Source organism: Nyctibius grandis, chromosome 10 (assembly GCF_013368605.1).
Source record: "Nyctibius grandis isolate bNycGra1 chromosome 10, bNycGra1.pri, whole genome shotgun sequence".
NCBI classification, from domain to species: Eukaryota; Metazoa; Chordata; class Aves; order Nyctibiiformes; family Nyctibiidae; genus Nyctibius; species Nyctibius grandis.
Genome location: NC_090667.1, coordinates 24,319,328 through 24,607,685, shown reverse-complemented (window position 1 = coordinate 24,607,685; position 288,358 = coordinate 24,319,328). Strand labels below are relative to the sequence as shown.

General features: G+C 44.8%; 2 protein-coding genes across 9 annotated transcripts; one reads left to right on the top strand and one right to left on the bottom strand.

Annotated features, from left to right (window-relative positions):
• The first annotated feature begins 63,848 nt into the window (after positions 1 to 63,848).
• Positions 63,849 to 154,158, top strand: GRIP2 (glutamate receptor interacting protein 2). 2 transcript variants are annotated; one of them, XM_068408445.1, is made up of 24 exons: positions 63,849 to 64,610; positions 89,392 to 89,472; positions 92,836 to 92,971; positions 93,778 to 93,923; positions 96,756 to 96,842; positions 97,135 to 97,210; positions 97,818 to 97,963; positions 104,934 to 105,081; positions 105,788 to 105,957; positions 109,990 to 110,115; positions 111,028 to 111,180; positions 111,404 to 111,590; positions 117,286 to 117,431; positions 118,091 to 118,171; positions 126,559 to 126,625; positions 127,392 to 127,537; positions 127,828 to 127,972; positions 132,325 to 132,464; positions 134,814 to 134,990; positions 138,031 to 138,184; positions 141,103 to 141,223; positions 144,770 to 145,006; positions 149,520 to 149,666; positions 152,111 to 154,158. In XM_068408445.1, the coding sequence occupies exons 1-24, from the start codon at positions 64,571 to 64,573 to the stop codon at positions 152,306 to 152,308; spliced, it is 3,255 nt and encodes a 1,084-aa protein (XP_068264546.1). In that variant the 5' UTR covers positions 63,849 to 64,570; the 3' UTR covers positions 152,309 to 154,158. The 2 variants fall into 2 exon arrangements, with proteins under 2 accessions (XP_068264546.1, XP_068264544.1); XM_068408443.1 differs by having other exon boundaries at positions 149,520 to 149,772; positions 152,111 to 152,193.
• Positions 154,159 to 156,785: 2,627 nt separating this feature from the next.
• Positions 156,786 to 273,037, bottom strand: SLC6A6 (solute carrier family 6 member 6). 7 transcript variants are annotated; one of them, XM_068409653.1, is made up of 19 exons: positions 272,870 to 273,037; positions 272,485 to 272,553; positions 258,783 to 258,865; positions 210,288 to 210,323; positions 207,679 to 207,744; positions 203,229 to 203,285; positions 190,853 to 191,092; positions 190,131 to 190,265; positions 187,609 to 187,843; positions 181,709 to 181,841; positions 178,205 to 178,339; positions 176,184 to 176,287; positions 175,946 to 176,070; positions 171,268 to 171,380; positions 168,451 to 168,588; positions 167,265 to 167,367; positions 166,239 to 166,339; positions 165,361 to 165,531; positions 156,786 to 163,841 (listed from the first exon to the last, which is right to left on the bottom strand). In XM_068409653.1, exons 3-19 carry the CDS (start codon positions 258,808 to 258,810, stop codon positions 163,701 to 163,703), a joined length of 2,061 nt encoding a protein of 686 aa, XP_068265754.1. In that variant the 5' UTR covers positions 258,811 to 258,865; positions 272,485 to 272,553; positions 272,870 to 273,037; the 3' UTR covers positions 156,786 to 163,700. The 7 variants fall into 7 exon arrangements, with proteins under 7 accessions (XP_068265754.1, XP_068265753.1, XP_068265755.1 ...); XM_068409652.1 differs by lacking the exon at positions 272,485 to 272,553; XM_068409654.1 differs by lacking the exons at positions 272,485 to 272,553; positions 272,870 to 273,037 and adding an exon at positions 270,786 to 270,845.
• Between the last annotated feature and the right edge of the window lie 15,321 nt (positions 273,038 to 288,358).

The following is a 288,358-nucleotide window of genomic DNA, read 5'->3' as shown; positions in this document are numbered from 1 at the left end:
GTGATTAATAACTGCAGCAAGCGAGATGGTGTTTTGTGCTGTCTCTAGCCTCGCTGAGCCTCGCAGAAACTCAGACTTATGCAACAAGCAAAATATATTGTGGTAGAGAAGGAATGAGGCAAGGGCTTACTGGTGAAATAGTGCTTGGAGTAGGATGCGTCCCCTTGTTTTGGAGGCATTTGCTCAGTGTTGAACCACAGTGTCTCTGTGGTGTCTCTCTATGCTGCAGCAGATCCATGTGTTGCGTGTGATTACCGAGATTCATGCTGCAGCAGTTGGTGATGCATGGGTTGACCTGCTGGCTTTGGGAACTCACTTCCAAGCACCACCTCTGGAGAACGATGCCTTCAGTTTTGTCTGAGGGCTGCCTGCCAAAAAACAGGCCACAGGTTTAGGTATGCTTAAATCTGTCAGCTGTGACTTGAGTGGCCCAGCATAGGCAAATAGGGCTGTGTCTCTGCATCCCTTACTCCTTAGGGTCTTCCTGCTGAAAACCTACCTCCCTTTTGTGTTTGCGGCAGATGTGCCACAGCTACGTTTTATAAAAATTAGGGCAATAACATTGGCTGCTTTCCTGTTTGAAATCACCTGGGATGCTCCAATGCTGAGAAATACCTAACAATACTGCTGGTTCGGGAGCAGCCTCCTCTGTGGGGTGTAGGATGGCTCTGCTGTCCAGGGTAGGATTGAACAGGAGCATGAAGAGGAGGAGGATTGCCTGGGCTCAAGTAGAGCAGGAGGCTGTTCTCAGTCTTGTAGGGCAAGAGGCAGCCGCTGCGTGTTGCTGACTCACGTAATGACCCTTGTGCTAATGCTGTTCCCTATCATTTAACACAAAAATAAAACTGCTAAATTGAGACCAGTTTGAAACCTGTGTGGTTTGCTTTGGAAAACACTTAATAGCTGCTATACTTTAGGACTATGATTGGAAAAGGAGGGAGAAGTAAATAGTTTGGATTACCTTAGCAATATTAAACTGTTATTATTGAACTTTCCTAAATTCTACCCAAATCTTGGCTCAAATCAAACAGCTTCAGATAATTTGTGAGAAGCAGAAGGAGAGGCTAAGTGGGAACAGGACATAAAAAGAGTGTGTGATTACCTGAATGGAAACCAAAGTGTTTCCAGTACTTGCAGTAGTTAGTGAGTTGCTTTGAAGGATTTTTCACTCCTTAAATCCTTAGTGCTTTGAGGCAGCTATTTCAGCCTTTAAATTAGTAGAGAGCAACTTGCTGCCCTGACTGCAGAATAGATTTTGAAAGCAGTGTGAGAGCAATCTACAGGATTAACAGCCAGGCTGGCCATAAAGCAGAAATCTTTCCCAAACGGCTTATTAAGAGACCTCATGATTACTTAATCATGAAAAATTAACCTACAAGGCCTGGGTGGTTCATGGTGGCTTGTCACCTTTTATAGTGCTCAGCCAGACCCTGTTTGAAGAATGTGGACACCAGCCTCTCTGCTGCAGACAGCAGCAGCTCTACAGGTGTTTGCACACTAAGGCAGACAGTGACATTGCATCAAAGACTGTTTTTCCTTATCCATGTATATGATGGGCCACACGATGCTGTGGCAGGTGGGAAAATGCAGAGTGGGCTGAGTGCAAGTAGCATCTGCAGTCATGGGGGTCATGCAAGCTGTATCTTTGGTCCTCAAGAGCTCATCTCAGCAAAATGCTTTACGTTGCTCCATGCTCTCTTGCTTTCCTGCTGTTCACAGTATTGCTGCAGCTCTCTAAAATATTAATTAGATGAGAAGGGGATCACCCTCAGATGATCCTCTATAGCATTACTTGCTGGATTGGGAGTCTGGGCTGCAGTACAACCCCAAATCTGTGGGGTTTTTTTGATAGAAGTGGTAATGGGGACTCAGTATGGACGACAACTTGAATTGGTTATGTCAACTCTGACTAATGACATTGAAGACCGATAAAGTGACTCTTAGATTGGTTTGGCATTATTAGTCTCATTATTAATTATGTAGACATGACAGCAGCATTAGTGCTTGTATTAACCATCAAAATAAAATGGAGTTGTACTCATAAATCTTACTGATGAGGAATACGTGAAGGATTACAGCCATTCTCCAAAGGAAAGGAGAGGAAATTGAGTGAGTCTGGGGTAGGAGTGAGATGGAGGTGAGAGAAAGTTTGGGGAAGTATACCAGTATGCTGAAGATTGTGCAAAGAAGGAGCCTGAGCAAAGGGGATCAGGAGTAGGCATAAAGTCTGCCCCTGCCCTCGGTGGATAAGGTTGTGTTCTCCTGCATGTTAGCAGGAATTATGGACCCCATCACTCTTGAGCCCTGCTGCCTGCATAGTGCTTCCCCCTTCCCATTGGGACTCTGCTGCCAGCTTGATATCTAACCTGGGAACCATTGCAATGGATTGTGCAAGGCTGGAACAAGCACGCTGCCCATCTCCCAGGGTGCTTGTGAAAGCTTTAATGCCTATGAAGAGCATGAAGATCGCAAATGGCAGAGACCAATGCAATCTGGGATGAGCAGTTGCCAGGAGCAGGCTCTGATATGTGTGCTGCCCATGGACAGGAGGAAAGGGAAGGAGGCACATCCGTGCTGCCCTGGAGGGGATGCAGGGAGATCGTTGCTCAGCAGAAGAGCTGCCTTCGCTCCTGGGTAGCCGAGCCAGCTGTGACAGTGGTAAACTGCTGAGATGAGGCAATGCAAATTATCTCCTGCCCTGGAGAAAGGTGGAAGAAAAGGAATTACGCCTCAGAGGGATGTGCGGGAACAGCACAGTTTCCTGGGGTGGTGCAATTTGCACAGCGTTGCTTGTCTGGGGCCACGTCTCATTAAAATCTGGGCCTTAATGAGCTGAGAAGACTGCATCTGCCAAAGCTTGACATTGGAGTCCGCTCTGCAGCAGTGCTGACATGGCCGTGTCCGGGTGCAAGAGGTCAAGCCTGAAAGGGTTAACAGAGGCTGGCGGTGGCTGTCGCTGGTGGGCCATGCTCTGCCCTGTGCTGACCTTCACATGGGAGTGGTGGGCATGGGTTGCATCTTGCTCAGTGGTGAGAGTAATGGCTCTATTTATAATGCCTTAAATGAAGTGCATGATAATTTAATTTGTACATCCATTAATACTATCTACTGCAGGGTTTGTTCTCAATTATGCTGCTCTAAATGGAGTTTTAGGTGTATTAACAGGCTCTCGGTCCTGCTGCCAGGCACAGTTGTGTCCATTCCATATATGGTTGCTTGGAGAAGGACCTTTCCATTCAACTAACCCCACTGCCCTGGTTGGAGAGGGCTCCTCCCAAGCTGACAGTCAGTGCCCAAAAATCACCTCCTTCCTGAAATGGTCAGGAGACAATCACGATGGATATTTCCTTGGATATTTCCTACTGATATATCTCTTAGTGTGAGATAGGACAGTGTTGACTCTCCCTGCAGGGCTCGAGGGCAAAGGGGTCCTGTGGGACCTGTAGCCCCAGGGCCAGGAGCTACCTCAGCTCCCAAAGTTTTCCAAGGGAAGCTCATCCTGCAAACAGGAACCAGGCACCCAGATACTTCTGTAGGCTGGCCCAGGGTTGACCTGACTGTTAGAGAACTGATAATCTGCCTCTGCCATTGGTTCCCATGGGTATGAGCGGGTTAATAAGCATCTAAAGTCATGTCTCATGGTCTGGTTTACAGCTGGAAGCCAGCAGTAAAGGTGTGTTTGTCATCTGCCTGACTCCGAGGCAGCCTTTCCCAAGCGTGCAGAGTTATTTTCCATTTAGCCTCCTGCCTCTGAAAACTGCCATTTGCCAAACAAAACGATTATTTCAAGGAGAGCTCTCTTCTTACCCCTGTCTCATGCCTCAGTTTGCGATGCTAGGATGGCAATAGCAGAAGGTACTCCGAGCTCTCCATCTTTGGAGATTGCCATGGATGGGAGATCATGTCAGAGCTTCCCACATGGGGTTCTTGCATCCTTCTCAGTGGTTTGGCTGGTGTCTGAGAGCAGCTATGGCCCTGGGTGGACACTGCAGGCTGCCCGTTGTTGTCCATTGAAGTACATTTAAAAATATCAGAGGGTCATTTAAAAACATATAGAGGCTCTAAATGATGTGAAAAATTTAGAGAGTCTAAACTTTTGAAATAAGGAGAGAAGATTTTTGCAGGGATGTATTCAGTGGTTGTGCTAAAAATGTCTTGACTAGCCGCTTCACCTCACAGTGCCTCAGTGTCTGCAGGAAACTGGGGAAATTACTTACTGCTTTCCAAAGATGTCAGTGAGAAAGTGATTGCTGAAAGGTGCTGGATAAATGTGAGTAATTATGCAAGTCCAGGAAAGTCAAGGTTCTTTCCTGCAGACCGCACAGTTAGTTAGCGTTTCTCATAGATGCAGATATTATTTGCTGTCTGCATTAGCTATTTCTAATCTTTGAAATGAAGCCAGAATTCTTTAAGAGTCAGTGCTCTTTCTGAGCTGATGCTGGCTCTTTTGCCTGAGGAGCATTTGAAATCTGCCAGAATGCATGTATTGTTGAAAACAGAAATTGAAAACCCTATACAGGATCTGCTGCCCCTGTGAGTTATGAGCTTTCTCAAGTCATTAGGGAGAAGAAATGCCTCCTCTCGTTGTCTGCAAGAGCTGTGGATGGACAGAGGCGAAAGAAATCCTTCTCTCTCCTTCCCCCCTCCTGCCGCCACCCAAAACTCTCTCTTTGGGTGGAAAGAAGCTTTTGACACAGAGGCACGCACACATACACACACAAGCACTTTCGTTCCTCCCAGTGACCTGCCTGCTTCTAGCTGTACCTCCTTCCCGGGGAGCTGGAGCTGCTGAGACACAGGAGTCGGGGAGATCCCGTGTCTCTTTGGTCCCCTCTCTGCGGCCGTGAGACCAAATGAATAAAGTGAACAAGGTTTTGAAGATTCTTAAGAAGTCATCGAGGAGGAGGAAGAGATGGAGAGAAGAGCTGAGGGTGGAGGAGGAAGGGGAGAGCCAGGAACTCTGTGACCCGGGTGGTTTGTGCCGCCTGCACCTCTGCACTGGTGGTAAGGAAACAGGAACGCTCCTGCTCATCTGGAGATAATGTGCCTGCTTGATATCCATTGCTTACGTGACAGGAGAGCTTCCTACAGCCAGCCACTGCTGTCGTGCTTTTCAAGGGCTGAAAAATATTGGTGGGAGAAGCAGTAAGGGCAGGGAACTGGGACTCCTGGGTCTCCCTTATAAACTGTCCCTTGCACAGGAGGGTGGCATTTTGCACATCTATGGAGTGGGGACAGTAGGAGTCTTCTTTCTGGTGGGCTAGTGTTCCTAAAAGTGCAGGGAGAATGTGTAGGTCATTGAGATTTTTGTTCGATATATGTTGTTGCATTTTGAGATATTTAAGCCTGGGTGTTTATTATGTATATTTGTGCAACAGAAAAGCAATGGGAAATGGACAAATTTAGGTTGCTGTTTTTCCAAGGGACGTTTTTGTCTGCGAAAGTGTGCTATGACCAAAGTTGGTCTGGACCCAGGACCATTATATCCATCCTTATCTTCCAAGCAAACTATGCTGTGGCTGTAATGTAATTGAAAATGATTCTGGTTTTAGTCTATCTACAAAAAAGCCAAAAGAGAGAAGCCCAAAAAGTGAAAAAGGGAAATTTACAGCATTCACTAACATGTCCCTAGCACACTGGAACTCTCTGCTGGTGGCTGCGACCCAGCAGAGGAAAATGTGGGGAGGGCTGTGCGCTGGGCCATCAGGCTCAGCTTCCTTCATTCCGCATTGCCAGCGTCCAAGGGATACGAGGCGCTTATGAAACTACATTAAGCTGAAGCTACGATCATGTATAATGTAGGTCACTGTTCTTTTCACTGTCACAGTTGGTAGTTTGTTTGCAATAGTATTGTTGCAGCTTTTGAACATTTTACAGGCTCACTTTTTCTAACCCACCTAATTCTGTTGAGCTGCTTTTCTGACCCTGTCCTGGAGCGTCTGATGGCCCCATTCTTCCAGGACCCTGGGCGGCTGGATGGCTTCACTTACAGCTGGAGACCTGGGGCACAGAGATGTTACTGGACTTGCCCAGGGTACACAGATTGGGGCAGGGCTGAGCACTGGCCTCTGAGCTTCAGGCCTGGGCCAGTGCCGTGATAAGCAACACTGGTGACTGTCCTCTTCTTGGCTTCAGCTTCTACATGAAAAACGATTTCTGCTAAAAATCTACGTTGCAAAGGCATTTCAGGTCAAATGGTGAGTGGTAGAAAGCCAGCAAATACTGAGGTGGAGGTGGCATGCACAGCTCAGACCGTCCCTTTGTGCTGTTGTGTTTAATGCCTTCTTTAATTACACCGTGGCAATCAGGGGATCATACTCTAGCACATCTTGCAGTGTTTCTCTGTAACCTGGGTCAGGCCTAAAGCCAGCCAGCCTAGAGGGCATTTAACTGGGCTGCCCATAACCCCAGTGGGATCGAGCTACTGGAAGATTCTTTAGCAACCTCTTTCTTGGGTGCCCTGAGGTCTCCCTGCTTCTTTCAGTCATAAGCTGTGGTGAGAACAGGATATCCTTCCTAACTGGGTCTTCTTTGCTTGTAGGATTTGATTTGATTTAATTTACTCATCCATTCATTCATTTTGCTTCTAGTTGCCCAGACTTTCTCCTGTCTTATCTGCTCAGGTAGTTCAAGAGTCTGAGATGTGGTTTTGCCACTATTTTTTCCAGTGAAATATACCCAAATATTTTTGCTTAAACTTTTCATTATATTTCTTATATCATCTTTAGTTAGAGATTGATCAACAGATAAGAAAGGAAATTAAAAACTGAAAATATTTAGATATCAGAAAACAAGGAGGCAGTGGAAAATGTTATCTAGCCCTATATTGACAGTTATTACTATTGTTAACCCTTTATGTATTTTACTTTATCTTTTTAATAGGCAGTTGACAGCTGAGAAAGTTCACACCCAGCCCTGAGCTTTCCTGCTGCCTGGGAATGTGGTCCCATCAGGGTTCAGTTTTACATTCAGTCCGCATCCTTCTAGCCACCCACTAAGCTTTTGGATGCTGACCTGGGAGATTGAGGCCTTTGGTTATTTTTTTATTTATTTAGTTATTCTTTCTTATCAAAAGATGGAAACAGATCTTTTGAACCTGCAGTTAATGCCTACCTGTATAGGCAATACTAGTTAGGTGGCATGTGTCCATCTCAGCTGGACATACGGAGTGGACCTCTCCCTCTGAGGTATGTGTCCAGGCTGCTTAGCAGGGAAAGGAGGGAATTGGTGCTTCTCAACCCTAAATAGACATCTCAAACTCATGGGGTGAGTTCTTGAGAGAGCCTGTTCCTCTCTGTTGACTGTAAGGGAAGTATAAGTGACCGGCTAAGAGGAAGATGTCTCTTGTGGGTGAACTTCTGTGTGGCTTGTAGGGTTTTTGGAACATGCGTGTGTGACTATCGAAGAAAGTTTTGGCTTTACTGCCTGGATATTGTTTAGGTGAAGAGCCCCTTTTTCACCATCTCTGCTACTCTGGAACAGTTTATTAGCCGGAGGCTTTGTAAAAAGCTGAACCGGTGGCTTTTTTCCCCTAAATGTAAGATAGGCAGTGGGTTAATGCCCCTTCTGCCATCTAGACAACAGTGATAGAGACGGATTGGCAGGAAAAAAAAGCATCTGTTAAGGCAAATGGGGAGAAAAATAGTGCATTCCTGCAGTCGAGTTCTCTGCCGGCAGTTATTCCAGCCAGTTATATCTCCACAATAAAATGTAAATGAATGCAATCATTTATTTTGCAGCCTGGAGGCCCAGTGGTATGAAAAGATAAGAGAGCATTTTCCATTGTTTATGTGGTGGAGGTGGCTCTTCTGCGTATGCTACTGTCTCTCTGATACCTTGGCAGCATTTAAATGTTGCCTTTATTATTAAAAACACATATATGGGAGTCTAATATCTTAAACAGATTAGCATGGTGTTTACAGAACCGTCAGCCAGCCCCCACTCGCTGCAGGCGCTCGGCATTCCTGTGCCTTCTTCAGTGCACAGAGAGCAGAAATGCCACCAGCTGGCCCAGGCCTGGGAAAAAAGCAGTTTGTGCGAAGACACAAGGCAAGGAGTGATGGGCCTGTAACGTGTGCGGTTGTTGCTGGTCAGGGGGATGAGCAGGAGGGATTGAGGGACGTCAGCGAGTTGCTGCTCCGGAGGCTGGAGAGGGGGAACAAAGGGAGGGTGGAGAACAATAGGACATGGCAGTGGCATTGGGATAATCTCTGATCGTATTTAGGCATGTTTAATTGGCCTGTCAGTTTTTCACATCTCATGCATTTTCATAAGGATTCCTCTTTGCCTCTCGTTTTATCTTCTTGTAGCTCCTTGGATTTCCCTGCAGACAGTCTCTCTGGATTGCTTTGTTTTGTTCCCCCTCCCCATTTCAAAGCAGTGCTGAGTTGCCTGGCTTTGTGGTGTGTAAGCAGAAAGGCAGATCGAGCAAAGGGGCTGTTTGGGAAAATCTCATGTTATCCTCAACAGAGGGAAAGACTTGATATGGGAGGGGGGAACTGTTGGTGAACCAGACACCCTCTTTGCGGTGGACTAGGGCTCTGAATGTAAACCCACATCCCAGTCATGTGTAATGCTATGTGGAATTTAAATCTATACTGGAGATTCTCCTCCTGACCCCTGCCCCAGACCCTCTGAAAGCTGAGATACATTTACTCTTCTGATTTTCTACCCAGTATCGGCTACCTTAGAAACACAGAGCTACTCAGCTTCTAGGTTAAATAAATACATTCAAAGGGATGTTGCTCAGCCTTTCAGATCGTCTGTGTTAAACTCCTACCCTTCCATTGCTAAGTGATGCCAGACCTAGTTGCTTCATCCTCTCACAAGAAATCCCCCAGGCACATAATTAAAGCCAAACCATCCTTGTAGAGCCACTGGCTGAGCTCCCCAGAATTGTTCCTGCTTTTCTTGTGGCTTTGAAGTTCATGAGAGCTGGGGCTTGGAGGGATGTGAGGACCCACAGAGATGCAGCCATGGCAGGCAAAGGAGATCAGGAGCTGCAGTGGTTGTTGACAGGCTCCTCTCAGAGTCATTCCTGTCCCACCTAATCCCTGGGGTGAAGGCAAGCATCTTCAGATAGGTGCTGGGCCCAGAGTGGGACCTCATCAACAAGAGAGTCCAAAACTGCACAGCAAGGCTGTCCAAAGGGTTTGGGTGCTTTAGGTGCCTTTGAGCCTGATGATAGCCTTTCACAAGTGTCTCATCATCAAGATTTGGAGGCTGGTGCTCTGGACATCGTGGGGCAAAGCTTGTGGAAAGCCAGTAGGATCTCCCAGGGAAGGAGATGGGAAGATTAGCAGGTGGTGATGGTGGCGGTGGAGGCCAGGAACAAGCATCTTCCCCTTGCCTGCTCTGGAAGAGGCACATGTACCTCATGCCAGCAGAAGAGCAGCTGCCAAAAGGTCCTTTGTGTCCCATCAGTGGGGTTGTTTTCACGTGGCTTTTTTGCATTTCGTGCTGACAGTTTGGTTTGTGGCAATTTATTGTCCTGCAGGGTTGTCTCCTCTGTTTATATCCCATGGGTCTCGTTGTACAGCAGTAAATAATTGCAAAGCTGATAATTTAGTTTCCAACCATAAATTCAGATGCTGGAAAAAGAGATTTGTGTATTCCTGTGCCTCTCTTCTTCGAATGTGACTGTTCATAGAGCTCCGTGTACCCCCAGGTGTGAAGATGTAGTTTGGTAAAAGCAGTGATAATTAAAATAGTGTCTTGAGGAACCTCTAAATAAATGCTTGCTTTTTTATATGGGAATGCAGGGGGTGAAGTGATTTGGAGAAGGCTGTGTGCCAGGGAAGGGGCAAAGACAGGAAAGGGAAAAAGACCCTTTTGGCAGAGCATTGATCAGCACCAGGCTGGATGTACGTGGGCTGCACTATCTGGTCCTGGTTGTGGTCTGGGGATGGTGCTGGAGTGCTGCGAGCAGCGGAGGTTTAAACTGCTGCATGTCCTGGGACAATGCTGAGACCAGGCACTAAGGCATGTTCTGCTGACAGGAGCAGAATTGTTGCTGGCGGAAAGGGGAAAACCTAAGAGCAGGAATTAACGCGTGGCTCTGAAGAAGACAGTGTTAATAGCATTGAGGCAGATATATTTGTAGATAAAAGGCAAAGGATCTGGAGAAAGGCAACAGGCTGGAGACCTTAATAATCTTCTCTATGCCTGTGCCCAGTGGTAGTGAGTGTACTGTAAATGAAGCAGTTATTAGCAGTTATGCTCATATCACAAGATATAAACCAGTCTATTGAGCTAGAAAGAGTTGCCCTTTTTCAACCTTTCAAAGTGATTTCTGTTGCAGTGACCAGCAGAAGGAGAAAGCTGTATTTCCTAAGTGGGGCCTGGTGCCCTTTCAAAGCCCCAGCATCTCCGATCTCCCTTTTTGCTAACGGGGTCGCAAATCTCCATTATTTGTAGGTCCTCCTGGGCACCTCACTTGTACGTGGCTGCGGAAAGGGGATTGCTGGCGTACACTGGAGGTTCAAAGGTGACTAAAAGCTCACGAATGGTTATAGGATTTCTAACTTCCAGCAAAGACAATTGTACAGAGAAAGCTTTTGATGAAACGGAATCAATCCATTGTAACAAAACATAAATTTTGCTGTGAAAATATTCTGTTTCAACATTTTCAGCAACTAAACCCTTCTTCATCTGGACTGTTTGGTGCTAGATATTAATTAGCTGATAATATTCTCTTTAGAATAAAGACAAATGTTTTCTTATCTTTGCTGAAGGCTAATATTTGCAAAAAGAAAAAGAAAAGTAGATGAGTTCCTTAAATCTCTGTAATCTTGCCCCAATAAATAATACTACCTTACTGTTAAGCTTTCCATGAATTTCTGTGTGCCTCTTTCTCACCTTTCATATAATGCTAAGCGCTAGAGAGTGGCTAAATCAGAGCTGCAGGTTTCAGCTTTCAGAAGGCTGAAGAGATGAGATTCAGCCCAATCTTTCCATCATGGGGACACCTGTAATAAACACCACGGAAAAAATGCGTAAGAGTGAAAATGTGTAACGGGACAGTCTTTTTCTTCAAGGGCAGGTACGTGAATGCTTGTATGGTTAGAGATGGCATCTGCATGTTACTTACTTATAGAGTAGTTGTAAAAGCCTGGGTAGTTTAGTTCTTTTTGCAGCTGAATCTTGAATTAGTCTGCAGATGAGACAAGCACAGGTGAGCCTGGAGGCCAGCTGCTTGATTTCTGAGGGAAGCAGAGACATATGCTGACTTATCGTCTCAAAATACTGTGCAACACTTGCTTTGGCAGCTTTTTTGCAGTTGAATAATGAAAATAAGTAAGAAAAGCCAGCCAGTATAGGAGTTCTAGAAAACTCCAGGCACCATCTTTCATCTGATGGATCTGAAGCCCCACCTGTAGGGTGCATCAACACTGACTTTGGAGCAAAGTGTTTCCTACTTGTTCACCTGATGATGGGACCAATCTATTAATAAGGAAATGCAAATAGTGAGTGAGAGTTTCAGGCTCCCTGACTATAAAATGCAGCTTTGATATTGTTTTTAGATGTCAACATAAAATATAAGGCATAAACTGAATCGTGGTCTTTGTGAAGGGCTGAGTTTGACATTGCTAATTAGAGAAATGAACGTGGCAATTCCTGGATGGGGGAAATGTAGGATATCGGGGTAGGAAACTACTTTGGAAATAGGGATAATAAATGAGGTCTGAAGAGAGTAGACATGGTAGCTGGAGTTCCCGAAGTCTCCCTTGGATGGCAAAAGTAAAGTATCTCCCTTAGCTGGAAGTATTAAATTGATGGTAAGTGCTTTTCAAAATACCACCTGGGAGTGACATTTCATCCATTTTTAATTATGCCATCATGATGATAATTACTATGATTTAGGCATTTCCAAACAAATCTCTAGTTAATTATGGGTGCAGTCAATTCTTGGAAGAGTGAGTGTTGGGTCACCTCTGTGATGGTGTAGCTCTGGGTCTGATAACCATAGGGGGCTGGCAAATCTGCACCTACTGTCAAACAGGGTAAGAGAATCAGGCGTTGTGTGAATGGAAAAAATGCTTAAAGTGGGAAAAAATAATGATGAGTTTTCAGGTGGATGTATACATTTAATTAGGACTGGGCTCAGTTCCCTACTCTGCTGTTGGCTCCCAGTCCAATACTGGGCAAGCCACTGATGGGCAAGTTTTCTGCCAGAGTAAACTGGTGTGGCTGTTTTGCAGACAAGAAAGCAATGCCAGTTAGATGTGGCAGTGGATGTGGTCATTACATTTGATGGTGGAGAAGGATAATTTAGCTTGATGTCCTGTAAAAGCCCAGGCCAAAACCTTCATCCGTGTATCCTTAGTAACTTGGACAAGACCAAGGCAAACCTTCTGGTTGGTTTTCTGGGAGGCAGACATCTGGTTTAGATTTAAGGAGACCAGAACACGGATAATGTGCTCTTTCCCCAAGTAATTTGTTCTTGTGAGTGAAATGCCTTTGCTGCTATTATTTTGGAAAAGGGATCTTGTCTATAACAGTTTAAAATGGAGAGAATTGTACTTGTCTTGGCCTATTTGTTCTTTGTCTCCTCTACTCAAACCACACTCGGTGTGATACAGGGATATTTGTACAATGCAGGCAAAATGAGCCCCCACAGATGAGGTCTCTATAAGCAACCATAATATTGGTGCAGTCTTTAATGATGATAATAAATTTCAATTTCGTGGGTCCTTGTGACCTCTTGAACACTCTGCTATTGATGATTAATAGTGTAACTTGGAACTTTCAATCTTTTGCTTAAAAAACAAAGCAGTTTTTACTGGGTGCTAAGCATCAGTAACAGCAAGTCTGTTCACGTGAACATGCTACTTAAAAAGGTACATATATGTCCTAGCAGAAACAGTACTGATTCTGCATGATTATTTAAAATTTCTCAATATAACATGTCTGAAGTAAGGCTGTTTAATTTCAAAGCTAAGCTGCATGTTGCAGTGACCTTAGCTTTCCTATCATCCTTTTTGGGGCTGGGAAGACTGATGGTGCTCTGTAAGTAACAGTTAGATTTGTCTATTATCTTTTAGCTGTGCTCACAGTAAAAGACTGCAGCTGGCACTTAAACTGGGTAAGGAGAATCTGCTTAAAAGGGAAATGACTTTTGGCCTTTGGCATACTAACTCCTCTCAGGCTGTTACTAGCTAATTGCTTCATTAGCACAACAGCAATGTAAAATATAGTGAGAAGGCTGTTGGGAGTACGTACATGAAGGCATAGCGTGACCCCCGTCTAGGCGAGCATCTGCAGTCAGCGTTTGCAAGAGGCTTTCATCCTGAGCAAATTGGCAGTCAGAGCGAGTGGCAATACAGTGCATAGAGATAAGACTATTTTAATTTCTTGCTTCAGGAGACTCGGCTGTCTGCTTGGAAAGACTGATGCCTTGTCCATGGATTTGCAGATTGAACAAACATACTGTACCATTTAATTATTAAAGAAGAATGGCTTCAGCATTTCCTGGCAAAATAAACTGTCGTCTTAGGCAAGTGTTCAACCTGCAAGACTGTGCTTCTTCCCATGGGCAATAGGCAGTACCACTTTGGTCACTACTCTTTGGGGTAATACAGCTCTTGTAACCCAATTTCCAAATGTATACAATATTTTCTTGCAATTAAATAGCTGCTGTTATTTACTACTATTGCAGCAGCATTTCCAAGTAGAGACCTGGCTTCTTTTACTCTGTGTTGTACAAAAGCAGGAAAAAAAAGATGGGGTGAGCACCAAGCACCTGAGCTTTTGGTTTGCTGTGGATGCTATTAAGACTGCAGCATCACTACTGGAATACTACCAGGGAAGAATATAAGAATACTTTTACACATGAATTGTCAAGATGTTCTTGTCAGCTGATAAAATAATGATAGTAGGAGGAGATGTCTAAGTAATACTGATAGGGCTCAAGTTGGAAGCTCAAAAAAGGAACATAGATGTGAATGTTTAAATTAGCTGCCTTCTTAGCTTTGGGACATAATCTAAATGCCATTCACCCACCTGAATTGCAGAAAAGTGCCCATAAAATCCTGCACATTCAGCCTTCCTGCCAATCTGGGGTGTGAATTATGGAGAGGACAACTAGGAGACATCATCAGCACATAGTTTTCACCCCTGCCCCTCACTCATCTTTAAATCATCTTTCTTGAATTCTAGTCTGAGTCTAATCTAGATACAAACCATTAGCATCTCGGCAGTTTGGGCTGAGGTGCAGTCCCCATGAGTTTTCCTTTTGAAACTGTGAGTGTGGTGCTACTACACGGCTGCATTCACTGTCTCAGCAAATGCCTCTTGCTCGTTTCTTGCAGCTGAAGGTACAGAGGATCAAGGGTCTGGAGAAGTTCTAATTCAGGGAAAGAACTGCATGTAGCTGAAAATTAAACCTGGCATTTCTCATGACATGGCCTTCTGTGAAGCTGGTGAGTTTGTAAAAAGTTGCACAGGATGTTCAGAGCATGTGTCAGAGAAGTCACCCGTGGATGCAGAAAATAAGAAGGCCTTTCGAAATACTGAGGGTGAAGGTTAATTACTAAAGCCTGTTTGTCTACTTAGCTGAACACAGTTTCATGACAGACTGTCACCTTCATAAGTTATTGTCAGGGTAATTAAACCTAATAGTGCCACATCAAACTTCCCCCCCTGCCCTGACGTTAGCATCGCACCTGGGAAAGCTGTAGCCATGCTAATTAGGACCAGGCGAGGTACTTGTAAAGCATAATTTAGACCATTTCCTTTTGGGAATTGTCTACTGATCGAGCATGGTTTCAATGAAACCGTTCATCATTCACGCTGTCACCGGGATCATTTATTAAGGGTTATCAGTCAAGGCAGTACAGGTGTCAGTGTGGGCAGAGCATCTTCTCCCAAACCTTTATTACTGACAATGTCAACACACAAGACGATACAAGTTCAGCTTGGCTTTGCCAAGCTGTCAATTTGACTCCCCTGCCCCAAACTAACAGCATTTGCTAGCAGCATATTTGATTTGACAGGCACTGAGAGGCGATAAACTTGGGGCCTGGGGTCTGTTCAGTCGCTTTGGGGAGGGGGTGAGCACTTTCTGGCTGCTGGCTACCCTGGTGCTGCTCTGCTTTACACGGGGGATACTGGTGTTTCTGGGGAAATTCACACATCAGGAAGGAGAGCTTCATTGCCAACACACAGCATCCCACGAGTCTATGGGATATCTGATTTATAGATCAGCTCATCCCGAGTTTGGTTCAAGGCATTACTGTATTGGATTTGTTGTTTCAGCATTGATCCAACTTGCTTATCTAAGGCAGACTTTTTGTCTCCAAATGCTTTAATGCCATATTTGGCTGGTGTTATTTGCTTCTGTGGCTCTCAAAGAGCTCCCAAACTCTTAGGGGGAGATCTGTTGTCTGCTAATTGCAATGGCTTATTTTAACATGCGCTATGGTATGAATATTTTTGAGACATACCTTCAGTCTGTCGTTGGCTGGTCTGCTTGATGTATTTTTACTGGACAGAGTTATCCAACAAAATCTGTTTACCAAGGGCAAGATTTTGACAAAGTGCTGCAGTAAAAGAAGGCAGATTTCTTCATGCCTTTTGTTACTGATACCTGAAATTAGTCTGGTTAGAAGTTACTCATATGCTTTTTATAGAGCAAAACCATCTGTAGTGAACTTACTTTGCTTCTTTTTTAAATGGAAGACGTACACTTATTAGCAAGTTTAATGTAGTCTGATCTATAGTGATGATAAACTGCCTGTTAGCCCAGTATCTGGTAATATCTGTTTTTACTTTTTGCAAACAGTGTGCAAATATGAAAAGAAAAGAGAAAAAGAAGTCTACTTTTCCATAGAAATCTGCAGTTTTCTCCTCAGAACCCATTTTATGGGTCTACCCGCCAACTGTACGCATAGTCATACAGAATTGAAGCATATATAAAGTCAGGTTGGAACACCATTTAAACTAGGGAAGATGAAAATAATCTGAACAAATTCACAAAGGCAGTATTATCAGTGTTTGTAACATGAATGCATTCAACCATAACTGTACCTGTTAGTAAGGGAATACTGCCTTTTAAAATACATTTTAGTACAGTGTGTAACTTCCAGGATATGTATTAGACACACGGGACTTTGCATTATTATTCCTGAGGAAGGAAACAAACTGTATGGCAACTTCAAGGGAAACATGAACTAATTTAATGTGAGCTCTACTTTGAATAGTTTCTGCTCCTTTAATTTTGTTCTGATACGTGTTTTTAAATGCTTACATGAATAGGAGACTGTTTTCCTCCTTCCCATTTCTCCACAGTTTGCTATTATAAAAGTGTAATCATTGCCAGACAGATAAACACAGCAGTACTTACCTATATTCTGAATACTGTATATTCATTAATCACACGGTGTTTTGCTTTATTTTTCTGATACTCAGTGTATATCTGTTTTCATTATCCTCTTGCATTATTTGCAATGGATTCTATGGCTTGGCAGAGCCGCTTCTCAAATACCAGACATGATAAATGGTAATAGATTTCCCATTATACAAATGCTTTTTTATCCTCTTAGTTTAATTGCTGCATTTCTCACTCCTTCTATTGTGCACTCTTGATGACCAGTGTCCCCACAGTCATTTCCTTGGCTGAAATGGGGATTAGATTTATATGCGGGAGAGCTGAAAACACACTTGTTCCAGTATCAAAGAGGAACAGCTGTGTTTTGTTTGTGACTGGAATTTCCTCTGAGGTAAAACCAATTGTCTTGGGACATCCAGGCAATTCCCCAAGCTAAAGAAGTTCTCTGAACCTCTCAGAGGAGGGTAAACTGGATCTTAATATTCAGGTTTATGTCTGAATGTGCTTAAATCCCAGTGATGAACCTAGGCAGAAGATGAAATGGCATCGTTCCTCTAGTCTTGTGTGTAGACTGGTATTTCAGCATCATGAAAGCAGGCAAAATCTGGCGCAAAATGATATTTTGATTGGGAAAACTGTATAAATTCCTCTGCTGCAGCTCCAGCAAGATTAATTGGAGATCCATGTGCTCGGTAGCAGCAAGAGAAGAAAAAGCAACCTGGACAGAGGAAGCAACTGTGTGTGGGGATCTGGGGATCAGCTCTTAAGCTATCTCAAAAATTGAGCATGTGGGGCTCTGTGTGATCTGACCAGCCCCCTTGGGCTCTCGCAGCTCTGGCAGAAGCAGGGGAGAAGCCCTGTTTCCTGGCCCCATCCCTCAACCCATTGTCAGCCCCACGTGCATATTTCTCATGCAATGCAAACATGTTCAGGCTTTTTCTTCTTCTGTATGAGGCTTTAAATACATGCATTACATCTATATTTATCTGTACTTAATATACATGTACACACCTGTCAATGCTTTCAACTCTGTATTTTAAAGAAAACAAGATGGAGTCAGGAAGAAAATCTCTCATGCTGATATGTAAAGATTGAGCTCTAAATCACCAAGGGTTTACTGAGTTTCAAGGGTCTGTAATTGGAATTCTTGAATTTGAAATTTTGTGTTAGCTCCTCTAGGATTGCTGTTCAGTGCTGTGCCACTAACGCTGCCACGCGCTCCAAGCAGCTCTGTTTTAGCCCTTTCCTTGCTGGAAAGCTTTCTGGGTTGGTCTGTGTTACGTTTTCCTTTGGTACCAAACTTACACTTTTGAATTTGGATTTACCAAACGCTGCATGTGTCCTTCCAGCCTGAACAGTGGGAGGGTGACTCTGGTAATTAAGTGCAAAGACTCAGTTGTAGAGCACTGCTGAGATCAGACATTGGAGGTGAATTATTCTGTGTCATGTCTCTCAGGGGCCTCCTAAAAAGATGCAGCATGTTGCTGTCTGCAGCAGTTGGTCTGTGGAAACAATTTGTGACCCTCTAAGTCATCTGTGGGGTCAGCAGAAATGTTGGCTAGAGAAAGTGCTCAGAGATTTTGTGTTGGTAGACTCCTAAATGTCCATCTATTGTGAGCAGCCTTTAGCCCTTAGGTATTGACTTGGTAATGAAGCTTTCTTCTATAAATCCAGAGTTTCCTCATGGGTTCCTGGAAGGCACATTTGAGTTCCCCTGGGACCGGTAAGAAGCAGTTGAGAACAGCTTCTGCCATTGTCTGAATTCCCACAGAGAGAGTGAAGAATATTTTGCTTCTTCAGCTGCTTAAAAAGCACTGGGAGAGGTTCAGCTCAATAGAAGAGGCCAGCCAAAGGCTATGTGCTGCTCCCAGGGTGGATTTGGGTCTAAAAGGCAGATGAAAGGGAGTAGTAACATATTGGTCAGGCAGAGTCCTCAGCAAGTGTTCTTCTCCCAGAAGAGTGCAGGGTTGAGCAGGGCTGGACAAGGAGGGCAGTGAGACCTGATGTGCCGTCACGAACCCTTTCCAAGTTCCTTCCACCCAACGAGAGTGGGAGGAGTCCATGTTTCTCTGTGTGATCCTTCCTGACTTGGGAAGTGTGCTGTGAGGAGATGGAGAAGAGCAAGAGGGGTGTCGAGGGCAGAGTGTATGGGTGTGTGATCACTAATGTATAGCTCAGACCTAAAAGGTGCTGCCATGGAGGGGCAAAGTACATCCTGTTACCACTGATGCCTCTCTGGCCCAGGGTTGCAAGTAGGGGACTGTGTGGTCAGAGGGTGGTTTGTGGAACCAGGGACACATAAACAACAGTCCTAATTTTTGTTGAACACAGAGAAAACGGTACCTATGGAAGGTCTCCAGATTACCATTTTGAGGCGTTCTCAGGTCATGCAAGTCTGTGTTTACTTAGTGGTAAACCTCTGCTGCTGTTCTCTCTCAGGCATTCAAAAGTTCAAAAAATTATTCCTTTGGAAATCTGATTTTTGGTAGCTACGTGTGAGAAAAGTGAGATTGATACCAGAATAGTGAGCTAAATAAAAGAACAGGTATCGCTGTATCTTCTCAGCTAGTATCTCAAATGACTGTTCCTTGGGTAGATTTATTTCAGTGTCTAATATATTGTATATGTCTTTCACCCCACAGTGCTGCCCGTATTTGTTAGGGGGTGGCTTGAGGACTGTGAACTGTGTCTTGTCACTCTGTGACCCACAGGCTTTTGTTTTTTCATGTCCCCTTAGTCACCAGACCTGTCTGGACAAAGGCATGTCTTTTCTTTTAGGTGCACCAAATCCACCCTGTGATGCTGGCTTTGAATCCTTGTATAGGTCCCTCAAACTCCTTTTTGTTCCACGAAGTAGGCCCTCCTGAATGTCGCTGGTCCCTCCAGGTGGGTGCATTGGGACTTCCCAGCACCCCAGCCCACACAGACCTTCTGGTGGTACAGCTGGGAAGAAACCTTCACTGTCTCCCACAGCATGTGCTCCTGGTGAGGGTGTGTATGAGGCTGACTTCTCGTGGGGAACCCAGAGTAGTCTTGCCAAGAGTGAGGCATCCATTTTGCCTTCCCCTAAATTCCCTGGTAATTCTGCCCAAAATCAGCCTGGTGTTTTCTGTTACTCAGTAACCCCTGCCGAGAATCAGCTGTGTCCTGGGATGCTGCCTGGGGCTGTCCGCTGTCCTCTGCTATATGCAACAGCTTATAAAAGCTAAAGCTCTCCAGCAGTTTTGAAGGTGCAGCCCTGAACTGCCCTGAGGCTTCTCCATCCCCAGCACAAATCTCCAGGATGATCCATCATCCCACTCCTGCAAGTATGAGGTGGGACTTGGGATACACCACGCACATTGTTTGGGGAGACGATGTTCAACAGGAGACCTGTGTGTCCCTGGGGTGGTGGCTGCACTCTCAGGTCTGCAAGACATTGTCAATGGGTTCTGCAGACACAAAGCTTTTTTGCAGGAAAGTTTCTTTAGCAGGACTTAATGCTGCCAGTATATAGCCCCATGGCATGTGCACTGGTGCTGGGTTTCTGGTGAACTGGTCCCATAAAATCAAGGGCTTTTATCTCCTTTGCTTTGGTAAACTCTGGATTAGCTTTCTGGTGAAGTGCAAGTATGCACATATATGTGCTAAGGAATAATGTTACTTTGCAAATTAATATGTTAATGTAGTACCAGATTCCCAGCCCTTAACAGCAGGAGACTGGTGACAGATTTATGAACATCAATGGGTGATTTTATTCCTCTGGACAAGATAACAAGACAAAACAGCCCCATACTGAAAGTGTTGTTGGAAAGGGTCTGAGCCTTCTCTAGCTCTATCTTTATTATCCTCCCCCCAAACCCCTTCCCTCTCACTCCCTCTGCCACTACATAAAACACAACTCCGTTTCACAGTAATCATACGTTAATTTCGAGGCAGCAGCCCCTCGCAGAGCCAGGCAGAAGTGCGGAGGGAGAAGCGGCACAGAGCCATGTGAGCGCAGCGCTGGAGGCTGCGGGAGGGGAAGATGTTTGCTGTTTCGCTCAAGTGCCGGCTTGGGGTGGTGAGACGGAGGAATAAAGGTACAGTGAGAGTGGAGTGGCTCACTCCTGCCTGCGAGAGGGACTTGGAGGGGACCCACTTGAACATTTACTTTTTCTTAGCGGCGCAGGAAGAAAAAAGCTATGTGATTGATTTTCACCCTCGCTGTGCATTGGGGGGCAGGGAGTAAAATTATTTTACTTTCTTGCATGTCATATATTTTTCAGAGATTGGATTTTTTTTTTCCCTGTTGACTCTCTGGATTTTTATTCTATCTATCTGCCACGATTATTATTGCAGTAAAGCAGGTCTGGGTGTGCCTCCGAGTCTCACAAGGTTTCCCTCCTCCCATGCGGGAGCTGTTACTTTGCAGGGAGAGGTACTTGGGTGTTTGCTGGACTCCACGAGATGGTTTGGGAGTCCTGATGGTCTGTCCCACCCCTGTGCCCCTTCCAGGAAGGGAGTGGGTTGAAAGAATGAGAAACCTGTGAGCATAATGGGGAGAAAATCGACTTTGAGAAGATGTGAGAAGCAGTAATGTTTTAAGTATATCTCAGAGTAAGTTAATCTAAGACAGGACAGAGTTTCTTTTCTGACAGTCCTGCAGCGTTGCATGTGATGAGAAGTAAAGAAGCTTTTTGTGCCAGACTGTGATCCCCGGGTCCCTTGCCTGTGGTTTAGTTGTGTGTTAGATGGATCTCCGAACCTGCATGTTGGAGGTTGCTGTGGCTGCAGAGCTTCCTGGCTCGCAGGGTGCTCTGCAGCCAGTGCTCAGTCCCCTCACCGTTGCCTTTGATTTCTGAAAGGTTTGCATTTTGATGGGGCCTGGAGCCATTGCTAACTGCTGGGAGCTTTGCTCTTGTGTGCAAGCCCTTATGCCAGCAGCACTCCTGCAGCAGATCAAAGTCCTTTGGCTTAAAGGAAGGCGACCTGCGTTTTTACAGGGACTTCTAAAGAACAACAGCTTTTAGGGGCTTGGTGTAACTTGGATGTTATTGATTTCAGGCTTCACTGAATGCATAAACTCAGCTGTTAGCCTCACTTAAGGGGAGAGAGACTTACTTGCTGGTGCAGGGCTCTGTGCGTTGACGCATGGGAACTCTGTCAGGACATGGGCAGGTACTAAACTTTGGTAGCAAAAGGAAGAGCCTGAATGCAACTCATATGTTTCTGAGGTGGGCTAGACCTTAAGTCTGGGGTGCAATTCCTATGCGTGACTTGCCTAGTAAGTAAAAAAAGTATTTGCTCAGATCAAGGTTGCAATTCTACAGGACAGACCTGAGTATAGAGCAGGAGCCTGACACTACTACATGTGACATTGGTTATTGGGGTGCTAAGAGAGCAAGGAAGCAGGTGTGTTACGATTGCCTCGCCGTGCTCCTTCCTCCGGCGGGTGCATGGGCAGTGCCAGGCACGTGGAGGCATCAGCAAGGTGGTCTACCCAAGGGCACGTTCACCCTGGGGTTACCCTCCTGCTGTGGCAGCCTTGGAGCTGAGCTTACTTCAGATGTATGAATTTGCATTTGGTGTCATTTGCCTTTGACAGTTCATGCTGACGCTTCTTTTGTTTCTTCTCCTCCCTGATTTGGAGGCTTCATGGCCTTCTCTGCACTGGAAGGAGTTTCAGGTGTTCAGTCAAACCGGGTGGCACAGGCAGGATTTTCACCTTCTGGAGTGACGCCTGGAAGTGCTTGGATAAAACACAGCCCTGGGTTCCTTTTCAGTAGGGAGATATGAGGAGAAGATTTGGTGCCTTGTTAGTTTTTCCAGTTCTTTTCCCCGGCATACTTTTTTGCTTAAGCATCCTAAAGGAATTGGCAAAAGTGTTGTATCATGAGGGGTTTTTTCTTATGCAGCTTTCCAGAGAAGTTAAGACGACTGTTCTGACATGGAGCAAGTGCATTTGTGCCTGCAAAATACTGTGAAAATGCAGCCTGAAATTGTAATGAAGGTTAAAAAAGTGTTATCCCTGTACTACCTGATAAAATTTCAGTGGCTTTGGTTGAAATATTAAGAATTGACTTAGATCACCTGCATTTCTTAGTGACAGATTTAAATGAGAGAATCACTAATCCAATGCTAAATTGTACTACTTTGATCAAGGATTAAACTGAGCTGGAATTGGCTTTTGGGACTAGGGCTTTGAAATGAACAGCCAGAGAGAGATGTTGTTACTTGTCTTCTATATTTTGGGACAGCTGATGTTTAAAGTACATCCTGAAAAGACTGAGCAAAAATAAGTGATGCCTAGGCACTGTTGCTGCCAGAATGAGCCCATCATGACTGGGCAGCAGCCAGGGATGGGAGCTGGTATGAGTTATTCTAGCAAGTAATGAACCCTGCTGCGTTTCCCATCTGTAAATGCTCAAAAACGAACTAGCTATCTGTTGCATCCTAGGAGATGGTCAGGCCTGGGCAAAACATTTGTTGTTTGACACTAAAAAGCCCAACCACCTTTGTTTTGAAGAGAGAAAGGAAGACACAGTGAACGGGTCTGCAGAGGGATGTGTAAAAGAGAGTGGCAGATACCCCAGCCCCAGGTATCTGTCTGTCCTCCGGTGGCCCCATGTCCCAAAAACATGTTTGGCAGCTCTACAGATGGATGCTTGCTAGGGGTGATACCCCTTCTACACAAAGTTGACTGTAATTTAATTGTAAGGTAATGTGTTCAAATCTCAGGTATGGTGGCTGCTGTTAGCTTTATGTAGTTCTAAGTTTAAACATCCTCATGGTAATGAGGATTGATGTCCTTGTACAAATTGCTACTCTCTGCTTCATAACAGACCCGTTCCCACAGGCTGGCATTTCTGAAGGAAGCTTTCCCCCAACTCGTTGCTTTCTGCTGTATTTTCTTTTCCTTCCCTCAAACTCCAGCTGCTCCTCCCCAGCAAATCCCCTCACTTCAGAGAGAAATTCTTGCTGTTGGTTCTCTTGCATTCCTGCTTTCCTTCTTTTGCTGAGCCCTTGAGCTTTTCCTGGCATGGGGAACACTCACAGTTAATGCGGAAGGCATTCATTGGGCTGGCCGGGGGCAGGCAGCGCTTCCCTGCCCGCAGCTCAGCAGCTGCCCTTCGTCAACACTGGCTCATACCCTGCGGCTCCTCACTCCTCTTCAGGGTCCCTTGATCCTCTGCAGAAGGTGCTATTGAAAACCCCAAGGGACAAACAGTCACTTGTCCAATCCAATAATTAAACTTTCCTCAGTATTTTAGTGAGTTTTCCCGTTGGAAAACCTAAACAACATCAGCTAATGTGGTGGAGGCCGTGCAGCAAATGTCTGTTTGAAGGGTCATTCCCCCCACGCCTGTGTTACTGCCACTACGTGGCCATGCCTGACATTCAGCTGAGCTCAAACTGGACTACTTGGAGAGTGGTGGTTGGTGGTTGGCTTCCCTACTAGCCCTCAATCACTGCAGCAAATCAACTGTATTTTATAAATAAATGAACAGAAGTGGTGGAGATCCTAAATCATTAACCAGATACATGTGCTGGCCTGAGAAGTAGCAAATGAGGCAATTTAAGGGTGCCCTCGCTGTTTCTTCTGCTTCCTAAAGCCTGCAGCCCAAGGGAGGGGATGCTCGGCAAGAGCTGGTGAGACCAGGAGATGCCTGAGCCACCAGCAGCACACACTGAGGGGCCTGGACCTCACTCCTATGGCAGAAGAAAAGACTTGATTTGAAATGCTCAAGCTTAAAACATGTTTATTTTTGTCCACTCTAATTTCTCCCAGTGTGTGGTGTGAATGATGTTAGAGTAATAAGAGTTTTGCTGTTCCTTTGTCAAAAGCTGTCATTTGGAACATGCCAGACATCAACATTTGTAAAAGAAAGTATATGTGTTGCTTTCCTTTTACTTACCTCTGTTTTTCTGCCTTTTAAGCTTCACTGAGTCATGTTTACTACATTTATTTTTTGTTGTTGTTTGGACTAGATACTTCCTTTTACTTTTTGTTCTTTCGCTCTTGTGTTTGAATGGGAACTGAGAAAACAGGCAAGCAAAGAAAAACCACCTCAAACCCCCAGGAATAAACTAGAAGAATGTATTCAGAAAAACTGTCAAATAGGGTGAGACTTGCAATAAAATGATCAGTTTTAGAACAGCAGCTTTTATAGTGAGATCCAGATTTTCAAAGATACATTTGTGCTTGTAGGTGTCCTGACTTCTCCTTTAGACAGAAGTTACTGCATCCTGTTCATCGTAGAAAAGAGGTTTGGTTTTATTTACATATTTTTCTTGTGAACAGTGTCATGGAAATCAATCCCAGGAATCGGGAACAAGCTCTCGTGCCATGTTGCCTTGTTTGCTGTACAGCAGTATCATGCCATAAAGCATCCTGGCTGTGTTTGATAGCAGGGAGCAGTTCTGTGACTGGGTTTCTGTCACCAAAAGATTTGCTCGCTGTGGAAAACCAAGAAATGTTTTGGATCTCTTGTTGACAATGAACAAAAAAAAAAGGAAGAAAAAAAAGGTAATCTGGTAAACTGTTTCCATCCTGCGGTGTGATGCCGAGACCAGGCAGTGCACAGTGAAATAGTAGAGTGAAAAGTCCTATGGAGCATCTGTTCCTGGAGGAGGCAGCAATCGTTGTTACTGCATTTATCCTCCAGGCCTGGAGTAGCCAGTAAAACAAAGCAGTTTTTATGTAGCAAATGGGCAACTAGCACACAGAGAAGCCAGACTTCTCCCCAAAATGCAGCTGTGGTGTGGACGCTGAGACCATGGTCTCAGAAACCTAAGGCTGAGCGCAATGCCATAGCCCTTGCTTGGCCACCTTTTCTTTAGGATGATTGTTGTCTCCTAGGATTTACCCTCACCCGCACATTGTAGCAGAAGACATCTCGGAGGCTGCTGTGTCCCTCCCTCTGTCCTTGAGCAATGTTGTTTTTTTTTATTGATTCTGGATTGTGCACGATTGGCAGCCTTGCAAATTAAAGGCAGAACTTGACAGGAGGACAAGGAGGGCATAGAGGCCATGCTGATGCTGTTGGGAGCATTTACTGTGGCTCCAGTCGATAGGCTCCCTGTGATGGGAGAGAAGGAAATGCGAATTCAGATGATAGTGTGGTTTGACAATTGCCATTTAACTATTTTTTAAAATAAAACATAGTTTGCTAAAGTTTGTAGCATGCAGTGAGCTCAGGGTCAATATAAACAGTATTTTTTTCATATTATTTCAGAATTAGCATTATTTTCCGTGTCAGCTGTCTGAATTTTTTCTGTTTCCATTGTGTACCTGTTACCAGAGAGGGTTTGGATGTTAAAACTGTGGATCTAAATAAAGTTATTTTCTCTGTTTAGTAATTGGGATACTTTCCTCCTGACTCAATTCCTTACATACAGCTATGTGAGATTTTTGCCTACTTCTTCTAAGTCAGTGAATACCACAGAGCAGCCTGGAAGCCAGCATTTAAAACAGGTGAGGAAATACCTTGATCTCCTATTCCCCTGCGCCTGTAGAGCTTTTTATCTGTAGCATCCCTTCCCTCATGTACAGGCATCTGACTTTGCATCCTCACGGGGATGTGCCAAATCACAATTCTTCATTTATTTGGGAACTGACAGGGGATCTGCAGTAGGTCGGTCTGGAGGCCAATCTGCTCCTGTGCCCCAGGGCTATGTCAAGGAAATTGGTGGGGTTTTTAATGCTATTAGCTTCTCAGTTGCTCTGCTTTCTCAGTGTGGCAGGAAGTACTTCTGTTTTAATTGTGAAAATCCACCCAAATTTGACAAAATTGAAAGTCTAAAATCACCCCATGGGCATCCTCAGTAAACTTCTTATAATGCTGTTCTCCCTGCTTGTGAAAGTCTTAAAATTCAGGGCTCCCACCAGGCTGCTCTGTGCCTCCAGTGTGACGTCTGAAACAACCAGACAAAATTATAAACCTGCATCAGTAAAAATTATATTTTTTCCCTAACTTCTTTCTGCTATATTCACCTACAAAAATGTTGTTTTTTTTTTTTTAAAAAAAAAAACCAACAACCCAAAATTAGGTGCTAGAAAGGCAGGAACTCAAGACTGGTGTCCTAATACGGGATGTTTTATACCCTTCCTGGCAGAACTAAGCTTTCTCTCCTGTTTCAGTGTAAATACCTGGTAAGGAACTAGTTTTTCATTTCATACTTTGATGAAATTACTTTGAATGGATAAAATGAAATGGCTTTATTAACTAACAAAATATTTTAGCAGTGCATTGCAGAAGAGGACAAAAATAATGTGAAGTGAGGTTTCAGCATTCTGGCTGTAGTGGAGTCCTGAGATGATAACAAGGCTACATAATCACAAGGTATAAATGTCTGTATTTTAATTTATGTTTTTGTAATCAGGCCAAAAATAGATGTGTTTATGAGATACAGATACAAACAGAAAGCTAACCAACATTGGCTCTTGCTGTAGGCTAAAATTAGAGTCAGCTTTCAATTAGTTCCAACAAATCCGTTGGTCACCAGCTGCTCTCCTAATGCAACAGTTAGCTAATAACAAGAAGGGCTTCTCTAGCTTCCCGCTCCCTCCCTGATACGTTGTGCTGGCTCATTTAGCTCGGGTAAAAGGAGCGATCTGTCTCCTTGCATAGTATGTTGGGCTGGGATCTGGGCAGGATCCCTCTGTTCACTTTGGTCTCTGTTGTATGAGCTGGTTGCATCCCACCAAACTCAGGGGAAGGAAAATAGCACCATGTGCCTCATCCTCAGTCTAAGTCCTGAAAAAAAAAATTATCTCCATTGTTTTCTTTTAATAAGACTTTGGAAAAACTTTTCTCTAAACATGCTGTGTGGTGCATTTGAGGCTCAGCAGGTCCGACGTGCTGGAGTCGGGTTTGTGTCCTTGCCCAGGCTGGCAGCCTCGTGCTGAACTTTTCTCCTCCTCTTGGTTTCAGTTGGATCCTGAGGGTTATTGTAACCTAGTTTTTTGTGAGAGATTTCCTTTTCTGTCTCTCCCTCTTGCTCTTTTTGCTTTATGGAGTATAGCCAGTTTAACTGCACAAAGCCGTGGAAATTAACAGCAGCATGTAATTCAGGGCTTGATAACTGATAGTGGGAGGGTGCAGGGGGAGGGTTGTGCTCCTTACAAAATCGCCACCATTTATCAATCTCCAAGACATCTGTCTGCATTTCCTTTTTTACAATCTATTTCAGGAAGCACAAACCCAAAAGGAAACTAACTGCCTTTTCAAATAAATGGTCTATCTTCACAGCTGATATGCCTCTTCTCATCCGAGTGCATTGGACTGTAGAGGAACAGTCATGAAATAATATTTTCTCCTCATACACACTCTTTTTTTTGTTTTTTCCACTGAGAAAACATTCCTGAGCAGAAAATGAGTGTTTTGGACATTTGTCCAGGATCTTGTGGTTTGTTTCGTACTATAGCTATTGCTGTGACTGTGCTGCCTTGGATAGATCAGCATCCATTGCACTGGGGCCAAACACCAAATAAAAGAATAAAAGTGATTAAAAGGAAACATGTGCTGAGATACCTGTGTGTGAGCATACTTTTCACCAAGGTACCTCAGCCTAAGTGTGAAGTTACCAGAGACTCAGTTTTTTTCTATGAGAAGATGGAGCCTTTTCTCTGCTGACTGGCACGTAACCAAGAGGAAAGATCATCCTTTTTCAGTCAAAGGCTTTGCACAGAAGTCTCTTTCCCCGCCCCCATCTCTGCTTGCTTTTATCTTGTTTTGCTTAAAATATGTTTGTATATCTTTAAAAGTTTTGGGAAATTAGGAATGTAACTGATATGTCTGGCAGTGAAGAAGGTAGAGTCTTTCTCCCTATCTAATTTGTTCCCAGGTCTATTGCAGCCCATGTGAGTGGTCCAAGAAATGGAGGTAGTTGGGAGTTCTTTAGTTAGAAGGGAGAGTCAGAACCCAGAGATCCACAGGATCTGTAGAGGTTTTTATGTACCTGCCATTAGAAACTCCTTCCTAAGTCCCGGATGAGCTTTCTCACTACAGTCAGACTAAAAAGAAAGACATTTACCTGAGAAACAGGCAATGGCTGGGTGGTCAGGACATTCACATGAGCAGAGAGATCCCAGCTTGGATCCCTGATGTGCCTGATTTAGATCTGGAGCTGGAATTGGCATCTCAGGTTAGTTTAAGTTATCAGTTATGATATGTACAGACTTTGTATCATCACAGAAAAAAAATGTTTGGTTTCAGCGAGACAGAAAAATACTTCCCCGCTCAGATCTGCTGCCAGTGCAACAAGAAGTGCACGTAGAGATAGGAATCCAATAACAGAGATCTCTCTTCCTGAAGTAATTCTTCTTCTGCATGTAAGTGAGGGCTCCAAGACTGAGCATCGGTTTATCCAATATCTCTTCAGTGATCCCAGTAGGAAAATAAAATAGTGGCCAGTCAGTTTGCTTATGAGTCACTGTCCCCGTGTATTAGCCACACCTAGGGTCTTATATCCCAGAGATTTTGTCAAAGAAAAGACCTTGCCACTTTCATCCCAGATCAGTAAAGCAGGAAGAGAGAACTCCTTTCTGTTTCTATGATATGTAGCTGAACTTCCATGAAAATGAGACGTTTTCAGAAAGCAAGGAGTTTAAATAGTAATAATGTACTGTCTGTATTCCTCCTGTAAAGCAAGTGTTGCTTCCCTGAGCAGTTCATTTCTTATGCATTTTCTTTCTTTGAATTCATTCTCATGTTTTCTGATGAACTCCCTTCATGCCCTGGAAACGGCTATTGCTTACAGTTTTGTCTTCAAGCAATGATCATAATAATAGATATTAAAATGACTCAAGAAATTCAGGTACTAGAGCACCCACATTAATACATTCCCTTCTGGGAAGAAAACCCAAAGAAATACAGAGGGGGGATAAAACAGACTGATCTGAACACAAAAAGTAATTCTAGCATCCGTCTCACAGGGTAAATTAAAATTATTGTAGTGTTTCTGTTATATTTTTCTTGGAAAACAGTCAAGAGCTGAGCTTTTGTTGAGTGAGTTCAGGCTTTGTGTGTATCTAGCTCAGGTGGTATCATTTGGCACAGTGGAGTAGGCTGGTTTCAGATCACAAGCAGCGCAGGAGATGTGCTGATGGTTACAGCCTTAGTGGCCAGGTCCACCCTCATTTTGGGAACCTCACCCTTGCCTGTGCAGCCCCTGCCCCAGCAGCATGTCCATGTTACCGCTGGTAAATGCAGATGAATTATCCTGCAGTCTTGGGCTCATGCTCCCTATACTGCATAGGGACATACACAATGAGAGAAGAAGAGCTTGGTCCCTTTCCTACTTCTAGGCATCAGATGAAGTTCAACCCAAGGGCTGAATATCATCAGCCTTTAAAAGCTGTTGGGGGTACACATGAAGCGACCTGGAGATGTTACCAGTGGAAAACAAAGCCCATTGCCATGTTGGTTTTGCTGTCAAATCGTACAGTCCTGCTTTCATGCGGGTTGGGTGTGTTGAGGAGCTGCTTTTCAGGCAGGGGTTACATGGCTCACATGTCTTATCTGTGGAGGCAGAGGCCAGGCCCCAGGTGCCCTGGGGTGGAGCAATTGGATCCAAGAAGATGAGAACCACCAAACCTGGGAGGTGGATGGGGACATAAAGTCATCAGGTGTCTGGTGTGAACTTGTGTCATGGTACCGAATTCAAGGACACCATGACTGTGTTGGCCTGGGATTTGCTCCAAGACCTGTTTTGTTTAGGGGCTTCTTTGCAAACCCTGTATTGGACACCTGTAATTTGGCTCGGGCCTTTTGAAGCCTTAAAGTATTGAGCTGGGTCTAAGTAAGGTTGTCCATCCAATGCTGCCAAAGGGAGCTGTGAAATCCTGTCTAAGCTGAAGGTCTCCAGAGGCAGCCTTGAGTCGTAGGGGGAAGTTCATGCATGTCCCACTCATGTGTGGGTCAGAACCTGGGTCCTCTGTGGTCACTCCTTAGGTGCCCTTCTCGGGTCCATGCTGAGTGTCTCCCTACCACTGTCATGAGCAATGTGACTCAGAGCAACCTTCCCTGGAAGGAGCCCAACGCAAGCAGTCTGACTGGTGGTTTGGCATGATGTGGAGCAACCTCTAGCACTGTCTTTAGCCATGTTCTTAGGGAGGTGTCGGAGTTACCAATGCCAGGTTGCCAGAACTCTGTTGCACCCAGAGTATTTGCTAAAAACCACCCCCTTTATCTGCCACTTCTGCTGTAGCTTGGGGTAACGTGATATTTTCGTTTTCCAACAATTTCACCACTTTTTTCCCCTGCACGTAAGCATCAAATGCTGTTTGCTGAATATTTCACTTGTTCTTATTTGGACTGAAGGTTTCTGTTACCACTGGCCCTTAGGGGACCAATTTAGCTGCACTGAACCAGTTTTGGTGTTCAGTTCCTTCTTTTCAAAGAGCTACATTTCCACATCAGTTGAACCCTTCGTATGCTGGCATCTTCCACACTTCCAGCTCAATGAATGTTTAAAAAAGATATTTCTCCCTCCTGTCTATCCTAACACATACATATGTCTCCATGTCTAAGTGGTGGGGGGACATGAAAGTCATGCTGAGAAGCGGGGGAGATTTTAATGTAAATGATGTATCGCAAGGGACACAACCTCATTCTGGCTGAGTGAGGTTTTATGCACAGAAATGGAAAATATTCAGCCCATGTATCATTAAAGCATTGCAGCAAAGCCTCTCCTAGCCAGCAAGTGCCTGCGTAAATGCTGAATTGTGGACTGTATCTCAGCTCTCTGCCCCAGCCTGGGCTATGATACTGTCTTTTGCAATTGCAAACACGTCCTGCAGCATCCTGTTGTTTGCGGGGTTCTTGTCCCAAGTAGATTTTCACCCTCTTGGTGTCTCGTGGCTCTCATACCTTGATGGGGAAGCCTGCAAATTCCATTTGTTCCCTTCCAGTCTTAGTAAGAGTTGCAGACAGAGGAGGTAATTTTGTAGTCTGTTGCGTTTTTTCTGATAAAATACACAGGACTGAAGGATAATATGGGTGTTTTGGTGCCCATAGTATTATGAAATAATGCTTGGAGATTGGAAATTCAATAAGTGTGACTATTATTTTAGGTTTTGACTTTCCTTAATTTAACCAAAGTTTGTGATGTTAATGTCATGGTGGAGGAGAGAGGGCTCTGTGTTTATATAGAGGATTTTCACAAGCATCATTCTGACTTCAGCACGAGTCTTTTCATGAGGCTGGTGCCCTGCAATCACACAGATGCTTTAGAAAAGCCCATCTCACTGTCTTATTTAAATCATCTTCTCACACTCAGCTGCATAGGAATCAGCCTATTCAGACTTTACAGGATAAAGATACTAGAGCCAAAACAAACTCCTGGAGAGGATCCCTGAAGGTGCTGTGCACATGTATCCTCACTGAATGTGCAAATACCCCTAAATCTTATGTATTCCTTCTGGGCCGTTAAGCAGGATCCTTGTTTCCCTTCAGATTGTAGTGTATGAGTGATGGATTGCAGAAGTCTGCCTATTGCCTGCCTACCAGTTTAACTTCTCAAAGCCATGGTGCTGTGTAAGCAGAAGATAAAATTATTTGGAGGTTTTTTTTTTTTCTGTAGCTATTGGCACAATGGAGTCCAAATGGTCTTTTTCACCCTAGTTGACACAACCCTTTCTCACTGTAGGATGGAAAAAGCCTGATGAAAATAGGTTAAGGGACTGTGAGTTAAATATTAGTACTTAAGAGCTCTGTAACAAGCTGGTGTAACACAGCACCTGTGCTGGGTTGGCTTGGTCTGGTGTGCGGTGTGCTGGGGAGCTACGTGTTTTAATGCTGGTACTGTGTAAATTGTATTATACTAGTTGTGTGTTAGTATCAGTAGTATATAGTAGCCCTGTAGCCTGCGCAGGGGATGTCCTGTGTGCAGGGTGATACAAAATTTGAATGATTGAAATCTCTGTCCTCAGCATGGCTCACTCGATAGAGCATCCAGGAGAGACATTAGGCGTGTTCATGTACTTCCCTTCCCATCTCGTACACAGGCTGTTATCCCCGCTGGCTCTTGTTTACTGGACGCTGCTGCTCAATTCTGCGTAGTCAGACTCTGCTATTTAGGGATGGCACTGAAGCAGCATTATTTCTTTGCTTTTTCCTTTCCATACGCATGTCCCCCTTCCCTTAAAGCCACAAAGCAAGAGAGGCGACATATGCAGAAGACCCTTGTCTGTGCTTGGGCTTGCAATGACCATCCAAAGCCCAGGACACCTTGGTCTCCCAGTTCTCCCGCATGCAAAACACATCTCTGAACTGGTTCCATGCCTGGTGGAAAAGGAGATGTCAAGCTGCTCCCCAGCACAAGCACAAGCCATTGAGGGCTGGAATCCATTTATTTATTTGTGGCATATCCTCTTGGCTCTGGTAGTCGAGTTATTAAAATGAGGCTTGTCAGCACACCAAAGAGGGTTGGGGGCTTTGCATCTTCCATGCGGTTTGATCCTGCTCGGCTTGTTAACACTCAGTTGCTTTTGTGATTAATTATTTAATCCTCTCCCTCGGTACTGGGGTATAATAGCACAACCCCCATTTCTGCTGAGATTCACAGTTCTTTGCTTTTCCCTGCAAGTGCTTCACGCCACCTCGAAGCGCAGAGCGAGGGGGTCTGGGCTGCAGCACTTAAAGAGCCAGTCAGCTGCCCGAGCTGCTGCTCGCCCCGCAGCACTGCTGCGGCAGCCGGGTGAGGACCGGGGCTCTGCCCACGGGTGGCCGTTGGTCCCAGCTCGTGCATGTAGCAAAGTCAGCGGGGAGCAGTGGGGAGAGCTGTCCCCGCGTACCCTGTCCCTCCAAATACAGCCGCTCACTCCGATGGGTATTTGTGTGACGGGGGGACATCAGACGGGGCCGGCGTTGACTCCAGATGCAGTCAGACACAGAATCACAAATTGGAGGCAAACTTGTCAGTAGAGAGACTTTATTTGGGGAGTCAGGCTTGGCAGCCCTCTGCCCTTTCTCTTTCGGATGCCTTTTGAACAGCTTTCAGTTCAAGTTTTTGTAATCACCCAGGCGTAGCTTCTTCAGCTGTTGGGTTTTGGGAGTGATGTTTGTTGCCTTGATTTGCTTTCTAAGGCCATGTGTGTAAAGAAGTTTGCCAGTTCTTTGCACCCAGTGGTCAGGCACCCGCCTGCAGACAGCAGGGGCTTGTGCCTGTGGTGGGGCAGGTGTGGGGTGGCCCCTGTGGTTGCTACTGTGGTTAGGTGCTGGTGCGTGTTCACACACTGCATGTGTGTGGATGGGTGTAGGGTGAATTTGTGTCCTGTGGATGCTGTGGTGGTTGTTACTGGGGTTGTGTTTCAAAGTGGGTGAGATGAGTGCTTGCAACACCCAAACCATTGCTTGTCCTCTGGGGCATCAGGGCCCCATGGATCATGTGCGACTGGTGGCCCAGGGAGTGCTGGCAGGTCCCCCCCCTGGCTCAGGAAGGCACCTTCCTCCCTCCCTGGGCTGTGCTTCCTGCTTGAAGCCCCCACTGCTGGAGAAGGCGAGGCCTGAGGTCTGAATAATTAGCAAGGAATTAGCTGTGTTTTCTTTGAGACAGGCTCCCTGGTTCCTCTGATGTTTGCATCCTTCTCTTTTCATCTCATGCCTCTGTGGCAGGCGCCCTGCGCAGCCGTGGGATGTGTGGGAGGCTCTGCCGAGGGGCAGGCAGGCGCGTCCCAGTGCAGCAGGGTCGGGAGCCGGTGCTCGTGCCCCAGCCCTGCAGATGTGACTTGGAGGGTGTGAGTCTGTCCTTCACCCCGCTGCAAACTCCGTCTGCTGCTGGACGAGCCACTCTTCCTTCAGGTCTATAAAATAATAAAGTGCCAACTCCCCTCCCCACCAAAGCTGTTGGAAAAGCTGATTGCTTCATGCTCAGGAAGCTGATGAAGCATTAGCCTGGATTTCTTTGTGTTTTATTGGGGTCCATAAATTAAATAGAAACTCACAGTGATGAGGAGAGGAGCCAGGGAGAGCAATTATTTGTCGGGAAGACATCATGACTAACGGTTTTGCTACATGTTAATTGAAAGCGTTGAAAGTTTTGACAAAGTGACACCCGAAGGCAGCTGGTATTGAGTATGTAGAGCAGACTACAACAGGCTGCATCGTTTACTCACTGTTTAGGAAGCTCAGTAGTAACCAAAAGTTGATAATCAAATAGCACCTTTAAGACTCGGAGCCAGATGATGGAGCCACAAAGCCCCAATCCTCTGAACGTCCCCATGTGTCTGTTTCTAAAGCTCAGGCCCCTGCCTGCAGACCAATTTACTGTCTCCAAACGTTGTCTGTGCTGCAGTTTCCCCATAGGGTATAATTTTTGAATGGCTCATCCCTGCCAGATCCATTGGAAGTGTTTTGCTTGATCTCTCAGGGCTGTACTTTGGTGTAAATCTGTGCCAGATCTTCTTTGAGGCTCCCTGTGCAGATGTGGAGTGCAGAGGCATGCGTGCTGGTGGCCTTTGCCCACATGCCCTCACCATAAAACCTTCAACATGCAGATCCAAGACCTCACACGCCCCCAGCTGGGGTGGCACTGGGTCCCTGTGAGCCCTGGCTGCCCACCACGGTGCAGTGGGGACTGTCACTGCCATGGTGCAGAGTGCCGCTGAGGCCCTCCCTGTCCCTGAGGGCAGATCCAGCTTGTGGGAATGACGTCTTGTTTCCGATCGGAGAATCATAGTGTGTGCCTCCACCTCCAGTGTCCATTAATAGCACATAAATAACCCGCTTGGGTCAGAGATGCTGAGGGTAATATGTAAGCTGGAAAGAATCCAGAGCAGAGGCTGGACTTGCTGCCCTGGTGGTTGGATCATAGTAAAAAAAAAAAATTCAAGCCCAAAATGCCCTTTTCTTTTCCAAATTCAACCAACTCTTGAAATTACATTGGGCAGTGCCATAAGTGTACATACCCCAGGTGTAGTTTTTTCACAACAAAACAGCTTTTTAACACCCCAGTATCAAAACCATTGAGCCATATTGGTCATATTATTTGTTAATAGTTACCATTTCAAGGGCTGGGTCTTGATATATAAGCTTCACTTTATACCGTTGCTTAGTCTACTTAATGCTTGTGGAACTATTCATGTTACAGGGAAACTGAAGTACGTAATAACTTGTGGGATTCAGACTGTCCATAAGAATATGTTTAACTTCTCATTTTTCAAGAAATTAGCAAAAAAAGATAGTTCTGTAATAAAAGAGTATATGAAGCAAGGAAGTTTAAAATACACATTAAATACAACATCTTGGTAAAGTCTTGCTTACAAAATTATTAAATCTCTCAAATTATTATCTAAATAAATATTTTATTGTATTTTAATGTGCTTTATTATATTCTGCAGTGCTCTGAGCACCTTGGTGTCATAAATAAAAGAATTATTATGTAGAGTCTTTGCAATATGAAAATTAATGCTTCAATGCTTGGAGACTTATAAAAATTTCAGCAGGTTTTCTAAGGCTAGTGATAAGGGTTCATAAACACGCTAATTTTTCCACTCTTAAACATTTCGGGTCAATGGAGTACAAGAGGAGATGTTAACAAAACCTGTGCTCTTTTAATAAGGGACTGGAGTGTTTGGAGGCAGCAGACCCAACTATTAGACTGCAGCACTCTCTAATAACATCTCCAGACACTGCAATAGCAATAAAGCATGACAAGATTGTATAATAACTCTATTAATCACTTCTGGTAACATGAAGAGAGCATGTTATAGGAACCATCTAACCCTCGCCCCCTTTCAGTGCCTTGGGAAATTTGGGGCAATTATTGCAGAGGACCACCAGCCATTGGTTTATTCTCTGAACTCACTTTGACTCCTTTTTGGGGTGGTGCACGTAGTGTATTTTGCTTCTTGGAGGGAACTGGGAGCAGGATGTGCATGTGCATCTGTCCCACCTGCCTGCCAGGAGAGGCTTTGGGAAGGGGACAAAGCCAGTTTGATGCAAAGGCACATTAAACATGCTCACCCCAGCTTCCCTCCTGATCTGATCTCGAGTCCTCACTTGTGTTATTTATGTGTTTTTCACCAGCTTTGCAACCTGGGGGATGGGGCAGGAAGAAAGCTCTGGGGTGGGAGCACTTTTGCGCTTGGTTTATTGTAGGAGCCTGTTGCAGGGTGGGCACTGGTGCCCTCTCCAGCCTGGGGTCAGGTCTCCTGAGCTCCGGGCAGGGTTGGCAGTAGCAACCCTTGTGCTGGTGTGGGTCTGCTTTGCGCACAGGAGGATCCACACATCACTATCACATGTTCCTCGGCAGGGGAATGGCTCCAAAGTCCTCAGTGACCAAAGATTCATCATGAGATGATGCTGCAGGCGGTGTCTGGATGGATGGCCCATGGCTGATTAAGCACACAACGGGGAAACTGTGGGTTCTTTTCCCCCTTGTGTAAATTTGCACATCTAATGACTGCTTGGGTAGCAGACACACAAAATCGGGTTGGATGGAGGGGTTTCCAAAAGGATGCTACTTGACCTCTGTCGCCCACTCTTTCCAAAGCTTCTCGGTAGCTAGGAGGCATCCCAGAAGATAATTAGGCTTGCGCTATGTCAACCTCCTCAGATCCCTAAGAAAGAGTTAATTACAGTCTTTTCCCTCTTGCTCAAAGGTGGCTGGGTATTATCATCAGAGCTGTAATTATTCATGCTAATTGCTTATTTGGAGAGGGAGAGAGAATGAGAGAGAGAAGCCCCAGACTCCACATCAGTGATTAGCGGAGCAGACCAGACCAGGTGCACTTGGTTAAGGCTGGACCGAGGTAGTGTGAGGGGGTGGAAGGAGGTTGGGCATGCCGGAGTCTTTGTGAGCCAGTGGTGGAGCAGACCTGGTCCTGCTAATGCTGCCACCTCCTCCAGGACTGAGGAAGAAGAGAATGCACTTCTTGCAGACCTTCCTCCGGTGGAGGGCACTCCGAGGTAATTGTACTGCTGACTGGAATCTTCATTTGTTTTGTGGCTTAATTAACCTTTCATAATTTTTTTTTTGTTTTGTTTTAAAACTCCCTACGAGGGACCAGGGTGGGTTGTGAGATGCATGTCTGAGGTTTGTGTTTAAGCTCCTCTGCAGATCTTGCAGCTGATATTTCATTAACTGAACAAAAACTTCTACGATCGCCTGACAGCCTCGGTGTTGGTGTGTTGTTTGAGTTGGGAAGGGGATAAGGAGGTGGTGTGTCTGTCCCCTTCCCTAGCTATGGGCTGTTAATAATAGGGCTGATTTCCTTTGGAGGCTTATGCCTGTAACCAGATCTGGGGTTTGCCTGTTAAAAGCAATGGATTTAAGCTTTATTTGTTGGTCGCTGAGGGTAGCTGAAGTGTGATGGTCCTGATTAGATGCTTTGAAGGTAACAGCATGGTAAAATTTAGCATGCTGCAGAAGTTGGGACTTGTGGGGAAAATGCTGTGGGAAGCTGTCGCCTTGGGCATACCTGGAGTGGCTTTAGGGTGATGGTGTGCCATGAGTGTGATGGCACACATGGGCTTCTTCTGAAGTGACTGAATTGTTGGTGAGGTGGGAGCTTGTTGTGAGGGCTTGAGTCATCTCTGAGAAGTAATTATTTTATTTTACTTTATTTTTTTCCTGGAATAGCAGGACCGCGTGTCCTGCTTGGCTGGGGTTGCAAACTACTCCTGGTATCTAATCTTTGCATGAGTCAGTGCAGTAATAAGCAGTCCGCTGTGGCGTGGGTTGTTTTCTGTTGATCTTTCTGTTTTTCTCTCAAGCCTTTGATTCCTGCTGGTCTTAAGGCTGAGAAAAACAACCTTAAGAATCATACTTACAGGTGACATGAACTATGCAGGTTTTAACAAAATAACCAGAAGGAGCTGCCCTCTGCCAAATACCTTTGAATGTTCCTCTGTCCTTTTTACAAAGGTCTCTCTGCTGTCATCCTTGTGGACAGCAGCCACGTGCTGTGCTGAAAGCCAAACCAGACTGCTCTCTCTTCTGCAGATCTAAAATTATTATCCCTGTGCTTTAACTTCCTAGCTGGCCATAATTATGTTTTAATGTACTGAATAATCTTTTCATCTGGATGTTTTACTACTTACTTAAATTACACAGGCTTTCTATGCTCATATCCTCTTCCTGACAGAGGAATTAGCTCAAGTACAGCGAGAGCTGCTGCTGCAGGGACAGCACTTGTACCCATCCTCTGGGGTGGGAGGCAGAGGCAGGGATGGGCAGATGGCTCCTTGTGAATATTGGGGGAGTTTGGACTTACAAAGAGGTCAGAGGCTTGGATCACTATCCTGACAGGTATTGTGTTGCTGAACCCGAGCTAAAGGTTTGTTTGTAGTTTCCTAAGCCTTTTGCATGCTGATTATTGGGAACGCTAGACACTTCCAAGAAGGCAAGGGATCCTGAATTTAAAGAGGTGGTACAATAGAAATAGCCTTTAGTAAACCCAGCACAGTCCATCCAAATCTGGATCCCCTAAAGATAGCAAATTTTTTACTTCTCTTGAAATCTGTAGGAATTAAGAGCCTTTTTACTTCCTAATGTATCTGGCCAAAGTGCAGTGATTTTTTTTCTTTTTTTTTTTTTTCTCCCCATAATTTCTGATAATTACCACCTCATCCTTTGCTGTTCTGTTCCCAAGCTACGTGTAAGCACACATTATGCAGCTAATTACTACTTACTGCTTTCCTATGGACCTTAGATCTCCCAAGCACCTCCTAAATAATGCTGTTGTGGAACACTAATATACCTTTGTGTGTTCCTGTAGCAAGCTTCCCATGTGCTGCCAGCAGCGCTTCCTTCCTGTCTGCCTGCAGTTTGTTCTTCGTGGTGGGGTTGCAGGATTATAAATGAGTGTTGACCTTCTTGCACCTGTGTCACTCAATAATTCAATTCCATGTGCAGATTGCCTGGGGAGGTCAGAAATCTTTGGTCTGTAGACCTGATCTTTGCTTTACAGGTGTTAAAGTAGTGGGTGCTGGTGCCATCAAGGAGAGCAGTATCCAAAAGGAATGTGCTCCAGAGGCTACCAAAGCCCCTGGGAGACTGTGAGCTCTCCAACATGGATGCAAGGCATGAGGGAAATGCATCCCTCTGTGGAGGAACTGCATATGGCAAACAGCACGTAGCTCTCATTGAGATCCCCTGGTTGTGGGGCTCCACAGGAGCTGAATTTCTTTTGAAAGGTTCCATGGACCGTGTCCTGTTCAAGTCATAAAGGGATTCTTTGATGAATTTTTGTCTCCCCTATTTATGCTTTGAGATCAGTTAGAGTATGTAGGTAGGAGAGAACTCTTAACTAATATTGGACTTTTCCATTAATCTGTTGCTGGTCGGGAAACAATGAAAAAGACCATCAGACACTGCTCAGAATATTTCTGTTGGTGTGGGTTAATGCTGAACTCTGGACAGACTGGGGCTAAGCTATCGCACTGCCGTGGTGCTCATTCCTGTCCCCCAGGCAGGGAAGTGACAAGGCTGCCAAGAGCAACGTGTCCAGTCAGTGCTTGATATGGGGAGCTTGATGCTGTTGCATGTGTTCAGTGATTGGAGAGTGACCAACGTGCATCCTGGGGATGTTAACCATTGTTTTGATAACAATAATTATAATAATAAACAAGAAAAATAATATAGCATCTCTAAGTGATCTGGAGTGCCTTGTGCAACTAGCTGACCTTGTGCGGCATAGGATAAAGGATGTAGGATCTCTAATGTGGGGGAGTCCTAACCAGAGACGATACCACAGCCCTTGACCTGTTGACATCCAAATTTTTGGAATGTGAGTAGAGAGGCTTGCAGCAAGGCAGCTGCAAGTACAGGATGGGTAAGAAGCTGGGCAGTGAGGACTCGTGGCAGTTTGGTGTGTTTGCTAAATGCCTGCCTTTCATCTGCTGTTGACCTGCGTTGGACTCGGAGCTAATTGGAAGATATACAGACAAGCCTTTTGGATAGCAGGAATGTCTAAGCAGACTTCGTGTGCTTTGATCTGAAAGGCTCTCCTGTAAGCATCAGGCAGCCTTTTCAAATGATTGCTGTGGGAGAGAGGTTTTGATGGAGCGAGATGGCACAGTTGGGTTTACTGCTTTTTTTAAACTCCAGTAGCTGAAATCAGAAAATGTAGAGGAACGGCTTTGTAAGAGGCTGGCTTTGGGAGGAGAGGGATCGGGGAAGCTGACTCTCCCATCTACATCAACTGTTGCAGTAGTTTGGGCAGTGTTATAATTTTCCTCCTTTTTCCTGACAAAATCCATTAATTAAAAGACTACACCAATTAGCACTCATTGAGTTTGACAGACCTGAGACTCGATGCTAATTCACGGAGCTGCTCTGCACAGAGTGCATGTGAGTGTCTTTAGGGGCTAAGGCAGCCAGCATGTAATCATCTGTCAGTCTGAGTTCTTGCTCCGTCTCCCCCCATTATTATCGGGGTGGGGAGAAATGAGGGAGCGAGAGTTTACAAAACTCAGCAAGATTAGTGAATATCCCAGAAAAAAAACCATCTATGCATTAGCTATTAGAGCAGCCGAGCTGAGAAAAGGCATTTGGCCAGTGACTAAATTGCACTTACCAAAGAGTACCCTTCCTTCTCCATGGTGAGCCCTAGCAGGACTCTGGGCCAGGCCTGAACAGTGTTGGACTGTGCAGCTGTCAGAGCAGTTTTTCTAGAAATTAACCTTGGGAAATATCCCAGCTAGAAATCATTGTCTGCCCTGAAGTGTAACCACTACAGGAGGTGATGGTGGGTTGGGTTTTTCAGACAGTTTCTGTAGCCACACTACACTGTGCCAGGCAAGTGCTGATTATTTTTGTGTGTGTTGTTTTTTTTTTTTCTTGAGATACTGCTTTCTTTGCCCTCCTGACATTGATGAGGGCATACCCAATCATCCTCAGCCCTGGCAGAACTTTAAAACCCTTGCTCAAATCTTTCTTCGTCATTTTGTCTGAACAGTGACGTGTGGTGGCGACATAATGTGATGGAGATGCATGTAACAAGCTTCTATAGAGAGACATATGTAGGTATATACGTGCGTATATATATATTTTACTAGCACTTAAATGTCTTACCGTTTTCTCCCACATTCCTTTGCCAGTGCAGCAGCCTACGGTGGGGATTTTGTGGGCTGTTCCCAAGTTTACAGACAAACACATTGCAGCTGTCTTTTATATTCACCTTACACTCAGCCAGAGTTACAAGGTCCTTTACGAGGTAGTGGTCATTTTTCATTTTCCGACATATAACAACTAAATATTCGTGATAGTATTATCTTGACAATAAATAACCTTCCCTGTTCTTGCTTTGTGCCGTGTTATTCTCTTATCCCCCCCATTGCACTATGCACATGCACACATCCATACACACAAGCCCACTACTGTGTTTCCTGCTGAGGTTCCCACCAGCTGTAAAGCTTTGCTGCTGCCACTGCATGAAGGTGTTTTCTATGTCCATCATCAGAAAACGAATGGGCAGTGATCTAGTAGGGATTTGGTCAGGCAGGCTGGGTGTGAGGCTCAGCTGGAAGTAGTGCTGTGTAATCTTAACCCTACCATGATCAATACCACGATGCAGGAAGCTCTTGTGTGAGCTGTCTTAACCCCCTCCACATCCCTTTCTAGTTGGCTGTTCTGTGCCTTCAAAAAGGCCTGACTTCAGAGCCTGATGTATATTAATTTTTTTCTTTCTTTACTCTTTGGGAGACTTAATTCAAGTTAGCACATGAATTTTGCAGCTTGCTAAGTTTATGTGAGGGGAGCAGCAAAGGCAAATGTCAGAACAGGATCTCAGTTCCTGTCAAAAGGCTGGGAAAGAAGATAAGGGGTGTCCAGTGCTTCTGTTGCACTCGTTTGGAATATCAACAAATTATTATGATGACGAAGTCAGGCCCTTCTGGCTTCAATATCTGACTTGTGATTCCTGAAGAGCCTGGTGCAACCGGGTTGAAATCAGCTCTGAAGCCTGATTCTCCCTGACACCTGGGTTTCTTGGGGTTTTGGTTTGTGTTTTTTTTGTTTTGTTTTTTTATTTGTTTGGGGGTTTTTTTTGTACTGTACAGCAGCTATTTGCTCTGGTAGGTTGGCTTATATGGACACCAAAGCAAGAAATAATCAGCTCTGCATTGCAGCAGCACCTTCTTTCTTGCAGGGTGATGTTGTGACCCTGTAATATGTGTGTGTGAGAACAAAAATATTAAACTGCATCTCTTTCTGTCCGTGTTCTCCTCCCCCAGCCCTGTGTTAGCCATTTTAAAAGGAGTTTTAGAGTCCAACACTCTCAACTGAAAGTCCATGCTGCTCCCTCGTGGAGCACCGCGCATTGCAGGCGAGGCCGGGAGCGCGGCACTGCTTTGCCTTGCAGCCTTAGGCAGATCACTGGGTATAAAGGAGCTGATCTAGCAGCCTCTGAAACAAGTGATGCTCCTTTTATGAAGGGAAAAATGGGATTTTGCAGGTAATGAAATGAGGGGGTTTTTTGTGTCTTTGTTTTCTGGCCAGCCCCTGCCTTGGGATGGAACATGTGGGAATAGCTCGTGCAGCTGGCTTGGCTTTGGAGGGTGGATGAATAAGGAAGGATGGGGATGGTGGGGAGAGGTTTCTCCAGACTTTTTTTGAGATGAGTTGACCCAAAGAAGCAGATGTTGTGCATATGGACAGCCTGAATGCCTGGGACATTTGAGACGTGCCTGCATGTCTGGTGTGCTCCCCACAGGCAGCCCTGTGTCTGCAGTGCCGCAGCCTAAGGCAAGGTGCTGGGTGCTGCCAAACATGGGGCTAAATCCCTCTTGCAAGAGGCAGAGCAAACCTGAGGTCTGGGCTGTTCCCAGAGAGGAGCAGGAATTGCCTCAGAGCCTCCTGCTCTGCTGAGGGATCTGCTAAATCCACTATCATCCAGCAGCTTCTGACTCTGAGAGCACTCAACAAATAACTGGTCCTTATATTTGCCAGAAGTAGGTACCTCTTTGGAGAAAAGCCCTCTGCCCTTCTGATGCACGGGGAGCGGGGAGAGGTTGGCAGCCTGGCTGCAATCACAAGAGGGCAGAGCTGGCTCCTGAGCTCCTCCAGCTCCTGGGCTCACCAAGGGGCAGCGGGAGCTGGCCTTGCCCTCGGCGCTGGTGGCAGCCAGAGCTGCGGCAGTTGCTGAGCTGTCGGCACAAATGTGACTCCATCCCTCTGACTGTGCCCTTCAGCACCAATATTACCTGGGGGGAATACATAAATAAGACAAGAATATCTCTTGTGACCCTTCTCTGGTTGCTTTGAAAGGTCAGCTATACCCGTGCTGTACTTGTGGGCGTCTCACTATGGCATTAATAAAAGCTTCATATTAATATTGATGTTAGAATTGAAAAGATAAATTGATTGTTAATTAGCAGCTGAACAGCGGATCAAGCAGTGCTGGTAATGATGCATGGCAGTCGGCTTCCCAAGCAGTGTCTGCTCTAAACTACACAAATGGCATAAATGCAGATCACAGGTCCTGTTTGCATTTAAAATAGCAGAGGTGTCATTGCTAATGAGCACATATTCTTAGCAGATACTCAGCAGGCTACAAGTACTGGCACATTTTGAGAGTATCTTTTGTGACATTGCCTGGAACAAGCTGGAATGATCACGGTGGGAGAGTGCCTCCCGGTCACCTGTTGGTGGTTGCTCTTGGCACTTTCAGGTAATGCAGAAATGTGGGGTTTGAGGCTTTGAAAACAAATTTTGAATTTAGAATGATGGGAGGAGAGAGTCTTGCATGATCTCTTTCAATTCTAGGGGAAAACAATTACCTGGATTAGTTCAGCCACTGCCTCTGGGAACCTGCCTGGAGACTGAAGTGTAACACAGTGCAGGGACTTTTGGAAGTCCTCCTTGCTGAGGAATGAGCTTCTTGTCTCCCTCTGAAGTGCTCTGGCTCTCTGCAGAGTATCCTGGGATGGGGGGGAGGCTCATGCTCTAACTCCAGCAGATCAAGAGCAGATCTGCCAATACACGTGAGTGCCCACACTCACTTGAGGTCCCTGAGTCGTGGCCGCTTGGATTCTAGACTGGAGACAAAGCCAGCTCTGGGTGTCTGGGCTGCAAACACAGCCTAGGCACTGAAGCCAGTTCTTCAGAGATGAAATAATTTGAAATTGAAAATTTGAAACAGCTCGAGGCTACATCACGTCTCCGAGTGCGGATGGTGTCGTCTGGCTAAAGAAAACCCACAGGTCATCTCTCCCTGCCTGCGCAGCCAGCTCTCAGCCTGTGCATACGGACGTCTGTCCCATGGAGTGGCATCCCAGGCTGCTGGGCTCGCAAGTGCTTCCCAGGAGGGATCTGGGAAGGTAAGAGATACTGTACAAGTTGTCTGCTGGTATCAACCTCAAGACGAGGGAAGCTGTGGAGTGTACCCAGGACAAATGAAGTAGTGCTGCTCACTTCTACTCGTTTCCACTTTGCTCACGGAAACCTGTCACGGGGAGAGGTATGGCCCGCCAGTAGTCCTGGGGCTGTGCAGTGCTGTGGTGGAAGATCATCCTTGTCTCCCACACCGCAAGTCCAATTAGATCAAAGTTTTAAACGACGACTGACGCACAGCAGAAACATCTTGTCCCTGGGAGCTCAGTGACTGAGTCACGCTGCCTGTGCCCCGCTCTAGCTTGGGAGCTTCTCTTCCTCAGAGGCTTTTTCTTTTTTTTCTTTAAACTTGGAGAATTTTTGCAGCTACATGGCAGAGAAACAACTGGCAGGGCTGGATTGCTGTTCTTCCGCTCTCCTCTCAGCTGTGAGTTACAATCCCAAGATCATTTCCTTGTTATCAACAGCTTTTCCTGTTGGCTCTTTCAGTCTCTATGCCAAGAAAACACAGGTTTCTCAGTTTGCAGATTTAGGAAGGAACCACTGAGAACTGGTCAGGCTTAGTCAGGGTTGGAGGCTTTCCTTCACTTCCCCCCCCCCCCCCCCCCCCCCCCCCCTTTTTTCATCCTAACTGGAGAATCTTGAACGTAGTGAACTGTCTGGAAGTAGCGTTATCCTTCTGAAACGTAACTGAACTGTTAGTGTACTCACCGAAGAAGTACTTGCTGGGTTGTTGGATGCTGTTTGCTTTATGTTGTGCTTGATGTTCTGGATGAGGAGTTGTCAGGAGGAAATCTTTAGTCTGTGTTGTTGAGGCTGGTTTATGTCTAAATAGAAATCCATTGCACAACTCTACTGAACAGTCTGAAACGTGGAAATCAATGCAAGTGTGACCAGTATGATTTTAGGTGAGACCATGCGTCACCTTTGCTAGAGCTTTCTGGGTCTCATTGATGCCATCAGGTCCAGCAATGAAGTTATCTTGAATGGACAACTCTACATTCTATGGGATATCTCCTGGGGTGGGGGAATAAGATGGCATATTTGTCCCCCTCCTCTAATTAAATTTCCTGGAAAGAAAAACTGGAGTTGTAAAACTGAAGACAAAGCCATACCACTATCCAAGGCCTGCTAGCATCTCCCATGGCCTTCCTCCTGCTGTGAATGGAGTTGAAGTAGCTCTTCTATGCAGCTTCATTAGGGTTCATGGTTAGCTCTGCCATCTGTCAGTCTATCATCTCTACTGTGAATCTGTGCTAATCAGGTGCAATACTGGTGTCCATATTACGGATCCTCCTCTAATGAGGTGATAGTAGGTGGCGTATACCATTAACCTTCCAGGCTGCTCTAATTACTCAGTTTCTGATCAGACATGGCTTGTATTAGTATGTGATGGCTGAACTCAGTACAGTGTTGTCAGAACTCCATAGGCTCTGCTCTCCAACAGACTCTTCCCTCATTCCCCTGCTCCGTGCACAAGGAAAGTAAGACACAGTCTCATCTTGGCAAAGGGTTTGGAGGAGGGAATATCTGAGCCAAAACCAACCAATAAAGCAAAAACAAACTGCAAGAACCTCCCAAGTTTCGTGTGTGTTTGCTCAGTCATTTTCTATATCTTCTCAGCCTTTGTATTTTTCCCCAAATTTCTGCCTTATCAGTCTTGGGAATTGCTTTGAAATAGGACTTCCCTAATTTACGCCCCCACGCCTCACTTATTTAATTCAAACACTGCTTTAATCCTCTTCCGGCCCTACTTGACCCCATCATTTTCACAGGAACAAAAGCTTATTTCACTGGTTAGTTGTGTTTGTTCTCAGGTTTGCTGAGTGGGTGACTAACTCCTTGAGATTTGTAATCCATGAAGAGGTGGTTTCTGGTTGCACACAAAAGCAGTGCTTAGGGAAGGCTGTGCTAGCACAGGCATGCAAACGTGTCTCAATAGCTCCTGGAGCAGAGCCAGCTCCTGGCAGCATCAGCTGGGACCAAGGGTGACGAGGTGTGCTTGTCTAAACAAGCAGACACTGTCCTCCAGAGCTGATGGGTGCTTGCGGTGAAGGAGTGGTGGGGCTGTGGACTGCAAGCTGGAACAGCATGAGAGGGATCCCAAACCCTGGGCACTGGGGTAGCTCTTCAGGGTGCTGTGTAGGAGCAACAAGAAGGACGCTAACTTCTCCTGTCAATCCAACTTTCATTGTAAAGCCTGAAGGGAGGCTTCCCAAGGTACCACAGATGAGGTCACTGCGGAGTTCTTTTCCTTGTGTGTCTTCCTGATTGAAGTAGGCACAGTGGGAGGTATTCAATCAGCAAGGGAGCTAACATTGCCCTCGTCTTGATGGGAATGTGTAAGGAACATGTGTTGGCACACTTGGCTTGGCTTAACATGACTGAAGAGCTTTGTTTAAGATGTAGAGTAATGCACATGAAGTTGCTTAGGTCTGAACTTGTCCCTAGGCAAAGGCAGTTGCCTCAGCAAAGACTCATCTTGTACTGTATGTTCATTACAGCTGAATTCTGTTTAAGGATGCTCATGGTAGAGCATCCCATAAAATAAAATCAATTACGCTTCAACCATCTTATCTCCGCTAAGTGTAAAATGGGGATTGATTGTGCCTCTGAGAAGAAAACGCCATGTAACGCATCTCATCTATGTCTAAATGTGTTCCTGGTAGACCAAAACCACTTAGAAACAGCTGCAGTAAGAGTAAGATGCTGGGGCTCGATGGGAGCTGGTGCTGTCTTGTCTTATCCTCAAAGATGATATGGGAAGAGCCCTATATTGCCTCTAACACAACATCCTTTTTGCAAAGGCACTTGAACAATGGTCTTGGGAACAGCCCCAAATGTAACACCCGATCAAATTGTGCTCTTGGTATGTCAGATTAGCTGCAGATGCAATGCTAAAGCAGTCTTGTTTAATAGATTTTTATCTTCTGTACCAGTGGATTCAAAGCGATGAAAAAGATCTGGAGTGCTGGGCCACAACGTGTGGGAGGAAAGCAGCCTCTGAGTCACTGGTGGTTGTTAAATGACAGCAGAATTGAAATGCCTCGAAAGCCCCAACTGTGCACTCGTGTAGGCTGCTAATTGTTGATCATCTGCAAAGGCAAAGCCCTGACTGAACTTCCAAGAGAGCCCTGTTTCCCTAAAGAAAAAGAGGATTAAAATGTCCTTTTCGATGACGTCTCAGCTGAGCTATGAGAGCGCGTATGACGCAGAAGGCACGGCCTCCCCTCGGGCTGCTGACTGAGATGGGATGGCATCGCTGCCCTGTGCCCCTGAAAGGCATCTCCCCCTGCCTCTCCTGTGGCACCAAGGGGAGCCTAGCATGCTGCCACCTGGGTGGTCTGCAGCTCTCATGGCACCTTGGCTGTGGGTCATGATGCCTTCATAGATGCAAGAACCAGGGTCCAAAGGATAGCTGTCCCCCTTTTATGCTGGGGGGAAATGAGTACCAGGGAGTGACACTGCAGGGGCAAAGGACTGCTGGATGCAGAACTGCTTCTGCTAGTGCCAAGAGCCCCTTTCCTTTCCCAAAAGGGTGAGGGTGCTCTTCTAAGGTATAAAGCTCCAGGCCCAATTACCTGATTGAGAGCAGTCTTCTCCATCCTGTGGTTCCTTCATTCACCATGTCTCTTGCTTGCCCTTGACTTGCTTTTAATTCCCTCCAGGCTGTGCTGGAAAACTTTCTGGTCAAGGCAGAGGAACATCAGGTTTAACTGGAATGAGGTATTTCCACCAGATAACAGCTCTCCCTGGAGGATTTTGTAGGAAAAATTTTTCAGCCTGTCCAGTTCTCCTATAACCCTGGTGCTATGAGTCCAGGAGGACCAGACCACTCACAGCTCTGTGACTCACTGCGGGGCAGGCACTGGTGGCCTCAGGGACCTGATGGAGAGGAGCTGTGTTGTGAAGGTGGCGTGCAGGGCAATCCTTCACTGCAGCACACTGTCACCAGTCTCCATCAACAAAAACACCTGTGCATGCCTTGAGTTGAGGCACTGCATAATGCAAGGTTTGAGTGATGAGAACATATGAATTAGGAGCTTACAGCTTCACTTTAAAGTCAGTTAGAAGAAGGACCAACTTGATCTTCCCTGCTGACAAGCCCCGAGAGATCAAGACTCTCATATCTGTGGTTTAACATGGCTTTTTGCCCCTAAAACTGGTGCTGACTAATTCTGCAAAAAGACACATCGGAGCTACAGCTCGGTGCCTGGAGAGATGTTGGAGGTATTAGTAGGTCACTGGTTAAAGCTATGTAAGACTCACTAAGGTTTAGTTTGAGGTCAGAGCCTTGTCCCCAGATGCAAGACCCGCTCACTGCATGGGTGGCTCAGACACAAATATATACCTGCCCCCTGGCTCCTTTGGGCTCGCAGTGATGCTGGCTCCTGCCTTGCTGTCCTCATCGACTTGTTCATCTGTAGGAAAACACAATGCTTTCCTAAATTTAGCTGTATAAGTACTGTGGGGGTTCTCTATTCTCCCCCCTTCCCCTGTTTCGAAAGCCATCTTAAAAACTGCACAGCGATTTAAATGGCAGCTTGATGGGAATCCGTAGCAAATGACTCTGCAATTAGTAAATCTCTCCTATTGTGACAGCTCTATTATTAAACTGCCATAAATGCCAGGCTATTAATCTGCTGTCTCCTCAGTCCCCATGCTTCCCCTTCCCTGCCCATCCTTTTCACCATTTGATTTTTTTTTTTTCAAAAGTTTCAGCTGCCTTCCAGCAAGTGTTTCCAGGGAGGGGGTGTGAGGTTGCACTTGCGGTGGGAGGAAGGCTTTGTGGCACTGTCCTTTAGGAACTATTAATCTGTAAGGCAGGTGAGAGAAAGCCCCAAGCAGTCACCTCTCACTTGCTTTAGAACTTTTGCTACTTCAAAACCAAAGAATGTGAAACTTCTAATTTGCAAAAGTCAAAGTTTTAAGGAAGCCCCTTTTTGTAGGAAGGCAAAGGAGTAGGGAGGGAAGCTGTGACAGCAAACGGGCAGCAATATTGTCTCAGGAAAAGTCATAGCTGTCCTGCAGGCAGGGCGAACTTTGCAGCTGCTGTTTCCTTTTGCCCTTTTGAGGAGGCAGAGCTGGCACCTCTGTCCTGGGGTTTCTGCTAGGGAAGGAAGTTGTGTCCTCCTTGCAGTGATGCGAGGACAAGCTTATCACAGGGAGGTGTCTGTTGGCTCGCAAGAAAATGCTCGGGAAGGTCCCCACCAACCTTAAATCTGTGACACCTTGGCTTGCAGCCGCTGCTTGGGACAGTGCTGGTTTCAATGGAGAGGTCTGGCACCCTTGCATCTCCACGGGCACCATGGTGCTTTGTGGAGGAAGAGCTGATGATGATGCTGCCTGCTGCTGCCTGGCAGCCTTGCAGAAAATCTGGATGTGTGTTCAGAAAATGTGCAAGTATAGCTGTCCTGGTCTCCACTTCAGTAAGAAGTGATACTGCCCTGTAACCACCATACTTTCACCTACTGCTTGGAGAAGAGCATATCTGGCAGGTACTGTCTGGAATAGGTCTTTCTAAAAGCTCAGAAATTTGGGATTGTATGGGCTTTTAACAGCTGGAGTATAAAGAAAGCATCCGCCCCTCTCCTTGCCAGAGATAACAGGAAAGTTGACCTATCAACCCAAAATCTGAGCCTTAAAAACTGTTGTGGGGATGAAGTGAAGAGCAGCAAAACTCCTCCAATAGGGAATTGCACCTTATTTTTTCAGGCTTTTTCCTCGGCCTCAGTGACTTAAACATAGCCACGCTGGTGTAAATGGGCTGTGCCACGTAAACACCTAAATTCTCTTTGCATCCCGTTGCTATAGAAACTTCCCTGAAGTTGGGTACCTGCACAGCTGCTTTGCTGCTCTGGGAACATTGGGTGCCTCTGAGCTGGGGCATCTGGTGGAGAAGATCTGCTGTGGACTTGGCCTGTTCTGGGAAGGACTTTTGTCTGCCGCTACTTTTGGGCTGCTGAGGCATTAAAGAAAATGAAGATCTGCATCCAGTTAGTGCCAGGTTTCGTCCCTCGTGATGAGAGATGGGCTTCTGCTGAGCACGCTGCCCTCTGTTAACTGAGGCTATTTAGGAGGCTCTTAAATACAGTATTATATTCCTAATTATGCAGAAATCCTTCAATCTGGCCTGTTTCATCTGGAATTATGCTCAGCCGTCAAATCCTGCCAAATACCTTCTTCTCAGTGCAAGAGAGGCTGGTGCACTTGGATTGCCCTCTGCAGAGGGGTGAATCCCAGCCAGGAGGCTGAGCCGTCTGGCCCCAGGTGGGCTGAGCAGCTTGGGGGGCTGCTGGCATGGCTGTGCCTACCTCCCTTCTCACAGCGGTGAGCGGCCATGGCCGTGGGCACCCACCTTCCCAGGCCTCCGGCCTATGGGGTCCCAGTAAGCGCTGATGCTGTTGGATGCCTTCTGAGTAAGGGGAGTATTTTTGTGTGTGTCTGTGGGGTTCCTTCATGGCAGAGCTTCCCGAGGAGGCTGGACGGAGGCTTTCACCAGAGAAGATGGGAGAGAAGTGGCTTTGGTGGAGGTCTGATATGGCAGCTACAGGAATGACTTGTGAAGAGCATTTGCACCCCCCTCCTCCAGTGCCTTTTTCCTCTGGCTAAATCACTTTACACCAGGAGTGAGTCATCCCAGGGATAACTAAGGCTATATGACGCTTTGTATATTTAATAGTGGAATTCAGATCACAAACAGCCTTTGCGATGGTGCAACCGCTGCCTAAAAAAACCACCCCTGTGGGCTTGAGAAGAATGCTGTTTCCAAAGGAATCTATTTCTTAATTACTTCAGAAAATCACAGAAAATATCAGTAATTGTTAGCCTGTTATGCCTGAGCCACCATCTGCCCAGCACGCGATGCTCTCCAGGAGCGTGCAGTTACTGCACCTGAAATCTTGCAAGGAAGCTTTGCGATCCATCCCTCAGGCGTTGCTTGTTGGTTCAGAGCACCTGTAAGCTTTATTGCTCTGTCTGATCATTTTGATCAAGACTTCTTTCCCTGCTGTTTCCTCCCCACCCAACATACATGCATCAATTCTCAGCTATATAGAGAGCAATCCCATAATTTTCACTCAAATCTCCATGTCCTATTAAGCCTTGCGCTGCTTCTTAGCAACAAATTAATAGTTGAGTGGAAGGGTTTTCTAGTACAATATATTTTAGAGAATAAATATTCTTAAATTACCATTCCGAAAGCAATTGGAAAGAATATTTCTGTTACAAAAAAACTTCTTCTAGGAGCTTTTTTTTAAACCTGTAATGCTAGTTCCTGTTCTGCTGTAGGGCTGTGTCAGGGATGTCAGCTTATGTGAAGGTGGGAGATAGCAAAACTAGGTTTTTGTAGCTCTTCTTATAGCTTTCAGAAAATAATTTTCTTTCTGTGCTTCTTTAGTGTTTTTTTTTTTTTACTTTGAAAAAAAAGGGGGCAGTCAAACCATCTTTTTGCCACGTGTACAGCTTCAAAACTTGGTTTTCTTGCCAATAATTCATCTAGTGTTGATTCTGGCCTAGATTCTGTGTGTTTGTCTTCATGGAGTGATAAGGTTTGCAACCGTGAGCCTTTCAATATTGTTCCCAGTGGTCCTTGCACAGAAATGTACTCTCAGAGTAGGAGGTGTAGCTCTGGAGTGTGATCTTCTGCTGCAGTTCCTGGGCCTTTGGGTAGCAGAAACAACGTCCAGGAAAGTACAAGGAAATAAGATATTGAGGGAACAACTCTGATCTAAACTTTATGGCAAAAATCTCTGACTTTTAATGCCTTATTGCGCATGTAACTACTGTGTTTCAGCGTGCAAACGGCTGCTGAGGTAGCAGAGAGTATTACGCTTCTCATGTGTGATCAAAAGGTACAAATGAGAAGGCGTCTTTCACATAAACTGGGTCACTGGGTTAATAGAGTTTTGAAAATATCCCCTTCTAACGTGTGCTGTTAATATCTCAGCATCCATCTAGATTTTAATACCATCATATGCCCGTGATATGCGTGTCTGTCATCTGTTTGCTCTGAAGGTTTTCTCCCTCTGCGTGATAGAGATCGCTGCTGAATGCAATATGATGCTTTGACTGGCAACAATTCGTCTTCATTTGAACGGTAAATATTCCATTTCTCTAGCTAGTGAAAGGCTTGATTTAGGATAGCGGCTTAGTGACTATTCTAGGCAAGGGTTTGAAAAGGCAAATATTCAGCTGAACTTTAGACAAATTCACTTTTTGAAAGCTAGTTGAGCTTTTGATGTTTCTGTGTCTGGTACCTGTTCCCGGGACTCTTTGTGTCTCCTGCTGCCATGGGTTTGACCGAGACATGTTTGTATGTGTGGTGGTTGCTCTACTTTCTTGCAGAGTTTTAGTATGTTCCCTTTGCTAGTGATTCAGCAGGAAGTTCTAGGGTTTGGGGGAGGAGGGATAGGGGAAGCAGTTAATGAGCTGTATTTGCTGTTCTGTCAAGAGAGATGAATCTTCTCTCTAGTTTACAGGTTGCTGAAGTTAGGAACTTAATCCAAGGGACTTGAGATAAACTATTCTCTAGGAAAAGATGTCTTTCTCATTGGCCATCCTAGAGGAAGCCCAGGTGATGCTCTCCTGTTTGTTAAACAGCTCAGGTAGGTAGGGATGGATCCCTTCCCTAGCACCTTCCTGAAAGGTGCTGCTCTTGTTCTGAACAGCACTGCTGAGCTTCATGATATAAAACATTAGCTTTACTTTCCTTCCAATTCAAACCAAATTCTTCAGCCTTCTCCTCATCCCTTTTGGCCTCAGGCGCTCTGTTGCTTTTCTGAGCTACAGCCTAGGTCAAGTGGGTTGGCACGCTGTTATTCCTAATGGTGTGGCCTTCCCTGATCTGATAAAGGGAATATGAAATATGCTTTGCTAATGGGTGCGTTACTCCTTTTTGGACTGGTAGTCAGGATCTTGCAAGAAGGCACTAGGCGCCTGGTTTTCTGAGCAGCGTGGGTGCAAATTTCATGTGAAGGAGGACTCGGTCCTCCTTGCCCTGTAGCAGCAAGAGCTGAATGGCCATGACCTGATTTTATTTATTTTCGGATGTCTTTGAACACACTTTTTCTCCGCCTCCCCTCTTTCTGAGAATTAGGGGTCACTCTGCCTTCGCTATTAAGGTTCCTTCTCTCTCCTTAAGTGCGCCTCTCCCAGAGAGATCACACAATCAAGCCAACCCCTTCTTCTTGAGTAATGCAAATCCTATCTACCTCAGGTAGGAAAGATTACCAAGTCACTTTGCTTGCAGCCTGCAAGAGTGATAGGTTGTAGTCGCCGTTGTGGTTAGCAAATCAAAAGCAATTTTTCTCTGGAAGGCGATTGTTCTCCCCACGAGCTTGTTTAAATCTTCTCCTAGCCTAGAGCTTAGCAGCCAGGTCCTGGCCACCGGAAGTTTGTGGGATCACGCTCTGGCTTCTGCGGGGTATTGACTTTTCTGCTCATGTCCAAATGATACCAGCTACCAGTTACGAAAGGGGCATGGTAAATTCATCTGTTAGTTGCTCTCTCTCCTGCAAGATTTACTTCCATCAGGGATTTTTATAGGCTAATGCTGTCTCTTTCGTGATGGGGATGTGTGGTGGAGTAAATTTATTGTTCCCTTCCTAATAGATGGCTGTAATTTCATTTCGGAACAACCACTTTATGTGCGAGAAAGCGATTCCATTATGCCACCACGCAGCGTTGGGAGCATCTGTGGCGGTGGGGCATTTGGATTAAAAAGAGTAAAGGCTGCACATCTGCTGCCCTCCACCCCTATTCACAGAACACAATGTTAATCCTAAAGAAAAGAGAGCAATTAGCTTGTAAACCCTTCCTGAACCCTCTGGAAGATTAGCCATTTTCAATTAAAGCTTTTCAGTTGGAAAGATAATGGGCTAAAATTTCCAGCTTTTAAAAAATACTATTATTGACCATGTGGTTTTATTTCTGTCAATTTACATCCTTTATAATTAGCTACCCTGGGATAATTAGGACTGCCTTGCACCATACCCTGTTCCCCACTCTTTCCCTTGATAAAGCAAAAGGCAAACTGACTTCGTGGTCTGTCTTCTGGCCTGTTGCAGCTAGCACAAATCCACTTGTTGTCTGGACCCACGCTGGTGATGAGCCGTAAGCAGTACTCTCTTAGGTTCCTGTAACTCATGAGTAAAAGGATAAACCTTTACATACCGCTATGGGCATGTTGTAACTGTTCCCGGGGAGTCCAGATGGGAGATGGGAGGCTGATCCCATCTTGCAAGCCTGCAATAACAAGCAATTTGCGGTTCCCCGGGGAGCTCCACACGCTCTAAAGCCAAAATACTTCTTTATATGTAACTGGTCCCAGCACTTGGGGGTTACCTGGAGCTGTGTGTGGCTCTGCTTTGTCCCAGCTTGGGAGGTAAAACTTCATGAGCTGGAGCCAAACTGGCAGATGGAAACTCCTCGCCCTAAAACACACGGCTGATTGACTCTGTCTGAAGGCGTCTGCGTGTTTGAGCACTTCTGAAAGCCGCATCACTCCTCAGGGTGTCTGGGTAGAGCCGAGAGCCTTCCTGCAGCAGCAAGGGAGTCTGCCCTGGTTTCACTCTGTGTCGGAAAGCTGCACGCTGACCGCTGCATCACTGACCGCTGCATTGCTGCAGTGCCTTTTGGGTCATCTCTGTTTGCCGAGTGTGATCTGCTCCCGCCGTGTTTCCTGCGGCTAACGCACGAGTGCAGCGCTGGCGTCGCTCACCATGGGCTCTGCTGCAGACCTGGTGTGGGTGAGAGGCTCGGGATGGAGCCCACAGCAGCTCGTGGCCTCCTCCAGCACTGACGACTGCGGTGTCTCCCCTCAGGAAGGTATCCCCGTCTGCACCACGTGTGCAGCCTTGCATCCCGTACTACTGCAGGTTAATGTGTTTCAGGGGGCTTGTGGCTTTGGTCACGACGTGCGACTCTGAAACACAGCCGTGCCTGTGCTGCTGGTAGTGGCTGTGCTACATCTCAGGAGAAAAAGAGAAGAAAAGCTGATCCTTCAGGGAACTGTTTGGCTATGTAGGCTGAGGTACCTGATGTGGAAATGAGCCCTCAGGCCATCGCCAAGGACTTCTGAATGAGGTAATCTCTATGAGCTATCTGAATGCAAAACCACTCGGAGCTCTGACTCCTGGGTGCAACGTGGGCTGTGCTTTTTCTGAGTCACCAAAATTACTGGTATTGCTCCTAGTTCTTGGCTGTCTCCCATGCAGACCTTGGCCAGGTCCCACCCAGCTTTGCTCTTCTAGAAGAGTTGCACAGTGTAGATACTGTGTGGTAGCGCATAAGAGCAGACATAAAAGCCATTAAGCTTTTTTTTTTGTGCAAGGAATATGGCTTGGTGCTCTTGGGATCTTGCTGGCCTTATCATGCTACTGATACTAACATTGTCTTTTTGCAGTCAGCGCTTTTCCTGCTATTTCTTTGTTGAAATGCATAAGAAAATATGCCTTGGAAAATATTTTACATCTGAATCTAGTTAATACAGCACCTTGGAGAGAAGGTGTCTGATGCAACAGAGTACAAATGAAGCCTCATTAAGCAGGAATTCAGTGATTCTGCTGAATGTCCCAGCAATTAAATTTCATCTCGATTCATATGCAGGTCAGGAGAGTTTGGAAGGAGAATAGAGGAAGCAAAGAACTGTGGCTCCATACTATGCAAATTAGTGTTAACATGGCATTTCATTTATTGTTAATGCATTGTTACACTGCTACTCATTGAAAAGAAACTGTGTGACAACTGCTAAGACTGATGACCCGCTTGCTTATTTTTCCATCTGCGTTGGCAGCGTTGCCTCTGAAAAGACCAGTGCCAAGATAAATCTTTTAAGGGGAAGATGAGGAAGTTTTTCTTCCCACAGAGAGAAGTGCAGTTGGATGCTGACTAAATGTTAAGACCTGTCCTTCAGGCTGCACTAAGCTGTAGCATTGCCGCTTTCTCTCCTTTGGGGTGAGATGTGGCAGGGCCCATGTCCCTGCTACTGGAAGGAACCTTTGCTTGGGCTCAAGCACCAGGTCCTTTTGGAGCAGGAGGAACAAGTCTTCAGTCTCTACTGTTGCAAAGGCCTGAGCTCTTGTGTCATGTAACATAGCAAGGGGTTCAGGGATGCTGACGTGCTTTGCAGCTCCATCAACACTTTCACACCTCTGCTCCCATGGGACAGCTCCCTGCTGGCGCTGACTGAGCTGAGGAGCTGGGGCTGCTGTCCTGTTTTTGGAGGGCTGAAGTGCCAATTCCCCATTTTCTCTCTATATCCAAAGGTCTACAGCAGGATATGTTTCCTTTCTTCTGTTTTTGATTAACGTGGTCTTATGTGATGGAGCTCTTTTAATCTAAACTGCCTAGCCGTAGTGAGGAAGGAGGGTGGATACTGGCTGTCTGCTAATACAGACCCATCGCTATTTTAATTCTTGGCGATATTAATAAAATATAAAGAAGAAACAGTTTTTCTGCTGAAGAGGAGAGATCGTGAACAGGCCCTGCCAGGGCAGCACTGGTGCTGATATTGAGGTGTCAAGTGCAGCTGCCACGTACTCACTGTACATTGGAGTGGTTTAATGACCTTAAAACTGGGAACCAGTCCTATCACTGAAGAACTTAGACACTTACTTTCCCTCCAGTTTTTTAGCTGTAAACAGCTTGCTATCATTCCGGCACGTAGATCACTAAAAGCTGAGAAGGTGGGAGCTATTAGGCATTTTGTTTCCCCCCAGTTGCGTGGTGCTGCTCCTGGTCTCCGTTTCTGCATGGTTCCTCCATTCACATGTGGAGGAACCAGCTGAGCTTCTTTTACTGGTGTCCTAAGGCTGTTTGATATCTGCTAGCTACATTGCTATGAAAGATTTGAGGGGGAAGAAAAAAAGTAAAGCCAGTTAGGAGCATCCCTAAATGGGGGTGTGTGTTTTGCCCAGAAAAAGTGCTTGTTCTGTACAATACAGCCACAGAGGTAGAGATAAATGGGTAAGTATGCTCTGTCTAGCTGAAAGTGATGGGCCCGCTTTCAGATGCTGTGCGTACAGCTTCCAGACCTCTGCTCCTTTTGGAGCAAGTCATAGACTCCTGCCTTGCCCTGGCGTGGCTGGTGGTTGCCGGTAGATCATTAACCTCCTGCTGCATTGCTTATTGCTGTGTCTTGTCAAGCTCATCTCCATTTGGCTCAAAAAAAAACAACATTGGAAAGCTGTAATTTACTTTTGTTGGGATGATCTCTGCTAACAAGGTCCCTGAATGAGCTCTTTTGTATCATCAGAGCTGGCCGGGGAATAAAGGATCTTGTACTTTGCTGCAGCCTGTTTGTCTTATCAGCACTGGAGTCCCCAACCCTGTAGGGTCCTACTCTGATTACCCACATCCATAAATCCAGAGCTTGGGGTAAATTGTGGGATTTCTCCTAACGTTCAGTGACTAAGAAAAAAAAAAAGGCATAGCATATATTAAGGGAGAAAGACATGTTCCATGCTGCTCTGAGGACCAAATCTGTATGGCCTCAGCTAGGGCAATGGGGCTGGGGCTGCTCTTTGTATAACCTGAAGTACGACTGAAGGATCCATAAATGCGATTGCTCCTCAGAGTTCAGAGCATCTTTCTCCCTCCCGTGCAGACTGAGCCTTACAAGTCCTTTTACCAGGGTTTTGGACCTGTTTTCACAACTTCAGATCACTGACTGAGGTCTTAGCTACAAGGGTGCAGTAAGGAGGAGCTGCCTGGAGGAGGCAGGTTAACCATTGAGGTTAAACCCAGAAATGCTGGAAAACGCTTTGAAGTGGTGTGAGACCATGCCTTGGTGGGGGCAGGGATTGCAGGCATGATTCTGGTGATGGTGCCTGTTATGGCTCCTGACTCCTATTTGCAATGCCTGTTTTACCCAGAGGTATGGATGTTCTCTGGCAGATGGTGTCAGAAAGCACAGACTTTACGGTTGACTCAGAAAAGCCCCAGTAGCAAGACAGACCATGGGGGAAGGAAGGCCAGGAAAAGGATGAGATATGTGCATGAAGTCACCATTGAGACCATGGTGATGAATGTTTTTGTGGATCTGAAAGGATGTTGTACCTAAAATTGTTAAAAGAAGCCCCTGTGACTACTTGAAAATGGCAGCATGCTCTTTTCATTTGGGTTTTGGGTTAGAATTTTTTAATTCCCAAATCTGTGTAGCTATTTCTCTTCTGTGACAGTCCCTCTCATATAGTCCAGTCCCTTAAATTTGTTCTTGTTAGTAATGATGCTGGTACATCCCACCTCATTTGTTAGCCCAGTGACTTGACCCTTGAATTTTACTAATGGACACGTTCTCATGCATTTATTCCTCTTGCTCCACAGAAGAGTTTTTGCCAGGAACACACACGGAGAAACCAAGTGTAAAGCATCGGTGTACATGTATTTGCAAGGTGAACATACAGACCCTTAAAGTTCAGAGGACTGCTGTGGTTTGTCATCTGGCTGAGACCAGCCAGTGATGTTTTTCAAGGGAGTTAAATGTAGTTCACTGTTCATTTTGGTGGGGTGTGGTGACCTGTTTCCATATGAAGTTGAGACAAGATGTTTTCTCTCCTCCATTTAGCTAAAAATCTTCTAGGTAACTCGGCTATTAGTGCCTTGCAGAAGGAAAGGGCTGAGCCATCATAGGTTATAATTTCTTGCCAGGGGTCCGATTGAGAAGACTGATTTGGAGAGAAAGGGCCAGTGCTGTCCCAGACACAGACTCACCAACTTGTTGGTAGATTTAACAGGTGAAAATTCAAGTGCCAGGGCTTGCATCTACATGGAATAGGGAAGGAAATGTCCCCTGCTGTTAGGAGGGAGGGACATCTGCTGAGGTGGGCCAAGGGACATTGGGAACAGGCCAAAAGTGTCATTTTTTAAACACTGGAACTTCCAGTTACTACAGTTTTGAGCTTTGTTTCTTTCCTGAACTAAAACTCTATTACTTTGGTGTGCATTTCAGCCCAGTTAAGGATGCTGGCTTACAGGCGAAATGCGTAATCGGGGAACACCGAAGCGCTGGTGTCACATGGAGAAGGGGTCACTGCAGATCTTCCTTCTTCCCATTAATCACAGCTCTGAGAGGCATCCTGCATTGCCCACCGCTCCCCCGCAGTGCTGTCAGGCGGTGACAGATGAGGGTGTCTCTTTCTGAAATGGTTAAGCATAAAAACATACAGCAACCATTTTGTTGTGCTCGGGTAGTGGAGGGAATGGATGGGGCTCTTGGAAGTACCTCTAGCAGCGCTCTCCGTCTCGGTGCTCTGCATGTGTGCGTGCAGCAAGGGCTCTAATTGCCTACTGGATGGGTCAATTTGTCTTTCAGTGTTCATTACCTGTAATAAATTAATGTTTAGGACTGGCTGGTGGAATTTGCACTTAAAGGAAAGAATAATCAAGGACTTCTTCCTCTGGCTCCATTATTAAACTGTTTAAATACCCTTTTCTTTAAAGATTTTTTTTTTTTTTTTAAAGTCCATTCTCCCTTTCCCCTAAAAATATATCAATAAAATAGTGATTTTTCATTTTGGGTCTGTATGTGAAAAACAAGGCATCTGCTCAGAGCAAAGATGAGCCCTGCTTCAGGCCTCAGGCTGGCATGCAGTTGTCTGGGGTTTCTAAATGAGCACAACTACGTAAAATTGGAGCAGATGAAATGGAGCAAATGTGCAGCCAGTGGATAGCTGGGTAATCAGCTGTAAAGTTTTTTCCACCCAGAGAGTGATGGGTCTTCCTCTTGTCCCTCCTCCTCCTCCCTGTCTGCTGCAACCAAAAATCAATCAAGGAGGGATGTAGGCTCTCCAAACCTCGATTTTGTGCAGAGATGGGGTGGAGTTCCCAGTAAAAACTGGCTTTCCCAGTAAGATATCTGGAAGCACTGGGTCTGCTGTGCCAGAAACAAGCCTTGACAGGGTGGATGAGCAGGAAGAGGGGTCCCCAGGCCCAGGCAGACCCCTGATGGGCAGGTGTGTATTTTTAAATGGAAGAAGTAGGATGGGGAGAAGGAGATGGCAACATAAAATTTTAAATTAAGATCTGAGTTTAAAAGAAATAGAATGCATCTGCGTCAGTGTCTTCTGAACCTTCTCTAACCCAAAGCAATTTCTGTTGCTATTAATATGATTTTTATATGCGGTTAGAACTTTGGTATTTCTCTGTGCACTGTAAGTGCGTGTGGTTGGGTGTTTTTCCTCATCATTTTCCTGTGGCCGACTGTTCATTACGTTCACTCAGCTGTCTTCAGAGAGTCTCCTGAGACTTCCTAATGCGGAATGATGTAAGATCCTCTCCATGTTCTCTTGGGCTCAGAGCATGTTCAACACTAAATGGTCCATTTCAGGATCTTGCAGTGTTCCACAGTCCTGTGACTTCTGACGAGGATGCTTTTGGATGTGGATAAATAAGTGAAGGTTTAAATTGCAGGAACAAATATCAGTCGAGCAGTGGACTAAATCATTGCTATTCTGAATAGCCTGTGAGCTTCCCTCTGCTGTCCTCCCTGTCTTGTTTGCATAAAAGTGTGTTCTGTAAATCTCATCCCAACCAATTTAGGCTGTGTAAGGTTTGCAGCTTCACTCCTGCCGAGGTTCTGGGAGGGTTTGTAAGTTAGCTCTGGGGAAAGATGTATTAAGTTCAAGAGCAGGACAGTATGTGTCAGGTACAAGAAATGATAAACCCAAGCGCTAGTACACGTGTGTGCATGTAAAGGTGGTTACTCCTTCCTTACAACAAATTAATTTTGCTCAAATGTCAGCCTGTTCCTGAGAAGAGTAAATACCCTTTTCTCTAGACTGGTGGCCTGTTGACTGGTATTGCCTTTTTAGTTGTGTGGATGAGAGCCAAGAGCCTGTGTGGATGGATGTTTCCAGTGGGGACCACCCAGAAGCTGTTCTAGCCACGCACTGTCCTCAGCCTGTGCTGTCTTTTGGCTCAGCATTTTATGCTGAAGTGGGGCGGGGAGGCCAAGAAAGTGTACCCTACACCCTCTTTACTCCTAGGATGGTAACAGGAGATATGCCAAGAAAGGAGAACTGAGATTTTTTTTTTTTTCTTTTTCCCTGTGGAAAGATTTTTTTAACACCCTGCCCAGGCCCCCCAGATTAACTTCTTTTTCCAGTAGGCACAGTGTGCAGATAAAAACCAGACATTCTTGGGTGAGGCTTGTATGTAGTTGATATTGCCAGAGCATTTTTGGACAGCTGCTAATTCCAAGCACACAAAGCATAAAGTTAACGGCAAGAGGTACAGGAGGATGCACAGACTGTTCATGAAAAATCAAAGCTCTACATACTGTTCCTCAGGTTTGTTAAGCCATAGTTCAGGTTGATGCCTCATGCTCTTCTATGGCACCTGTATATTTTGGTGTTGTAACATATCTTTTTGGGCTGCCTAATTTTGTTGGTGTGTGTGGTATACCCTTTTCCTTCCCCATTAGAAACCCAAGCTGTTCACTTCAACTGGTTTTAATATAGTGCCACCTGAAACACGAAGAAAGTGTTGTGTTTATGGGTTTTGGCCAGAAACAATAAACATCTTTATCCTCTCCAGGCTTCTGGCACACTGGGCTCTTGCCAACCAGCTCAACAAATGCCACGAGCAGTTCTGGGTTTGAAGTGCTAAAATGCCTCTTCTTTTTCCACCAGTAGCAGAGGAACGGGGAAGCTCCATCCAGTTCTTGCCCACAAAAAGAAGCAGCTTCAACTATGTAGTAGACCTGCCCCCTCATATCCTTTCTCAATGCAGCAGATATTCTGCAAAGAATTTTATGGTGGTATAAAACATAAATGATTGCTTTTAGCTTTTCTTTAAAACATCCTATGGGAGATGTCTATTTCATGGCATCTAAAGCAATGGGCTATTCTCAAATTAGCAGCTGCTTGTTGTATTTGTGGTGCAACTGGAGACGTTTTTTTTCCTTTAAGATGAGATTTCTCTGCAGCAAAAGCATTAATAGCTATGTGAAAAGATTTCTAATTACAAATTTTGGCTCAATTACTAATTAAGTCTATTGTCAGACTGAACAACTTCTTAAAAACAAATTATGGACCAAAATATCTCTTTTGTAAGTAGGTTTTTCTCACTTAGTAATTTTATTGCTTTTGTATAAGTTGTCTGCACATGAAACAGCTGAGTTCAAACCAAAGTAGAGATGTTGCTGCATTTCAATCCAAGCAAGAACTCTGACGTTAGGCTGAAACCCAGTTCTTCTTCTCCACATGGGCCACACAGAGTTAGGGTCCCCAGGTCTGCAAAATTTTCTGCTGGCCCATCCAGATGTGTTCAGGCCCTTTTGACTTATCCTGATTTGTTTCCTATGGACACAAGACCTAACCTTGCTGCCTCTCCACGAGCATCCTTCTGAATTTGTAACCTCTTGACCACTTTCAGCCAAATCCAGTAGGAGTCTCAAACACAACGGGTCCCTCCTACAAAAATGTAGATGGTTTGAGTGCCTTTGTGCCTCAAAGCATGCTTGTCTTACTCTCTCTTCACCATTTGGGTAAAATCTTGCCATTATAGATGATACCAGTTCCCAAGGGAATACAGCGACTATGGAGAAAACTGCCTTTTGGATGTAAGCCGTGGGCTGGTTGGTACAAACAAGGTTCGTGTCTCACAGCTTGACTGGAACGTGGACCTGCACAGTGCTGCATGCGGGATGCGAGCCCTGCGCACACCCTTGCTGCCTCCCCTGCCATGTACCCCAGGGCCAGGACGGTAGCATAACCCTCAGGCTCTGAATCTCCGACACGTGTCAGCCTATTTTGTTTTTCATAACAAAGGAAGCAGAGACTCTTTTATTACAACAATTTCTTTCTGGTCCAGTACCCTATCTCCACCCACAGCAGAGAACCAGCTGTTTTGAGGTAAGCCATGAAGCATCCTGTCCCGGAGGGCAGGATTCCCTGTGCCCCAGCTGGTGACCAGCATTGGCCCCAAAACCTCCCCTCACTGCAGCCCATTGCTTGCCCAGATCCTAGCAGAGGGCTTGCATGCCTTTTGCCAGTCACAGTTCCTCTGCCCTTCCTAAGAAAGGGTTAAATGGAGTTTTCAGAAGACGCTGTAGGCAGGACATAAGACTGCAGCTTCCTACTCCTGTAAGCTGTGTGTGTGTTTGGGAGGCAGTGTAGTGCTTTGACAGCAGCTTGACATTGCCTTGAAAGGTGCTGGAGGCTCTGAGAGCACTTGCCAAGAGGGGGTGGGGGAGAGGAAAGTGTGTCAGGCAGTGCTGCAGTCGCAGCCTCTTCTTGCGCTCAGCCCCGCTGCTGCTGCTGCAACTTGGAGGGTTTTGGAGGTTGGTGGAGGCTCCGCTGCCGGCCAACTTCTGCAGCTGGCTCCAAGCACGGCGCGGTGCCTCCGCCGCAGCACCGCCTGCCCGCCTTTCCTTTTATTTATTCCATTTTTGTTTGTTGTTTTTTTTTTTTTCTTCCCCCTGCCTGAAATCCCCACGAAAGCCACGGCAGGGTTCAGGCAGATGAGGGCCAGCCCATCTCAACGGGATGATGTCCGCTCCCGGCTGGTGGGGTGCGAGGTGGGACACCGCTGGGAATGAAGCTCGACATTCGCTGCATCTGCCGGAGAGTTGGGGCTCGGCGGCCGCCTCCCCTTCAACCAGCTGGTCCGTTTAATCACCGCGCTTCCAACTTTTGCTTTGTGATGTCTGATGGCCAGTCGAGACGAGCGAACTAGCACAGGATTTTTAGGACCTGCTAAAAAACCCCTATACCCTTCATTTTCCTATTCCTGCAGGGGACTGGCGAGTCGCACTTCAAACAGCCATGTAAAGACATTTCTTGCTAAACGATTGCCACATTTTTGAGTCCTTGCAAACTGGAGTGCCCGGGACGATTGCTTTTTATTTTCGTGCCGTGAAGTGAGGAGCAGCGTGCGTGTTGCAGCCCCGCTCGGCTGTGGGAGGCAGCCTGAGCTGGCTGGGAAGTGATTCCAGTGCAGGCAGGGAGAGAGAAAAGAGCGGCTGTTGCAATTAGTTGAATGATTTGATAGATCACAGCAGACATGCTTTGTGGACTGAAAAAGGATTTGCAGTCAGACTTTGGTGAGTGAGCCTGTCTGTATTTTTTTTCCCCTCTCCTCCACTAGTTTACTTTGGTTTACTCTAATTTCCTTTAACCACCTTAAATACCATTAACAATTTCACGTGCTACTTTGAAGGGGGTTTTACAAATCCAAACCGTTGCATACAAACTGTGACTTAATTGCTTTGATTTGCAAAATCTCTCTCTGCTTCTCCGGAAAGAATTTCCCTGTGACCACTGAAGAGTACCCTTCAGGCTGCCCCCTCCTTCTCCTTCTCCAGCTGGAAGACTGGCAGACACAGGGGCTGTTCTTAAGGCACCCCAGATATTGCAGAGCCTTCACAGCTGTTTTTAAATCTAAATGTAGCTCTATTATTTTTTCAAGATCAGCGTGTGAATGGGCTGAGCACTCAGCAATGGTGGATAGAGGGCCAGTGGGGGAAGATGGGGGTAAGGGACTCTGCTGAACATGGTGGGATCACTGCCACCTCCCCCACCTCCAGTGTAATCTGCTGCTACCTTGTCTAATAAATATTTCAGCTCCTTCTAGAAACCTGCTGTTTCAATGAGATGCCAGCCCCTGTTTTAAAAACCTGAGGTGAGCAATTCACTATTACCGTGCAGTATAAAAGATCTGTTTCATTTCTGCAAACGAGTGGGTAGGTGAGTGTAGAAGGGCACCTTTAGAAAAGGCACAGTCACCAAAGCCTGGCCCCGGTCCTTGCAGGATGGACAGGCTCTGATATTTCTAACTGGGTACAATATTCGGGTACTTTGTTGCATGCTGTAGCTCTGCTCGTTGCAGCTAAATATACTGCATGGAGCTTGCTCTGCTGCTCTGATGCAAGCGTTTCCCTTCTGAAAGCAAAGGCATTGGAGTTGGAAGTACAGAGGTAATCTATGGTTTCAGAATCATTTCACATTGCCTGAAGTGATGTAGTGGGACTGACTTTGTTCTCTTCTTGGCCCTAAGATGCCCTAAAGCATGAACCTAACTTTAGAAAATTGTTTTCCTCCCTAAATCTGAGAGGTAAAATAAACCAGGTGTAGCCTGGCTGTGTTGCCTAATCCCACGGATGGTGACTAGATGCAATGTCCCCTTACTGTAGGAGCACAGCAAGGAGTGGTTTGGGGGCTGAGACTTATTTTGAAGCTGCCTGAGACATGGCGATGAGTCCTGGTAGGCAGAGAGAGTCTGGGCGTGTGATTTAACAGGGCAGGAATGCAGCCGTTCCATGAAAAGATCAAAAGACGACTTGGCAGGAGCTCCCATCGCTCTTGGGGCTGAGCCATAAGCTGGGCCCCTAGCTCAGAGGTGGCTGACACTGACTGTGCTGGAGGAGTCTCCTGGATGCCACCAGCCACAGGGGGGATCATTCATCCAGTTCCTCAAACACGTCACCAGAGGCATCTGGTGCTTCATTCATGCAGATCCCAATGATTGTTGTGTTGCTGCAAATGGTGATGTTGTCTGGATGTTGAAATGAGAAATATTCCTGATCTCAGCCCCAGACCTTTCTTGGAGCACCTTGGGTCAATGTGGTGTGTAGCTCTGTCACGTACAAGGGAATGGTGCAGTCATTGAGCTGGTAAGGAAGCCTTCTTCACCCTGGTATCAGATCCTTACATCTTGTGCTGGTGGTGCTCCTGAGGCCCAAGCCCATGCTTTCATTACCCACTAGGTACTGGTTTCCTCAGCATCCCACAGATGAGGCCATCCTTTGCACCAACCACAGAGCAAAGACAGAGAGAGGGGTGGGCGACCATCTCATTTCATGCCTGCCAGCCCTTTTCTTCTTAGTTATTTTAGTGCACTGAGAAGAGGTTTGAGGGGGATCAATTACAATGCATTGGGTTTGCTTGTGCTGAGGCTCAGCGAAGTGCTCTTTTGCTCACTCAGCTGGGTTCTTAATGTGTTTTTTTCTCTTGTCAACCTGACTTTTTCATGAGACTCATCTCCTCATCTGGAAATCATCTGAGATGGAAGCCATAAAGTGAATTGCTATAATATCACTCATTTTAGCATTTTAAGTGTGATGGGCAAAACCAGAAACCAGATGGATTGTTTCAAAGAGGGCATCCAAATGTTTCAAAAGTGCTTCCTGGGCTCACCACCATTAGGGTCTTGGTGATTCCTTTCCTCTCTTCCAGCTACTCTCAAAAGTCTTCTGATGGGACATTTTAATAATACAGAGCTTTTGTTTGTCCTTTGTCACGAAAGGGTCAGAAAATGCAAACTAGTGGTGATGTTTTATGGAAGGGTGGGGGAAGCGTTTATATTCTGGTTAGAGTAAGCTTCTGTGTGGTTCTGCTGACACCAGTGTGATAGGGTGTTTCCACAAGAGACCTTGCAGCCTTGCAACTGGAGGACTTCCCTGAAATGCTTTATGGCCTTTCTGAAGTCCAGGAAGACCCTATATGTTTTGCTTTAGCAAACTCCATGTTCAGTAAGTCCTTACTGCAGGATCACTGCAGGAGTGGGCAGAACGACAGAACTCATTGAATCTCCTTCGTGCTGCTCCAAGTGACCAGCTGAGGATCCCATCGCAAACCAGCCCAAGTTAAATGGTTAATTGACTACACCACAGGCAACTTCAGAAGACCCTTTGTATTTCACATGTAGGCATTTGGGTGACTTCATTATTTTTTATTTTTTAAAATATGGTCTGTATAGAAGGCACAGGAAAAATAAAGACAGTAGATGAGGATGTTCAGTGCTTTTCTGTTCAGGTTTGTTGTTTGGTTTTAGGGTTTTTTTGTTGCTATTAGAAGACATGCTTTTAGTGTGAGATGGACACTGCAGACCAAGGAGAGCAGTGTGAACTTCCTGTGCCTTCTTCCTGACCAACAAGATGCTCCCTTTATTTGCAGGGTGGGAATGGCCAGGAAAAAAGACTTGTTAATAGATCTCTGCCCCTTCCTGCTTGTTAGTTTTCAGGGGATCAGCTCCCCCGTTCTGTGCTGTGCTCTCTCTGCGATAGCCCCAGATGCTCACAGCTTGCCAAATAGGCAAGGGGAGAAATAGAGAAAAAAATGTCTGAAAGGGAGAGAAAATTAATGTGAGGAGGTAGAATGAGACAGGAGGAAATCTTCATAGATAAATCTCCTAGGAAGAAAGATTTTATCTTTCTTATTGAAGAATTTATCACAATAGTGCTATTTAATATAACTCCTGCTCATCAAGCTGCTTACATCACTTGTCAGCCTTGCCTCAGTGGCAGCAAAATGAAAAATTAAGAGAAAAGTAACTGCGTTGTGCATACCAAGACAGACGTCTCTGGGTCTGGAGCTGAATCACAGCGAACTTAATTTCCTTGAGCCAAAACTGGGCAGAGAGAGTTTGCCCGGGCCATTCCTCTGCCCTAAGCTAGTGTCGTCCATACCTATGGTATTGTCCGTCCACCTTGCGTTTGAACATATCTGTGCTGCAAACACCACGTCAGCTCAAATTCATTCACTAGACTTAAGGAAAAGCTTTCTGTGACTGCAATTTTGGTGCCATTGCTTCCTGTCCTAGCACAGATGACAGATTACTCCTTCCCTCTGTGCATCACTCTTCTGGATGTCTGAAGTCAGCAATAACTTTCTCTCTCTTCCCTCTCTTCTCTTTAGCATAGACAACTCATTCTTCCTCCCAGTCTCAGAAGTCATGGTCTTCTAGATGTCTGACCAGACTGCACTGATTCAATCTGAATGAACTCCAGCTGGACCACATGTTTCTTGAACTGTGCTACCCAAACCTGGGCACTGCACTCAAGCTGAGGCTTTGATTGGTGCTGAGTAAAGCTAAAGGATGATTTTGCAGATCTTGCAGACCATGCCCATTTTTATACGAACTGGGGTGTTAGCTTTTCTTGCATATGACATGACACTGTGGAATTACTTTTGGTTTGCAGTCTGTGGTATCTGAAGAGTCCTTCTGCAAGTGTCACTTAGACAGTTTTTCTCCATCCTTTATTCATTTGCTTATTCCTGTCCAGGTCTGGTAGCTTGCGTGCACCTCTACTGAACTGTATATTTGTTTTTTCAAACACGTATGAATCATTTTGGGTTCAAAATTTACTTCTCAGCCTGCTTCCGCTCCCTCATGGCTGGTGGCTGGCAGTAAACTTAATAAGAGCAATCTCTTTGCAATCATCTAGGTCATTTAATGAAAACCTGGAGTCTTACCAGACTGGGGATGGGCCGCCACAGAACTTCGTTTAATACATCCGTCCCTTCTGATTGTGAACAACTGATGAATTTTCTCAGTGTGTGGTTTTCCAATCAGTTTTGCATACACTTTGTAATCATCTGTATCCTGCTTCCCAAACATACTTACAAAAATAACATGTGAAACAGTGTCAGAATAATTTCTAAAATGGAGATAGAACAACTTGCGTTTTCCAACTATCCAGAAAAGCTGCTCTGTCATAGAAAGAAATTGAGTGGGCATGACTTATTTGTGGCAGATCTAGGTTTGTGGTTAGTCCTCCTCGTTTTCTTTTAGCAGCTCACACACAGATGGTCAGTTCCAGGAACTGAAAGAAGTGGTGATGGGTTAGTCATTTTCTTGCCCCCACTCTGATATCACTTCTGTTTGTTTTGGTTTGTTTTTTTCAAGCTTGAACATTGCATTTTGCTCTTCTGCAGTCTTGTGATGTCTTACCCATCCTTCATAAAGTCTTAAGGATACATGCTCATGGCTTTAGGACCTTGGTGGACAGGTCTCTAAAGTTTTGTTGACTATGTTAAGTATAAATGAGCTGATCTACACAGTGGAAGTGAGTTCTTGCACTTTTCTAGAGGTGACCAATTCCACTAAAATTGCTTTTTATAGAAGAAAAAAAGACTAAAGTAATTTCCTACAACTTTTCATGGCCTATAGAAATTAATTATCTGTTTATTCAGTTTTTAGCCCCCTGTGTGAAGGTTACAGAGGTTTTTCCTCTTAAAAGATTGTGCTCATGCACTTCTCATAGCGCACATTTGTTAGTAGAAGGATGCTTTTCAATGTAAAGGCCAGGCAGATTTAATAAAAATCTCAGTCCAAAGTGTCAGTTGAACAACTGCTACGTAGGTTTTCTCTCCAGCACTAACTGTTGGAGTCCAGTTTCCAGCCCAGACGTTTACCTCCTTGCCAACCTGCTGAAGAAAATCTCATTACTGCTGGAAGAGATGCACTCTGGCTTTGAGTGACCCATAGTAGGGGACTGAATTCCATGTGGTGTGTTAAGTCTTGCTTTTGGCTTTATGTTCAGGTTCGTTATTGTTTATAATGTTTGTTCTGTTTTGTTAATCTGTATGAGCCAAGGATAACCGCCCTGCCGAAGTGTCTGTATATGTTAGGGCATGTAGGATTTGATTTATTTTGAAAATGGACTGTTAAAAATGATACTTATATGTGGATGCCAGTGTTTATTACTTGTGATATTATCTACTTAACTCAAGGATGGAAATCATATGCAGTTTTACCCAGAAGGTCAGAAAAAGGTGTTGGGAGGGAAGGATGCCTATGCTTTTGTGTTTAGGCCTGTGTAGGTGTTGCAAACAAAAGAAACAATTAAAGCTAACAAGTAATAATAACGAGAAAGAGGTGTTGGCGCAGAACTGGAGGAGAAAAAGTAGAGCAAAAATAAATATTTAGCAACCTTCATCAATTGACAATTAAATGCTACGAGGCATAAGAACATTTAAGGCTCTTTTCAGCTGTCAGTTGAGCTACTGCATAATTTTTAGCGTGTGAGTAATCCCATCAGGGTAGGCACGGTCTTAAGCCTTGATAGGATGGGACCCCCAGGTCATTGTACGGCTGTCTATTCAAGGTGGCAGAATACTGTTTCAAGACAAGCGCGCTTACGTGGGAGTTAGGAAATTCTGGTTCTGTGACAGTCTGACTGCCAGCCTGCTTCTGATTTTTTTTTTAAATATTATTATTATTCTGTTCATAACAAAAAAAAATTACTATCCAAGCTTGATGTTCTCAGCTGCCAAATATATTAATCCATGGATTTATAAATCAGTCTAGTAACTTAAGAGAAGTGTAAAATCACAGAGGATGAAGAATTTCTCTCCTTCCATTCCCAACAATTGCCATTCCTGATTTTTTTATTTCAATGAAAGTATTTTTTTTTTCCTTTGACCGTGTGTTTTTGTTCAAGGATCTAATAATTACATGCTTGGAGATGATGGCTTTTCAAAAGCATCTTTCCCAGCAATTTTCAACTAGAGATGTGGATAAAAATATCTCCCCACTTTTTTATCAGAAATGTTTTCAGTAATGTGCAATTATGAGCTCTGCCTTCATTCAATTCATCCTGGAAGAATTTGCTTCACAGGGAAATTCATTTCCTAGCTGCTGTAGATGCCAGCATAGTTGGCAGCTGCAGGTTTTTGTGGGGAGGAGGGGAAAAAAAAAGGCCTAGAAATGAAAATTGCTGTGAAGTAAATTGGTCCTAACACCTGGAAACCATGAAAGGATGGAATATCATACTTTTTTGTTAAATTATTGTTAAACTGCTTTGCATGTCGGTCCCAAAATGGCCTTGTAAATTATTTAGTATAGCTGAGAGATGAAGAGATGATCCCATTTAATCATGCCTCACAAGTCATCTGTTTCTTATTGTGCAGGTTCATGAATTCATGTTAGAAAGGTGGAAGGAGTTGTGTTTTTTTTCCTAGCAGTACTCTAGCTTCCAATCTCAATGTATAACTAACACTCATGTGGTATATCCTAATGAAGCTGTAAGTTAGGAACTGGCTCAGGTTTGGGGAGAACAATGTTGGCGTTAAGGTGAGAGGGGCTGTGGAGCAGTTACAGAGAGAATAAATATGCTTTTGTCCTGGGAAGTAGGAACTTGTGCTGGTAAGAGTATCATCTGGCTCCCTGCTGCCCTGGTGTATGGATGAAAATGGGGTTTGCTGCATCCTTCTGCTTCATTGCATCCTCCTCTTTCCCAGAGGAGGGAGGCAGGTCCCTGATCTGGTGTCTGCTGCTGTTCTGGAGGTCGAGTGCCAAGTTGTTTGCAGCTATTGAGCAAACTGACCTGCTTGATATCCCAAATAACTTTTGCCTCCCAGCTTCTGCTCCCTCCTCTGAGCCCTCTCGGTGCCCCTGGAGCCCGCAGGTCCAGCACACCCATCCCCTGCCCTACGGGAGCTCTCAGCGTAGTGAGAGTGGGACGGCACAGCTCCAGTCAGCTGCTTTTCCCAGCCAAATAGCCGAGCTAAGTCATGGATCTGCTCCTCTGTCTTTGAGCAACCGTGTGCATGACCGTACAAACGATGAAGGTCTGAGTCAAACCTCTCACAGGTCCCCAGTCTTGCGCCGCCAGCCTCGGTGGAGTCATCCCAGCAATAAATCTGCTTCTCCACGAGGTCTCAGTGGAGATACCCTCCTTTCCTGCTGTCGGCACGAGGGCTGATCCATACAGGGTCATCACTGCCTTTGGGTTCAGCCTGAAATGTGAGGGACGTGGCTGGCTCCTGCCCCGGTGATTTATAGAGGATAATTTCTTTGTGGAATGCAGTGCCGTTTGGGTAGGATTAAACTCTTGGCATAAGATGAAGGTATGTGTTTTGCTAAAGGGTTTTTTTCAATAATGTAATGCATTTCTCGTATAACCTACTGTGTAAACAGATCGTGTTCCTTCCTGCCGGGAAACGCTGTGCTCTGTTGCTCATGCTGCAAAAGTACCTCAAACCTGCAGCCCAGCAGCCCCCGGGGTGTGTGGGGGCATCTCTGGGAGGATTCTTTGTGGGTTCATCCTAAGCTGACTCCTCTGCAGCATGCAATGAAGCCACATGTGGGTATCAAGTGTGTGTGTGGGTGTGAGGTAGGAATGGACTAGATGAGGTCCTGGGACAGAGCCACAGAGATATGCCTGAAATCCAGGGAAATCAGTGGGAAGATGCTTAGATACATATAGATCTGGATCAAACAGCCCAGGTGACTTGTAAACCTTGTACCTGTGGAGTTAAAATCAGGGTGAAGTTAGAAGAGCTCTAAGACAGACGGCATATCACTCGTTGCTTCGTATTTTACTTCAAAACCAGGCTTCACCCTGTGGTCCATTGCTCCCTCACCTGCCCTTGCTGTGTAGCACGTGGCTCTTTCCTTGCTGTTCCCCACTTCTTGCTGCTGTAGCCGGGCTGTGCAAGGTGGCCACTGCCATTGGGGTGGTGGCAAATGTCACCCAGGTCTAGGCTGGCTCCAGGGACAGTCCAGATAGCTGCTGTGATGTGTGAGGCTGGGCAAGAGGCACGAGACAACAGGGAGAAGTTTGTTATTAATAATAATAGCAGCTTAAAAAAAGAATCAAAGCAACTCCCCTTCCCCTTTGTGTTTCAATTTACCCCCTACCTTCCCACTCAAGCGAGCTTGGCAGAAGGACCCCATCACTTAGAGGGGGGATAAGCGTTCACCTTGCAGGGACTAGAAAACAAAACGTTTCGGAGGCTGCGGCAGAGGCGAGCGGAGCTCCGCTGGCTTTCTCTCCTTTCTAGAAGTCCCTTAATCATTCAGCAGCCGACTCAAGCAGTACCATGAGTTATAATAGGCAATTAGCTCCTAGCAGATTTATGTGACACCGCATTTTATAAGCAAACAATCGTGTGTTTAATCATTAAACGGATCTGCTGTATCTAACGCTCATGGAGCCGCTCTCTCCTCTGTCATCTCCCTGTGCACACACTCAGCACTCTTGCACCGGGAGAGACCCACAGACATTCATACTTGTGCAAACCTGGTGGAAATGTATGACTTGGCAGCTGCCTTTGGTTCTGGCAGGCAGCGGAAAGAAGTGAGTACTTGGCAATATCTGCTCTTGGAGACATCCAGACTCCATCTGGAGGTTAGCACAGTGGGAACAGGAGATGCCTGGTGTGGGGATGTTGCCCCCCAACCCAGAGGACCCTTGCTATGGGGAGGAGCTGGGTAGGTGCCTGCACAGCACCCTGCTGAGTGCACGCATCCAGTGATTGCAGCGTTCCGCAGACTGCTTGAGGTTTGGAAAGTAGTCAGTTTTAGTATTTGTAGTTAATTTTAGATATACCTGCACATACTGCTCTTCCTCACATCTATTACACACTTGACAGAACCTGCTGGTTTTAATTTTTATTAGCACAAGTGCCTTGTTGAATCAAAATTTAAGTGGGTATTTAGGAAGCATAATGTGAAGCATTACACTTAATGGTCTGTGTTCCTGAGTTGAGAAAGGTTGTCACATGAGTCTCCTCTCGTCCTGAGACTGAGGCCTTTAGCTACACCTGAATTTTCCCTGGGTTCATTGCTGCTTCCTATCCTCTGTAAGCTGTAAAACTCCCAGCTGCGTCTTTTCAGGTGCGTGTTGCATCTTTTCAGACGTATGCCCTTATTCAGGTATAAACATGCTGGGCCTGGGTTGCGGTGAAGGCGGCTCTGCGGGATGCAGGCGGGGCTCTGCTGCTGGGGGCTGCTCAGCCCGGCCCCAGGAGGGCTTCCTGCACCTCTGCCCTGTCTCAGCCAGGTTCAGCTTGAGCCCCTCGTTCAAAGCAGGAGCAAGTATCTGCATAGGGCAATGCAAAAATGACTTTTTCCCAGTCCTGGGCATGAGTCTGCCACGAGCCAGTCCCTCTGGCTCTTTGTGATGCTCAGGAGAGCTCAGGGTCTCACCAAATTGTGAACGCTGTTTTAACCAGCATCCCTGTTCCCCAGCCAGTGGCTCCTGCAGCTGGCACCCTGCTCCTGGCTAATCCTTTGGCTGGGATGATTTCGGATGTTAAACATATTAAAAAACCCAAAGGGAATGTGGGGCTTGAATTTTGCACAGACCAGGATTTCCACGTGAAAATCCCAACGCTGTCCCTGTTTGCTCGCAGGTACTCACAAGAGCGAGCATCTTTGTGAGCCTTTCAGGGGGTGGCAGAGTCCAGCTTGCAGCAATTTGTTCTGATTTTCACCAGGAGTTTCAATGCCTTTTGGGAATTCTTGTGCTGGCTGTAGTTGAGGCTGGGTTCTCCGCCTGCTTTGCTTCACCCGTGCAATGTGAAGCAATTGGAAACAGGCACAATGGATTGCATGAAGGCAGCTACACAAAACAGCTGGAGTGCATTAATAACTCTGCTGGAGCGAGGTCTTATCCATCTTTCATACTAAACAGATGTTTGCTTTCATCACAGTGGTGCTGTGCTGATCTTTGGACACCAGCCTGTTTGGAGGATGGGATGTCTGCAGAGCCTGCAGCCAAGGCAAAGCTTGATGGGAAGCAAGAAGTGGGGCAAAAACAGGAGCAGGGCTTGTTGGAAGCAAGATCTAATGGGCAATTCAGGCAGATTTTTAACAGCTGGTTTGATGGGGTCAGACCGCACCAGTTCCAGCATCAAATAACTTTGAAAATTTCTTATTTCATCTTGTTGTCCTGCTAAATCTGATATTTCCTGGCTCTTTGATTTATCTTCTTCTCCCTCCTTCCTTTCATTTTAAGCAAGGCTCATGCTTAAACTTTCTTTAGTCTTTTAACTATAAGCTTATGTCATCTCTGACACAGCTCCTGTGAATCCTTCTGACACAGTCGAGGATACAAGCAGCCCAGCCATGTGCACGGGCCATTGCATAATAGATGGTTTGTGTGTCAGAGTCTAAAATCTACATATGTTTAAATCAGTCATGAAGTAGGAACATCTGTATATATTCCTATATAATGGCTTTTACCATATGAATGAATAATCCAACTCCCACGATTTGGTATTTACTTTTTTGAAACATTGCTGCTTAGCTGAACACTGAGGGGAGAATCACATTTACGGGAATTAAGTCTTAGTGAGGTTTAGCAGAGCTTCGTGGATAAGCTGGAAACGAGTCTAAATGGGGTGCTGGAAATCTGTCTTTTAGAATAGTTAATGCTGTCTGGAACTTCTTCCTTATTTCTTGACTCCCACTGGTTTTTAAGCACTTTGCATCACAATGTAGTGCAAATCCAGGATAAAGCACCTGATTTGCAACCTACTGCATTGAGTGTCTTCTCATATGATGCCATCTTTCAGCAGTACTAGCTGTCTTTGCAGTCTTCCTAAAAGGGCTTCCCAAACCTTGGGGGCTGCACTGAGAGTTGGGGGCTCCAGGTGGGGGATTGCCCCATTGAAATGTCACTGGCAAACCTGACTGTGAGACATCTTGGTGCACTGGCTCATGGGATGATGGAAAAAGCTGGTAAAGATATAGCCTCCCTGCTTAAAAGAAGGCTGGGGACTTGCTACATCTGCTCTCTGCTGGGTCAGGCTGCTTTATTCTCTCGCCACAGCCAGCAAAGCCTCTGAGTCTTGTGCCAGCCCTGCCTTCGCCATGGCCAGGGCTGAGCACGCACCCAGCTGTAGGCTATGGTTAGCCGGGGTTGTCCTGGCTCACCAAACTGCTCTGATTTTTCATAGCTCCTTTTGAAGCTGTAGCCTGGTTGAGTTTATAAGATCAAGTGCAGTGGCAAATGAGGTCGTGGACAGCTTTGATATCTCCTTCTCATAGTTTATTTGACTTTTTTATGCTAGCGCTGATGGCATCCTTTAGGTTTTATATAAATCTGTTTTCTTGCTTCACTCCTTGATCTCTGGCTCATGCTTTTATTAAATGTTACTGCATTGAAGTGCATCTCTTCTCTTGCCTGCTTTGCCTGTGTTTTTTTTTGTTTTGTTGGTTTTGTTTTCTTGTGCTTTGCATGGATTTCCTTATTGCTCTTGGCATTAAGATTGATTCATACCATGCATGGACCTATATCAGTCTCAGCCACCTCTTGAACTGGCACAGCAAATCTCCCAGATTTGATTCCTCTTTTCATTTTCTGGGCCTTTTCCCTGAGCAAGAGCAGGCTTGTAACTGGGGCAGAGAGAGGGTGCCAACCTGGACAAACAGCGGGGTGACCTTCATTGCAGCAGCCCTGCTGGGGTCCCCTTGCCCACCCCTTGTTAAATCTTGCTGGTGCAGGGGTTGCCCATGTCAAACTGATGTTGCTGCTGGAGATCAGCAGGGAATCAGGATGTCATTCACTGTAAGAAGGGGTCTTCCCCAACTCCTCATCTAAGGAGTTATATTTTCTAGCAGGTTTCCTTAAGATTGGTTTGCCATTCTTAGTTCCTCTTCACGTAACATGTTGTAAGTTTAGCACAGGTACTAAAATTTTATGCATGCTCTTGGGAGCACTCAATTTACTTGTGTAACATGGGCTCTCTTGGTAGTGCTATAGGAGTAAAACAAAAAAACCCCATATTATAACTGTAGTGAGTCCCCCTTCAAAAAGGATTACCAGGCTGAACGTTGGCACAGTCTCTTGGTGCCACCTCGTCTTCCCTCTCTGCTGAATCCAGTGTGTTTTCTTCTGCTGTATCTGCTGCCTGTTACAAGAGGTTTGCTCTTGGCTATTTCCTTGTTGAACTGGGAGAAGTTATCCAGCTGTAGCAAAGCCCAGAAGAAAAAACTGTTGTCTCAACCCACTGATTTACAAACTCAAGGATATCCAATGATAGTTTTTGTTACTCTCACTTTTATTTCAAAACTCATGCTATGTCTCTTTACCTCCTCCGTGTATATGTTGGGGAGCGGGTTCCAGTTTTCCTCTTTGAAACTGAGCATCTTTTGACAGAAAAAGGTAGCGCAGAGAACCTGGGCACTCATTGCTTTTTGGCTCTGATGGAGAAATACTGATGTATCCTCCTGCTTCATGTGGGGGTGGGGTCTCATGCTTTGAGCTGGCCAGAATCACAGAAAAGAATTATTATGGACAAAAATGACCTTTTCACTGAACTGTGGTTTTTCTTTTCAGCCAGCTTCTGCCCAAATGGCATGTTCATCTATTTTATTTTATTTTTTTAGACTGGGTTGTTTTCAGCCCAAATGAGCCATTCACAATCTAGTCTCACCCCCTGCATAATACAGGTCAAGGAGCTTAGCCCAGTTACTGTGAATCATGCCCCGAATCCCCTGTCTAAGGGGTGCTGAATGATTTTTAGAAAGATGCCCATCCATCATGACAAGACATCAAGTAACACCAGGTACAGGAGGTTAATTCTTCTCATGGGGTGGAAAAGGGGACATACACACACACATACATGTTCCCACATATAGGATGAATCTCTACAGCTTTCCTTCTCAACTTCTGTCTCTCTGCTTCCCCATTAAAGAGTTATGTGCTCTCCTGCCACGCTCGTACACCAGATCAGATTGCCTTCTCCCCTTCTCTTCAGTACAGCACTACCTTGTGCTTCTGAAGCTCCCTCCTTCCCTCCCTGGGAAGTTAACAACCTCTTGCTTTGACAGTTCTTTTATAAGATCTTGGAGGATGGAAGACAACAGGTACCATTTTTAAAGGAAAGATCATAGGGACCAAAAGGGAGTTTGTAAAAGGCAAAATAGGTCAAAGAATTTACTATCACTGTCACTGCAGCAAATTGATCTCCATTTCAAAAGGTGGAAGTCCTGACTTCTGCCTATTCTGTCATCCCCAAGCTGTTGATTTGTGCCGCATATTCACACCCAGGCTGTGCATGAGGATGCTCAGTTCTTGGCACTGCCAATGGCTCCTGAGTCTTGCTTCCCATCTTCTCCCTGGACCTCTGTGAGTCCGAGCCCAGCATTAGGTAAGACAGAAAAAAAACAACACAAAATATTTTGTGATGTGGACATTGATAAATTTTTTTTTGGCTTTAACTATTGATAAGTCAAAAATAAAAGCTTTTGCCTGCTTGGGTGTACCTTTTGACAAACCTTCCCAGCTGGGAGGCAGCTTAGTGCCAAACCTTGTGCAGTGAAAGCAGTCATGATGGTTTTCATTAAAACAAAGCTTGTTTTTGCTTTTTGACTAACTGCAGGGTTTTAAACAAGCAGGTAATAGTGGCTACTAGGTTTAGGTGGCACTGGTTATTTAAGTGTTAAAGTCTAATAAACTGACAGTATTTAATTTCATTTGATTGAAAAGCCACAATAGAGCTGTCTCTTTTATTTGATTTCACTCCACAGTCACTTAGCATGGCCTTTATTGCTTGAAAGAAGGCAAGTCCCCAGGGTTTGGATTCAGCAGGCTGCGTTTCTTATCCATCTCCATATTCAAGAGAAAGTTTGGAAGCTTGCGTGGAGTTAATAGGGGGAATTGTATTCCCTTGCCAGCTAGAATTTACTGCTGCCTGCTGCATAGATTAATAAACCCAGTTGTATCTAGAGAGACATTCTTCCCTGGGAATGGCGTTAGACTTTATCTGTCATTTCTCACCATATTACAGTTGCTCACTTGGATAACTTTCACAAAAGATCAGTCTGAAAATGTATCTTATTCTTCTTTAATTTTTACTCTTGAAAGGTAGTTTCTTCAGATAACACAATCAGTATATCAGCAATATTTCATCTTCCTAGCTTATTGTTGGAGTCTCCCAAGTACAATCTCTACACTGCTTAATAAGAGAAATTGCTAGAATGGCTGGAAAACGTAACTTTAATAACATCATTTCAGGCGCTAGAACCATTGAGAAATAATAATCTCACTGAGTTGGTTTCTGCACTATTCTTGTCCCTCATGCACAAAATTACCGCACATAATATGTGTGTGTGTGTGTCTGCGCGTGCAAATGTGACCTGCAAGGGGGTGAGAAACTGTGTAGTTTCCCCTGCCACCGGGTCGTTCGTAAATATAAACTGATGAAGCTCTCTGAAAATGCCTGGGAGGGTGAGAGGGTTTGCGGGAAGGAAAGTCTCTCTCCCTTTCTATCTTTATTCTTTAACACTAGAAATTCGTAGCTTGCTGGGGAGTGCTTAAGAAAAGCAAACTGGAGAGGGCTCTCTGAGTGAAAAGGGACTTTTTTGGTATGGTCGTTTTTAGAGGATGCTTTGGACGAGGTGAATAAAAGTGAAGATGTTTGGGTTTTGTTTGGGAAAAGCTCTTTATGCTGAAGCCCCAGCCTGTGCTATCCTTCAAGAAGCTCTTAGTAAGCCTAACAATGCACAAAAGCATGTCCTCACCTAAATGGGGAAAGAGTTGTCCCCGATATTTTTAAATTAAAGAAAGAAAAGAAATCACACGTTACTTCAGGAGGACAATATCCAGCTCCTCTGTGAGCAGAAGAGCAAAAGAACCCTTATTTTCAACAGTTTTGCATCCAATATCCCTTGTTCTCTTCCCTAACATGCAAAGGAAAATGAGTGGTGAAGCTGGTCTGGAGCTGGTTTGCACAGCAGCTCTTTGCTTTGCTGGGAGCCGTCATTTGGGTCTTTCCTACTCAAAACACAGTTTTAATGAAAGTTACAGGACTATAATACTCTTTCAGGCTGCTCTCTCTCCCCCACAGGTTGATGGATATTGGCCACTGGGTTCCAGAGGTGCAAAAGGACAGCAGATGGATGTGGGTGTACAGACAGCATGTGAAGTTAGTTTTCACAGAAAACCAAGCAAAAAAATGGAGCTGGGTTTAATAAAAAATTCTGGTAACTTTTTCAAGTATTTTTCCCTCCATCTCTCAGTACAGCTTGGTTGGAAATTAAGAACAGCTTCCAGGTCCTCTATCGCATACTCCCTCAGATGTGCTGATTAGATAAAGTTACTCTGCACGGGCTTCCAAAGCAATAACGGGTGACAGACAATGCATTGTAGCAATGTCTCTGGTATACAAAAGACATGACTGTAATGGCAGGTTGACTGCAGATTCTTAAATCTCGTCCTTTTCATTTCTTCCTCTTTTATGCTTTTTTTTATGGAACGGCATGTATTTAAAGAAAGCATGAGGAGTACCAGATCTTAGCATTGCAAGCTGGGTCCAGCATTCATTCTTATCAGATGGGACTTGGATCAGTCCTTGGGAGGTGTTTAATATCCTGTGAAAGCTGATGTGAGTTAAATCTTTCCAAAGCCTGGCTTCTCTGCAGAGCCACCTTAAATGGGCGTCGTGTGTGCACACACACACACAAAAATTCGATCTTCTACTCATTTACGAAATGCTGAAACTCTTTTCACTTCTTCATGAGAAGCACGAGTCATCTTCTATCAGTGTTATGTATCTATGGAGGGCTTGCAGGGGGCAAGAAATATGTTCTTGGAAGCCAACCTGCTTGATAACAGAGGCATGTTCTGGCTCACATCTTGGTCTCATAAAGGCTACAGCTATGCAAATAACTATCTACATAATTTCTGGTTGAAAATGGTTGCTTGAAACAAATTGCTCCTTTAAAAGTAATTTTGGTTTCTTATTAAAAAGAAAAAAATAGAAGAACAAAGCACGGAGTTTTCTGTTGAACAATAGGCTATTGTAGCTTTTATAGATCTGTTTCCTGTGAATAAAGCAGCAGGTGGTTATGAAATTATACATGCCTTAGAAGGGTCGGTAGACAAATGAATACAGGCTTTAGAAAAAAAGAAGGGGAGATGTGGAGGGTGTGGGGAGATGAATTTCATGCTGTGTGTATCAGGGAGAGGAAATTAAGAAGTAAAATGTCATCTTGGAATAACCTCGAAGTTTGGACAAGTTTTCGCTGGCTCAGATGCCAGGAGCAACGACTGCACAAATGGATGGAGGAGATGCAGCAAAAACCTCTGACGGCCCAAGAAGCTGCAGTCGGTGGAGCATGTTCCCAGCCTGGGGAAGGGCGTGCAGCATCATTGCAGCGGGGCCAGCACAGATACTGGCACAGGTTGATAACGCTTTTGGGATGTTTGTTTTTTTTTTCCACTAGAAGTAGCTGGGAAAAAGTTGTCGTCTTTGGGGCAAGGACTTTGTTCTAGCAAGCATGGTTATTGTATGGCATGGCTGTCCTCTCTGTCCTCTCTGGCTGTGCTCTCAGAGAATTTGTGATAGGAGAAGCTGAAGAGAAAACAATGTCCCCAAGCCCTCATTTGTCTTCTGTGTAACTCATGAATATGTGCTGTGAGAGAATTTGTTGCCACTAAAGAGAAAAATATGAGGCTTCTATTCGCAGTAGGCATATGTGCCACAAATTTGTTGTGACGTGTATTTATGAAATTAGGGAGGGGCTTCTCCCAAAATAACTAAGTATTCCAGTCTGAGCTTGCTGGTAAGAGGAAATTTTTTTAAATCTTCTTGGTGCAAAGTGGAAGAGAAGTGTTTCAAAGCACTGCTTGGGTCTGAGTGGTTCCCGTGAGAGAGTCTCATTGAGGATGCCCAGTGCTGATGGAGGTGGAGGTGAGATCTGTGATGGGCTCTGGGTTTTTCACCCACATACTTCCAAATGCCCCACCCCACCTCCTGGAGAATAAAAAGCAGGAAACACTGGGCCTTACAAAAATTGGGGTTGTTTTTTTGGTTGCAGTGAGCAAAACAGTCAGTGTCAGGACAATGAAATTGTGCTGCAGAATCCTAAAGCAAAAGTGACATTTTTTTTCCTTATTTTTAAGCACTTCAGAGGAGCATGGGCTGCCTTGCCTAAGGATTTAGTGTATTTGTTGCTGTATGCTTGGGCTAGTTTTATGTAAGGCAAGATCATGAACTCTAGCTCAGCTTTTGCAATATTCTAGGAAAAGCAGTCTGGAGATCACTGGCAGATGTTTTTCATCTGTTTGGCTTCTATTTATTTATTTTCTTTAACTTTTCTGATACAGAGCCAGAGCAATGCATTTCTGGACATGGGAAAAGAACTGAACGTCTGTATTGGGCTTAATGAACTCATGTACAAATTTTCCAAGGGCCTAAGGAGCTTCGGATTAAGTTGAGCAGAAGAAAATTCAAGGCACCTGCCGAGGAAGGCTTGAGGAAGGTGGGATCCTTCATGGAAACAGAGACTCTTGCCTAAAGCAGAGACATGGGAGGAGCTCTTGGGCCATGGTGGACTCTCTAATTAAGTAGTTCAGGGAATCATGCAATCTGTTTGTAACAGTATTCAAAATGGGCTTTTTGTTTTTCTGTCCTAGCCTCTCCAGATCTACTTGTCTCTTGTGTTAAAGGCTAAGTGCTTTGAAGATGGGAGGCCACCGCTGTGCTGCTCTCATGCGGAGCTGACGCAGCCATCTCTGACCTGCTGCGGCCGTGCTAAAATAGCCCAAACTGCCCTTTTGGGCGTGTGCTGGAGGTTTGGTTGTGTAGAACCTTGCAATCAAACCCAAACCTGTTCCTGGTGCCTGAAATGCCACAGGGTGTGATGCCACGTGGAGTGCGAGCCTGGGAAGAGCTGGGATGGGTTATGTTACCGTCCTCTGATGATGGTGGTACAGACCCTGGATGGGCTGTAGTGGAGACTGTAATTTGGGAGCTAAACACCAATTTGAGTTTCAGAATGGATGTACATGGATATATGTCTTTCCCCCTTCCCTTCTTCTAGTAATATGACAACTTTTTAAAGGTGATTAGGTGCCTAAAGATACAGGTAGATGAGTATAGTCTGGTTTGGAAGTACATGTCTGCATCTTCAGGCACTCGGATACATTTAAAATCCTGGGCCTTGGAGAGTAGCTCCCAGGCAGCCGCAGGAATCGTCACTAGCTGCCTGACCCACTCACGTACCCCTGACTGCCCTTTACCTGACTATGGATAAATGCCTCCCCTGACTTATAGAAATAACTCTCCTCAAAATGGATCAAATCACACTTAGTTTTCGTCATTTGGGCTCCTTCTTCCAACCTTGTGCTTTTATTCTAGCAAAAAATACCAGCTTGCGTTAGTGTGAACAGCTTTTGCTTCTTAATGCTGTTTTAGTATTCATTTCTCTAAACAAGGAATGCAATTACCCTATGGCAAAATAACTGTCTCCAACTGTCTTTTTTCCATTAAACAAATGGGAGGTTTTTACCTCTTGGTCTTTGCACAAGATTAATGCACTTTCTCTGCAGGAACTGTCTTAAAGCGATCCAGGAATCTGAACAACTTGCAGACAGCAAGCCTAATTGTCACAGAATCTTATTTAGCCAATGCCAATTTTCATTAAGAGGTGATCTCTGTTAATAACAGAGACTAATAACTCTTCTAAATGAAAAAAAAACATCTTTTTTTTCCCCCCACAGACAGGGATAATGTACTCCTAAATCAGTGCTCTTTCTGAGAAAGCTTCCCCCCGCCATTTTAAGAGAGGTTGGTTTGAGCCCTAACTGATGTCAGGAGATACTGATGCCTGCGCTCACATCCCATTGGGAATATTAACTAAGAAAAGTCATGGTGTTACTGAGATCGGTTTTGCTGCTAGTTGCTACAGAGGATTTGGCCCAGGATGTCTCCACTGGCTACATGAAAGCGGGGGGCTGATGAGGTGTCTCAGGGAGGCAGCAAGTCAACCTTGGTGAGGGTTCACTGACTTGAGCAACAAATGGGTCTGACTGTTCTGGAAGCTCAGAGATCCCTGATTTAGGGAAGTTGTGGATTTCCTAGGAGTTAGGATTAATTTAAGTGTGTGCAGCTGACCCCTGCAAATCAACCAGCTGACTGCTAGATGATTAACGGGCAAACAAGCATCTGGGTTAGAGAAGAGACTCCTGTTTGTACCCTCAGTCAGAAAGCAAGATTGGGGAGGTAGATTTAACATTACTATTAGACCTAAGAGAATCCATATCAGATGCAGCCGTGGGAAATCAGGAGGCCAAGTTCTGCTGCTCATGGAGCAAGTTGTCTTTTCTATTAGTGCCCTAGTTCTTAACCCAAAAAACCAACAAGACCCAACGCAAAAATGCAGAGTTGGCAGCTATCAGAAGGACAGACCATGGGGCCTGGCAGACAGGGAGGACATTGCACAGATCCACTTCTCCCCATGCTCCCAGTTAATTGAGTTTATTTCCTTTCTGTTTGGATTGCAATTATTAACAACTGTTATTCCCCTCTCCTTTCTTGTCTTCTCCCCTAAAGTAGGGGGTAGAAGTAGATAATCCCCAAAACATTAAGTGATAAAAAAGCAGGGAAAATGGTGGTGCAGGTGGCAGAGCAGCTGACAGGACATTTTTATGGCCCTGGAGCTGAGGTGCCGAATGATGTGTATGAAGCAAGCAGCAGAGCTCTGGCTATACAACCCCATGCCGATTAATCACCAAGAGACTAATCTCCGGGCAGCCCTTGCTCTCCCTGCTGCCGCCGGCACCCCTCCGGTACCTCCCAGTATGATCTGGGGAGGGAGGGGAGGATGGCTGAACCTTGCATCCGGGGAACCTGGTTTCCCAGGCAATACATTCAGGGGTGAGATGCTAAGCCAGGGAATGGGGAAAAAAAACCCCAATCTGAGTAAAGCATGAGTAGGCAATGAAACAGTTCAAATGCCTCCTCACCCCCTTTTATTTTTTTCCTTTTTTTTTTTCCCCCTTGACTCCTTGCTTTGTCTTGTGCACAGCAGGGCTCTTTGGGAAACAGACAGTTTCCTACCAAGGCTGAGCTGCCTGCTCTGCTCAGGAGGCAGAGTTGGTCCCATCTGCGCCACCTCTTCCACAGTTGCGGCATTCCTGTGCCAGGCTCTTGTTGCATGGCTGGGCGGTTTTGCAGGGCAGGAGCTGCTCCTCGCTGTGCTGCCCTGAATCCCGGCTGGGATTTCCCCTGTGGAGGAGGCAGAGGAAGACTCAATCTGCCAATTTTCTTTTATTTGGGTGCAAGTTCCTGGAAAATACCTGTATTTTGCTGATCTATCCCCTGCCCCACCTCATCCTCCCTGGGAAAACCTGTGCCACTTTCTGTGCTGTCTGTTAAGGTGATGGTGCCTCCAGTGTGGGGTCTTTAGCTCCTGGATTGTCTTGCCTGGAAACCTGGATGCTACTGGCACAATCTCAGTTAAACAGGGACAGCATAAAATATTACAGTGCCCTGGCTGGAGGTGACACATTGCACTAGGGCCACTGAAGTGCCATTGACTATAGGCCCTGCTCAGAGCTGCCATTGACAGTCTGGCAGCATTGGAGTTTGCTCTGACCTTCCCCTGGTACTTCAGCTAAAGCAAGGAGTTGTTTTTCCTACTCCTTCGTCTGTCCAGTTTGTTTTTGAGGGAATGAGATACGATTATCTCTTCTTTTTTTTTTGTCACTGTACGAGTTGCCTACTACTGTAAGACACTTTTGCTGCAGGGAAGGAGAGTTCAGGGCCACGTGTGTAGGGGTAGGGACCTGGGAGCTCTTCTCTCCCTGGTGTTAGTGAGACATTGAAATGGCAAAAACTATTGTCAAAGAACTTACAGGAACTTTTCTGTATTGTCACAGCTTCCGATAGGATCAATATATGGAAAGTTGTCCTCTCAGTTTTATTGAGGGTCTTGTGCACTTGGTGAGCTTTTCTGAAAGATCTAGAGCCAGCATTAACACCGCTGCTTGAAAATCACCAATTACACAATTTTTTTTCTTTGGAAAATTTTTGGCCCTCTTGGTGTGAGAGAAAAAGCATGAAAAATACATGTCTGGTAGCTCTAGCACTGATTGCTTGCAAAAAGAACCCGTGCAGGCTTAAAAAAAAGGAGCTATTTTCCCAGTTTTAGGGAGTAGGGAGATTCATGAATTTTCAGTGCTTGGGCTGGTGCTGCGATTTGGGCCGACTGAGCAATCAGGCTAGTTACCAGCCTTGCCTCTGAATTGATGCTGTGCTAAGCAGGAGAAATGACTAAGAGCACAAAGAGAAGGATTTTATCTTTTTTTAAAAAAAAGAAGTACCCCTCGCCCCCACCAAAAAAAAAACCCAAAAGCTCAGAAAAAAATGACTCCATTAATACCATCTTGAGTGGCAGAGCAGGAAATCGGCTGAAAATGAACAAAGAGCCCCGCGGCAGGGATGCTAATGCAAGCAAATGCCAATTCACACTTCGGCAGGCGGCGTGCGGCAGCTTCCTTTCCTGTTCAAACATTTTAGCCAGATAATGAGCAAAAAAACCAAACATTTTTCGCATAATCAACTGAGTTTGGAACGGAGAAGCAATACAGGAAGGGGGGCCACGGTGCTAATTATTTGCTGGCTGATACGGCTGTCAACGAAGCAGCGTGGGACTGTGCGGGGGGTGCGTTGCTAATTGCCGGCAGCGGCTGTAGCTCGGGTCGCTGCTCTTGGCCACTTGGCTGGTGGTGGAAGCTGTTGTTACTGCACGGGCAGCCTGGTTGCTTGCTGAAATGGAAGCCAAGGCACGTTTGCCATCAGCTATTGGGGTAAGGAGGGTAACTGTTAGCGAACATGGGTTTCATATCGATATTGATCGGGTTGCGATGGGGAAATGAAGCGCAGAAGGGCACTGGTGGCTGTCTGGTCCAGGGCGGTGTGTTTATGTGAAGCAGATGGTTGACTGCTTTACTTTGCCAGCAGATTATGGAGTTGGCTTCGAACCATCTTGCATGGTTTCCCGGGAATGCAGGGATCCCCTCCGCGGCAGAACATTGCTGCCTTGAGCACGTTACCTGGGCTCAGAGCTGGCAGCAATGCTCTCATGTGGAAGGCAGCTGCACGCTGGGGTGGTCCTCACCATCCGCAGTGTCCTGTGTGACTGGAATCACACTGATGCTACAGTGGCATTGAGAGGCTCCAGCCCTGGATGTCCCAGGGTATTTTGCAGGTACCTTCTGCAGACTTACCTCCAGTGCTGAAAAAGCAGCCTCATGCTGGGTATCCTGAGCTGCTGTTTTCCTCTTCCAACGTGCTGCTGCATTTGGGAAAGAAATAAAAGGAGGTTGTAGCTGCTGGGCTGAGTGATGTGGGCAGGGGGTAGCTGGATTGGCATTGTCCTGCTGCTCCCCTGGGAAATGCCACCTTGCTTTATACTCCCAAACCGTCCCTCTTTTCTGACTCTGCAGTTGTGCAAGGCGTGGGGTGACAGAGAGAGGGTAAGGCAGGATATAAGGGAAAACCTTCTGGAGAGAGAAATTAAGATGAACATGGCCAACAGTGGCAGAGATTGAAAGCTCTGAATCTTTATTAAGCAGCTACTGAAGAAGAAATGGCATGGGGCTTTAGCTTTTTTTTTTTTTAAAAAAAACCCTGGATGCTGGAGCTAAACTGTCCCAATTAAATTAAACTTCTTTCCAGAGTCATTAAGCCCAGATTAACCTTAACCCTGGCCTCCCCATCACCCAAAGAACCATTGCTATTAAAAATGCAAATTTCATTTTCAAGCCCTCTGCTCTTAGAGTTGATGCCAGGCTGTACCAGCACCTATCTGAAATCAATGGCTCGCCTTGGTGCTTGCTGTAATTCTCTAGCCAAGTGCTGCTGCTTTCACTGTCGGAGTTGAGTGATGTTGCAAGATCTCCATGGTCAGGACAGTGCTGTTTTGTCCTATCTGTTCTTCCCCTTATTTTTGAAAGGCAGAGCTTCATTCCCCTGTTTCACAGAGGTCCTGGATGCTTGGGTATCAAGGTTCAATGTGTTTTGGCAGCAATGGCTTGGCATAGCTTGGTGAGGGTCTAATGCCAAGTGCTAATTCTTGCTTCATTAGAAATCTTCAGTTTGATGGTGATGGAAAAGCCTTCGAAGTGACACAGGAGAGGAGTCCAGGGTCTGGATATCTACATGGCCCCTCTATGGGCTGCAAAATTTGAGCAGAAAAACTAAATGGTGTTTATTTTTCAGCTGAAACTTTCTGTGCTTGAAAGCGTGGATTTGAGTCAGCCAAAACTTTTCACTGAGTTTTGTCAACTTGTGAAGTTACTTCAGCTGAGGCAACAAGAATTAAACTAGATAATTTTTTTTGTTTTTTGCTTTTTTGGAAATTACTTTAGGGTGGAACCTTATTTCATTTTACTTTTAAAAAATCTTCAAGCCCTTGAGCAAAATTCCACTCCTAGTTGTTAAGTGTAACCCACATGATTCAATTTACACCATCATTTTTCTCTTTGTGGGGAAAGCGGGCTGCCAGCAAAGTGGACATTGGTTTTGATTTCTCTGTGTACAGACCGCTGTCTGGAATGGGGCTGAACAAAAGTTGTCGTTCTCTTTGTATGCAGCGAGACAAAAACTTCTCTGTAACTTAAACATAAGTTACTTAAGGGCTGCGGACAGGAATAAATTGATAAGGTTTTTGGTAACCTGTATTTATACTACCACGTACAACTTCTAAACCTTCACAGCTATTGAAAAATTGGGAAGGGCAATCCAGGAATGTGGTCACTAACAATGGGAGTTGTTTGATACTACATGGTTACTGGAGATTATTGATTGAAAAAGCACCAGCTTTTTAGGAAATGCCATAAACCCAGGCATTTTAGATGAATGGCAATGAAATCTGTAGAAGCATACTCCCTTCTGTGCAAATAACCTCTGTGCCATATAGGAGTCTTCCAATATGAGAATACAAAGATATTTAAATACTTTAAATTTAAATTTCAACTTATGCTGGACAGTGCGTTTACAGTGCATAATACTATTTTCTCTTTCCTCTGACTTTCTTTTTTTTAAAATCACTTAAGAGAAGGTGCTCTCTATATTGTACAGAGGCTGGAACAGCAGCAGGAAAATGTGACTTTGAAATAATGGGATCTATAAGAATAGGCAATTTTGTTCAAGCATAGTGATTTAGTGCCCTGTTAGTGTCCTGATGTATAACTCCATTTCCAAAGACCATAAGTTTCTTCACAAGCATAATGACAGGCTTAAAACTTGTGAGACTAATGCCACAGCTTTCTCTGTCCTCAGCTGTTCCACATAATTACAGGAGTAAGGGAATTTTGCTCTCTCCTAACAGATTAGCTCCAAGAGGAATAAATCAGATAATGTTATTGCCTTCTTGTTTCTTTCCCTCCCTCTCTAAAAAGCAAGATAACCCACATGGCGCAGTGCAAAGCCAGGGCTGGTAATGTTTTTTCTTGCCCATTTTCAGTCTGTGATACGGATGTGATCCCAATTCCACTGTCACCAGGACAAACTTTTTAAAGTGCTCTGGTTCTGTCGTTTGTTACTTTTGGTACTAATTTCAGCTTCTGTGTTTGCTCACAGATGATGGCCCTTACTCGAAGGGGAGCAAGGACTCTGGTGGGATGGACGCAGCCCTGGTCTCCAGGAGGCAAAGCATCCCAGGTAAAGGAGGGGATCAGCTCCTGCCCCAAAACACTGGGGCATCCATTGCACTTTACCTGGCTACTCCTAAAATGGGTAAAACCCCCCAAAACACCCATTTTTGTGCATCTATCAGCAAGGCTTTTGCTGGAAGGCAGAAATGGATGGTAGTAACCGGTCTCAGTAAGTGGTATGTTACTGGTGCAATCACAGTCTGGTGTGGAGCTGTTGATGGTGGTTACAGGAGCTGGGAAAGGACTGGTTCCTGCACTGGGCTGATACCCACAAAGAGGAAAACAGCTGCAAAGGAGAGAGGGAAGAAGCGCTGCCACATCTGAGCTCACCGGGTAGGGAGGGAGACTGGCAGTGTCTGGCAAGCTTTGTGTTTTCCATGTGTGACTAAGTTTGTGTTGATATTTAGTCAGTCACAGCAGACTTTTGTGTGAGATAAACCTTCCCATGCAGAAACACCCCCAGGGGCTGAAGAGGGAGTGGAGAAATGGTAGTACATTTGCCTCTGTTAGTGCTGGGCTTTGTCTACAAGCCGCATGCCAGCAGGTTTGGATGGGCTGCTCTGGAGAACTCATCTGCTTCCTAATAAAGCCTGGGGCTTGATTTCGACTTCTGACTGTTAATGACCCAGTCATAGGTTTGATTCAGTGTGTTCTAGGGGATGGGGAGGAAACGAGACCCTTTTGCTATTTCTTCATCATTCAGCAATTTTTCTAGGGAATATTCTGCATCCTTTGGGGCTTCTGCAGCATGTTGCCACTGTACCGCAGCCCTGATGGACAGAGGCTGACTCCCCGCTCATAAGAGCCAGTATGTATGTCCAACAACCCCAGCTCAAGACATCTCACAGAATCACAGAATGTTAGGGATTGGAAGGGACCTCGAAAGATCATCTAGTCCAATCCCCCAATCTAGTCCAATCTCAGTGGGGAGGGCAAAATTCGGGTGTGCTTTTCCTGTCCTGGGATACTTTGAGCAGCAAAATCCAAGCATGTATGCCAACAGAAGAAATCCAAGACTACTCTCATATGGCACTTAAAAACAATGTCTTGAAGGACCGGATCCTGCTTAACCAGCTGACTTTTACATCTGTGTGTGTCTGTGATAGAGGCAGTAGATTTATAGAGGTATTGGTCAAAATCCCTTATTGCTTCCCTTGATAGATTGATCTCAGGGACTTGCCTTTTTGCGGAGCAGTGATTTCTCCTTGAACCCATAACAATGGGTAATTGCACTCTGGGAGTTCTCATTTTAAACACTTATCAAGGATCAAAATTAAACCCCATTGAAGAGCTAATAACCTCCCCTTGCAGCACCATCTGTGTTGATCAGTCATGTCTGTGGTTGAGTGGAAATTTGCAGGATGGTGCCGGACGGTGTTCCTTCCAGCACAGCACGGACCCTCCACAAAGCTTCTGACAGCCCCTGCGATCCCAGGTTTGTGAATTGAAAACTAAGTTACTGTAGTTGGCGAGGGATCAAAACTGAGTTTAAAGAGCAGAAGCATTATGGACCTGATGTTTTACAACGAGCTGCCAGTGCCATGTTAAATGGGTGCCCAGCAGTCCCCAAACACCTTCCAGACTGGCGCTAGATTGCAAAGAGGTTCCCCACTTGCGTTAATCAAGTGCACTGATTATTCTAGGAAGTGCTTTACAAAACAGGTAGTGCATGGCAGGACTTGAAGTGAGGTGCAATTTCTGGTGTCATGGTGGCATTACACAAGGAGCAAAGTGCTAGTGATGAGGCACCACAGTGCCAAAGGGCACTGGGTTTTCTCCCAGTGAAAGAAGATGGAGAGGGGAAACCTTGCACCAGCATGGATCTTCTGTTTCAGTATATTATTTAAGAGACCCTGCCTCACTCTGGAAATCATAGCGTGCAAGGGGTTTCAAATGTTCCCCCTCCAAGTAGAGCATCTCATTTTAGCCTGATGGGGTTTGCTGTGCAAACAAACTGCTGGGCCATTTGCAGTGTGGGTTTTAGTCCACAGCTGTGGGACTGCTTTTTGCTATGTGCTGCCAATGCCCATCACCACCTTCCCCTGCATGGGCCTGGAGAAAGGAGCCTTGTGTGAGGGAGACTGTTTTCCTTCTGTAAAATTGCGGAGGTTTACAGTACCCAAAGATGGTGGAGGTGGATAGATCATGTTGTAGATAAATTCTGCAAAAGCTTCTTAGAGGAGGCTCTGACAAGGCATGAAAGTCATCTGATTTGTCCCAGGGCTAGTCTCTTGTCTGACAAATCAGACAAATCTAGTCTGATTTGTCCCTTTGCTCTTTGAGCAAAGAGGGTGAGTGCCGTCATGTGGATTAACACGGAGCTGCCTTTTGCAAAGTCCACAGAGCTCTTGGTCTTTCCTCGGACCGGTGCTGGCTCTCCCACTAACTTACTCCTCTTCTCCATGCCAAATCTAGAAGTTGGATTTAGTTTAGGGACCCTGTTTTTGTAAAACCCAGACATAAGCTGTAATGGGATCAAAACTGGCATCAGGTCAGGCTTATATGGAGGTGCTGGACAAACAAGAGTATCATCTTGGACTGAAGGAAGGGAAAATGTATGCTGCCTGCAGCAAACGGAGAAGTGGTACTGGTGCAGCAGGTTGTGGGGTGTGCACCCCCTAAAGCTGACCCTGCCATACGTATTATGGCTTGCAGTGCATGTTATGTTTTAAAAGTGACTCGTCTTCAATTCCAGCTCTGGATGAGATGGGTAATGTGAAGAAAGTTTGACTTAGACCAAGTGTAGATGGGTGGAGAAACTGCTGTGAATGTATAAAGGTCATGCCTCCCTCTCCTTCCTCTGCTCATGGCAGGATCCCACCCTCTCTCCATGTTATGTTCCTTATCTCCCAACTGTATTGATGTCTCGTGATATTTTTTTTTATCACAGTATTTTAAGACCCACCCTGTTCTGTCCATCCAGGCAGCTACTGCAGGTCCACAGCATCCTCCTGCCCGGTAACTGTGACTGTCATGCAGCCCTCCTAACATCTGCCCTGCTCCATATCAAACATAGTTCCTGAAGTAGTGTCCCTGGACCACTGCCTGGATCCCATCACCCTGGTTTTGAGTCCTCCTACTGCCTCCAGCACCAGCACCTCGAAACACAAAGTTTTTATCCTCTTACAAGCCCTCACTCCTCTGCCTTGTCCTGCTTGGTCTTGCCTGAAAGACCTGCATGCAAACACTTTCTCTCCACTGCTGTGAGTCCCCCAGGACACACTTCTGTTTCACAACTTCATTTTAAATAAATGGAAACTAAGTGTATAAATCATCCCAGGTCTGCTCTCCCACTTCCTGTAGGAAAAGGGTGTCCTTGGGAGGAATGTGCCTTCCACTGAGATATTTGCCTTTATTTCTGGTCTTTCAGAGGAGTTCAGAGGGGTCACCATCGTGGAGTTGATTAAGAAGGAAGGAAGCACCCTCGGGTTAACCATTTCAGGTGGCACGGACAAAGATGGAAAGCCAAGAGTCTCCAATCTGAGGCCAGGAGGACTGGCTGCAAGGTGAGAAATGGAAATGGGGCGCAGCAAGCACAGTAAAACTGGAGAGGAATAGTTGCATGTTCTGGCTACTGAACGAATATGGTTATAATTAAAACGGTTGGCACTTGACTCCCTTTTCTTAAGTGCCTCAGAATGCAAAGTTGTTGCTTCAGCGAGTAGAACATCTTCTATTTTGAGCTATTTCCCATGCTCTGTGCAATTATGCTCTGAAATTTTGTGTAGCGATATTTGGGATTCTGTGAAATTAGGCAGCCTTGTCAGGAGAGCTGCACGGTACAATACATCTTGATCAAGCTAAGTGGTTTAATATTGTATCTGTTCTGAATACTGAGTGTGTAAGTAACGTTATTGGCTCAGAAAAGGAATGGGAGAAGAAAGGCTTCAAGAAGCAGAGAAAGGGAAGGAGTAATTGAATAATTTTGCAGAAAACAGGCAAAAGGAAAGATGTTTTCTTTTTTCCTGCTGGATTTTTTTTTTCAGACAGCTCTTGGTATGCTTCTCTCTGACTGATTGCTCTACATGAATAGAAACTGAGCAACAAAAAGGTTGTGAACATGTATACTGTGATTGTTGCTGTGTGTACAGATCTGAACACTTGCCACTGGGAAGGATAGATGGCTTTGATTTTAGCACTTCCCTCTGATAGCAGGCACATGCAGTCAGATAGCTGAGATCAGCCCAGTGTTGGTGGCTTGTTCAGAAAGTCTGCCAGTTACAAAAGGTTTGCCAGGCACATCCAGGCTGAGTGTAGCAGACACTCTGTGCTACCACTGTTTTGGTTTTTTTTTTTTTCTTTTTATTCGCAGAAGTGACCAGCTGAACGTTGGGGATTACATCAAGTCAGTGAATGGCATTAACCTGACCAAGCTGCGGCACGACGAGATCATAAGCCTGCTGAAAAACGTGGGTGAAAGGGTGGTGCTGGAAGTAGAGTACGAGCTTCCGCCAGCCGGTGGGTGCTTCTCTGATAACGCTGCTCTCTTTCCTTGGCTGCTTTTTGCCCTGGGGTACAGATGGGCTCGCTCGTGCATTAGCCATCATGGCCAAGGCAGCATCCAGGGGCATTCTGATGTTCTGCCTTCCTCTGCTCGCAGTGCCGCGGTGGATGCTGCAGAGCCGTGTGCTGTCGGAGCAGAGCGCGTTTTTACAGCACAGTGGGTGCCTGTTCATGCACACCGGCGGGAGATGGCTGATTAGGTCTGTCGTGCCTTGGAGTGACTCGGTAGCACAGGCCAATCTGCCTCCTGATGCTGTTTCTGCTTGTTTTTCTTTTTCCCTTTTGGAGCGTGACTACGGGAGGTTTCATTCGGTCTTAAGCATGTATTGCCAGACCCTCTTTTCTGAACTGTGGCAAGTGCTGTTATTCCTCAAGATGCTTTGAAATGGTATGTGTTTTCAGAAGGGAAGCTGAAGCAATCTGCTTTCCAGCTAAGGGGCCCAGCAGAAGCTGGCAAGCCCCACTCGTGTTAACAGGGCTTGTGTCCTTATGTGGGAGACTGTGTGCTCTTGCCCTCATTTGTTTGTTCTGATTAAAACAAATTCCTCAGTACAGTTTCTCATCATAGTCTTTCCATTGTGAAAAAGATCTCTGCAGTTATTACTCATTCAGTTACCCAGATCAATCAGAGGATGACTGGGCAGAAGAAATAGAACAACTAAAAATAAGATGACAGAAAAAACAAAACTAATGAAATCTAAATATTTTGCCCCAGATAGGAAGCTATCTTACACTTCATAGCTTTGCTATAGCTGCTGCCTTTATGTGAAAAGTATTGAATATATAAATGACCATATAAAGCCCTAAGAAGAAAAAAAAATAATCTGAATCAGCTGAATCTCTGTCCGTCACCCCCACTCTGTTCTGCTGCAAACATTAGTTAGCTTTTGCATACAACCCTGGTAAAACAAACTGTGGCTCAAGTTTTCCATGTTCTCATGCTCACTAGAGATGACAACTCTTAACCTTTCTCCTTAGCTGTGAGCCTGGCTATCAGGAATCTGATAAGTTGTACTTACCAGCTAAGGAACAGTGCCAATACCGCATGGCTCAATCAATAGCAGCGATGCAAAATGTCCCCACCTCTGAATGAGCAGGAAGAGCACACTGAAATAGTGACTGCTCTCCAGTGAGATTATTTATGCTGACTAATCCAAACAAAAAGGCACTGCAAAATACAGGGAATTGTCAATTATTGCCTTGCTTCAGTTCATTGTGGGCTTTTATCTGCAGTGAGGATTTGTTATTGCTGTGTGCACCCGCCTTTCTCTCTCTTTCTCTCTCTTTCCCTGGGCAAAGGGCAGATATATAGTGCAATTCAATAGCTTGTGCTTGTGGGTTTGAATTTTTCTCCCCACTTTGTAATTTCCTGCTTTGGAAGAGACCTTGTGTCCAAGTCTAGTTTTCAGGCCACTGTGTCATATCATCTCTTCCATAAATAAACCAAGCCCTGCGTTAACACTAGCTTAGGTTTCCCTGCTCCCCACTGATCTTACGAAAGGCTGTTGCAGAACTTCATGCTTGGATGCTTAGGACAGAAACTGGTTGGTTTCCGAAATCATTTGTGGATGCTTTATACCCTGTTCTTGGTATGTGAGTATCACCCCTTAGCTGGGAGCCTTCCTGTGCCCTGAGCTTTTCCCTTCTGGAGTATTTCTAGGCTGTGTCCCTGTTAGCAGTCTGTGCACGGCAGCAGGAGCAGAGCGGCTGTGTGGGGGACAGTGATTTGGGGGTTTATTTGGCCTCACTGCAGCCTGGCTGCCTGCCTGCCAGGCAGTACCATGCCTCCACTATACATCTTTTGGGTTAGTGAAAGGGATAGTTTAACCCTAATTTGGGTGCAGGTTGCAAGTGCTCAGGGCGTTTGGCAGTGAGGACCAATGGGGTCAGTGAGGACAGCGGGGAGATTCGCTTCAAAACCTCCCTGCTGAGCCCATGGGTAACGCTGGCGCGGACGTGCCATGGGGAGCCTGCAGCTCCGAGTTGCCAGGTTGAAGTCAAGCTTTTAGTCTTTTTTTCTGATTATCTTTGTGGCTATTCATTGCAGTTGGTTTGAAGATTAGGAATTGATCTTTTTGGAGTGGACCAGGCTGAAGTGCCATGTGCAGTTCTGGATGGAAAAGATGAGGAAATTGTCCTATATTCACTGCAGTAGTTCAATAAATCATTAAATAGCAGGGGATGGCAAGGGACAGAAACATTTTTCTTTCTCTTTCTCTTTACTTTTGTACATTAAACAGTACTGTGTGTTTAACATAAAATTACTGAATTGCCCCTAGGATCAGTTTAAAGGATTCACTTAATCTTTTTTTAAAGTCAAAATATGAGAGGTAAGGGAAAAAACCCTCAACCTTTTACACTGAGGATTTGGGATTTTAATTTTCTTTAAGGTCAGTCGGTGACTTGATTCTTTACGCTGCTGCTGTTTTTTTTAATAAGTTTCCATCTGTGGCAGAAGCTTCTGGCTTGTGAGTAATGCTGAACGCATTAAAGCCGGTTGATAAATGACGGGGTTTTACTTGAATGTCAGAGTATTAACCAAGACAAATCTGAGGGGAGATGCACAAGACTCAGTCGGTGAAATCATCCCAAAACATGGTGGTTGGTTCTAACGAAGGTTCACATGTCTGGATTGGGCTTTTTTTGCCTCCATACAGGGAAGATACAATATGGGTATGGGGCTGGACTTTCATTTTGATGCCGTTTGGATGAGTTTTGGTATTATTTTGTAGGGTGGCATGGAAAAGACTTGTCTGGGAGTAACTAGGTGTTCCTCTCTTCCTTTAGTGCCAGAGAGCAGCGCTGGCATTATTCCCAAGACCATTGAGGTGTCCCTGTACAAGGAAGGCAACAGCTTTGGCTTCGTGCTGAGAGGTTAGTGGCTTCTCCAGTGAAAAACAAAGAGGTGACAAGCACTGGCAGAGGTGATTTGGGAAGCAGGAAGAGAAAAGTAAGATGAATGTCATAAACCTCAGCTGAGAAGTGAAAGCGTGTCCTGCAGAGCATCCCGTGCAACCTTCAGGGACTGCTGGCTGTCTAATCCAGGGCAGTCTTTTTGCTTTCAGGCTGTGTCAGCTGTTATGTGATAAATGTCTCTCCTTTCTCAGCACTCTCATTCAGACTTTCAAACCACCGGTGACTTACAGCTTTCCTGCTTTGATTGCAGGGGGAGCCCATGAAGACTGGCACAAGTCCAGACCACTGGTGCTCACCTATGTGAGGCCGGGTGGCCCAGCAGACAGGTAATGCTCGTGTTGCACCTCCAACATTTGCTTTCAGAAGACAGGCCAGCAGCTCTCACCATGCTCTTGGACATGTGTCCTCCTTGTCCTCCTTGCTGGTGCCTCTCCAAGGCTTCTCATGCTGGTGGTGTGGAACCACACAGGTGGTGTGGGACCTGTGATGAATGGGGAGGATGGGTCCAGTGCTCATAGGCTGACCCATGTGTAGATGTTATAGTTATAAGCAGAAACTCCTCTTCCAGAGGCAGTCACTTAATTAACCCTGTGCAGGTGAAGAGCTGATGCTGTATTAGAAAGCAGGAGGCAGTCTATCTATTCCCCTGCCGCTAATTTGATATGATGGGCCTGGTACTATAAATAACCCAAACTATTGTCCCAAGGAGTGTTCAGTTCCTACAGGATCAAAGTAATTGACTTTTATATATGTATATATATTAAAATGATAAATATATATACACAAAAATATATAAGTATATTAAAATATATACAAAATATATAACATATATATGTGTATAAATATATTTAGAAAATGTATCTAAATATAAACAAATACATATATATGCACAGAAAAAAACTCTTAGTAACTTCTGCCTGTGGCTTCCTACAGGGAAGGGTCCTTGAAAATCGGGGACAGGCTGCTGAGCGTCGACGGGATCCCCCTGCACAGCATGACCCACGCTGATGCCCTCAACATCCTGCGGCAGTGCAGCCAGGAGGCACTCTTCCAGATCGAGTATGATGTGACCATCATGGGTAAGGCCAAGATGGTTTGTGGTGGTATTTTCTGTGACTGCCTGGAAAGCACATGAGACTTAGAGGCAGCAACTGAGATGATACTCAGTTTCAGTGGAAAAATTGCTGAGCAGTGTGCTGCCGACATGGGAGTAGGGGGTAGAGTTCAAAGCCAGCTTTTGAAATGCCCTTATCCCCTGACGTGTCTTGATGGGAATGATGACTGATTTCAGAGGAGGGGGGAAAAGGGGAGTTTCTAATGTAGGCAAAGAGGGCATAGGAGAAGTTGGAGTTAAAGGGGGTTGGAATGTCGGCGCTCTGCCAGCACTGCTAATACTGCTGTTAAATGTGTGCAGGAGAGTGAGCTGCAAGGCGGCAGTGACTTGGTGTGACTGTGGCTTCTGTTCAGAATTTTGACCCTGCTTAATTCTGGAGCTATTCCTTTTCTTAGAAATGTTAGTTCAGATCTGCTCATGAAATAAATTGACCCCAAATAAGACAGAATTTACTGGAGGGCTGAGGATGGGTATTTCTAGAAAATGTTCTACACAGTAGATATTAAGTTTGAGGGTTTGGAGGGTTGGTGTTTTTTTTTTTTCATTTGATTTGCAGTTTCAAGCTCTGGGAAAGGGTTTATTATTAGCTACTGTAAAGTCATTTGAGCTGGCTTTGTGACACACAGCTGTTCCTGCAGGGAGCATCATTAATGAGTTTAGGGTTACCACAGAGTCCAAAGCTGTGTTGGCTCTGGAAGCTTGTTGAGCTGTGCTTTAGATTTTGATGTTGCATGTACGTCTCCAGAGGGGTTTCTGTCTCCACTGGAGCCACAAGCTGGACTAGTTTGGAGTCTCTTCCACAAATCTTGCAAACCAGTCCAGCACGTCTGAGCTTAGGATGCAGTGAGGAACAGGAGTCTGTGATACCAGGTTGTTTTCTGATTTGCCAGTGAGGAGGGAAATCAAAATGGTCTGCACCAGAGAGAGTTTACTATCACCCCACCCCCAAGGAAAGAGAGCTGAGAGCGCCAGAACTCACTTCATGCAACGTGCAAAAGGGTTGCTCCAGGATAAGGGTCCTCCTTGTGCCAGCCCTGAGGGCTTTCTGCTCCCTTTTGACTCTCCTTCCCCCAAGCTTTCCCTTTCCTTTCAGCAGAAACTTCACAAGCGTGGACATACTGGGTCTCCCCGGGGGAAGGAGGCTGCCAGGACCTGGGCAGCTGTGTGCCAGTCAGGCACATGGTCTGCTGGGGAGCTGGAAGGAAAATCTGATGCCTGGGCAGTTGCCTGCATCCTGCCTGGCTTCTGCCATGCTACAGGAGCAGCTCCTCTTTAGAAACTGGCTGGTATTCGTGAAAAAGAGGAAGAGCTTAAATGATGGAAAACAGAAACTGCCTAAACCCTATTTTCTACCTTTGTATATGATTGTGATTGTGGTAACTCTGCAGTGGTCAGTAAGGGATGTCTGTTCCTCTCCTCGCAGGCTGGCTGGACTGGCAGCCCCTGCCCGGGGAGCGGGCAGGCGGAGTTAAGGAGGGATTTTGCATAGAGCTGTCAAGTCTGAAGAGTAGCAAACAATTAATGGTGCGTGGGAAATGGGCTTTTTTTGGGTTTTGTTGTTTGTACAGTTTCTTGGTGTCTATGTTGCAGAAAGCTGATTGTTTTAAAACCTGACTTGGAGCAAAAATAGCTGTGAAGAAGGTGTCTTGGTATTTCTTCTCCCACCTCAAACTGTTAGGGTTGAGTGAACACAGAGCGATGGCAGGGGTTTATGCAGTGGTTCTCCATCTTGTGTTGCTATTCAGTGGACTATGGCCAGATACTTCCCAAGATGTAAAAACAACCCCTTTCTTAGATAATTTCTGCATAGAGAGTGCTTCTCCCCAACCCTGTAAAGGGATATCTTTACCCTGCTTTCTTTTAAGGTAAGATGATGCAGAATGTGTAGCTTAAAACAATCTCTGCAGACACTTCTGCCAGAAAACAGCTAATAACTGCAGCAGGAGATGAGTGCATCATCCCCAAATCACAGCTCTTACAGACATTCTCTTTACCAGCCATGGCAAGATGATGAGGGAAGGGAAGAGCAGCTGCTGGAAGCCATGTGAGGATGTTATTAGCCTGAAGGGAACACTCCTAATTCCTGTTTTGAAAACCTGGTGAAGGTGCTGGGGGGACATGTGGCCACACAGTTCACTTGATTCGTTCTAAGAGCTGGGGATACCACCATGAAGTGGTGCTTGGCCTGTTCATCCCCAGGAAAAATAGAGGCTTTTGCATCGCGCTCGCTGTCCACTGCAGCCATATGCACCGGGGTCGTGTGGGCTGACCCTCAAGGAGGGAAAGTTATTTTTTCGCATCTGTACTGGGTGAGAGACCAAGGCTGCTGTGGGGGAGTGTTGAATCACGGCGTTTCCCAGCTGGCTGGGTGGTTTCTCAGCCAAAATGATGAGCTGCACGGGGCCAGCCCTGCTCTTCGTGCGAGGGATGTGGCTGCTGCTTGCCACCACCACTGAGCATCCCCCAGCTGTCGGGCTTTCACAGGGGAGGCCGGCGTAGGACGGGGCCATGGCAGGCTTTTAATCAAATTGGCTGAGATTTCTCAAGGCCACCAAAGGAATTCATTTAATCTGCAATTTCCATTTAAAAGGAGTGCGAACGGGGCATGCTCCTCCCTTGGGCATCGGGAAAGACTCTGCCCTTTGCTGAAGCCACGTAAACGCTGCAATAAACAGATGCTTTCCAGTGGTGACACTCTATCTTGTGGGCCTTTTAAAAATGGGAGAAAAAGAGAAAACCCCCAACAAATAAACTGCTCAGCCAGAAACTGGTGGCATTTGAATAAGCTGTGTGTGCCATGACGTGGGCTGCAAGCCTTTAGGGTTGGCTCATGGAGGGGGGAAGCTCTTTGCCAGGGACGAGGAATGAGCAAAGTGATTTTGCTGTATCCTCCTCCTCTCCCTTCCCCTGGCTGCCCCTCTGCCCATTCGTTTTTAGGCTGGAGATTTTTAGGCCTGCGGGGCTTTCCTGCTGATGGAGTGGGGGGCTGGTAGGGTCTGTGTCCTACAAATGGGTGACCGCTTGGCATCTGCTGAGTGGTGTCAGGGGGTAGGGCCTGAAGAGGAGCCCATCAAAAGCCTCCCTATGCCTCTGAAGCCAGAAGGATCATGAGTCACTGGGCTGTGTCAGGAAGGGGGAAGCTCCCTTGTTTGGTTCTTCTAGGAGGTTTTGGTTTATTTTCTTTGCATTTGCAAGGGGCATTCCTTTTTCCTTTTTCCTTTTTCCTTTTTCCTTTTTCCTTTTTCCTTTTTCCTTTTTCCTTTTTCCTTTTTCCTTTTTCCTTTTTCCTTTTTCCTTTTTCCTTTTTCCTTTTTCCTTTTTCCTTTTTCCTTTTTACTTTTTACTTTTTACTTTTTTCCTTTCTTTTTCCTTTTTCCTTTTTCCTTTTTCCTTTTTCCTTTTTCCTTTTTCCTTTTTCCTTTTTCCTTTTTCCTTTTTCCCTTCCTCTCCCCCTAAGTGCATTACAACAGAGGAAAAAATCTTCCCTACTGACACACCTCACTTAGCCCCTGGCAAATGCTCAGAACAATTTCCAGCCTGGTTACAAGAGCATCTCTCCTTAGGGAAAAAAACCTGCAGTTTTTCCTCCAAAATAAGCTGTTGAGAGAAAGATCTTTAAGAAAACACCTGCCCACCCCCAGCCTGTGAGTGGTGGGGTAACCAGCTCTCCTGTACCTTCGGCACTGGGATGTCTGACTGCCTGGAGCAGACTCTGCTTCCCTTGTATTTGTCATGATATTGGTGAGTCCCCCTCAAGCATATGGGTGTGAGCAGGTTTTGCACGGCCCTTTCTGTTCTCCTGGGGTCAGCCAGGTGGACAGGGCAATGGGATTTTCTGTGCTGGAGCAAGTTTTGGTAGGCTTTCCTCTTTCTGTTTTGACGGAGAAGATTAGAGGGTTGATTAGCACTGTATTGAGTCACCTGGCGGCTGCTGAATTTCCACTTGAACATTTTGAAATGGCTGGAATTTGAGTTTGGAAGGAAAAATGGAGGCAGGATTTGGGATCAGATGTTAACTGGGCTCCCGGGGACTGATTCAGGCCAGAGCTGCTGATACTGAATTTTTACAGGATCCTATCCAATTTATTTATCCTATTCATTTAGTCAATGCCACCTAAAAAGAGCAGATGTCTTCAAAAAGGTGGAGAGCTTAAGGGTTTATTTGGTTACTAAAACAATTGTATGTGAAGGATGAAGATAACATAGGTGCTTTCCCCCCAGCAATGTCAGGAGATGTAACATCATTCATCCAGCAAAGGGGAACGGGAGAGGGATCCTCTTCTGGACCCTGTCTGACTATCCACTGAACAAGCATGTAGTTTTAGACAAGTTGTATGACAGCCGTGCCTCAGTTTCCCAGTCTGTAAAATGGTACCATCCTGCGCTGGGAAGCACAATTCATTGCTTGCAAAACACTTTCAAACCCTTACATGAAAATCTGCACAGCAGTGCAAGGCAGCATATGCATACGTGTTTTTTTTTCTGTTCCTTGGTAAAAAAGCCCTAGAGAAATGATGCAAGCTGCTGTGTCCATATTAAGCTCGGTGTCACTGGCCTCAGTGATGCTTGTTCTGCAATGGTGTGATTTTTGGCCCTCAGTACATGATGAACAGCATTTGAGTTGAATATCTCGTGAATGCTGAGCCTCCAGAACAACTGCTTAGACTCTCTTGGCTTGTGAGAAAGGATCTTGCATTAAGTAAGGTGAGATTTGCCGTGAAACGCAGGAGAGCCGCGGATGGCTCTTCCACAGATGCTGGTGAGGTTGCAGCCGTGCGCAATGGTGCAGAAACACCTTGTGGTGCCAAAGCAGCAACACCAGTTGAATCCCTACAGCAAGGTTGTTGCATGGCCTACCCTGGCCTCTCCGTGATGCTTTTAAATTAGCTTGAGTGTAATAGTCCCATTTAATCACACCTCACAAATATTGCTAAATTGCAGACTCCTGACCTTTGATTTGAGCCAAATCTTACCCTAGAATAATTAACAGAGGCTTGGCTGGTATTTCCCCAACAAATGCCTATATAAAATGGATTTGGAGCAATTCACATCTATGCCACTGGAGATGAGAATTAAAAGGGATGATGGGGTGGCCCGGGCTGTGTGCAGTAGGAGGAGGGACCTTGGGCTGGAGGCAGGGCTGTGATTTCCTACAGTCTTATTTATACCTAGGGCCGGGCATGGCAGAAGGTACCCAAAGAAGGTACCCAAAGCCCTTTTCTCTCATCATTGTGCCGAGACCTGCTCTGGGAAACACGTGGCAAAGCTGAGAAGCTTGGACACTGGGTAAAACCACGAGCAGTAGGTATTTTCCTTGCAAAGAAAGGTCTACCACTCCAGCAAGATTTTTCCCATGTTTTTTTTCCCTATCTCCGTCCCTTCAGCTGGAGATATCTAAGTTTCTGTCTGTCTTCAGAGGATATGTGCTGGACACACTGGCTTCAAAACCACCATGTAGCTGGTGTTTGCTGTTGGAAGAGATCCTCAGTCTCTTGGTGCTTCCTTTGCTAACGAAGGCTTAAGTGCACCTTCCGCAGGCTTTAGCTGGGTGCTTTGTGTATCTTTTGATTGAATGGGGCTGTACTTTTTGCCAGGGCCTGCAGGTCTCCTTAGTGGTTATTTTCAATAAGAATAAACAGTGTTTATTTTGAAGCCTGTGTAACCTTTAACATGGCTCATTCCTCCTCCTTCCTCCCCTGGGAAAAAAAGGCTAGTGCCTGAACAAAGACCAGAGCCTGAACATCCCCTCGCTGATCCCCAGGGGAAATTTCCAAGGGAAATTTCTGTCTCCAGAGACCTAGCACCTTCAACAAATTTTAGGAGAGACCTTGCTGCAGCTTAGCTTCCGAGATCTGCATCAATGCTCCTGTTTATCAGAGAGAAAGAATGAGCCATGCATCAAGTTTTGGAGCCAGGTAGCATCAGCATTTTTAGTGGAGCATAGCTTTGGAAGAGAAAAGCCTTACTGTGAATAATTAAGGGCTGAGGAGGCATCAAGCTCCCAGAGGGCTCTGCTGGCCTTTCCTTCGGAGTGGATGGCTGGGTTTCCATGAAGTGCTTTTGTGTGGGGGAGTCAAACTACACATGGGATGCTGGTTGTGGGATGTCTGGTGGTGATAACACATTTGTGAATCCAGCCTCTTTATGATGGCTTTAGGTAATCTGCAAGCAAGTGTGTGTAATAGAGTTGGAGGGAATTTCTGTCTGATCAGCCAGAGACACAGGCTTTCTTTTGCCTCTCCCTTCCTCAGAAGAGATGAATAGGTATGGTGCAGGCTTATGCTAACAGGTGCAATTTCGTAGGAGTTTCATAGTCTCACTTACAGCGTCTATTAAGCGTATTGCAGAAATGCATCTTTTAAACATGAGTTACCCCCTATTGTCTGATGGGAGAGAGGAGGCTTTTGTAAGCATGCGAGTAGGTGGCTCTGTGTCTCTTCTCCCACTGTCGCACTGGAGGAGCTGAAATGAGCAGCTGAGGTGATATTTTGGAGCTTGTGTTGGAGCACACAGGATTTGCTGGATTGTGAGCTGGTCATCTGCACACACGACTTACAAGTACTTCAGAAAGTGGATTCCTGATTCTTTGTGCCTTCTGATCTTCCTTTTTTGTGCTTTCAATACTGTTGATGTGACTGCTGTGCAGCCTTTGAGCAATCAGTCTTACTATTTAACCCCAAGAAAAGAGGCAAGGGGGTTGTTTCCATGAGTGAATTGCTGTAATATCTCTTCACTTCATTATAATATATATTTTGTGCAGAAGCAATTTTGCTTCTTGAGTTTACTTCTTTGTTAAGTTACTGCGTGACACAGGCTGTAGGATGTCCAAACTACAGGTTTGCTGATACACACGGCAAGTCAGCACTGTTGGCCAACCATTGAGAAATGGAAAAAGCTGTATGAGAAGTGTCTTCAGATGCTTTCTTGTTTTGCAGATACTGTAGCAAATGCTTCAGGTCCTTTACTAGTTGAAATAGCAAAGACTCCAGGGTCTACACTAGGAATCACACTGATGACAACCACACACCGGAACAAGCAGGTCATTGTCATCGACAAGATCAAGCCAGCCAGCGTGGTGGACAGGTACAGATCTGAAGAGGCTGCTCCTAGCTCTGCTTTTCCCTTATCCACTGCTTTTTTGTCCCCTTGTTAGTTATATACCATTCTTCCCTGCCTTGCCTTGAAATAGCCATGTCCACATGTTCTTAGCACTAAGTGTACTAAAAATATCTGACCCAATGCCAGTGGACACTCCTCACCGGGAATGAATGTAACTCACTGCATGTGAAAGCTGAGCTCTGTTTAAAAACCTCAGATCTGACTGCCCTGGAGCCATGGAATGGCAAACACCTATTCTGGAGACTTCTGGCTAGAGCCTTTTCTTGGTGGGCAAGTCAACTAGTCACCCTTTACATGGGGGTGCAGAAAGGCAGACCATTACACAACCCTAGCTGTGGTTAGTCATGTTGCTGAGCTGAACTGCTGGCTCGTAGGACTTAACTACACTGCTGGGTGAGCCCTCAGCCATCCAGACTAGCTGTGAGTGGGCGCTATTAAAAACTTAAAAGATCTTTCCCAAGGCACCAGCATCACTGACTCAAGCATGAACCATCTTAGTTGGTGTTTTGGGCAATGCTTGAACCTAAGGTTCAAATTGGAAGTAAAAAATTGAGATATGAAAAAAATTCACATGAATTCACAGTTGGATTTTATATGTTTCTGCTCTCAACTCTAAGGATGTGGATTTTGGCCATGTGTGTAATTATCTCTCTTGCTGTTTCCTTTGCAGATGTGGTGCGTTGCATGTTGGTGACCATATTCTCTCCATTGATGGCACGAGCACAGAGCACTGCTCCTTATTAGAGGCAACTCAGCTTTTAGCTGCCACTTCAGAAAATGTCAAGCTGGAGATATTACCAGTTCACCAAAGCAGGCTGCCTTTGAAGCCTCCAGAAACAGGTGTGTCCTCCATGCAAACACTGTTGGTTGCCCTCAAAACTCACTTGAGGTCCCTACTGGGCTTCTTGCTGCTTTTGAATGCTGGCAACAGACTCCGAGGAGAGACATCTGTGGAGGAAAAAAAAAAAAAAGATGTTTTGATGAAATGCATGTGATTAGATGATGTTCTTCAAGGATGTGAATAGGAAAAAAAAGGTAACATCTGTGCTTGAATGGGGACATTGGAGTTGGGAATCCCAGGGTTTTGCAGTGCTGAGTGCTGTGCAAGCTGCTTCCTTAGTACCTCAGATAAGAGACCTTAATGGAGAGGGAGGAAAACAGCCTTGGTGCTGGCAAATGTATTTCCAAACCCAGTTTTCATTTGCTGATGCCTGGTACGGCTTTGTAAAGCCTATGTGTCAGTAGCTAGGCAGGGTCCTGCTGGACTTCCTTAGGAAACAAAGCTGTAACGTCAGTGTTCATCTTCTGGATCAGCCTGTTTGAATGGCAGCTGTGTCTGAGCAGCCAGGGTAGAGTGAATGCATCTGTGGCTGCTGCTTTCCACCACCCCCACCAAAGAAATACTATGAAAAAATCCTGGCTCCAGGTAAATCAAGCCCAAAATGCCTGTAAATGTCATTAGGAATTCACCCTGGTGAGCGTCCTTGCTGCCCACCTTTAGTTTCTCCATCCACACGAGAGGCTGACTCAGGCTCTCATATAAATTTCATTGTGACTGTGGCCTCAGTACTAATAGATTTGTTGCAACTCTTGCTTGCAGTTTTGTTACAGTCTGTACTGGTGGTCTTGTAATTCACGTGTTTCAGGTGTGGCTGTTCAGTACCAGCCCCTTTTGCAACCATTTTCAATCACTTTTCTCTCAGGGATATGCATTTTAATAATATTGGTGCACAGTAGCCCTAGGCACAGCTCTTCTTTCCATTCTCTTCTAGGGCAGTTTGGGGAAAGGAAGAAAATATCTGTGTTGTCTTCTTTAATGTGATGTGGTGAAATATGAAATCTAATAACATCTCCATGTCTAGAAATAAATCCCTTACATGTCCAGTCCAATTTGTGCAGAATTAAAGTGGTTTAACAAAGGGGATGGATGACTTGACCTTTGTGCCCAGGAAAAAATGGAACGCTATAATCCTTTTTCAATGGCTGTTAAAATGAACTATTCTCCTCCTTCCATTAGTGCCCCGGTCCTAATCTCCTTTCAGAATATATGCATTCAGCAGCAGCTCAGGAGAAGGAGGATGTGTAGAAGGACAGCTCAGTGTGTTCAGAGGCTTTTTACCCCAGCCTCCATACATCAGATCAGTTTGCTGTGGCAGAAATTCACAAACTTAGGAGAACAATTGCAACACATGAATATGAAAAATAAGGGATATAACAATTGTTCCTACTTTTGATTAAACTCTTTAACATGTGTGAAGGGTCATAGGAAAGGGTGCTGTTCATCCACACAGCTGTTAGGAGGCAGAGGTGTGTGGTTGGAGACCAGTGCTTGGGCTTACACCTTCACCAGTGCTGATGGGGATGGGAAAGGGAGGTGATGGGGACAGAAGGGAGAGCGCTTTGGGCAAGAGGAGCAGCTCACAAAGCAGTGTTTGTCAGTGGTGCAACCAAGCATGGTACCAGTCAGCCCACGGTGAGCAGCCGAGGAACTGCACCAAAGTTGACAAACTGCGTTTGGACCTGAGCGAGACGCTGCCTTCTGCTCCAGGCACCGAGTGCCAACTCCCCAGGCTGCTTTTCCTGAGTTTATGGAAACAAACAGGGGCAGTAAGGAAAAATGGGCCATGTAAAAGCAAACTGTCATGGTTGGCAGGAGAGGGAAGCCTGGGGAAAGCAGCCGAGGAGAGCAGACTGTGCAGACGCATCCCTGTTCAGCATGTGCATTGCTGAGTCCTTCCAGCGTGTGCCTGTATGGAGCTTGTCATTATATTTTTCAAACGTGGCTTCTCGTGCAATCAAAATCCAGTTATTGAGGAGGGAGAGAGGGTTCTGAAGCTGCAGCCGCAATGCAAAAATACGGTCTAATGCTGAAGCACTGGATTTGTCAAACTGAGTTTGCTTTCTCTGTGGCTCTGAGGGCATCTGGAGAGTTTGTGGGAGGATTACACCCTGCTCACAAGATCCACGGGAGTGGATGGACCTCAGGAGCGGTGCTGGGATGAATGGGTTTCCTCAGGCAGCGATGATGTGCGAAAGCTTGGGGAAGGCTGTTGTAGGTTTTTATCACTCAATTGTCCAAAATCTCTTCTCTCCCCTTCCCCAATACACTGACAGCTGAGTTTTAGAGGCACTTTTTTCTCTTGTCAGATATGAGCTAAGAATTTATAGATAAATGGGAGATTTTTAATTACTATAAATGGATTAAATGATTTTGTATATATGCCCATAAGTTCTGTCCCTCATGTTCAAAGTGTTTAATTTTAATAAGAACTTTCCTTTTTATCTAGATATATCTGCATTTATTAATTTGTTTTTTGTTTTTAAAAGCTGCCCGGCTCTGAATTTACTTTTGAATCCACAAAATAGAAACCCTGGAGCTGGAAGTGTATTTTTTAAAAGCTTGATAGACTAAGTGCTGAACTCACTAAATGTTTAGCAAAGACTAAATGTAATCACTGTATTGGTTGGAAAACCTGACCTAAATGATTTGATCCCTGTGATGCACACAAGAAAAATGGATTTCCACTGTTAAAGGCACTAACAGATGACCTTTAGATGAGATCTCTGGGTGGACTCACTAAATAAACTGAGTCCCTGTCCCAGGTTTGCACCCTCAGAAAGCTCTGATAGTACCAGTGCTGGCAGCGTTTCTGCCTACTTGGAGGCCACAGAGCCTGGAGGAGATCTCATCCTGGAAGGGTGGTTGCCAGTCAGTGCAAGTGCTTGCGAGGTTCAGAGCTCTGGGGTAACTCGTGGCTGCAGTGATGCTCTGCTGTGGGATGCCGTTCATGCTTAGCTGAATAAAAAAGGTGCTTGTAATCTTGCTTGTTAGCCAGTAATTCCTCTAGGAATAAAATAGATCCAGACGCCATGGTACAGAGACTCAGGAGAGAAAACCCAACGCTGCTGTGCAAGGAAAACCAAACAGACCCTGTGCTGCCCAGGGGCAAAAGGGGGGTCAGGGAGAACAGAGAAGGGACCTGTGCCTGGGGGAGGTGTTTGAGGTACTTCAGAGGAGACTTGTGGCATCGTGACCTGATGTCGCAAAGCCACAGTTCCTGGCACAAGGGGTTTCCAGATGATGGATGTGACGCTGCAACAGATTTCTGCCAACGTGTGCTGGGGTTAGGGTTGAAGCTAAAGCATTTGTGTGACCATGAATAGAGTCTGCCACGTTGGTGCCATGCTTTAATTTACTGTTTGCCACAGCGTTGGCATCTTTTCCTGTGTCGGTGGCACTCTGTAATTGCCTTTAAGCAGCGGTGTATACAACCCCTTTTGTTCTGGTGAGCTGGAGGCGGCCCTTCTGCTCCTCCTCTCTTTCATCCTATGTGCACCCTGCGATGGATTCCTGGCCAAGAGCAGCCGCTAAACAACCAAACGCTGAAGCCAAGCAAAGTGCTCAAAGCAATCCTTGGCACGTGAGGAAGGTGTTGAGCCTTGTCCTCGGGAGGGCAGCTCCTGCACCAAGGTGGGAAGCAGCACAAGGAGGTTTCCCCGGTGCTGTTGGAGGACGCTGCTGGCCTCTGCAGGGAACGTGTGGCTGGAGGGAGCTTCTGCGTGTCGCACAACAGACTGCAAATGGTCATGACATCTGTGTGCTGCCAGCACGGCTTAGTCAGGCCGTTGGCTCAGGACGTGGAGTGTTTTATGGGGAAAGGGTGGATTTCTGCCGCTTTGCATTAAGTGTCATGGGGTTACGTGGGGAGGCATTTTCGCTGCTGGTGCTTGACATGCTGTGGCTGGATCCTGACTTGTTCAGAGCCAGCATAAGGCTCTTTTCTACAACCTCCTGGCTTATGCTTCTTACCTTTTCTTTTTCTCACTTCTTCTCCATGCCTGTGGTGATTCTGCTCCCCTGGGTGCCATCAGTCAAGGTGCAGAAGAGTGACCACCACCACTGCTGGGACCCCTGTGTCAACTACTGTCACACCCACCACCCTGGGCACTGCAAGACGCCCACTTGGAACCAGACGCCTGGACAGGATTACTGCAAATGTAACCTCAGCGCACAGCGTTGCCCTCATCCCTGCGTGTGTTCATGGATGTTGTGCCCCTCCATTTCCTTAATACACAGCTCTGTAGCCACGAGTGTCACTCATTTCCTCCTCGGTCACCTGGGTCTGTTTTCACAAGTCCAGTGCTGAGGTGTAAAAGCAGTATCTGCAGCCCTGCACATGCAGACCTGGTAGCTGCAGTGAGAACGGTGTGCTGGGCAGACCCATGCTGCCATCCTCTAACCCCACACCCCAGTGCCCGGTTTCATACGGGCAAGGGCAAAAATGAGTTGCTGTGGGACAAAGAGGTGGCGCATAGGAACGTGATAAACCAACACGTAGTTGGTGATAAACCAACGTGATAAACCTCCCTGGTGCCACACAGCACATTTGCAGCAGGGTTATGGTTGCTTTAAAAATCTGTCTGTAAGCCCATCTCTTGCAGGAAGCAGGTGCTGTTCAGCCCTGGGTTTCTTGTCTTATCCCTCAAGATATGGAGGAAACATTACACTGTGTGTTGGGAAGCAAACAGGGCAGTCCAGTTGCCCAGCAGCTCAGGTTCAAGCTGCGGTTTCTCTTTCTATGTATTTAAGGTTCATTAGTGCCATCGTGCCAACCTGCTGTTGGCTGCCCTGCATCCATGATGCATATCTCACCTGGTGGCCCGGATGTTGCTGTGACAGGCAGCCCAGTCACTGCACACCAGAGAGCATTGTCCATCTGGAGTCCAAGCCCACTCTCACAGCTCTCCTGGAGCTGCAAGCCCAGGACAAGCTTCTCACGTTGTCTTGAGCCCTGGAGCTGGGAAGCAGGAGCTAGTCTAAACCCTTTAGGTGTTTGATGAACACCTGTTAGGTGAACCCACTGCTGCACTTCTCTGTGCACATCCTTAACACCCTCTCTATTTCCCCAGCTCTGGTGGCTGCCAGCTTCTCGCCTCCCACCATGAACGCACAGGGCTTCACTTGCCAGAACTCGAACACGCTACCTCGCAGCTCCCACCCCATGAGCCCCCGCACCACCATGCTGAGGAGGAGGCAGAAGAAGAAGGAGCACAAGAGCTCACGTAAGAGTGGTGGTGGGCTGGAGCTGGGTTGGATGGGGCATGCATGCTTGCCTTGCTGTCCTTATTGTTGACTGTTAGCTGGGGTAGGACTTCTCATCTCAGCACTGTCAGTGCCTCCCTCATCCTCAGTCACTGTCCCCACCACTGCCAGACTGAGGTCTGTGACCAGATCTGCTATGTTGACTGTGGCTACCCTGACCTTCTGCCTCTCTCCTCCTCTCAGTGTCACTGGCCTCCAGCACGGTGGGTCCTGGCGGGCAGATAGTCCACACGGAGATGACAGAGGTGGTGCTCAGGGGAGACCCTTTGAATGGCTTCGGACTTCAGCTCCAGGGAGGCATCTTTGCTACAGAAACCCTGTCTTCCCCACCTCTCGTCCGTTTTATTGAGCCCGACAGCCCAGCAGAGAGGTTAGAGACCTTGCCCTTGGATGCTGATGGTGCTGCTGCTGAACATTTCATGGTTTGGTTTGTTTTCTCTCCTCAGAGGCTCATTTAGATATTTACTATCATCCTTGTAATATCTCCCATTCTTCACTGGGCATGGTTTACTGTCACTGCCATTTCTGCACTCGTCGGCTGACCGTGGCCTCCCTCGCATCCCAGGTGAACATCTTCGCACCAGGCTGCGGCTGTTCTGGGAGGAGGAGGAAGGGAGCGTGTGTCTGTGTGAGAGCGCCATTCCCATGCCTTTGTTTTTTTTTTTCCTTTTTCTTTGCAAGGTAAAGCTTTTGTCTGGGTGCAGAAAGGGGAAAGATCTAAACAAGTGGGTCCAGCAAAGTGTTTTTTGCCTGGTTTCATTGTAGCAGAGCTCAGGTATATAAATTGGCCTTAAAGCCAAGGTTGTGAACTGCAGAGGAGGGCTCTGGTTGAGGAGCAGGTAGGTGCTGCATTTAAGCACTCTTGCTTTTGGCTCTACAGTGCTGGGAAAAGAGCAGAACTGAGGAGTGGCATTATGGCGTTGCCTGCTGCATGTCACCCCCGGGGGGTACTGGGAGCAGTGATTCCTCCGTCCGCCCAGCCCCGGCTCAGGAGCTCTGGCTATACTTTTTCCAGTACCCTTGCTGGCTGGATTTAAAGTCTGTGTGACAATGTAGAAGTCCTCTAGCAAGGTTTTTGTTACTAAACAGACGAGGTCCCAGCACAGCTTGAGCTCTTGTGGGGTGGAAAGGAGGGCTGGGTTCGTTAGGCAGATGAAATAGTGAGAGGTGAGTGAGCTGGCACTTATGCCCCCATGCTGGTTTCTCTTCCTGCCTGTGATTTCCACTGGTGGTCTGTCCTGCCTAGGGGTGCTGGAGGTGCAATGAAGTGTCAGTGCTCAGCACCTTCTGCAGAGCCTTCCTTGGGAGGAGAAGTCTGCTGGGGCCTCATCAGCATGTGCTGGTGGTTGGTGTCCCCAAGCCAGCCTGGGAAAAGAGCACATGGATTAAACCCATGGAGGAGCAGTATGGCAGGGAAAGCATCTGCAAAAGGACATGCAGGTCCTTGCTGTGCAGACCGGTCTCTCTGTGGGGCAGCTTTGCCAGGCGGCCGATGCAGAGGCAGGGAGGAGCATGAGTGCTTGGCGCTTGTGTCTGTGGGAGGACAGGGACAAGGGGCTGGCACAGGAAAAAGTGTTGTCCTGAGTGATACAGGTTAAGTCTCTTACGCCTTTTGTTTGTTTGTTTGTTTCCAAACAGGGTTTGAAAATGAAAGTGATGGAGTTTTGGTATTTATATCCTCTATTACCAGGGTGAATTTGGCTCACGTTGCAAAGCATGGAACTCCTTTTATAAATCAGGCAGCAACAAAGCCTGCTGTCCCAGGGGAGGAGGGAGATGTGCTGAAATCTGCCTGGCTTTGCTTTATCCTCTTGCCAAGCCTGGAGCGAAAGCAAAGACTTGCAGCGCGGTCTTGCTTGGCTCTAATGTGTCACACACGCCGCTCTCCCTCTCGGCTGCCCACCCAGCAGGACATGTGCTCTCCTGGCTGCTGCCTTCTGCTTTCTGGTGACAGGGAGCCACCCTCTCTGTCTTTGCAGCCTGGATTTGATTTGGGGATTAAATCTCTGTGGTGTGTTTCTTCCTTTCCTAGACCTTGATGCTCTTCCTAGCTGGCAGAAAATGCTGTCTTTCCTCCCCATCTTAAGTGATATGTGCACTGGGTTTGCAGTGAGGTGAAAAAGGCAGTTTTATGTTTTCTTTTCACTTTTTGCTTCTTGCTATCCCACGGAGCTTATTTGCTCCATCTTTCCAAGATACCTTATTCCCTGCCCTTGAGCGGTTCTGCTGTAGCTGCAGCCCAAGACATTAGAGCCATTTTTCTCCCCCTCACCAGGCCGGGCTCTCGGATGAGGTTGGGCTGTGCTCTTTCTTGTGCTGCGGTTATTGCCCTTTGCAAAAGAGGGTGAATGCAAAAAAAGAGTGAGATACGGGGATCAGGCTCAGCAGCCGGGGTCTGTCCTGCATGTTTGCACGCTTCTGTGCAAGACCTGTGAATCTGAATGTGCTGTTGGAGAAGGGCATGATCCACAATCGCTTTGTCCATCTGGCTTGCCGTGGAGGAGCTGCCTCTTGTATATCTAGCAAATTTGAGTGTTACTAAGGAGGAGGACAGCATCATCCTCTTTTCAGGGAGGTTGGGCTGCCTCACATTTTTTATCTGCTTCGTGCTAGCTTGTGGCAGGCAGTTTGAAGCAAAAGCTCTCACCTCCCTGACTTGTAATTTGTTTTACAGCCAATACCCTCTAATAGACCTCCCTCCCCACCTGTTGTTTTGTTTCCTGGGTGCAAGATGAAGCCTTTGGGCTCGAAAAGAGACGGTGATTCAGACTCTGTTATCAGCAGGGAGGGTGGAATTAGGAAGATGCCTGATGTCCCCTCTTGGCTGCCTTGAAACACGCAGCTTTTGTGTCCTTCCTCCTCCAGCTGTCATTGACAGCAGTGGGAGAGTATCTGGCTTCTCCATCCCGGTATCCAAAATCAGTGCTTCCTGCTGAGTTACATGTTTTCTAGCTCTGCTCAGACACAGTTGTTTGATCATTGTGTTTCTGGCTTTTGAGTACGAATAGTTTGCAAAAGGAAAGTTTAGCAGCTGGGTGAAGCTGTCAGCAAAGCTTTGATCTTTTGGCGGCTGGGACCGCCCACAGATGTACAGACATACACAGCTGTGTACATCTGACCTGTGCAGGCCAACTCAGGGGTGTGTAAGAGCATGATGGATGGTTTCTGCAGCCAGCAATGTGGCCATGATCACAGCTGCTGCCACTTACCCCACAGCTGAAGTGACCACACAGATGCTGATGATGCTGAGCGAGATCCTCAGTGTGTATCCTGCCTGAGGCTTGAAATTGCACTGCTCTGCATCTAGCAAGATACCTCCACTGCTCTGTTGCTGTCTTTGAGCCCAAGGAATGAGTCACACCAAAATGCAAACCTCTGCAACCCCAGGGAGACATTCCCATCATGGACTCCAACACATCCAAAGGGCTGTCTTTCACTCCAGGAGATGCCCAATTCTTTCTGATTTTAAAGCACTCCTCCCATAATCTCAAAGCACTTTGTGAGCTCTGATGTTAGACTCTGCATCTCTGAGACAAATGCCCTCTCTTTGGGAAAGCCACCCAAAAGGTTCATGCAGGATTCCACAGCAGAGCCAAGGAGATGTCTGCAGGAGCCTTGGCTCCCAGGGCCCTTCTCCTGGTGTGAGAGCACATGACAGTTGGAAACTGGTGTCTCTGGAATTATTCTGAAGAGTTAACAAAGCACATTGGGTCTCCTTGCACTTGTGGAGGGAGCCAGAAGGTTGTGGCTTCACTTCACAAACTTTTATAAACCTCTAAGACTGGGGCTTAAACAACCGTGATTGACTGAGGCTAACAGTAAAAGAAATAAAATACTTCTGACTGAACAGAGCTATTGGCTGTAAAATACCCAGGGAAATCTACCTTGAGTGAAGAAACATAAGAAATGTTTTTTTTGTGAGAAGGCAGCTCTGGTGGGAAAGGTGGCACATGTTTGCTTTGATGCTGAGTAAAAGTATCCTGTGATCTCCCAGCCCTTGCGGCTGAAACAGTGGTTCCAAAATGGGCTGTGTCCTTGTGTGACCTTGAAATGACAAAATGTTGTCTGTGTGATGCCGATGTTGATCCCTCCTCTCTGAAAGGTGCATTTTGGCCATAGCAAGAGAGCTCTTGGCGCTGGAGGAGGCGTCTTTGTCGTGCTCCTTTGCTGCTTCGTATTTAGAAGCTGATATTTCCAAGCGCATCTATGTGGCCACATATCCACAAGTCCAGTAAAGGACTGTAATTAAACTTGATGTAATTTATTCGCAAGGGTGGTTTCATTTATACACCATAGAGTTGTCTGTCCTAATCCAAGTCTCCTTCAACAAACACTTCTGAATTTACATCTCATAAAATAACCAGCTTTTCCATGGGTGGCATGAACTCAGGCAGCAGTCTTTAGTTAAACTGCAAGTTTAACACCTTCCTACCAGTAAAATAACCTCCCTAGGCTCTCTCCAAACTTGCTCATATCTCACCTTTTGATAGGCCACCGGCAAAAAGTGTTGTGCTTGTTCATTTTTCTTGATAACCTGGGCTTTCATATGTGTCCTGTTGTTTGGAGGTGAACAATACAGCCAGTGTCCATTGCCTTTGATATTATCTTCACGTGCCCGCAAGCTGCGGTACCTTGTTTTCTTACAATTGAATTGGGTGTGAGTGATGAAGAGTGGCTGGAAGGATTAGTAAAAAACAAGCTGTCTTCTGTGAAATATCAGTGGAAGCTGACATCTAGAAAGGAGAGGGCAAAGGATGTGCTTGATCATTAAAGAGCAGGGAATAAAGGTTCTCTGGAGAAGGCTTAAAACAGGATAGCTGATGCCCTCTGGGAAATCTTTGTGGTAAAATAACTCCAAATGTAGAGGTGAACCTTAGCCTTGTTCCCATAACCCCCAAGCTATTTTGGAGACCACTCTGTAGCTTATGTTAGTGATGGAAGAGGAATGGTTTCCCAAGCTCTGCTCAAGTGGACAGCCTGATAGACAGGTGATGAGTGGAAAACCTGAAAAGATGTGGTTATAGCGAACATCTGATGAAGGGTGTGGAGGAGAAAGAAGATGAACAACCCATTGCCCATGACCGGTCACAGGGAATACCACAGCCTTGATTTTGTAGAGCCATGGGCCAGCTCAGTAACTTGGAAGATTGTCTTGCTGACGTTACAGTATATTATAAATAAAAAAAAAAGGGAAGAGAGTGGGTAGTGAATGTAGAAATGTAGAGGTTCATGTGTGAATAAACCTTGCTTATAAATACAGTGGGGTCCCAAGAGACAAACTATGCTGTAGCAGTATATCTCCAATATAGCCTTGCCATAATTGTTTTTCTTCCAAAGTAAAAAAAACCTGCTGATCTGTGCTCTTGGAAGAAGTGGGTCTAAACCAAAAACCCCAAAGTGCCAGTTGTGGTTATACTTGTGGGCTATTGCATTGGAATAATATTGACCTTTCAAGGTAGTTAAACAGTACCAATGTACATTTGGCTTCCAGAAATGCAATTACAAGGGATAAATGATTATGCAATTTGCTGAGACATTTCAGTGAGTTCATTGGATTGTAGCTTCAGTATTTGCCATGTATTAAGCAGAGGAATCCGTGCAATTTTCAGTGCTATTAGTTTGGGTTTCAGAGAGAGCAGGCACATGGAAAGAGACATGTACCGTTAGATAGGGTAGGAGGGCACATGCCCTTGCATTCATCACTCATCTCTTGGCCATGATGTTGACTTTTAGGAAGGTGAGGGTTACTTCTTTTTCCTGGGAGTTGCAGGAAGTACGACCAAAAATGGTTATTTAGGAGCAAAGTATGTCTGAACTTAAGCAAACCACAACGGTTTGCTGCCCTGTGACCGTCTAGGGGCTCTTGGCACTGGGATGAGCATTGCAGAATGAGTTATCTTCTCTTTGGGGCCACTTCTGCAGGATTTGTCACTACTCTGTGTGTCTTGTAACAGATTTGCCTGGCAAAAGTAACTCATGGCTGGTTATGGGGTTGTTTTTTTCTCCTTTCCCCCTTTTCCTTGCCTCCTTGTCCCCTTTCCCTCTTTTTCCAATGTGGACTGCAGGTGTGGGCTGCTACAAGTAGGAGACAGAGTCCTTTCTATCAACGGCATTGCGACTGAGGATGGGACTATGGAGGAAGCTAATCAGCTTTTGCGTGATGCTGCACTCACGAACAAAGTGGTGCTTGAGATTGAATTTGATGTTGCAGGTATGTTGCCAAAGGAATTGCTGCTCCTCACTACCAGCTGGACTCTGCCAGTGTCTTTGCTAACCCATAGGAGGGAATGTATTCACACAAATACATGAGGTTTTTGCTAGAGCTCAGAGGGAAGAGTGAGGACCCTGTGGGGACCTTTTCCATTTCTCGTTGTTCTCTAATGTGCACCAAGATGGAAGGTCCTTCTGATCCCTTCATAAATGCCTTGTTCTCGCCACTTGGCTGAGATAAGCCTAAGGAGTAGATGAAGAGGCCACCTGCACTTTAAATATTTGCCCATTAATATGAATAATATTTATATTCATTTATGGCCTTGAAGCAAGGAGGGAGCCAAAGCTCTTGGCTGGGGCTAAAGTGCAGCTTTGTATTACCAAAAAAAAAAAGTTTTTTTCCTTTTACATTGACAGAGCTGCCTCAGTCCTGAAATACAGTGTGATGTGAGCACTTCGCTTGACGTTTGGAACATGTATTTTTAATGAGAATCCAAATTTTAACCTGAAGTCTGCAGGGCCTCAAATAACAACCTTATTTGAACCCACAAAGCTGAGTTTTATGGGCTTGTTTTTGTTAGTTCCAAAGAAACCATCCATGCAACTGAAAACTCTCTCTTTTCTCCTATTTTATTTTTTTGTCTGTTTTTGATTTTATAGAGTCTGTCATACCCAGCAGTGGTACTTTCCACGTTAAATTGCCCAAGAAAAGGGGTGTAGAGCTTGGAATTACAATCAGCTGTAAGTATTGCTCAGACTTGCACTAGCAGTTGCAAGAGCCGCTGCTTTTCACTCTGGCACATCAGAGGGGCCCAACAGAGAGAGATAAGATTACGTGGGGTTTCCTGGTAGCGCTCGCAGTGCTTGTGATTTATCCCAAACTGAATTAGATGTGTGGTTCCTGCCTCCACAAGCTGGTAGCCACAGAGAAAAGCAGCTGCATGAAGGGTTGGGGCAAAGGGTGCATCTCAACTGATCAGTTGGTCTGTGCCGTGGACTTATATTGTATTATATTATTAGTAATATTATTTTTATTTCCTTGCTTACAGCTGTATTATGTTCCTTTTAAAAAAGAATTGCCTGGGTCTGGTGGGACCATTGCAGGGAGAGGTGGAGGGAGGAGAGCAAGTGTGAGGTGACCCACAGCTTGAAGGGTAGAGAAGGGAAAATGCCAAGAGAAGGAGGATGATGATGAAGATGGTGGTGAGCCTTAGAGGTGGGGGGGAGGCACTTTAGGGACAGGAGGGTGCTGGGCAGGGTTTGACAGGAGTCCTTGCAGTGACTAACCTCAGCCATGGAAGAGGAGATCCACGTGCCAGGACTTGGTGGGCACTGAGAGAATGAGACATAAACCTTTTTCTTTCTTTTCTCTCTTCTCTGCTTGCTCTTGATTAATTATCTTTGTTTCTCTTTTGAAGCGTATTTTTCATTTAAAGACCTTTTAGCCTCTTTGGAGAGGGTGCTGTAAGGGGATGATATAGGCAGATCCATCCCAAATTTCTGGCTAACTTGGGGTCTTGTTATGCCTTGCATCAGTGAATTTTTCCTTTATGGCAAATGTGAGCAGGTCTCGTGTCACCCATCCCTCTTTCACTGCTGGGTAAACTGAGTTGAATCATCTCAGATGTGCCATGCCCAGAGGCTGCCACCACCTCTCAGCTGAAACAAAGCAACTTGTGAAACTGCAGTAATGGGATCTTGCGTCTAAGCCCTCAGGAGCGTGGACCCAGCTGTGTCTGGGGAATGGAGTCGGCAGGGACACTTTAAAACTAGGTTTCATTAAAATAGATAAGCTATTTCCAATTACCTCTTGGCATTTACAGCATTAGTCAGTGAGTTAATTGGAAGCGTTCTGGTCTAAGTGGGGTGATTCTCAGGAGCGACTTGAACATCGATAGGGTGATGGCTTTGCACCCTGTGTTGTTTCTTCTCTCTCTTCCCAGCTTCCCCTCTTTGTGCCATGAGGATAATCCTCAGAAATAACAGCACAGTATTTCACATTTGGCTTGGCAGCAATTACTGTCTGAAGACATCAAAGCGCTTTCCAAAAGCAGTGGGGTGCCCGTAACGGCATTTCATTGACGGGGGAGCGGGGCACGGTGCAGCCCAGCCTGCGCTGGGTTCCCGGCCTGCTGCCCTGCCCGCGGTGTTGGCATTGCCAGGTAGCAACCTAGGACGATGGATCTGGTAGCAAAAAACTTCTGGCTTGAGCATGGCCAGGGTTTCACCCCATTTAAGCGTCAAAGCTTAGTTTGTATCTGGGGCTGGAGAGCAAAACGATCCTGGGAGTTGCTGGCAAGAGTATTAGTTTTTATTTGTAGAGTCTCACTTAAATGGGATCTGCTTCAGTTGTGCATTTACACTTCAAACGTGTTTTTGTGTTGAAAATGTTTTCATTTGAAATTTGTCTAAAAAATTGATTTCACACACTTTTCTGAAATCACCACTAAATAAAAAGGAACTGACCCCTGGGTTTTAAATAGTCAGATACCCATTATCCAACTACACGGCAGTTTTTTAGCAATATAATAGATTTGATCTTTTTGATTATTGAACATGTTTGCAGGACATTGTTTAAATAATACATATGCATAAACTTAAGATATATTTCAGTCCTTTGCTGAGTCAAAGCCAAAATTATATTTACAAATGTAGTAAAAGACAGCCAGAAAATGCGGTGGCAAAGATGAAATGCTAGTTGAATCCTAATTCTGTTTTCATATATTAGCCCACATAAGCCTATGTCCACATGACTCTTAGCAGATTAGATCATCATTTTGTCACTCTGGCTGTGACTGGGCAGATAAATATACCAGTAAATATACCAGTTTCAAACATTAAAACCAAAGCAAGCAGCCTTATGGTAAGTGCCTCCTGCAGAGACATGATGTGCATGCAGGAGTGTGATGCAAGCAGCAAGAGAAAAGAGGTAAAAATAACTCTGTTTTGCTCAGTAACCTCCAGTTCTGCTGATTTGAATGCTCGTATAGATCTAGAGACGGCTTCTACAGCTTTCCTTCTGATAAGGAAAGACATTTAATTACTGTTGTAAAATAGAGGACTGGTCCACTGGCCCTCCCACATTGGATTCCTGTTCCCTACTCTGTAGAACTGGGGCAGGTTAAGGAGATGACAAGCCAGAGGGGTCAGTAGAAGACCCTCTACACTGTTGTGGCCACAGATTGAATTTGTTCTAAAACATAGTGGTCCAGCTACACTGTAGATGAAAGATGAGTTGCTTTTGTTGAGTTTTACCTCCTGGCTTCAGCAGGCTCATTTGTAGTTAATTCCTCTGTCTAGGAAGGTTTGCCACTGCCTTCTTACCCAGGCAGAAAGTGTTACAACCTCATCAGAGGAGCACTACAGAAATAAAAGTGATCAAGTTCTTGCTGTGCTGTGGCTCTCGGAGCTAATTGAGAGATGGGCTAAGTAAAGGAGGGGAGAGCAGGATTCTTGATGGATGCGTTGGAAGAATTAGTGTAATGGAGCTAACTGCAGGAGGAACCATAAATCTGCTGGAAAGCCTCATAAAAGGGCTGAAAACCCAGGACGTTTTTGTACAAGGAGCGCAGTTGGTGCTGGTTCTGGGATGAGCATACAGAGGGGGGTCTGTGCTTGCTCCTGGTGAGGGGCAGATGTTTGCTGAGGGCACTTGCCATCTTCTCTGAGGTCTCAGGGTTTGCTAGAAAGAGAAGTCTTGGGCTGGGCAAGCCCCCAGTTGTGGTCTGTGCACATGGCTGTGTGCACGCAGACAGGTTTCTTGCTCCTGCTAAAACACAGCGTGGCAAAGGCATACAGCAAATTAAGACACATGATGCCAGTATTTGCATATAGCGTTATTTCCCCTTCCATTCCCCATAGGATGAATAGGAAATCCAAGGGATGAGTCTCTCACTGACTGTGCTTTGTATTTCTGTGGCACCTCGGTGCCCTCAGGCCTCATTGCAGTCTCCTACATTTGCGAAATGAAAATTAGCAAAGCAAAACACTGAAGCTGCCTCGTGTGCGCTGCTTCCACGCACTTCATCCAGGGCTGAAGGGACAAAAAGCCAGCAAAATTACTCTCATTTTCTCCATACTCCAGTGCCTTGGTTTCTGCCCCAGGGAGAAGGCTGCATTTATTTGTAAAACAGCTGCTCTGATGGAAGAGGGAAGAGCGTGCGCTCCTTTCTGCTCCACGAGGTTCAAAGGGCTGTGTGGGCTGTGAAGCTCAGCTGTTTGCAGAGACCTCCGAGGTGCTCTGAATGGTGGGGATGCAAAAACACGCAAACCGAGATTTTTCACACAGGGATGTGAAGACGGCGCTCTCGTTAGCCTGAACTACTCATCTCCATTAGCAGAAGACATGCCACAAGTGCTCTGATCTTGCTGGCTGCATTCAGTTCTAATGATGCGGTTATGCCTTTGTAGGTTTTCTGTAAATCTCTTACAAATTAAAATCTCCAACAGCGAGAAGCTAATAGTCATATGTTCTTGTATGTTCAATACCTGACCTCTTAAAATAAGATATGGATTTGTTATTAGCCTCTGGAAAATGATTGCTGATTACACAAAAGATTGCTTTTTGTGTTTTCTTTTTTTTTTCTTGTCTGTCTTAAATATCCTCTCCAAGGGCTAGTTGTGAAATTCACTGCAGGGTACGTATGTGTTGTGGTTGGTGTTTAAACAGATACTGAAATTACTGTTAATTTTAGCTATGCATTAATGCTTTATATAGCATGTTTATCAAATTACCTTTATATATCTTAACAAATCAATTCCTGTGCCCTTGGTGTGAAGTACTGCAGATAAGGAGTAGGTAGTATATCTGCTTGTGGGTGATAAAACCGGAGTTTGGATAGATAGATAACTTCGATTAAGTAGCTTAAGCAGTGTAATCGCTGTCCTAGAGAGAAGATGGATCTGTGAGCCGAGCAAATCTAGTTTTGCTGGCGCTGGATTAACCTGGGACCCGCTGCCAGCCCGGCACAGTGTGTCTGCAAGCGGCAGCGTGCCCGGCAGCCTCCTGTCCTACCCCCTCGCTAACCCTGCAGCTTCAGCTGAGATTTGCAGCTGATTCACTCTGGTGCTTTTACCAAAGTGGGATATTCTGTCCCAGTTTTGCTACCTGGAGATTTTGAAAGGAAACAGATCTGCGGTGGGGTAAATATCCTGCTAGAGGCACTGATAATTTATGCACCTGCTGCTAAAACTAATGAGTGATAGAGGAAAAAGTTGGGTACTGGGAATTTGATTTTCACTGCTGCTTTTTGTAAACAATTCTGATTTGCTTTTGTTCCTCTTCTCATTCCTTAGCTATCCTGAGATTATTGGGTTTCTGATTTTGATTTTTTTTTTCCTGTTTATATGCTTGCTTTCTTAAATGTATTCTTACGGCATTATTACAATTTCTTTAATTACACATTGGCAGAGTGCTGCTTTGGCTTGGTCAATAACGAAGGGCATTCATAACGGGTTGATGCGTGTGAGATATGTGCTTGTGCTCCTTGGAGGGGAATAATTTACCAGTATCAGTCATTATGCATTCTATTAAAAACACAAACTGGACATGTGTTTCTGGCCTCGTCATCCATCACAGAGTAAACGCCGAGCAAGCCAGAATCCCAGCAGAGGTGGTGAGAGACTGAAAGCAATTTATAAAAAGTAAATAACAGTATTGATCAATTCACCTTTTTATCACTTCCCTGTCACCGCTGCCAAGCAGTGTTTTCATTTTGAGTTTCTCCCCCACCTCACGCCTCTACCTTCACCAGCTGTTGATTTATGGAGCTTTCTCTGGGCCACTGGAGCAGATTTAAACTATCTTTTGTACTGGTAAACCCAGAAAAAATACAAACGTATCTGAAAAGGAGCATACTTCCACATGAAGTGGTTTGCCCTGGCAGATGGAGGTCACAACCAGAGCACCTGCCGAGAGAAAGCGTGGGTTTCTGCACAACAGCTTCTGCCTCTGTCTCTCCATCCATCTCTTCCCTCGACTCCCTTTGCGGCCATCTCCATTTTACAGATGGGAAAGCAAGACTCAGAGGCAAGGCTGGGCGTCCAAACCATGTCTTCCTGCAGCAAACAGAATCACCAAGGCAATGTCCTTTGAAGACAAATAACCACACTGACAGCAGAAATGAACAGATGAAACAGCTTTACTCATCTGTACAAGCGTCTTAACTCCAAAGACTGCAGCCCTAATAAAATAATAGGGTAGTTTATGTTTTTTTAAAATTGTAGGCAAATTGGAAATGGTATCCAAAACCTCACCAGGGGTCTACATATCTAATGCCTCTTATCTTGACTGAGTCACCACTTCAGTGACATGGCAGTTCTCCTGCCTGGAGACAGGGCAGTCGTCACCCTGCCTGAACAGCCCAGGATTGTTAAAAACATGGGTCCTAGGGTGGCTGGAGCGGCTGGGGGCAGCCTGGTCCCCGCTGACGGGCAGGAAGCCCAGCTGGGCGCTCTCCTCGGGCGCCAGGAAGGGCTTTGGGGTGCCAAAGGTGAATTAATGGAGTTAGTAACTACTGGTTTTTAAAGCAAACAGCAAGTGACTGTTCTGTGCTTTGAGATTTCATTATCTTAACTTTGTATCTTATGCCTCTTGAGAGAGAATGATTGTTCATTAAGTCTCTCTAACTTACCCTTCAGATTTGTAGGTGCTGACTAATAATGATGGTTTTATAAAGCCTTTCCATTTTATACTAAGTGATTATTTAAAACAGAGGGCTGCCATTTATTAAAGTTTGGGTAGTCTGATGGTAGGGACAGTTGTATGCAGTTGTACATGGCTCTTGCATTTAACTGGTCTCAAGAAAATCTGTTTGGAAAGCACAACTTCCAAAAAAACTGCAAACAAAACCCAGAATGACTTTTCCTTAAAACTTGCTTTGTTTCCTAATGGACAAAGCCGTCTGTCACCCTTGCTTCTGATACGGGAAGCTTGTGCTATGTTCAATACTGATGCCTATTGTGGAGCTGCAGAAGGACGAGGTCTCGCACTCTGCTCAGAGACTGACTGTGGGCAGGATCCCCCTGCGTGTCGCAGGGCTTGTAAGGCAGATGCTGAGATGAACACCATTTCGGCAGAGCTCGAGGCATGTTGTTATCTATACTTGCTTTTCTTTTATTTCTTTCTTTTTTTTCCCGCTTTCCTTTCCTCCTCCTTTGCTCTTTAGAGTGTTCGCGGTCTCCGGACACACCATTCCAGCTGTGGCTGGGTCAGGTTTAGAGATGTCCACCCCCCAGCCCACCACCAGGAGTGTGGAGATCTTCCCTAACCCCTTTCTGTCACGCTGCCTCTGCTTTGAAACTAATAAACAAACCTCGTGGGGAAAAGTATTTTTGCTAACCTGGATCGTTTTGACAGAACCGGGCTAGGGAGCGATTAAACATGCAGCAATGCCAGTCTGACCCAGGGCTTAGGGTGTGCTGACAGGGTCTCCCATCACCACTGCTCAGACCACCTCATTGTGCACCTCTCGGCAGCAAATACGTGTCCTATATTGAAGAAAGAGAACAGCAATAGTAATAACAGCGCAATACATCTCCGTCCACTGTGCTGTTAGTCCATGCTGTGTGGCCTTCTTAATCAAGGGAGGATTCTGCCATGATTTTAGCCACGCAAGCTGCACCTCATCCTTCCCTCCCACCACTCAGCTGCCGGGCGTGTGTCAGTCTATCTGCTGGCTGGTCCATGACACAGACAGGTTGAATATAGGCACAAGCCCTTGGTGAATCTCCACAACCCATCTGCTTCTCTTCTACCTGTGACCGCAAGCTGAACACGAGCGTCCAGACTAAAATTGCCTGGCACCATGCTGCAGTAAGAGATGGGGAAAATAATTCTTCCAGGCTCTGTATCATTCAGTTGTCGCACTGCTGTGACTATTAAAAAATCAGTCACGGTCTGCTCTTTGCTGCCTGACCTAACTTTTAAACTCAGCCCTGTTACAACTGAGATTGTCTGTCTTTTCTCCCTGTTCAGTACAGAAGGTTTAGTTATATCTGGGAGAGGGTATCCTTAAAGGTGATGGGTTAGCACATATGTTTTTAAATCTCATAAATGAATGTAAACAACAGAAAAATCTAGAACAGAGAGGCTGGTAAGAGGAATCACTTATCCCTTATGTCTGACTTTCTGGGATGCTCTCTAACTGCTGTTTGGGCAGGTGGATCTCTATGTGGTTGATGCCACATGCCTCACAGATATTTCAATCTGACCTGCACCTGATACTTTCAAATGCAGCAAGTTTCTTCCTTCCCATGCAGTTTTTGCTGAGAAGCTCCGTCAGCTTTAAATGAGATGATGCAATTCCCATAGCAAGGCAGGAGGGAGTGATGTCAGGTGAAAAGGATGCTCTTGGCGTATGTTTGGTGTGGATGGCAGAGAGGTCAGGAGGAGTTTGAGTCATAAATCTCACTCTGGTTACTCAGGAGAGCAGCAGGTCTTGCAGGCAAGTTTGAAAATGCAGATGCTCCCAGAGATGCATACTCGCATCACTTGTGGGCTGAAAAAGTTATCAGGGGTCGGTGGGAGAGAAGAGCTGGAAACCACCCCTTCCAGCTCCAGCACTGAGACCAGCCCTGATTTATCTGGTTGTATGATGAAGTGGTCTGGGGAGCTGAACCAGCTAGAAAATAGTGTTTTACCTAATTCTTCCTGCGTTATTTTCCACCTGGAAAATTTCCCAGCCCACTTTACTTCAAGAACACAGAAATGCTTATATCAACCACAGCACTCAGCTAGATACTCCCTAGGCAGCAGTGCTGATGTCTGACTACTGCCATAGCTGTTGACTCACTTGCTGTCTCACATCAGAGATGTGGGCAAGTGGGTGTTCAACGGTGCTGGGACTGGGCAATCCCACCTCTTGCTGCTGGACACCACATGTCCTCCCCTTCAGGAGGAGACTGAAGGAAACAGCGAGCTAACTTGGGCAAAGGGCAGTCAACAAACGTTTGCAGGGATTCACTTCTTTTTTATTTTCCTGGTGTGGCTTCCAGAGTTCAAGTGTGAGGCATCATTTTGTCAAAGGAATATAAATTCCCTTTCCTTACAACACCTTCTCCCCATTAGCCATCCCTGTCCTAGACAGCAGACTCAATACAAACTTTGTACCCATATGTCTCCTTTGCAGCTGCAAGCAGAAAGCCTGGGGAGCCTTTGATCATCTCTGACATCAAGAAGGGGAGCGTAGCCCACAGGTGAGTGCAGAATTTCCCATCTGCCAAACCCATTGCAAAATGTCCAGCCCAGTAATGAGAGGTGGAATGAAGCCCAAGCAGTAGCACTTGATCTGAACCCTAGAGGTTTGTTTTAGACCACAGTAGGGTTTGTAATAAAAACTGTATTGAAGCAAGTGGAGTTGAGCTAATGGAGAAGGTGGCCAGGGCACTGATTCAGAGGTCTGCTGACTCTATAGGAGATGAATGTTTAGCATTTAAGAGCATGTGGTAAAGGGCTTCATATATCCCATAAGGTGCTATGGCTCATCAGGTAGTTTGCTCTGTCTCAGCTCCTGCTCAGGTGAACAGAGTGAATTGTGGGCACTGGTGGATAACTGTGCAAATAACTCAGCATTTATTGACTTCACCTCTGATCCCAGCACCTCATAGCAAGGCTTTCAGAGGAATTTAGTGCTGCTGGAGGGCTCGTTTCTAAGAGTGCTCATACAGGAGCTTCCATAAAAGGTAGAATATCTGTCAGTTAAACATCAGGCGTTTTTCAGTGCTGTAGGTTACCCAGGCTGTATATCTAATCTTCCTGCCTTGTTCTGTATTGATGAATGCTCTACACAAACTTCCTCTCTTTAAGTTATAATTGTCCCAGGCTCTGTTCATGGTTGTTTCCCAGGAAAGATCAAGGGCAGTAAAAAGTTAATATTGTAATCACCACTGCAGGACTGAATGCATTGCGAGACTGAAAGGCAACTACAAATGTACTTTTAGTTTTCTTTTCCTTTCCACATAGAACTGGAACCTTGGAGCCGGGAGACAAGCTGTTAGCCATTGATAACATCCGACTCGACAATTGCTCAATGGAGGATGCTGTGCAGATATTAAGGCAGTGTGAAGACCTGGTCAAATTGAAGATTAGGAAGGATGAAGATAACTCTGGTACAGAAATCCTGATGCAAACTGGTGCCTGTCCACTGTAATGACATTTCCCAATAGGTAGTGCAAACCAACAAAGATAAGGGCTGCCGCTTGTCCGGTCACCACTTGCCAATTGATTATAGTCTATTTTTGTTATTCTGCCCTTAAATGGAGTCTGGAAGGTTAAAATCCTATTTGGTATGAGCATGACTGAAGACCTTAGGCTTTTGCTTCTAAACGCTGTGAGTCTTTCCTATGACCTCTTTCATATGGCTAATTAAAAAATTCAGCATTCCTGTTTTCTCTTTCAGATGAGCAGGAGACAACCGGTGCTATTATCTACACAGTGGAACTGAAGCGATACGGCGGCCCCTTGGGAATAACCATCTCCGGGACAGAGGAACCTTTCGATCCTATTGTCATTTCAGGCTTGACTAAACGAGGGCTGGCAGAAAGGTGAGGCTTGGGGGCAGAGGGGCTCTCACTCTTCTCAGGTGTTTTAGTCTGCTAAAAAGGAAAGGTGCTATGAAGGTACCAAGCACTGTGAAGCAGGGACATCCCTGCCAGTCTGACCCTGCAGACCCCCGTGCAGGAGATGTGGGGTGGCTGGGACTGTGCTGTCAGGGCAATGAGAGAGGCTCAAAGCAGGGCACTTCTGGAAGAGTTAGATCCAGTGTGTCAGTTGAAGGCAGCAGCCAGGAAAACATCTTTGTCTGCCCCTCTTCCACAGAGGTGCTTCCTGGTCTGTGATTTCCCATGCACATCTTGCATCGGGAGAGCGTCCAGCCTGTCCACGAAACCACCATAGACTCCTGTCCAGGACTTACCTATTGCTAAACTATGGCTCATGGCCATGTCAGCGGGGCATCCTGCTGAAACCACAGATCTTCTGGCCCATCCTTGCTGGTGGTTAGTCTGTTACGTATGGAGGTATCTCAGTGCAGGGTTGGCGTGCTTCAAGCAGCAGACATTGATGTTGCATAAATGTAGGTGCATATTTACCTTCGGTAACCGGAGAGGTTGCCTGTGTATGTGCCTGTGTCTGAATATACGTGCATGTGTGGGGTTTAAAGGATCAGGACATTGCTGAGAATATAAGGTGGAACTGAGTCATACACTGTATCTTAATTAATCTGGCTATATGGTAGCTGTGACTTGTGAGTAGATCATTTCAGCAGCCCTGACTCACACTTCTCGTAGTGTTGCTTTCGCCTGTGCTGCTTGATAGGCAGAACAGCAGCAAAAAATAGTGCTAGACCTTGGGGACTTAGACTGCAGATCTGGCCTTCTGATTCTTTCTGTTTCAAGGCCTCACTCCTCCTTGGCTGGACTGTAAAGCAGCTCAGTGCCTCCTTCTGCATTGGGTTCCTTGAGCTCTCAGCACGCACTCTGCTGCACATTTCATTGCTTTCCTGTGGTACAGAAAGCGGAACATCAGTGTCTGCCGAGAAGTAAGGAAGAGGGATGGGCTTGGTCATTAGTGGTTCTTCTCTTTGGGGATTTTATATCGCTGCCTGCCACGGTAGGATTCAGTGTTTTTTCCCTAGAAAATAGTAGCTGTAGAGTATCCGAGGCTTTTCTGCATAGCAGTTCTGCACTGTACCTGCAGCCCAGCGTGAGAGAGGTTAAGGACAGAAAGCCCAAACGCTCTCGGCTCAGAAGATCGTCTTGTACCCTTGTTGCTCTCAGTTCCCTTTGCAACGCTGTGGCTGTTCCTCCTTTGAACTGAGATACGCATCAATGACTGCTCCACAGAGAAGCGTAGTGCAGGCAAGTGCTGCGGTACTATTGAATTTTGATCAGGAGCTGGCAGGCAGCAAGGAATGAAAAGCCTTTTGAGAAGAGCGATGGAGCTGTTCAGCACGTTCACCGTAGCAGACTAACAAATACCCGTGCCTGCGCAGAGGAACGGCGTGGGGATGGAGCGGCGTGGGGGTTTCTCTGGGTAACCTTGGCTCCCTGCTGAGAGGGTGAGGAGCGCTGGGATGAAGGCTGCCTGCAGGAAAGGCGCATATTTTCCTGCTGAAATGGTACATATTTTTCTTCTGGGAGTAACAGAAGGGAGTGGCTTGACCTTGTCAAAAGAAGGGGGGTGGTCCTAGTGTTATCCTAAATTGTCCCTTCCCTGTGCCACAGGCGCCCTTAGCCAGGCTCTGAAGAGTGGGACAAGTTTCCGAAGGACAGGAATTTAAACCCAAAGCTCTGCCTGGTTTTTGCTGGAGCAAAGGACATGTTTCAGCAGCACTGGCATGGGGTGGACCAGATCCCAGCGTCTGATAACAGCGATGTGCTGGCCACTCTTGTAGAGGCACGAGTGAAGGTCTGTGCTGCGGCTTGGGCTGCTCGCTTGGCGATGGGGAAGGCAGGATGTCCTCTAAGATCTGTCACATGTCTGTCGCAGTGGGTGACAGGTTGTCTAAGCTGAAAAGGCTTCAGATTCAGATGATTTGAATTTTGTCTTGACCTTGAATGTTTTCCTCCTTGTACATGTTTGATTCTATGGAAACCTACAGAGGCAGCTCAGGCTGTTGGGTTGGTGTTGAGCAGTGGCTCTCTCCCATGTTAGTCTCTGTTTCCCCTCCTGCAGTGCCTGCGGGTGGCTTTAGCCTGGGCCATGGGACTTATTTTCCTTGGGGAAGGGAGAGTGCCTGAACAATAGTGTTCAATTCTAGTCGATGTGTAATGGTTCTCCAAGAGTAATTTTGGGCTATCGCTGGCATTTTAAAGTGCCTGACCAGCCTCCTCTAGTGCCACCTGGTCAAGTAGATGGGGATGGCTGCAGGAGGGTTTTGTCCGGGAGTGCTCAGCACCAACCCACGTTGGCAGAGGAAAGAAGGGATGGTGCCCCTGTCCACGTGCCAGGTAAATCCCTATCACGTGCATGCAGCCACCTCTTCTCCAGTGCTTGCTGGAAAGTGCCTGCAGCCCCTTTTACACTTTGCGACATACCTGTTGCTCGATTGTGCTCTTGCATGTGTCCTCTGAGCAAGAAGGGACATGGAGCACACAGCTCCTTGTGCTGGTTTGTGTTTGAGGTGAATTAAGGACTGCCAGTGATGATGGAGAAGCACAAGGGTCGTTAGCTAGAAACAGCTTTCTCTGTCACTCCTGCTCTGCTTCTGTCTTTCTGTCCTCACAGGGGTGCCTGGAGATGGACAGATGATAGGACTGAACTTTGATTTACTTTTCCCCTCTTGAAGAAAAACACCTGGCTGAACGTGATCTTTCTCTTTAATTGTTTCTGTATTCTTTCCTGCTGAGGGACTTCCACAGTTTCTGCAGAGCAGTCACGTTGTTCAGAGGTGGGCGATTGGGCTGGTGTCTTGGATAGGAGATGCATCCTCATGCTGGGTTCAGGGCTACAGCAGGAGGCCCTCAAATGCTGAACCACTGCAGTGAGTGAAGGATTAAGACAAATACTCCGGTTCCAGTTTGAACTGTAGTTTATTTGAATGCACAAGTGTTCCTGGAGGGCTTTTCCAGGCTGGTGGGGATGGGACAAGACAGACATCTAGTGGCTGGTTGGGGCTGTCGTGGCTCTGCCCAAGCATCACAGCAGCAGCAGCAGCAGACGGAGCAGTCCTGCCTCCTGTTGGCTGCCTTTCCCAATTTGACGTACTTACAGTAGATGTTTCACAGTGACGTGTCTACAAAGGTTTCGTATTTTGGGGAAAGACAAGTAGCTGTTGTGCCTGTGACAGTATATTAAATCCCAGTTCTGCAGGAGCAGCAGTCCAGTTTGGAGATGTAACCTGAGAGAGGCACGTTGCCATGGACAAAAAGATATTGCAGTCCTGATTTGCATCTCCTCCTGGCTCGATGGCACAGGTTCCTGATCGCTAAACCTCACGTCACTGCTGGAGGAGGAGGGGATTGCTGCTCTTGCTTGCTGGCATTAGGGAGCTGGAGCATGAGTGTGGTGAGCTTGGTCCAGCCAGCAGCGAGCTGAGCTCCTGCCTGGGCTGCCAGCTCTGGTGATGACCACATCCTGTCCTGCCCGCTCTTCCAGAGCTGCAGGGAACACGGGGAGAGGTAAAGTGAGCCCCTGTCTGTGGGCAGACACAGAAGGATGGACGAGAAGGGGGAGAATTGCCGTGACTTGTTAGTTTGTTCCTGGCCGTTGCTGAAGCCTGAGGATTTATTTAGCTGAGATCAGAAGCCAGTGCTGGAACGTGGCTCTGTAACGAAGCACAGTAACCTCTTCTAGAGTGCTGGTCCTGATAGAGAAAGTCACAGTGGTGTAGCTGTGTAGAGGTAAACTGTAAACATATCATGAACTGATCTGCAACTGGTTCATCTCGTGCTTGCATACACAATCTGTGTGTGTTGGGCCATTTTGGTTTTGGGTTTTTTTTCAATGGGTTTCTAGGTGTGTCTCATCATTTCTTTCCATCAGCGTGAACACGCCCTTCAGTTCCATGTGGAACGGTGGACACCACCACCGTGACCGGTGGACATCACACACTGGAAATGCTTGTGCTTTTAGCACATAGACCCCCTTGCTTTGAAGAGTTTTGACTGTAAGCTGGTCTGCAGTCCTGGCTTCCGAGGGGCCTGGGATCTGAGGAGCATGTATGTTCCTGTGCGTGTTTGTACGTATATGCACAGGTAGAAGATGGCGGGGAACCCAGATTCTTGGTAGTGGTGGTGAAGAGGAAATCGGGGATAACAGCACACCAAGGGGAAACCAAGACATATTTGGAAGAGCTGAGAGTTAATACGCTATTGCTTCAAGCGGCAGCTGAATGGCCTGTCTCGCAGAGGCAAATTGCTTCTCTGAAGTTTCTAACAGCGCCTTTTCTCTGCAGAACCGGAGCCATCCACATCGGGGACCGGATATTAGCGATTAATAACGTGAGCCTCAAGGGCAAGCCGCTGAGCGAAGCCATTCACCTGCTGCAGATGGCAGGAGAGACGGTCACGCTGAAGATCAAGAAGCAAACGGAGAGTAAGTTGGGGAGCCTGGTTTGGGGTGGGAGGGCGAAGGCGCACCCCAGCAGGGACCCTGGGCAATGGAGTAGGTAGTGCTGTGGGTTTTCCTTCATGTGTTGTGGAAGGCGAGACAAGGCAGCGTGGAAAGGGGCATGGCCGGGGACAGAGGGAAAAGGTGGGTGTTTTTTGAACTTTTGACTCACAGATGGAAAATAAAGGCAACCCAGGGGCTTTCTGTGCTGCTTGGAAGACATTAGACAGCAGGTTTATGGGTGATGATAATTTTTTTTCAGATTGACACCTTATGCCTTTGGTGCCATTCCTTGTCTGTGTGGGTGTTTCGCACAGAAGGGAAGTAGAAGTTGCTTTTAAAAGTAGAAGAGTGCAGATCTTTTAAAAAATATAACCCCCCAAAATGAGCAAGGGGAGTCTGAGCTAGAATCCGTGAAAAAAAAACCCACATCTTTAATTCAACTTTTTGAAAGCGATTGGCAATAAATCTTTTACGCCCCTTTTCCTGGCTTGTGATCCTAAGATCATCTTTCAAAGCATCTACCTTCACTCTAGAAATCCCCTTCTCATTTCCTTGCCAAGCTCCCTGTGGCTTTGAAGCTGTTCTTCTTGACACGGTATCAAAGAGCAGGAGCATACTTAGTACAGGCAGGCCATGTTTGTGGGGACAGAGAGGGGGGGATTGGTGAAACCGGGGAACATGCAAACTTTTCTCTCTGGCTGTGTAACCACAGCCAAACAGAGGCTTTTTCAGCAAGTTCACAAAGTAGCTGGAGCATTCTGGCTGCATTTCTGTCTCTCCCCACACACAGTATTTTCTTTTTTGTGCCATGCTTCTGCAGTCTCTAGATTTAGCTGGACCTACCCAGCCAATGGCCCACGGTGCTGCGGGAATTGGACAAAATCAAGTGAAAAAGGTCTTCCAAGCAAGTGTGGCCAATGGGATGTCTATCCTGCATCTGGATAAATGAAACATAGCACTTCTGTAGATCTCAAAGCAGCTATGCACCTATTTTTCAAATGGAGGAAGCCCAGGCAGGGAGCGGTGAACTTAGCAAACAGAGGTAGAACTGGGGAATTGATTCATCCTCAAGAAATCCCAGTCTTGTTCCCTGTAGCCAAGTGTCTTGATCCTTGGTCTGAAACACGCTGGTTTTTTTTTCCCCTGCTGACACTTAGCATTGTCACAGCCACTCGCTGAAACAATTGACATGCAAGTGCCAGTTGGAGACTAGTTAATCATTCTGAGAATGAAGCAGGTGTAATTGAAATTTCAAGGTAATCTTGAGTTAATCACGGTGAGCAATCTTCTGAATGCTTGGAAAATAGGGACTTTCAGGACACTGGCCTTTGTTTGGTAAAATAATCTGTCCTCATTGACAAATGCAGACTTTCTGAGGGCCTTTTATCCCAGCCTCTGTGAGTTAGAGATCCAGGGCATGGATAGCTAACACGGTATCTAATCAACGAGGACTTTAAAATATTCAGTACAAAGAAATGCTTGTGCTGAGAAACCATTCCTTGTGTAGCTTTTGCTTTAAAGGGAATTTGATATAATGTAATAAGGGCCTATTATTACTAAAATAATAAAAGGGAAGGTCTGAGCTTCATCATCCACATTCAGCTTTTCAGGGGAAATTCAACCTCAAAATACCAGGCCCACGAATTCCACTGTTGTTGTGAGAGTGCATGGGAGACTCTTGGAGAGGTGGTGATTAGCCTGAATTTATACAGGGTTGTACAATCTTGGAAGGGGGCTATATCTTCATCTTCTGTAGTTTGGGACCAGGTTACGTTGTCGTTGGAATCTCATTGAAACATCTGCTTATAACAGAACGTTTGCAGCCTGAATGCTGACTAGGTGCTGCTCTCGCACTGTTTGGGTCCCATCCCCAAAGGCAGATCATGCCAGAGCAATTTGGGTGAAGCACTGCTACTGTGAGTAAAAAGGGGGCTCTCCGAGACTGGCGAAGCTGTGAGCTATTGCTTGCAAAGACCAGCACTTCTCTGGGCAGGGCTGTTCAGAGGAAGCTTCCAAAGGCACAACAAGATCTGCTTGTGAACTGAGATTAGGTCCCAACTCTCTCGTATTTGGGAATCCTCAGATCCCCATGGTTGCTCCTTATATCTTATGTGCTAAAAACTCAGGCATTTTTTTCTCGGTTCAGCTTGAGATAAGAGTACTGCATGAAATCCTTTCAACTGTATTGCACAGGCCTTTCCCAGCTACTTCTGAAGAGCTAAAGAGGTTCTTCAAAAGACTTATAGTAGCTGGGCTTGCTCCCACATCAGCATAAGCCTTTCCCTGAGGCTCACTCTTTGTGCCTGCTAAAGAGGCATGTTCTGGTTTCAGAATCCTATCCCAAGAAGTCGGGGAGTATAAATGAAGTGAGCGACCCAGAAGATGAACTGACGGACTCCCAGAAAACTAGCAAGCTGTCTGAGATATACTCCACCACAATTCCTAGCGTGGACAGTGCTATGGAGTCCTGGGATGGCTCTGGCATTGATGCCGGGTATGGAAGCCAAGGTAAGCTAGGATTGTCTTTTCTTAAGGGTCTCTGGGCCAAGGTGAGGATAGGCAGAGCCTCTGAACCTGTCTGGAGACTGAAAGTGAGCCTAAGACTGTGGTCTGACAGAATTTGCATGGCTTCTCACTTCCAGCAAGGAACAAAATGTATTTAAAAATGCACTCATGTGGTGCTCTGTGTTGATGTATCTGTTTTAGGTTTTTATTGGCACATTTCTTCTGGCTTATGTGGCATCATACTGTTCACAGCATTTTCAAAACCATTGCAGCACTTTATAATTCACATAATCAGAGGAAGTATTTACTGTCCGTATGTCTTACAGAGTATTTGGTCCATAGCTCACTTTTAATTCTCCAGAGAGGCCATGCAGGACATGTTAATCTTCTTCAGGATGTTTTAAAATCCACAAGAATGTCTTGTGACTAGAAGCACTCACTTAATAAAATGATTAAGATATTACTACAAGAAGGTATCACTAACTCTCTAGTGAGTGATGAGATGAACATATGTCTTCAAGGCCAGGTTTATTCAGCTGTGGCTTCTGGCAGACATATGGAATTGGGATGGAGGATGGTCTAGTCATGGGAAAAGATTTTTACTTGGAGGGAACCACTGGAAAAATAGTTATTCCAGTTCAGATTTAGTGATATAAGCTAGTATTAGCCCATGTTGAAACAAAACAAAACCCTGAACCACCTCTGCAAAAGGAAATTGGTGAAAAGACTGGTGTCTGGAACAGAATGTGAAAACAGGGAGGGATGCTGCAGGAGCAGTGTTGCAAAGCAGCTTCAGCATGCTGAGCAAGGTGTGTGCCCGTGCTCACTGCGCTCTGACTTAGAAAGTTCAAAGGACAGCACCGCGTGTGTGTCTCTTCCACCATGCCTGCATCTTCCTTCAGCCTCCGTCAGTCTGAAGTCTTAATCTGGGAGTGCAGCTGGGACTTGAGGCTTCATTAAGGCAGAATCCCCTGGCCTTTATAATGCTGCAATCCTTCTGCATCTAATTGAATGTTAACACAAGTTGGACACTGGATTTAGCAAAGCGATTACTTTTACGGGTAAATTGATAACGAGTAATTGAGCACAGAGCCATGGGTAGCTGGGCTGACGCCAAGTTGTCCAACATCCATAGACTGCGCCTTTGCTTCAGGGGCTCTCTTGCCTTCCCTGGTAATTGCATTTGGCTGCATGCTGGTGTGCTGGTGCTCACTGGGAAGAGGGGATGGTGGAGGGTAGGGAGAAGGACACGCAGGGTTGCCCGTGGAATGGGCAGAAAATGCTGGATGCAGGGAGACCTGGGATGCACAGAGCCTGGAGACTTGGTTTTACACCCCAAATGGAAAACTATAGATCAGGCTCTGCAGCTTGTGGGCTTTAAATTCATCCACAGCTGTAGGAAAACACTCAGGGATGTGTTTGGGCGAGGGAACTGTGTTTGGCCTGGTGGGAACATGCCACCAGGTGGCTACGAATCCCAGGGACCCAGCCTGTCTCCCTGGAAGGAGGAGGTGAAACCGGTGGCACCCAAGTGACAGCTCTGCATACATACCCCTGCGGTCCCTGGCCCCCAGCCCAAACCTGCTGCCCACCCGCTGCAGGGACCTGCCTCCAGGGACTTTGTTCTGCTCTGGCAGGCAGCGAACACTCCTGCCTGCTGTAAGCTGTTGGCAAGCAGTTTGCTGGGGCTCTCTCCAGAGCAGTCTAACCTTTAAAAACACACAGAGGAAATGAAATAAATGAAATAACAGGCCTTGGCATTTTCTAAGAAAGTGCTGGCGTTGTCTTTGGGTATTTCCAGTGCTCTTAGCTGTTTGGGAGGTCAAGTCTCCCTTAACTGTGTGTTTCTCCGTTACCTCTTCCTGTTCGCTCGGCACAGCGTGTGATGGAAGCGTACGATGTTTCTTGGAAAGGCTGTGGGGATTTCTCTGAAACGTTGAATGGGCAGCAGGAGGTGGGCAGGGCACTCAGGAGGTTTATTTCCACTGCAGAGGAATGCTGTGTTTTGGAAGGTTTCTGTCCAGGCAGCTCCTTGTGAGACCTGGGGATCTTGTGACTGGATTTACATCTCCGGAGTAAGACGCCACAGCACAGGGGAGTCCTTGGGGACAGACATAGCGAAACTTGTCTGATTTCATCCTAACGGTCCGTATTGATCTCCTATCAAATGTGATACAGATGAGCCTCCCCTTCTCTCAAGCCAGCAGAGTTTTTTCTCCCGTTCCTTGCCTTTCACACGTGTGTCCCTGAAGCAGTTTTCTGTGCCTGCACCAGCTGATCCTGAAGGCATGGGAGGGATCTGCCAGCTGCGGAACTGGCTGGAAGCTCTCGAGATCGGGGCTGGCTCTTCCTCATTTGCCACTGCTGAGCACGCTGGAGCTGGTGCCCACCACCAGGTACCCTCAGCACCATCACCCGTGTTGAAGGGAGGCTGTTGCATCAGGCTGCTCTGGATGCAGTTTCTTTGCTGCTGTCCTTTTATATCCTATCATGTTTTTTTCGTACTGTCCATTAAGTCCCAAAGACAGCTGAGAATCTAAATGAAGATTTTTTTTTTTTTTCCTAATAGAAATCAAGCTTCCAAAACCTTCAGAATGAATGGGGTTAGGTATGCTGGGGGAGGCTTGGTAGCATCTTCTCTTTACCCTTTGAAGGACTCGCTGTATCTAAAGGTGGTTGCTTCAACAGCACAATTTCTGTTGGGTTCAGTGTGGAAATGGGAGCAGTTAACTAAGGTTGGAGTTGGCTGGGGGTAGGATCTGCATCTGTAGGTATGTGCAGTCCCAGGTCTGTGGATCCAAGAAGTGGGGGAGCAAAGGAGAAATGGGGCACCTTATGACAAGATCCTGAGAAGCTGCTGTCATTAAGAGCAAGAAGAGATGGGAAGACCAACTTCCTCTGGATGGCTGAAAAGGAAGCAGTATGCAATCCAGATGGCCTCAGGTTTGGGACTTGGGGAAGGAGGCTCTCCTGGCTCAAGGTTTTCTGACCAGGTATTACCCTTGCTTCCACCACTCCTCCCCCAACCTCTTGCCTTCCCTAGGTACGTACATACCTCAGGCTGCGGGCATAGCCCTCCATCCACACGAATGGAGACACAGCAGGCAAAAGAGCAGCACCCCTCCAGGGGACCCCAGGAAAAACTACCCCTACATGGATGGAAGCTTCAGTGAAGACGACTGGGACAAGCCCAGCAGGTATGGAGGGGTGGGCGGAGGCAGGGAGGCACTTCTGCAAATGTGGGTGTCACTGCATAGGGACAAGGGGGCATGGGAATGTGATGGAGTGGCCAGCGATGTCCCCATCTTGGCAGCCAGCAGCCATGGGGAGGGGTGCTGGGGTGGTGATCTGCTCTGTTGAACCACTTCCACATTGCGAGGTTACCCTGATTGTAGCTCTGTGGCACCTCTGCCATGGCCAGGTGACATTTGTGTCTGGAGGTAGGGCGGTCTCAGCTGCATGGACCACAGGTTCTTACTATGTCTCATACTCCTGCCATGTAAAGGCTGCAGTGGTTTCATAGTTTAGGTGTAATAAATAGATACTGTCAGGGTTGTCCTCACGTATGTTGGCCAGACTCCTTCGAGCGAGGATGGAGCTTCACAGTAGCTCAATGCCACAAAGCCAGAAAGGCCAACCAGAGCTCTTGGAGGACCAGTATGAGGTTGCACGTCCAAGTTAAAATCTCCCAAAGCCGTGGCTGGACATCTCTCTCTACCACACTTTGGCCCTTCCAACGCCACAAACAAAGCCACACTGAGTGAGTATGGTCGAGTTAATCCCCTGGCTCAGCCAGCATGGGAGAAATCCTGTAACACCTCCCGAGCCTGTGGAGGAGGCTGCAGCCGCCCCTCGCTTTGGGTGAAAATCCTGCTGGATTTGCCCTGGCCAGAGGCTGCCCCTTGCTGAGCCACACACAGCGGAAAAGCCTTGTTGCTTCGTAACTAACCCTCCCCTCAACATCCTCCAGAGTCCCCATAGTTGTGTGTGTCGTGTTGTTGCTGTCGGTTCTTTATTTTTCTTATTTTTTTTCCTTAACTTTTGTTTGTCCAAACAAAATCCTTAGAACATCTCATGGCCATTTCCACCTATTTAGAGATGATCAAACTGGCAGGAAGGCTGGCAGCGGCAGAGACTTTGTTCTTGTTTTGCTTCTCAGCGAGAGCCGGCTTGCAGTGGTTGTTGATCCCTTGTGGCCCTCCCAGCGTGTCCCTAATGAGGGCTTTGAGCCCTGAAGTCAAAGTGCAAGTGAAACGGTTCATGCTGCTGAGCCATTTTTGTTAGGGAGAAAAACAAAATGTCTCTAACCCCGGCTGCCTTTAGCCTGTAAAAACCTGCTGACCCAGTGGTGCGAGAGCCTGTACTGATTCATCCATGTCCTGGACGTGTTGTATTGCTGATCTGAGAGGCAAGGAACTGGTAACTGGAAGGGATTTTTGCCTCTTTGGGAACCTGGGAGCAGAGGAAGGAAATGAGTAAGGGGAAAGAATTGAAAATTCCTTTTGGGGGGAAATTTTGGTTTGTTTTTATAAAGTCTTGCTGGGTGTTTTTTTGACCTTTCTGCCTGGTATAAAGGCTACTGTCCTTTAAAAGCTGATGAAAGATAGGGGGTAAATTTAAAACACAATAAGACGTGTCAGATACTGCTCTCTCCAGGCAGGCCATGATCCCACAAGGAGCAAAAGCGTGTGTGTTTAAGTTTATGCCTGCAACACACTCCCATTTAAACCAGTGGATGGAAAGCAAAGCTTGTACTAAAGACTTTGCAGTTAATAAAGATCTGAAAAAAATCTCTATTAATAGCCCAAGGGGTCATTATATATTTAATGGAAGCCAACCTCTCTTTGTCTTGTACTCAAGTAAAATGTTTTGGCTTTGCTAAGTGGCTCTGGTGGATGAGCATTCCTTCCTGTCTGCGGTGCCGATGACCATTAAGCCATGAGAGATGCTGCCAGATGTTGCAGAGGTGGAACCTCGTCCATGCAGCTCCTAAGAAGATGTGTAGAAGATGCATTAGGGCTGCTCTAATGTCACTGTCCCCTTGGGGTCTCTCCCCATGACACATTAGTGGATTTATCTTGACTTTGATTTAACACTGCAGAGAGTTTCCTTCAAGAGGCTCCTGTTAAACTGAGCACTGGTGGTCTGAGTTTTGCACAGAGCCTGACGTTCAGTAAGGAGTGTGTGGTGTCACCTACTTCTCTGGCTGGTTCAGAGGACTTCAGCATGTTTAATTCCTGTTTGCTTCAGAAGTCTAAGAATTTAACCTGGCTTGTCGTCAGAGATAAGAGATGCTGAAACTGCCAAGGTGGGAATTTGCAGAACCCCCAGCAAGACATGGTGTTCACGTTAATGTGTGTTTGTGCCAGCTTGAGAGAGGTTCTCTCTGTCCTTACTCTCTGTTGTAGACAGAACGGGTGGCAGTCTTTACATGGCTGTAAGGGCCATGACTGTTATATAGCAAAAAAAAAAAAGAGACCTCCTGAAAGTAACAGCTCAGTTCCCTGGCCATCCCAAAGCAAATGGAACTCGGTTTGTATGGGTTATACATGACACTGACAATATTGCTGGCTGTAGTGTGCATTTACTTGTCCAGTCCAGGGCAATCATTTTTATATACATCTTTGCATTATTTACTCTCATAGAGACCTAATGTATGTATCATTTTCTCACCATGTCTGTTACCCTCTGTGTTTTTCTCTCTCTTCTCAGGTGTTCTGTGTCTCAGATATGAGCTCTATCCCATCAGCCTTTGTACTAACAGTCTATGAGGCTCCTGGTTTACCCATAACGCATCCTTTTTTCTTTCACTTCTCTATTTCACCAAAACGTCTTCCTAAACCTACAATCTTCCTACAGGCACGTTTTAATTTACCCTTTGAACTTTGACATTGCTACACCAACTTAATTCTTCCTTTGAAGGACGCTTGCCCCGTTAGTAAATGCATGGAGGTCTCGTATTCGGACTCTTGTCTGAAAAGTTCATGTTGTTTGCTTTTGTATATGAAGACTCTTCAAGTCTCTGCTTTTACTGGTGAGACACTTGCTGTAGCCTCGCGGCTTTCATCCCGCTGCAGAAGAGTGCTGACAATGTTTGGTTCCTACGTTACAACAGATACCCCAACCGCCAAAATGGCCTTGAGACCACTCACGAGGATAGTTTTTGGCGTGTTTTTGGAGAAGCTTTGGAGGATTTGGAAACATGCGGCCAGTCTGAACTTTTGAGGGAGATTGAGGTAAATCACTTTCCGAATTTGCTGCTGATCTGACTGTTTTGCTGTTGCTGTAAATGTTAGACTCATTCCCCGGATCTGTTAATTGCCTGTAGCATCTCCGTGCTGCCAGTGGTGTGAAGAAGGGTTTGAGTTTAATCCGTGTCAGTGTTTGTGCTAATGGATAACTATGTCTCATTAGACAGTTGCTTGCATGCACTTTTTCACTGAGCCGATGACTTCCCCACCAGGAACTCCAGGGTCTTTTTGCAAACTGTTGCTGGCCAGCAATCTTCTCGTGACTGTTGACAAACCTTCCCTATCAAACGGTAAACCCTCTGTTTGGAAAGATATTGTCTGTCCAAAGCACTTAAAGGCCAAGCAAAAGGAGCCCCCAAAACCCCATGGGGACCGAAGCCTTGGCTTACTTCAAATATAGACAGGCCCACCATATATCTTGCATTCAGCTGTCACTCTGCCGGAAACTGTTTCAGTGAAATAGGTAATTGGAAGCTTTTCAGCCAGCCTTCCCCGTGGAAAAATCTGAGAAAGTAATTGCTTCCTGCAGAAATAAAGGTGTTTCCTCTCTTCACAAACCACTTTCTCTTTTCTTTATCCAAAACACTTTGAATGTCATGTTATTGTGTCCGGTTATAGGATGAGGAGCCTGGATTTCTAAGCTGTGGGATGCAAACAAAGGCCTCCTGAGACCGCTGAGCCGCGGGAAGCAAACCTGCCCGGCAGGATGGGACCTGTGCTGCTCCCCTCCCCGGTTCAGCTCCTGCAGCCTGGAAGGAGGAGTTGGGACCCCGCGAGCTCCTCTCTGCCCCTGCCTTCTGGGTGCAGAGGACTGGGGAGAGCTCGCTGGGTCGTGCACTCCATCACCCCCAGCAGGACTGTTTTTGTGCACAATTGCATATTGCTTAGGCTTCAGAGAGAAAAGGCAATTTCTGAATAATTGGAGGTGGAAAAGAAAAGTCCCGTTTTGGTCTATATGTGAAAATGTTGGTGACAAGGGACTTAGTAATTGTTCTTTCCTCCTTGATCCTTAGCAACTGTAAGTGGGGGAGGAAATCTCAATTAAATTTATTGTGCTGAAGCATGAAACGGTATATTTATTATCTTAACTGTGTAAGAAAATGCTGACTTAAAAAAAAAAACAAACACAACACACAAAACTACAAACCCCCCAGCCCCCACAAACTATAACTTCTTCCCTTGATCACTTATTTCCTGGACCTGAATGTATTTAGAAATTAGTTTAGGCAGCCACTATCAACCTTTCTGAAATGTTGTTGACTGCTTAAGAAAAAGTACCCCTCTGAAATGATGCATAGATGTTTCTCTTCTGCATGATGGCTGCCATCGAAATGTAAAAGAAGGGATTTGTTGGGCTTCTGTGAAATGCCAGGATAGAGAAATTGTCTTTCTGCCCAATCCTTTTCCTTTTCCAGGGATCCGTGGTGCAGGGATGCGTGGGCTTTTGATTCATGCTGTTTTAAGGCTTTGGAGCTTTGACAGTTGTAGCAATGCTTTAAAAAATGTAAAGAAATTTTACAAAAAGCTGAGCAGCTCTAGAGTTTTCGTGTATTTAGCACATTTCTAGAATATTTTGGAAAGTTCTGGAAACAAAAGGAAAGTGCGGTGTTTTTAGCAGAAGTCTGATGCATTTCAACTCCCCTTTTGTCCAATCCAAAGTACCACTGATCTGTTCCTCCCTCTCTGTGTGCCCATCTTCCCCAAGCTGTGGTGTGGGAGGTGCGATGTTCGTTGGGGCTCTTGCTGTATCACAGGTTTCTAAGCCCCAGGTCCTGACCTCCTGTGATTTTATGAGTTACAGATGTTTTTATTTATTTATTTATTTAATTTTGACCCTTCATGCTCCACATTTGAAAAGAATTAGTCACACAAGATGACCCGAATAGCCTGGAAATAAGTTCATACACAGTAGCAATGCACTGCTAGACTATGGGGTATGGGTAGAAACAGGCTTTTTCCAGTATGTCTAGTGGAACGTGTGTCCCTGCTTTCTGGAGGGCAACCAAGACATGGGGAAGAATAATGTGGGGCAGTCACAGGCTGTTGAGGTCTGGTATTGCCCTTTCTGCTCCTTGCACTTAACCTAAAGCACTAGCAAATTCCTTATGATGCTGCAAGGAGCATTTAAATACCTTGAAGATAGAGAAGGAGTCGAATGCTGTAGGAACAGCGTGCTGTTGGGTACTGGCTGGTTTTGGTATTTGAGGCACATGAGGGAGGTTGGTAGCACAGTGTGCACAGACCTTTCTGTTCTCATCCCTGGCTCTGCAACGCTGGTCATGGCACAGCGTTCTGGGGGGCGTTGAGGCTGCCTGAGGTCAGTGAACAAATGTACCCTGGTTGGCTGTACTGCTGTTTGTTAAACTGTGTTTCAAGTATGTGGTAACTCAATGTCCTTTCAGCATGTAGCAGGTATTTGAGTTTTGGCCAAACTTGAGCTGATTAAGTAATTTTTGTGTGAAGACCTGAAAAGTGCAAAGCTAACAGGTTTTTTTGTATTTTATCCATCCCTATTTGGGATAATGTAAGTAGTGCTAACATTTTCATACTGCCACCAGAATTCGCTTTATTTGCCTTTGTTGTGGCTTGGAGCAAAGAGCTGGAGGGCCTTGATTAGAGATTTAGTCAGATGATATTTCCTCTGTGCACAAGAGCAATTGCTCTTTGGCGTGCCACGTTTAGCATTGCTGAATTTTGCTATCTGCTCCCTGCCTTTCCTTTTCTTTCTTCTACCTTTTGACATTTAATGGGTCTGTAGACCCTTGGAGCCTGAACTTTGAAATAGCATTTTTCATTACACCATTTAAATGGACTCTGTGACCTGGAGCCAGTTGAGGTTCCACAGACTGGATTCTTGAGTCCTTCGTTAGCTTTGATCAATGTAATCTCATTAGTGAAAAGCATTGCCAAATGGAGTAGAATCTACTTAGGGGCATCTTTTAATGGATGCTATCAAGAATGACCAGGCTTAAATACTACTTAATTTCATATTTTTAACTCAGTTTTGCTTAGTGACAGCTCCCATTTACCGACAGATAAAATCCTGATTTCTCTGCTGAATTGGCCTCAGTGGAGTCTGAGGTATTGACTTCCCTGGGCCATTGCCAGCACTGTGCAATGCTGATGGTGAGCTGCAGCCTGCGGGAGTAGGCTGAAGAGCCACCCTGAGATCAGAGTGTTCAGCCTTCTTGACTACCAAGAAGGTTCCTGCACAAGATGAGGCCTGCCTGGCCCTGTTTGTGTAGAAAGGGTCATCAAAAAATAACAAGATGCTTCACAAATGTTTCCTTCAGTGATAAAACTCCATGTTGGGGTGGGAGAGCAAGCAGCAGGTCAGCAGTAGACCTGGCAGCAAGCTCCTGAGATCTGGAAATGGCTTGTATAGCTAACTGGAAGAGCTTCTTGGTACTTACATTTCTGTTTAATGAGAACAATGGTGCCCCCCTGTTGTCTGTGCCACTTTTGTTGCTGTGTGGTCCATCTCTTCCTGCTGCTGGCTCAACAGAGTGACTTTGTGCCCTCACCCTACAGGCATCCATCATGACAGGGAGCGTACACAACCTGGGCCTGGAGGGCAGCAAGCTGCTCCTGGACTCTGTCAACCCATCAGGACTGAGCCCGTTGAGGAAAGCAAACTCCAGCTGTGATGATGGACAGACCGAGGGCAGCAGCTCCCCTGCCAAGAAGAACGAGAGGAATCTGGACATGAAGAAGATTGAGAAGGAAATGCAGGAAATCATGTCTCCTACCCCCCTCGAGTTTCACAAGGTCTGTGTTGCCAAGGGTTGGTCTGGGTCTGGCACTGTGGTACCTCAATGGTAAAAGCTGTAGAAGCTTTGTAACCTTGTAGAAAATCTCCTTTGTTCAGAGGGACTCCCAGAAAATGTTCCTTGTTAAAGCTGGCCCCCACCAAGGTCTGCAGCAAAGGTTTCCAGAGGCTCAGATTAAAAGGAAGGGGCCTCTTCGGAAGAGTAACAGGATTTAGCTGCCATGCTTCAGTGGGGTTCAAACCTGTGCTTTGCTGTTTCACTTTATTATGTGAGATTTCCAGGTCCGTGTGTTCTGGAGTTTATTAATTGATGCTACAGATACAGGCGAGAGAGCTCAAAGTACGGCCCCATGGAGACCCACCAACCCTTTTCCAGTGGCACACTTCATTCAGTAAGCCACTTTTCTTATAAAAAATAACTTATAACAACTTAAAAATCACCTGTTTTCCCTCCCCTTCTACTCCACCCCCAGGCCTTCCTGAAGGGGCACAAATGGCAGGACTTCAGCAATAGGATACTTGTTTGAATTCAGTACCCAGCTGCACATAGCCAGTTTAAGCATGGTGCAAGGCAACAGTAATTAGAAGAAGTAATTAACTGTAGAAGCTGCTGATGCAGAATGCAAGCAGGGAAGGGAGCTGGAGAGGTTTCAAAAACTTTGATTGCCTTTTTCTTTCCTAGTGTGACTTTAGAATGAAACCTGCAGTTATGGTAGCTGGAAAAAACAACTTTTTCATGTTTGATCTGCTCTTGTCCTTCAGGGCATGGCAAATGTGTCTTCAAATAAAACTCCTTCATACCTGAAGGAGGGGAGCTGTGTAATTAGGCATGTTATAGGGTGACTCTTAGTTCTGCTGGAGCATCTGGTGTTGGCTGTGTCTGGAGATGAGGTTGAGGCCAGGTGGGCTGCTCCTGTGCGTCATCCTGGGCTCTCTTCTTCCCAAGGACTGCACATCCATGAGGCTCACTCCAGCCAAGAACACGGTGATGGAGTTAGAGCTTCACGGTAGAGATGCACTCACAGTTCACAGGAGGCAAAGGGAGATTTTGGTGGTGTTGGGGAATCAGTTGTCCCTGGCTCCCAGTGTTACCCCGTGGCAAGATGCGCTTCCAGCAGTGCACCCCTCCTTTAGATGAGGCCAAAGCGTGACGTGCTCAAGGGAAGGAGCCAGGCTCTTCTCAGTGACATCCCTTGACAGGACAAGGGGCAATGGGTGCAAGCTGGAACACAGGAGGTTCCACTTAAATATGAGGAAAAACTTCTTTACGGTGAGGGTGACTGAACACTGGAACAGGCTGCCCAGAGAGGCTGTGGAGTCTCCTTCTCTGGAGACATTCAAAACCCGCCTGGACGCGTTCCTGTGTGATATGGTCTAGGCAATCCTGCTCCGGCAGGGGGATTGGAGTAGATGATCTTTCGAGGTCCCTTCCAATCCCTAACATTCTGTGATTCTGTGAAGGGCAATGAGGTTATCCAGTTCTTGTCTTCAGTATGTCAGCACTTACTGATACAAATTACAGGGCCTGGTTGTCGTGGGGGATTTCAACTCCCCTGATATTTGCTGGGAGGCCTACTCAGCCAGCCATCCTCAGTCCAGGAGGTTCCTCCAGTGCATTGATGATAACTTTCTGATGCAAATGGTGGATGAGCCAACTAGGAGAGGAGCGCTGCTGGATCTTATCCTCACTAACAAGGAGGGTCTGGTTGAAGAGGTGAAGGTTGAGGGCAGCCTTGGTTGTAGTGACCATGAGATGGTAGAGTTCAGGATCTCATGTGGCAGGAACAGAATAGCTAGCAGAATCACAACTCTGGACTTCAGGAGGGCCAACTTTGGCCTTTTCAAGCAATTGCTAGGGGAAATCCCATGGGACAGGGTACTAGAAGGTAAGGGGGCCCAAGATAGTTGGTTAGCATTCAGGGACTGCTTCTTCCGAGCTCAAGATCAGAGCATCCCAACAGGTAGGAAGTCAAGGAAGGGTACCAGGAGACCTGCATGGTTAAACAGGGAACTGCTGGGCAAACTCAAGTGGAAGAAGAGGGTGTACAGATCATGGAAGGAGGGGCTGGCCACTTGGGAGGAATATAAGTGTGTTGTCAGAAGATGTAGGGAGGCAACTAGGAAAGCTAAGGCCTCCTTGGAATTAAACCTTGCAAGAGAGGTCAAGGACAACAGAAAGGGCTTCTTCAAATACATTGCAGGTAAAGCCAACACTAGAGGCAATGCAGGCCCACTGATGAATGAGGTGGGGGCCCTGGAGACAGAGGATAAAAAGAAGGCGGAGTTACTGAATGCCTTCTTTGCCTCTGTCTATACTGCTGGAGGCTGTCCTGAGGAGCCCCGGACCCCTGAGGCCCCAGAAGAAGTCAGGATAGAGGAGGAATCTGTCTTGGTAGATGAGGGCTGGGTCAGGGACCAATTAAGCAATCTGGACGTCCATAAATCCATGGGCCCTGATGGGATGCATCCGCGGGTGCTGAGGGAGCTGGCGGAAGTCATTGCTAGGCCACTCTCCATCATCTTTGCTAAGTCGTGGGCAACGGGAGAGGTGCCTGAGGACTGAAGGAAAGCGAATGTCACTCCAGTCTTCAAAAAGGGCAAGAAGGAGGACCCGGGTAACTATAGACCGGTCAGCCTCATCTCCATCCCTGGAAAGGTTATGGAACAACTTGTTCTTGGTGCTGTCTCTAGGCACATCAAGGATAGGGGGATCATTCGGGGCACTCAGCATGGCTTCACCAAGGGAAAGTCATGCTTAACCAACTTGATAGCCTTTTATGAGGACATAACCCGGTGGACAGATGATGGTAAAGCTGTGGATGTGGTCTATCTCGATTTCAGTAAAGCGTTTGACACGGTCTCCCACAGCATCCTCGCAGCTAAACTGAGGAAGTGTGGTCTGGATGATCGGGTAGTGAGGTGGATTGTGAACTGGCTGAAGGAAAGAAGCCAGAGAGTGGTGGTCAATGGGACAGAGTCCAGTTGGAGGCCTGTGTCTAGCGGAGTCCCTCAAGGGTCGGTACTGGGACCAGTACTATTCAATATATTCATTAATGACTTGGATGAGGGAATAGAGTGCACTGTCAGCAAGTTCGCTGATGACACAAAACTGTGAGGAGTGGCTGACGCACGGGAAGGCTGCGCAGCCATTCAGAGAGACCTGGACAGGCTGGAGAGTTGGGCGGGGAGAAATTTAATGAAATATAACAAGGGCAAGTGTAGAGTCCTGCATCTGGGCAAGAACAACCCCATGTACCAGTACAAGTTGGGGGCAGACCTGTTGGAGAGCAGCGTAGGGGAAAGGGACCTGGGGGTCCTAGTGGACAGCAGGACGACCATGAGCCAGCAGTGTGCCCTTGTGGCCAAGAAGGCCAATGGCATCCTGGGGTGTATTAGAAGGGGTGTGGTTAGCAGGTCGAGAGAGGTTCTCCTCCCCCTCTACTCTGCCCTGGTGAGGCCGCATCTGGAGTATTGTGTCCAGTTCTGGGCCCCTCAGTTCAAGAAGGACAGGGAACTGCTAGAGAGAGTCCAGTGCAGAGCCACGAAGATGATTAAGGGAGTGGAACATCTCCCTTATGAGGAGAGGCTGAGGGAGCTGGGTCTCTTTAGCTTAGAGAAGAGGAGACTGAGGGGTGACCTCATTAATGTTTATAAATATGTAAAGGGCAAGTGTCATGAGGATGGAGCCAGGCTCTTCTCAGTGACATCCCTTGACAGGACAAGGGGCAATGGGTGCAAGCTGGAACACAGGAGGTTCCACATAAATATGAGGAAAAACTTCTTTACGGTGAGGGTGACCGAACACTGGAACAGGCTGCCCAGAGAGGTTGTGGAGTCTCCTTCTCTGGAGACATTCAAAACCCGCCTGGACGCGTTCCTGTGTGATAAGGTCTAGGCAATCCTGCTCCGGCAGGGGGATTGGACTAGATGATCTTTCGAGGTCCCTTCCAATCCCTAACATTCTGTGATTCTGCGATTCTGTGAAATTTTCTGAAAATAACTCATGAATACTATGGAGAAGTTTAGATGTTCTTGCTGAGTGATGTATTAAAAATGAGCTGTCTTCATATTTGACACACTATATTGAAAAGTCTCTGTGAACATGTTGATTTTTCATGTGCTGGTCTGGCATACACAAAGGATGCACAGTGTAACTTGGGCCAAGAAAGGTGATGCTCCATTAATAACGCTTGCTTTGTTGCTCCTTGGGTGAAATACGGCAGCTTGGTCTGTATTACACTGCTTGCATTTCCTTCCACGTCCAAGGGAGAGGGACTGTTGTGTGGTCGGTTATATGCCTGTCACCAAAGCACTTGTCTATGCAATCTACCTAAACTGATGGTGTCTGGTAGATAAGGCTCCATCTGTATTAGCTGCTCAGGCTAAGAAAAATCTGCCCAGGAGACCCAGAGGTCCACACACATTACCTATGCTATTCCTGTCCTGCCAACCCTGTACATCTCCTCCTTCCTCTGTGGCAATAAAATCTGTGTTCTGTTTCTGCCCCTCCAGATGACACTCCACAAAGACCCGGAGAGTGAAGACTTTGGATTCAGTGTGTCGGATGGCCTGTTAGAAAAAGGTGTCTATGTAAATATGGTCCGGCCGGATGGGCCAGCAGATCAGTGTGGCCTCAAGCCATATGACAGAGTGCTTCAGGTAATAAATGCAAAATGCAGTTCTGGAGGCTGGGACGGAGTGAATGAGTGGCTGAGAGGAAGAGAGAAGTGAGACCCATCCATGGCAACACTAACTTTAATGAAAGGTAATAGTTAGCCAACTAGGTGAGCACTTAGCCACCAAGCATTCAATGAGACCTGTGTTTTATAATGAGAAATCACTAGGTAGTACCTCCAGGTGGTACCCCTTGGTTACACCTATTCCTATTCCAGGACACAGCCTGCCTGGCACTGGCCTTTTTGAGCTCGGGCAGCTCAAAACAACTGAAAAGCTGTGTTGCTTCCCCCTCTCACCCTCAGTCTTTTCCTGTCATGTAAGAGGGTGATTTTTGGATGAACTAGACTCTGTTGACCAATATGTGCTCCTGCGAAACCCCATGTAGAGTTAAGTGGTGTTCACGAAGTTCTGTGCATGCCTTTGACAACTAGAAGAGTTTTCTAGGAAACACATCCTTCAAGCAAAATGTTTTTCATGGATATTTGAAAGATACTTGATCTGAAATAGCTGACGCAGAAACAGAAGAAAAACTGTGGTCAAGAGCACAGTCTGTAATAAATGTGACCTGGGCACATCAGACTACCAGAGGGACAGTAAGAGCATGGTGAGTTTTGGAGATTGGAGAGAAGCTTTATGTGGATCAAAACCAACTATTTTATTTTTGAGGCAACTCAAACAGCAACTGAGAAAGCACAACCCCAATGGAAAAGTTGCCACCATTTGGAAATGCAGATATTATGGCCATATTTGGAAACAGTCAGAAAGATGTTTAGTTTTACTAATTTCTAGGCAGGGGTTGTTAGCTGTAGAATTAGAGCCAATATATTATGTACATCAGGTAAATGAAGAACTGGCAGTGCTGTGGGGAACCTTGTTTAAGCTTGTTATGGTCTCTAGCCAGTTGGCTGCTATACAATTATTCCTTCTCGGCTTCAAATAAAAGATGGTGCAAGAATGAACAAGAAGCTAATTAGGCTCTGGACTGCCTTTCTGTTGAATGTTGGATGTGTCACTTTTTGCGAGTGCCAAGTGCTCTGGGAGGTGTGCCCAAAATCCGAAACAGAGTGGCGTGGAGACTTTCGACACACCCCCCCCCCCCACCTTCCACATGCTGCGCCGCACGACTTAGACCTACGAGATGAGGCGATTGCTATCACGTTGACATGTGGACTTGTGAACGAGGGATTGCAGACCTGGTACAGGCAACTCCCGTCAAGAAGTACAGCGATGCATTGCTGAGGATGCTTCACGGCCTATAACAGACCCTCTGCCTCTCGGCTGGATGGATTAGCTGGAGCACGGCATTGCACTAATGGCACTTCTGCCCTGAAACTGCCTGGCTGGTGTAGGGCAAAGGCAGAGCAAGCTCCTGGCGTATCTCTCCTTGTCCATGTGTGGTCTAGAAATTGTTCTTAGTTACTGCACTGTAAGGAGCAGTATTGGGGTCAACTGTGTGGACACCAGCTAGGGCAGGAGAACACAGCTACTGTCACAGAGCCCAGCTCCCTGGGCATGCGTTAATGCTGGGAAAGGGTTTCGGATGGAAAGGTTGCATGGACTCATCCAGTCCTTACCAAGAGAAGGAAACAAGGCCTGGCCCCAGGGGTTATGTTCGCTCCAAAGGTGGGTGGGAAATTCCTTTCTCCCTTCCCTGTTTCCCCTCCCCGTACTGTTTGCCAGCCCCCTCCATCCCGGAGCTGTCGTGGCACCAAGCCCAGGTGCTCTGCTAGCTGTAGGTGAGAGAGCTGGGGTGGTTCTTGCAGGTGACCCAGCCTCGAAATGTGCTTGAAGGTCTGCAAGAGACAGCAGTAAAAGTGCTTTGACTGCCGAATCCTGCAGAGAGAATTTGCAGCCGCCTTCTGAGCCCACATGAAATGCATCCAGACTCCTCTGAAATGAAGGATGTAAATGGAGAGAGCAGAGGCAGAAACTATTCAGTATAGTCTCAATTTACTGCTGGCTGAACTGGAAAACGGTTGGCTGAAGCCTCCGGGTCTGAGCTGTATTTGTTTTCTAGGTGCTGAATACTCCGCATCACAAATTTAAGGCCAGTCAAAGCCATGATGGCAAAAAAATCATGGAAAATGGCAACCTTTCTCCTACAGGCTTGGAGAACTGGTTTTGAGCCCTACAATGTTTAATGCTTGTAATGCAGCCCCAGACACTGGGCGTCAGGGTTTATGCCTGATCCAGACTTTTTTTCCACTTCCTCTACCGGTTATCGCATCATTTCTCAGCTAAGCAGGGATGTGCTCAGCCTGAAGGGTTGCCCCCTCTCTGCTCTGCTGTGAACCTGAAATCAGGGACCCCCAGGAGTTGTGTGTTTTCACAGGTGTGGGTTTAGCACCAACCTTGCATTTTCTGACTAACAAACATGGTCTTTCTGTTGTTCCTCCCCATGGCACGTCCTAAATCCATCCCGGCAGGTAAACCGCATCCGAACGAGAGACTTTGACTGCTGTCTGGCTGTTCCCTTGATTTCGGAGGCTGGAGATAAGCTGGACCTGGTGATTAGCCGAAACCCCTTGGCACCGGCTGCTAATGCTCCCCCGGAGGGGAACGGAGAGCTGCCGGCACAGGCGGCCCGCGGCGCCGAGGTCAAGGCCAGCGTCCAGACGCTCTGAGCAGCGGGAGCAGAGCGGACAGTGCCCGGGGCCTCTGCTGAGCCGTTGTGGTATTTGGGGTGTTTTTCCTGTTTTTTTGCACTGGTATTTGTAAACGCTGTGTGTACCATAACCTGCAAGTGGGGAGGTGGGTCTTCAGTGAACTGCTGTCTGTAGACAGCCAAATACTGCTGGGAAGGTTGGAGCTCGATGTGCATCTCAGGCCATGGGCGGCGCCGGTGACGGGACGAGCTGCTGACGGGAGGAAGGAGCATCCGCAGCCATCCCCCGTGGCAGGGCATCTCTCCGCACCCCGGCTGTCGGGGTGCATGGGATCCTTCAGCCTCCGACACCCTCCTCACCCTGAAGGCCTTGGCCATCCTATAAACACACATGGTGCTATTATGTTTCTTGTTTGCTCGGTTAATCGCATACAGCACGGCTGAAATGCCTTTCCTTTTCTGTTGTGCCCAGCTCCACCCTTTACACACTCCTGACAAACTGATTTCCACAGCCCCTTGCTCTCCTGGTGTAGGGCTGTGGAGAGCCCTGTTTAAAAGACATTTCGAAATGTGCTTGAGAGCAGCTAGATGCAATTCTTGTTCAAAAACTGGTATTTGGAACTGCCTCCTGCCAGCCCCGTCCGTGCTCCCTGCCAGGGCTGGCTCGCCCTGCAGTGGGATGAGGCACCTCGTCTCGCCATCGATACCCGTGAGCAATGTGGTTCCCTGTACTGGAACAGTTATTACAGCGCAGAAGGCCATATCCAAGGCTAAAGGCCCTGGATACCTGCCCAAATCCCTGGCCACCTTGTTTGTCTGGGCTTTATGGAGATGCTTGCAAACCCAGCCTGTGCCCGCAAGTAAATAGCAGACTAGCGATCTTCCCAGGGCTGTCCCTGATGTTTTGAGCTAGTAACACCTTGTCGTCTCCCGTCAGGCAGTGGTGTGAGAAGCCCTTCGTTAGTGGAGGTGGTGTGTCCTATGTCCCGCGTGGGCTGGGCAGTGCATGTGCCCATGTGGGTTCTGCTGCTGGCCCCCACTCTGCCTGCCTCTGCCTGTCCGTGGCTTTGCCAGCGTGATGCCCCGTGGTCACTGCCCTCCCTCCCGAGAGCCCCCAGCCCCATGGGGAAGAGAGGCTGTGATGTTTGCATCATTTTCCTCATCTGCCTGCCATGTTTCATGTATTAGCACTTTATGATGTCCCGGTGGTGGTGTGAGCCTGACATCGCTTTCCCTGGGAAGGCTCGGGCACGGTGGGTACGAGGAGCTCACTCGGTCAGGGACCCGCAGCCCTGGTGCCCACCGCCCCCCGTTCCCCGCTCACGCTTTTGGTTCCTCCATCATGGCCTGCGTGCCAGGGGTGCGCGTAGGGTGTCGGATGGGTATGTGCGACATGTTCGCTGCTTTGCTGAGCCAGGACTCGTCCCCGAGCTGCTTTGCGACTCTGTCCCTCCACGATAGCGCAACGTATCAGGGTGTTTCTTCCAGACATGTGTCCAGCCCCATCCAGCTATTTGTCGTTGTAGCCATTTTCTCTTCGAGTATGCAATATCCCATACCATTGCTGCCACAACTAGTTAATGTGCCATAATTGATACTGTGGAGCATTGACAGTGCAGCCGAAAGTGTTTTTATATGCAATATTCTGAGCAGTGGAAGCTCACTGGAAACTCATAGGTTTTTAATGAAGACTTTTATTAAAGGCTTTAAAAAAAAAAGGAAGAAAAACTTGGTCCTTGTATCCCTTCCTATGCATTTTGAATGATATGAAGATGAAATGCATTACTTAAATGTGTATTTTTATCCATATATTAGAGTGTATTCCTTGTAAAGTATTTTTATATGCTAATTTTCTTATGTATCTATGAAAGCACAATATTTAAAAGTACAGCATTTCAAAGAATATTTTAGTCCTGTTTTGGACCTATTTGTAAATCTCTGTATTTAAATGGGATTGCAATGACTTTGACTTTTTTTTTTAATTAAATAAAAGCAAATCAAATGCGTGTTTTTTTTTGTTTATGTCTCTTTCTGCTGGAGGATGATAGTGAGGCAACACTGCTTCCAGCCCTATTTTAACTTGCCAGAAGACCCCCAGTTAGGAGACACCTTGAAGGACAAGGGGGAGGGCATGCAGGGGGTTTTGCTGGGGGGCCACTGCTTGTAGGGCTCCCAGTGTGGGGCTGGGGCTGTCCCTTGCCACCATCCAGCAGTGGGACTTGGGGCCACTCGCTTCCCTCCCTGTGGACATGGAGGAAATTTTGCTGTAGCTCTTTGCAATAAGAGCTGGAGATGCTCGTGCATGTGGTTACAGCAGCACCTGCACCTTCACTTGGCCACGTTGGAAATCTTGTTGGGTTAAACCTTGGCTACTTCGTGACAAAACAGTGATCCAGAAGAGCATGTGGTGGCTGTGACGTGGCCGTGGCAGCATTTGCAAAGCTATGGTTAATCTATGGGGATGGGTTAGGAAACTGCTGGAGGACAATGTGCTGGCAGGAGGTGGCCTGTCCAGTGCTCAGAACCCTGCGGCTGTAGTGGGGTGCCTTGGGGAGCCGTACTGTGGTAGGCAAATCATCCCACCTCTGAAACCAGACATCCAAAGAGATGACTGCCATGAACCCAGAATGTAGTTCCTTGTGTCCCTATGTTGAGGATTTCTTCCCTTTGCTCTTCCAAAGGGGTTTGGGGCACCACTACACTCCCAGTGCTGGGACACTCCCCAGATAAGGCCATAGGGAATGTCTGCTCACCCAGCAAGGAAAGGGTGAGCTGGGTTTTGCAACCCTTCATGGCCAAGTGGGTAATGCAGGAATTTTTGGAGGCTGAGAACAGTATGGAAATGCTCCTGGTTAGACCTGGGGAATCATTGCCACGTAAACAAGCTTTATCTGCCATCTCTGGCTGCCCTCCTGGGGCAGACTTCAGAACAAGGCCCTTCACACCTTTGGCACCGGGGACTTGCCAAAGCCACGTGGAGCCAACTGAGGTGCGGGGGCAATGGCAGGTTTAATGAGCACCCGCGCAACGTGACCAATGGGGTCTCAGTGCGTACACCAGGTAAAAGGTTAGCACGGTGCTGCTCCCCTGGTATGTGCTGCCGGTCACCTTGGTGGGCGGCATGTCCTCCTACTAATGTCACCTTGTGTCCTGTGGGCCTTGGCTGAGAGAGCTGGTAGCAGCCACGGGCAGTGACAGCCGCCCATGGCAGGTACTTGAAGCCCTTCAGCAGCAGCAGCTCATGGCACTTAGTGACTTTTTAAAATTATTTATTTTATTTTAACCTGAGCTGTGTTGCAGCTGCTGCGTGTGGCAGTACCAGGCTGCTCAGCCCAGGCATTGCTGATGGGAGGAGAAATCCCTGACAAAGTCCTCAAGTCACACTCAGAAAAATAACCAACCAAGCCAAAAAAAAGGCCAAATAAAGACAGCTGTGGTGCTAATCCTGGGCATGGGGTGCTGGAGCCTCAGCCATGATTAGGGCCTGATGCACAAATGCTGAGCAGCTTTACATTTCATAAATAGCCACCTACATGTTGGGGTTTTTTTTCTTTCTCTACCTCAAATCAGGACTTAAGGGAAGACCTCTCTGGTTTAACCTTCATCTGCTTGACTGAGCAGACCACCAGCAAGCCTTAAATAACCAGTCCCATACAGAGGGAAAATAAATGTTGGTTGCCTTTTCTGCTGTTCACACGGCTCATCAGCACGAAGGCTGGGAATGCACAAGAAATTGGGAGGGGACACAGCTGGGACAGCTGACCCCAACTGACCAAAGGGGTGCTCCATACCATACGATGGTGTGCAGAAATACAGCTGGGGAGGGTGGAGGTGGCGGGTGGCCATTGCTCGGGGACTGGCTGGTCATCGATTGGTTGGTTAGTGGTGAGAATTTTCTTTTGCATAACCAGTTTTTCTTGGTTTTGTTTTTTTTTTTTTTTCCTTTGCCTTTTTTTTTTCTTTCCTCCTTTTTTTTAATTATTAAACTGTCTGTATCCCAACCAACGATTTTTTGCAGTTTTACCCTTCCGATTCTCTCCTCATAACTGGATGAGGGGATGAGAGAGTGGCTGTGTGGGGCTTAGCTGCTGACTGGGGTGAAACGTGACAGGCATGAAGGCAGATGATAGTGAGCTGGGCCAAGCAGCTTAGTGAACTGGGCATATATCCATCCATATATATATATATATATATATATATATATATATATATATAAAAAAAACCACAAAAATGGAATATTTTGTAAGGACAAAAAAAAAAACAAAAACCAAACCACACCCAAACCAACCACCCCACAATAAATAATAGGTTTAAAGAAAGAACTGAGCTACTCAAAGACCAAAAAAAAATATCCAAGAGCATAGCTGGTTTATAAAGGAAAGTTTTATTTTCAGTTATAAGGTGATTACAAACTCATCTAAAAAAAAAAAACGCAAAGATGACTTAAAAATATCCATATACATTTTATTTATCTAAAAAGCAAAACATAAACTGCAAAATACAAACACTTACCATATACACAAAGGCTAGGATTTTTAGGATTAAATTACACTCCAGGATTTTTTTTTTTTTTTTCAAATACAAATATTCCGTTTTGGAACACACAAAAAATGTTTTCAAATGTTTTAAAAATATTTTTAAGTTTTTTTTTAAAAAAGTTCAGATGACATTTTTGAGGAGGCCATCACTGATGTCACCTCCTCGCTGTATGTGCTACTCATCACATTACTGTAGTCACAGTTGCTAGGAATTTAAATAATAAAAAAAACCGCCACTGGTTTTTAGCCAAATACATCCAACAAGATGGACCACCTCTTAAAAACGTGAAGTCCCTGGCAACGTTATCAGGTAACAATCACAACATTACACCAGAGGGAAAAAAACATCCTATTGAACAACGAGTACTTCAGAACAGTACTGGGATGCTGCAATGCTGAGAGACCGGTGCTGGCTTCCAGGACAGGAGCAGATGACCAACTGGCTCAATTTGCCCCCTCAGGAGGTGTGGTTTGTGTTGTGTTGTTGTGTTTTTTTTTTTTTTCTCCAGCCTCTCAACATGATTTTGCCACTGTTCACATATTTATTTTTTTTTTCTTTATATATTTGGAGGGGGGAAAAAAAAATCAAATCTTTTTTAACATCTCAACTGCAGAAGCAGATAGATTTAGAAACAATATGTGTCATGCTAACATGGACTATGCTACAGGACTGAAGCCTTTCCCCCGCATATGTGTACACACACAAAAAAGCACACATGCATCTCCTCAGACTAATCAAATTTCACTTTTTTTTAAAAAAAAAAAACTATTTTTTTCCCTATTATTTCTTCTGATTTTTTTCAAGTTGGGCCACATTTTCCCTATACTGCAAACAGGCAAGCGAGCAGCACTGTCCCAGTGTGCACCGCAGACCCAAACCACAGCGAGGAAGCCTCCAGAAACTCACCTCTTTTTCAAAAGTCTTTAATTTGCTTTACTCCTAAAGCGCAGGGCTGTGTAAGGCTTGTGGCAATTAAATTCTGACACTTTTACTGCTTATTTCAAATTAGCACACAGCAGCGAAACAAAAAGGCCGTGCCTGTGCTGCCGTTCAATAGCCCAGCAAGAGCAGCAGGGTCAGGCTCTTTTCCAGTTGCAAGGCCTTTCACCAAAGTTTTCCACCTTTGATGGGAATGGGGAAGTGATTTGTTTTCTTAATGTTTTCAAATTGCAAAATTTTGATCTTGCCTTTTTTTTTTTTTTTTTTGGTCAAATGGGTCTGAGGTTTCTTCTGTCCTTGTTTTAGGATATGGGTAAATTGAAATCACCAATTCACACTGACAATTGGAATAAACACACAAAAAAATGGACTTTTTCTGTTTTTTTTTAATAGAAACAAATTCAGATTTTTTTTTTTTTTTTTTTTTTTTTTTTTTTTTTTTTTTTTTTTTTAAGCAGGGAAGCATTGTCCATGTACAGGCTTGCTGTGGGAAGGCAGAATAGAGCCATGATCCAGTGGCTGATGCAGGGTAGGAACAGGCAGTTTTCCAGCCTAGAGCTGGTTATGCTGGAAGTAAGTCCTTCCCAAGCAACCTTTCCAGTAAACTCAGATTGACCATTGATAGCAATAGGAAATTTTTGTGACCAAAATACCGAGCTCACAGGGCCTCTTTTGCACTAGTTCATGGGTTTCTTGGGTGTCACTTGTCACTGAATCAACTGAATACTTCCTTTCTCAAGCTTATCTTTGATTACAAGAAATAAAACAAGCTAACAGGGTCTGACAGTTCCCAACCTTTGTTCATGCAAATGTACAAATACACAACTACACGTCAATTCTAACCACAAAGCTTTGGTCGCTGACTGTGGAGAAAACAAGTCCAAGGCAGCTGCCTGAAGCCACACCACACCCAAACTCCCACACCAGGAGCCATGTGGTGCTTACAGGGAGACAGGAGAGTTTTCAAGGCTTCCTTGGAGGAGCCACAGGCCAGAATTTTGTCATTACTTCCCTCTTCCACCACCCCCAATTTAGGAAAGGCCATTTGACACCCTGGCAGGTTGGCTCTTTGCAGGCAAATGGTGCTTAAACCTTCTCAATCCTCATGCTAAACAGCTCTGCAAGACTTATACCCGATTTGCAGTGTAGAATTAGAAACAATGTCCCCACTTGTGTGTGTGCATATGAGGGTGAAAGATTTCATCTACTAGTCTACTTAAACACAGATTATTTTTTTTTTTTTTTTTTTACTGAAAGTGAGCAACTTCCATTGAATCTCCTGGAAATGATGTCAGGGTCATCTTTCTTCCAAGTGTACTTGAGCTGCTTAACTAACTCGTCCACTCCATTCAATACACAGCTTATTTAACATTTTATATACATTACGCCTCCACGAGTGATCCTGCAGTGACCACAAGACATAGAAGCTAATAATCAGTTATTCAAAAACGTTCAAGTCCTTCTCCCACCGATGGAGTTTTGCCACTGACGCAACAAGTGGGAGCTTTGAACCCAAGTGTGACAAGCACGACCTCAACGAAACTGCAAGTCTCCTTAGCAAATAAAAACAGACTGGGGGGAGACTTGTAAGAGGCCTATTGAATGGAAATGTCCATGTGTTTTCACATCTACTTGACTCATCTAACGCTGAGACAGAGAAGAGGAACCAGGAGTATCTGCAGTTGAGAAAGGAGGATGCACACAGGACTGAAAACAGCTCCAGAAGATGCTATCCTGACAGTGACATTAAAGGCTCTGCTGATGGTTGTTGGGGTTTTTTTTTTGGTGTTACAGCAACTGTAAGGCTGCACCTTATTTTTTGTTTGTTTTCCTCCTCTCCCCAAGAACAGCAGCGAAAATCAGTTTTGCTGAACTGTTTCAGTAGACCATTCCTAACTCCCCTCCACTCCAGAAGCTGCGCTGCTGACCACCAGTGTTGTCCTAGATGGTAAACACAGCTGCTAGGCTTTTCATTTATAAACACAAGAACAAATCCATTGTGGACCTACTATCTCACACTTTAAAGAGGACTTTTCCAAGTGTGGGGATCTGTTTGGACCAGTTGAAAAGGAAAGCTTAGGATGAGAAGGAAAATGAGAACAATAACAACTATAACAATAAAACACAGTTCTATTTATGAAATCATACTGTTTAAATACCAAAATATAGACTACTGGTAAAGTCCCTTACAATAGATGCCCATTCAGTGAGATCATAACTAGTGACAGATGAACTGAGAAAGTTTGGAAAATTGAGGAAAATAAGAAACAGGTTGGAGAATCTTGTGGGGTAAATGTTCCCCTTGACATTTCTGTTATCTCTTGATTTCAGTTTGGCTGGAAATAAATACTGCTGAAAATCTGCCGTTTTCAAGCCCAGAAGAACCCATGAAGAGAGAGGTACATGAAATATGAAAAGGTGTGGGTTTTGTCTAGTTTTACTCTGGTTTTAAACTCAGGGATCTGGTTCTAAAGATCTCATGTCAAAACTGCACTAACTTTTCCCTGGATCCAAACCAGTTCATCTATGACTAGTCACGATATTTTAATATAGAGTTCCTCATTTACATAAAACTGGTAAAATAGTTCACAAGTGTTTAAACAAGTAAGTTAGGAAAAAAAATCAGTTGTATTTGCCATCAGAAATAGGTAGAAAACACAGACTTTTTTTAAAAAATCATTTTTTAATAAATTTGGCAGAGGATCATGTTCAAACGCAAATTTATCACCAAGAAAAGGTCAGAAATCTGATAATAAAACTATGATGAAAAACCAAAACTGTAAAAATATGAATGTGCTCATTGGAACTCAAACCCCAGATAAAACAAGAAGAATTAATTATCTTTTTTTTTTTTTTTTGGAGGGAAGGGAAGAGGGGAGAGAGGAACTGTTTTCCAGAAACAATAATTTCTTAGCTCTTCGTGAGACCCAGCCCTCCCTTGCAGTCATGCTAAAGAGCGCAGCAGGCCCAGGGAAGTTCACACAGCGAACGCTTCAGTGAGGTTGTTGCATATGTGCGAGACATTTTTCACTTGGTACATGGAAGCGACTGATTTGAATGGCACAGTTTGCATCAAAATGGGGCTGGGTTCTAGTTCTCTAGTAGTTGCACTTTGAAAGGTGTAGTATTAGCCCTCTGGTTCTTCACGCAAAGACACTCTCCACAAGGCGGGAGATGGATAAATACCCAGCTGACTCGACGGAGGCATCTTTGATGGAGCCAAACCATTTTTTTTCCCTAACTAAAGCTTGTCTCAGCTCTACGAAAGTGATGTGCAAACTATATCTCAAATGCAGTTGTATGACAATGTATATATTAAAAAAAAATAAAAAATCAAGCATCAGTGTTTCATCTGCACCCACAGAAACCATTAACTTAGACCCCCCCCACAACCTGCTACTCCCTCTTCCCCCAGGCAAGCGTGCCTGTTTACTGTAACTCCAAAATGAGGGTCCAAGCTGAAGCCCACTAAGAGAGTTATCTTTGATTTCATTTCCTTGCCTTTGATGGTTAAAGGCTATTAAAAAAAAATTAGCTGTATGCATGTTTCTTTATTTTGGCCACATTTGACGACACTCATCGGCTCACAGAATTTCTCCAGTGACCTTTGGATGGCTATTGCCGCTGGCCCAGCAGGTGACATTACATGTTTGCCATCTCCAGCTGTGGAAAAGTTTCATCTATAACTCTCATAATACAGCAACCAGAAAAAGAAAACAAAAGCAATTCTGCCATGGTTGGTTTTGTTGCTGCAACTCAGCTATCTCATGTTAAAAAGTGTACAAATTCAGACTAGAAAGATTTTGAAAGTTATAGATACAGCCACTTCTTTTTTAAAAAAATTATTTTGGTCCATCTCTTACTTTTAAATCACCCCTTTTCTGTTATAGGCAAACCAACAAGCTAATCAATAACTGCCTGTGCTGCTGCAGCCAGTTATCCCATGGGATAAGAAATAAAACTACTGTGTAGGAATGTTAAGAACTGGATATGTTCCTGTTTAAATGACAAACTCTGCCCTGACAGACTAAGCTGACAGCAGAACAAGCAGATACAAATTCTGCTTTTGTCAAGCATTTCCTCTAAATACCTTTGGATAGCCTAACTGTGGTATCATAAGAAGAAAAAAAAACCCCTCTCCCTCTAACACAATGCCCACAAGAAAAGGCTGAGTTTTGCCAGAGAACCTGTTCCCAGCACAACCTGCTCAAGCTTTTTTTTAAAAAAAAAAAAAGGCTTTTGCCCACATTTTGGACAGTCTTCAGGGAGCAATTCCCCATGGAAACATCCTCCTGGCCCACACGAAGCAGAACCCCCCATTCCTGCACTCCTTGTAGTGGTTTTTCTCTTCACTCCCCAGCCTAACCTGGAACAGTACACAATTTCTTCTGACCAAATACCAAACATTTCAGTGTTACATGTTCCCTTTGCTTTAACTTCAAATCCCAAAAGCCCTGTTTCTTCAGCAGATAAGATTCATAAGCCTCATAAATATGTCTGCCACCCTCCACCCCCCCTAAAAAAGAAAAAAAATTACGGTTTAACCCAATGATGGGCAAGGAGACCGGGGACCCTATGTCCACTGCTGCTATGTAGTAACACGGGACAGGGGACTCAGTCCTTTTGTCTGTTCCCCCAACAGTAACCAACCCCCCGCCCCAAATAAATAAATAAAGCAAATCCTGGTTACCAAATGTGGCAAAGCATTTTTGAGAGACATGGATGAAAAGCACCTGTTTGCTGAGTGATATATTATTATCTGCATTACTATTATTATTAAGAATGTGTCTGTTATAAATAGTGGTTACACCAGGTGTAGGTGAGTGGTAGTGTTCCTTCTGTCGGGGTTGACCTGCTTTGTGCTCACCTTTGGACTGCGAGAGTCCACAAGGGATTCTTTCATTTTCCTGCCTGAAACCGAAGTCTAATAATTAACATGCAAACAAATGAGCAAGTGAATGTCTGAAGCCTGAAGCGGGAAGGTGCTGCTCTTCCCCACCCAGCTCCTGGGCACCCGCCCCTGCTGCCCCAGGGACAGGCTCCCCCTCCCAGTTTGCAGAATTCAAGTTTACACCAGTGCCACCACACTAAAATATGCTTTGCTGGAAAACTCAGGAGCAGGTACTCAACCTCCCCACTCATGCACAAACTGCAGGCATTTCACTTAAGTAAAAAAACCCCAAAAAACCTAAAAAAAATTTTTAAAAAAGAGAAAAAAAAAAAGAGTGAATCATGCCAAATCCTGCAAACGCCTTCCTTAACTCCTCCTCTCATCTGTGTGACAAGGTCCCAGCACCGTGCTTGGGAGGGACGGCTGCAAGGCTTTTCACACCCAACTTCTCTGCCTTCCTCGCAAACTCTCTGCTCCAGCTGCTCGGCTACATCTTTATTCAGGGACTGTGCTAAACATAACAGTACCCTTTCCCTAATGTGACCCCGAAGCTTGTCGTTTATCACAATTGAACCAGAGGGTGGAAATACTACACCTTTGAAAATTCTCTTGAAATGGTGTCTTTTTTTAAATAATATCTCTCAACAGAGCTCCTTTTGTGTGTTCTGTAGGTTACCCTGCTCCCAACCATACCAGCACCTAAAATTGCTTTCTGAGACTTGAGTATATTGCTGGCAAGACAATCAGTTCAAGTGGTAAGGTATAATATTTAGAGATAAAGATATATATATTTAAAAAAACCCAATAATAGTAAATTCCTGTAATATGTCTAGTCTGATATGAAAGCTCTCCCTCTACAGAGAGACATCTGCTGTGATTACCTTACAAAATATTAAAAAAAAACACACACAAAAAATAACTTTCTCTGTGAGAAATAAAAATAAATCCTAGTGCAAATATAAAGCTCTGTAAACCTGGTCCTATGAGAATCTATGGTTAGTAAACGGCAGTTAAAGCAGGTTTATCCTCTCACAGAGAGAGCTCACATCATGGTTTCCACAATGATATGAGTTGGCTTGATCAATCCGCCATTCGAAGTTCCATTGGGGCAGAAGGCAGTGCCACTCTCCGTTTCTTTGGACCACCGATTCACTTCCTTGGGGGCAGCCACCGCTTTTATCCTCTGAAAGAAAGAAGAAAAGCAAAGGTGAGAAGACCAAGCGGTCCCCGTGTCTCCATGAGCAGGACGGAGGACGTGGCAATCCGAGGATGGGGACGGTGGCCATCAGAGACATGTGTATGCCGCATGGCTCTGCAAGGATGTGGGGACCTGGGCTGTGGAGCACTGTGTTCAACTTTTGCTCAGCTGCAGAGCCTGGCTTGACGCAGGCAAGACAGACACCAGAGGGCATTCACGGCGCTATCCAGCATCCTGCATGCTAGGCTTTCAGCGCTGCAGCTGCTGCTCAAATGATGTGCATTCTCCTTCCTCATTTAGAAACAACTCTGCCTTTTAGCCCAGCCTGTTCATTGCCAAGTGGCAACTTCTCTCCTACATCTCAGTTCACAAAGGAAGAATTAAATGGCATCTGACCAGTATGTACTCTCTTTTCTCTCCTAACACGGTCTTTGAGGAGTGTTTTGGCTACTTTTAGACTTGTCTTTCAACAGATGGTGACAATGTAGGCAGGAAAATAAACACCCATGAAAATGCTCTGGCCACAGCTGAAAAAGACCATTAACACTTGGAGGAAAACAAATGCAAGCGCTTGTGCTCTGGGAAATGTTCTCTTTTTATTCTTTTCTCTCTTTTTTCCGAACCCGAATTGTCCCACTTTCTCCTCCAAGAACACCCTGGGCTGCATTTAAGACCGTCCCATTAGGCAAAAACAAAACTGATCTGAAACTTTAGAAAAGAATTGCTAAGTTTCATGCTTGCCTATTCTATAAAAACTTTCCACTGGAAGAAAAACAAACCGGGGAACCTGCGCTCAACTGCAAAGGGCAAGAGATTGCCTGCAAATCTAAACCCGAGAGAATCCGCACTGTCAAGTCTGAATCTGACTGAAAGTTTTCCAAAGATCAGGGCAATCTGGATCTAGTGTTTTGATTTGATTCACTAGGAATAAAAAAGAATTTAAAAAAAGCTAAAAAGTGAAGCCCACTGGCAGGACGGTTTGACTTTTATTCAGTCCCCCACAGTGAAGGCCATGCCTGAGAGCCACACAATCCACGGGTGGATCCAAATTTCCCTGAAATTCAATGAGGTCTTAGACATCCAGCGTTGACCCCTCTCTCTCTCTCTCTCTCTCTTACTTTCTCAGTGATTTGTAGGATGGTGCTTCCTTGTCCCCGTGGGCTGGAGAAGACAGATCTGGCAGTCAGAAGCACCCCAGTCCTTGAGCAGTTGTCTGCACATGGAGGCAATCATTTGCCAAGCTAGAAACTGCAGAAGTGGGACACAAGTAAAATCACCTGGTGTTTGTCTGAGGACAAAAGGCTTCATGTTTGTTCTCGTTCTACTGTTTGCCCAAAGGACAGGTGATCTTTAACAGTCTTACTTTCATTCACTGCAGCAGAGGCACCCAACTTTGCCCTACCTGGACAAGGTGGCAGTTTTCCAAACATTGTGCTTATTTTATATAAAACATAGCAAGTTAAAGCTCCCTTTCTCCTCTAGACAGACAACGGGTTGCTCTTACCTCAATGAGTGACCCATCTGACTGTATGATGCGGATGACCATCACCATAGGGATGCAGATCATGGAGGAAAGGGCAAGAACCCAGCCCAGGCCAATCGCCCAGTCTGGGTATGTGTAGACCTTGTTGTAGGTCAGTGGTTTGTACTTGGCCAAAGAAAAGATAAAGCACCCCTGTGGATGAGAAAGGAAAACAAAGTGAGGCTCAAAAAACACTGAAAGTAGTAGGGTTCTGGTGCTACCACTGGCCCTAAGGAAGACAGGCAGTGAAAGGTAGAGCTGATGGACACCGTATATATTTTAAACCAATGGGGGAATTATTCTTTCATTTAAATTACTGAAAGAGCATCTGCATCTGCTAATAGGTAAGTTGTTGCTCGACAATAGGGTGTTGAGTGACAGTGCTGAACATCTGCAGTACGCTGCCTGTTCTTTTTCAGGGCTCAAGTATTTGTTGTACATTCAAGGAGCTTACTGGGATGTTCTTCGCAGCAAATGAAATACTTCAAGCTGAATGCCTGCCTCAGACTGCTCACTTCTTTTTGTTAAAATGGCCTAGTAGGTCCTATCTCTTAAAGTAGGAACTGCTCTTCGGAGAGTGAGTTTTCTGTGTCACGAATGTAATATTTTGCCAATCCTAAGAAAAATCCACTCAAATGTAGCCAACTGCAATTTGTGCAGGCACAGCAGAGAGCTGTCACATTAACAGCTAATGCCTGCGAAGATGATGTCTTTGAGGGGTATGTTCAAGCCTCCAGCAGCTCTTTGCAAATTGGTCTCTGAATGCAACAGCCTTCACAGCCTTCACTTGAAGAGAAGCAGTAAGAGGCAGCTCAGAGCTGCTAAGTGGAAGACTTGAAAGAGCCCGGGTCAGTACTCACCACACACAGAACTGGTGTGACCACAATCCAGCTCCATTTCATCCAGGGACCAGGTCTGTATCCAATCATATCCTCAATGGCATCATAAATATTATCAGCGCCTGTAATGGATCATAAGCGCATTTATCAGAATCGAGCATATAAAAGCCATGTAAGGACTGTGGGATTACAGCTGCTTTCCCAGCCCCCTCAAGGGGGATTTAAAGGGAAGATCAGGGTGTCAGATGTATTGTTCAAACGCTTCCCATGGCTGTGAAGTTCAAGATGATTTTCTCCTTGCAAAGCTCAAAGGTTGGGGGACTCTCTCATCCTACACCCCCCTCATTATTTAGATGCAGAAGTGCAATGCTAATACCCCCTGCCCTCTCCTCTTCCCAGACTCTCACTGATCTTGCCAGGGGGATCACCATGGGAAGGACACGACAGCAAACGGTACACCCTGCTTCTATAGCAATTTGACTGATGCAAAATGAAGGCTTTGTTTGTTTTGCTTTCCTAAGGAGATGGAGTACACGAAGAATCAGGGAAATGACCAGTCCTAAGCAGGAAACATCTTTGACCATTGCTCAGCTACATAGGCTACTGTCAGACCTTGGTATTCAGCATCGCCTAAAAATAATAGGACAGAATACACTTTTCTGTCAGATTTCTTTTTGTATTTCCTACTTGGTTGGCTTGCCCCTTGCAGTCATTGCAGCTTTGAAATGAAGTTGTCTGAGAGACAAACAGAAATCTTCACGGCTGGCCAAACTTTCAACTCTCATCTCTAAACCTAACACATGTAAATGCTTAATTGTGCCTTTATTAATTAGCAATGGAAAAATACCCATTTTTGTGAGGAAAAACACTGGAGGTTGGCTTCATCCCAGATGCAAATTTGTCTCCAAGAGGTCAGCACAAATCTACATTAATGGCATGTGTCTATTGCTGGGAAGAAGATTCTGGGGTGGCTGATGATGAAATGTTTGGCTAGCAAAATTGTCATTGCCTCATCAAAAGGTATCAGATGAAAGGATTCTCACTTACCATAAACCCAGGCTACAGCAATACATTCAAAGAATGCAACCCACAAAAGGCATACACCACTAGCTGCATAGTAGTCAAAGAGTTGAAAAACATACATGCCACCCTGTAAGAGAGAGACACAATGGCTTAGGATCCAACAGGAAAAAAACCCTGAACACTTCAGGCCCAGCTCCCAGTAACATCTACTGACATATCTTAATGATTGCTGTCTAACAAGAAGAAATATCAAGCAAGTAGGTAAGGTAAATATTTGGCATTACTTTCCCCAGGGAATATGCATGTTTACTACAGGAAGCATTCCAAACAAGATGATGATTAAACAAAATTAAGCCACTTAATATAATCTACTGAGACACTTAAATCTTTCCTTCCTAAAAGTATTTTAGGATGGGCATTTATAGAAACAAATGTTGTAATGAAATAAGAGGTTGCCCCCTAACATTAACGCCTCCAAAATACTAAAAATGGAAGTCAGTTCATCAGCAGGGTCTTCATTTATGAATTGAGCGGAAGGACTGCTTTTCATGAGACTAGTTCATTTTTTTCTTCCTAACTCTCTTTATTTACACTATGCTGCTAGACTTTTTGCTCTCCCTGCACTGAACTGTATATACCTGCACTTCTACTTGAAAAACTGTGTTTCTTAGGCACTTCTCTTGCAGGTGCTATTTTAATTCCCACAATTGTGCTCTTCCAGTTTTTTTAAAATCCGTCCTGGATTTTATTTTGGTGATAAATATCAGAACAGTGCAGCCACTAGAACATATTCCCACCTTGTTTATACTAGAATAAATCCAGGAGTATTTAATTGATTCAAATCTGTGTAACCAAGATAAAAATCTCTTTCCCTGCATGCCCTGGATGGATTTGTAAGCTGCTCTGCTGAAGGTTCCCAATATGCTTCATCATTTGGAGCCAGATGTTAATATTCATACTCATGTTGATTAGTACTTGAGATAAGATTGAATTTAATGAGATTTCATTTCTCTGTTCCTCTGACTGAAAAGGAAGGACTATATATAGCTCCCTTTCAAAATGCTTTCAGATCTAGGGATGAAAGATGCTCTGCAAATCTAACGAGCACCGCTCCTCTGCGTTGCTAATTCCTTGCAGTCTCATTCGCAGCTAGAATTGGTCTAAAAACCGGCTTAAAAAGAAGGCAATTTCCAGCACCGGTGCTACTTACCTCAGTCACCATAGTTAGTCCCAGAAGATAGCTAAGGAAACATACTATAGCGATGAAGATTTCCCGTCGGTAACCCTTCCTTAGGAAGGATGGGTGCAGATCAACTAATGACGTGATCTGTCCTTCAACTTCAACAAACTAAAGGAGAAAAACAACAGAAAGAAACGTGACTTGAAAATTACCTGCCATGCATTTTATCTGGGCTCATACTTGAACAACCGCTCCACAGCAACACCCTGACTGTACTCTGTGGTGAAACGCTGCTCTGAATAAATAAATCCGAAGCCATTTCTTTGTAACGCAGATGTTGAAGCGTGGGGGTAGTTTTCAGGTTGGAACAAGCTTTCAGAATTGCTGTTCATTTCCTAGCAGCCTGACAAACTACCAATGGGGCTTTGTAAGTGCAAGCCGCAAGGATAAAGGAACTTAATTTGATGACAGGAACCACTTATGTGGCTTTTATGTTGTAGCTGTTCCAGATGACTACAAGATATATGCTAGGAAAGAGGCAGAGAGAAAACACTCAAAAAAGCCCAAGCTAGGAGAGTACCTCCCAGCCTTTTTTTGATGTGCCAGAAAACCTCACAGGTACTAGTTAGGTTAATTCCCCAATTGGATATAGTTCTACTCTTGGGTTCACTAGTGAAAATCCAGCCAAGGGAAAGCAGACTTCGATGTGAAATAGCAGCACTTCTTGATCGAACTTGTCTCTTCTGAACCTGTGAGCAGAGTACCCCTGACTGAGGCTCTGGGGCACTTCTGCAGCAATAATGGAGCTGTTGATACAGTTCCCATATGAAGAGTTGGTAAACTATTTGCACGTGTAAACCAAAAATGAAGCTCTGAATAGATGAGCTAAAATCTTGCTTTATCTAGCTTTGTGATAACTGTGTTCTTACTTGCCATTCGAAAACTACATGTAAGATGTGTAACTTGAGTTAACCAAATAACCCAAACTGGATTTGAATAAAAGTTTAAAGTTAATTGAAAACCAGATGCATTTCACCCATGGAGAAAAGTGACTACTGAACTGCACCCAAACAAATCCAAAGGGATGATTCAGCTAATCTGCACTCTCCGTCTAGCAAGGTATGAAAGCACCAAGTTCACTGAAGACATGAGGATACCATGGAGAACCAAGGCTGCCTCTGAGGAAATGATCTTCACTTTAAGTGGATACATCATCTAATAACGAATGAGTTATCATGGGGAGTCGACGACGTAGCATTATTTCAAGAAAAGCTACCTTTTCCTACCCAGTATCTATATTGCTCTTACAGTGCCCAGAAGTGCCCTGTAACAACTCTACCCTCTTTGACCATGAGCAGAAGCTCATTTTGGAAATACAGATAATCCTGCAAACACTCCACCAGGCTTTGTTGCCTCCTCTGTTGTTACTTCGACTTCTGTAAAACTGGTTTTCTTTTTGAATGCAACTCTTCCCTTTGGGCTGATTTGATCTTAAACTGCTCTGGCATTCCAGAAACCTGCTTGACTGCACTCCAAAAAACCAGAGGGGCGGAGGAGAGAAATTAAGCGCTCCAATTAGTTTTAACCATTCTACGCAGTGAGGAGCTTTTTAAAAATAACTAGACAGCTTCCAATTTGCATAAGCACAGGGTTGTTGAACCACGGCATCGGGCACTTTTACATTTACTTTGGAATGATTGAAGGTTGTTCACTACAGTTCAAAGATTAAGCCGTAAAGAGCAATTTAGGGCAAATGGAATATCAAAAATGTAAGTGATTAAGTACAACTGTGTAAAAACCCATTTACAGATCTCTCCTCATACCAGAGAGCATTTAGGCTAAACGAACATTTCATCCATACCAACTGGGTTTTTACAATCTTAGTGACCTTCCCTTTGAGTGCAGAAAGTTGCCTGTTGCCCTGAAAACTCTGGCGATTTTGAATGTGGAGTTACTGCATAATCCCTGGTCAACCACGTTTCCTTGTAAGTGCACGATCTAGAAATGATTTACAGGTTCTTTTGTGGTATTTAGTCCAACATTCCTATAAGCAACCACTGGGAAAAATAACCGAACTTCTTGGACTGAACTTTTTTATTCTTTTCATGCTCACTAATTAATAGCAGTGTGTGCTGTATAATTAGTACAACTGGAACCTGAGATGCTCTCTGTCCCGTTTGGAGGTACTGAATGCACGCTGGTGATGTGAAAGTCAGCACGATCCCACATTGCTCAGCACCTCCAAGCCCAAGACCACCAAAAAGGCTGTGGCTTTGTCCTCCAGCTGTTCATGAAGCCTGGATACACTGTACAAAACATTTTGTGCTTTTTGTGCCTCACAATAGCTTTGCTTTTCTTTCTTGGCACTTGGCAACTATCAAAGCCTGTATTCCTAGTAGTTATTAATTCTTACAAAGTGTTTTAATGATGGGGTATACACACTGCAGGTGATCACAATGGCACAAAGTCCTCTGTGGAACAGATTGCTGTAGTCTTTTATGTTTTTAAAATGATTAAGCTCTTCTCCAAAGTAAGAAAACATTGCACCGTGACCAAAACGGTAGTATTCTGGGCCAGACTGGCACTGATATTTAGGTTAGGGAGTACTGCCCTGGTCCTGTGGACGCCATTAACTCCTGATGACAGCAACTTATTGAGCAACATCATACTGACTTATCAACCAAGAGACTGATCAAATGCAGTCTCTGTACTAAAAACCAACCCAGATGAATTCCTCTTAAGCAGCATTAGAGGTATCCTCTTCTTAACTTATGCCTGTAAAACCAGCTTTTCTCAGTCAGCAGTGCCAAGACAGAAAGCCACACACCCCTTACCCATAATACTAACCTGGCTATCCAGTCCAAGCAACAGAAGCATAATAAAAAAAAGGATTGCCCAAAAGGTGGGCAGTGGCATCATGGACACAGCTTTTGGGTAGGCAATGAAGGCCAGGCCTGGACCTAGAGAATGAGAGAATAGGAAAGGGGCAAGGGAAGGGAAGAGAAATAGTAAGTACCAGCTCTTTGGCAGAGGTAGCCACACTCAAATGCAGGAATGCCTGGTTCCGTTCAGATAAATCCAAACGCGGCTGGAAATACCAGAAGTGAAACAGTTTGGCTCTTTTATCTGAAATCGAAGCACGCAGGACTACAGCAGAAACCACAGGCAAACCCCCGAGGCCATTGCTAACAGATCACCAGTTTTAACATCTGTCTCAAACATGCCAATGATGGAGGTGGTCCTACATCTGCCCCGCACAGACACAGGACAGTACTGGGGACAGGGGGAGAAGGGGGGTGACCAGGGGAATGGCAGAATCCCACTGCTAGCCACATGGTCACGATGAAGATGATGATGATGAAACTCTTTTGCATGCAGGGAAGGGACTCTGCTCCAACCATTCCCTGGGAGTCTTTGCTAATGCAAACCACTGCCTCCCTCTGTATGCAACCTCCAAACCCAGCACAGCTTTTCTAGAGCGGGGTTGGCACTCCAGGTGCTCCTTCGCTTCTGCAAACCCTCACTGCTGCACTGAAGGGATCAGGCTACTCCTAGTTATATCAGCTGTGGTCCCTGGAAAAAATGCCTTCTGCTGTTAGGAATTGCTGGTGTGTAAAATCACTCTGTGTAAAATCACTTCCCCATGCTGTCACATCATCTGCCCCTATCTGGCCAGCCTAGGCAGACCTGTCTACAGTGATGGCTGAATATGACAAACATCAGCCCCAAATGCAGGATGAATTGCAACAGTGCTGGGAGCACCAATGGGGCTGGGACTATGTGCCTGGCTTCTCTGCTCTGGAAACCAAAGCCTTGTTTGCAAGGGCTCATCACTAGACTGGGTCTCGTCTACATTGTGGACCAGGTGGCATCTCACTCATACCCACACACGGAGCATACGCGCAGTGCTCCCGCATGCTGAGCTGCAAAGGCGCTCTCACCTGGAGCCAGGTGCTATCAGCTATGGCTTACGGGAGCTTTTGTCGAGACAGAGCGAGCCCTCTCTAAGTGGGAGACAGGAACATTGGGAAGCCAATGTTTATGGTAGGCTCTCGAAGTGGCCATAGAAATTTGGTGAAGCCGACAAAAAAATGTTGAGAGCAGATCTAAATTCAGATTAAACCCAGGAATGCCTGGCTCATCTGCTTGTTTGTTTTATGTAGCCTCAAAACCCAGTTTTTCCCAGGATTCTGAAGTGGATTCAAGTAATTTTCAATAGGAAAAGGAATTTTTTTAAACTGCTGCAGTGTGGGGACAGAAATCTTATCTCTGATCTGTACAGAAAAAATCACTAACACTGCTCTTCCTACCTCCCACTTTTCCTTTCCAACAAGAAGGATGGAAAAAGAAGCAAGAGAAAGAGGTAAAAAAAAAGATGACTTTTTTCCAAACTAAAGAAAACTGTAAGTCACCGAAAATATTTGAACAGAAATAAATACAAATTAACCAAAAATTGAGCAACTAATTTTATTTAAAATGAAACACAACTAAGATTTTATACGACAGAAGATACCAAAAAAATTGGTGAATGTCTCAGATTTTGGGGGCGGGCTTTGCTTTTCTTCCCCCTAATTCAGTGGACACAGTAGATCCTCCCTGAGGGAGAACTGCTACCACATGGCATTTGCAGCTAATCTCTGCAATTGATGAGACAGACGTAAAACTGCTCTCAAAACTTGCTGCAGTTCTGTATGTTTTGGCTAGTGAAACTGTCCTTGCACTGTGGTACAGTCTAACACCAAGTGCCCAAGCCCTGTGTTAGCTTTGATTCTCCTTTGAAACTAAGTGTTGAAATAGAAAAAGTCCATGTGAAAGAAAATGTTCCTGGCATCCCCTCAACTTAAAATAAATAATCTAAAATAGTATTTAATTTGAAACTCTATTGCTCTGAAGGGTGTTTTGCAAAAGTGAAGCACTCGTGGCTGCTATTAAGAGCTAATTAGGATTGCCACGATCCCAGCCCACTCTCTGGCCAAGTGTTGTGGCACGGCTGGAGAGCGCTGCAGGGGCAGAGAGCGGGCAGGCGTTAGGAAACCCAAGGCACTACAGTCAGGCCTGCTTAATCTGAATCTGTGTGCAAATGGGATTAAAAAAAAAAAAAAGGTAAATCTTGTACTGTTTTAACACTGCTACAAATTGCACGGTGGTAAAATATTTCTTCCAGCCAAACAGACACAGCACAGATTAGACAGGACTCACTATGGCTTTGTTGAGCCTCCACTACTTTCCTCTCTCCCTTGAAAAGTCTTTCTGAAAAAAATCAAGCGCTGTTTATTAAAACTCTGCTTTCAGTGGGAAGTCAGAGGGGTCTAATTTAACAGAGCGGTCCTGTATTAAAGCCAGTGAAGGCAAGCAGCAGCGACCAGAGCTTTAAGTGGGAGCCACCCCTCGCTGACAAGTGTGTCCCGGGCACATTGCACCAAGGCTCAACTTGGCACAGGTAAAAAATGTGGCCATGAGATTCTGCTGTCAGCAAATTTATTGATGTTCCCCTGGCTTTCAGGAGGGCAAACAAGGAAACAAACTGTGTCACGCACAGGGCGGGAGGGATTTAACTTGCTGGGCAGGGGCAGGGTGACCAGGAGTTCTTGGCCCCGTGGATGTCCTCTCCCCAGTGCTGCGGCCAAGTGGCAGCGCCTCTGCTCACCTTTCTCCTGACCCAGGGGAGCGGTTCTGATCTTGCAGCATAAGAACCCAAAAAAGGCAAGGCCAAAAAAAGAGGTTCACGTGCCTGCTGAATGTCTCTGTGCTGAGAAGTCAGCAGTGAGGCAGCAGCGGCAGCGAGAGCTTCCCCCACAGCCCCGTGCGGGTCCTGGGACGCTCACCCTGGGGCACCAAGCGGTCTCCAGTGGCTCTGCGCCTGATCTCTGCTGAGAAAGGCAGCGAGGAAACCCATGGGAAGTGGTTTGGATAATTTTGGATAATTTTGGTAATGTTTACTGTCATGTAAACATGACCCTTAGGATTTAGCCAAAGACCAGCCATTGACGATGGGCAATACACTGAAACAGTGAGACAGTTGCGACCTCTGGCCATTAGTGACTAGGGCTGAATTTAAATAAAGTAGAAAACCTGAAGGAATCGACAACAAAATATGCAAGAAACTGAAAGCCAAGTTTGGAAGCTAATCAATGCCCTCATTGTCCTTATAATAAGCTATAAAATCCCTCCTTTAAAAACATGCTTTTTGAGCTGTTGAAAAAATGCTACATAAACACTAAGTCTGTTAGTTAATTTGTATTTCAACATTACTTAACAATCCAGTGTCACTATAGAGTTGTTTAATTCTAAAAATGTCAAGCAACAGGAATATAGCTGCCTGTTTATCAGACACTGAATAATAAAAATTAGAATAAATATTGACCAGACAGATAAAAACCTAATGTGGAATTACTTAAAAATGGTACTCTTGGAATTGATCTACCTACATATTAAAAAAAAAAGGGGGCTATTTATGATTCATTCAATAGGATTATCCCTTTGCTTCCTGTTTTCAAACAAAGCAATCAACCTCCCATCAAAATAAGCATTATGGCCAATACCGTTAACTAATTGCACTGGCGAGAGGAATGCCAATTGCAGCCACCCAAGAATCCAGCAGTGCCACCAATGTCATCAGCTTTTCACGAGCCCTTGTGAAGCAAGATATTTTTCTTAAAGACTTATTTTTGAGTAGTAATTCGCATCTAATCTGTCTGTTCTACGTGAAAACACATGGTTACACCTGCCCTCATGGACAAGACATGCACAGAGGAAAAAATGTCATCTGTTTTGTCTGAGATACATTCACATGCTATGAGGATTGAGCCTTCTTCAGCTGCACGTGTGTAGCTGAGCGTTAATGGGAAGAAGAACACTTCTGAAATAAGGGAGGAACCTGGTGTACACCCAGTTTCAAAATGGACTTCTCGCAGTTCTGTCAACCTCACCCTGAAGCTACAGAGAACAAATGCAGGACTGCAACAACTAGAGTTCCTGTGGATGAAATGGTCCATATAACCCAGGAGATGGAGTTCTCCAACTCCTCTTGCCTTTCAGTGAGGCAGGGGAATGAGTATATGCGTGTATGTCCCTTCAAAAGGCCAAGGTGATACTCCCACTGCAGTGCTCTGCTGTGAGCAAGCGAAACTAAGCTACGAAAAATACATGAACACTGGCTATTTGCATTTGAATGAAAATAAAGGTAGTCTGGAAAGAAGGATGGAATAAATTTTTGAATCAATGACATTCTGGACCCTGGATAATGGTGTGGTTATCTTAACTCTAATCTCAACTCAAATGGATTAGTACACTCTAGGAAATGTGTTCGCTGCCCTGTTAATCAAGACAGAGTAAGCAATACAACCCCGGCTAACCCTTGCTGCTCTAGATGAAAGCCCAAATCAACAACGCGCTTATTTTTCTGGAGATTATGGGAAATCTTGTTCTGTTTTTATCGCTTAGATGTTAGCTGATTGAGTCTGCAGAACTTTGCTCACACGCTAGGCGGCAGTGCCCACCACCACTGCCACCAATACCATCGTACCTGACTCTGCCACATCAGCAATGTTCACCCCTTGCTCTTGTGCCATGAAGCCCAGGACGGAAAAAATTGCGAAGCCAGACACAAAACTGGTACCACTGTTCAGGCATCCCAGCAGCAAACAGTCCCTAAGTCACACATATGTCATGGAGCAAGTTAATTAAAAAAAAATTAACCCATTGTCCCTACTTTATTTACATCATTTAGCTAAAACACTAAACCCCCTTGGATGGAAACTTGCCTATAGCAGTTGTATTTGTACTTGTTGTAGCTCCCCAGGGAAGTCATTGCTCCTAAGCAGATTGCATATGAGAAGAAGATTTGTGTCCCTGCATCTATCCAGACCTAAAGGGAAAGACGGAAAGACTGTTATTACCAGCATCACTGCATTGTAACGGTCAACACAAACACACAGTTCTAACTATGCAAAATTAACAAAACATTTGCTTCCATTGAGGGTGATAGCTAAAGGAGCGGAGAGGGAGGGAAAGAGAACATCGCATTCGCGAGTTTGGCTTTTATAAGGAAAAGAAAATTGTTAGCATCAGAGCCCACAAGAATATCGTCTCTACAACAGCTCCTGTATTCCCTCCCCAGAGATGCTCAGTATTTCTAGTTTCTTAGTCATTCAGCTGATCCTTCCTGTTGGCGCAACAATAAACGTGTTTCAGTGCAATAGGAAATGCAGAAGTATTCATAATATCACTCATTTCTGTTGTAACTCATTTCAGTTAGAATCAGCCGACAGAGACACTAAACTGAGAATGTGAAAAGCTTGAGAAATAGGTTTGTGTATTTGGTTTGTTTATTTTTCTAGCTTTCTGGTTGTTTTTTTATCTGTTCAAATGCAAGATAAAAAGGCATAGGGGTGGGGGGAAAACAAGCAAAATACAATGTACTTTATAAGATATGTATCTGGTCTGGTCTCAATATTCTTTCTCCTGATTACATTAAAAAAACATATACATAGTGAAATAACAGTACACGATCAACTTCTTGGTTAGAAAATACATAGCAAGCTATCAAAATGCAACCATTGAATCCCATCTGCTCACCTCTTTCTGCTAATGCAAGCCTGCTAACACCAGTAGAAACCACCAAGGAGTCTGAGTAAGTGAGAATTAAGACTGTAGACCACTACCTCCTCCCTCCCACCATTGCTTTCCAGCACCTTGCTGACTGGTGTCTCTTTGGAGATGATGCTTTTGCTAGACTATGGGAGGGGGCCTGCCAGCTCACATGAATCTCTTCTACATTATCGACTGATGCTCTGGGGTTAGGGCTAATAGTAGATCATAAAAATGATAGAGTCCCATAAAACACAATTAATTCATAAAATATAATGTCTCCTGTGAAGAAGGTATCTTCTATAAAGAAAGCAGGACTAGAGAATGAACGAAATTTCCACAATGTTTCTTTCAATTACACTTTTCCTACTTCAGTTATTTAGCTATCATTGGAGTTTTATTTTAACCAAATATTCATCAGAAAGTAATAGTAAAGACAGTTGTTATTCCCTCTCACTGTGACCAACATTTTGCTGTTTTCTTTTTTTTTGGGTGGGGAGAGGTATTGCATTTTTTTTTTTTCTTTTCTCACATGATCACTATTGGCTGAAATGATGCTCGTCTGCTCAAGTGTCACATATTTGCACTCTGTGAGCACGGACAGGAATCTTTACTTAGTCACAGCCTATACAGAAAGAGTAAGCCTAGCTCCACTAGCCAGGGCTAAGTGAATGGTAGTTCCTGTGCCTCAGAAAGCATTTTTCTCCACCTTTCCATGGGTTTTCGTTCTTCTATTATTTCATTCACTTCTTACCCAATCTCCTCCTATTGAGCCGTGGGAGCTAAGTGACACTGGTACTCACAGTTGTTGCTTGTTGTTCCATCTGTGAAGCTCACGTGTCTCTCCTTTGAAACTAAAGACTATCCTCATTAAAAAAAATGCATCTCCCTTACCTTACCGACAAGAAAGCTGAGATTGTATAACAGGACAGAGTCTACAGCCTCAGAGTCCTTTGACACAAAAAAAATACACACGCATACACATACATACACATGGAAAGATGCATTAACACATATAACAGTGACCTTCTCAAGCAGATCTCTGGAAAATATAACCCAGCATTAATGTTCATGCTATATTTGTACCTCTAAAGACCGTGGGGAAAAAATCTATTGCCATTACATCACCACCATCACCCTCCGCCATCCCCCTTTGCACAGGAAATCATCCCGCTCCCCACTCCTGGTTCTGTACCTGTGGGTCAGCTAACCGTGACATATCAGGATAAAGATAAAACTTGATGCCTTCTGCAGCTCCAGGCAGGGTCACACCACGGATGAGTAGAACAAGGAGCATGATGAATGGGAATGTGGCAGTGATGTACACTACCTGGAAATAAAAAAAAAAAAAAAAAAAAAAAGGTACGTTTAGTCTGTGGCAGTCAACGCTACACCTCCAGAATCAAGAGAGATCTAACGATGGGAATTCAAATCCCCCTCATACCTAAAAAGGACCCAACCTGAGTTTCTGTGTCTACATTTAGTTTAATGGTCTTTACCACCTTATTGCTTTAGGCCTGGAGGCAATGCAGGTTCAGGAACCCCTCCAGAGCCCTCCAGACAGTGGTCACGTCACCCAGGGAGAGAACACGCAGGATTTTATACAACTCATGACTTTCATTAGAAATTCTGCCTTTGGCCTGTTTGTCCTCCTCACATGACAAGCGCACCTCTGCCAGGGAAGCTGAAGAGATTGCCTAACTGAGGGCGTTTGAAATATTACCTCATTCTTTATTTGAACTTAAAAACTGCAAGCCGTTTTGCAAGCTCTGCTGCTACCTCTAACTTTGCTGTGCAGCCTCACTGCTGCTCCTACAGGCGATTTCACAAGGCACTTCTTTCAGAGATGATCATTTGGTCTGTGCTCCTGTGTCTCCCTTCCCATCGCCTTGAACGCATGAAGCCCTTCAGGTTGGCATCAGCCTCAACAGTGGTAATTTCCAGTCCTATAACTTCATTCTTGCCCTTGCTGCCTATTCAGCAACATCATTATTGGAAACTAAGGCTCTATTCATCCAGTTTGAGAATATGTCTTCATTATCTTCAACCTCTATTCCCACTCTCTTTGAACAACAGCCTACTTCTCTTCTTGTTATCTTCTCATTCATTTGATGAAAGAGCCCTTTGCTTTAATCTCCAGCGTGAGGGTTAATTGAGCTTGCATTTGGACAGTCCCATCTTTAGACCCACACTTTTTGACCTCTAACATTTTGTTTTCTTTGCTCATCAGTGCTTCCTCTCATTTTTTATATAACCACTGTGTTACAGACAAGAATCACTACTGTTCAAGAAAGGATATTTTTCATGGAGTCAGATGATCCCCCCAGGTAATTACAGTTTGCTGCCATGAGTTAAAATCTATTTTTGTTTTCCAGAATTTGTTTAAGTACAGCAAAGCTCCCGGGATGCACCATTCTTCTTCTTAAGTGTGTCCTCTGAGAATAACAAGGAGAACTCAAAGCCTGCATTGCCGGACTGATTTCATAAAATGAAAGGAAATCTTTTCATACATCTCCTTTTTAATTCTCTCCTTGAATTTTCTGTATATTTTCCACTGACAAATAATATATGTTACACATTAGCCCAGTTTCACTAAAACCCGAAGGATAAAAGGGGGATTTCTGTGCTTTCTAATTTTTTATATATAAGCCAGGCCTATGAAAAATCAAAGTTTTCTTACAAAAAAAAATATATGCCTTGATGTATTTGCAGGAATGGAGTAAATGACACTCAGAAAGTGGCCTTTGTGCTGCAGGTAAAGATTCTCTCATCATGCTGGAGGAATTTTTAAGATCAAGCACGTTGTGCATAAGCACAACTATTACTTTTCCTCATGATTTCATGCTTATTTGTCCAATACACTACTACGAGATTTAAAAACTATGTCTTTTTTTTTTTTTTTTCTGCTCTCCAAAGAGCCATTAACACACTGGAAAGCAGGGAAGTGCTATAAACAACCATCTAGTAAAGTAAACTAGACTTCTCAAATAATTTAAGTCCTCCATTAGAGTTTACAGTTTAGTTTTGTTTGACCCCAAAGTTAATGGAGTCAACCGGAGACTTTCCAGTGGTTTTGCTGGGCTTTGGCTCTACACCCGCACGAGCTCAGTCACTGAGGAGAGGACGCAGCGAATTCCTACCAGCCGCCTTGTCTTAGAAACGAGACCATTTTGCTGGGTGTCCAGAACACACACATTTTTAGATAACTGATTTTAACAGACTTGTTTTCAACTTGTTACCTTCACAGGGGCTTGAAATAATGTACCATAGGGAGCTTGGAAAAATGTCTCGGCGCTCCTATAACCTCTACCAAGCAGACACCAGGCTCACCAAAGGTACTGCAGAAACGTGGGCTTCCACTCGGCTACTGCAGGAGATTTACTGTGTTCACCTTTATGGTAAAACTTACACAATCACCTCATCGGGTCACATCAATTATAGGGAATGGAGAAGCAAACATTTTTGTCAATGTATGCTTTAGAGGTGTGGAAGTTGTTCTTTGGGGCAAAGCTGGTGGGAATCCAGGGTAAGGCACCAGCATGATTTTAATGAGACTCCATGATAAAAATCACAGAAAGCAAGAGGAACGACAGTAAAGCAAGTAGTTTAGTCAACAGTGGAACTACTGAGGTCTGGTTTCCTATGGAGTTTTGTCTCCTGGTTCGTTCTGCACCGTGTAACAAGGTAAAACTGCTAAATGATGCTTTTTCTGCAGTTGAGGCATTTGCAATTGCTCGCTCACTCCTGACTTCTCCGGAGGCTGATAAAAGATGGGTTCACACTGTGGCCTTTCTCTCAGGTGGGACACTAATGGGGTCGCTCCCTTCCACCTAGCTGACAAGAAACATGTGGGAACTTAACATCTTGAGACCTCTCTACCTCTGTTAGATTTATCTGAAATGCTGCCTCAACCAACCGTTTTGAAAGCTGAGGGCCACACATATGCAATGGCTTCAAAAGCCTTTTCTCATTAAACTAGGTTTAAAAACACTACTGTGTGCAAGGGGCAATGCTTCATGTAGTTAAGCGATTGGCCAAGATTTGCTGTAATTTGTTTCTTGCACTGGAGTAGGATGAGGTTCAGGAATGATTTAACTGTTATCCTTTAGAGAAAAACATGATTCTAACGACCATACGATGAGACTAAAACCACAAACTATCTGGGATCTCTGTTAATGAGAGTGCTTCTAAACGAGTATCTAAGTTTAGTCTTCTGTGTCTACACGGAACTCTTCTGCAAGTGAGTGGCATTTCAAAAATGCTATGCATCCAGCAGTTTGCACTGCCTGAAAACATCCCTACCACAGCTATGTTAACACCCACCCCGCTGCACTGAGAATGAACTTGACTGGTGTGAGAGCATGGACAGGGAGAGCAGAGCACAACACCGCAAGCTTAAGACCTTCCACGCTCATGACATGCATCAGTGGGACACTCTTCCTCAGAGAGGCAAAGTGGTACTTGAACCGTGCTTGTATCTGCTGCTTGATGCCACTCCAGTAACGGCTACTTGACTGACAGGCATTTTGGGCACTGGCAATGACTTTCCAAAGTTGGTTGAATCCAAGTCCCTCTTTTATTCAGTGCAAAAATACATATTTTTGCAAGGAAATGGTGAGTATCTTTAAGAACAGCACTACTTAGTATTCCTAACATCTGCTAACTGCAATGATTATAAAAAGGGTAAAAGAGCACTTACTTTCCCAGTGGATTTGACTCCTTTCCAAATGCAGAAGAAACATATCACCCAGACGAGGAGAAGACACAGTGCTAGATCCCACTTGATAATACCAATATCTTCAATTCCTGAGGACAAGCTCAGTACATTGCGCCTGAATATTTGAAAGGAAACAAAACAAGAGAGAGATGCAGGAGCTCAGTTGATGCAGGGTCTGGCTGTGACATTTGAGTGTTCAAAACACTGCTTGCTAAGTCAGCACAGCCTATGTGAGCAAAGCTGAGCTTTGCAGCCCTACATCTTCCCTAGGTTTGTGGGACTCTTTTGTTCAATATATTGCACAGCATTTCATTTTAAGCTATTTTTAGCAGCCCGTGACCACCTCAGTATGAGAAAGTATGTTCAAAGCACTGTGGCTTTTGCATTTACTCCCTTGAAGATGCAAGACCAGCTCTCACCGGTGCTGCCGCGAACCCCGGCTTCGCAGCCACGTGGCAGCATTGCACACAATGCCTCCATCACGGACCCTTGCAACTGGCCTGCATCCACGTATTTCTCCTCCTTTTCAGTTCGTTAGCAAGACTGCCGCAAGGAGGAAAGGGAAAAAGCAACGCAGGGAACCACTGCACCGCGCGGCTTTGCAGGGGAAGGCTGGAGCCGTTATCGGTTCACGGCCCCCACACACAAACGCTGCCCGGGTGCGCTGCCGCCCGCCCTCAGAGGTCTTGTTTAACTAACTCGAGATAGCTGGTAAACTTTATTCTGTCACTTAGGCTAAATAAAAAGAAATTCCTCAGCAGGGTCTTAAGGGAGCAACATCCGACCATCAAAATACTCTGGTCCTGAGGGGAAAAATTCATTAAGGTTTCTCTCTTTTGGTAGTTGCCATTATTAAACACTGATTTAAAACTTATTTTTTTTTACTTTTGTGCAACATACACTGTCCTCCCATATTGGACAGACCTTGTCATACCTGATGCCTACTTCATTTGTCAAAAGTGTATGAAAGAACAAACTGTTTCCTACTGTTCCCTTAGCTAAAACTCCTCTGCAAATTAACCTATTAAACTGAAGACTTCCTGCAGGTTTTTTTAAAGTCAAGGAGAATTTTGACGCCAGTCACAACAGAAATGCCTGGCCTCAAGACTAGAGAAATGAACTTGCTACCAAACAAGTAGCAAGTATGGCACCACTCTGGGGTGCCATACCAGGGTCAGGCCCACAAGTGTGGTGTATGCACCTTTGCTTGTGGATCCAGTACAGGACAAACCACTGTGGTTTGTTTTTCCCTTGAATTAATTAAACTTTTTTTTTCCCCCTACTACCAAGGAAATAATAGTGAATGAAGTCACCGATGGAAAATTTGCAATTACTTTTTGAGTAAAGCCCACGAATTGACCAGTTTAATAGGACTCAAACCCTCATCCATCTGTTTTTGTGTCTCTGTTTGCCAAATTCACTCAGATTACCTGTGTGAATGTGTTCTCACACCAAAAGCTTTATTCTCTCTGAACGTGTGTGTATTTTGTTATGGAAAAGGACTAATGGCACCAGACAGGGTAAGCCTGCCTTAATCAGCATGGCTATTCAGCAGTTACAAGAAACCCCTCGGTAATGAATATTTGGCATAAAGTTGCAGTCCTGGTTCACCTGAGCCTAAAGAAACCAAAGCAAAACCCGCTGTGCGTATACAAAAGAAGAAAATACATTTATAAGGCAAAAAACTTCAGCTGCAACCTTCTGTGCCTTTTTAAAAAAATAAATGGCAATTTTCCAGTCTAAGGGGCAGTTCATATTAAAAAGGCAACCTATAGAGGTAGCTCTCAGGAAGCCATGAATAATTGACTGCAAATGCGTTTTAGAATAGGGAGCTCTAGTAATGCATGCAGCTAAAACTTCTTTGCTTTTTATTAGGGAACTAAAAGCAAACGGTCATCTCACCTGCAGTTTGCCCCAGCAACCCTTTCAAGCTTTTTTGGCCCCAGTGGGTTACTCAGAGCCAGATACATTACTTTTCTACAGTGAGGCAGCAAGTGCAGTGAGTGATGTGCTGGCTTTCGCTGTCCTGGGTTATCTCGTCTCACAAAGACTGACTACCTCAAGGAATCCGCTCAGAATTACCAGCGGAGCCTCAGTGTTAAAACTGTTTCATGAAACCTAACCCAACATATTTTTGCAGCAGAAGCACTCAACCTGGATGTGCGATACCCTGAAAACTCAAGTTCAGGAAGGAGCACAAGCCAGGCTATGCTGACAGCTCTTCAGTTTTGTTACACACCCACTGCTGCTTAGATTCAGCCAAGCCCACTCAACTAACTTCACGCCATTTATGCATGAAGTTGTTACTAATTCTAATTTACAGTCTTGATGCTGTCATTAACTGTCACTCATATATAATCAATGTAACAACAGGCTGGGGCCAAGTCTGTTGTAAACATGAGTTCTCGAACTTTGTTCATACACTAGTGTGTGCAATATGGAAACGTGATAGGAGCCGTAACTGGCTCTAGAACATAAACAAAAATAAAATGAGAAGAGTTATGCAATCCTTGCAGGATACTCCAGCTCGTTAATCAAGTGAATGCAGACAGGACCTTTCATACCAGCAAAGGCGAAGCACCCTTTCATGTTGGATGGACGAGAATAACTGAAGCAGTTGTAGCAGAAGACAATTAGGAGGAGAATACGAAACAATTTTTAAAACTCTCAAATTTGCCCCCAAAGGCAGAGACAGCTGCCCTAGATTTTGTTTAGTTTTTGTGTTGCTCCCTTCGGGATAACATGCCATTAGCATGTGATGGTCTTTCTTGGGATTTGGACAAATAAAGTCTGCTGATTACCAAATATTTATAAACACTTGGCCAGCACCAGACAATCAGAGGTTTTGTTCAACCATAATTACCCTATAACACTTATCCCTTATGTATTAATACATGTGTAAGCCTTTAAGGTTTTGGACTTTAAAATAAAATCTTCAGAAAAAAGACCTGAAGCATGTGATACCAAGAGGTAAGTCTCCTGATACAAGGACAGATTTGCTTAACCCCCTTTTATTGCTGCTCAAGCAAGCATGTGATTTGCACAGAACATTCATTCAAATGAACTGAAATGTCAGGCTGTACTATACGTCCAGCCAGGCTGAGAAGGACACGTGTTATTCCACACGAAGAGGTTAATGCATCAATGTGGTCAATTATATCTGGGCAGCGGTAGTTTTACAAAGCAATACTGATGAGGACACTACATAAATGTCCCACAACAAAAACGGCATTGGGTTTCAGAAACCAAATACTCACAAACCTCTGAATTAAATCAGAATTTATTGTGCCACAAAGCAGATGGATGTCTTCCATTAAAGACTATTTATTGACCTGTCCTTTCAATGCCAGTAGCTGGCTGGCTGGCAGCTGGCATTGCCTACGATGGTAAAGTACCTGAAAGTTCTTGAAATTATTTTAGATTTCGGAACTATAAAGAATAATAGCACGGCTGGGGAAAAACTGGGGATGCTAAATGCTTGCACCATGTAAAAGCAATGTTACTTTAATTACAACAGTGCTGCGTGATCTCTGTCCTTACTTTAAGACACCAATAGTTGTTTATGCCGAGAGAACAGCTATTTTTAATACTTCTTTAAGTGCCATGAGTCCCAAAGGCAGCTTGCTCTGTTAAGGGCAGTTTCGCTCATGATGAAACAGTGAGCTATGGACAGTATGTCTGTATTAGTAGGATTACAGAGCCAAACTCCTCCCTAGCATGCCTCCAGGGAAGAGTTCAGTTCACGATGTTTAAAACTCTTATTTGAGGACAAAAGTTAAAAGTGGCTGCAAAGTGCAAGGAGAGTCATCTCCACAAGGGTTAATCGCTGAGCAACCTTTGCTCCAGCTGTGCTAGAGAAACAGTGAGGGCAAGATGGAGGGAAGGGGAAAGCGCTGTGAGGAGCAAGGACTTGTCCTCCAGCCTCGGGCGCCTCCAGCCTGACAACACCTATTAGGCTGTGTCTACAGGAGGATTTGGTTCAGCTCGCAGGGGAGTTTTGAGGACAGAAACTTGGTTTCTTTTAGAGGAAGCTTAACTAAAAGCTCCAGCCCTAACGTGCTCCCATGGGGACATCGTTTCCCCAACTCATGGTCAGGCTGCCCTGCCATAAGACCCTTCACTGCATACCTGGTGTCCCCTGAGGTCCTGGAGCCCCCACTCTTTCTTTTACAACCTGTTTTCCAACTCCCAGCCCCATTTCCTTCTGCTATGGTATCTTCAGTCTCCTGATGTGGACATGTCACCTGGGGTTCCAGGGAGACAACCTGGCCCACAAATCTGTGCATTACAGGAATAGAAGCTTCTGGAGCAGTGTGGCCACATCAGGAGGCTGCTAAGCTCACGGCTGCCCCTAGGTACAAGAGGACCTGTGAACAAAATGACTGCACAAAACTGAAGATGAACACACTGCTTTTGAAGTCCTGGGAGAGTAACTCTATTTCAGGGACAGCACTGCAGACCCATGCTTCTTAGGGAGGCCTTGAGGAGACCTTTGAACATCCTACCAAGCCACTCACTCATTTGGATTCAAGGCCCTCAGTCCCAAAGTCATTGTGGGAGAGTCCAAGGGAGTAAAAGTTGCTTCCTCTTCTACTGCAACTTGCCTCTAAGTTCCCCTAAAATATTCAAAGGTACCATTTAACAAACCTTTTCCAACCTCCTCCATATTTACAAGGGACGAAGTCACCTGGGAAAGTATCTGTCGCTCAACATGGAAAGTCAGTGCTCATGGCATGGTGAAAACGACTGCCCTTACAGCCTGTATCCCATCTCTCACACCAGCCACTGGTGCCTCTTGATAAACTGCTCATCCAAGATCCAATCTGCCCTTTGTATTTTGGCTCCTGTGTTACAAATTTTAGTACAGTTCATAGGAGTATTTTTTTCTAAACCTAAAGCATGCCAAATATCTTCAGCATGAACATCATTCCTGCTGGGGCTACTAGCTGATGCTTCTTTTTAAAAATAGAGAAGTAGGTACAAGTTGATCAGGGACCAAACTGGACTTTAAACATGCTGAAAAAGCTGGGGCCAGAAACTAATTCTACTCTTACTTGACCATCTGAGCAAGCCAAGAAAAAAAATTCTTTCTGAGCTATTTGTAGATCCTTTGGATTTAAGTTTCCCTACAGGTGTCCTCCTCTGCTGCTATGTTTTTGACACCTCTATAAACACAGAGATTTGAGGTCATGCCCGTTCAGAAATCAGGTTATATAATATAATTTAAAACTTGAAAAATAAGAGAGAAATGGGAATAAGAAGCTTAGGCCTGATGAAATCCAGGCATCTGGCAAAACAGAGTCTCCTCAGAGACTGCAGGGAAAAATGATGTAACAAAGACGACCTGAGAAACCTACAGCACAGGAGAACGTTCACCACCTCTGTCAGTTTTATTGGTAAGGTCAATGCCTTGCATGATTGTCAGACTGATAAGAGATGTGTTATAGTTTCACAAAGGGTACTGCAAATGCTAACAGCTGGGGAAGAGAGAGAGACAATCACAATGGGCGTGATTTGTCACTGTTTCCATTGTAAATTCATGCTATCAGGGCATCTGAGGTGACTTGTTTCTGTTCTCATGCTGCATTTAGAGAATCCCAACCAAGATGGAAAAAAGTTTTCTTCCAAAATAGAAGTTGCACTGGGCTTTTAGAGCTCCCTGCACGCTCTAGGATGAACACAGTTATACATCTAACACCTTCCTCCACTGCCAGTCCAGCTCAGGATGGGTGAGAACTAGTATCAAACACCAGTCAAACAACTGACATCCAGTTTTCTTTTCCTATCTAACATTCCCCACAGGCCTTCCATAAAATGTCAGGCCTGACTTTAGGCATGCCACTGAAACACCTCGAAGGCGCCACGAAGAGGGGATTACTTACTCCCAAAACTCTGTGACAGGAGAGGTGAAGTTAGTGGCATTCAGTGATATCCAGAGTGTTTTGTTCTTCCTGAGAGTGTCTTCCACGCAGGTTGGCGTGTTCCACTTCTGGTGGCAGTGCGCCCATGGCAGGACGCTCTGGAACGACTGGAACAGGTAGTAGAGTCCCCAGGCCAGGATCACGATGTAGTACACATTCAGAAGGGACACAATCACTATGGAAGCATAACCAATTCCTGGCAAGAGGAGGAGAGAAAAGAAATACGTGCAGACGTGACAGCCACTTCTTGCTAGGGTGCCTTGTGATCTCGTGGAGCTGGTGCTGTTCCTGCTGTGTTGTGGACTTGTATCTCACTCTACCACACTGCTGTTGGAAGGTCAAGTCCACTCAACTTGATCACACAGAAGGACAGACCTGCCATGACCTCTGACTAGCAGTGGCACTCAGGGTTGAGTTTCTGGCTGTGGTTTGCTGACATCGGAGGAGAGGTCTGCAGGACGTCTACCCAATTTAACACTAACCCAGCTATTTCAGGTTTTATTAAAAGGAAGTCAAGGCATCATGCTTTGCTTATTTGGGAGCTACAGCATCTCACATCTTAGGTACCTACTTCGGCAACATCATTCTCACCACACTGTCCCCCAAGCCAGCTTCCTTGGAGGCAGCTCAGCTGGGCAGCCCCTGCACCACTCATACTTATCAACTGGCTCGGCTCAGCCTATGTGCAAAAAAAAAAAAGACATTTCTTGAATGAGTTAAAAAGGAAAATTCCAAAGCTATCAATGTGAAAGCTGCTGTTTCTGCCCCCATTTCACTTGTGCAAAGGAAGCGTGATATTTGCAGCTGTTATGGTTAATTGAATCAATGTTTAACTCTGCTGTCGATATTTGACGATAAAAAATGTTCCCTGTTTGTTGTTATAAGCAGGGTCATGGACAGATAAGGGTGAGTCCTACACAACTTTGGGAGGTAGTGGAATGCTGTTCTGGCGCAGGCTTTAATTAAGTACCACAACTGTTCTCCTGAGTCTGGTATCTCTCTCCTAGCCCGGCAGCTTAGCTCCACAAGCAGATTCATACTACGTCTTAAGTCAGAAGCAGTCACTATTTTTTAAAATACAAAATGAAAGGACTCCGAAAAGTCCCATTTTCTGAAAATCTTTTAGTATATAGAATGTTAACCTCCAAAAAGCTTACAAAGTTTGCCATTTAGGAATAACAGGGAAAAAAGGAGATTTCCTTTAAAAACTTAGAGGAGTCTCTTAGAAGAGGACAAAAAGCCGATGAGGTTCCCTTTAACATTACTCTGATGACTACCCCAGCACCTGAGATACCTGCTTCACATTTTACAGTTCCAAACTTTATTGCAACAGGAGTCTTCACCACTGGAGATTATATTTATGTCAGGTGAAAACAACCAGAGCAAGTGCTATTTCTCTGTACAGCTGCCTCTCATTCAGGATATACAGCTAGTGTCATTATTAGAGCTACAATTTCTCTTTACGGATGCCTGGGAGACTCCTATTTAAACAAGGAACATTCCTTCCTCCTCAAAAAAAAAAAAAAAAAGCTTCACAAAAGTGGGAGGAGGAGGAAGAAAATGGAGCTAAAGCAGCACAATTACATTAACTTCAGCAGTGTTCTGAGTATTAGGTGGGAGCGTGAGCCACGGAGAAAGCCCTCACATCTGCCTGGAGTGACATAAGGGACATAAGGGGAGAGAGATGCCTGGAACAGCAACAGTGGCAGAGCTAGAGACACACCAGCGTGAAGTGCCCGCTCCTTCCAGATGGGATTTGAAGAGTGCCCCTCTGTTTAGTGTCATTATTCCAAATGATTCTGCCTGTGCTGTCCAGCTGTAAAGGCCAATCTATACATGACAAGCATCCTCAGTAATTTTTCTAACCTGTCTTCCATTTTTCATTCTAGTTAACTTCCATAGAGACATTCGTATAGTGCCTGTGAGCGGTGAGTGATTCTTCATTCGCTGGCAAAGGCCCTTGAATAATACCAGGCCAAAACGCCTGTTTGCCAGGACCTGCTCAGTTATGACGAAAGTCCCGTTCCTGAATCCTACCACAAAATGCTGTCCAGGTTTTGGCTGTATCGGTAACAGAGGGATGATGCCAATGATAAGCTTTCACACAGCAGAGGGAGTATGATTTCCAGACCAGAATAGTACTTTGAAGATGCTTTCACTAAGGCCATGTAAAAGGCTCTACCCTTCCAAAACACCACTTTCTCCGATACCTGTGAACAGAATGGGCAATTGCCTTTTTAAGGCATAATATGCAATTTCTTTTTTGCTTATCAGCAGTTCTGCCAGTTAACAAGATGATAACATCAAAATCAATACCTTACTTTGTCCTTCAGACTCTCTGACTTCTACCTTTCCAGGAACTAATATCATACCCTCAATTACTATGGCAAATTGCTGAATTAATGGACATGAGGGGAACAGTGTTGCTGCATATGGTTTCCAGGGGTGTCTTTAAGCAGTGAAGCACAACAAGCTGTACTAACCAGTGAAAATAGGGCAGATCTTTTCCCAGCATGTAATTCCACCTTCAGAGGTATACTGTCCTAGCACCACCTCCAGGAAAAACACAGGAAGACCTCCCCCAAACAGGAAAATGAAATAAGGTATAAGAAATGCACCTGTTGAGAAAATATAATAGTACAAAATTGAGATGAAGTGAGAGACTTTACACAAGACAGTCTAGAAAGTTTTAACAGACATACATAAACAAAGAAACATATTTGATATTTTAATATCAGTATACAATAATCTTATTCTGGGGTGTTTTCGCTCATATTCAAACTCTGCAAGTGGAATGGGTATATGAAGCTGGAAAGGGCATTTTCTTACCTTTTAAAGTGAAAATCTGCAATAACAATGGGGTTAGGCACACAGCAGTTTCACATGGCTCAGAATGCTCTTATTCTGAAATCCACTGGTCTATATTAATAGCATGGCTTTTGGTTAAAACTCAGACTCAATTGTAAGAGAAGTAAAAGAGCAGAAAAGGTTCACCAGTATAAAATTTTAAATCGCTGTTGTTTTTCCATAATTAAGTTTCAACAAAAACTATTAAGTAATAAAACAACTTCTCCTGAAGACTGGTGAAGAAAGCAGAAAGCAGATATGTGATTATTTTTTTCAAAAATTGGATGAAGGCACTGAAAAATAGTAAGCGTGAGGCACACAGATTGATTCATGAGAATGGAATAAAAGAAATACTCACCTCCGCCATTTTTATAGCAGAGATACGGGAACCGCCAGACATTGCCTAAACCAATAAATCCACCAGCCACGGAGAGCAGAAAGTCAATCTTGCTCGCCCACTTCTCCCGCTGGGGCGGCTTTCCTTCTGCCTCGTCCTCAGGCCGTGTCCCCGGGCTCTTGCCGGGGGAAGGTTTGAGGATGTCCTTGTGGAAATCTTTCAAGCACTGAAGCTTTTCCTTTGTTGCCATATTTCTGCTTTCTACATAGAAAAAAGAAAATGCACTGGGTTTATTAGACAGTCTTTACTGGTAGAGCTCTCTAACACTGCAAGAACTGTTTAACCAAACTCAGTTCCATAAAAACCAGTGCTGTTTATCAAGCTGAGATATGAGAATACATCTGCTGCCTTCACTGACCAGGGGAGACAAACCGCCCTCGGACTCTGAGGTCACCTCTTTGCAGCCAGTGCAATGTAGTGGATAGCAAAGGTTGGACACCACTGCCTACGTGCTGGCTGCAGGCAAAGGATGTACAAAGACTGCACACTGCATCGGCATCAGCAAATGGTGTTACTGAGCAAGTGTCTCATGCTGCTTCCATGCCCATAATAAGGTACAAATCATTGCATCTGATTCCTTCTCAAACGTTTAAGTGAAATACAGCAGAACAGTAAATCTCACCTTTCCAGATACAACCCATTCCTCTATTTCCCAATAACCTGAACCATCCTGTATCATTTATTGCCTGCAGTTTCCTTTCCCTGAAGTATTATAAAGCTTTCAGAAAAGTATACATCCATAAAAACTGGAATGGAAAGTCATTTGTTCTAATCAACCTGCAGGAACTGAAGGAATCTTTTCAGTTTATTCCATTTTCATAGCCGCACAGTTTTCCCTTGACATCAATAAAGGGACAAAAATAAACCTTTATATTCAATTACTGTCTTACGCGCACCTATGCGATTGAACAGTTTGCCAAGACTGATGATGGCTCCTTAGTTAATTAAAAAGTCAGTGGCATGAGTCACCTGATGCAAAACCCAAAGTATATTAAATCATAGCTGGTTTTCTAATTTATATGTATAATTTATGATGTTCAAAAATCATAGATTGTGTAAAAATAGTAACAGAAAGAATTACTCTAACAACTGCCTTTTTATCCAGGATTTCCTAATGAAAACAATTTAGGAACAACTTGTAGCTTTTATGTTAACTCAGATCTCAGGCATATGAGGCCAATTCATTCCCCACATAACTCAAGTGTCTTTAGCTGGATCTGACCAGTTATTTTTGCATAGTGTTTTAATACTGAAAAGCACGTGAAATTTTCACCAGAACCAGGCAAACCAGCAAGTTTATTCCAGACCACAACCATTCCCTGCCTGTACATGTCATTATGGGTGCACAGTCATAAAAAAAATCATGCTACAGATTATCCCATTTGATAGCTGCAAGCCTCCCTCGTACCTGCGTGCTGCTTTTGATCTCTAACCTGATTTAGCTTGTGGCAGTGACCTGGAACCTGAGTTGACATCAGCTCTGCAGGAAGTTTTTAATCCAAACATGATTTTGAGACAGAAATGCATCGCTGTACCCATAAATCTTTCCATTCACTACGGAAAGTTTCAGAAGGCTAACACATCTTTGCAAACCACAGCAGCTCAATATTCACCCCACTGACATATTTGTGGCCTTTGCAATATGGTTATTGCGATAGCAGTTGTCTATCAGGCCATGACCTAAAAAGGGACTTTAATCTTCACAATGCTAATCATTATGACTTTCTCCTGTTTTTTAAAGAAGGCCACTGCTGACTGCACAGAAGTGATATGAGCAACTGCAATACCTTCTTGTCAACAGCAGAGAGAGCTCATAGAAGGAGAAAGTTAATCACAAGGTGATGGATCATCACCACCCACTGTGGGGGTATGTGGGTAGGACACATATTCCTCTAAAATATCTCCTACTGGTTGCTGTTAGAGACATGGTATGAGATAAAGTACTGTAGTAACTAAATAAAAATGGTAGGGCCAGCTCTGTAACAGCTTTTAGGCACCTAGTTACTTCAGGGAATTAATTCACAATAGCTAACTCGCATTCCTAGTATCATGCATGGAGATTAATGGAGGTGCCTCCAAGAGGGATTCACAGTAGCCTCAACTTCCCTGGGACATCTGCATCTCACTCCAAGCCCCAAAGAGGTACCACCCTGCATCATCCCCTGGAGTCATCTCTTGAGGGAGAAAAAAAAAATAAGTAGGTGCAACCACCTTTTTTCAAAGTGGTTTCAGGACATCAGCTACAAGGCGGCTGATGTCCTGCTCCCACTGCAACAGCAACTGAGCATGGAGAAAGCCCAATTTCACTTTCTTTTGCTGTTTGTGCTGCTTGAATCCCTATCTTTCATCTTGCAGGAAAATGTCATAACCATCAGGCAACAGGCTATTCTGGGCTGAGGAATGGAGGGCATTTGGACTGTCTCTCATGGAAGTTGTTCTTCACAGGGGTTACTGAAATACCAATCAACAGAGGAAGAAAGCGTGCAAAAGAGAGAGCAACTCACACCTAGTGTTTAGGGTATGCTCTTGTTTTTCTGACAATTTTTCGGTGAACTGCTCGGAGAGCCATAACCTTGCTTAACAGGGCACAGAGATAAAAACATTTGTAGATCTTTGCAGGATTAAGGTTTGAAATAGGAGCTGAACTGCTCCCCACAGGGACTGATACTGGAAATACCCCGGAACAGAACACTGGGCACGCAGGGAACATTTATGTAAAAAAAATGAGGGGACCTATGGCCACCTCTGAAATGAAAAACTCTTCCAAGATTGCAATTTTTTGCAATCTACTTTTATCTTGCGACACAGAGTTCTTTATTTTTCTGCCAGCTCTAATCTTCTTGCCTGTGGATTTATGTTGACCCAGGTGATACTCAGTCCTACCCAGAATTTGCAAGCCTGACCAATTGATTGTGTTCTGTAAACCCTAACTCTCCCTGGGACAAGGAGATCACCCTGTGGTTTGTCCTAATTATCTGCACATGAAGTGTGAAACAGTGCCTTTTCAGGCTCCTACTTCATAATTCCGTGGGATTGCATTTTAAAAAGGGATTTCTAATTCATCTTAAGACATCCCAAATTAATGGCCACGCTTGAAAACCTAATTACTGAGTGTAAATTTTGTTTCAGCCTTAGCTGCAGCGTGAAGATGGATGGTGAGCTTTCCCTTAGCCCACAAATGACAAACCCCAAGGTCACACTTGGTTTTGGGGTGGCCGTTTCGTCGTACGGGTGCCAGGAGATGGACCACCACCACTTTGCTCAAGTCACCAGCTCTCACTAGTGGGGCACGGTACAGTACCTAGCCAATGCTTGCACAAAATTAGTAACAGCCCAGTTTTACTGTGTGTTTCTTATCTAGTCTTGCTAAAATCACGATTGTGTTTCGAGGGCCGGCAGCTGTGGCTGGCAGGCACGTACTGTCGACCAATACCATAGGAACTGACGCTAAGCGGCCACCTGGGACTGTGGTCCCAGCCCATGTCACGTTCAAGGGATGACGGATTTATCCCCCTTTGCTGCCAACCATTGGTGTCCACCCAGCCATTCCCAATTACAGGAACTGTCTACAAAGGCTGCAAGGGTGGGGGGTACAGGCGATTCTCCTTGGCAAAGAAAAGCCAAGAAAATCAAGTTTGTTTAGTGAAAGGCATTGTCTTTTTCCTTAATGGGATCGGAGTTTCATTTCCTTTAGTTATATCCCACTGGGTGAGGTTAAAATGGCTCTTAAGGGAAATAGTCTGACAGAGATGCTGAAACAATATGTTGTCACCGCCCAGGTCAGAACCAGAGAATAATAGGTTATTTTTATTGTATCACTTAGTGGGGATGGTATCCGAGATCTAAGTCCATCTGATTCCCCCAAGGAAATATATTGTAAGAAAATGCTCTTACAACCACAGAGTCCAAAAGGAGCGATCCAAGTCTGAGGCATATGTCTGCCTCCTGGAGACACACGTCTGCCTTCCAGGAGCCACATCTGCCTGTGAGAGTACCCCCTTCAGGAAGCTTCGGACGGCCCCAGGAAGCTCTGGCTTCATCTGATGAACTCAATACCGATAAATAAAAAGCAGCAGTCAAGCCTGGCATTTACAGTGTGCTACTAGGCTGAGTCCAGCCAAACAGCTAGAGCCTGATCTAGCTGGGAGAAAGGATCCAGACTGGGCCAGGCCCAGGATCTGCTCTCACATACACTGGTACAAACCCTAATTAACTGAGGATTAAGTTATTGATTGTCAAATCAATGCTGGTAAAGTATGGAAAAAATAGAACGAGGGAGCAAGCACGGGCGCTTCACATTTCTCGAGCATCTGCTCCCTGGTACGTCCAAGAGCACCTCAAGGGCTCCTCTCCTTCTGCAGGAGAACCACACGTCTGTCCCTTGTGCCTGGTGCACAAATTTCCTCATGTGAAATACCCCTGCAATTACCCAAGCTCTCTTGCTGCCCCCCATGACAGACTAGTCTTCGATGCACAGCTGAAAATACCAAAAGATTAGCCATAAGCAGAGTGCTTTCACAGCCAACCCGGCCTGGGCCATCCACTGTGCTACAGCGATCGTATCTTTGCACGTACAGCCTGCACCTCAGATAACTCATACCCTTTAAAAAATACTGGCATTGAAATGTAATCCTTCATAACATGCAAAAAATGAGGGGTAGGGGAAGGAGGAGGCACTGGGCAGAGGGATCAGACAGTGAGAGATGCAGATGGGGGAAGGCCACCAGCGTGGACAGGACCTGCTGGTTGTCAGAACAGACACAACTCACATTACTGCTGAACCACTGACTTTTTTTTGACAGATTACACATCTGAAAATACACTGTTCAATTTCTGCTTTGGGATTACAGTTAAGATCCACCCCAAGCTGCTTATAGCCAGAAACAGGTGAGCAATGCAGGGTTACACCTTCCAGGAGGTGCCCTGAGGACAAATTCATCATGGACACTACCTCACTTAATAATCTTTAAAAATCAAGTCTTCAAAACAATGGTTTTCCAAATGCTGATGGAAACATGAAAATCAAAGTCTGCCTGTACACACAGATATGTAGTTCTAAATATTTATGCAAGCTAAAATGCGTGCCCTGTCTCATGTCTGAAGATCAGAAACCACAGTAAAGGAGTTATTTCTTTTTTGGTCAACACATATAAACTTTGAACAGGGATTCAACATACTGAACTGGTGACCAGAACTGTAACTGAACATTTGTTTTCTAGCTCCTTCTTCCCTTTGAAAACTAAAAGCAAAGTACATACTCAGAGTGTCTCTGACCTTGATGGGAATGCTGCCCCAGGAATGACTGTACGGCTGTACTGCTGATTTTATGGATTATTTTTGCAGCGTGATGTGCACCACCACTACTTCTGCTTCCAAGGACCCTTTTCTACTAAGCTCAGCCCACACAGACTGTATGTCTTGAGCTTCTCAGTGCTCTCTCCTCCTCTTCTATCTCAATGGCTTTTGAAAGACATATCACATTATAACTAATTTTTCTAACCCCACTTAAGCTCACTGCCTCTTTCGACATTACCATCTCTCTTATTTTTCTGCCAGTTTTTTCTTTTGTATCTTGGAAATCAAAGTCAACCTCCCTTAAAAAAATGAGCTTTCCTAGATCTGCCATTTTTAATTATTACTATTTTATATTCATATTCATGAATATTTCAAAATTAGCTGCCCTGATTGCTAGATCAAAGCTGCTCTTCAAATAAGCAGCTTCCATTCTCATTGCGAGCAATGGAAAAGCTGCTATTGATTTCAACAGTAGTACGATCAGGTCCCGAATCAAACTGCATTTATTATGTTTGGCTCATTTCCTAGGATTACTTGGAACTTTGAAAGCTGTAATTCTTGCTGTTGACAGCTTTCCCTGCCTCCCAGAGCAGTGTGGTTTAGCCAATCGATACATGATTAAAATAAACAGCCCCTTGATCAAACTTATGGCTTCAGTGCAAGTCTTTCTGATCTGCAGAAGAAAAAGCCTTTATGTTTGGCAGCCCTCGAGGCCACACCAGTATCCAAAGAGCACCTGACTTCATTTATTGTCCTTAACTCATATCCAAGTTCTTTCTGCTTCATTGAACCAGATACTTACGTTTTCTGAAAAATAATACCTCTCCCTTTATTGCACACATTGTCTCTCTTCTTAAAAACGCCTCTAAAAATTCCCTGAACAACATCTCATGATTCTCTTTGTCTTTCATGGATTCCTCTTTTTCTGATTACTTTTCCCTGGGTGTGGGTATTTATCTAAATATCTATTGTATCCTTTCTTCTTTCTCAGTTTTGCCTCCAACTTTCACTACCTCCCTTCTTACTCCTTCATCCTTTCCTTTTCTTTCACTATGACACTTTTTTTAGTCTTCTAAGATTGACTGGAAAATCTGCTACTGAAAATTTTCTAGGAGCAAAATGCACTCCTTTAGAAAGCTGAAGTCTATTCTGAAGAGAGAGCCTAGGGCTTAATGCAATTTCTTTTTCATCAGTTGTGGTCTGGACAAAAGGTATCTTTTTTTCTCCACATACTTTTTTCTCGCTGTTGTTTCCATTCATGCTCTTCGAATAGGTACCGTGTTACAGTGCAGAGCTGTTATAAAATCCTGCGTCTTTGCTCAGATTTCACCAGCAGAAAATCTGCAGTCACATAATACTCTAGATGCTCATTTTGTTCTACTTATTTATGTGAAAGAACAAAGCAGTTACAACTAAACCCAGAAAGGGAGGAAATTAAAAACTCCTTTCCCATTGTGTGGGGTGGAAAGAAGGAGAACAAATATTCACAAACTCCAGTGGGTTTCAGAGGGAACACAACCCTAACCCTAAACACAGTGTCTGAAGCAAAGATGATGCTGCCCAACCTCAGAGGGATGGAGCCTGATTCCCCAGGGAGGTGGCCCAGGGCAGCCCTGGCCCCCACAGTGGTCAGCGAGGAAGAGCATGGGATGCAGTGAAGCAGAGGACTGGCACACTGCGTCACACTGGTTACGACTCCATCCTGTGGAAATCCTTCAGTGGGCACAGCATCTCCTGCATCTCAGTGAGAAACCAAGTGTCCTGCACCAGAGAGCCATGGTCCTCTTGCTCCCCTTTGAGGTCCCTTCCTCAAAGAAGAAAGCCCAGGGTGACTCTTGCTAAGAGGACCACAGGGAAGGAGAGCGTTAAAACAAGGGTTGGCAGAGGCAGGAAGAACAAAAAGGAAACTGCTCATCTCTAGTACACTGTACTCGTAATTATGTGTGGGAGAACATCCAGTTAACACTTGGGTTTGTCCCCATGAAGCCAACTACTGACCTAATTTAATGCCTCCGGGTGTGCCAGCTAATAGCCTCCTGATTGTCAATAGGCTGGAAAGAAGCACCAGCTCCCCACTGCCTTCCCTGTGTACTCCCTCTCTGCTGCACAAGCTCTCCCGTTGTGAAAGTGAAAAACCATTAATTCCCTGGGTGACACCACCTCTCATGGCCCTTGCCTTTAAGAGAGGGCCCTTAACAAAACACAGGAGTATATCCAAGTGATGTGGCAAGGTGATGGTTTTCCAAGCAAGATGGGCATCGTCAAAGAAGACTCAATGAGCTGTGCACTGTCTTGATTCTTCAACCACCTTGTATCCTGTAGTTACACAACTTTTGACCAAAGGAACAAGCATGTTCATATTTTGTTTTCAATTCTGAAGGTCTGCTGTTAACTGGACTGCGATTCTTTAGTAAGTCTTGGTGTCAAGTAAACTAGTTCTACTGCCACAAATAAACCATATCAAAATCTGTAAGTAATGTCCCTCATCCTGCTATAAAAAAGCAAAAACCTTAAAGCGCACAAGGCTTATGAACTTCAATAGTCAGTGGTGTGCACTGTGCCTATTGAATTTTTTGCATGTGATTAATAACGTATTGATTCTATGCAACACATCTGCAAGGCACTTACAGCACATGTTAATGTCAGACAGCAATCTCGGTGCTATGATAACCGAGCACTGCCTTGGTGCAGGGAAAAGAAACAATAAAGTAGCCATTTAGTGAAGCAAATGTGCAATAAAATGTATGAATTCATTATTTCGAAGTAATTTTTTCTTGGGGATAAATCCCTCCACCCTCAACTGCTTTTTCAACTCATCATAAATTTAGCCTTAAATTTATCGAGTTCACCAATGCTAGTGTTCAGGGCTTTCTCTTATTTGAAGATTACTGTACTTTTTCAGTATGTTTTCCAACTAAGTAAAAACCAGATATATGTATAAGATTACATGTTTTTGGAAAAACAAGTGGAGTTTTCCACACCCACTAATGGTTTTCATCAGTTTTGTAACGAGGCTGTTGCCATACCAGCCTAGGCCACCTCCACACAAAGCTGGAGTTGTGTTTCTATTGCTTCTATCCATTCATCTTAATTTAAACAGTAACTGAGGACAGATTTCAATCCCACCTGTGGCAGCTGTTCAAAAGTGTCATACACATCCCACAAATCTAGATCCCAACACCATCCGTGGAGGAGAACAACCCTCTTTCTTCTTCTTTGTTCCTGTGCCCTATCTGCATAACACCTGATTTTTTTTTCTGGAATACATTAATGGAACGAAGAATTGTGCAACACAGCACCATGGCTGGAAAACAGCCAGCCAGCTTGTACCAGGAAAACAGCGATTACATGCACGCGATCAGCAGTGTTAGCCCCATTACAGGGCTATAAAGCCTGAGAAGGTTACAAAGCCCTGAGGCCAGAGCCATGAGCTCTAAAACTTAATGATAAGAGTAAGCTACTTTTGATTTGAGTCTTGACTTCTCCTTCAGGCTGACAGTAATTATCAGCAAAAATATGAACCAGTGATGGAAACGAGCTGTAGGCTTTTAAAATGTGGAGCTAAGGTGGAGCAACAACCCTCGCCGCTGCACCGTGGTACTCGGGTGACTATGGTGCTCGGCCAGGGCATGGCTGCTCAGAGGCCTGCAGCCATCAGAGATTTCCTAAGCACCCTGCGGTTTAATTTACTGTTGTTGTTTTCTTTCCTTCAAGAAAAAAAAATGGAACAGAAACTTTAAGCATATGAAGTTTCACACAGGAAATGAAATTGAAACTACTGATACGGCAGAGCAAAACCGAGCGCGGGGGGTTTCTGCAGAGGATATGCTAAAAGAAGAAGTGGCCAAGTTGATGAACAAGCTCACAGAGAGGGCAACTTTGCAAAACAGGTTGGTGAACTGCAGACTTTCACGCACACACAAAAAAGCGAAGCTGTGTAGACACTGTGGTATTTATTTGCTTTCATGCAGCTGGTGCCAGGTGCTGGCTTGCACGGCTGGACACTGGCATGTTTTGTTTAATGCCAGACCAGCCTTGGCTCGGTCTCCAGCTGCAGCTCCCTCCTCTGAGCTTCCATGGCCGGTTGGAGCCGTTCATCGTGCTCCTGGAGGGCATTTCAGAAGCAATACCACTATGTCCTACAGGCCTCTCAATGGGCATTATTTGATCAAAAAATCACAAATTTTTGATCACCACGCATCTGTTTTGAAGATTTGAGTTGGAAGTAAAACCTTTGGTATTGACCACTAAACCAACATGCTTTTAAAGATCACATGATTCTGTCTGGTTCCCAGTCAGAGGTATATTTTCAGTTCGCTTTCGCCATGGACCTCTGACATCAGCTTTCATATATGGAGAGCTGCACTCATTTTTATGTCAAGAGATACGAAAACCAAATAGCACGAGAACAAATACTTCACTTCTCCAAGGAAACTAACATATAAACCACTTCTGCATACCACAGTCTGCAAAGTGCAGAGCACACACCAAGCCCAAACAAAACCCTGATCCCACACACTACTTGGAAAAGAGCCCCACCGAATTCACTCTGGAATCATTGCCTCCGAAGAGAATTTCATAAGAGCAAGGCTGACTCCAACACAAGAAACAAGTTACCTGCAGTCCTACCTTTATACGGTTGTCAATCCCACAGGCTACACGTACTTGCTTTTCTGTTGGCTTTTGCAGGTAAGCATCCCCAAATATAGCATGACAATATATGAACAGCCTGAGTATTTTTCTCCATCTCTTATCTTTTCAAACAAAACACCAGCTGATGGTTTGCATTGCAGGTTGCTTTTATAGTCCCAGCTTGACTACTGTAAACTTGACCTACTCCTGTTGACCAGTTCAGAGACGCAGTTCATAAAGCTGAGGATCTCCCTTAGTGCAATTTCATCAAAGCGAACATGCTTACACTAGATACCAACGTGGCACATTAACCTTTAATATCCAAAGCTGTTTTCATCATGACTACAATTGTTTTTCATGATTTTTTTTTTGTGTGTGTGCAAAGGCTAATTACAGACAGGTGGGAAACTGTTTGCAGTTCCACCATAAATGACGGGTACGTGACAAACAGCTGAGATAGCCATAAAAACAACTCCATATGTAAACTAATGGTAGAAAGCGAGAGAACTTCCTTTGGTTTACTTTTCTGGATTTTTCTAAGTGACATGCGTACAAGAGCTACGTGAACTTCTGATAGTTTTGCAGAAGCAGATACCTAGGTGATTCAAAGTCAGATGCATTGCTTTAAATTCCTCATGTGAATAACATCCGTCTATTAAATTTGACTTGTAATCTACAGCTTGTGTACTGCAGGAAGAGTGGACGGTAAAGGGACCTTCAACCCTACTAAGCAACAGTATCTTCTGCTACTATATTCTTCTACATGGCACAACACTTTTTCACATTTGAAAGAGCAACCCTCTACGTCATTTAAGGAGGATCTGTATGAGGAGAGAGAACTGATGTGGTTACAGAAGAGGGAGGGCAGCAATCCCTGGAAAAAGTACACGAAAGCAAGTCTGTCCTGTTAAATCTGGATTTTAGAATCCTGTCTTGCATAAAAAGGGACAAAAAAAGGATTTTGGTTGTTCATATTTAGTCTCTCCTCAATCTACTACGGTAGCCCCATTTGCAAACTTTACTTTTCACAGAGCCTGATGGGAAATAAGGTGTTTGCATAAGCAATATACTTCTTGCTGATGAAGAAGAGATACGGAGAAAAATCGCTTTATCTTGGCAGACTTGAAAGACCAACCCTATAAAATTATTCCTCTGTTTCTTTTTCCTAGCAATTGGGAGTTTCTTTTTCTTTTTTTTTTTTTTTTTTTCTGTAATAGCTAGATCATTGCTGAAAATTCCCTAGACTGATATGGTGAATCTGAGTGTGGTTTTGCTTTCTTTTGGCCCAATTACAATATTATTCTGACAAAGGGCATTTTTTGGCTAGCATATGGGCTAACCCATGAAAATTTGCTACCCCATAGCGCTCACAGACACCCCTCTGCACGTCCGAAGCTCTTTGGCAGACAGCTGCAGGGCTGGGAAGGTGTTTAGCTGAGGAGCAGATGCTCTGGGCTGCATTAACTCCCTCACGTGGCTACAGCCGCGTGAGGAAACCAGCACGTAACGGCAGAGCGAGGGCAGTTGGTGACTCGCTAAATCCTAAATATCCCAAGAATAAAAATAATTTAGGTTAGAAGGGACTTTTGGAGGTCACGTAGCCCAGCCTCTTGCTCAAAGAAGGGCTCGCATCAGAATCGGACTGGGTTGCTGATGGCCTTATCTGGTCAAGATCTGAAAACCTCCAAGCGTGCAGACTCTGAGCAACCCATCCCACTGCTTCACTCCCCTCAGGGTGAACATTTTTTCCTTATTACCAATCTGAATCACCCTATTGGACAAAGAAAGAAGATGAAGAGGAAAAGGGAGAATCGGATTAACACAAAATGACAAGACAATAGCAAATGGAAGGCTCAATCTTCATATTCTGATACTGCACGCATACAATACAAGCAGTTGGAAAGAAAAAGATACAGAGGGTGTGTGCGGTGAGTGACAAATGGGTAAGCTCCAGGTTAAGTACAAAATAAGCAACAGTCCCTGGTGGCAGCATATCAGACGATACTCATTTTATTGTCAGAGTAAAAACATATTCCTTTAAGAAAACCAAACAAAACCCTACTGAATGTTACAATGCATGCCAAGCAATTATTGCTTTCCACAATGTGTCCTGTGACTCACTGTGCCACAATAAATTGGCATATGGTGCTCATTCAGGGTATGTAACTCACACATTTGCAATAGCCCTAAAGAGCTAATAGTTACTTGGACTGTAGTTAATTTTTGGGGTTTTTAATTTCCCCATGGCAATGCAATAAATGTCATGCTTATTATTGTATTACTATTATTTAAAAAAATGTTTTTAGTGGCAGGCAAGTGTCATTAATGCCTGAAATCTCTTGTATGCTAGGGGAATCAATTCAGACAACCTCTGGCATGCGAAAGCACATAAATAATTGGTAAATACTACCTGTGGTCTTCTGGGTCCAGATTTGCCTGATGCCAAGAGCAATCAACTCCTTTTTGGCTGCAAAGGATAGGAGGGCACTCAATACCTTGCAGAAGGCACTCAGTACCTGGCAAAAAATCAAGCTTTCCGTGTGCCAGCACCCCATGGAAGAGCAAACCCTGAAGCGCATATGACAGAAATGGTTCTCTTCTCTTATGAGGGAAGATGACCTCCTAGAGAGATACAGAGCCAGCTCGCCATAAGGTGCTGAATACTCTCCCTGCCTGGGAAACGTGCACTTCCTATGCTCACCCCGCTTAAAAAACAGCTCTAACTCTCTTATCAAAGGAGAAAAAAATACAACAAAGCATCTGTCTTTCAGTGAGTCTGCCCAAGAGCAGGAGTAGACTCGAAATTCACTTTTTATTATTAATAAGAGATCAGAGATGTTTAAAAGCAGGGACTGAGCAGAGGCAGAAGAAACTGCAATTTCAAGAAAATTCTTCTCTCGTAATCAAGATTACTCAAATGTGCCCAGGCTACACCATGACTTTTGAGTACCACCAAGAGAATATGGCTTCAGAGTACTAATGTGTAGCTTTCTATAACATTGAGATGGTTTAATTGGGGGGAAGAATCCTATATAGGCAAGGTCTACCTAACACTTGTATACATTTGAAATAAATCCACTGAAGCTGATGCTATTCATTAGCAAAAGTGGGTCAGTAAGATAGAAGTGGACCACTGGGATTTTGCCCACGTAGGGACTCAGAGCTACAGCAGAAGTGCCACGGGTTTCAAGGTCAACAGGACTCATTCCTGAAAAAGGGGGTCTGACTTTGATCCTGTTTTTACAGTGATAAAGCAATAGCAATGCTACTGGAATCAACAAAGCTACACTGGAATAAATCAGTTGAGAATTAGATCCTGAATTTGTATGTCTTTGCAGCTATTTTCACAGGTATTAAACAGCACTTAGGTCTCAAAATGTGACTTGGAAGCAATAACATAAACAAACATCGCAACCTACAGCTCTGTTGCTCCTCCATCCCTGAGGAGGCAATTATTCCCTCGGTGATGTTCTGTACGGGCCAAACACAATGATTGCCAATACAAATATTTTGTTCCTGGGTTTTTGCTTTATAAAATGTAAATTTGGACTGTGTGGCCTCAGGTGTTTTCTTCAGTGCTTAACACAAGAAGTTCCAAATGGTGATGGGGAACATGGCCATGACCTTAGCATGAACGGCAATAGTGAATAACGACCTGCTCTGCCTATATCCTCACCCTGAATCTCCTGAACTGTTTAATCATGTGGAAGACAGTTGAAATTGCACCTGAACAAAGACTGCCAGGGTCTGACCTGTGCTCTTTTATTGTTATTCTGTAGATTCTTTGCTAGTGCTCACAAAATACTCTCCGTCTCCTCAGAAATATCTTTGATTTATTAACATGTTTGTTGCATCTTGCTTACCTACCTTCCTCTAGGAATGTACTCGAGAAAGTGCAGAAGTACATAAAAATTAAGTAGAGCTCAGACCTTTTTCCAATCAAAAGTCATATTCATATATGCAGAAATGTCAATGTCTTAATTTCACCCAAGGAGATAAAACCAGCATTTAGGTAATAACCACCTTCTCCTCTACACAAAGACCCTCCCTCCAGAGAGGGAAATGCTGCCTTTGTCCAGATCCCATACACTCATTCTCTCGTTGGTTAATTCATGGCAGTGTTAGCTAGATTTTCATTATAGGCTATTATTTGTAGCTGCTGTTTTCATGAAGCAGCTGTAATAAACAAGCGAGATTTATGTTCCTTTTTAAATTGCTTGAAATAATTAGGGTTGTTAAATTTAGACTCTGAAAGAACCTACTGATTTCTCTATATTTTTTAATAAATATGGAAGCTACAAAGCAATCTACCAGCACTCAGGCTTGGGCCAGAACACTATGCGCTCCATATACTATCCAAAACTTGTTTTAGATGAGGAAATAATCTAAGTTCTCCCAACAATCTTTCAAAAGGAAGTGATGGTTGTGCTGAATTGTTTTAACAACTGCACTGCGTGTTATTCTTTTCCAACCTAAACTCAGAAAGCACTTCTTTTATTCCTGTTCTGGTCTATACAGGTGTAAATGGGCACCCTGGATCTGGATCACGCTGGTAAGCTCAATGGAAAGTAGGACCACAACTGAGACCCAGACCCAGATCAGATTTTTGCAGCTGACTTCTAGCTTGATGATTTATACTGCATCCAACTATTATAAAAGCCCTGACCAATGTCAGGCATTCAAATACCAAACTCGGAGCTTGTGGTTTGCTCTCATCTCTGCATTATTTACTTCTTCCACTCATCTCCCCTCAACCACAGCTTGCTGTATTGACAGTTCAGATACTTGTTTAAAATAAGTAAACATGATGCCCTCCCCAACCCAATTTGGCCATTTCACAGCTACTGCTGCGTTTCAGAGCCTGATCCAACAAACCTGCTTCATGACAGCACCGAACAAACATCCTCTAAAAAGCTTTTCACTCACAGGTTGGGGTTTTTTTTGTTTGTTTGGTCAGTTTTGTAAGTCATCAGTCTTACAGTATTTTGCTTGGCGCAGGTACCACCATCCTGGCAGACCAGGTTTCCTCTGTGCAAAGGGAAAGACAACACGAAATACCAGGGGTCATGACAGAATTTAGCCTTAATGGCTCTACAAGAGGGGACTGATGTTGAGCAGACGTTCAGCTGACTACAAGCCCAAAAGAGGTGAGGAAAAGATGATCTGCTGTGGAAAAGACCACATCGTGCCATGCATAGAAGAGATACAGCAACAATACAGTAATTGTATAATGAGAAAAGGTACAAAATGAAGACAAGGAGAAGGCTAAATTTGTCAGTTTTTACATTATGAACTCTAATAACTAGAGGAGGTAAAAGTTAGGGAAGGTATGCAAACAAGAATGATGGAGCTGGGAAAGGAGTCTGGAGTAATGTGCAGAAGACAGTTGTAATAGGTATCAAAATATAAAATTGTAAGTACTTCTTTGCTCTATATATGATAAAACAGTAACAACTTCTATGTAAATTATAAAATCCCAGGGCATAGTGTCTTAAATCATTCCTGGGTAAAATACGTAAGTGGCATGCAATGGGATGGGGAATGCTAGGAAGCATAAAGCCCTACGTCCCAGGAGAGCAGTGACATTGCCTAAGGAGCAGCTAGCTGCAAAGCCGTGAATCCAAGAAAGAACTAAAGGTGATCGCAGGTAAGATTAGCCAAGTAATAGAGTTTCTCTGTGTGATGCTACTGAGTGATGCAGGAGAAGGGTCAAAGGCTAAGCTATTTCTGGATGTGTACATATGAAGGGATGATATGGAAATCTAAAGCATAATGCTATGTCAAAACAACCACACTGGATATAGTATGAGCTGTTTAAGTCTCCCCAGATAGCAAAGAGACAGAAAAATTGAAGGAAATACAAATAAGGACAATAAAAAAGATCTAAGGAGAGAGTAAGAAAGCTCAATTAATACGGTCTATAAATGAGAAGACTCCTGGGCTGAGATCCAGCTATAAATACCTTCAAGATACTGGGTGTAGAGGAAGGTAATTAATCAAAAGATAGTAGGAGAAGAAGCAATTGCTTGAATTTAGGAATGGAAAAATTCAGGATATATAATAAGAAAAAGTTATTTGAAGAGACACATCTGCTCAACAGGGCAGACTCCCAAGGTGGTAGCCAAGGCACGCTTACTGTATGCAAGTGAGAACAGGCTGAGTAAGGAATGGGCTCTGGGAAATGCTGCAGTCACAGCTTTCTGCAGTCCAAAGAGATCACCACAGTCCAACTTATTGATCTTTTAGTCTCTTTCTTTATGGGTTATCTGAATGACTGCTCCTCTATGGAAAAAAAAAACAGCACCCAAACCTATCTATCCATGTAGTGACAACACATCCACGTCAGAGCTCAGTACTGGGGTGTGCAGCACCCCGATGTGCAACGCAGGTAACGGCAAAGCTCTCCAGCTCTCTTCTGGCTATTCAGTGGTGTGTGCAATGTGAGTCTGCTGGGTGCCAGGCAGGACAGTGTCAGCAGGACACAAACTGCTGACCCAACTGGCAGATTATTCTGAGTATCTCGACACCAAGGTCAAGGGCTGAAGTGGGAACTACCTCTTTTCACACTCATGGTCTTCCCCAGACTTGTGTTAAGAGATCCTGCACAGAAGTTTTTAATGTCACTGCATAAATGATGTACTTTGATTTATGGTTAGCTGAAAACCAACACTAGCAGTATTTAACAATCCTCAGGAGCTCTAAAATACACTTGCATTAAGAAAATAAAATAAAAATCTCAAAACATTTGCAACAGGCCTTACAATTTTCAATGACAAATGGGTATACACAAATGTGAGGAATATAAACCCCAAGTACCGTTATACCCCCCCTTAAACATATCCCATCCCAACTGCACTCACCAGTCGGGACTTCTGTCCCCTCCTCAATGTAGATGGGCAGTGGTGATTCCTCCATAGGATGAGGCACTGATGGAAAGTAATGAATTGTGGTAGTATTTGTCGCAAAGTGACTACAATAAGACGGTCCCTTTCTTATCATTACAGAATCACAGAATCACAGAATGTTAGGGATATGGCTGGTTACTGTCGCAAAGAGGCCTTTCTCAAAGTGGTCAGCTCCTGTCATGGTGACTGGTCCAGGTCACAGTCCTGAGGGGTTAATCCCTACCAAGCATTCACCGCCACAGGAGTCAACACCCTCTGAAGGGGCCTGGGAGAGGTCCCTGTCCTGGATGCTTCACGATCCTGCCATTTCGCTACAACCTCGCTATTCCCATCCCTGGAGTTTAACACTCTTTAGGAAACTCACACAGTTGAAGAAGCCAAGGGGAGCCAACGCACAGACAGGCACAAATAGAGTTATCGAGTCAAAGTCATAATATTTCATGCACAGAACCAGAAGAGAGAGGCTCTGATGCTCAAAGCTTGCCGTTAGCTGTTGAAAAGCCACAGCAGGTGACGGAAGGCTGCACCGCCAACGGCCCCTGGACCACAAACCTTTCATTATTCATTTTGGAGTGTATGTATCGGACTTAGGAAGCTCCCAATTATTTGTTTGTAATACTGAAATCTCCAGAGAAAACTCTTCAGATCTGCGCTGCACACTTATTCCGCAGTTTCCAGACACCGTACAGTCACTGCTGTAGGGTTTGTCTGTTTGGGTTCTTCTCTATTTGGGAGCTTCTTCCCTTAAAGGTGGTTTTGTTGCACTATTTCCCATTTAAAATCTCTGGGAAGCATGTGCTTCACAGGCTTTTCAAGAGGTTTGAACTTCCTACGCTAGAATGAAATAATAATGAGCTACAAATGTTGAAAATGGTCAATCATCAAAAGCCTTCTGGAATTTTTCCTTCTCTGTTACCTTTCAAAAATGATGATTTACCTTCTCAAACATAGACTCCTAAGCTAGTTTCAGCTAGGATTCCAGCTGCAGGGAAGGAGGATTCTTTAGTCCTTTGTGGGGTACCTTTCACTAACTATTGGCTTTTTTTTTTTTTTTTTGGAAAGATTGTCTTATGATATCCATAGAACCAGCCAAAGAACACTTGTGGTTTAAAGCTATTAAATAAAGCATCTTACAACGTTTCTGCTAGCAACACAACCAGAATAAAGAGTATTTTCAACACATGCTTGACTAGCAACCGGCTTAACATAAACCCCACGCTGGTGCTTTGCGGGATGCAACGGGCTGCCAGCTCCCTGCCTTTACCTAAGCCCACCCCTCGCTCACATGGAAGATGAAGGGAAGCACAGGGGAGAGGAAAAGCAGAACACGGTTGCCTACAGAACTACCGTACAAGCCACAGAAATCATGGTCTACCGGGGCATCTTGCGCAAGCCACTTTTATCCAGAAGCTGAACTAACATTCCAGCTCAACAATAGCAAAAAACCCCCATTTGTTACCACACCGCGTTTTGCTACATATTAACCAGCAGTTGCTACGCAAGCATAAGGCAGTGCTGCGATTCCGAGATATATGTTATTTTAAAAAAAAGAAAAAAAAGGTTGACTTATGGGACATGAGCCTGAGGTGAGAGCTCGTGGGCTTGCCATGCCGCTGGACGCAGTGCGTGCTTGGACGTTTTGCAAAGCGGGCCCTGCATTGGGAACAATGCAGTTTTTTCCTTGCTAAGCTCTAATTTTGCATTAAGGCAATGAGAGTCTTCATTTATGCAGCCTCTTAAAACATTTAATCAGATTTATTTACTAGGAAGAAATACCAGAGCGGAGCTTCCTATACTACTCAAGAGTTTTCAAATATGAGATCTGCAAGCAAACCAGGTCACTAGATGGTGTGGAAAAAAAAACCCTGCTGTATTTTTCTGACATGCAGCTTTCTTGGTCCCATGAAGAATACTGTACCGGGCTCACCCAGGCCGAGCAGTCAGTCTGGAGCCAAATGCTTTCCCAAAACATTTGCAACAGTATTCACCAGTGGCTGGTGGCATTTTAATGGGTATCACCAAAGGTTGTAGAAAAGGCCTGAAATACCTATAGGCTATTTGAGGCCACATACACGTATCCACACTCTCTTACCCACACATAGACATGCACACACTGGCACACATGCACACAAACAAACGGCTCTACAGGCAGAACTTGGATTTTGTAGGATCCAAGGAGGAGAAGCTGACTCGTCACAGGGTTTGGGAATCAGGGACTCTGGGGTGCTAAAACAAGCTCTCACTTACGGGTCTCCTCTGCTTTGGGCAAACCACTTCAACATTATCCCTCCAGGATTTACACACCAACGCTACGGGCATGCTGCTTAAATGCCTGCAAAGTGCTTTGCAATGGTTTCTAAATTCTGCAGTGATATGCACAGAAGAACTGCACAGAGAGATTTAAGATAACAGTTGCTGAGCATTATTACTGTATAACTACAGCCTATTTTTACATGCTCTGTACTTGGTTTCTATGAACAGACGGTAAATGTTCAGTATTTGAGCATTTTAATGAGCTTTATAACCCTTTTGTAACTTCATAAACAAGCATAAATAACACTTACGTGAAGAAGAGTCTCTCCTGAATGGATTTTCTTTTCCTGTTTGGGAAAAAAAAGAGAAAAAGAAAAGGCAAAAAAATATTTAAAGGAAAAAATGGGTCTAGCAAAATAAGTCTGACATGTTTCAATGTTATTATGCATAATGTTTTCTGAGTTTCATCAGTATGAACTTATATTTTGAAGAACATCAAGACATTGCAGTAGTACCAATGCCAAAATGGGAGATCATTTTTCACCTGTTTCATTCTATGTAAAACATCACAGAAAATTTTACTATATCCATCTCAAAAGCAAGGAAATTACACTGCAGCAGTGAAATAAAATGCAAATGCCATGTGATCTGAAGCAAAAAAGGAAGAACTTTTAACTACATTCCAGCTCACTGGTAAGCCCGTGGCTCGACATATGGGTTGCTCTCCTACCTACGGGCAGGCTACCTACACCAACACCCTAAAGCAGGGCACTCCTGCTGTGCTTCGCACAGTGCAATCATTTTTCCGTGCCAGCGCTCAAGCACCGACTGCATTCAGACCCAGGTCAGGCAGCGAAGGCATCCTTCAAGGCTGGGACCATTCTGGGTGACAGCAAACCACAACAGGAAACCCTGTAACTGCTAAAATGCACGAGCCTTTCCAACAGACCATGGGTCTTAACAGCCACCCTCCTGCGGTCCCCTGCCACCCACCCTGCTGCCTCCTGCCTAAAGCTCACTGGCAGGACAGGGATTTGATTCACACTCCCCTTCCACCAACCTAGCTGGTGGGTTTGGTGGTTGCTCTTGGGGCAGCATGGTAGCCCTTCCAATGGCAGTTTTAGGGAAAAAAAAAGGACAATGAAGAGTGGTAGTTTCACTTAATTTCTACCGCATTATCTTCTATCAATATTAGCTACTCTGTAAGCAATTTAAAGGGCATTACCTAGAGTTTACATGCCTTGGGATGAGACTCAGCTAGCACAAATCAATTAAATCCATGGCACTACAACAGCTGAGGATTCAAGTAAATATGCATCTATGGAAGAAATTCAACAAATATTAAATCACTGCATTTTCATCCTCATGCTTTTCTTCCAAATACCAAGGACCCAATCCTGCAAGCAGCCCTCCCCAGAGTGGCATTAGAATAAACTTGAGTTCTGTGTATGGAGCACTTAGAGGACTAGGCTCAGGATTACTTTAAAAAACATAACTCTGATCCATTCTGGTCACATAAATTAAGTTAGTGATGAGAAGTCGAAGGCACTAATCCTACTGGGTAATCTATTCAAAGCTGCACTTCTTAAACGACCTACAATTTATTAGTATGACCAATCAAATAAGCATTACTTGCAAAAGGCTTTAACTACCATTGCTTTCCCATCCATTTTTATGTGTTGTAATATGGCTAAATTTAAAAGAAACAAATCAGCATAATCTTTTCAGAGTCATTTATCAGCATGATTAAAAGCCTGGGTAGGGCACCACTGTAGAGACTCCCCTTACTGGTGGAACTGGCAACATTGCTGTAGGGGCATTGGGGCAACGTTGCCCTATTGCCCAATGGGGCAAAACTATAGGGCACTGGAAAACCTAGAAGGGGCAAAATTAAAATAATGGGGGGGGTTACTGTTGAGTCTTGAGGTGCATTGATGAAAATCCTGGGAGCATCACTGCCTGGGAAACATGGCAGCGTGCTGGAAGGCTGTGAGTCTCTTTGGAAACACCCAACCCACAGGACTTGGCTAGAAGCCACTAAGGTGTAGCTCAGTCTTGGTTAGGCAGAGTATCGATTTAAGGAAAACTTATTGAAATATTTGCAATAATTAGCTGTAAGACAAGATCGTCCCCAAGGCTTTACAAACAGAACTGTGCTCAGGCACGGGAGGTTTCCCAAGCACCGTGCAGCAGGAGTAAGCCAATCTAAAGTGTCTTCATATTTTTCCATGACAATGTTGCACCTCTTTTCCTATGGCATTTCACACAGACTGAAGCCTCCTATCACAGCCCAAACATTTCACCTCTGGCAGTTAAGAAACCTCCACACAACCCACCCAAAAGCTACAAATTAGCAACTGACAACAAAGAGTAGTATGCCAAATTTTGTTCCTGGTTACAGCAAAGTAAAATAAAATACAAATTGGTAGCATTTGAAGAATTTAAAATTTCTACTGGATTCTAGACCAATATCCCTAAACAAACAAACAAACAAAAAAAACCCCAGGATTCTGATCTAGCACCCCCCCCAAGCACGCAACCACCTTCTCGGTACCTCCAAATATCACAGTGCCAACTGCAATCTCCTGCTTACTGCAAAGTATGACAGAAAACAACCCGAACACCACACGGTGAAAGATGTGGGTTAATAAACTACAGCAAGAAGTGGCCTTTCCTCTCTAAGCCCGCCCGCAGGCTGGGGGTCCGGGTCCCGCCCCACCCGCGGGCAGCCCCAGGACCCACGGGTGAGGGAAGGGTGTCTGTCGCCCTCCAGTGGGTGCAGCCTCCGAGCAGCCCAAGCCGTGAGAGAGGTGGGAAGGGGAAGGAACGGAGAAGGTGAGACACAGGCAAATAAAGAGAAGGCGGGGGGGAAGACTATGCAAAGCAGAGAAGAGACAGTTGAAGAGGAAACCCGAAGATGCTATCTCTGAGAGTGCCAAAAATAAAGTTTCCAGTGTCAGTCTAACCAGGGCAACAAAGACATCCTCCCACCACGCTCGTGCTCCAGCCTCGACTTATTCCAGGGGAGGGACACCGTCACGATGCTGGCTGCCTCAACTGCTCACACATCGTGCTTTAAAAAAAACCCACCACCCTTCAGGAGAATCCTTCCGTAACACTCGTGCAAAGGTAGGCAATGCCAAAGAGCACTCGGCTTGCCCAAATGCAGACCCAGAGGTAAACACCTGGCTGTCAACACCCATCAGGGTTCTCACCAAAGCCTCTCCCCTCTAAACTCCACGGCAGCAGGTTTTAATGGGCTGATTCACCCTCAAACCCAAAGCCATAAAATCTAAACTGGTAGCAACTGTCATCTGAGCCCTGAATGACACAGCCGATGACACGTCCCCTGATCGGGGCTGCCTCACTTTTTTGCTAGTCCAAAAGTCGAAACATTTTGACACGCAAGCGATAAAAAAAAAAAAAAAAATGCAGTTACCAAAATAGCACTATCAACGTAACCAGCTCCTCTCGGCACATTTTCTTAATGCCTTTCCCAATACGGTTAAAAAAATGGGAACTAACCAAAAAACTCCATCTTTACACCCTGGCACAAATCGTGCTGGAGTACGTGTGGGGTTGTATTTCTTCGACTTTATCTGGATCCTCACCCACTACTTTTTTTCATCGGTGCTTTCCTTCAAACATAGCTCTTATTAAACGGCAGAAATCAGCTTTTACAATTTCTAAATACAAAGTTTTGCCACTCTCAGAGCTGCCTAAAACACAGCTTGCCTTCTGTTTCATAAATAACACGCACTCTGCACATTTCTTTGCCTGTGTGAAATAAATTCTCCCATGTTCTTATATGGAAACCTTGCAAGTCCTCCCACATGCTGCCTGTTACAATATCAGGCAGAGATGGGCATTCATTATCTCCAAGCCAGCGGGTGAATTTTGGATTCAAGTTACCCCGAGACGAACACAGAATTATCACCCCTTCGCACCACGCTGAGCTCAGTAACCTGCCCTGTGCAGTCCCTGCGTTTTCCCTTCAAGTCTCAATCACAACTTTGATTTTAGCGTGCCAAGGATCAACAAAATAAAAGGAAAATGAGGAGGGAAAAAATGGAAGCAGCAGCCAACGGTCTTACCCACCAGGTAGGCCCATTAGCATCAGATGTAGCACTGCCTGTACCAGCCTCTTCACTTGAGGTTAGCGCACGGCAGCCAGAAAAAATACAGCGGGGAGAGGTGGGAAGGCGAGAGAAAAAAGGGCAAATAGAGCCGGGGAGAGAAGCGTGCTCCATCGATGTGCTGGAGGGCCGCCAGCAAGTGGGTAGTAATTGCTGCAAACTGTTATCGCGAAAAAAAGTTAACGCAAGGTGGAGGGGGGAGTGTGAAAATAACCGCTGGGGGAGGAAAAAACCCGCAGGAGTAAGAGGCAGCTGGGGAGGGGAGGCTGAGAGAAGAAGAATGAATAAATAAAATAAATGGAGGAGGGGAACGGAAAGCGCGCCCGGGAGCACCCCGAGGCGGCGCGGACAAAGGGAGGACGCCGCCGCCGCCCCCGGCCCAGCCTGGTTCGGTTCGGCTCCGCTGGGCGCGGAGCGGCGCGGAGACGGGCGCCCTTTGTTCGCCGCGGCAGCGAGGGACGATCCGCGCCTCTCCGCGCCCGCCCCGCCGCAGCAGCCGCAGCCCCGCTGCCCGCCCGCCCGGGAGGCGCCGGTACCTGCGTCCGCTGGCCGCGGTGCCTGCGCGCCGCTGCGCCCCTGCGGCGCGTCCGGCGGAGCGGTGCGGCGCGACTAGCAGCGCCGAGCGGGAGGAAACGGTAATTTATAAGCGCTTTCTTCCTGACCTCTCGTGTCTGTTGTCTAATGAGGGAGCTTTGAGCATCACCCATCCTGCTGAGTGGAAAAACACCGGCACGGCCTCTTCTTTGCTGGGGAGGGGGGAGCCTAAAGGAAGGGGTGTGGGGGAGGAGGGGCCATGCCGCAGACACGGCGGCGGAGCTGGGGCTGGCAGGCGGCAGCGGGGCGGCGGGGAGGGGCGGGCGGGTGCGGGGCAGCGGCCGCCGCCGCCGGGGGGGGCCGCCCGGGCCGCCCGCCTTCCCCCGCGGGGAGCGGGCCGCCCCCGAGCCGGCCCGGCGGGAGCCGTCCCCGCGGCTGCCGGGGCGGGGAGCGGAGCGCAGGGCTGCGTGCCGCGGCTCTCCTCTCGTTATGTTTTATGTTTGTAAATTCGTTTTTAATTACTGTTTTTTATCATTACACAACGAGCGCCCTTCTCGCAGACAAAGCATCCCACGGCGTTGTCACCGGCTCTTCCCGTCCTTGCCTTTGCTCCTCCGCGGCCACTTTACCCTCCGGGAAGGTGGCCGGGGCTCGGGCTCTGGTCCCGGTGTCGCTCAGCCAGGCTTTGGGGGCGTTTGGTCTCGGCAGCCGTCTACTGCTGGAGGAGGAAACACAAGGGAGCGTGGCCTGGCAGGTGCCTGGGAGACCGGGATCCCTCTGCTCTTCTCGGTCTCCTCCCAGAAGTGCAGTCCCCGGCACCGGTCAGCCCCGCTCACAGCTGGAGAACAAAGTACGGCCGGGGAGATGGGCAGGAGAACTGAGCAGGGCAACGCTTTGTCCTGCGTTGGGTTTCATTGCACCGACAGCCGGTGCCTTCCTCCTGCAGGCGAACGGGTATATGACTCACATATGTCTTTGCTCTCCTACCCGCATCTCCTCTAGTTCTGTTAATGAAAGGATACAGCAGCGTGCAGACTCGCTAGGCATTTTCATATAACCCCTGCTGAAGAGTTAGTAATATCATCTGGACTGCAAAATACCATTTGCATTGTGGGGGCAGAGTAGTGGGGAAAAGGAGATTTGGGGCCATCTGTGTTTCACAGAAGTCCCACGGTGCTAACCCTGCACTGGGAACAGCGGAGATGGACCAAAGAGCGAACAGTCCCCATACCCCTGCTCTCCCAGACACAAGACCCTAGCTTCCTACACCACAAACTCGGACAGCAGTCACTGGGTGACACACCTTTGGAGCCCATCACCTATGCATAGGCTGCGGGGGGGATCAAATTCCATCACAGCAGCCTCCAGGGAGGTCTCTAGAAAAGGCTGATTTCCTTGGCTGGTTCATGCAAAAGCCCAGAGACCTGCACCCCTTCTGCACAACCCTTGCTGGCAGCGCAGCATGCCAAACACGGCGTGCCACAGTCATGCGAGTGATTTTCCCTGACGCCAGTGCACTCTGTGATTTCCCAGTATCTGAGCTGATTTGCAAAGCGAATAGGTTTTTAACTGAGAAATAGATACAAGTATAGGATATATGCAGCTAATTGATGACATATCTCCACTGAACAGTCTGGTTTAAACTAATAACATGATGTAGTTCATGCTGCCACCTACGTTTTCTGGTTCACGTTTCTCGTGTACTGCAGCTTCGGATTCATACGCATCCTTTGCGGAAGGCAGCTAGCATTTTGTGAAACTCCACGAGGGACCACAAACACAGGCGGCTCTGGCCGCACTAGAGAACGACGCAAAACATTTCTCACCGGCTCAGCCACTTGTTTCAGTTGCAGTGAGGATGCCTCGATGCAGATTAGGAACCGGCAGTCCCATCGGTGAAATGTAAGTAGCGGCTGGAGCCTCATCTGTGCTAAGTATCCTGCCAGCACAGCTGTACCACTGACAGCAGCGGAATATTTTGCTCAAGTTCTCTAGAGGAATCAAAGCCTGCATTTTCTGTCTCTGCCTCTCCCTTCTTCTGTTGCTTCTCAGTCATGAAAAGAAAAGTCAGCCACACAAAGCACATGGTTGCTCTCTGCGTTTTAAAAAAAAACATGTTTGGGGTAAAAAAACAACAGCCAAAGCTGTTTTGAAGTCAGAGGTATGTAAATAGTACCTGGAACTAAGTGGAATAATAATAATAATTAGACCTTTTGTGTCATAAATATGTGCATTGCTGTCTGCTGTTTTCATTATGAGACAGCACAACTTCTGAGAATGTCCCTGATGAATATTTGGGGGAACTCTGCCTCCAGCTGCAGCGGCGTACAGCAGCACTAATGCCTCTGGCTCCTCCGGCTCTCTTATGTAACCGAAATCACCAGTTAGAGCCCAAATTACAAAGCATAAGCACATGTATAATATTAAGCATATAAATGGTGCCTGAAATGACTATCCTTTGCCTGTAGGTCTGGCTTTAATCCATTAGTATTTTTACTTCTGCAGTTCTATTGATTTCAGTGTGCACTGGTGCCATTCATAGAGTGATCAAGCCCAACCCCTTAAAAACCCCACCATGAAGGCATTGACCCAAACTTAACTAAGACAGGCCAAAATCACTCTGCTTACAGGTAGGTGTAGTTCAAATGACTTGTATACCAGATGCCGAGCGTATGCAGTGTTAAGATGCTATAGAAAGCAGAATATAATGTTCCTGTGGCTGCTTTGCAGACGGCGGCAGGTTTTTGCACCCCAGCCCAAGGCACGGGTTAGCAATCACCTTCCTTTGCGTTTTCCCTCTTTCTCAGAGACTATTTTCGCCATTAACATGCTGAGCTGCTTTCGGGAGTTTTAAGGTGTTGGGTGCTGATACAGTGAGCGCCTCTTGTATCTGTTTAATCCAATAACATAACTCTTTTTTAATCTCCACGTCTGGGTCACAGGGTTTAAAAAAGACATTGGGCCAAATCCCCAGCTTGGCTACAACGTGTGGAAATCTACCGAGAAGGCACGAAAGTCAGAAGAGATTCACTGTATTTGCACCGCATAAAAGAGGTCTCGAGGGGCAAGGGTGTGAGTTCCTAATTTTGCAGATGGATGCAGATTAACACAAGTGTATGTCAGAGTTAGATCAGATTTCTGTCAGGTGAGGTAGGTGGAGGGATATCACACCAGAATCTAAAATAAGCTCATCAGCAAATTCTCATTCATTTTAAAATCAAAATGAATTTAATATTTCTGGCTTTTTTTTCAAGAGAAAAAAACTCATTTCTTTTCAATGTGTGGCTGCTAAAGGGAACATGGTGTTTGGTGGACTCAGGACCAAGGCAGGGCAAGAACAAGGAGAAGGTTTTGCAGAGATTGGGGAGATTTTACATATAAACATCAAAATAAAAAAAGCAAAATTTATTCAGGCACAAAGTCCAGCAGAAATCTATGGGACAAGTAGCACTGTCTGTAAAGAAGGGTATAAGCAAGAATGGGAAAGATGCTCTGCGTAAGTCCATCACACTAACGATTCTACAAACACAAATTTCCTATGCAAAGCTATATGGGGGCAACCTTCAGGGTTCCCCTGTATCGCAAAGGATCCTGAGCTTGAAAAAGGGAGGCAGATTTTGTGAGGGATTTGCACATCATGTGGTGACTCTGGATTGCAGATTTTAAGCATTACTAAACCAGGGAACAGAACTGTTGCTATTGCTATTACATACCAGGATATGTCACTAATCCACACAATCCACTAAATTGCTGTAGTTTTAGTCTATGTTTATTTTAGATGAAATTATGGCCTGGACAGTTAATTTTTCTTAGTTTATCCATTTAAATCATATATAAATAAAATATCAAACAGAAATCAAAACATGACGTGGTTTTGGTACACTCCCCAACACGTGAATGTGCCAGTGATGGAGCCACGCAGCCAGTTTACAAGTCGAACACAAAGACAACTAAAACCTACAGGTCTTCTTGAAAAGTAGCCCAAATTGGCTTTAAATTCTCTGGTTTTAATGCTACAGGTGGCCTATTTTGCTTATATTTGAGACTGCCTAGCCATTATGGGATTGCCTCCACCAGTCCTTTCCTTGCATCAAGCTAATGATGTATTAATTTGAGGCACTTAGGAAGTCGGAAAGGCTGGAGTGGGTCTTTTCCGAACACCAGCTGAGTTTAGAAATGCCTGTTCCTTTACAGGGGCTGATTCCTAAAGTGACGAACCAAAGAGCCTGGAACCAAAGTGGTCACGCTGGCTTTTGGAAAAAGTGAAGTCTCAAGTTAATTGACAGTCAGCTACCTGGAAATAAAAAACTCTCGTACATCCAAAGGTTTTCACAGGGATTTTCAAGAGCTCCTGAGCAATTTAAAGTCCCTGAAAGGAATGCACTATAGAACGAAAAATATAGGTATTATTAAAGAATGTCTCCAAACTGAAAGCCAGCCAGTTTCATTAAAATGAGCTAAAAACCAATAACAGGTACTCTGTCTCCCGCTGGATGCTGTATGAACCGTATGTTTTGCATTTTTGAAGTCACTGCTAAACCAATGTTTTTTCTTCACTGTTGCTGTTGGGAAAAATAGTAAAAGAACTATGCATAATTGAGGTTAAAGTAATCTAATTAAAAAAATAAACAGCATGCTTTCATCTTCAATTCATATCCAGTCATTTGGGATCGAACTTTTAAAAAAGTAGATAAAAATTCAGAACGGATTTTGAAGGACGACTGTTTCCCTTTAAGATTAATGATAAACATACTTGGGTGTTCAAGGGAGAATAGATCCAGTGTTATGTAACAGGATAAAGAAACAAAATCCTTTTTCCTCAAATTAAAATAACCAGTATGTGTGTGGATTTTAGTCAATCACCGAAAATTCAGGAAACCCATTTTCTTTCACAATTGCATACCACATGCTAAAACTGACGTCTTGTAACTTTTAAACAGAATCACAACAATTAAAGACAAAAAAGATTTGTTTGTTCTGTTTGAGCACGCTTTGCCAGTAGAGGGTTGTTCCCTGAGGAAAATACTGCAGCACTTGCCCTGTGCAAAAATCCGAATTTGTGCTCAGCTTTTTATTTTATGTGGCATTCGTAAATCCAGTTATTGCACTTCCCAGCTTTTTTCTTTTTAATCCGCTTACCTAGTACTAGATGTATGGTAACTTATCTCTTTTAATCATTTTTTGCCTGAACTATTACATAACAGTTCTTATCAAATCTTGCATTGCCTGCCTAAATTTGCCAAAAATGGGACAAGATCAACAGGTAATGGATTTTTATTTTTTAATGTTGGCATTGTTCTTTGCTGGCTCAATCATATTAAATTTGCAAAAAAATACACAAAAGAAAATAATTTTCTACCATATAACCTGCATTTTCCACTTCTCTGTTTTACAAATGCACTCATACCAGAACTTCTGCATCAGAATTTGATACATAAAGTTCCTCTTTATCACATGAATTCAATTTTCCAAAAGAAGGCAAACGATTCTATTAATAACCAAGATACAAGCCCTGAAAAGGCTAAGTCTCTGAATGTACTTGCTGCAAAAAAAAAAAAAGTTATCTTGTTGGATCTAATTCTGGAGTCATTATTTGACACAATGCAGAGCAGTTTGAGATTTGCATAGCAAGGCAATGCTGAGTTAAGGTGATATTCACTCTTGCATGAACGCAGCATGTATGTGCTTCGCTGAGCTACTCGGAGCTTTGTCTGCGGACCAGAGTAAATCCTGCTTATGTTGGCATGTCCTTGCACATGTCCACACTTAACGTTTTCAGTCCTGAAAGTAAAGCTTCAAGCCTGGGCAGTTTAAGTGACGATCCCTGAGCAGAGTAAGTCCGCTGTTAGTGCTACTCCAGCAGCACAAGGTGGGCTTGGAGACGATGCACATTCTGAACATGCCTCTTTCCCTGCTAATAACATACCCACTGTGCTGCAGCTACATATTCTGCTGCTGCATGGCCTGCAGAGAGATTTCCTTGGCCTCACGAGCAGAACAGCTCCTGCAGAGCTGAGATGGTTACACGGGTGCTGCAAAGGTGGTATGAAAAGTGGGAAGCCATAGGAAGATGTAGGCTAGGAGATGGGGAAGAAGTTGTGGCAGACCCACTCTGAAAGCGATGAAAGGTCAGCAGGGTCTGAGGCTGCCGTGCAGAACCACTTCCATTTCCATTTGGAGCTGGTCACTGAGCTGGGCAGGCTCAGCCTGACCACATCCTAGGTGACAGTGGGCATCACAGTGGAAAATAGTCCAGAAATTGATGGTGGTGAGCTCACTGATGCAGTCGAGCCCTCTCGACTTACGTGACTGATCCAGACAAGCCGATGGATTAAACTCACCGAAGAGGAAGGAGAGTGATCGCTCGAGTGAATTCATACATGCTCATATTTCTTTTTATTTGCTTATGGGTCCCTCTGCTCCCTTCCCTCTCCAAGTGACGGTGAAACACTTATGAAGAGTGTATCAAAAATTATTTTAAAGTACCTAGTTTATCCTGACAAATTACATTGGCAGGTGTAGGCAAACACTAAGAGAAAATACCGTAAGAAACAAAACCATTCCCAAATGCATGCTTTTACCAGTTCAGACAGATAAAGTTTCTAGCTAGGTGAATTAATGCACTGCAAGCAGAGAGAGAGAGCATCAAATGCTTGAAAAAACAGAAACTTTCAAATAAACCCTGCAAGCTATCCAGTAACTGCTCATCCAGTTACATGATTTTAATTAACAAAACTGGAAAGCAAACATGTAATATAAACTTAAAAACACAGCACTTCAGTTTTCCGGACTACCAGTCCAAATGCAAAACAAACTGCGTGCATCTGGTGGCAGGGGAGGCAGAGCCGGCGCCGGCAGCTTCGCTCGTAACCGGCAGGGCCACGCAGCAGCATCTGCTGTACTGCCCGCTCAGGGTGGTTCAGTCACCTCCCGGCATGTCCGTGCCCGCTGTCCTCTGGCACAGCCTGGGCACAAACACTTCAAGCATTGCCCACGTGCTCCAAGGAGGATGCCTCGGCTTGCCCCTCCATGGCAGCACCTCACTCTGGAGGGCAGTAATGTCACCGAGGAGAGGCCGGTGGCTTGCGGGCTTGGGTGACCTTGAGCCTCCCTAAGCAGTTACCTTTTCTGGGCCTTTGGCATGCTCTCAAGTGATCTTTCAGCCAGAATCTCCGCTGCCTAAAATAAATTCAGCAACGTTGACTGAGGCATCCCTGCACTTCTCTTTCGGGATACCTGACTCTTATCTCCCAACCTGGGCAGATGCAGGTTTTGGAAAGTTTACCCGGGTGCTTCCTGGGCAGCGAGCTCCTGACCTGGCCCAAGGCCAGGGTGACTCACTTGGTGGTGTTATGAGGAAAGGCAGAATTTGAGGGGGTTTTCCTGCCTGGCCCTGTATGCTGATGGTGTGTGTATCTGCCGTGTCGTTTAGAAGCCTTGACAACGGTATTTTTACAAGGTGTTTCCTGCCCACCTGCTGAAAGAGTGACCCGTTTATGAAGAAGAGAAGCTGGAGTGAGGGGGATTTCTTCTCTGACCTTTTTCAAGATTTCAGCATGGGGCCTGCGAGAGAAGGGGCTGGCAGCGAGGGACAGAGCTGCGAGGTGACACAACCCCGGGAGCCACACAGCTCGGGAGCAAGCAAATGCAAATGCTGAGGAGAAAAAAATGACCCAAAACCCCATGCACTGGCAGCCTCACCCTGCCTGGCCAACGCATACACATGCACGTTGCATTCCCAGCCTTCATCCTGAGGGCCCAGCATATCACCATCGAGTCTCTCCTCTGTATAAGCCCAGCCAGAAATAAGGAGAGCTGACAGGACTGATGGACACAACCTGGGATTCAGGAGCAGCCACCACTTTGTGTTTGGTTCCTTACTGGTTTTAGAAACACTTCTCATTCTGAAAATTGTGAGTTATTTACTGTTCCTTAAAAAAAGACATCTGATCTTCCCTCCACGTGTGGTTAATAAAATTTGCTAATGGTTTATTTAAAATGCCCATCTAAGCAAAGTAGCATGTAACACAAAGCTGCATTAACATAAAGCAATACACAACATGAGCTTGTATGGCCCTCCTCAAGCTACCCAGGACTCTTTCAGTTACCTCGGGCTCAGGTTTGTGGGGTGCACAGGAGCCCCTTTGCGCCACGTGGCCCCGCAGCTATTATGTCAAACAGAACACAAACCAGTAATGACGGGGGTCTTTGCCTCCCTGAGATCCACCGACACAGGAGATCACACTGGGATCCTTCCTGTCTGGCAGCTACACATTCTGGCAGCTAAGACTGTCCCCGTAACAGGCATGCTTTCCCTGCCAGGTGCCCACTACTGGTCCTGTGAATCCAGAAAGTGAAGCGCTGGATGGGTCCACCATACGGCCGGGTGGCCTCACCCTGCCCAGCAGGCAATACCAACCCAGCGCTGCATCCTTGCAGAGAGCGGCTGCTACGTGTCTCTCCCAGACAGAGCAATCCCGCAATCCTGCTTTGTTGCCTCTACACGGGAGGACGTGGAGAAGGGAGGGGGGGAAATGGGCTCAGCATGAAGCACTAGAAATCCAGCTTTGCACTTCTAAATCTCTTTGGCCAATGCTAGTCGGCTTGGATTTGTATCCATGCTCCACCTTATCAGTTGCTGATTGTTAAATGGGCCACAATCAGTTGATGTTTTGTGCGTGCTTGGTCGCCTGTAGCACTGCACAATTTTCTCTTGCTGTCTGTGTCAGCCAAGGACCTGATGTTTTCTTATTTTTTCTCCATCGTGTTTGCCTGTCGGGCTCGTTAAGTTCATGGAGGAAAGTGTCAAAACTTGTCCCCAGGCTCCTGCATTTTCTTGGGAAGCACATCCCAGCGACCTGTGGAGCAGCCAAAGCGGGTTCGGGATGCCCTCAGTGCTCACAAAGACGCCCTTGGTCCGTGTTGCCCTGCAGCAAGTGCCAGTGCGGGGAACATCAGTGGCGCAGCTGAGGGAGCTGCGTGGCCAGGCTGGGTTGTAGCAGCGACTGGGCATCATCCAGAGCAGCGAGGCCCTGGGATTGCCTGTTGACAGAGCTGAATAAATCACAGAGCAGAGCCTCAGGGAGTGGTGGGGTGGCTCAGCAGTGGAGGGTGTGGTGGACCCCTGAGAGCTTTTCCATCCAGTTCCCCCGGAGGTCCTGTGAAGCCACGTGGAGGGGGGTATGGTGTTTATGGAGGCACATCCAGTGGCCTGCCGGAGCTCAGAGCACAGACACCATCTCCAGACGGAGCAGCGGACACTGCCACATGCCCATTCCACCTGGCTTGAACTCAGGTCTTCCCCTCAAGCTGGATTCATGCCACCCTGGAGCTCTTGGCAGCTTTGCAAATGTTACTGCCTGAATTGCACTTCCCTACTGGGAGACTAAGCTCCCAGTTCTCCCAGTAAGATACAGGTTTGAATCCAGGCCATATTTCTGCTGTTCTCCACTAGCATCACAGCTGTTTGCTCCAAACATGAAGATATTTTTATAAGAGCAAAAGCATGAATTATTTCAAACTTGCCTCAGGATGAATTTTCAAGGGTACTGCGGAGACTGTTTCCAAAACAAAACAGGAGCTCTTCTCCTGCTGAATTGTTCATGTTACTTTCATGAATGCTAGAGAAGAGGCTGTCTTTTTTAAATTATCAGCAGATACCTGGAATGGGAATTTGTTTCCATAAATCCTTTGGAAGCTATTGTTGTTGATGTTGTTGTCTAATCTGATCGAAAGTTCAATTTGGCAATTTTTATTAGACCTTGCTTTTAGGTATAGGCAATTAGCTTAACAAAATAGCAGATAGGATCTCTGCTGTGTTCGCAATGCCTGTTGCTCTGATTCTTACCTGGTGGGAAATGGCTTTGGAGGAGCACAGCCACATCTTTGTCGCTGTTTACATCACATTTCTGATAGAGCTCCACCCTGCTTTCCCCATTTGTACTTTGTTTTCCATGAATAAAGGTCATGGCATTAGCATCACAAAAAATATTGTTGCTGTAGAAGGAATTCAGCTGTCCCCCCTGGGTTATAAAACAAATCACGTGACAGGACAGTAATGCACTCAAACATCGGCAGGGCAGAAATCAGAGATGGAAGAGAAGCCTAAGACCCATGGAGATCTCTGCAGACCTCCAGCATCCCACCAGCCAGCTGTCTCCATGCCTGTGCTGGGCTGCTGCATACTGCTTAGTCTCTAATATTTTGCACAACCTGGTTTTAAACATACCCCAGCTGTTAGCAGTGGGTCTGTTGTGGGTACCTGCCTCCCAGGCTAGCAGGTCACACTGCTGGAATTTGTTTGCTAATAGTCAAAGGGTATTTTCTTTGCATCTATGTCACACCATTAGTCCAACACCTTCCTGCAACTGTTGTTGGGCCAGTGGACGTGGTTACAAGACACCTGCCCCCCCTGTGGTCTGCGGTACAAGGAAGTGTTGTGCTGAGGGCACCTCAGTGCCAGCAACTAGTTTAAGTCACTAGCTTGTGTGGGACTCTGACCTGGTTGTATCCCAGCTACGCAATACATCTTTTTGGCCATGTTGTATCTAGATCAGGGGATAAAGGTATAGTAACTACATCCCTGACTCAGCTATAAGGTAAATGAGATCTTTCCCATGTTTCCATATAAACATCCACACTGACCTTCGTGTTTGTGCTCATGTCAAAATCACCACTTGTCTTTTGGTTCAAAAGCCATTCTTCTAATCTTTCATTATGGGTGAGTCTCTCAAGCTCTCTGATGTTTTCTCTGCCTTTCAGTCTGCTGATACTTTCTAGCAAGGTGATATTTTAACTAGCTGCAATATTGTAGGAGTAATTTCATCACCACTGCTTGCAGAAACATGTCCCTAAACTCATGGTCCATGTTTTTATGATTCTCTTGGCATATACCAAAATCTGAGTTGTTCTGACAATATGAGGGGAAACCAGCAGAAGTTGCTGTATTATTGTTACAGCCAAGGACACGTGACAGCCAATGAGCAGAAGCTGGACATCAAAAGCACTGGGAACGCTTTTCAGCAGGAACACTCCTGAAGCAATCCTCAGTTCACAGAATTCAGTAGGAAGTGTATTGCAAAAGAAACTCCAGGTTAAGCAGATCTTGAACTTTCCTTCCCAGGATCACACCCATACAATTGAGTAGGAAACACATTCTACAGAAATAGTTGGGGATTTTATTAGTAAACAGCCTAGATCTGAATTCCTTGTTTTTTCTCAACAAAAGTCTCATGGAAGATATGTTTGAAACAGAGAATTGTCTGAATAATAATGAATACTAGTTTTTACACAGTATTTTAGCATAAACCCAGAAATTATCATTTAAGGAGTGAAGAGCTTCCTTGTTGCAAAACCCTCAGGATTCACGAGGCAATAGCCAGTAATCAGATAAAATAGAAGCAATTAATAAAGTATTTCATCATTAGAAAAATTTCCAACACTGGAATATTTTGCAAATCACACAGCAGGTTTTGCACATTCTCTGGCATTTGAGATTTTGTCACTAATGAAAGGTAAACGAATGGTGAATACGAGTACAAGGCTTAAAACAATGTCACACAGGCTCAGTGTGCACAGAAATAGTATTGTAAGGGAGTTGTTCAAATTTAAACAAAATTGTTTCTTTTCTTTACAAAGCAGTCTCCTCTTGATTGTTAACAGAATAAAAGTTGCCTCAAAAATAAAGAGGTTTTTAAAAATAAGACCATCACACTCCTATTTTCTCTTAGCATTGACTAAGAAGTGGTTGAAGTTACATCCCCATTTAAGGTTTCCACACCTCTTAGTACTTTGCATTGTATTTCCTCCGTGAAGTTTCGTAACTTCTGCTAACCTCATAGGCCTGGGAGGCCTGCAGAGCACATCTACGCTCTATAGGAAGTGGTTTTGGTGTTGCTCTAGCAACCTTAAATCAGTACTGAGTAAGCAGAGGTGCTGCTTAACAGAGAAATAACATCAAACTCTTGTCTGTACAGCCTCATAATTATTAAGAATGGAGGCAGCGGTTACGGTGATCAAGCCTAATGCCCTTCAAGGAAATTGCAATTCTGTCTCTTTTATTCCTCCCCTATGTTTTAATTTGATAAAATTTCTAGTCCTGGTGCTGCTTGTACACTCTTGATGATTAGGAAACCATTCTTTCCTTTGCTCATAGTGTCCCCAGATATGAACTAAGAGTGGATAACAAATCCTTTGTGACTCTTCAGTAATGTAAAGGGAGAAGGATCTCACCCACCGGAGAATCCAGGTCCTCTTTTACTTTACTCCAGAGCTGACTGCATTTTGGGAGAAAGAAATTAATCCTCCTTTAACTATTTTTTTTTAGGTTTTTAATGTGAGGCTCCTTTAATTCACCTTTGTGAAGCATTTGGGAATCATCTGATGAAAAGTCCTCTTGGGCTGCAAAGCTAAGGCTCAGGCTCTGAAAAGTGTGCTTAGAACAAAGAGGTCTTGAACACAAAACCAAATCATGGCAGTGCACGCTGACAAACACTTCATCTGCCTGCTGCCGTTTACATTTTTCAAATACACATGGAGTATTGTCGAGGACCTTGGCTCCCTTTGACTGTCACCGAGCCAAGTCTGTTTAAGCTTTCTTCAAAACTAGTCCCTGCTGCCACTCAGGTATTTCTTGCTGTTGCTTTTGTTGCCATTCATCTTTAAATTGTTTCCAGTCTGCAAGCATCTTTCTGGTACCAAAACTGAACAGAATATTTCAGGCAGTCGTCAAAAGGTATGAAAGAAAGTCTAAAACTTCATCCTCCATGACTTTTACGTAGTCAACCCATATTTAAGACCTTGTTTTAGGTCTACACAGGAAAGGCTTTGCCCTCTTTGATTGGGTTTGGTTGTTTTTTTCCCCTTTGGTTTTGATTTTTTCCAGTTTTCTGGATAGATTTCATACAGCTTGCCACCACAGCTCTAGTGGGCAATAAAAAAATGTATGGGAACTCCTCCAAAGTATGTGTTTGCAAGGAGTGTTATGCCAGGAACATCATTACCGGAGTCCCAGTAACTAATCCGGAACTGATGCCATAACTTTTATGTATACCAGGGGCACTGAAACCCATGCTGAAACACTTGGCAAGTCTGCCCTTAAATTAGGATATATTCTATTGATATTGGCTACAATCGACCACAACATTCCTTGGTTTTGAGGTAGTATTTCTGAAGGGGGAGGGTTTGCGATGCCAGTTCTTGTCATATGTTTTCCTGTCTCACCCTATCTCCAAGCCCAGCTAATCTGATGATATCCAACTGTCCTAATGAGCTGCATCTACTTCTAGACTGAAGTGTTGACAGCTGCCTGTCCTATTGCCAACAAAAACTTCTGAGACAACTGTATCTCATTCCTGCAAGTACGCAAATCGCCTGGTTTCCAGCCCAAATATGAGACATAATGATACTTCTTTTCATTGATCCAGGTCTAAAAAAAGGTGTGTCAAGAATGCACTCAGTCACTGCCTCACGTGCAGTTTAATCCCCCAGCTGGAAATGAGGTTTCTGTCTACTAGTTACAGAGGAGAAATCAAGGGCTCATGTCCCTTACAGCAGAGGTACAGTCACACGGGCCAAGGTCAGTGAGAAGGACATGTTCCTCCAATTATTGTTGGCATGTGTTTACTTATATTTTTATACATTGGTAATTCTTCCATTTGCTGCTCTTGGATTCAGAGCACATGGCAAGAGGTTCAGCTTGTTCTTATTCAGGTAGGATTTAAAGCCCTTAAATCTTCACCAAGACCCAGCCCATCTCATGCACACAGGATTCGCTTTCTTCCCCACAGATAAGGCCCAAAGCTGATGGACTCGAAGGCTCACCAGCCTTTCTTTCCCCTGAACTGCAGGTCCAGAGCACCGAAACTGGGTAATAGGTGAGCAGATGAGACCAGGCTTCCAACAAGCCATTAAAAACTAATCACAGCCTTCTAGAAGGAAAGCTATCTAAAATAGAGACTGAATTTGCAAGGTAAATTTTATCTTGAGTGACTTCAGTGTCCACAGGAACAGTATACAACAAACCCCAGACAAAGATGGAGAAGAGACACACAGAAACACTGACCTTGATCTAAATGTGGACAGAATAAATAGAAGCAACACCTCCACTGACAGCTGAGCAGGGCAACTCGTCTCCAGGCAGAAATAATAGTTTTCCTTGTCAAAAGAAAAACCCACGTCTGCCCTCTGCCCCTCATAACTTTTACAACTTGCCAGATTCCAGGAATCATGGAAAACACTACTGAGGCAGTGGACAAGGAGCAGAAAAACTAGGGGAAGCACATCTAGTCCTGGCAGACTCCTGCAGCAGCCCAGGTCACCGGCATGGCCTCTGCCATGCCAGCCTTTCCCACTCTGTTTTCACTGCTGAAGGTAGGACCCATTTCTTCAGTTCAGCTATTCCTGAGTAAGTTCCTCACACACATACAAGCACAAAAACTAAAGACTCTTATTAAGATCAGGCCAGGAAGGAAGGAAGAGAAAGTTTGTTATTGCTCTAGGGTTTTTCTTTCTTTTTTTTTTTTAAATTCTTGGGATGTGCTCAAACATTACAATGGTGGAGACCATATAAGTAGCTAGATTAGAGCAACAGACATAACAGTGGTATTGGATACAGAAATAGCAGCCATTGCCAGTTCCATGGAAAGAGAGGACAAATGAATAAACATCAATCATAACATCTGAAACCACCAGGCTTGGAAAAGCCTCTTTATTTTAGGAATAATCCACTGAAAGATGCCAGGGCTAGATCTGACCAGCTCTGACTTTTTCTCAGGAGTATAATTGCCATTGAGGAAGAGAAGTATGTTTGAGGATGGATAAATCCAGGAACCTTCTATGCCATCATCTTTTAGTCACTAAGCTCTAGGGACAAATACGAGGGTTAGTTTGTTTCGTAGGGCTTATTTTTGTTTTTATTTTAAATCTGAAGTTTTTGCTAAGCATTTTTTTCCAGATGTTTTTCATGCTGAAAAATTGCATGCAGTCCCAGGATGATGTACAAATTGAATGCAAAGGCAAGCAAAAAATCCAAGTAAGTCTCTCAATATCTCTTGAGTACAGGATGGTCTCACCTCTACAGGACCTCCTCCCCTGTTAGCAGATGCAACACACCATCAAGAATAAGGCAAGGAAAATTCCAGAAGGAAATGGTAAACATGTCGGCTGAATGTCGGTGCAACGATACTCTAAGTCCTATCCCAGCCTATGGGGCTGGAAAGGTATTTTCAGTGTCTGGTGTTATTTAGGAAGATGTTTGTGAAGGAACACAGGCTATGCCATTCCAGGGAGGGAGGAATTGGCTTTTTCAGGATTACTGAAAACTTACGAAATAAGCAGCTTTCTGTATTTCCTCACAGCTGGAGACCAGTCATTGCAACACAATTAGAAAAACTGGAGGCTGAAAGACAAGAAATTCTCTGATTTGACCCGAGTTCCTTACATTATAGCTGGTGTGTGCAAAATGCATCTGGGTTCTGTGGAGTGCAAGATACTGAATTTCTCTCTCTGCCTCAGCAATATTTTGAGCTTTACATTGAGCTGAGTGCTCAAATCCTGGAAGGTGGCATTGGGAAGCCAATCCCTTGGGACATCCTTGGTGTCAAATTCTTTGATGATACTTGAGTAAACTATGTAAAGGGATCACTTAATGTGTCACAGAGAGGTGACATTTATCTTCTATAGGGCACCAAGAAGACCATACATTATAAAACTGTGTCCAATTCTGGTTTCCTCAGCAAAAGACAAGTACTAAAAAATAAATCCAAGCATAACCGCAATGCGGTTTTAAGAGGCTTGAAATACTGATTCAAGACAGGGATGCCTAAAATACACACTAAGGGTGAAACGCTGGCACCATGAAAATCAGCAAGAAAATCTCCTAGTGACTGCGTTGGAACTGTGTCCATACAGTTTATCCAGACAAAGACAGTATAAACACCAGAGGCTCAATTGTCCCTGAGCTAACAGTGCTCAGTTGTTTAAGCGCAGGAAGCGGCCCACCCTTTTCCCACCTTTGTACACCCAGGCAGGGGTCAGACACAGTGTAGCTGTCATAAGGGCAAGGCTGATCCAAGCTAACGTCTGGCATAGGGTGACCCAGGAAGGGAGATGGCAGAGCTGCTGCCCTGGAGCTCTCTGGATGATTGCAGAGGCGGCCACAAATGGGACAAATGTACGGTCAGTCTGTGAAAATGCCCTGTGGCCGAGCAGATACACTCCACCAGTTTCTTGGAGAAACTGGCTTAAACCACTGCTCAAGACACAGTTTTCTTTCGTAGAGTATAAAGTCAATACTCAGGTGAAGGAAAGTTTTCAACAGTTGCCCTTCTAAGGGGAAGAAGTCCAAGGAAGCAAAAGTACCACCGCCATTGACACAACACATCCCACCTCCTTCCAGTATCTTTTGCCATAACAGGATCCTCAAGTAGTTGTTTTTAATTCAGGACTGGGGTGATTTCATCCTTCAAGTTCAGTATCTGAGTAAGCGAGTACATACTTCTCTCATTCTTCATATTTGTCTTGATTATTCACCTTTAGTAATGGAACATATAACAGAAGATGGAAGGCGTGAGTTCACTGCCAGGGAGTGCCTCTGCAGGCAAAATGAAATGCTGGTACAAAAATTAAAAAACTTGATGGAAGAAAAAACTATCTTTTCATTTTTTCTTAACTTAAAAACTCAAGGCAAAATAGTTGCCCTGTCCTCTACTGTAACTCTCCACAGATCAAGGCTGTGAAGCCCTCATCTTGGGAGTAGCGGGAGGAGGCATCAGAGCTGAATTTCCACGCTACATAGACATGCACACATTTAATCCGGTTGTGGTTTTCTTAATATGCAAAGATCCTAAAGTCAGCTCTGATTCGACTCATCAGTTCCAGCTAATTTTCAAGCTAAGGGCTCTAATAAGCAGACTCAAGAGCATCTGGGCAAATTTAGCTCCAATCAATTTACCTCTAGAACATCCTTTGAATACATTTGCATAGTTTGTGTTCACAAAGCTACATAAAACTTGCCTTGCCAGCTGCTGGCTGGGCCTCTCAGCCTGGCACGCTGCTGTCACTGCTGAATATCCGCTAAAGCCTTGACAAAGTGCTCACAGTCATTCACCTTTTCTTTAGTTGATATTAAGTGTACCCCTGTACAACAGTGTGCAACAAATGTCTGGAATAACAATTTCACCACTGGACGGGCAGTGTGCAGGCAGGGGGCTCATTGCCCCACGTCACTGTGCCGCAACCTTGACCTAACGATAGGATATCTGCAAATAAGAACGTAGAGCAAATGCTACCAGCCAGACTTGGCTTTCCCACTGCAGCACAGTGCCAAATTTGATAGTCTCGTTGGCGATCCAGGCACATGCCCATTAAGACAAGTTTATTTTAAAGAGGTCAGGTAGCCGCTGATGGGTGGTGGGAATCTTTTAGCATTCTCAAAACAGGCAGCGTTTGAATGAACAATCTACAGATGCAAACGTCAGCAGATGTATTGGCAATACCCTGTGCTAGAGTCTTCATGAACTTTGAGTACTTGCTGTTTGGTGCCTAATTATAGTCCCTATAGCAGTTCACTACTTACAGGACATTGGGATCTCAGGATCCCGGTCAGATTCAGAGTCCCTTTGTGCCAGGTGCCGTGCAAACACAAATGCCAGTTCTGGTAGATCATAGAAACTCAGGCCCTGCAAACTCTTACCCATGTGCTGAACTTTCTGTACAGCTGTAACTTCACTTGGTTCAGTCCGATCTGTGCGGATATGCAGTTCTATTGTGCTCTAGTTCATTATCTATTTAACACCTATTGAACTCTCTGCAACTGCTTAAAAGCATAAAGTAAATCATGCGCATAAATGTTTGTAGAATGTGGGGCTTAATAAAGACCAGCAGCAATATAGGCAGAGGAAGGCTTGAGAGAGAGGGAAAATAAAAGTAACCGTAAAGGGAACTTGTGATTACATAGACTAGCTACATACATAATTTGTGGGCTTTGCGGTTTGGGAATTCTGTTTGTTTGCTTAATGTAAATGAGCAAGAGAATTTAAAGAATCTCTGCCGCCTCCTGAAGCTGAGAACTGCAATGTTGTAGGCCTCACCCAGTTAATTTATAAGTCCTTCCTTGTTCAGCAAAACACTTGGCCACGTTTTGCGCTCTAAGAGGAGAATACCAAACAGTGTTTTTTCTGCAAGAACTGGGGGCCGCCTGCCCGCAAAGTGCAAACCCAAATAAACATGCTGTCCCCCAAATACTCCTGCATAAAGAACATAAGGAGGGAGGACTCCTCTGAGGTTTGGGGGTGGTTTTTCTTTCAATATTTGTGAACTCTTTTCTGCGTTACTTGACTAGCTCTAACCAAAAGTCACCTTTGGGAATGTTCTATATTCAGAGTCTAATTTAGATGCACCCAATTTAGATGCAAGTTCTCACCATGCATCACTTTCAGAACAAGTTTCTTTGTAAGCTGTTGACAAAAAATGTTTATAGTCCTATTATACTTGAGTAAAAAATGCAAAATGAGTAATGGATGTAATATCTTTTCTTTCGGTTTACTGCAGTTTATTTCCCTGTTGTGCAAAGTTTTGTCCAGATTTTTTAAACAATTTCACTTTGTCTTGACTTATGCTTTTTATTCTCCATGAACGGTTTGACAAGCTGAAGTTTGGAGAGTTTGCAGACTGCATCTGTTTTGGAGTGACAATATTTCCAGGGAACTAGGATTCCTAAAACCAATTATGCTAAACAGAAATGTGTTGTAACTCGTCTGCTTTGGGAACACTGAGATAGCAGGTCACCTTTAACTTACTGACACACTTTGAATTTTGACTACTGAATACTTGCAACAATCTACACATCGCGTATCAGCTATTTGTAGCACTCAGCAAACAGAATAAAAAAGGTGAAACTCAGAATGATTTTTTATCAGCTCTCTGTGGGTCTAAAAGTCTTATTTAACAAAGAGTTTCTATACTTGCTGAAGTTAAGCATACACTGCAGATAAGCATAAACCTGAAAGCTTTGCTGGATTCGTACTCGGTTAGGTACGCTTTTACAGTTTTTGCTTAATCTGGGCCACAGCTAACAGCTGAATAGTGATACTGAGTGTAACAACCGGGACTCCAGGGAGGGTGTGGATGCTATTTTTGACCCACTTAAATTCATTGCTATTCAAGTTTTGTGTCAGTTACAACATTTTACAAAGATACCGAGACTCTACAAACAGGCCCAAGTTATCTTCTTGATTTAACGACACCTCACTTTCTTACCTTGCCTGATGGCTTTGTTTTCACCCCAGCATGCCAAGTCAGCTGATCTCACTGAATATTGATATGTGAAAGCAACAAGTCCTCCCTTTATTTAACATGGGTCGTTTGCTCTTTCTGGCGTTGGATTATTATTACGTCTACAGGGAGGGTTAGCTTTTAATCTGCGTGTTATTGTAACGTGTCTCCATCAAGACAGAGGCATGCCCCATCAGGACAAGGTGCTGTGAAAGTTCAGGTTGTTGCAGCTAGCTTCCAGCAAAGGAAATCATTTTTCAGCCACCCATGTTGAATTGCCAGTGGCCAACACAGAAACCTTTCATCAAACAAAAGCTACTGGACCATTGATACTGACAGCATCTAAGACAAAGCCCAGCCAGACCAGCAAATCAAAGGCCAAATCTTGAATTTCCTACTGAAGGCTTCATCTTGTTAAGCTTGACTTGCCTAAGATATCTTCCTTTGTGATATTAATCCTATTGATTTGTACATGAACCCAATCCTTTTCCTACTGAAATTCCCCCTGAATAGAGTAAGGAGAAGCCAAAACTTGCGGATTACACCAGTGAAAGAATATGCTGTGAGCGGGCATTACGTGCTTTGGGAGGAACGGAACAGAACAGAACACAGTACACGATTATAAATCACAGGATGATGCTCTTAAACCAACACAGGATCCTTACAAACTTCCCTCTGAAATGAGCGGGAAGGAGGCTGTCAAGGCTAAGTCAATTCTGTATTGCAACACACCTTTGCCATAACTTCGGTTGACGGTTCTCCCAGCATACCTGCCTGTGGATAAACCACACTTTCCGAAGGCTTTTATGACCTTCACATACAGACCTTGTTCTTTCCAACAAAAGCAAATGAAGCTCTCAGCTCACGAGGAAAGACACTTAGATTACGACAACCTGCTGACACACATGATAAAAGTGGGTTTTTTCAACTCAAAATAGCCAGAATACCGCTACGAAATACTCCTTCTCACACAGCATGCTGTTTTCTCATTATGTGTGTTGACATTTTTCAGACTGACCTCAGCTAGATATTTTGTTCCGGAGTCCCCATTTAGTGGAACATTTAAACAATAACACTTTGAAGCATGCTCAGTCTCTCTTTTGAAGTCCATTCAGGCTCTGCCCTAGGGTCAGCAGGCGCATTCCAGCAATGATGCACGGACCATCTGCTGTACAAGTTTAAATCCCACTGGTCCTATACCTAGAGGTACTAACATGTTGCGTAACTTGCACTGAAAAACAGCCTGTCAGTTCACAGAGGGTTTGGATTTATTGCTATAGTTCTCTTATCCTCCCACTGGAGGGCCTGCGCACAGTAACCTTTGAGTGTGGTTTCTGGGGACTACAAATTAATGAGATAATAAGAAATGACATTAAGTTCTTTCATTCAAAACCTTTGTTTTCCTCTGCCCATCTACACCCTGGCTCTGTGATTCCCAGAGCTCAGTGTCTGGCATCTCATTTAGGTGTGTTCCTATTCCAGACTTCTCACTTAGGTGGACTCTGTCTAAGTTACCCTAAATAGTGGTCCATGGCTTAGTGTCAATTGCTGAACAAGGGAAAAAATCAGGATGGTGCAATATGAAGGGTGAATTTTCCAAGACAATGTCAATGATTCAGATGACCAGCGACCATTTACTTGGGTAGGAATCTGACATCAAAAACATGACAAAAATCTCTGCCAAAGTATGTCTTTGTCTATATATTTTATCCATTGTGCTTTAATGTTAACTAGTCATTATTAAACTTAACAATGCATTGGCTAAGGTTAATGTATTTCAGACCCAAGCACTGTTGGTTTTATTGATGCTATGTAAACATAGAGAAGGAGTGGTCCCTGCCCTTGGGAGTTTAAAATCTAAACTTGGACAATACACTTCAAACATATGGTATATCCTGCAGGCCGAACTACCAAACTTCAATCAGAATTAGCCTTTACAATTAATTTATGTTGCACATATGTTCTGCATTTGGGGGCATTAGCCCTGATGGGCCCCTTGAAGGAAATGTGAGTGTATGTACATGGTGTCCTTTTAATGATGGCAGAAGGACATGGCAACAAGCAGGAGGCCAGCTGAGACCTGTGGGATCTAGCATGGCACAAAGGTACACCTGGCAGAGGGACGTAAATAGGGTACAAAAGAGGAAGCTTTGGAAGTCTTGTAGCATAAGCGAAGGAGAACAGCCATAGCAGAGCAAGTTTTTCAAAGCAGCTCTAGCACTAGTTGAGCACCAAAATAAGTGGGCACATTTCCACTTTCGAGTATCTGTCACTTATTTAGATGCCTCCTTGGAAACTGAGCTCTCCGGAAAATCTGTCCTCAACAGTGGGTGCTGAGCACTAGACAATCTGGCCTGTTTGCTTTCTCAGTATGTGGTTCATCTGTTCTAAGGAACAAGTCCTTCTGGAAACGTAAAAAAAAAAGGCAGAAAGAAGCTCTGGATACAGAAAAGCACGCAAGCTGCCTCGTGAGCTAATGATCAAGAAAGGCAGAACAAGCAAAATTTCACAAAGCAGATGAAGTCAAATGTCTAGCCACCAAGACCCCTTACAAACATTTCAGTAGTCCAGGAAAGATGGTGGACATGGGTTAAAGTACTGAGTAGGAGTCAGAAGATAGGAATTGGCTGATTTGCTTCATCTCCCTGATCAAAATGTTCTTATCTGTCCAAAAGAAAGAAGTGGAAAACTAATACCTGCCCCACTACCCTACAGGAGAAAACTGTAAACATTAGTTAGGATCAAAATATGGCCTCAGATGGAAGAAGCATCCCATGGGGTTGAAGGGAGATCCTCTGAGGCTTTCTGTCTCCACAAAACAGAGAGTTGAAAACAGTATAATGGAGCATGAAGGGACACGAAGCTGAAGAGCATAATGTGGGACATGCTCCCATGTATGCAGAAATCCAGGCCCCAGCTGTGGAGGGACAGAAATCCCCCGTTTGCTAGTCATACCTCACAATGGAGTGTGATGTAGCACTAGTGGTGGCCAGTCAGCCTTTTAGTTAGACCTCCTGAGACCTTGCTGTTATCTCTGATCCCCGTGAACCAAAGCGGTTGCCTTTTGCATAAAGCACCTCTCTCTTTGCGTCACCTCCGAACTTATCCTTGCGTCTCCCTGGTGGGATCCTGTAAGAGGATTGGGTGGGCCAGGAAGGAGCAACTCCATTGTTTGAGCACAAAAAGCCACGTTCATTAGTAGGGAGACATCTTAGAACCAGTCATGGAAAAAAAAAAAGAGTGGATTTGCCATTAAATCGGATATTCTTGAAGGTTTTCCTCAGCACAACTCCCTCTTTTAAGCTAACAGAAGCAATTGAGAGACCTGCCCAGTAATTCCTGAGTTCCTGTCCCAGCTCTGACATTAACTCTGAAGCCAATATAATCCTCTTGTTCCTTACAATAAGGCCTCAATCCTCCACTGCCATAAATCAGCCTAACTCCTTTCACGTAAGTTAGTGTTACCCCATTTGAAGATTTGGTTCAGGAATTAGGGCACCATGGGGCAGGGTCCTACAGAAACACCCAGGGAAATCTGGTCCCCAGAGAAGTTTACACTCAGCAAGACGTGTACTTGTGAGCTGTTCTCATGACATTTTAGGCCCACAGAGCTGTTACCTCCTGACAGGACATGTTCCTCTGAGATACAGGCTTACGAGTGATGGATATCTCTCAGGATAATTAACTTTCTTCAGTTGCTGCTGCCAGAGAAGGGAGGGAGCTTTGCAGTGCCCACTGCACAGCCATAGACTAACTCTATGGAGGAGCTGCCAGAGACTCGCTTGGTTCTTGACCCAGTTCAAAGGGGCCAGGTGAGGAGCTGGTAATTACCCACAATTTAAACAAGGTTCCTAGTTCACATCCATTGCCATTTTCTGGTTACATTTGCCCTCCTCTTGGTAAATAGCAAACATTTTCTTGGAAACAGTCTCATTTCTTATGCCAATGGCAAAATAAACCCCAGCTCATCATGGATGTGTCCTTTCCAAAGAATTACCACAAAAATGTCTGAAACCCTATAAAGGCTGTTAATGACTCTAAATCTCCATAGGGCTTTTTTCCCTCCTTCCTCTTCCCTCTCTTCTCCATGCTCTGATGAGCTGGTGAGTTGGAAATGGTTTAAAATACCACAATAGCTATGGCAGGACATCAAGAAAGAAAAAGGAACAGGGTTTTGAAATGCTTCGTGTAAGGCTCCAAGCACTTGAGTTGGTGCTTAACTGACTGGACTTTACCACACAGCAGTCAGATGATCTCTGCAGCTTTGGGAAATAGGAGAAACTCTAGAGAAGGGTGGGGGGGAAACGATCTCTGCCACATTGGTCTTTATTGTCTTATGGATTTTATCACAGTATTGTTCTTTATTTCCTGCTATTTATAGGCTCTCATGTTTTGTGCTGCTTTCATGTTTGTGTTATCTGCCTTCCCACGACATGTTTCACCCCAGCCCTTGCCTACAGCTGGATCCATAAAGGCCAGACCAATGGTTTTGAATGGCACTTCAGGGCTTATCTTCTTTCCCTGGGTGATGCATGCAAACTGCCCTTTTCTGAAGCACTAAGCAACCCAAGATGGGTGATTTAAACGATAGTGGTTCGTCTACACACTCTTGCATGAAGGAGCTGAGGAGTTTGCCACTGGGCTTTTGAGTATTAAACGATGACGTTCTTTAAGAGCCCCAGCCAGTGATACTGGGGCTGTTTTGTTTGAAGTCCATGGTTTACAATGCATTTAAAGCATCAGCCCATCAGTGCATGACTTGATGATAACCACTCTGGAAACTTCACCTGAATTATTTTATAACTCTTGTCTTTGTGCAAGGTACTGCAGAGAGAATGTGCTACAGGGGCTATTCTCATCCTAATTCCCCATGATTTAGGGATGTAACTCCACTGACGTGAACTAGCAAAAAGTGTAGTTCTGGTTTGAAACAAACGATGAGGTTTGTAAAAGTCAGGTCCCTGCCCTAGTAAACTTACTGCCTAACAGGCGGCTCCGATAGGCCACAGGGCTAGAAATAAAAAAGGGAGAGGTGCAAAATAATGCTGAAATCACTGAAGTCAGTGATTTAATCCTATCAGCATCCTTGTGCCTCACCCCACAGCAGTTTCCAGGCAGCCAAAACACAAACTCCAGGCACAAAGCAGAAACCAGGATGCTGGTTAGGTGGGCTGGAACTGAGGGATTTATCCCCAACAACGGTCCCTTTCCTGCACTTAGGGAGTACCAGCAAGCCTTTTGCATCGATCCACAGCTTGCATCACTTCTCGTGTACGGAGCAGCCTGCCTTGGAAGCGACCATACAGCTCAATGCCAGTAACAACAGGGAAAAACCCTTCACCTAAACCGAGAGGAACAGCAAGCCCTGCTTTGGGACTCTTTCACAATACGTATCCAGAAGCAGCGCCTGCTATGGGCTGCTGGAGAATTATAAAGAAAATGAAACACTTACTTAGAGACGGAGCCAGGCTTAGTCAGCTTTTGCTTATGGGATTTTTAGGCAAGTTACTCCCACTGTTTTACCCGTGAGTGCGTGCAAAAGGGCTGCAGAACATCATTTTTCAGTGCTACAGAGCAGCATAAAGGCACCTGTTTGCCAATGAGAATCATTCTGTTTTGCCTCAAATTGTGCCTATTCTAGGAACATTCCTTGAAAAAAGAAGTAGAATTTTTCTGCAAGCAGCGTGAAGTGCAGGTTTCTTATTCAGACAATTTGACACAGGTTTCTGTAGTTATCCTTCACTCCCTATAGCAGCCAGACTGAAAGAGGAGACATGATGGAAATAGAAAGCATCGATGATGCACCAGACTAAGCAAAGATAAAGCGCGGTGCAAGGAGAACTAAGAGGTGGCAAAGCGCATGCTCACGTTGGTGAGTCCCAGGATTCTTTCTAAGGTGATGCTAAGAAGCAAATTTATTTCAAGCCACGAATATTGCTAAAGCAAATGCCTTGTCTCCAAGGCACCAGTGAGTCCCGAAAGCTGCCATTTAAAACTTCTAGTGGCCATTACAGTGAAATCATCCATTTTGCCACATGCATACAACGTGAGGAAAGCTGTGTGGCAATCCTTTTTCAGGGGGGGAGAAAAAAATTCACCACTAGGAATTCCACAACACTGGAAACCAAAGACCGGACCAACTCTCATCCCATCTGAGAAACAATTGAAAGTGTGAAACCAAAGGTTTCCAGCAGAGACTGCTGCAGAGGCTTAAAAGAGAGTGGCTCTGGAGCAACAGCTGTAAAAACATAGCCCCAGCCCTCCCAAAAAGTGCCCAGTGCCTTGGTGTCCATGGGTATCAGCGTGGATCAGGGGGTATCCCCTCTCCCAAGCCCAGCAGTTGCATTCTCCTTCTGCCCTTTGTTTCTGTTGATGAAAATCTGACTGTTTTCAGCTCGGTGTCTGGTACGAGCCAACTTCTGTTTATGTCCTGAGAGGCGCTTTTCAGTGTGTCATCGGATGCCCTCTCGGCCACCATCTAAGGCGCATTGACAGGTTGCGGTAGTTTTCCAGTCAGACTCTGAAATGGTTGTTCACACTTTTATCGTGGCAAGATTAGATTATTGTAATTCTTTATTGGCCAGCTTCCCAAAGCGGGCTCTGCACAAACTCCAGATGGTGTGAAATATGGCCGGCAGGATTTGAGTTAAGAAGGGACAGTATCATCCATTCTGTTAAAACCTCTACCTTGGCAACTGGTTAGACAGCAAATTGATTTCAAAAGAGACCTTCTTCCCTCTGTGCACAGCTGAGGTCAGGTCTCTGTCAGCAATCTTATGATTCGTTATGGTCCAGAGTACGTTACCCGAGCTCACACTACCTGGTAAATAATTCTCTGAGGAGTGATTTCAAGGAGGTGAGGGTAGTTTAAACCTGATCTCCATCTGCTTGTTCTCCTCTAAAGCCTGTGCAAATGTTGGGCAGGATACCACAATTACACCCTTTGCAAACATTAGACAAGGGTGTCAAGGAGCGATGGGCTCTCCTGCTCTGATTGCACCAGAACTGCAGCCTGAAGGCCCCCCCACTGCTCCATGAGCAACTGCCCCCAGGCATAAGGCAACGAACCATAGCCCTGCTCTGAGCATGGCTGGGGAGGAATGGCGATGCCAGCCTGACCCCACAGAGGCAGCCGTCTAAATGCAGCAGGTCCCTAAAGCTCTTCTAAATTGCAGGTGGCTAATCTTGTCCCTTCTAACCCCAGCGGGAGCTGCCAAGGGGACACCCGGACAGCAGCCAGGCTCCCCACTCCTGCTTTTAACACTGCAGGGCCTCATCAGAAAACACAGGCCGCTGGTACATGTTCTTATGTGCCATCTTTCGCTTGTGTAAACAGTGGTTACACAAACAATTGATGGGATAATAACTGGCTTCATACAGACCAGCACAAATAAAACCTTCCGGTGTTTTGGGCTTTTGTCTTCTTAGAACTTTCTTTTTCTGGAAGAGCATGATACAAAAGGTGTATTCCTTCGTATTTGATTTGTTTTTATATTGAGCCCAAGAGCTAAAACCTTCCCTGATTTAGCTCACGGTGGCTAAATTCCTACAGGCCTTTCGTGCAAGGGAAAAGTCTTGGGCGGGCTGTAATAAGAGTCTAGTAAAGAACGCTCATTTGGCTTCTTTTCATTAACTGCTGTTTACAAAGCAGTATGTGATTTGCTGCATAAGAGGGAGAAAGGCTGGGGACAGCTTTTGCTGTGCAGTGGAATGGCATGGCAAACACGGCGTGCTCTGAGCTGTTTACCTTCCCCGTCCCTTCTGCAGGGAACCTGTGACCTGCCACTCATGGATGTGGATAGAAAAGCTCATGCTGTTTTGGTTGTTTTTTTTTTCTGTTAGTGCAAGACAGCTGACACACACTGTTTGCTTTGGGAAAACAACCAAACCCTTTTGTTTTGCATGAAGGGGGTGAAAAAAACCCTATATATAAAGAATTGCACTGACTCTGCAAACAGCTACTGCATAAGGAAGAGAGAGTAGCAGTCAGCTCTGGGGTCACACTGAGTGTCATTTTAAGCCTACAGTGCCACTGTCATTTTAGAAATTCAGAAGCTTGGGGAAGCTGTTGAAGACACAAAATATTTCCCCATATAGATAAGAATACATTATTAAGAAAAAATCGCACTGTGAGAGAACAGGCAAAGTCAGAATGGTTTACCTGGAATCACGAGAATTTGGAGTTCAGATAAAATGAGATACAGATTGGTCTTTGATCCTTGAGCTTAGCTGATCTGCACTTGCCATGAGAAGAGGAAGTATACGGGGACCTTTTGTATCGCTTTTATCCACCCACCATGTCATGCTGGACCAGACGTCTGGCCATCTTAACACAAGAGAGCTAGTGGGAATGGCTTCAGGATTACTGCAGCTTGTACTACCCTGAGAACAGCTTCCAGGGTGCAAGTTACCACAATCTAAACCCAGCACTTTAATACAGACCTCAGTTCTACCTCGAGCGCGATGCTACCAGATGCATATGGGTAGGCAACTTGACTGCCTCCTATGTGAATCAACCAGATGTTTGCAAAGAATCTGCTCCCAGCTTCTTTTGCTGCTGAGACCGGAGCCATGAATGCACTTTGTGCATTTCAGAAAACTGTCCAACAGGAGTGCTGGGCAAGGTAATGCCTGCTTATTTTACATAGAAAATCACAGAGCCATGAATGCACTTTGTGCATTTCAGAAAACTGTCCAACAGGAGTGCTGGGCAAGGTAATGCCTGCTTATTTTACATAGAAAATCACAGACAGCCTACTTGCATCTCTGCACGTGGGCCTTGTTCTAGTGGAAGGTCACTAGAAAGGTCTCAATGTCTCCAGCTACCATGGCCTTGAGCAGCTGAGCAACCTCAGCCAAGGTCTGCTCAAGTCTCCATGCACCCAAACATCAATCCATTCAGCACACGTATATGATGGTGATAACCATCTGATGGGCCACATGATAGACTAGAGAATCAGACAGCAAACCTCACCCCACTGTGTGTCACATAGCCCACCAGCCCAAACACATGCCATTTCAAGCCAAGTTCTTTACCAGATGAAAGGAAGGCTCTCTTGATCAGATAAGCAGCATAGCAAGCGCTATGGCCCTCAGCTGTGAGCAGTAATGCTCAATATGCCAGGTGGCTTAAGCTGCAAGCATGTAATCTCCTGTTGCTGTGTAGCTTTCAGGCATCCTTCCATGTTCTTAATTCTCCTCATAAATTTGGAGATATTTGTTTCCAAAGAACACATTTTTCTAGCAATTCATAACATCAAACACCACACATTATGAACTCTATCCACCTGACTACAGCCAAGAGTGAAAGAGCTCGGATATCCCTATAAAGCCACTTTTGAACAGCTGGGGAAAAGCACATTAGAAAGTTGCATGCTATATTCTCTATATACCACCATTGTGACCATAAGCCTAAGTGACTACTCAAACCTCAGGTTATTTGCAAACCTAGCTGAAGAGTGAGTAGAAAAATAAATAGATCATGAACATTCACACAGAGCCTTTACTTAAAGAGAAGAACGTGGCTCTCTGCATAGGAAGGCCATATCGTCACATGGTGCAAATCAACACAACTCCATTATGGAATTATATCAGTTTGTGCCAATGAGGGTTCGGTCCAGGAATGCATACGAGGACGTCTGCCTTTACCATGGAAACACAACACCTAAGCAAGGGACCACACGAACAGCTTAACAGCAACTGCATTAATACTTGACAGGGCAGGAAAATAAAATGAAAACAATTGCTCTAATTGAAACTCCAGGGGGTGTGTAAGTAGGGCAGAATGCACAGTAATTACCTGATTTGGGCTTGAGCCAGAACACCAACACTAACGCTCCTGCTCTACAGGACTGTGAAGGAGTCTAAGTAAACAGGATTTTGGTTTTCCATCTTTGGCTAAAATGGCTGTTTACACAGAAACAGAGAACTGTGTAAAAAGACATGGTGCATGCTCAAGTTTGAGGAACAAAGTGGAGCTGTGGGCTGAGGAGCTGAATTTCCACCCACACTTGCACCAAACGGCAAAGAGATGTGGTGCTCACTGAGAGAAATGCTTCCTGCCTGGACAGTGGATCTGTGCGCGGGCACAGCTTTGTCCAGCTATAGAAAGGAAACTCCAGGTTACCGCAAATGAAATCAAGGCTCTGTTTACACGAGTGTTAGCATGAACCTTCTGGATATCCTCGGGCTGGAGCTGCTACCAGCTCTCAGCTCCCTCTCCCACAGCTCTGCAGCAACCAGCTCCGCCTCGCTCACCTCCCCGCAGTCTACTGCCATGTGCCCACCCCTATACCTTCCTCATAGCCATCACCAGCAGCTCCCGGGCCCTGCTTCTCACTCCCCACCGCATCCTCTCCATATTGCCTGTAAAGAGAGGCAAACCTGCACAGAAAGCTGTCAGAGACCAGCTCCCAGAAAGGTCACTTCCCGCCCTTCAGGGGATTCCCAGGCATGGGGTGCAAGAGAAGCACGAAAACAACAGTTAATGGCAAAATGAGGCTCCACTGGTAGCACAGGTAGGGGATAACCTGGCCTGGTGTGGCCTTGGAGTCAGCTTGAAGTATCAGTTGAGAAGCAGCTATAGCGTCTGCGGGAAAGACTAGATGAAGCCCTGGTGGAACAAAGCTCCTTCTCCGAGAAAAAGCTGACAGGCAATGGCTTACCCAGTGGTCCCCCTTCGTGGTCCAACAAGCATGTCTTAGTCATACAACAGAGGAACAACCAGAAGCATCTGCCCGATCATCAGTCATTGCTTCATGACCGTGCCAGCTCTGCCAGCAAGCAGCAAGTGCAGCCAGCTGCCAAGCCAGTGTTACGGAGCTACAGGTCCTGCACGCTACCGACACACACGTCTGAACCTGTGACCCATAGGTTCTGCAGACCATCACAAATCCCTTCAGACATATAGTTCCCCACAGCCTTGCAGGTTGTTTTTAGTTAGACAAAATCAAATGGCTGCCACAAAAGCTTAATCTCTTTCCAGCCACACTCATGCTGAGTGTCAATAGGAAAAAGTCCCACCAATACGCTTGATAATTACAGAGCCGTGGCTGTAGCAAAGAACAAAGTATAATGCAGGCTTGAATACTCAGGAAATTGACTGCTGATATGTTTCCATTCATTGTTTTGTTCTCTGTTCTCAGTGTTATATTAAAATCTACTAAGAATGAGCTTTCTTGTTTAATGGAACTTGTCAGTTAGAGGAAATCTGCTCGAGCTGTTTGATCTATTCTTTAGAATAATATTAATTGCAAATTTAGCACACGTCTCTATCTTAGTTAGCAAATCATTTGAAAACTAAAGCTGATATTTTTTGAACTTTGTTACCCACAAAAAAATCATGGCCCATCACTTTCTAACTCTAAGGCATTCACCATCCCTTTGCTCCGACTATTCAGTCCTGGCTATTCATTACGTATGTTGATCGATCGTACCAGTCACCTGACATTGTTTTCCTGACTCTATAGTGAAAAGTGATAGTAGTGAATAGCAAATAGTAAACACAGTGTGAACCTCTGGTCATGAGAAAATTCATGAAACTTTGCAGTTTGTGAGCATTTCCATAAAATCCTGACAACCATATCAACTTATTCAAGTGTGACCTCACATCTATAGGAAATCACGCTCAGTGCTTCTGTCTGCCTCTCCGTTAATGGAACTAGCTGTCTATTTTGATTCCATGTGACTCGTAATTAAATACTGAATTTGCATGTTTACTATTCATCCTGATTCCCAGCATGTGCACTCAGAATAACAGCTTGTCTTAACTTCAGGTTCTGAACCTGATGTACAGCTGAATCTGGATTTCCAAAGTCCTAGAGTTCAATGATATTTAAATCTGGATGTTTCACTTGGTTCCTTGCAGACATAAAGGAGCCATTTAGAAAAATCAGATGCAGCAGCCAGTTTAGCCTCTGTGCAAGTCTGTAGGATTATTTCAATTCGCTGGTTCTGAACCTTCAGAAAAAATCTGAAAAAAGGGGTTGCTCCAGAAACAATATTTCTTTTGTGAATGTCTTCCTGCTTCCAATTATATCAGAATGATGGAAGAAAAGGGAAATAGCAGATTCCAGGGTTCATATAATTAGATATAATACACTCTATCATCATCAGTACTTGATGCTTTTCTTTAGGCAATCTCAAAGACTTTCGGAAACACTCAGAAGCCATTGTTCATGTCAGCATAATCACAAGTGCTGTCACTTTTAGGAATTTGACTTTACAGAGAAGTGGTGGTGTGAGCCCCCTCCCCAAGAGGCTGCAGCACCAGCACGCACGCAGACCCCGAGCACCCTCTCTTCCCCTCCATCTTAACAACTCTGTCAGGCCCCGGGAGATGCCTCCCCCTTCCCTGGTGACAGCACGTTTCATTACACTTGTGCTCAGTCATGTAATTTGCTTCACCTTGGCCTCGCTAAAAACACTGCCCTGGCGCTGTGCGCTCCGTCAGTCCTACAACGCTGTTTGCTGACACAGAACAGCCGACTGCGGGTTAGGGGCAGCGAGACACCCCTGCAAAGGTACCTTAGTGAGGGGACGTGCCTCAGCCACGACTGCTCGTGCTGTCAGGGGAGCCTGTTTCTGGACATGCACCATCCTCCTCTGCTCCATCTCCCCTGCTCCTGACTAATTCAGGCAGCTCAATTTGCAGGGAATTCCTCTGAAATAAAACCATTTCTCCCCTGTCCCGATCCTTTCTTAAAACAAGGGCAGAATTGTTCAAAACCACCCAAGGGAAGAAATCCAAATAAGAGATGACCTCCCTTCCAATCCTTGGTGCTGGGGGCCGAGGTGTGGTGTCCCCCCTCCCCAAGCTCCCAGGGTCATTCCAGCACCTTTGTCTCATTCCCTCCGGGAGCGATGCCCTCCCACGCGGCTCGTGTTTTCCCGCTGCCCATGAAGAGTCCTCTGTTCCCCTGCGGGACGGTGACATCAGCCCCTCGGCAGGGCCCAGCACGCCAGCAGACCCGAGCACGCATTTGTTTGGAGCCTTGTGCTGAGTATAATGGCCAGGACTGTTTGTCAGGGAGGACGAGGAGCCGACAGCGCGGCTCGGCACAGGCCGATCTGCTGTGGGGGATGCCATCCGGCGAGGAGGAGCCGCTGCAGCAGCCCTGTTTTTCACGCCTTTGAGCAGGCAACCCCTCTCCCAGCATCCCCAGAGGGTGCCACACGCTAAAGCCTTGCAGGCTGTTACCACCTGCACCAGCCACCCTGGGACACGGGCACATGCTGCAAACACCTCTTCATTTGGTGGCTTTGGCACTTCACCTGAGACCAGGACAGAAAGGGTGCGGCTGCTTTTCAAGATTGCTTTAAGACTACAATAAGAGCTCTTTATGGACATTAAATTACCGTTTTGCAATACTGGCAAATCATTCCCTTTTCCAGGAAAGCTGCTTTGTAGCACCGCGAGGAAGTTATCCGTCCCGTGTCACAAGCTACACCAGCAGCAGTGACTCAGTCTCGTAGCTCTGACCAGAGGCTACTACAGGTATTTCGGTCAAGGGATTGAATGACTTTATGACCTTGATGGATGCAGAGTCAGCTCAAGAGTGCTCAGCTGTGCAAACAAAATGCTGCCACCTCAGTGATAAGAGGGGAGGGTGCCCATGCCAGGGCAGAAGAGGGGACATGTAAGGATGGAGCAGATAATGGTGACTTGGGGAGCTGCTCTGGCTCTGGGCTTGCCGTTTTGAGGAGATAGGCACCCCACGTGCTTCAAGCCAGTCCCCTTCCCTCTGTGGCATGTGCAGCCAACCTGGTTTGCCAGGGCTTTGCTATAAGCAAAATGTGTCATGAAGCATTTTTCTACCCATTTGCTTCTCCTAGCGTTGCTGAAGATTAGAGCCGTCCCAGAGTGGTTTGCTCACCTATGAACGTGGTTTAAGCTACACTAGCAAAGCCCTCTCCGTGTCTAGTGAGGAAGGGTACTAGGTGAGCTCCGCCAGTCTAACATTGCTTTAAAATGTCAATAAGGCAATTACACAGAGAGGCACGAACCAAACTTCTCCATTTCAGTGCAAGGAGAGTTCTGCTTTTGCTCTGAATCATTGATCTGAGCTCACTATTTTGGTCCTGTTTGAGGGTTAGACTACAGCTCTGACCTGCAGTTCTGCTTTAGATTTGAATGAACCTCCATGATAAGGTCAAATATGTTTATGAGTTTCCAGGACAAGAGATAGGAAACACCTGATGGCTGCTAGTGCTTTCTGAGGCCTTTTTCATCCAGGGGACTTCAGTACCCTGCACCCCAGTCGTTCCCCCAGTTTGTCCTCCAGCCCGGGCGAAGACACACTCTGTAGCCAAACAACATCCCCTTTTTTTTTTTCCTTCTGGAGGCACAGCAGCTGTTCTGTTTTGCTGCTGAATGAAGCAATGTTTTACCGGCTACGGTCTACTGATTTGCAGATTTTGGTGGCAATGCTGTCCCAGAGTTCCCACCATCAGCCCCTGCCAGCGTTTCCCTTCTGCCACGCAACACTTGGGCCTTTCAGCTGGGCCAGCGCAGTTGTTTCCAGGGGCCATGCTGATCGGGGAACTGATGCAGTTGAAATAAATTGCAAAACCAGAATACAAAACAAAAAAAAAAACCAGAAGAAAACAAAATCGTTCCTATTTTACAGGGCATTTTGTTCACGGTCTTTAACCCCCATCAGTTCCCGATGCGGCTAGCTGCAGAGTCACACGAGAAGTTATTTGGGCACAACTGAGAGAGGGCTGTGCTGGAGCAAAATGGTGGGGAAAAAAGTCTGGGACAGGAATACCTCAGGGTAGTATTTCTACTAAAGCTTCCTTGTCCTCAAACCATGGCCAGGGTTTCTTATCTCGGACTGACATTATCCACGAGATCACCATATCTTTCCAGTAAACAGCCAATTCATTTCACAATTTATACATCATTACACATCCCCCACATACCAGACAATCAGCTCTACAGACTCCTTTAGGGCCTTAAAAGGATCCTTAGGCTTCAGTTTTCATTTTTAAATGAATACAAGCATTCAACTGAGCTGCAGACTATTAAAGCGAGACACCACTTCAGTGCTAAACAAAATATTTTCCTAATAATTCACTTAATTGTCCCATTCATGGACCTGTGCCTTTGGAATGGGACATGCTTTGGGATTCCAAATAACACAAATAATAACAACAATAACAACAGCACATTCCATTTTACTGAACAAACCAGTGATATACCAAAAGGCTCATGATACATTATCACCGTCTGTGCAGGAGTGTGGGTGGGAAGCAGGAGGCTGCAAGAAGAGACAGATAGAACGGCTCCTACATGCAACTTTTCCCTCTGTGCCGCTATTTGCCTTTTGCTCAAGAAGTGCAGCAAATATATTAACACCCGCATGAAAAATGAGCTGAGGTAATTCCATCTATGAGCATGTGATCGGTCCCGCTGCCACAAATGTTTTCCCTCTAGGTCCGTATCTGAATCTCACACAGACTGACTCACGCTGCAGCCGCACACGTCACTACTACCCGGCAGCGTCAGACTGTCATTTCTTTCCTTCTGGAACGGGATGTTCTATAATAGCTCCAACTCCCACTCAACAGTTTATGAAATTGCAGTTATTTCACATACCTCCTTTGTTCCTGAGCAGCCAGCAGTTTTCAGTTTGTTTCTAAGATGCTAAAACAGGAGCAGAGAGTGGCCTGAGCTCAGGGATCCCTCACCTGAAACTCTAATGGGATGTGTCTTTTAATAGGGTGGAGGTGTGATGGTTCTCAGTGCACTGTAGAGTTCGTTCTTCAGGGAGACAAACGAGGCACAGCCAGAACTGTTGCTTCTAGGGTTGCTGCCTGAAGTACAGCCCCATGTCTCATTCACAAGGCTCCTTCTCCCGCAGCCAGGGAGAGACTGTCACGTAAAGGGAAGCTGAAGCTCTGGACATGCTGATGGAGCCATCAGAGCAGAACCAGCTGTGCTTCAGGGTGCCTCACCATGATGGTCAAATATGCAACACTCTCTTTTCAGCACTGGCTAGTTTGATTCTGCTCCTAAAATGCTAATCTACATCTGTGTCTTAGTCTGGATCAGGATTGTGCTTCAGAAGTGAATCCCTGACTGACTGTGCTTTGGTTTGTACTGCAGCACAGTTTCAGAGCTCAGTCTATAGGACTAAGCTAGTGCTAGGCTCAGGTTAACAACCCCAAGTGTCAATAGTACAGACACGGAGTCCTCAGCACCAACTGGTTTGTTCTGCTGGTTTGGTGCTCCTGTTGCACCAAACTACCAGCTACTACTGCTTGCTACTTGCCTTTAGGAGCCAAAAGTCCTGGACTTGTTGGAAGTCAGCACACAATTGCAAAAGGAGGAACGTGATGTGGTTCCAGGGGTGCAGCAGAAGGGAGGAGGCTACAGTTTCCCAGGGACCCCCATGCCCCTGCCATGAAAAGACCAAGTTCATCAGGATACACTCGTAATGTTGCCAAGTTTCCTGCTGGGAACATCCTGACAGCTTATACAAAAGGACAGAACCAAGGGAGCAGAGAGCCAAAGAATGAACAGGTGCAAAAGATGATGGCATTTCTCCTGCTTACTTTTGGGATGCTGCTATGATTCAAGGCAGGCTAAAATGGATTTGTCTTCACACTGGGTGCACAGTAAAATGGATGCATCGCTATGCAGAATCCAGTGTCCCCTTCTCCAACTGCTGCTCCCCTATCTATTGAAAAGGTTCAACCGAGCAGAGATCTTAAATTACAGGAAATAATTACAGCTGCTGCCATTCCTAACAAGGAGGTCAAAGCCAGCTTCAAGCGTGGTAAAATCAGTATTCCTAGCATTCTTCAGAGAAAAAAATATCACTTATTATCTGCCTCTTAGAATAAAATGGAAAGCTTAAAGATGCTCTGGAGAGAATTTGGAAAAGCAAGGCTTATATTTGCAAACTACACATAGCCTTTCCCTGAGAAACAGAAAAGTTCCTGAGGCTAGTCTCTGCAAGAAGATGCCCTAAAAGTCTCTGAAGATGTTTATTCTGACCTCCTGGACCTTTGTCCAATGTATATTCGTTGGTGTTAAATAAATAAGCATTAACAAACCCAAAGCTCCAGACCTTCCACTGTCCTGCATTGAGCCAAGACCTTAAGTAAAGAGGCTTAAGTCACATTTATATTTCCTTTGACCTAAAGACTAAGAACAACTCAGTCCATCCCAATTATTGAGTGAAAAGACCTTTATGGCTGCACTACCTCACATTCAGCTGCCTGAGAAATCTTTAGAAACCACTGCAAAGGCAGATCATCACAGCCTGGCGTTCCTCGCTCGCTGCAGACACCTTCGCATGCAGCACAGGCTGGGGAGAGCAGTCAGCACCCCAGCCCCGACTTATTTTCATGACAGCCCTCAGGAATCCTTCTGGTACTGTCTGGCCAGCTAAAGGTAACGCTGCACTGCAGGAATAACATTGCTCAGGCTCTCGGTGCCGGCCCTCAAGCTTTGGCAGCCATCAGGACAAAAGACAATCTATAAATGCAAGTCATTACAATCTTACAGATATCACCTATACCTTTACCTGGACTTACCTAGATTGATGTGGAGGGCAGTGTTTCTCTTGACATTCAAAACGAACGCGTGCACTAAAGAATACGAGGCTTCTCGTACACAGGGTATTGTTCTGGATTTCGTATTTCTTCGGGGTTGTCTTGGCAACGAAGAGGGTTTGCCGCTAGAGGTGTGTGAAACACTGGGCAACAAAAAGCAAAATGACTCCTGCTTGTTTCATTCCATCACCCAGTTAAACCAGACTCTTTGTCAACCTGCTGGGACGTTATTAGCGTGCTGTCTGTCAGAAAGGGCAGCACTAATTAGCACTGACTCCTCCGCCCCCCCGAAACACCGTGATTTTGAAAACAGCAAAAATTGATAACTTTCATTGGAAATGATGCCTATCCAGAGATGCTGACCTGCTCCGTTCACTTTCTCCCTTCACCTACCTCTTTCAGGAGCAGATCCCTGGAAGGCAATGGAACCGATTATGGATTGTTTTAAGCCAAACTAGTTTTGTTTTTTTTTTTTTTTAGGTTCAATTATGGAAATTTTAAGTGACTTTAGTGAAGTCAATGGGGTTACTGTGGACTGATTCCAACAGAACCAAGTTTGCCAATTTGCCCCAATGTGAGTCTTTCCTATGTGAAGAGAAGAGATGCTGGACAGCTAACGCTACACCTCGTCAGCAAGTGAGTGGAAATGCCCCACTCGCGCTTCTGGCTCAGCTCCTTTCACAGACAACAGACCTTTATTCGCTGTGGATGAGGTCCAGGAATTATTCTGGAAAGTTTTTAAAGCATCTTTGGAGGCAGTTTCACATTGCTTATTCATGTCATTTGCCTTTATTTTTACTTACTGAAGGCATTACAAAAATTAACCCAAACAGCTGTTCAGATTCCTCATTTTTTTCTGTAGCAAAGTGGAAAAAAAGTCTGAACAGCTGTGTCAGTAAAACACAAGCCAGGTGGCCTCCCTGAGGCAAAGTGAAATCTATAAGATAATGTTTTTATTATCTGAGTTATTGTACATCTTTTTTATTACTTTGCTCTTGTGGATTCTTAAAGAGGTACTGGCCACTTATTTTTCTTCATCCCCTTCTCTCAGTGTTTGAGCTGTACTGTAACTCAACACAGATGTTATGGTGATTCAGCCATCAAGAGTGAAAATCGCCCTTTCAGCACAATCCTCCTGAATCTATTTTGAGGACTTGAATGTGATTTAAGGCTGGGTAAGGAACAATTTTACAGATCTGGCCTTTCTACAATGAGAAACTCAGGCTGTGGCACATCTCCCTGGGGATGTGCAAGGGACTGCCCACAAAATGCTGGCAGACGGAATTTGTTTTCCATGTTGTATAACTAAGTCACCTGAGATGCAGTTTTGTTCCAGTTCCTTGACAAGGTAGCTGGATCATCCTCAAGCAGAGGCTAATGACTCATGATTACACAACAGTCTGAAAGAACAGTTGTTTTGTAGTCCAGTATGTGAAACACTGGGGATTTGGAAGCTGCTAGCCAAATTCTCAGCCGGGCGGTGCTGAAATCTATATAGCCAGATGGATTTACACCACAGTTGCCCCATTGCTGTCATCTCAGAGCATATGTCTTCTGAGAAAGGCTCATGAAGAACCTCCCCTACTGAGGTTTTGAATTCCTCAACCAGCCTGCCATCCTGGACGGAGCAAATTGTAGCCTTCAAAGCTCTGATGCTCCTTCCGTGCACTCGCTATCACGGTCTTGCCATGAGAGACTTCCAGCCGCCTGCTCCGAGCCCCACGTTTCATGGCACCACCCTCCATCTGTGCTCCAGGCCATCACACCACGGTCCAAACCCTAAGTCCTGTCCAGCCACCCACGGCTCATCTGCTAAGTCCCTTCCGTATAAACCCTCCTAAGAGCGTGCTTCTATTGCCATAAGGGAGCTTGTCGATTTATGGATATGTTTTCCATAAATTACTCATTGATATTTTCTTCCCTGACTTCTGTCCTTGGATTATGAACTCTATAGAACAAAGTGAAAGCACTGAAGTGTCTGAAAATTGCCAGCCACATCACAGGTGTTACAGCAAATGATATCCATAATAAGAACAGCAATGATAATGGTAGTAATAATTAAATCATTTGTTGCTGTTATTATTCCTTCTCCTATTCCTATAATATTTGACAAATACAGGCTCCAAAGAGTTCCTGAGCCTGAAGAAACATTTTCAGGTGACACAGAGTGCAAAGAAAAGAGAAATACATTATTATAAACACATGTACAGTTGATATTGTTACATATTATTATATAGTGATTTTATATTAAATTATTTTGCTGAACTTCCTAATTTTTAAAGTTGCTTTTCAGCTTATAGCATAATGATAGTATATAGCTAAATACCTGAAATTTGTTTATATAACAGGAGGATTTTTGTCTTTTTTTTTTTTGGCTCTAGAAAGAAAGTATGTAAAAATGTCTGTACATGAGAAGGACCATCTTCCAGGGGAAAACACAGCAGAATCATCACCGAGTCTGAAGGAGAATTTCATTCTCCTCTAAGTCATTCCCTTTTTGTACGTTTTCTTCATATTTAGTAGCTGGATGCAATTCCCCCTCTATGTACTAAGCCTGCGTTATTACAATTCCAGCATGATATATGTTTATTTGGAGTCTAACAAGATCATGAATCAGGAAACAGCGTTGCACTTTATATTATGTATTTATTTATTGTGTTAGGATGAAATTTACCTGGGTCCAGAGAACAAAATTACGCTGTTACAGCCCTTGGTTTCATATAAGTTATTTTCCTCTCAATGCCTATGCCCTTTGGACAGAAATTTATTTCACTGCTACCGAATGAGAATTCTCCCATTCTCTCACTGCCTCCAGGTATGATTTCTATACCTTTCCTCCTGCTTCCAATTTTGTATCCATTACTTGAATGCTTGAAAACATGAAATACAATACCAACAATCACAGAGAGAGAAAGTCTTCAGTGTGTAGGGAATATTTTTTGTTTCTATTCAATCTTTTTGTAATTAAGGAAATCCTACTCAGTAATTTGATCTCTTCAGTGACATTATCATACTTCTGATCTTAACACCTTTCAGTTGAATTTTAGGGGCTGGTTGGCCATTAGAAAGGAGGACTATTTTGTAGACAATTTATGGGATGCAGATTTGGAAGATCTCAGTTCTTCTCTGAAGTATGTCACACACTGAGCAACGAAAGACAACTTTAAATGGAATGTGTACTAATAAATATAAATATGAAAGTGGAAAATTACATCACAGAATATAAGAGAGCTTAACATATTTAATAATACAACAGTAATTATCTTTAATAATACTAAAAAAATCAATGAAAAACATTATGAGAACTTTGTTAAGTGTCCAAATGTGTTCCGATTGCTGTATTTGATAACTTTGCAAGACCTTAAGTCTCAAAGACTTGGAATCTCCGTAAGATTAGATAGTATTTGTACACAAAATGCAGGAGACAAGTTAAATGAACAAATGGCAAGTTTGTCTTGCATAGGAGAGTTATAAAATCATTAAGCAAGTAAAAGTTTATTCAGTTAATTGGCTAAGGCCCAGCAAGGATTTCACAACACTATCAGCAGGGTGTTGAAATATTAAAAAAAAAACCAACTAAACAAAACAAAACAACCCAGCAACCAAATGCTCAGTTTCAGAGAAACACTCACGTTTAAGAAACACACTCTTAAGTATTTCTTAGATAAGGAGCTGTTTATCAGCACATGTGTATGTTCTTCCTGGAATCAAGGTCCATGCAAGTTTTTTCCACATACACCAAACATTCCCTCAGTGTTTTGTGATTTCTCCTCACTCAAGCACCAGGAACACAGGAAAAGTGGAAGTAACAAGCATATAAAGTCATGAAGAGGTATGACATATAAATATTATTCACTTAGTGATTTGAGCTAAGATAGAGAGCATCAGAGTGTAATGAGTTAACCAACAGTAACTTCTGCCACTTTTTCTTGTATACAGAGAAAAACATCTCTTAAGAACATGGACAGATAGGAATATGTCAAAGCAGGAGCACAAGGAAAGGTACCTCATGCAACTGCTGATACAATACAAAATTGGAAAGCTCTGAAATAAAACATAAAATTGAGGTGTAACCTATGTAAAGACAATGAAAGATGTGCTCTGGACATCCAGTAAAACCCTGGTGTAATTGTATTGACCAGGTAGCATCCTTTGAAACAGAATGTTACTGCATTTCTGCTCCGTGATCTATCTTTTCTTAGGAGTAGTCTGGCCATCCAGGAAGTGTTTCACCTTACCTTCCAGCACACACAGAAGTTTAAAACCAACGTAAATACTTGCTGATACCAAACACTTAATTTGCCAAGAAGAAATGATGCATTTTGTATCAGGATTACATTATAACCAAGATTATTTTTGTATTGTCTCTGGCAATTCTTTAACAGAAACACCTCCTGATGAAACACAACACGTAACTCACAGGTTTAGTATGTTCAGGGAAACTTCTCGCAACAGCTGGCTTACAGTTGTTCATACAAAACAAGCAGCACCGTAACCTGCTTTTAGTCTAACTGCCAGATACTACAGAGGTAATGCCTTGGGAAATGGCATCAGGTTTTTGAAAAAGGAGCTACCCAGTGATAAAGATCTTATGGAAAACCAGAACTATTTAACAAAACCAATCAACAAATACACCCCAGATTCTCTTAGGAGAAGGGAAACATCTCACCATCATAATGTAAGGCACAACCACCATCCAGTAAGATCTCAGGCCAAGCCTCAAGTAGTGCATCACAGCATAAATTATATTATAAGGTCACTTGGTGCAACTGCACAGATTGACTGATGACAAACATGCCCCCAACTTCTGTATCCAGGTCTGCTCTCTTGCTTAGTAAAAGAAATCAACACTCATAAAAAAGCAACCACTTTATATCTCTACATTTGTATACATAGATTCATCAGTATTCAAAACCATCTACTATAAATTCAATGATTAGTTCTGGGAACAAAACAGGCATCATCGAAACACAAAACCAAGAAGAAATAAAGGAGAAAAGATGAAAAGAAGGGATAGATGACAAGTGGCAAAGAAATAATGAGAAAATATTTGTGATTATGTTGGGTCATTATCAGATGGATCTTCCCTTGCATACAATTTTAGTTACTTTTGAGAAGAGCTGTGTGACTAAAAATTTGCTCATGGCTGTCATTCTCAAAAAAACACACTATGTTTGAGATTCAGCCCTGGAAAGCAAGCAAGCAGAAGTATCATGCACTGCTTGAGACTTGTTGAGTCCTACCGTGACAAAACTTTTTCATTAGAAGTAACTTTCACTGACTTTGAGTAATGTGGCAGACTCTCCTTCCAACAACTAAATGATACTTTTCTGAGTCAAACGTAGTTTATAAGTTTTAAGTCATTAAGTATGACTGAGCTGACCAATCACGCCATGTGAACACAGACTCATCACCACTAAGTGATGTGAAAAAAATAACCACATCAAGAAAACCAAAAGCTTAAAATTTGGAACAGCACAGAGACTGAAAAACTTCAGTTTCTACAGAAGCAATTTGTCAGAAGAAAAAATACTAAACTTGACAAGGAAAATCTTTTGCTGAAAATTACATGCTAAGTTATATGATTACATTGCTGGTGTTCCCCTGCTCCTCTTCTACCTCCTGAGTTTCTATCTAGGAAATATTTCCAGAACTTGCTGGTTCAGTTACCTCTTTCAGAGTCTTGGCATTCAGAGGTTCCAGCAACAAAGCCACATTATTACAAATACTTCAGCTATAACATTTCTAAGGAAATTAGACCAAGTATCATCATCTCCTGCTGACGCTCACCTAGCAATTTTAAATCCGCTAGTGTGGGAGAAGGCTCTGAGGTCAAAAAGTTAATTTTGTTATTTCATTAAAAGCAAAAGAGGAAAATTAGGATAAAAATTCCAAAGCCTGGGAAGGGAAATCAGGAAACAGTCAGACAAGAGATGATGAAAACCAGCACGACATCGATGACTCTGGAAAATCCCAAGTTGAAGTACATAACAAATTTTGTTTTGGTACAACAAGATGATAAACAGTACACTTGGGTTGTACAGGCCTTTAAAAGTTTTTTTAATCTTTCATTTATCCTTGCACTTGAATAACAGCCCATTCCTGAACTTACAGTCACGCAAATTCTCCTCACTCACACGTGAAGTTACACTGGCTTCCAGATTACTTTTTGAACACAGACATCACCCCTGAACATTACCTTCTGGCCTTCAAACTTGTCACGTAATATCTCGTATTTAGGTAATGTCTACTATCTAGAAATGAGCACGGTTTTAATGTGATTGAGGTATTTCATCACCTCACAGAAGTACATGCAATGGATCAGTGGTAGCACACATGAGACATGCTCTGTCACTCTCTCTTGCACTCAGCATTGCTTTACAGAATGACATAGTATCAAACATAATATTCAGCCTCTGGAACAAGTAAATCACAGACTAATACAGAACATTAAAGCCAAAAGTAATTTTCCCTGCATCCCCACAGAATTGTAACCAACACTATAAAAAAAGCTGGATGAAAATCTTCCCGAGTCCTGTGTGGAGCCCAGTTGCAAACCAGCAGCTATGTAAGATTTGCCTGGAGTTCAAACTCAGCCCTCTGCATTGTTCTGAGAGCTCACCATTAAAAGAAGAATAAATGCTAGCAATAAAAAGTCCAAGAGGATAAACATCTGAGAGCCTAGACTAAAGATCTGCAAGGGGGTCTCATAAATATATAGTAAACATCATCACTGATGGATTGCCCAGAGGAGAAAAATTCTACATTATGCACAAAGCACATTTTTTACAAACTGCTTCTTCCAGCCTGGATACAAAGAAGTGAAGCAGAGCATTGAACATAAAACTTGTAAAATTCAACATTTAAAGCCAAGGAAAACAACCAAGATTAGAGCTGATCAGAAAAAATGACATCTCCCTTCACGTAGTTTCTTTTTATTCCTATAATTTGTCAACGAACCAGCAAATGAGACTCTGTCAGTACTGTCAGATATCATGGATTTGAGTGCACAAAGTTAAATTAAACAGTATGGGCTCAAATAATGTCAACACTACTGGCAACTGCTGGGGGTTTTGCCCCCCAGTGTGTTGGTAAGGGATTAGGGTGTTTGCTGTCAATGCACACCCTGGTGCCCTAAAGCTTTGAAGAATGCAGTAGGTCCTGGCAATTTTTGTTGGCTCAGGTCCCTCATACATGGGCCGTGTGTGACCAAGGCTGGCTTCTCATAAAGAACACAGCAGAAAGTTGAGCGCGCTCTGCCAAAAAGCCCCCGGGAAGCAGGGTTTGTTGGCACATCCCTACCTTTAAGCAAGAGCCAGCAGGGATGCATCTTAGAGTTATTCAGCTCCAGGCAGAAATGGCACAGGTCTCTTCTAAGGTGGACTCTGAAAGCAAAATTACAGAGAATATGACTGGTAAATACAAAAAGGGAAAACAGGAGAAACACATACCAAAGAATATACACAGAGAGAATGGGAATTTCACTCTCTTACCAACAACATTCACACATGTAGGATACACACATACAGGATTCTGTTTCTCCTCCTGCGGTCAGCCCTGGGTGTTGAAACAAATGATGCTCTGGGCTACAGTGGTCCATCCTTTTTCCAGCTAGTCAGATACCAGCTGAGGCACCCCGTAAGCATCACACAGCTCTGGCAACAGGGACTTGCAAGTCGCGATGCCTGCCTGCACAGAGGTGCTCAAGAAGGCCTTTAGCTGCTGAAATTCCTACTACTCTCACATCTATTCCTTGTCCTCTTCTAGGCCACAGCAGAAAAGGACCTGGGCAAAACACAGCTAGCTTGGTCATGGACTACCTGTTAGGGTTCATTATGTTAAGACCCTATATTCTGGAGGTAAAGTGAGATAATATTTGAGAAAAGGAAATATGCAGCTAAGAGAAAAAAATGGCATAAAATACATAGAACAGCTAAAGAAAAAGAAGTGACAACAAACAAGCTCTGCAGTCAAGGAAAGGGTAAAATCTTGGCCCTACTGAAGTCAGTGGGATGTTTGCCAGAAAGCTGTAGACAGCTTGTTTTATCCAGGATTTTTAATTAGTGATTAAATGATTCAATGGCAAGTTGGCTGTTTTAAGAAGGAAAAAATCATAGAACAGCTCCAGCATGCCTCTCCCTGCCCCGCCTACCCCTTGGGAGGTACAGATCATACACAGCTTTTTTATGGGAGACTTGACAGGTATTTCATTGAACCTTAGTTGAAATCTGTAGTTTCCCAGGCCCTGCCTCCTTCCCCAGTTTGGGGATGAAGATAGGGAACACCTGCTAATGACACCAGAGACACAGCAAACAGCAGAAGTTGTGTGTCAGCAGAAAGCACACTGGAAGCCTGACCTCTCCAGTACAGATGGAGTCTATCTGATGGTGGATAGTATATATGAAGAAATAGGATGCTGTGTTCATTTAATTGACATATCTTTCAATGGATTTGAATTATTCTGGAGTGACATACCCACAAATAAATACAGCATCTTGCCACCTTAAGGTGTAAGTCACTTTGCTAAAAGCCCCATGACCCAAATGATCTATTCACACCACACACTTCTCTTATCCTGCTTGATTTTTCTGCTTTTCTTAGTCTCCTTCTGCTTTTCCCTCTCCAAAGTACATTGGTTTCTATGGAAACAAAACACGTCATCGGAATGGACAGAACTTGGTGACATCCCCAAGTGCAGACAAAAAATGCAGTTTAAAAAAGCTTTTTGCAATTCCTAACATGAGCCGAGGAAGGCGACGGGCGATTATCCTGCGCACGTGTGTGTACATGTGTTTGCATGGGCGGCCGCCCGTGCGTGCACGTGCTCCCTCCCGCCACGCGATTTACACACGTGCAATGCCACCGGCTTCCCGGGACAGCACGCAGCAAAAGGCTCGGCAGAATCCATCCCATCGTATTCTGTTTTAATATAGCTGAAAATTGCTTTGACGCCTGAATAGCTTCTTTGTTTATAACTCATTCTTAGCTGACTCTGCTGCATTACGTCGCTTTGTAAAGAGATTACTTTGTCAAGAACTGAACATATATGGTTTGAGCATGAACAATTCAGCATGATGAACTGCATCGTTTTATATGACGTACGGGGCTGCAATCCTGCTGCCTTAATGCATCTGCTTTTCTCTGCAGGTTTCGTTTTCTGATCTTAAGTATTTTTTTAATTTTCTTGGGGTCTTTGGGATTATCTTCTTTATCCTTTCCTGGACAGGTGCAGAGAATTTTCAATATGTCAAATCTCAATATGTTGTATCTTGCCCTAAATCTTGCCCAAACCAAGCTTTTGGCTGCATATAACAGATCATCATTATCCAGTTAGCTAATTATCCACCTGCAAATATCCTATTCCTGCCCTAAATTGCTACAGTTTGTTAGTATTTGAATTAGTATTTCAACACAGCGGTGCCCCAGCAAAGGCTCAAAAAATGGACCCCACTATAGGGGACACCATATGGAACATCTACAGCTTCTTACCTTGTCCCTTCATCCTCAGCCCTAAAAGCAATCCTAAGTAGGCAGATCTCCATCTGCATGACTTCAGTACAGCTGCACATGAGCCAGTCCCCTGTCTTTACAAAGCATTATCAAAAGTATTAAAGCAAAACCAGCCTGCAGAGAATTACTGGCACTATCAGGGCCTTGCACTGAACGAGCTTTGCAGGCTCTGCTGCCCATCGCCTTTAATGGTGCTTGAGTTGACTATACTGGTGGTCTCTTATCACTGTTGCAGTTTCTACTTCTAGCCATGGCTTGCTTAGAAATTACATTATTTCAGATTCACTTTGTGCCCTGCCTAGAGGCACAACACAGACTCTGGGCATTTTTCTCTGGTTTCTTCTGGCTTTTTCCTCTCTCCCTCCCTCAATTTTTTAAATAAACACCATTAATTCTGATGGGTAGATGATATGGTCCAGTATAAAGATGACTAAGAACATTAATTGCCTTAATTGCAAAATTCCTATAGACTTTGTAGTAGGCATTACATTGATCTTTTGTGGGCTGGAGACCGAGAGCTTTACTTAGAGACATCACTGGAGGCTTTTCTTGTGTGGGACTCGGAGCTGGGCCTTGAAGCGTCTTGCATTTCAACAGTTTTTGCTCAGCCCGTGAACTGGCAGAACTCCAATTCACACTACGCCCTGAATTTTGCACTCAGTGGCATTTTACCACTTCTGAAAATACCAACCTTCTCTAAAATCAGAGGGGAAGTTTGTCAGACAGACAAATCCCTCCTTATCTCTTAGTCATAACCATGATCCCCTTCAGATGATTTAAAGAGCTTCGTACATATTTACCTTTAAAAAAAAAAAAAAAGGAGAGACAAGAAAAAGACTTTTTTGCAAATCACTGTTTGAAAACAGAAGCCGTGGAAAGATTCCTCACAACCTTATTTGCTCCCACTCATACTTCTAATGTGGACATATTTCACAAGAGCTGGCACACTATGTGCTAATTTGTTGAATATATATATATTTTAAACGCACCATCTGTGTGGAAGTTCTTTGCACTAGAAACTAGTGTCTTAACTAATGAATTCCTTATCTTCCACCCCTTCAGCAAATGATGGACTGCTGTCTACCACTGACAAAAGAACCGCCACTGACCATGGAATATTCAGGTAAACGATGAAAGGCCACGCAGGCGGTTTAGAAACAATTATTCTTGTTGTACCGGGAATTTTCAGACTTATCGAGAAGTCATGAGATCTTCAGAGAGTCAGTAAATTTCCACAGACTGTTTCTGTTCTTCACCCCCTCTTGTGGCAAACCTGGCTGAACCACTAAACATGTCTCAATCGGTCTCCAACCCGCTCTGCTGCAGGAGCCCTCGGAAAATCCCAGGCCAGCAGACACGAGCTGTATTGGGTTATGGTTGGTGCCAATAAAGGCAGCAGTGATATGCGCCGTCACCGATTGTGTGCATTGGTGGGAGAGGGTTGAAGTCAACTGGATAAAATACACCAAAAGCATTGTGCAAAAAAAAGAGCACGAGAGAGAGAAAAGGATAGTCATGGTTTGCAGAGGAGATGTAAATAATTTCTGAGATCTGAGGGCCTTGATACAGAGAGAAAATGAGAAGTAGAGAGGGGAAGGAAGGTATGTCATCAACTCACAGCATGATCTTTTTAGAGTAAATAATACAGTTTTCATATGCTAAGCGTGCCTCGTGCTTTCCTTCAAGGAGAGTTCCATGTTGTTAATATCCTAGATGGTGGATTTCCATGTTCATATATCTTCTCATTTCAGTGCTGCTGGTGCTTAGAAATCTGAATTTAAGTCTCCAAAAACATCTAATATCCCTGCCTCCGACTCTAGTCTTAGTTTTTCCCTGCCAGTGTATGAACGTGACTATCCTTCTGTAAGGTAACAGTTAATAACAAGCTAAATATGTGCCACATAGAGGAGCATCCACGGGTCATTGAGTGTCAGTCTACAATCCCATAAGAAAACATGACAGTTTACTAAAGGACACTTTACCAAAAAGCACCTTAGCTTTTGGGCCCTGACAATGGGTCAGTGCATAACTCCTGTTTGACTAAAGGTGTGTAACTCAGATTAGGTGCCTCAATTTGGAGAAACACTAATGTTTTAAGCACAATATCAGTCAACAAATGACAAATAAAATTCAGAGGAATTTTTTCTGCAGTTTAAGGAGGCAAGTAACAATACAGCAGAATGAGGCTAATCCAACCAACAGTGAAATGACGGATTTACACCCTTAGGTGTACGGCCTTTTTGTGTTTCCTCTTTGGGACTGTGCCAGGGAATACGTGAGACAGTGCACTCCTGGCTCGTGCCACTTCTGACTCCCCACTGGCTCACATGGTTGACTTGCATCATGCTCCTCACAGACATGAGAATACATTTACCCAGAAAGTAGATCTTGTATGTTCTGGTTTCCAGAAAGATGACTAAAAATGCAAGGGCTGATGCTATGAGCAGATTGATACTTTCTTTGTTCAGAGTGCTTTCAGTCTTTCTTACTTCTTGGAAAAGTGGGCATGGTGGGGAGCAGAACCACAGGCCCAGCTCTCAGTGCCTATACACTGATAGAGGTAAAGGTGCTGGGCATGAGCACAGAATTGGGATTAGCAGGTTGGACCACTATGGATCAAAGCACTTAAGACTACATCCGGAGAGCTGAATAACTCAAGTCCAAGGCTATTGCAAATGGATCTTTACTGTTAATAACAAATTTTTCATAAGGATTGGCAAGTTTTCTGTGGATGTCAGCCAAATAGTCTCTAAAAGTAACTCTGGAAATCCTAAACCACAAAGAATCACCCCAAAGAAGCTCCAATGTAGTTTCCTTGGATGAGAAGGTATAGGTGCAAGAATTGCCTCATTCTCTTGCCTCAGAGACAGGCAGTGTGATTTTGCACAACCACAACAGCCTGGCTCAGCCATCCACGAGGTGTTTCAAGTTCTCCCTCAGCAGAGCAAAAGCCCACCTGAAAAAGAAGCGATGGTGAAGGAATCCCCAACAGCCGCTCTCCTAGCCTGAATGCTATAAGGCTCTTCCAGTCCTTCTCTGTAAACAGGAATTGCCTTTGGACCCTTAAAAAACAGGCACTATATCATTCTGGAATGGTGTTAATCTCTCTGTCATGGAGGTCAAAGCAAGCTTTCTATTATAAGCTCTGTGAAACATACCTCCTTCCCAGCCACTCACTTGCAGGGAACAAAATCGAGTCGGCTGAAATGGCCAGTGTGTAACAGGACGCCAGAGCAGGCACTTGAGGCAACGTGAGTGAGGCATTTTAGAGCTGTGAGACCTCCGAGCTGGAGGCTGAGCCCTCGGTGAGGCAACACTGGCTCAGTGCCACAGTCAAGGAAGCAGAAGAAAGTTTTCTCTTTGCTTCCTTGCAAAGGACAATGGTCTATTCACAGACAATACCAGCTGGAGAGGCCACTGCCTCACCTCCCACCCAAGGTCCAGCAGGACCTTGCCATGGTGCTCCCCAGCAGCAACCGCCCTCCTTGCCTGCCCCTGACATGCTTTCATCTTCCCTAGCACCTTTGCAACAGTCCTTTTTCATCCATCTTTATAGCACTTATGACAGCTAGAGCCCAGGTAAGATTGGGCCTCATGGTTACAAATGACAACATCCCAACCTTGGAATCACGTTGGCTGAAGCAATGACTGATGTGTCCCAAAGCACAAAGACTGATACCCAGGGCGGGGTAAGCTGGGGGTTAGCTGAGGACCCTCAACTTCTCTTTAACACATTTTCTGTGTATTTTCCTAGGGGTCCAGAGCACACATTGGCTTTGCTGATAAACTTATCAGTAGCAGAGTGAAACATCCGTTTCATTTGTACTGTTTATGCAGAGCCTGTTTCTCCAGTTGGTAAGTCGGGATTGAGTGAATAGGGTGACCCTGTGTTTTCTTCCATCCCCCATGAATGCTGCACCTAGCAGTGTGTGCTACGTGTCAGAAGATGGGGGAGAGATACTGCGTCAGGGGCCAGCCCTCCCCCACCCCTATCCTGGAGATCTTCACCTCCACACTGGAGGTCTTCTACCCCTGTACATCATTCCCAACCCAACCCCTAGAGATGAGGAAAGGCTGTGGCACAGTACGTGGACGCCGATTACATCTCCAAACAGGAGGAACACACAATTGGTTGGATCCGCCTGCTTTCCAGCCACTTTATGCTCAGGGGCAGAAATACAAATAAGCCTCATTGTCTTTTTCCTGCTTATATGAACTGAGATCCGTTTTTCAATAGCAGACCCTGCAGATAAGTATTTCCTTTTCTTGGTATTTATTTTTTGGGAGAGAAAGCCTTTCACTGGCTCCCATGACACTCCCCTCCAGCACTTGGGAGGTGCAATGGGGTAGCAGGTAGAGATGGATTCAGCGATGCTCCTACCCCTGCTGGAAGCTGGAGTTTCCATGCCAACCCCACACAGCCCATGCACAGGCAGCCCAGGGCTCAGCAGCCTGCTACAGGGCTGTGCTTTTGCAGATAAATGAGTCCCAGGACCCTCCAGAGGAGGATTTGGTTGAAGCTTTGTGCCATGGCTGTAGGACAGGTGATGTTGTCCCTGGGCATTCTCAGCTCAGCTGCTCATCTCCCCCCATCTGGCCCATTTGCTTGGGTTGCCTCAGAGAACTTTATGAGTGAGTTTTCCTCCTAAATGAGTTACATCACACAACCATTACTAATAGCTCGTGTTGTTTCAGAAGGACCACAGAGACAGAAGCGGGTAGGAATGGCAACAATCCTCCCAACAAGCCCAGGCACCCACTGGCAGCAGCCGCACCCACCCTTCACCTGCTCAGCATGTAACGTCATGCGCTGCATGAGACAGCAACCCAGAGCCCATCTACAGCAAAACACACAGGACACAAACAATTACATTTCCTCTGCTTAGCCTTACCAAAAGGGATATTTTAAAAATTGTTCTTTCCAAAAAGCAGTAAGTGACAAATCCAGCTCTGTGCAAAACCAGCAGAGGTGGAGGGCCCTACAGACAGCTTGTAGGATAAAGACTCAGGTTTGAACTTTATTGTCTTATTGCACTTGGAGAATTCCCTGAGTAATTTCCTGGGTATTTTCTAGGTTACTTCCTTATTGCTTTCTGGGTAAGCTAGGTCAAAATGCTTGCCTTGTCTAAACCTCGGTTTGTCAATATATAAAATGAAGGCAATGGGACAAGTTGTCTGCTTTTTCTGCACAGAGTTCAACCTTATGGAAAGGCCATACAACGCCTCTCCTTCCTTAGAGCTAGGAAGACCTTTGAAATCCCCAAACTCACAACAGCTGAGAAGCGCTGCACGTTACTATGGGCAGCTCAAGAGAAGAACCTGTGAAATGTGCACAACAACTAGACTTGTTGCAAAAAAAAAAAAAAAGCAAAAAAAAATGTGCATCATCTGTAACTGTTTTTTCTTGATCAGCCTGCCAGCTAAAGTAGGAATACCTTTACAGATCACAGTATCTGAAATCTCAAGAAGCACTATAGGAACAAAGAGATTCCACCACCCACTGTGCTGCATCCAAGACCCATCTGTTCCCTCCTGAGATACTGCAGTAGATCCCAGCCTCGTTGGCTGCCACTCTACATACGCTGTTCATTCACCTGTGCTGACCTTCTCAATCAAAAGCTGAGTATTTAAAACCACTGTAACATTTGAGAGTCCTGCAGCACGTATAGTGGGATCTGATAAAGAGAAAGCTGCTGTGAACAATGGAGACAGATGTAGAGGTTGTCAAGTGTCGTTGAGTCTGAATTGATATACGTGGCTATCAGGTTTCCCTTAGCAAAAAGGGATAGTCTACATTGTGGCTGCCCCCTCCCTGGCAGTGTTTAAGGCCAGGCTGGATGAGGCTTTGAGCACCTGGTCTAGAGGAAAGGTGTCCCTGCCTGTGGCAGGGGGGTTGGAACTAGATGATCTTTAAGGTCCCTTCCGACCCAAACCATTCTATGATTCTATAGGAAATAGGAAGCTTTTTTGAAGAAGGTAGGCATTTTTTGAATGTCTGCCAGCAACAATGTTTTACTGCATTGTTAACATGCAGGATAAAATATACCAACTAACAGCACCCAAGACATAAGCCTGTTCTTCGGAGAGTCTCTGCATTTCAGTGTCTGCATTAAATATGTCAATAAACCTGGACCAATTTCAGGGCATGTTCCACTGCGTCAGCACTCTCATACTATCTGTGGCTTCTCATCCTTTCTCATATAATAAGATCCAGCAATCTGGACAGATTTTTTACTCGAGTGACTCCTTACTCTGTTAGTGTTTCAGAATTTGTGGGTAATTTTGTCATCAGGTCTTTAAAAATGTACCCACAGTCTTTCCAGGGGCTGAGATAACCAAATTAAGAATTGTAACTTAGCAAGACTACTACAGGGAGACAGAGGAGGAAAGCTGTTGTCACGGCAGTATTGCAGTGACTGTTGTTTCCTACAGCATCCTTTGGCTGCCTTCCACTCTCTAAGTGCCTCTTGCCTGGCTCCTCCTTCTCAGTTGTCCCACCTATGAGCTATGTATCTTCTGTTTCATGGCCCTGCACGAGTTGTCTCCATTTTACGGTGTCTTCACAAGTCATTATGATAACTTATGTAGCAAGGCCTGGTGCACAGGTTCAATAGTGCAAGTCCTTTGAAATGCATTCCTCAAGTCCACTTTTCATCCCATTCTCAGATTGGTACTGAATAAAGGCCAAGTGGAAAATACCAGTATGAAACGCACTCCTGCAGCTGACTTTCACATAATGGCTACGTTCAGAAAAGGTTTGGTAAGAGACCTCACCGTATACTGGACTATGTGAATTGTTTGCATTTAGTCTAGTTTGAATGATTCCTGATATCTCAGGGTCAAAGTCTCACTTTTCATAGGTAAACATTTTAGAGGACTTGTATATTAACGACATATCACTAGCCAGAATCAGAACTAGTTCTGCTTAAGCAGTTACCTTGGACAGAAAAACATTCAGCCAGTGACTGAGACACAAACTGGCTCCAGGCCTTAAAACGATGAACATTTGCTACACTGCCTAACTATAGCTATTACACAGCCGAGGTTGGGGATTCAGGACAACAAAGCTACTTGAAGACATTAGGAAGGTCCCTCACTGCCTGTTGAGGGGAAAAGAAAAAAACACCAGCTAATTTTTGACTGTTTTGAAGTTTCTTTGCTTGCTACACTAGAATAAAAGAAAGTGTCATAGTGATGGCTGTAGTCATCTGATGAAAATGACCTTCGGCCACACCAGGTCGTTGAACACACGTGTACCTTGTGCTGCACTGAACAGAGCCTATAGATGCGAGCATCCAGGAGCACCCCTGCACATATGGTCCCCAGAGGGGTTTTACAAACTGCTCATCTGAACCGTTGCATTAAATTACATTTAGCTTGAGCGATCAGCAGCTCATCAGTTGACCTCTGGCTCTGGTTCTCAATAACTAGAAGCATCTGGCACAAAGAAAGCGCTTAGAGAAGGTACAGTGGAAAAAAATAACGGCGCTAATTAAGCTATACAAAGTGCCTTGGAGAAGAGTGCTCCACTTCAAGGATACCTTGACATTTCTGACCTGTTACAAGTAGCGGCAGAAAAATTTCAGGAATTTATTGTGGAGTATTTAATTGAGACATAGAGGAAAAGAAATCAGTAGAATTTAAAATTGATTTCTTCCTTACAGCTAAACATGTCAGCTTGGAAGACTTAGTAAATATTCTTAGCCACTAATGTGTCTTTATTTTGATTGTACAGGAGGCAAATCATTCTCATAAATATGGTACAAAACCACTGTGACCTGGTGCATTTATGATGAATTCTTTGCTTGCAGTGCAAATGTAAATGCAAGAGTCCTATTGCCATACACTGCTTAGCACTTAAATATAATTTTTCTAATTTATTTCCATCATTTGACCTTAAGGGCATGGAGAAATGCTTTGAATTTTACATATGATAAATATTTCTTTCTCCTTCTGACCTGCTAACCAGAGCACTACCCTGCAGAGAGAGAAATCTAGATCCTATTAAATGGGAGAAAGTTGACTGGAAAAGGCAGCAGCATCCCTTTGATGGCAGAGCCAAGGAAGAAAACTCTCTCTTCCATTACAAAGTTTCCACTGGACCAAAACCAAAACAAGCACTGAGTTTGGTTATGCTTGAGACTGGCTTTTTAAATACTTATCTGGGCCTCCTACTCTTTCTCCAGTTCTAGACGCTGCATGCTGTGCCCTCACGCCTTCACTGCTCTCCTGTGGCCATGCAGCCTGGCTTGGGGAAATCTCCGTGCTCTGACTCGTGCTGCTCTGCATTTCCTAATGGTCTCATGCGCTATCCTAAGCTGCCTTACAGGGTAATAAGCTATTTGCAGGTTTAATACGATAAGGAACAAGAAAGAATATATTTCTGTTGTTTTATTTACATAAAGAACAATGTAACTGGCTCTCCCTGTCTCAGTCCTGTGCTATTAATAAAGTCCATGTGAGGAATATACAAATTTACATCACATGTGGAACCTGTCAACATAACTAGTCTCTAGCTAGAATACTTTCCATGCCATGTATCTCCATATAGCCCATCTTTCTGGGACATGTGACCCAGAAATGTGTCATTGGGACACATGTAGTCACTGGACCGAAGAAAGGAATTCAAAGGAAACAGAAGCAGCAATGCTGCTTCTTCCAACCTCCACTCAGCTGGTTGCTACTGCTCTCTGAAAAAGTTAGCGAGACATGAAAAAGATGTTGTCGTCCCAACTTGGCCCTGGTTTTACCTTTCATACAGCAGGTTTTTTTGTAAGGCCATATTTTTCCAGAGATTATTAAGAAAGAGGAACTAAAAATCCACAGCTGTTGGTTTTTAAAAGCAAATAATCCCTCCCAGGCAATAGCTAAAAGGCAAACTTGTACCTAAAGACTTGCAACCAGCATCACCAACATTTTTCATTGTCCAATCAAAATGTTAAAAATAAACAGAGCCCACAAAGATAAAAATACACTGGATTTTCACATTCTTTCACAATTCATAACCAAAGCTGCGGTCAGCAACATGGAGCGAGAAAGACGTTTGGTTATAAGTCATGACTTTAATCAGACAGTCTCACTGGCGTTTTGTGGAAACCTTCCAAATTAAATGGATGTCCAAATTAGAGACATTCAGACTAAAGACAAAACATCACAAATAAGCTCTTTTGTCTAGAATAAATAGAACGAAAACAGTCAAACGCTCAGGAAGATAACTGATACAACATTGTTCCCTTGGGCATCTTTGTTAGTGATTAATCCAGTGTGTTTTAAATGCCTAAAACAATGAAACTAGTGGACAAGCTATTCTGGTCCTCTGGGCATGAACTGTCCTCCTAATCTCTGCTCACCAGGTCTCCCCACAGCCACATCCTACTAACGCCCCGCTTCTTCCTGCCAGCCGCCAGCTGGTGACTCACCATTTAATCAGCGCGGCCATCAGGGTATTCACCCACCAAATCAGAGCAACCCTTGCTCTCGCTGCTGTGACCTCTGCTGTGCCTATTCCCAACTTTTGCTTATTACTTTCACTCACTGCGCCAAATCTAAACTTAGACTGTCAGCACTTCAGAGCAAAGCTCCCATCACGTGTGGCACGAAGCCCCCCGCCCCGTCCCACAGTCTCTGCACACCTTATGTAAGTGTAAGCATCTTAACTGCCCAAGGGGATGAACGAAAGAAAGGATCAAAGTCCTCAGGCCTGATTAGGTTTGAAATCAAGGCTAAAACTTCCACTGGCATCAACAGTGCTGAATAAGGGAGAAAGGGACTGATCTGGAAGGTACTGCTGAGTACCTCTTGAAGGGTCTGCATCTTCTCTGTGGTGAGAGATTTCATCTTGCAGATTGAAGTCCTAAAGCCAACAAACCATTTTAATGAGAACCGTGAAACTCCTCCAGCAACACTTGTTAGAAAGTTACCTGTCATGAAAGACACACAGCATTAAGGACTCTGGAGATGTAGGGGTCACCAGAGGGTATTTTAACTTTCTGTATTTTCTCCAGAAAGAATAAAGGAGACAGAAGATAAAATGTGAGATTATGTCACAGCAAAGGAATGTCTCTACTTATAGAAAGATAAGCCTTTTCCACTGAAGTCAAGTAATCTTCAAAAAGATGACTATGAGCTGCATTGCTGAGCACTCTACAGAGTTTTGTATAGCCTCTCTACTGCCTCATCAATATTAGCCTTGTATTTTATGTAAAAAAAAAAACACATTATATATTACATTACGTAGCTCAGCTGATCTTAAGATCCCCTCCAAGTCCAGTACTAATTAGAATAAGGAAGAACATCAATGTAAGTGACATGACGTTTGATATGTCAGACTGACGACAGAAACTTTAACAAAGAAAACAGCCAAATTATGTCTTGGACACAGTGCTCGATTATCTATGGATGAATTATCTGTGCCATGGATTGACTCGCTCTGTCTTCCCCCCACAGCTTTGGCTGTGTCACAGCCAGGACACAGACTCACACCTGCTGACAGTTTCCTGGTGCCTAAGGTTATCCCTGTGCTCTAAGGAGATGCACTTACCACATTTTAAAACATGAACACACCAAACAGTCACTGTCACTGTCACATGTTTTGTATGAGCTGTGGGTAACCTCCCCCCTCCCTCTCCCTGCCCTTCTTCCTTATCTGGATAACTGGCTGCAGACCTTCTCTGAAGGAGTAGTTTTGGTAGTCATCACAGGGGTGTATTATGAAAGAAGGAGCTTAATTGTACTAATATCTTAATTATAATAACAGAAAGGCTGCGTAACACAAAGTTTCTGTCTTCCAGATTCCTGTATTTCAGATCTCGTTCTGCATCCAGCAGTCACCACTGACACTTCTACACAGGCCAGGCTCCCTCCTCCGCAGAGTTCATCAGCCCAAGGTTTGTCTGGAGGAAATCCGCCCTTCAAACATGGATTTTTAGTGATGTTTGATGATGCAGAAATGTATCAAAGCAGCAGCATGCAGAAAAGCAGGGTGTGGGCAGCAGTGACCTCCAGTTCGCTTTGCAAAAGTCCTCTCACAAAGGTGCTCTATTCGTATTTATGCTGATAAGTGACAGAGAGGCTCCAGGGCACTAAGGCACTTTTGGGGCTCTATAGCAGCAGGAACTCCTTGCTCAGTGGGGTGGAGCTGGGAGCCTCAGGCTAAAAAAACTGGCTGGTCATTGTCCAGACCGCAAGCATTTCAAAACATATGGTACCCATGGGCTGGATCTACCCACTTGCAACACATTGCTTTCTCCCTACACCATCTACTCCCTTCCAAAAATCCCACAATTGCTTTTATTGCGAATTAGCTCAGCTCCCTTCTCTGAAGGGAAAACACACGGCACTTTTGGACCATATTTGCTATAATGATTCTGTTCATAGCTTCCAAACATCCCTTTAACCCCAGGGAGTCAGCATAGGGATAAATCACACTGAGCTGCACAAACACCTTCTCCACACTGCATTCATAGGCATCCAGAGAGAACGAGAGCACACGCACCTCAGGACGCAGGATTTGACTCAGTGCTACCTAGGAAGAGTCAGACGAGGCACCAGGAACATCTCAGACCTGGGGAATTAACCCGTTTCATTGAGCTGAACGAGGACCTCAGCCCACGCAGGCAAGATTAACAACAAAAGCATATTTTTGCATTATTTATCCAACAACATAAACATATATCACGTTATTTCAGGATATGTCTTCTTAGCTTTACTACCCTCTACAGGAGATGGAAGAAGCAAGGCTTGTAGTCATTTGGGAACAACAGGAGGTAAAGAGTTGGTAGAAAACGCACAGCTAAGAGTTATTAGCTAACAGCAGACCCTTCTTTTCCTAGATTCTACTTTTCTAATGAAGTTGTTCCCTCTGTTACAATGTTACTTACCTGAGATTTTCTTATTTACTGAGTATTCACAGTGAGGTACACAAGGGGTTGTACTTTCTTTCTACTGGATACAGTTGCTGTAAGCTTCCAAAGAAAAGTCCCCCCTGTATCAGCTACCACAAATTCAGTTCGGGACCGTGACTTCTCTGAAATATCTAGTGATATAAATTCTTGGAACAAAGCGGGAAGGAGCCTTATGCCATGCATATGGGAGCATGGCTACACAGAGATAATATATGTCAGCTTCAGGAGACTTGTAACGGCAAGTTTTTTTCATTGCTTTCATCATCTAAATGTCTATATATGGGGTGTTACTGGAAATCATGTGACTTCCTGAAGTTCAGCTTCCCCTGCTTGTAAACATGTGTAAGAATTTCACTTTCTGATTGTTGGAAACTAAAAGTGATGTACTTCTCGGTAAACTTTTGCTCTACAAAAAATTTGTGTTCATGAAAATAATTTTCTTAATTTATGCTAATCTTCTAAAACTGCATAACCTTCCATTACAAAGCTTGGATGAGCTGGCACGAAGGTATGAAATTTCATAAATTTCATTATTTATGATGACATTGTCATCAACAACAAAAAATACCTAAATGAAATGATAACAATTAACTGCCCACAGCTGCATTTTCTCTGAGAATTTCTGCATGCTCAGAGTGTGGGAGAACTGACTCATTCTTTATGAGCAGAATGCAGTATAACTCCTGCTAATTATTTGTGCTGAGAGTGGGATCTACAATTCAGTTACTATATGAGAGTTACAGGCCTCTGGTACTTTTTCAGTAAAGTGCCATTAACATTGCAGCTGGCTGTGCTACAGACACTGCAAGATCTTGAGAAATCATGATTCAGATTGGGTGGAAATCTGTAAATATACTTTTGTTCAATATATTTTAGTATTTCTTCTTTGAATGTACTCCCTTGTCAAATGAAACAATCTCAGCAGCTCCAGCAGGACAAAAAAGAAAGCCTCAGCTGCAGCTGGAATTCAGAAATAGATATTATGCAGCACCAAGAAATATTGTGTGTTGTTAAAGGATTCTTTGAACGAGTGCAGGACTGGAAGTGACTCCCCTGCCATTTGTCAAACCCCTATTATTAAAGGCCACGTTCCAGGACAACTCTCAGAACTAGCTAACAGGTTGTTAATTAATAGTCACTATTATATAAAATTAGAAACAAGGGAATAACAACACATCAGAAACCACGACACACGTTAGACCCCACCCAGACCATTTCACAAACGGTCTCTGCGTTGAGAATACTGCCCTTGTCTGGATCTGCCATGAGTCTGCCCGGTTCCACCCCTGGACCAGCTGCAGCAGAAAAATCTATATGTAGCAGCACGTGTTTGTATAAACTAAGAAAATATGGCAATATACAGGGAAGAGGAAAGGAGAAGGGAGATGAGGAAAACAACAAATGAGATGACGCAAATTACATCAAGCTTGAAAAAACTTGTCAAGGCCTTATCCTGCTATAGATCAGTTGCTGTAGTTAGCTGAGCTGCTCCACCTTTCCGAAAAACTAAACTGAATCCCGCTTAATTCAGTGCCATTCATATCCAGACTTATGTGCATATCTGGCCATCTCTAGGATATACATTAGGAAACTAACGGAAAGCACCTGATAGCATCAGTCAGATAAGATGGCTGATGTTCCCTCTACAGCCCAAAATGTTGTGAAAATACAAAATAATATTTTGGGCTGAGATGACTCAGAAATCAGCATTAACTTGCCAACTTGGAAGGCCCTAGGGTGTTTGCTTCAAATAGTATCTTGGTAACAAATTCATACGTCACATTCACGTACACAATCCATACATAATGAGATTAAAGGTCACATCTCCTTAGGAGAAGCCCTGCTAATACTGAAATACAAAAAAAAGTGTGCTGTCTACAAACAGAAAACTTATAAACCAAAGGTACTTCATTAAGTGAATTGATCTGTTTCTACAGCTCTGCTCCATAATAGCCTGTAACAAGAAGAGCCCCTTATTTTTTTATTATTTTTTTTCCATGTTTTTTATCTGGCATTTTTATCATGCCTGGCGTTCAAGTAGAAACATTACATTTTGGGTAAAGGACTTATTCTGAAGACTTACAGATTTTTGATAGGCTGAAAACTTTTTTTTTTTTTTTGGTCCAGGAAAAGTTCCCTTTGGTATCTAGGAGCTCCATCAGGAGGACAGGAATGAGCCCTTACATCATGTATCGACAACTGACATGTGAACCTGATAATAGTTTATTTTAAGGGTGCCATCACAGAGATGAGCTCCATAATCAGTAGTAACATGAAGAATTAAGAATGGGAACAGTTAGACTTTATGTGAGAATCAAAAATCCCTGCCAGTCCTCTAGAAAAATTTCCCTGCAAAGAGGATGCCATATACCTTGAGATGTTTACAGATAGTATTGAGCACAAAACCAAACAAATCTACTAACAGAAGTACCTTGGTGATTAAGTGTATCTAAAGAAATAGACTGGGTCAGCTATAGGCCTAGATTATTACTGTACTAAAGCCAACAATCACTTGAGTCATGACATAAGCTGGTCATGAATATCCTGCAACATGCCCCTAGACCCTTTCTTTACTTTGCATGGTCACTAGTCGCATGTGAAAACTACGACAATTTCAAGCATCACGATGAGATCTGTACATTTTTCCCCATGGGTTATTTTGCAGCCTGGAAAAAAGGTATTTGGGGAAATGTTTGGGAAACTAAAGTCATGTGCTTTGATGTGAAAAACCAGCCTGCCTGAAATTATATATTCTGAGCTCAGCATTAAACAGAAGCTATCAGTGTCTTAAAAGAAAACACGGTATGCTTTGGAAGTTAAAACAAACTTCCATGTGATTGGAGCAGAAACCTCATACTTGATTTCTGTGCGTTTGACATGAAATACAAGAGTTCAGCATGTTTCAATGGATTCCAAATAGCCTTAAGGGCAGCTCCAAAACTAAAGGTAATTATGAAAATAAAACCTTGAATTTCTCAAACAAACGAAATGCTTGGTTTAAACCCTGAAAATAAACTTGTGGAGACTGGTCCAGACTAGGTCATCAGAACTGGAAATAAGGGCTGGTTCTGCACCAATCTGGTCATGTCTGAAGCATGCCTGTAACTTTACACGTGAATGATCTCTATGGCTTCATTAAAATTATTTCTGCACTTAGGAGATATGCACATAAAAGTCTTAATTGAGTCTTACTTACAAATTCAGTCTGGAACATCTTGCAAAATTAGGTACTGTCAAGAGCAAAGCTCCCAGGGCCCTTGACAGGGAGGCCTGAAGAATATGCATCACTTGCTTGACCAATTAGCTGCTATTTGAAGCTGTCTAGGCTTGACATAAGTTCATTTGGTCATAAAAAGGCTTACAAAGTCCTTATCTTGCTAGAAACAAGCAGCAGTAGAGAGTTTCCTTGCTCAGAAGTCCCTAGGTCCACCCCACCAGTGGGTTCAAGGCTCAAGAAACCCTACCTCTACTTGCTCTCAGGGTCTTGCTCACGACACTGTCTCCTGGCTTCCACTCTCTCTGGCACCTATGGCTCTGGGTCAATATTTTAGTCCCTGTAATAGCAATTGAGGCAACTAGACAACTTGGATCCACCTTGTCCTGTGGCCTAGTACCTCCAGTGCTGGCTCACAAGACCTTGCTCAGCACTGGAGTGGGACCAATCCCTCCATCTTTGAGCTTGAAAGACAGCACTCAGGAAACCCACTGTCTGCAAAAACCTCCCCACGTGCAAATAGCTCTCAACATAACACTATTAAATAAATACCACACAATAGTATTGACTTTACTGCTGTGTTGTACCTAGCGTGTAGCCACAGCTAGGTATTGCACCACATGGACATGTTTGCTTTTTGATGATGGTCTGTCTGGCTTATCAACCTCCACGCCCATTTCCAACCCCTGACTCAAACTTGTGCTATTGCTATACTCGCTCCTAATTGCCCAAAATCTATTGCTTGCTTTCTCCATGCCCTGGGACAGCAAATAGGGTGCTGTGGACATTGTTCAAGATAGATATCCATTTAATGGTGCTGATGCTCCTCTTGTACTGACATTAATTTGGTATTATAAAAGCTCACCTGACTTGCCGGTGCTCTGTTTATTTTGTGTGATTTCCAGAAAAGAGATCAGCAGGTTTCCAGAAACCTCAGAGGCTTGGCCACAAGGAGACTTGTACTGCAGAGACCCTGGCATGGGAGGTGTGACAGCAATCCGATGCTCACAAGGGACAAGGGGATTCTGCGGGGCTTTCCGAGAAATAGGGCTCCCATCAGCAACTGAGGCACTGGAAGTCTCTGGTCTGAACACTTACACCACTAACAACTGCTTATTACTGCTGACATGAAATATCTCCAATATTCAACATTTAGAGACCTTTACCAAACATTCCTAAAACTTAAAATGTTTTTCTTAACAATGACAGATACAAAATTAGTAGTGTAAGCTATGCTAATTTTCTGGTCTGCTTGTATTTTCTTCTTTTTTTCGTAGTATGAGTATTATAAAGTAAACCACTGAAGTTCCAAATAACAGTGGTTTACTCTTCACGCACACAAATTCAGGGCATAACTTTTTCAACACAAGGACAGTAAAGGAAGCCATTTGGAGACTCACTCAAAGACAATTACCTTATTTCTGTGTATACATTAGCTGTACAGACCTTACTCTGGCCACACATTAATTCCACCAAAACCTACATTAGCTTCCACACTAAGGCATCCAGCTCAGCATCAGGGACTTCTCACAGAGGAGGAGCACAAGCACGTCCCTCAAACCTCTTGGGAGAGGAATCTGACCTTCCAAGTTAGACTAAAACTTCACTACAGCTTTAAAGAGCCTCCATATCTCTTCCCATCACCACTGCTAAATCTTATTTTTGCTTGGCAGATCCTGTTTCCCACAGACTTGCCTCTCCTCTCCTCCTTGTCCCACATCCTTCCCTCCAGAGCTTTCCTTGCTCCCATCTCCCTAATCATCTTGGGCTCATTTCCAGAGATCTACTTTTAAAAATACAGCAGCATGCTATGAACAGGCTAGGCTTGTCAGCTTTAAAACTCGCTCGAGTTACTGTTACCGAGGCAGAAGAGAGGAAAAAGGATATTCCAAGGGGACCCCCTTGACGTGACCATTCATCTATCTACATCAGCAGTTCCCAAACTTTTCGGCTCACAACCTCATTTCCGAGCTCGTGACCTCTCTTCCATCAGCGCTTCTTGGGGTCGCGACCCTAACTTTGGAAACTTCTCGTCTGGATCAGTCAAAAGTGACGCCTCAAGAATAATTTTGCAGTCGGTGCCATGTTTGTTTATGCTCCTGAGTGGTGTGATTACCCTGAAGTTCAGGTTCAAACTTGCCTCTTTGCTTGGTTGTAAGTCTGGAAAGAATTTCTGGGTGTCACTCAGCCAGCAGATAGTGAACTTTGTAACTTCTGACTGTTCTGGTTAGAGACAAGTATATCCCAACTGGCCTGGTATGGCATTAAGCACTTGGCCACAAAGTTCAGCTGTGCCTGGATGAAGCAGAGATTTTGCTTCTCTGCAGAGTCTGGAAACATCATTGTTTTCTCTACTTGCATGTCATGATCATTCAGATATAACAGTTACTATACCCAAATCACTCCTTATACACTAACATGGTTTCATCTATCACACTGTGCTTCCTTCACTGCCTCACACATGCATGCAATTACATGAACTCTAATAACCGCTCTTCTTCACATCAGTTTGTCCTCCTTTTTACAGTCGTTGAGAATGTGTGGTTAGTGAAAATTTTAATATTCAGATTTCTAACTCTGCTTTGTCATCTTTGCTTACTGGTAAAAAGGGTGGTGGTGGGGAATCAACAGCAAAGTGGTTTGAACAGATCTTGAAAACACTACTAAAAATGCTAAATTTTCTGAACATTTGCAGTTTGGATGTGCTACAGCTTGTCCTGCTTTGGAATTTCCCTGGAATTAAAATAATTGGGAATTTTTCAACTACCTGTTTCTCCTGTTTTCACATCATATCTTTGCCAAGTCTGTGCATCTCTGTAGACGTGGTTCTACTACTGCATTGAAGGCCAGTTCCTTTAGCTTTGGTGCCCACAGAATCTCTCACCTGGTACTCTCTTACTCTAAGCCTAAAGCAGTTTGACTTTCTATTTAACCTCTGTGTATTTCATTGTCACTGTTTTCCAATTTATACAGCCAAGAGATATCTGTGTAGATACACCAGGCTAGAACTTGGGGAATGTAAAGTGGAAGCTTAGCAGTACTGGCAGCACCTGAGAGCAGTCAGCCCTCATACCTGCCTTTGGAAAATAGACTATAAATCTCAAGTCCAAGGGGAACCAGTTAATACGAGTGCATGAAAGGACCTACCACCATCCATGCAGTTGAGGGGATCAAGTTACTGAAGACCAGTAGAGGAGACATAGAGGAGAAAGACATTCGGAGTCTGTGGCTTTGCACCAGTCAGGCACATGTGAGTACACGAGGCAGTCAGGGACAACCCCTTTTTGCAATTATTCAGTCTCCATATGAAGTTTAAACATCCGACTTCAGTTGCTGCCAGTAAAAGAGATTAAGCTGAAAAGGTTTCAGCATGAAAGGCAACCACTGAAGCCAACATCAGGGCTTCTCTTTTCCTCAAATATGAGGGTAAAGCCCCATAGCCTGGAAGTGCAGGCCAGCAAATGAAAAAAACGAAGTCATGCTTTGTAAGAATGAAACTTGGTGAGGGCCAGAGCACATCATCAGCAAGGAGAAGTTCCTGTTTGAGCCTGTAATGATTTGCATGAGACCATCACTTGTTTGCTGCTGTACAACACTTTCACAAGGGTTGCAGCAAATGGTTTTCTCTTTCTTCCTGTCTTTTGTTGACACACTGTGCTTATAAGAGTGCACCAAGGTCAGGTTTGCCTTCTGCCTTCTCTTGTGCCATTATGAAATGGAGAACTGGTGGAGATGTCAAAGTGATCAGGCTCGAGAAGCTGGTGTGGTTATTGCTACAGAGCTCATCATACTCTGAAAAATCTCTGCCCAAGACTTCTCCAATTTCACCCAGAGGGGTTCAGAAAGACAGGAGATTTCAAGGTTTGTGGGGAGTTGTCTAGTCGTGGCTGGATTTTGCCTTTTTTTTTTTTTTTTTATAATATATTTGGATTTGCTTCAACTAAAATGGAATTAAAAATTTTGCCAGAGAGGATGGAGCATTGGACAGATCCCAAATCTGCAGATACTAATCCAACCTCATGGTTAGAAAACGTGCATCTTCATGAATAATGTTGTACATAAATGAAAAACTGTACTGTTAAATGGAAAAGAGATACCAAAATCAAAATAATCTTATTCATCCTGGTAATGGACATTAAAGAAGGATTAGTAGTCCCCAACACTGCATAGACTAAATGGAATTTATTTAAAAAAAAAAAAAAAAAAAAAAAAAAAAGCAAGTGGATAACTGAAACAATTTTGACCGGTATAGGAGACAAACCCTCCTTTTGAAGAAATGGCCCACTATCAAAGGTTCATGGCTGAAAAACTAATTGTATCCTATCCATTGCAGCTATGTGGCATCTGTATAATCAGGTTAGACTCCCATTTGATTTATCAAACGTATAGGCTCTTGCTTCAGCGGTGTATGGAAGCACACTTTGAAGTGCACATTTCATATCTGGATGAAGTTCTCATGTACAGGTGCAATATTTGTAAAATGTCCAAGAAAATACAAAGGGGCCTTTTAAGAAAGAGACTCCCCCAGCTTGGAACAGAGATTCTTCTCTTGAAGATTGCAAGGCCATTCAGCTAATGTTTGGGCTCTTCCTGCTCATGCAAAGAAACCAAAGAAGTGTTGCAAGGTGGTAGATTCAATCTCGTCAAAGATATATTCAGGATATTTTTCTAATAGCAAGGTCATATGCTTTATTGATGCACTAGAATATGATACTGGCAAATTTTTTTAGCAAAGGTGAATGTCTAAGCATAAGGGAGTGGAGTTCAGCTAGATCTCCATCGCAGCTTTCAAAGACACATATAATCATAGTGGTTCATGTCATTAAATGTCCACAGGTCTCTCCTACCACTGCCAGTGCAGACAAGACTCCAGCAGATATCTTCAATGTATGTGTTTTAGACTTCAGGGTACTAGAAGGCCTACCCTAAACAAGAATAATTTGGGAAGGGGTGGGGGGAGTTTGGCAAGGTATGTAAAAGATGAAAGTGCTTTTGAAAAAAGAGAAACCTTGCATGCAATCACGAGAAAGCCACAAAGCAGGAGATGAAGAGAAAGTCTAAAGTGAACTCTGCTGGCCACTCCAACAGCCCTCCTAGAGGAATGAGAGCTGAGCTGGCATGTCTTAGTAAGGCTCCCACTGCCAAGGACTGTACACAATATGACGCTAAGGGACCCATTCTGCTCAATTTATTACAGGAAAGATAATAATGTTTGCTTATTTTACTGATATATCATTTCTGAATCTGTGCCCATTAACCATATAAACTATATAGAGGAAGAAAACGGCTGGTGAAAGAATCTTGCAAAGTGATAAGGGATTTCACTGAAAATCTGTAATTCTGTGTAAGAACGACTGTCAGAAAGTTCACGGGGCCTCCCATGTGATCCTGTACCTGTCAAAGGGGAAGAATCTAGACAAAATAAGATCTTACTTATGAGACTGAAAGGAGGAGATGAACTCGTTGAAATAACAAGGATGCAAAAGAAATAATTCACCACAGTTTGTTACTTCTTGCTCTTCATAGGCATATTATTCTCTAAACCAGCCCATCAGAAAACAGAGAGACATGGAAAATGAGTGCAACTAGGCATCAATATGACAGCAGCGAGTTCACTCCACCAATTCTCAAAGAAAGAAGCTTAACTATATTATATGATAACAGATCGCATCTGAGACACCAAAACTTCAATCCCAAACATAGAAACATTTTATCCACATCTGGGAAATGACTATGATCCTACAAACTTGGAGGCTGATGAAATTAAGACAACTTTCTTTGAAGGTGCTGAAAGGCACGAATGCCAAAACAAGACCAGGGAACCTGAAACTAGTAGTGCATGAGGCTATGAATCAACAAAACAGCCCAGCGATGCTGGGGTCAAGCAGTCAGGGAGAAAAAAAAAAGCCATCACAGGCCATGGGTATTTGAACATGCATCTGAACACATTTACATTCAGCATAGCATTACCCATGTGTCACGCAAAAAAGCGGAACCTCTTTCTATGTGCTACCCTTGAGGAACGCTGCAATATTGCCATATGACATGATACTCACAAGATGGGCACTTCTCTAAATTAAGTGCTTTCTAATGTCAGACAGTCTTTCAGACTTGCTTTTTTAGTGGATGCTTTTTTAAATAGCTTGCTGTCCGGTGACTTGGAGTCACATGCTTGTGCCATTGATCATTCAGAGAGCATTTCACAAATTCTTTGGGAAAATACTCAGACTTGCCTAGATAAATAACAGAGCTACACCAGTCACAGCAACTCCCTTCTCTGCCTGGAACAAACTGAAGACAGGGGGAGATGTTTCCACAGACAGCACCAGAGCTAAGACTAAGGAGTAAAACGTGTTCACCTGTAAATTTGAACTCCAGGGCTATTACTAACAAGCAGAACAGCCAGAATAAATGGTCAGTGGATTACCACAAGTAAAGATATTCACAAGATGAGGGTGCAGAATTGTGAGGAAGCACTGGGATTATATTTGGCCAGCTCCTGTTGTTTCAATAAATGCATCTCTGCAGGGGAAGCCACAGAGATGGGTCAGGGGAGGCAGATAGACCATGCAGGGACAGACACAGCCAGAGCTAAACCCCAGAGCACAGCAGAGACTGCTGGGTGGGCTCAGTCACCCTTTGGGAAGAGCAGCAGCAACTCCCCTTGCTCTGGCTAGTACCTGGTGGGTGTGAAAGGAGCTCATAGCAATGGGATCTGAGTGAGCTGCACTGGTGTGCTTTTACATCACGTGCTTTGTTAATTTCTGGATTTCTGTGTCACTGGTCTGGGAGCATCCATGTATCTGTGGAAAGGCAGCTCCCTGTTCCCCAGTATCCTAGTTGCATATGCAGAGCAAGGATAGAAAGGGGGGCACAGCACTTTTAGAGGGACAAAGTGGGTTTTGGATCCTTGCAGGTCCCTTCCTTTTCTCTGGCATGCTCTGAGATGTGCTCTGTTTCCCAGTGCCCACAGCGGGCTCCACTGCAGTGGATTTCAGTATGGCCTATTTGCAGCGTCCCCATGCAATGTTTCATGAGCTAGGAGGAGTATACGAAGTAGGTTGTTCTTGCCTCTCCTGCCCCCTTTCTACAGCCTCTGAGAGCTGTCAGGACAACACATGAGAGACTAAGTGCAAGTAGGAGTCAAGTCCTGCCCCAAGAGTGACTGAGAAGTTTGTTAAATAAACTGGCTGGTAAAGGTGACTGGAAAGTCTAATGTGTATAAGTGTAAATCTTACAGGACAGATCATCCCTAGAAGGAAACTCCATGCCTTCAGTTGTGCCTGAGACCACCACGGACCTCAAGCAAATACTCCAAAAGGCACCAGGCATTCTCTAGTATGAACAAAAGCTGTTCCACTGAATCCTGCACCGCAAGCTGCCATAGAACTAAACCCCAAAATGCTTCAGCAGGGCTGACCATCTGTCACGTACCACCGAGGCCCGGCAGCCCTCATCTCCTCCACCTCAGGCATCACTGCGTAGGGGGTCTGAAGGATTTAAAAGCCCAGAATTAGGGCTCAAAACTGCACTGAAGTTACAGAGCACAGGGAAATGGTGCAAACAGCCCTTCTCCTTGCTGTCCAAATGCAAGAGAGGATGCAATGGAGGGCAGTGAGTTCTAATGCATAACCAGAAAATTCCTTGTGGCAACAAAAGATCTATTTTGTTTATCACGAATTTGCTAAGTAAGGTTAATACCCTGGCATTGACCCTGCCTCATATGCCCTTAGTAATACTAACATGCTTTGTCCCATTAAGATTTTACAGCAGAAGAGATAACACATGGTCAATAACCCATTATAAACAGGTATTTTTCTTCTTCTCCCCCTCCCCTCGGCCCCCACCCTGTTGTAGCAGGGAAGATAATGCTCCAGCCAGAGAACCCCTTTCCAATGTCAGCCTGTAACCAGCTTACACCTGAAGAAAAAGAGACTGATCAGCCCTTGTGGTCTTTATCCTGGCAGTTGAATAGCCTGCATGAATATCAACATTATCATAAATAACTCAATTGCTGAAAGTCATCTTACCCTCAGAAGAAGCTGAATAGCAACCGTTTCTAAATCCTTACATACATCCATTTACAGCAGCTGAGCTGTGGGAGTATATAGACCTATTTTTCAGCTAGCATGATAATCAAGCGATTCCTCATTTAAGAACGAATTCATTTGCCTTGGTATTAGTCCCATATAACAGTTCCAGAAATTGATATGTAATCTGCAACTAAAACTGAGATTAAGCTGAGGCTGCCAAACTCCTTTATTCCTTAAAACAACTTTAAAGTCCCCAGCCAGATTCTGATCCTGTGTGAATCTGAACATACCAAATTCAATTTTAAAGCTACCGCTTTAAACTGGTGTTTCTCAATAGCCCCAGTGTAGCCATAAAGATCAGAATCTGTCCTTAATATCTCTGCACACTGGTACTGTGCAGAACTAGCTCCAGACTATTTATAGCTCACACTATATATATACACTGCAGCTTCCAAAAGCATATTTTATCTGTTGGGAGGACAATGCTTTCAGAAATGTAATAAAAGGCAAAGTTTTGTTAAAAAAAAAAATCTACTCAAACCCTTAACCTGGAAGAGCGGCCCCATGCTGCCAATCAGATAATAAGCTTAATTCTTACATCACACTTTATTTGTAGCTCACTGTGTAGTTAATGGTTGCAGCTTATCTAACAGGAGAAATGTGAAACCAGAGTTTTAGAACAATAGGAACAAGGCTGTCACCAGCAGGCTGCCAATGAATCATGTCCCCACAGTCAAGTTCTCCCAGAAGGTCATTTGTAACAGAAATACATCTCTGCCTGGAGCTGGCAAAATGCTGAAAAGTGTTTCTCAGTTTTACCCTAATAAAATATCGAGCAGATCATTTACCAGAACAACTTCACCTGTGTGTATTTTTAAGTTCTGTTGATTGCAAGGCTTAATAGTAAAGGTTACTGAGTGAGCAGTTCCTTCATGTCTGAACTCTAGAGGTGGTTTTACCTTCACTCTAAATTCAAGGTATCTAAAAACCAAGCTTTTACAAATCTTAAGACAAAAGTGATTTACCATTCTTTTTCACATTTTCAAAAAAAGAAAAAACTATTTTTAAACACTAAGTAGCTTTCTCACATACCATTCAGAACTGAAACCACTGAAAGACAGTGAGTTCTGTAACAAGGATTCACCAAGAAACAGAAAGCAGCACTGACACATTCTCTTTTGTGTCCAGAGAGATACGCAGAAAGAGGACAAGGAAGTACAAAAAGCCCAATAATCAGGTGCTACCTGTGTCATAAATATGGAAGCTGGTTTTGCTTATACACATAATTATTTTAAAGCAACTGTTCTGTCTGCAGCTTAAAGAAAAAAAAAAAATCTCTTTTGCTGCATTTGTAAAAGAGCTCCAGATTTTCTGCAAGAGGGAAAAGAACAGATGATGGTGGGAGCTACTCTTTTAAGACAAATATCATTGGCAAAAACAGCTGGCCGTTGGTGGCGTATTATTTATATGTGCAGTTGCTCATGTTTTTTAACAGATAAGAAAGCGAGATCTCATTTGCAATTCAGGTGAGGAACACGAGTGGCTCCACAGCGCCACTGGCCCCTGGGCCACATTTCTTATCGTATCAGAAACATCTGTCACGGTGCAAATGAATTCATTATAAAAGCGCATCAAATATGCAGTTTCAGGATGATACAGCAGTCTGCAAAGAAACCAGAAAACCAGCCTCCCCCTATAAAAGCTGGGATGGTCTGTCTCATATTCACCAGTTGGGAGGAGGGAAAGCACTGGGAGGGGTAAGGGGGAGAAAGAGAGAGAGAAACCCTAGAAATGTCATCATTATAAATTATTCCCTCTCTAGGAGCCAACTGTGTCTGAGAATGGGCTTGCTCATGAGGGTCCGGAGGTTCACATGCAGAGCGTGCAGACATGCTGCAAAATGATTATCACATCCCTCTATGCCAAGCCCTCCGCTCCTCTGGGCTGCAAACAGACCTGACTGCAATCCTGGCCTTTGTGGTCGAAAGGACTTTACTTGACAAAATACCAATAGGCTGGCGGAGGAAAAGATACATGTGGAGGTGGTCAGCATGGGGGCTACTATCTGAAGCGCACTGGTGGGAGCTCCGTGCTCAGAGATGGAAATGAATCCATCCCAAAACGAACTTCAAGGGCAGCTGACAATGAGATGATAGGAGCTTCCACTTCCAGGGAAGGCAAGGTGTGTCTTTGATCCAAGCTGAGAAGAAAAAGAGGATGCGCTGGAAACCACTCACACACCCACGTTCATCCCTGCTGTGATGCTGCACCTGGCACAAATTTAAAATGCAACGATTTGTAATATGGGCCACGTTTGTCTCTGGAGGCGTTCTCCAGGGCTGGGTCTAATACCCCTGTGTGTACGATGACGTTTTTGTGCTCCTCTTTAGCAGGGACAAAGACAGCTCAAGGTGACTTCAAAATCCCTCATGCCTAGAAGAGTCCTAGAAATGCCTCTGTAGCTCTGGAAGCAAGCACCTGGATTGAGACCCTCATCTGCGTCACACCAAGCGACCACTTCCTGACATGCCTTTGGGCTTTTATTAAAAAATACAAGAGAAAAATGACTGTGTCTTTCGCCCTTGCCTAGAAACCCCTCTAAATTTCAGCTGATGCACAGGGGAAAACTCTGGACAGGCCCTTGACTGGACTCCTACTTCTTTAGCCCATGCACAGCCACCAGGCGCACACTGCCTTTTCTGTCCCACCAAAGACCACTTTGGTGAGCCCATATGGCTGCTGCTGCAGTTGTGCATGAAATGTGAAACATCCTCATTTTCCCCCCAAGGAGTATAAAGCCAGGCATGCAGCTTAAGAAAAAAAGCTGGAGAAGGGCTTTTTACAGGGACAAGTAGTGACAGGACGAGGGGGAATGGTTTTAAACTGAAAGAGGGTAGATTTAGATTAGATATTAGGAAGAAATTCTTTCCTGTGAGGGTGGTGAGACACTGGCACAGGTTGCCCAGAGAAGCTGTGGCTGTCCCCTGCCTGGCCGTGTTTAAGGCCAGGTTGGATGAGGCTTTGAGCAACCTGGTCTAGTGGAAGGTGTCCCTGCCAGTGGCAGAGGGGTTGGAACTAGATGATCTTTAAGGTCCCTTCCAACCCAAACCATTCTATGATTATATGATTCTAAACATAGAGCAAAATACCTATTTTAACTTTGCTTCTAATCACAAAACATATATTCTTAAATATGCATGCATCAGCAGAAACAGCGGGTAAGGGCTCCCATTCCAAAACAAACAGAAACATGCACTTTGAGCCCTCATATGAAATGGCAGTAAAAGCCCTACCCAATAATTATTTTCCTTGATTTTCAGCCAGACGAGGCACAAGACAAATAAGTCATCAAGGACAAATAAAAGGAGGTTCATTCATCGTGTTCAGGACTGGAATCTTTAATGGTCACCAAATGAACTAAGAAAACTAAGTAACCATTGTAAATATTAATCTTTAAAGGAAAACAATACTCCCAACAACAGGAAGCCTGATAAGACATTGGATGTTGCCATCAGTGTTATGGAGTCTCTCTAATTTCCTTAGTTTTTTCTTATGCCTGTAGAGGGATCAGGAAGGGGAACATATGGTATCTCTCAAAGGAAGTAAATTAACATTATTAATAGCTAATGTGGGAGAGGTGAAACAGTGATTGTTCGTGGTGGTTGTTATTGTGCTTTTGTTGGGGGGAAGCCTGCCTGCTAGTGAGTTTAAGCACTCAAGCCAAATTCAAAATCTTGTATTTATAAACAGAGATCTGATAACAGTTGCCTAAGCATCCATTATGCTTTGCCAGCGCACGCACATCAAGCTGATCTGAAGGGACTGTGTCTTGGGGTTTGTCCCAGGAGTTAACTAACATAGATGAGAACTTATGGCATGGTCCCTGTTCCCGAGTAACTCCTTGCACGGACTCTCACGTTCTTCTTTGCATTAGTTTAGTTTGTAGCAGAAGGAACAAAGATGGGTAGACCTGCACATCTGAGGAACAGGAGCTGTCCTCTGGCATCCACCGAGGCAGCTGATCAAGGGGCCATTGAGAAGGTGGGTTCTCACAGGCAGTGGTCTCTGATGTGGGACATATACTTTCAAGTGCACAGTGATGGCACCAGCGGGTTTCTGAGGGCAGCACAGCAGTATGGTATGTAAGTGGCAGAATTATTTTGTGAGAAGCAATGATAACAAAGTGCTGTATTAGGATGGATTGAATTGGTGACCTGG

Excerpts from the sequence above, each read along its gene's own strand:
- SLC6A6 (XM_068409653.1), bottom strand. The coding sequence starts at position 258,810 with ATGCATCCCTGCTGGCTCTTGCTTAAAG. Across the intron at positions 181,842-187,608 it reads CCTGTCACAGAGTTTTGGGA|GCGCAATGTACTGAGCTTGT; the intron begins GTAAGTAATCCC and ends TCAAATATTCAG. Across the intron at positions 176,071-176,183 it reads TACAAATACAACTGCTATAG|GGACTGTTTGCTGCTGGGAT; the intron begins GCAAGTTTCCAT and ends TGTGTGACTTAG.
- GRIP2 (XM_068408445.1), top strand. The coding sequence starts at position 64,571 with ATGCTTTGTGGACTGAAAAAGGATTTGCAGTCAGACTTTG. Across the intron at positions 105,958-109,989 it reads TTTGAAGCCTCCAGAAACAG|TCAAGGTGCAGAAGAGTGAC; the intron begins GTGTGTCCTCCA and ends GGGTGCCATCAG. Across the intron at positions 111,181-111,403 it reads GAAGGAGCACAAGAGCTCAC|TGTCACTGGCCTCCAGCACG; the intron begins GTAAGAGTGGTG and ends TCCTCCTCTCAG.